The sequence below is a fragment of the Columba livia genome, chromosome 17 (assembly GCF_036013475.1).
Source record: "Columba livia isolate bColLiv1 breed racing homer chromosome 17, bColLiv1.pat.W.v2, whole genome shotgun sequence".
NCBI classification, from domain to species: Eukaryota; Metazoa; Chordata; class Aves; order Columbiformes; family Columbidae; genus Columba; species Columba livia.
In genome coordinates, this window is record NC_088618.1 from 5827643 (window position 1) to 6060815 (window position 233173).

At 50.0% G+C, this 233173-nt stretch overlaps 12 protein-coding genes across 39 annotated transcripts; 7 read left to right on the top strand and 5 right to left on the bottom strand.

Moving 5' to 3' along the window:
- Positions 1-471: 471 nt before the first annotated feature.
- FAM222A (family with sequence similarity 222 member A) lies at positions 472-28297 on the top strand. Of its 5 annotated transcripts, none has more exons than XM_065033623.1 (3): positions 472-700; positions 16162-16295; positions 25864-28297. In XM_065033623.1, the coding sequence occupies exons 2-3, from the start codon at positions 16214-16216 to the stop codon at positions 27069-27071; spliced, it is 1290 nt and encodes a 429-aa protein (XP_064889695.1). In that variant the 5' UTR covers positions 472-700; positions 16162-16213; the 3' UTR covers positions 27072-28297. The 5 variants fall into 5 exon arrangements, with proteins under 5 accessions (XP_064889695.1, XP_064889696.1, XP_064889694.1 ...); XM_065033624.1 differs by having other exon boundaries at positions 16165-16295; XM_065033622.1 differs by lacking the exon at positions 472-700 and adding an exon at positions 765-16089.
- A 3739-nt stretch (positions 28298-32036) lies between these two features.
- TRPV4 (transient receptor potential cation channel subfamily V member 4) lies at positions 32037-41148 on the bottom strand. Its single transcript, XM_065033605.1, has 16 exons — positions 41020-41148; positions 37984-38417; positions 36828-37000; positions 36469-36621; positions 36075-36215; positions 35665-35963; positions 35143-35322; positions 34899-35057; positions 34686-34778; positions 34421-34494; positions 34146-34311; positions 33857-33923; positions 33308-33624; positions 33058-33185; positions 32735-32856; positions 32037-32569 (listed from the first exon to the last, which is right to left on the bottom strand). The coding sequence occupies exons 2-16, from the start codon at positions 38358-38360 to the stop codon at positions 32427-32429; spliced, it is 2592 nt and encodes an 863-aa protein (XP_064889677.1). The 5' UTR covers positions 38361-38417; positions 41020-41148; the 3' UTR covers positions 32037-32426.
- Positions 41149-41590: 442 nt separating this feature from the next.
- Positions 41591-44847, bottom strand: GLTP (glycolipid transfer protein). Its single transcript, XM_065033625.1, has 5 exons — positions 44608-44847; positions 43669-43730; positions 43224-43357; positions 42798-42948; positions 41591-42463 (listed from the first exon to the last, which is right to left on the bottom strand). Exons 1-5 carry the CDS (start codon positions 44708-44710, stop codon positions 42281-42283), a joined length of 633 nt encoding a protein of 210 aa, XP_064889697.1. The 5' UTR covers positions 44711-44847; the 3' UTR covers positions 41591-42280.
- Positions 44848-44923: 76 nt separating this feature from the next.
- Positions 44924-50961, top strand: TCHP (trichoplein keratin filament binding). 5 transcript variants are annotated; one of them, XM_065033617.1, is made up of 13 exons: positions 44924-45191; positions 45431-45909; positions 45991-46195; positions 46371-46427; positions 46995-47063; positions 47345-47518; positions 47846-47958; positions 48276-48342; positions 48632-48804; positions 49116-49197; positions 49405-49590; positions 49683-49802; positions 50425-50961. In XM_065033617.1, exons 2-13 carry the CDS (start codon positions 45698-45700, stop codon positions 50455-50457), a joined length of 1491 nt encoding a protein of 496 aa, XP_064889689.1. In that variant the 5' UTR covers positions 44924-45191; positions 45431-45697; the 3' UTR covers positions 50458-50961. The 5 variants fall into 5 exon arrangements, 4 of the variants coding, with proteins under 4 accessions (XP_064889689.1, XP_064889688.1, XP_064889691.1 ...); XM_065033616.1 differs by lacking the exon at positions 44924-45191 and having other exon boundaries at positions 45386-45909; XM_065033619.1 differs by lacking the exon at positions 44924-45191 and having other exon boundaries at positions 45386-45909; positions 49710-49802.
- Positions 50962-51214: 253 nt separating this feature from the next.
- Positions 51215-72248, bottom strand: GIT2 (GIT ArfGAP 2). Of its 4 annotated transcripts, none has more exons than XM_065033607.1 (20): positions 72042-72248; positions 67908-68041; positions 67300-67412; positions 66687-66792; positions 66245-66331; positions 65974-66104; positions 65650-65744; positions 64805-64850; positions 63858-63906; positions 63491-63563; positions 63058-63155; positions 62655-62766; positions 62073-62215; positions 61113-61262; positions 60426-60674; positions 58986-59075; positions 56205-56287; positions 55912-56094; positions 54359-54422; positions 51215-53541 (listed from the first exon to the last, which is right to left on the bottom strand). In XM_065033607.1, exons 1-20 carry the CDS (start codon positions 72091-72093, stop codon positions 53329-53331), a joined length of 2271 nt encoding a protein of 756 aa, XP_064889679.1. In that variant the 5' UTR covers positions 72094-72248; the 3' UTR covers positions 51215-53328. The 4 variants fall into 4 exon arrangements, with proteins under 4 accessions (XP_064889679.1, XP_064889678.1, XP_064889681.1 ...); XM_065033606.1 differs by having other exon boundaries at positions 63858-63909; XM_065033609.1 differs by lacking the exon at positions 58986-59075.
- Positions 72249-72349: 101 nt separating this feature from the next.
- On the top strand, positions 72350-84260 carry ANKRD13A (ankyrin repeat domain 13A). Of its 5 annotated transcripts, none has more exons than XM_065033614.1 (17): positions 72522-72597; positions 73056-73163; positions 74728-74781; positions 75458-75590; positions 75725-75849; positions 76275-76320; positions 76719-76862; positions 77300-77495; positions 77875-77941; positions 78448-78529; positions 78801-78859; positions 79142-79278; positions 79649-79806; positions 80738-80851; positions 81127-81278; positions 81501-81565; positions 82359-84260. In XM_065033614.1, the coding sequence occupies exons 5-17, from the start codon at positions 75760-75762 to the stop codon at positions 82555-82557; spliced, it is 1509 nt and encodes a 502-aa protein (XP_064889686.1). In that variant the 5' UTR covers positions 72522-72597; positions 73056-73163; positions 74728-74781; positions 75458-75590; positions 75725-75759; the 3' UTR covers positions 82558-84260. The 5 variants fall into 5 exon arrangements, with proteins under 5 accessions (XP_064889685.1, XP_064889683.1, XP_064889686.1 ...); XM_065033615.1 differs by lacking the exon at positions 72522-72597 and adding an exon at positions 72607-72694; XM_065033613.1 differs by lacking the exons at positions 72522-72597; positions 74728-74781 and adding an exon at positions 72350-72368.
- A 1546-nt stretch (positions 84261-85806) lies between these two features.
- C17H12orf76 (chromosome 17 C12orf76 homolog) lies at positions 85807-87732 on the bottom strand. Its single transcript, XM_065033626.1, has 2 exons — positions 87582-87732; positions 85807-87414 (listed from the first exon to the last, which is right to left on the bottom strand). Exons 1-2 carry the CDS (start codon positions 87673-87675, stop codon positions 87329-87331), a joined length of 180 nt encoding a protein of 59 aa, XP_064889698.1. The 5' UTR covers positions 87676-87732; the 3' UTR covers positions 85807-87328.
- Positions 85807-96274, bottom strand: LOC102097374 (sodium-dependent serotonin transporter). The gene is made up of 14 exons (XM_005498307.3): positions 95922-96274; positions 94261-94395; positions 93909-94128; positions 93509-93647; positions 93139-93273; positions 92369-92472; positions 92049-92176; positions 91702-91814; positions 91225-91356; positions 91008-91107; positions 90695-90795; positions 89549-89716; positions 87582-89094; positions 85807-87414 (listed from the first exon to the last, which is right to left on the bottom strand). Exons 1-13 carry the CDS (start codon positions 96115-96117, stop codon positions 89014-89016), a joined length of 1752 nt encoding a protein of 583 aa, XP_005498364.2. The 5' UTR covers positions 96118-96274; the 3' UTR covers positions 85807-87414; positions 87582-89013.
- A 4686-nt stretch (positions 96275-100960) lies between these two features.
- SGSM1 (small G protein signaling modulator 1) lies at positions 100961-138393 on the top strand. 6 transcript variants are annotated; one of them, XM_065033598.1, is made up of 27 exons: positions 100961-101071; positions 101155-101198; positions 110523-110598; positions 113961-114123; positions 114914-115066; positions 115597-115664; positions 115997-116142; positions 116580-116711; positions 117127-117251; positions 118254-118316; positions 119056-119123; positions 119546-119709; positions 120218-120347; positions 121472-121651; positions 122626-122764; positions 123134-123198; positions 123579-123724; positions 124573-124701; positions 125162-125344; positions 127589-127660; positions 128457-129041; positions 129235-129359; positions 130522-130604; positions 131104-131213; positions 131466-131562; positions 131961-132128; positions 132346-138393. In XM_065033598.1, the coding sequence occupies exons 1-27, from the start codon at positions 101053-101055 to the stop codon at positions 132432-132434; spliced, it is 3522 nt and encodes a 1173-aa protein (XP_064889670.1). In that variant the 5' UTR covers positions 100961-101052; the 3' UTR covers positions 132435-138393. The 6 variants fall into 6 exon arrangements, with proteins under 6 accessions (XP_064889670.1, XP_064889671.1, XP_064889674.1 ...); XM_065033599.1 differs by having other exon boundaries at positions 119549-119709; XM_065033602.1 differs by lacking the exon at positions 118254-118316 and having other exon boundaries at positions 119549-119709.
- Positions 138394-145705: 7312 nt separating this feature from the next.
- Positions 145706-212700, top strand: KIAA1671 (KIAA1671 ortholog). Of its 5 annotated transcripts, none has more exons than XM_065033627.1 (13): positions 145706-145945; positions 163430-163565; positions 164093-165752; positions 166575-166668; positions 168487-171684; positions 172342-172455; positions 204710-204828; positions 205378-205633; positions 207598-207772; positions 208582-208709; positions 209320-209459; positions 209608-209690; positions 210202-212700. In XM_065033627.1, the coding sequence occupies exons 3-12, from the start codon at positions 164146-164148 to the stop codon at positions 209684-209686; spliced, it is 5910 nt and encodes a 1969-aa protein (XP_064889699.1). In that variant the 5' UTR covers positions 145706-145945; positions 163430-163565; positions 164093-164145; the 3' UTR covers positions 209687-209690; positions 210202-212700. The 5 variants fall into 5 exon arrangements, with proteins under 5 accessions (XP_064889699.1, XP_064889700.1, XP_005498253.2 ...); XM_065033628.1 differs by lacking the exon at positions 145706-145945 and adding an exon at positions 156885-157113; XM_005498196.3 differs by lacking the exons at positions 145706-145945; positions 163430-163565; positions 164093-165752; ... (1 more) ...; positions 168487-171684; positions 172342-172455 and adding an exon at positions 176271-176838 and having other exon boundaries at positions 210202-212577.
- A 2961-nt stretch (positions 212701-215661) lies between these two features.
- Positions 215662-219399, top strand: CRYBB3 (crystallin beta B3). Of its 2 annotated transcripts, none has more exons than XM_065033633.1 (6): positions 215662-215770; positions 216523-216602; positions 217924-218042; positions 218185-218317; positions 218453-218595; positions 219110-219399. In XM_065033633.1, exons 2-6 carry the CDS (start codon positions 216528-216530, stop codon positions 219273-219275), a joined length of 636 nt encoding a protein of 211 aa, XP_064889705.1. In that variant the 5' UTR covers positions 215662-215770; positions 216523-216527; the 3' UTR covers positions 219276-219399. The 2 variants fall into 2 exon arrangements, with proteins under 2 accessions (XP_064889705.1, XP_013227641.1); XM_013372187.3 differs by having other exon boundaries at positions 215720-215833.
- Positions 219400-221853: 2454 nt separating this feature from the next.
- Positions 221854-225424, top strand: CRYBB2 (crystallin beta B2). Of its 3 annotated transcripts, none has more exons than XM_065033631.1 (6): positions 221854-222042; positions 222639-222714; positions 223426-223544; positions 224295-224427; positions 224849-224991; positions 225117-225424. In XM_065033631.1, the coding sequence occupies exons 2-6, from the start codon at positions 222658-222660 to the stop codon at positions 225283-225285; spliced, it is 621 nt and encodes a 206-aa protein (XP_064889703.1). In that variant the 5' UTR covers positions 221854-222042; positions 222639-222657; the 3' UTR covers positions 225286-225424. The 3 variants fall into 3 exon arrangements, with proteins under 3 accessions (XP_064889703.1, XP_064889702.1, XP_064889704.1); XM_065033630.1 differs by having other exon boundaries at positions 221963-222042; positions 224295-224469; XM_065033632.1 differs by having other exon boundaries at positions 222019-222042; positions 222626-222714.
- Positions 225425-233173: the final 7749 nt, after the last annotated feature.

A 233173-nucleotide genomic window follows, 5' to 3' on the forward strand; every position in this document is an offset into this window, starting at 1 on the left:
GGGCAGACAGGCGCGGCGGCGGCGCGCGGGGCACGCCGGGAGCCGCAGTCCCGCGCCGCGCGCCCCGCCGGAGCCGCCTGCTGGCCGCCGCTTCGAATTTTCCCGCGAAACGGGCGCGTGTGCCGGGGGGCGGCCCCGCCCCCTCCCCGCAAGGACGCGCGGCGGCGTCTCCGTGGTAACGGCGCCGGGGGCGGGGCCGAGCCGCGTGCGGCCGGCGGGCCCCGCGCGGGGCCGCTCAGTGTCGCCGCAGCCGCGCACCGGGCGGGAGCAGGCGAGGGGCCGCGCCCCGGGTCCGCCACCATGCAGCGCTGAGCCGCGGCCGCCCTGCTCCCCCGCCCCGGCCGCCGCTGCGCCACGGGCCGGCGGGCACCGGCCGCCGCCGCACAAAGGAACCGGAGGACCCGCGGTGTGATGCCCCCCGCGCCGCCTGAGCCCATCTGCGCGGGGGTTGTTTTATTTTAATTTTTTTTTCCGGATATTTTTATTCGCCGCCCCCCCCCTTCGCCCCCCACCGTCCTCCGCCGCCCCGGGGGCAGAGCGCCGGGAGCCGCCGCACGCTGGCCGCGCACGGGGCGGGGCGGGCCGCCGGCGGGGCGCGGGGCCGGGCGGGCGCCGCCGCTGCTGCTGCGCGGCCCGGGGGGGGCGGCCCGGTGCGCCCCGCACCGCAGCGGCCGGAGCCGGCCCGGATCCAGCTCTGACGGTAACGGGGGGCCGGCGGCGGCGGGCACCAGGGAGGGCGGGCGATTACCGACGGTGGGGGGGCTGGGGGGGCCGGGGGAGCTCCGGCTCCCGGGGCGCATCAGGAGGCGGCGCCGCCGCAGCGCGGTGCCCGGCGGTGCCCGGCTCGCCCCAGCCGCGCAGCCGCGGGGAAGGCACGGCGGGCGCGGAGCCGCCGCCGCCAGCTGGGAACCGGCTCGCCCGTCGCTACCGGAGAGGAACGGGAACAACTTTTCGTTGTGTTGTTTTTTTTTTCTTATTTTTAAATTTTTTGTAATGGCTTTTTGGGTCGTCTGACTCGTAAGTGGAAATAAAATATCCACGGGTGCCTCCACGAGGAAAGCTGAGACACTTCTAGCGTGAGCCGTCCGTGAGCTGCTGCCGTTTCTACCGTCCCCGGCTGCCCCTTTTCGCCTGGAAAAAAAAGGTTTTTCTCCTCCGCCCGGAGCCGGCCGGGGAAGGGAGGCGGCGGGGAAGCGCCCGAGCCCGCAGGGACACTGGAGCGGGTGGTGGCAGAACCAGGACACCCGCAATGGACCCCGCGCTGGTGTGGATACCGCCGGTCACAAAGGAGAGGAGCGGAGAAGGAACCACCCTGCGACGTTTTATTGAAGAACCCGTCGCCCCGGCTGCCTCCACGCATCTCCACCAACAACATCCCTGCGGCATCTTCTGGACCATCGGCGCTGGGAATATGATTCACCGGGCATGAGGCGTCGTAGTCCCCGAGAGCTACCGGGCAGCACGGCTGGTTGGGCATCAGCGGGGACGAGCGGGCTGTGCCGCCTCTCTGCCTCGGCTCCCGACAGAAAATGAGGTGTTCCCAGTTTCCGTGGAGGTGGCCCAGCCCCAGGATCCAAACCCGGCTCTGAGGAGCCATCGGTTCAGGGAGGTGCATGGCTGGAGAGGCAGGGCCTGTCGCTGCAGGGCTCTGCTGCACCGGCTGGAAAACCGTGGCACGGCTCCGGCCCTGTGGGTTTATTTGCGAGGAGAGGCAGCAGCAAAGTTTTGCAGCCGTGCTCGGTGTTTTCTGAGGGATGTATTTGCTCACAATCGGGCTGTGGTGGTTTGTCTGCCTTTGGTTGCTGAGGTGCAGATAACCTCGCTAGGGAGTTTTTTTATATGTGTGTATATATGTGTGCATTCTCCTGCTAGGGCTGCTCTTGTTCAGAGGCTGCAGGCTCCTCACCTGGCTGTGTGATGGTCTTTCATGGAGGGCAGAGCATGGCCATGGGGCTCTGCGGGTGCGGGGACTAAGCCACGTGGCCCGTCTCTCGGTAAGGAGTGTCCTGTGTCTTACTCAGGCTGATTTTGTAGAATTTGGCAGTTTTATACCTCCCTGTGCCCCTGCTGTGTGGTTTTACCATCTGACATGCTGGGCACATGCCACTGCTTGCTGGTCCTGGTTCCCATACAATCCTGTGCCACTGCATCGGGACCTTGGCTGGCAAAACCTTGGCACATGGGCTCCGATGCTGGGGTGGTGAGCTGGGAAACATCCCTGGCAGACGGTTCCTGTCGTCCCAGCCCCTCAGGAGGAATTTTTCTCATTAAGGATCCATAAAACTTTGACGAGAGGATTTTCAGGTGCTGAGGGCCATGCTGGTGTGAGCCAGGTGCTGTTGGGTCAGGCTGCCTCGAAGCTGTAGCAGGAGAGGAAAGCTCTCACTGCGGTGCCTTCTTCTGACCTTGTGTGCAGAGCAGGGAGGAGAAAGCCCTTCCCCGGCTGTAGGAGCCTGGCTTGTTTTCATGGCTTTAGGAACGGTTTTACTGGCTTTAGGAATGGTTCTCCTGCTGTCTGAGTGGCTCGGTACCGCTGGGGCATGTTTTCTGTGCCAGAGCAGCGCGCGCTGCGAGATGGGCCCCATTTCAGCCGACCGTATCACTAAAAATTGGAATCTCAGTATGAATATTTATCGCCAGGCTAGGGCAGAGAAGCCCACGGAAGGAGGAGATGAGGTGGCTGCTGCCAGGCTGTGCCCCGGGGGATGGAGCCCCTTTGGGGAAGCCACCACATCGCCTCAGTTTTAAGCCCCTCTATTTATCAGGTTTATTTGAGCCTGAAACATGGGTCCATCCCTGAGCAAGCTAAAGAGGAGCCTGTTTCCTCCTGGTGCTGGTTTTAATTCCAGCTGGCTGCCTTGCTAGGGAAGGGCTCTGACTCCCAAGGCCGAGGGTCCTGCCTGGTCCCACGACCCCACGGCGGTGGGTCCACACTGGGGATGATGCTTTGTGGCTGTCACCATCCCCGAGCTGCCCCCACGCTCCCGCCGTGCGTGCGGGATTAGTGCCGGCTCTTTGCATCCCTGCAAGGCGCCAGAGGGAATTTTTGCCCCAAGTGGGTTTCCTGTGTGGCTTGAACTTGTGCGGGGAAAATTCTGGGGTGAAGCCGGGCAGCCCCCTGCTCCCATCTGCAGCCTGACCCTATAGCACAGGGAGCTACGGCTTCGGCAATAAATGTTTGGTGGGAGCCAGGCCCCCTCTGTTCCCCCTGCTTTCGGGGTGCCAGTCCCACCTTGAGCGTGGCAGGCGATGGGCTTGGTGGCGAGAGCCTTTTGGGGACAGGGCAGGCTGTCCTTTCCCGACAGGATGAGCTCCTTTGCTGCCGATGTCTGATCCTCGGCTGGAGGGTCCCTGTGCTGTGACCCCCACGGGGATGCTGCAGCTGGGGGGGGGCGGGCTGGGGGCTGCACCTGCCGGGACCCCCGTTCCCAGCCCCGCCGGCATCTGGGCCGCCCCATGTCTGTCTGCAGCAGGCGCATGCATGCAAAAAATAAGACATTTCTTCTTTCTCTTCTGCCTGCGCATTCCTCAAAAAGCTAATATTCATGAAAGGTAATTCAATCAAACTGCGATGCCTATCAGCTAATGCAGCAAAGCTGGCGCAGGGGTGAGAATGGGAGCCAGGAACACAAAAGCCCTGTTTTATTACCTCCTGCTTGCCTGAGAATTGCTTTTCTCCCTCGAGTGAGCCGGCTAAAGCTGGCTTTATTATGTTAACCTATTTGCGTGTCAAGAGCTATTGTGCCTCTCTTTATCTGTGTTTGTATTTGCTCGATGCAGGGAATAAAAGGACGAGGCGAAAATGGATGGCTGGTCAGTGCTTTGCACTCTGGGGGCACTGATTGGTTGCTAAGTGATTTGCATCCCCGGTAATCGCTTTTATCTCGGAAGGATGTCGTGTATAATTATAAGCCTACTGACATCTTTTGAAATCTGCCTAATGGGTGTTTTTAATTTACATGGGAAGCAGGGGCTATTTGTGTTGCTCTGATTACAGGTTGTACAAGTATATGGTTTAAAATATAGATATTTCCGTAGACATGGGGGACTGTGAGTGATGGGGCGGTGATTTTTGGCGAGTCCCTGCTCTCCCGGAGACGGGTGGAAGAGCAGAAGTCGTGGCGGGTTGAGTTTGGGGATTAATCTTATCGCCCACCCCGCAGCCCAGGGTGCTGCTGGACCGTGTGCCTGGCCTGTGCATCAGCTGTTCCTACAGCTGTGCTGAGAAATAAAACAAGAGATGGGCTCTGGGCTGCTGCGAGCCAGACCCTGCTGTGCTGCTCATGGCCAGGAGCTCCCCTCGGCAGCCCTGGGACAGGGCACGGGGGGGGCAAATGCCACCGAGCCCTCACGCCAGGTGTCCGTGCCAGCGTGGGGCTGCTGATGCTGAGCATCCCTGCTGTGCCAGTGCAGGGGAGCCCAGGGTCTGTGGTTCCCCACTCAGCCCCCTGTGTGCCAGATGCTTTGCTGGGCCAGGGGGTAAATATTAATATCTAACGGGTGCCCGGTGCTCCGGCTGAGCCCTGCCAAACCGTGCTTCTCAGGAGCCATATGATCCTGTGTCTTTATTAGAGCTGCAGCTGGTGGGTTCGCAGAGCCGTGGCAGAGGTGCCGTGTTCACTTACAGCAGATAAAGCTCCTGATCGATCGCCTGTGGTCCTGCTGTTGGCCCTGGGCACCTGCACCCACTGGGCTCCAAACCAGGAGGTGCACCGGAGCCTGCTGAGGTGTTAATGGGGCTCAAGGTGTGTTTCTGGTGCTGGGGGCACTGACAGTGCTGTGCATGTATCTCTTGGGTGTTTGGTGGGATGTGGATGCTCCAAAACCATCCTGTGTGTGCTTGGGTGCGGAGGAGCTCTGGTGTGGAAAGCAGTCCGTCAGGAGCACAGTGGCTGTGCACTTGCTTTCCTGCTTTTGGCTTCCATGCTGGTAAATCATTGTGGTGCTGTAGGGGCTGCCAGGGGAGGGTGGAGGTCTGAGGTGGAGGTCACAGTGACATGGAGGGTGTTGGGGTCCCTTCCGGGGCTTTGTGTGCCAGGACTGGCACCTCTCAAACACGTGGAGGTCCTAATGCGAGACGTATGCTTGTGACGGATGAGGGTGCAGGGCATGTCCCAGGGCAGGTTACCCGTGTGGGCAGCTCAGGCCGGCTCCCTTCCACTTCCTTCTCCTTTGGAAAAGACCACACCTGAACCGCGAGCACACACCCTGGCTCTTTGTGGCCATACACAAGGTGACCCCATAGATTTGCCGGGCTGAGGTGTTTTTGTGGCACATGGCACCGCACGGTGTTCCGTGCCAGTGGGAAAAGCAGGACCCAGGATGAGTCGATTGGGTGTGGGTGAGCCCAGGCCCCACACCCCGGGGTGCTGCACCCCCTTGCCTGGGCAGCCCCCTCCCACCTGTCCTGCTGGGCGCTGCTATTTATGGCTGACTGTAAACAAACTCCCAATGAAGGAAAGTTAATGACCTGAGACTGACGGGAGCCTGCTGGGAATTTTTATAGCCCCTGGGACTCCTTTTGCTAAAGAGAGAATACAGCAGTGTTTTAACCCGAAATGGCAAGCTGGTGCCGGAACCGGAGGACAGCCCCAGCGTGGGGAGGCATTTCTGAGGGGCTGCCCCTGGGTGAGGAGGGGGGTTTCAGTGGGGGGACATACCTCTTGTCCCTGTCCCCCTGTGTGGAACAGGGGTGCGCAGTCCCCTCCTCGCCCTGGCACGTCCCGGGGGCCGAGGCTCTCCAGGGCTTTCACCATCTGCCTCTTGTAGGTCATTCTGCTGTGCTCCAGGCTGCAGCGAGGGCTGGCTTAGCAGCACTGCTCACCGCACACTAATAACGCCTTAATACCCTGCGGCGGGGAGATTGTGCTGCCAGAAATATTCGTATTGCTTGTGGAATTCAACCTTGGTTGCATGATGAGGGTGCCGTGAGGAAGAGGGGATTGCTGCGGTATGGGGTGCTCTGCTGCCCTGCACGGCCATTGCGTTTAATATCCCGTCCTGGCTAATTGCAGGGTATGAGTATTGCTGTCGGTGCTCTTGAGGGACGGGGTGGCGAGCACGGCATGGGGTGCTCTGCTTGCTCCGCTCTCACCTGCTGCCTTCACACCGCCTTGAACGCACAGCCTCCCTCTGCGCACGACGCTTGATTTACTGAGAAGAACTGGCAGTTAAACCTGACAAATTGAAGGTGGTTTTAAGTGGTTCAGGTTAATTAATAGTCAGGGAAGTATCAGTTTTTTAAGGGATGCTCTTGGCTTGTGCGTAGAACTGGAACTTGACTTTGCCTCTGGATAACCCTGTCCGCGGTGGGTCCCCTGGGCAGGGGGACAGAGCTGGGCTCGGTGACATTGCTCTTTGCTTTCTGACCCCACAGCCTTGGACTTCTGCTTCAATTTCTTACCATGTGTGGCTGATGCCGAGGGACACACTGGGATGGGGTGTCCTGCGTGGCAGCAGTACCACAGCCCTGCCACTTGGCTCAGTGCCCTTTGGGGCTCCGGTTGTCCTCTCTCTCTTCACAATGACTGGATGTCACCGAGCTCCGTGCTGTGGCAGCAGCACGGGCTCTTACAGCCATGCCGCTCCAGTAACCGAGTGCTTTGGCCATGGCCACCTGTAGTGGCGCAGACGGGTGGCCGTGGTGTCCTTTCTCCTGTGGGGGACCTGTGTGTGAGCACCAGCATTAATGGGACCATCGAGCTCCATCCTGGGCTGGGACTGGAGGGAGCTGGTGTGGATGAAGCGGAGCAGCATCCACTCCCCTCAGGTCGTGTGTGCATCACCCAGATGCTCACATCTGCTCGCATCTGCTGGGGGGATGCTGCCCAGGGTTGAGATTCTAAAAACATCCTAATGAAAGAAGCTTAAACTTCCCTGTAAGAAGGGGAGGTAGTAAAGCGGCAGTGACCAAGCACAGAAAGCCTCTGAGTTGTATATGATAAAAACACAATGGTGCGGGGACCCGAGCAGCATCTGTGATGGTCTCGGTGCCCCGGTGACGTGGGGTGTGACAGTGATGGGCACCTCCAGGCGCTCGCTTGGGGCCGTGTCCTGGCACATCCCAAAGCCTTTTTCAGGCCACATGCTCCGTATTCCCCAGCGCAGACTGGGATGTGGGTGGAAGTGGTGGTTTTTCAGCAGCCCAAACGCTTGGGAATATGAGAGATTAAGGTTAGTGACCATTTTTTAAACTCAATAAAGGGGAAGACAAGCCGGAGTCTGCAGTCCAGAGATATAATTAGTTCGCAGCAGTGGTGCTTTCTTGATTTAGCTTCAGAGAGCAGAACAAGACAAGGATGTTATACCCAATTAGCAATAACATACAGTCTGAGCCTCGCTAGGTGAGATAACAAGCCATTTTTATAGCTCTTCTTTACAGACTTTTTTTCGGGAAGTGGGGGGAAGGAGGAAAGGGACCGAGTCTTTATTTCTTTTCATCTGGGAACAATTATTACTGAGCTCAGAAAGCCCAAAGCTGAGTGATATGTCGGCCAACACAGATGATAAAAAAAAAAAAATGAAAAGCTGAAACAGCCTGGAGCTGGGCTGAGGCCGCTTGCTCGTCTGTCCCGGCGGGCTGCGCAGTGACCCCGGCAAGGCAAGGACACAGGCAAGGGCCACCCACGCACCGTGGATGTGTCCTGGCTGCTGCTGCGAGGGTTGGTGGCACGTGGACTGGCAGCACCGCTCCCTGCCTGGCTATGCCAGGTCACCCCACGGGCACCCCGGTCCCCAGCAATGTGACCCCAGCCGTGTCCCCTGCATGGCACCGGTCAGCTGCCTGCCACCTGCCAGGGACACGTTCTCGCTTTCTGTTGCAGATCGATGGCCATTGATTTTTCCTGCTGTGTAAACCTGGATGGGTTGGGGCTGTGCAGTGTTTTCGTGCACGTCTGGCTCCGTGGTCGGAGCATCTCACTCCCCCTCACAAAGCCTCTGTGCAAACTCAAGGACACCCAAAAAGCCCTGTAAAAAGTGTAGGAAACTCAGGTTTCATTAATCAGCTTTTAATAAGGGGCTTTGTGGCTATGTGGGTTATGTACAGCTGTGCTCCCCAGGGCAGCACCCCGTGAGGATGTGGCTGTATTTGGGGCACCCATGGGTGCAGGGTGACCCAGTGCCTCCCTCTGGGCATGGCCAGTGTGGGGCGTCCTTGGGGACACCCCAGCCCCAGAGGGGTCTCAGGGTGGGAGATATTTTCCCTCCTGGTTGTTGTCTCCCTCCAGCCACCCGTCTCCCATGGGGCAGAGCCAGGGGACGGGATGGCTCCCGGGAGGGCAGGGGGCTGCTGTCTCCTCCCCTGTCCCCCTGTCCTTCCCACCCCCTTGGCAGAGAGTTGGTGGGCAGTGTCCCCTACCAGGGGACCCCTCTTGTCCATCTGTGTCCCCCCCAGCCCACTCTAGCACGGTGCTGATGGGGACAGGGATGGGGACAGCGTGGCTCTCGTCCCCACCACGCGCCGGGAGAAGCCGCAGAGCCACTCTCCGGACTATTAACGCCCCACAATGATCATCAGCTCTCGTCATAATCATTAAGACTATTAGAGAGAAATGTTGGCTTGCAGCTAATGTCAGACTTTCCGTTCTGCTTTGCAAACGCGCGCAATTAATGCCAATCAGCCGGGGGAGGCAGCCAGCTCGCAATCACGGCTGCTCCGGCGCGGCTGTCAGCTCTTGCCATCCCCGATCGTACATTTTCATACAATTGCTATAAACATCCCAGGGAAACTCCGCGTTCTTCGGCGGGCGCGGGTATTGTTCTCTGTTCCTTTTAATTACTCGGCATTCAGCAGCTCATCCGGCCTCGAATCGGTGGGGGGAAGTAAGGCTTTGTAAAACAAATGTATAAATCTTGAGAGATGCCTTATTTTCCCATTCGGTGGCTGCGTTAGGTTATCTACCGCCAAATAAGAAAAGCCTGTTTAATTTTTCTCTGGCTTTTCTTCTCCCCCCCCTTCTCTGTGTTGCTTTCTCCCCATGGGGACACAGGCTGGTCTCTCTCACCCAGGGAACCCCAAAAGCAGGGTGAGCTCTGGAGAAGGGAAAGAGATGGAATTGCTTGACCGGATGGTGTTATAATCCTTGTTACAAAAGTACACATCAATTATAAGAATTCCTACAGTAATCTTAGAAATCTATCTTTTCTGCTGAACCAGCTCATTAGAGAGCACCATTCATTTCCATCTCGCCGGGTGAGAAGGGTTTAAATCTCCAGAGCTTTGTATTACAAAATAGACTTAGGGTGATGGACTCTCGTTAAATATTAAAAGAAAGAAGTTCATTTTTTTTTTTTCCCCTCTTTTCCCCCAGACTGGCGGCACAGACAAAGCGTAACGTAGGGAGGAGAGGGTGGGGGGGTCCCCGCTGTGAATAGCTTCCCCATCTGTCGCGGGTGATGCGGGGCCGTGCTCAATGGGCGCCTTTGAGGACCCCGCACCTCCCCTCGCCCGGGGACCCCGCCAGCGCCGGGGGAGGAGGGAGGGAGGTTTCCCCGGGCCGCACTGGCAAGTCCCCGAGCCTGCGCCAGCCACGGCCGCCGGCACAGCCAGAGCTTTTGTCTGCCCGCGGGGCGAGTGACGGGCACAGAGCCCCTTTGTGTGCAGCTGCTCCCTGAGGCGAGCCGGGGCAGCGGCGACGGAGCGGGACACGGGGGTGGGCGGTGGGGATGGGGAGCTGGTACTTGGGGATGGGGAGTTTTGGTACCCAGGGATGGGGAGTGGGATGCAGGGATGGGGAGCAGTGGTGGGGATTGGGAATTGGTACCTAGGGGTGGAGAGAGGGGGTACCCAGGGCCTGGGAGCGGGACCCAGGGATGGGGAGCAGCGGCCGGCCGGGCTCGAGGGCGACGCGGGGCGATGTGTGCGCTGCCGCAGAGGCTCTGTGCAAACACGTTAATTTGTTTTCTTTCTTGCCTCGCCTTTCAGGGTAATTGGTTGCATTTGAAGCCTTTGTGAAAGCCTTTGATTATAGTAATTTCAGCAGCGCGATCTACCCTGGATTCCTTCGTCAGATTCTTTCACAGCTCAGGCGCTCGGGGCTGTAATTACCGAGCGGCGTGTGCCCGGCCGCCGTGCGCGGTGCAGCCGGGTGGTGCTGGCCAGCCTGGCCACCACAGGAGCCGCAGGTCACCGCGGGGCAGGTGAGCCCCTGGGACAGAGCAGGAGGAGCCATGCTGGGAGCTTTGGTCTCTGTGGTGTCCAGTGTGTTGGGTCTCAGCTGGGACGTGGGTGCTGCAGGGGGTGGACACCAGGGTGCTTTTAATTGTTGCCTTTTTTTCTGGTTTGATCCTGTGTCTCTGCTGGGCTGGGGCTTTGGTCCTGTGAGGATCCCAAGCATCCAACTCTCGCTGCTGGGGATGATGGGCAACTCAGTGGGCTCATCCCCCGGCCCCTCTCCATGTGCGGGATGGACACACAGCGTGACCGTGTTAGATGAGAGAGGCTTTGTGCCAAGGGGCTGGCGAGGCCCCCTGGGGGCAGCATCCCTCCTGCTCCCTGCCACCAAATGAGCGGGGACACATCTGTACAGGCAGATCCTGCCGGGACCCTGGTGCCCGCAGCCAGGATCGGGCTCTGCCAAAAACCCCACAGGCACCCGGGCAGGACCTTTGCTAACGGGGCTGTTCCCCCCCTCACTCCTGCCATTCCATTCCTGGTTCCACGTAATGACCTTCTCGGCAGCACCATGCCAGCGTCTGCCACTTCCAATTACCCAGCGCCGGCTCAGCGCCGCGGCCTCTCCTCACCTTGCGGCGGCACCGGGGCTTTGTCCTCCCCAGCAGCGCAGCAGGGGCACCTCACACTGGGTCCCCCACCCTCCTGGCTTGGGGACCCTCGGGGACCTGCCAGTGCTGCCCTGGGCCCCAGCTGCCCTGCCCCAGGCGCTGGAGACACTTGGGTTTCCAGAATCATTATTAACCTGTTCGAGAGCTGTTCTCGCAGCTAAAATAGATCTTTAATCTCTGCCCAAAATAGCTCGTTTGATGAGAGGCCTCCTTAAAGCTGACACATAAATTTAACCAGGCTGCCCAAGCCCTGCGCGAGGATGTCTGCAAACGCTCAACAGCACTTGAATTGTTGGGTTTTTTTTAATTCCATCGTTACGGGCAGATCTGATACCTTATTTCTTCCATCGGGTTTTTTGTAGTGGTCAGGAGGCAATTTGCTTTTGTGTTCTGCTGTGGGACGTGGTGTCCATGTCTCTTGTCCCAGCCTTCCTGGAACCGCTCATGAGAAAAAGGATATTTTGTTGTGTTTTTTGGTATTTTTTTGGTGTTGATGTTCTTAACAGTCCAGGGCTTCTCCTTGGAGCCACCCCCGGAGCAGTAATCTCAGCACTGAGTGGGATGGGTGAGCTGGGGGTGCTGTCTGCTCGGTGCCAGCGGGCACTGGGCTCACCCAGGGCACCTCCCCCGTGTCCCCACAGAGCAGAAGCAGCCCAGTGGGTGTAGGTCGCTCCCCCAGCCCCCCAAAACCCCCACTCCCCCTGTGACATCCTGAGCAGCAAAATAATCACTTCCAGCATCATGATCCGTTGCAAACCCCAGCTTCCAATTTTAATCAGAGGAGCTGGTGTTGCTTTAAGATCTTCGGGTTTTAAAGATCACAAGAGGGGTTAGAGAAAATTACCCTTGACTCTTACATGCTAATGTAATCTCTAACCAGATCTGCAGCACTGCAGCTAAAATTGCTTTTTAGATTAACATTTAATTATTAACAGGGCCCCCTGAAAGGCCCGGGGCTGGAGCACGTGGAGGGGAGCGGATTAGGTGGGCGGGCTGGCGCGGCGGCCGGGCGCGGGGAAGGTCGCGGTGTGGCTGGCGGCACCGTGCCGGGCTTTATTGCCGCCCTCGGCACGGCGGTGGCAAACTTTCTGCTTTATTTTATCTGCTGCTCCTTGTGATTTACGGTGGGGTGACCTTTCCTGCGCTCGCCTGTTGCAGGACCGAGCTGCAGCGTCGCTCACCGAGCGCCGTGTTCCCTTCGCCACCTCAACCCAGGCACCGTAAATCTGCTGCTGGGTGGGAGATGGGCACGAGCTGGCAGGGCCAGCAGTGCTGCAGTGCCAAGTGGCAGTGCCAGCCAAAACCCTGCTCACCCTTTCTGTGCACAGAGAGGAAGCCTTCCTCCTCTAGCACCTCCTCATCCTCAGAGGAGGGATGTGTCTGATGGGAAACCAGTGTCCCTGGGGATTGGGGGCAGTGGGAGCTGCTGTGCAAGGGCAGCACCAGTGTCTGCAGGGCCACAGGGAAGGGACAACGGAGTCTTCTCCATCACAGTGCAGAGGGACAAGGCATGGGGCTTTGATGCCAGCCTTGGCGTGGATCCCGTGCTGTCCGTCCGTCTGTCTGGCAGTGTCAGAAGCCTCGTGCGCCTTTCCTGGCTGGGGTGACCCAGTCACCTCCTGTCCTTGTGCCAAACCCAGACCTGTCTGAATAGCTGTGAGGAGACGCAGTGGTGTGACTCACATGGCTTCTCAGCATCCCCGCTCCTGCCCCCCTGTCCCAGCCTCGAATACTCCCTTTTTATGGCTTTGCATCCCAGGTCACCCCGGTTACTACTCCTGGGGAGGGATGCTCGCACATTGCACCAGAGCCTGGCTGGTGACCAAGACCTTGGCCCTGGTGCTGGGGCTGCCTGCCCCCCCTGCCCAGCCAGTGGCACAGACCCATTTCAGGCTGAGACTTTAAAAAGTTCGCTTTTTTTTTTAACTCCCGCCTCCCGTCACATTTTCTTTTATCTAAATCCTCGCCTGCAAAAGCCTCTATCGACAGCTGCGCTGGCCTTATCTCGCCGGAGGGACCTTCGTGGGTCTCTCAGAGGAGATAAGCCCCGACTTATCAGCCGCTGATGTCAGCGGAGGTGCCAAACCCTCCTGTCACAGGGACTTTAGACATAGAGGGTGTGGTGGTTTTTTTTAATTCTTTATTAAAGTCACAAAGACCTTGGGCTTATAAATAGTGAGATGTGGAGACAGAGCTTCAAAATCAGCTGTCCTGGAGGTGGGGATGGGAAGGAGCCATCTGAGAGGGGCTGGGGAGGGATGGAGGGAGACAATGCTGGGGCTGATGTTCCTTGGGGACCCTGTTCTGTGTATCCCCGAGGGCCCCTCTCCTGGCATCTCCAGGAGTGGGACCGGCTGTGGCGCTGGCCGGACCATCAGCAGAGCCCACACAGACTCAGGGCGGTTCGGCAAAACTGCTGAGTGTTGCTTTTCCTGCCACACGAAAGAGCCAGAGCAGCTTGAACTAAATCGGATCCTGCTGATTGGAATTAGTTCAAATGCAGATGGAGCTAACTAAGCCGGCGCTAAGCGTTCGGCCAGCCCAGTGCCCAATTCCCATCAGCTGATTCAGGGGCTTTGCCGAGTGGCATTAAGGAAATGCCACCGCGGCACAGATGCCCATTGTGCCGGGTGCCCTCCTGCTCGCCTGTGGGTCCACAAGAGGGCCAGGAGGTGCCAGGACAGAGGGACAGTGTCACAGTGTCGTGACATGTGCGGCACCAGGACCCTCACAGTGACAAAGAGCGCCCATGAAGGTGGGCATGCAGCATAACGCACAAAAAATCATCTCCACTGTGTGACACTGCGTGATGGGGACAGAACTGGGGTCTGGATAAATTGGCAGCTTTATTCAGTTTGGTGTGTGGCTTCTGTGTCTCTCCTGGCTGATGCTGGTGATGCTATGCTGTGTGTGGCCAAGGTTGGGACAGCTCTGGGGGGTGCTGGGCTCTGCATGGGCATGTGGCCGGTCCCAGGGTGCAGTGGTTGGGAGAACACCCGTGCCACCATGGGGGTGTCCCAGGGCCAGCTCCTGTCACCAGCCACCAGCATCGCCCCTGCACCAGGGCTGCATCCTCACCCTCCCTCCTGCCAGCACCCTTATTTGGTGCCACAGCAGCGGCCGCATCCTACCCCATGGGGGCTGAGGGGCCTCTCTGCTCACCCCGTGCCACTCCATCCCATGGGTGCTTTGTCCTCGCTCTCAGTCCCCTTGTCCCCAGGGACCAGAAGGGACCTGACGTGCATCCAGCAGCATCACGAGCTGCCCACAAACCCAGGGACAGGGACATGGGGCAGTGTCCCGGTGAGAAGCCGACCTCACTGCAGGGGAGGAGGTGACGTCTGCCGGCTAATCGGCCAGATGGTGACAGCCGGTGGGACACCAGCCCCGAGGTCACTGCGTAGGTGAGGCTCAGGTACCCGATGCAGCCATCCCCCGTATGGCCCTGGGTGCCCTGACCTGGGTCTCCCCCGCACAGGGATGGGGTCGGTGTGACAGCTCCCCGGTGTGGATTCCACTGCTGGCGCGTGCCGGGGGTGCCGAGATGTGCTGGGAGCAGGGCCGCGTAATGCACCCCGAGTCCCGGCGGGGAGAGGCGGGCTCCCTGGCAGTCAAATGCGCTCAGCCTCTGAATAAGAAGCACTTCATTCTCTTTTCAAACTGTATAATTTCTGCCTGATTGTAATGGCATATTTTAAAATTACCAGAAATCGAAGCCAGAAAATGGATACGGCTGCTTTTACTGCAAGCTGCGTTAACAAAGGATATGTAATGCATGAAATAAAAACACCTCCCTGCCCCCCTCCTTTTTTTTAAGACAGTAATAGGAGAAAATTGGTTTTGAAACTGAATAAAAGTCCCTTTCAGAGGAAATCATTTCTTTCAGGGTACCTTTGCTGAAAGTAAAATAGTGAATAATGAAAGGTGGTTACATGATTGTCTTTCATTTAGAGAGCGCGAGGACAGATGGAATCTGGGAGAAATGCACGATTGGAATAATTGCATGGTAACAAGGCGCTTGTTGTGAAATTAGTATCTTAAGAAAGTAGTGAAAAAGGCTTTTACTCATGAATACTTCATTATTAGGAGAAAACAGCACAATTTGGGTTCTCCAGACACCTGCTTGATATGAGATGAGTTCCTCCTCCCCTCCTTCTCCTCACACCTTGTGCTAATGAGTCTCTCCCTTGCAGAGCCAGGGGGGACGGGGTGAGACCCCCAGTCCCCTCGGCACTTACCCCCTGAGTGGGTCTCAGCGCCACCGTCCAGCTTGGGGACAAGCCCAGAGCCTGGGACCCCCTGGCCCGGTGGTGGGGACGCGGGACAGGAGCGAGCGGCAAGTACATTAGTACCGTCATCTGGGCACCGCGGTGGCTGCGAAGGCGTCTCCAAGGGTGACGTTTAGCCCGGCAGAGCAAGGAGAGCCCTGGGCACAGCTCGACAAGCGTCTGTCAGGGCTTTGCTGCCCGGCGGGTGACAGTCACAGGCTGTGCCAGCGTGTGCCTGAGGCCACTGTGCAGGGTCACCGCTCACCAGTGCCGGGGTGTGCAGTAAACGTCTCGTCTGCCGGATGGCTGCAGGAGGAGGTGGTTTCACTGTGACAAAGTGATGTACCTGGCTGTGCCACCTGGACACAACCCGCAGCCGTGACACCAGCCATGACACCCGGCTGTGACATCTACCCGTGACTCTCAAGGTTCAGCGGGGGGACTGATGCCTCAGAAGCCACGACGCCGGGGGCCAGGCAGCGGTGCTGGCATTTCTGCTGCTCCTGCCCACATCCTGCTGCCCTCTCTGAGCAGAATCTCGCTCCCACACCAGCCGGAGCCGTGGGAGGGTGTCAGAAGCAACCGGCTATAATTCATGCCCTCGGCGGCGGTTCCTGAAGGATGTACAATTAGCGGAGCGGCGGCAGCGATGACTTTGGCCTGACCCCTCCAGCTTTTGTTGAGCAGATTTTGATGCCAGCTGGGAGCTGGCGACAGATCCCAGGACCCCCAGTGGGATTTTAACACCATCTTTGGAGCCGGCGGGGTTGCTGTGTGCTGGGCGGCGCCGGCTGGCACACCAGGAGCACGGTGCTGGAGGGATGCTCCATTCCCAGCAGGAAGGGACGAAAGCTTTGCTGGAAGCACAAATCACCCACCGAGACCTTCGTATTTATTTTAAATGCATTCGTATTTACTTAAGGCTTTCGGAGTTATTTATTTATCTCCAAAGGAGCAAAGGGCTCTGAGCAGCGCGTGCCCACAGTTGGTGCCAGGAGCTCGGCGGCTCCATCCAGCTCCGCTGCCCAGCGAGCGGGTGGGTGGGCAGCGGAGTGGGCAGGGGGGCGACAGGTGGGTCCCCTGACCTGACCCATGTCTCTTCTCTCAGCAGGACGTGGGGCAGTGGTGGGGGCGGCTCTGCCCCCCGGGACACCCCAACCATGCTGGCCTGTCTGCAGAGGACCCAGAACCCCCCGGCCCAGCACCTCCCCTGCCCCAGCAAGGCGCTGGAGCCGCGCAAGTGTAAGTGCCCTGGGCTGGGGGGGGGACACGCGCCTGCTTTGATGTTGCTTCCCTTATTGAAAAAGACATTTATTTAACCGATAATTAAAAAGAGCAGAAGAAGCGGGGGGGTGGGGGAGAGGAAGGAGGCAAGATAAGCAAATTAAATTGGGTTGCTCTGGTTGATAAGTCGAACTTCAGAAAATGTTGCAGAGCTCTCTGGGAAGCGCGGCAGAGGATGGGGCCATCGCCTGCTCCGCGGCCCCCCAAACCTCCCCGGCCCTCCCCCCCCTAATTACTTTCCCGGTTTTGCTGCAGCTTGCCTTCCCCAGGAGCTGGCCTTTCAGATAAGCTGTAAACTAGTTACATTAAAATGGGATCCAAAAGGTCACTCCAGCAAAGCACCTGTCTCTCCCAGCCTTTGTCTCTCAATCCAAACCATGATTAAATGTATATTTAATGAGCCTGCTTTAGGCAGGCGTGTTTGACCTCCCCGGCTGGGAAAGACGCATTAAGATTCTCAAGTGATGAATGTGTGTTTTAAAGAGGGGAGTGGATATTTTTCTGCTGGTCTCAGTTGGATTTTTAAACATTGCCGGCTGAAGACAAATCAGCTGCTAAAGCTCTGCTTGTTAGGCGGTGACAGCCTCTGGGCATTTGTTTAATGATCTGTATTTTCCCAAAGACGTTTTTTTTCCCTCTACCTGGGCACCTCAGTGCAGCCAAGGGAGCTGGGCGTAGGGTTTGGGTGATGCTTGGCCACCCCAGGGACCCCCTGGCATCGCTCTTGGGGAGCTTGGGTCACACCAGCAGCCAGGGAGTTACTTTTTGGGTGAAGCTCCCCAAGCTCCAGCGCAGCATCGCTGCACGGAGCACATTGCCCAGGCCAGAGACCAACTCAGTCCAGGGGGATGCTGAGGAGTAGCACCCCAGGGATGGGACCCTGAGCAGATGGTGATGGGCACCTGCATGTCCCAGCATCACAGGTGGGGAAGCACTTTGTGCATCAGCCATTGCAGGGATGGGCAGGATTGGTGCCCCCCGAGCTGTTTGTCCCCCATCAAGGTGGCAGCTCTTGGGGGTCTCAATGACCCCGCAAAGCAGGGAGGTGTGTGTGTGGACCCCCACGCGCTTGTGCTGCATCATAGCTCATGGTGCTGCTCACGTCTCCTTATTAGCGTCTGGGAGGAAAACGGATGTTGCTCTTGTAAAATTATTCCTGATCTGTCACGCCTGAGCAGTGCACGGTGGCGTGGGGCTGGCGTGAGGGTCCGGCTCCCCATGCCCTCGTTGCCACGGGCTAATTAGCTCAGCTGTGCCCTCACGGTGTGAGACCCGCAGGCAGGGTTTTCCAGAGATGTTGTGGCTCAGGGCCAGGGACCAACTCAGCCCAGGGGGATGCTGAGGAGTAGCACCCCAGGGTGGGACCCTGAGCACCCTCCTGCTGGGGGCCTTGGTGCTCCCCAGCTCTTCCCACCCCACCAGAGACCCTCCCAGAGAAGATACTGAAATAAGGAGGTTTGGGGAGCCCGTGCGCCATGTTGCCCATCAGTGGGGAGAGCTACCATGTCCTGGGAGGGTCCCTGGGCTGCTGGGGGATCCCTGAGCTGCACTGGTGGAATGCAGAGCTCTGACCCCTGGCTGGACCCCAGTAGGTGCAGGGGACCGGGGCACTGGGGTTTTTGGATGATGGTGCCCAGCTCTCTGAGGCTTGTCCCTCACCAGGGTGCATTCCCCAGGGAGGGCAATTTGTAATGGTCGTCACGCTCCTCAGCTGGACCCCCCCTGCACCACGCTCGCCCCCAGCTACTGCCAGCCAGGTCACCTTAATCAGAGTTTAGCTGCCCGTATGCTTCCGCTCATTATGGGCAAATCCAGCACGTCTTGCTCCTCTCTGCCTCCTGCTAGTGCAAATTAAATTGCAGGTGACATCCAGGGCCACGCATCTGGTTTGGAAAATGATTTTCCCTTCTTTATTTATGGCACCTGCGGTAAGCACGGCGTGGAGGGGCCAGGAAGCCTGTGCGGGGCCGAGCCTCCTGCCGCCTCCCAAACGCCTGCATAGGTAATCGACAGAGATAGTGTTCTCTTAAAACGAGGCACAATTTAGAAGTGCCTCTGATTACTTAATTTGCTCCTGAGTATCTCAGTAATTATCTTTATGGGTCTTATTTCTGTCCTCTGGCATTGTTTCTGTCGATATTAAATGAGTCTGGCTCTCGGCACATTGGCCGTCTGGCCCAGCACCACTGTGAAATCCTATTATCCTACCCACACCGCTGATTAATTTTTGTATTAATTTCACGTAAAAGGTGAGCTGACTAATTTTCCTGCCCGTGCTGGGAGCTGATGGCCCTGGTGCCTTCACCCCCCGGTTCTGCCCCTTGGCTAATCACCGTCCCCCTGTCTCGGTGCCCCAGGCGCTGGTGTGGCCGCGTCCCGGGGCGCTCTGTGTAGCGCACCAAATCCATCCTCCTCAATGCTGCGGGTGACTTTGCCGCAGCACTCACCATTACCAGCTCATGGCAGCGGCCGGTTTCCCTCACTGGTAATCCCGAGGCTATGCTGTGGGCACCATCCTGTCCTGGCAGTGTTGCATCCTGGAGGATGCAGGAGCAGCAGGAGGGTGCCAGAGCCCTGCTTGCCCTGCCTGCCCTGCCCACCGCCAGCTGAGGAGCTGGAGCCTGCGGAGAGGCAACATCCTCAGGAAAATATCATGTCCAATTAACTCCAGCAGCCTGGTCCCTTTTGATTTTATTCTGTGCGCATTACAGGAATCCTGAGCTTTATTTAAATTATAAATCAAATAATACCACTCTCGGCTTGGCCAAACTCTTTGCTGCTTTTGCTCTCTGCAGTAATGTAGCAGTGGCTTATATTTAATTAAATGTTACTTTCTATGTGCCCTTTTTCAGCGTGCGTGGCTCTTCTGACAGCCTGGGGCTGGGCGTGCGGCTGAGAGGGGTGCAGGATTCGTGCCCCTTGCTACAGGGTTGAGATTCAGATGGAGCTGGGAGTTTTGGGGAGCTTCCCGAGCTCCCTCTGTGCTAAAGTCACATTTTGCCCTGTGAGCATCCGCCATCACCTCTCACCTTGGCGGGGCTGGAACTGGATCAGGAGCCCAGCACTGGGGACCTCATACCAGGGGTCTCATGGGTCCTCGGACCACTCTTATGGGGTGACGTGAGTCCCCCCGGGCTCCGGCTGCGTGATTAGAGTGCAAATGAGAGGTGATGGCTGGGGCTCAGAGAGCAGCAAAGCGCGGGGGACTCGGCTCCAGGGTCACCCACACCTCTCCCCATTCACCCGTGGGGACTCTCTTCAGTGATAAAACTCTTTAATTGCATATGGGATAAAGGCCTGTTTAATGGCTTCTCGTTACCCAATTCGACTTATTCCAAGGGCATTTTCATTAAAGTAGCTGCAGCAGGGCTCTGCTTTTGTACACACCCATAAAATATCATTTTAATTTCATGAGGGGTTACACATGAGTGAAATAAGATTAATTCTTTCATTTTCAGTTTCTGGAAGGGATCGGTTAATGATGGTTCTGTGTATTTATGTACGTGCCATAAAAAGGAGTTCAATTAACTGCTGTGCCCAAAATGTGCTGTTGACTTGCACTTTCCCTGCCAGGAAATGCTGCAAAAACACTTTTCGATCGGTCGCATGTGCAGTGGGAGATGGATGGAGGGGCTGCTTGGTGCTGGAGCAGCCTCTCCAGGTGGGACCATCTCCCACCTGGTCAGCGCTCTGGTTTTTGGGCGAGTTTCCCTCATAACGCCCCAGCACATGGTGGGGTTTTGGTTTGTGTTCAGATTTCCCAGGACCACAGCAGTTCCCAGGCACTGGGCAGGGGACAAGTGGGGTTGCAGACCCAAGGATCAGGCACCCACCCGTCGTCCCCCCCCAACCTGTGCCAGGGGTGCCCACCCTGCTCCCATGTCTTAAAATTAATTGAATACTAATTTACTGTCGACAGAGCAGAGGGGCTGGCAGCTGTGCTGAGGTCCCCTTGGTGGCTACACGGTGGTATGGCAGCAGGGGGGCATCGGGGTGGCATCAGGGATGTGTTGGGTGTCAGAAGGGTGGGATTGGGACAATATTGGGGTGGCACCAGGGTAGCAGCTGTTTGGCATTGCGGTAGATACTAGGATGGCGTTGGGACAGCGCAGAGGTGGCACTGGGATGATGCTGGGGTAGTATCAGGATAGCAATGGGGTGATGCCAGGGCATCCTTATGACTGTGATGCCACCGTCCCCGTGTCCCTCCTGCCCGGTGCCGGTTGCCCTTGCCACGCCGGTGGCTGCAGAGGCCGCGGTGGCACGGTGCACAGCGGTGCGCGGCGGCTCTAATACCTCGTGGAGGAGACAAATGGGAAGTGACACGTGTGTGTGTAGATGGGTATTTGTGGTGACGCTTTGACTGCAGATAATAAAGTGCTCGCCCTGGGGTGATCCAATCCAGCAGCCGCCTCGGCAGAGCCGCGCGCCGGCGAGGGGGAGAAGAAAGGGGAGGAAAAAAGGCCCGTCTGAAATGACATGTCAGCCTAAAAAGGGAACGTGTTAACGGATGAATATCTGGGGACGGCGCAGCCCGGCGCTTCCCTTTGTGCTTTGTCATGAATTTTGTTGTCTTTGCAGATTACGGCTGCTGCGCCGCTGCCGCGCCGGGTTTGCCACCTACGTTTATTCCGATGGATTTCTCCTGCTATTATTTTTGTACTTGGTTTTAATTTAAGCCCCTGAATCCAGGGAGCGTTTGTCTCTCGTCTCCTTGTGCCGAGGATGCTTTTGTCCTGGGGGGCCAGGGCGCAGGGGGGTGCTGCAATGGGGGGTTCCGCAGTGGGGATGCAGCATTTCTGTGGGTGGCCATGGTGCTGTCAAGGGTGCCAGCTGTCCCATGGGTGGCTGCTGTCCCTGTGCCACGGGGCAGGGCAGGGACCACGCTGGTGCACGGACCCCCCTGCTACATCTGCTGTGGCATGGTGGTGGCCTCAGTGCCACCCATCCTGGGGACACCGTCACCATAGAAACCACCACACTTCCCAGGGTGGGAAAGCGATGTGACAGTAGCACAACCTGCCTGGTACAGAACAAGCTGGGAGGGTCAGTACCAGTGTCCCCCATGCCTGGCCGCACCCCAAAAGTGGCTCTGGGGACGTATGGGATCCGCAGCAGCTCTTGCAGCCATTCTCGCTGGGGCTGGGGGCTGCACACCCCCATGATAACCCATGGGACCCCTAGTGACACCCCCAGCTCTGTCTGGGACCCTCTGAGATTTGCCCTTGGCAGGGGGTTGCTGGTTCCAGCTTTGCTACCTGGGGCTTGGACCCAGATTTCAAGGACTTCATTGATTTGTTAAATGTACCATGTTTTGTTTGTTTTCTTTCAAGTGTTTTCCAAATATTTCAGTTTCTTCCAAGTGTTTTCCAAATATTGAGGTTTCTTCCAAGTGTTTGGCAAATATTTAGGGTTTAGCTCTTCCAAAATCTGTTCTCAGTGTTGCAGGCAGAGAAAAAGGGGATTTTTGAGGCTTTTTGAAGCTTCAAAGACCTTGGGATCTCCTTGCTGCAAGTGAACAGGGAGCCTGGTCCCAAAGCCCTCAGGTCTGGAGTTGAATTCCTTCGGAGGCTGCAGCACTATTATTTTTTAATATCAGCCATTGACACACTGATCACTGAGCGACAACTCAGGTCCCCAGCTTCTTCTCCAGCCTCCTCCTGGCGCTCTGGTGCTGCTGGCAACTGATTTGGTGTCACATGCTGCTGCCGTGTCCTTGCTCACCTCATTCTGTGGTGCTGCCGGTGCTGGCCCCTGGGATGTTCCAGTGTCCCTGTGCACCCTGACAACCCGCTCACTGTTCCCTTCCAGAGTTGGGCAACCACCCGGGGAGCACAGCATCTCCTACAGCATCGTGGCCTGAAAATTAAAGCCATAAGAGGAAGAGGAGGCTCAGCCAGGGATGCTGCCACTGGGGCAGTGGCACGGAGCAGCCTTCCTAGGGCCAAGCATCCTTCCTGGTCCTGAGCATCCTTCCCAGTACTGACCATTCTTCCCAGTACTGAGCATCCATCCCACTGTCGAGCATCCTTCCCGTTACCAAGCATCCTTCCTGATGCTGAGCACCCTTCCCCGTGCTGAACATCTTTCCTGGTGCTGAGCATCTTTCCTAGCACTGTTTTGATCCCACAATTGCTTTAACTGAGCAGACACTGGTTGCCAGAGCCGCGATGCTGCCGCTCCTGTGAGCTCCTCGGGTGCCGAATTGTTCTCCTGACTGACAGCTGAGCAGCCCAGACAGGTCTATTATTTCTATGGGGCCCAGGCCCCGCGGGCCTGCAATTTAGGTCTGCGCTATTAACCCTGCCTTGTTCTCCACTTTGTAACCGCTTTAGTGCCTTTAAAAGTGTACAGTTAAAATCAGGGTTAATTAGGGGCCCGGCAGCTGGGCTTTGCTGGCGCCCATTGTGTCCCAGCGGAGCCGGGGCCAGGGCTGGGGGTAATTGGGGACTGTTGTGGGTTTGTGCCAGGCGATTCCTGCGCGGCACAAGCCCTGGATCATCAGCCTCCCGTTAGCCTCGCTCTCTCCTGCCACAGGGATGTCTTTGGTTACTATCCCTCCCCTCCTTGCTCCCCATCTTTCTATCTTTCCCAGCCACTGTGGGCTGTGGCTGAAGTCGGGGATGGCACGGGGTTCCTTGGGGATGCCGGGGATGTAGGAAGTGCTGGGGATGCTGGAGATGCCGGGGATGCTGGAGATGCTGGGGGTGCTGAGGATGCAGCAGGTGCGTGTGCTGGAGGAGGCTTTCGGGGGGCTTCTCAGGGCGCCCCCATCTCAGCCCACCCCTCACACAGCTGCCCCCGTCCCCATTGGACATTTTGCACAGAACTGGCTGCTCGTGGCACAGCAGGGCTGGAGCTCCCCCACCCATAAACCAAGATTTATTCCGGATCGCGACACCAGTGGGGTCTGGGATTTACATCTGTGTCTCGAACTGGGTTTGGTGGCCAATTTGCTAAAGTAAAAAGTTGTTTAGCTGGAGGCGTAATCTTATAAGCCTGTGCTGCCATTATAATGGCTTCTCGTTTCTGCCTGGCTTTCCAATAACGCTTTGAGCAGAAGCTTGGAGTAATATAAAAAGCCATCGGATTATTACTGCGAGCGATGCATTTTCCATTTACAGTAATAAAATAGTGAAGAAACAAAACAATTTAAAATTCCAATAAAATTCAAAACAAATCTTTGGCTGCTGAGCAGATTCAATTATTTAGCTGTTATTGAGTGCAGGCTGGAAAAATAGAGCAGGTCAGGGAGGGAGGGGGAGCCCGGAGCTGGGGCTGTGCCGGCCGCGTCCCGCGGGAATGCCAGTGAGGGAGGGAGCCGGGAGCTGGTGGAGCATCTTCTGGGAGAAGCGGTTGTCGATGGGTCCGCAGTGTGTCCCCCTGGCCCTGGCATGAATGGCTCCAATGGTTCACCAGGGGAGGTTTAAATTGGCTATTAGGAACAATTTCTTCCCAGAAAGGTCTGTCGGGCATTGGAACAGGCTGCCCAGGGCAGTGGTGGAGTCACCATCCCTGGAGGGGTTGGACAGACGCAGAGATGAGGTTCTCAGGGACATGGGTTAGTGCCAGGGGTGGGGGAACGGTTGGACTCGAAGATCTTGAGGGACTTTTCCAACCCAAATAATTCTGTGATTCAAGTTGAAGAGGAGGGGACAAACCCGGCGGTGAGCTGCTGGGTGTCAGGCTGCCTGTGCCTGATGGGTGGTGGCACTGGTTGGGACAGTTTGCCTCTCGCAGTAATTACAGCCCGTTAGAAAGCAGTAATTACTGTGGAGAGGGGAACGGCGGAGCTGTGCAGCCGCCAGCGCACCGGGAGCCGCCTGGAAATCGGTTGCTCTGTAATTTTCCTGGCGGGGGTTTGGTGTGTCACCCTGATATGTGACAACACACCAAACTGGTGACTTGTCACATCCCAGCCAGCTGGTGCAAAGGGGTGACAAAGGCAGCTCCTGGCTGTCCCCTGGCCTGGGCACACTCTGGCACTGATGCTCGGGGGGCTGCATGGGGCCATCCCAAAAGTGTCACCCGCAGACCCTGTGCTTGGGGACAGGGTTTTGGTGACTCCCGGTGGGGAGCCACAGTGCCTGCAGGTGATGCCACCTCCCTCCAGCAATGGCCCCTCCTTTTTTTTTTTTTAATGATTTTTACTTCAAAAGGAGCGTTTCTGTGGAATGGGCTCATTAGGGATTCTGCAGGTGTCACCAGCTAATTAGTGTCATGTTAATTGAGTATTCACGATGCTGCCACCTCCAAGGACAGTGGTGCCAGCATGAAGGGGAATGCAGATATGCGTGGCTTGCTGTGGGTCATGCAGGGGTCCTGCTCACACCACCCTGCACCCACTGTTGTTTGGGGTGCCTGGCAGCACCCATGTGCACCCCCATGCGCACCCGAGCTGCTCGCTGCTGCTCTACGGGTGCCAGTGCCACCCAGGTCGGGAGCTCTGCAGAGGCTGGGCAGTCCCCGGTGGCACAGCCGGGGACACCGTGTGCCCGCACGTGTCCCACCATAGGGAGCTGCTGACGCCACGTCTCCTGGCAGCTACATTAAATCCTACACAAAGGCTCTGGTTTTAATTGGCTTAACACACTCGTTAATAACAATGTCTATTTAAGACACCTGTAAAAAGCAAAATGGGAGGAACGGCTGGTGCCGGCTCTGCCGAGCTGCCTGTTAAATTGCCACCGCACCGCTCGGACAGAGGGGATGGAGAGCGCCCACGGCCACCTCTCCCTTGCAAAACCTGTCTCTAGTGTCCCCGGGGTGCTGCAGATGTCCCCTGGCAAGACCAGGGGGTTGGGACCAGCTCAGGAGCAAACGCTCCCCATGTGCCAGTGTGTATGTGTGTGTGTGTGTGTGTGTGTGTGTGTGTGTGGAGTTTTTAAACACCTAATTTATTCCATCTATTAGATAGATTTTGTAGATTTAATCATTTTCACAGTTGGTGGCTCATTGGATACTCAAGATAAACTCCAAATGAAAGTATAATGGGTACGACAAATGAGTTTTCACACCAGAATGGCAGAAACTTGCTCGGGAAAGAGTTTGAAAGGCACAAAAATATATACATATATAATTTTTTTTTTCTACAGTGGCTTTTGCTGACTCCAGTAGGTTACCACAGTTAATTTCACCCGTTTTGTTCATCTGTAAAATTGCATAAAAGTGACATTTTTGTGCTCATTATAGGAACTGCTGATTTATGGCTGGTAAATGCAATGCTTTTCCATTTTTGGTGAGGTTCTCGTAGCAGTGCAAAGCACCCATGAAATTGCTTGTATAATGTAGTTTAAATCCAATCTCGGAGAAAGATTCCCCCGTTGGGTAAAGTGACATTTCCATTCTCCACACCGAGTTTATTTTAGGCCACTTACAAGTGACTCCGTCAGCGGGAGGGGACAGGTTGGTGTCCTGACCTGGTTTCTGCTGGGAGTGGCTGGGAGCCGGGGAGGGTGGTGGGTGCCAGGGTGCCAGGTCCGCCCTGCTGGTGACACCAGATTCACCATGTGCTTTGCTCCCGCAGGCGAGTCGGTGGCCCCCATGCATTCCCCGCGCTACCCCAGCCCCGCCGAGCTGGATGCCTACGCACAGAAGGTGGCCAACAGCCCGCTGACCATCAAGATCTTCCCCACCAACATCAGGGTCCCCCAGCACAAGCACCTTAACCGGACGGTCAACGGCTATGACACCACGGGGCAGCGCTACAGCCCCTACCCCCTGCATGCCGGTGGCTACCAGGGGCTCCTGGCCATCGTCAAAGCCTCCGGCAAAAGCGTGGTGAAGAACTCGGAGGGGAAGCGGACTAAGCTCTCTCCCGCGCAGGTCGGCGTCGCTCCCTACCCCACCTCAAGCACTTTAGCTCAAGGGCCCTCCTGTGCCGGGCAGCTGAGCTACCACGGCAGCCAGAAGCAGCTGGAGGGTCCCGTGCCCCCCAATGTGACGGTGGCAGCCTCGGTGCTGCCGCTGGCGGGCAGGAGCCTGGCGCTGCCACCCTCCAACCTGCCCTCCATCCAGAGCATCATCTACCAGATCAATCAGCAGTGCCAGGCGCAGGGTGCCCAGCCGGGCTGCCCAGCCGCTGTGGCCACCAACCCCAGCCCAGCCAAGCACGGCGCATTCACTGGCACCGCCGCCTATGCCGGCAGCGTCCTGCCAGAGTGCCGAAAGGGTGCCGAGCTGGCGCTGGGCTCCAACCCAACCCTGGGAGCCAAGGCGGGCATCTACCCTGAGGGCATGGACTACCTGTTGTGGCAGCAGAAGCAACAGCAGCAGCAGCACCTGCGGATGTACAGTGGGGGCAGCGGCGGCGGGGGAGCCCTCAGCAAGTCCCCCGAGACATGCGTGGGGACCTCGCGCCCCTACGCCCTGGGCAGTGCAGCTGAGAAGGTGAGCTCATCCCCTTTGAACTGCATGCACGGCAACTTCGCGGTGGGGCAATACTTTGCGCCTCCTTGGAACAGCATCTTGGTGACCCCCAATAGTGACTGTTACAACCCACCGGAGTTGGGGCCCCGGGATCTGGGGGTGCCCGCAGGCGAAGGGCTGCCCAGCAAGACCCTCTGCAATACCTCCATCCTCAGCAGCAGCCTCCAGTCCCTGGAGTATCTCATCAACGACATCCACCCGCCCTGCATCAAGGAGCAGATGCTGGGCAAGGGCTACGAGACGGTGTCGGTGCCGCGGCTCCTGGACCACCAGCACGCCCACATCCGCCTGCCCGTCTACAGATAAGGAACCCTCGCGGCTTTTCCCAAAACCCAGGGCCAGGACTTTGGCAGGAGCCGTGCTCCCCTCCAGCACCGCGCGGGTACCGGACCGTGGCAGCGAGGGCAGGGGGACGGGGAGGGGGACACGGGTTTGGCGGCTGAAAGGGCTCCCGGGACACTGGTATTTCACTGGGGTCCCCAGACTGGATCCACCCGCAACCCACTGGAAGCTGAGGACGAAGGACTGCTTGTCTATAGAGCTCAGAAATCATTTTTATCTCCACGAATGTGAACAGGGAATTGCTACGAGTTGCTGCTATCCAGGGAGAGGAGGCTCCGCGGGCGCCCGGCCGGATCGGTGCGGGGCAGAGCCCCGGGCCGGGGGCCACCGGCAGCCGGTGCTGGCGCGGTGGCCGCAGGGAGCTCACACCTGACCTGTAGCTGAAGTCCATAACTTGCACTGCTTTGATTAAAGCTAATAATTGGGGACAGTCTGGAAGCTATTTAAGAAAAAACACTTGAAAACTTGAACAGATTTTTTTTGTTTTTTAATTTTTTTCTTTTTTTTTTAGTTGACTAGGCTGTACATCGACATGTTGGCTGCTACAGTCTCTTCCTCCCTCTTCCCCTCTTGCCCGGCCCCACGTTGGCCACCGGCTCCTATTCCCACCCAACTGGGACCGCCCAGCCCTGCAACACCCCCGGTAACCCACCCAGGGCTCACATTTCCAGGCTGTTTATTTTCTTGCCCCTTTATTGTCAGTTCTACCTTGGTTCTGGGTTAGAGGTGATCACAGTACCAGGGGTGCTCACATACCTCCTTTTCTCTTTTTTTCTTTTTATTTTTAAAAAAAGTTCCGAAATGCTCATTATGGTCCATTATTCACTATGTGTAATTATGTGTTTAATAGATTTATTCATTTAAAAAAGGCTCTGCACCGCAAGATACAAAGTGTTTTGATGTTTAAAGGAAAAATACCCTGATGAAACCCAAGGTGATTGTGCTCGGAAAAGAGGTACTGTATCCCTGAAAGGCCTGTTCAAGCACTAAGTGCATTTACAAATCTCTGAGAATGTTTTTTTTTTTATACTAAAATTGACCATTATATTCTACTGTGAGAAGTGCTGGCTGCACTATATTGTTTTAAAAATGAGAGAAAACAAATGAAAAAAAAAAAAAAAAAACAAACAACCTGCAAGCCGTGTGTCCGGATGGTGTTTTTCCCAAAGTAAAACCAGGATCTCACTGGATTTTGTGCTCTGGAGTCTCTTTGCTTTGCTGTTTCCCACCCCCCACACCCAGAGCTGGGACCCCCCAGCCCTCTTCTCCCTGCCTTCCTCCTGCAGATTTTTAGGGCATGGGGGAGCACCTATAAATAACCTGCTAACGATGCTGAGCCATTAATCCGGCCCTGGCGGCAGCCTGCGCCTCGCACTCAATGGGCGGCCGGGCGAGGTGGGTGCATGTGGCCCAAATTCCCAGGGATGGGGGCTGTGGCCCCCCCTGCACCCACAGGGTGTTTGACCCGCACAGTCCGACACCCAGGTGATGGACACCAGGTACCCCATGGCAGTGGCAGCCACCACCGGTGACATCTCCCCTGCCACCCGTCATCTGTGGCAAGTTTGGCACCAAGTGTCCCCCCGGTAGGTTCCTGGTGCTGGGGCAGAGCAGGGGTTCCCTGGTGACCCCGGCCCAGCTCGGTGAGTGAACTGCTCCCCCCTAACCCAGAGACCCCCTGCACTGCCCCAGTGGCAGCTTCCCAGCCCCAACAATGAGCCGGTTGCATTAGGATAATAGTATTAAATCCCAAATAGCGCTGGGTGGAGGGTGCATCTCCCCGGCCCCTGGTGACATATGGCAGCCGTTATCCAGCCGGGGAGGGGGGCTGTTGCTCCCTCCAGCTCTGCCAGGGATGAGGACAGGGACAGGGACACGGCCACGCAGCCACATGCCTGGAGCCGCCCCACGGCCGCAGCCGGGGACCACAGCTCCATTTGTCTCGTTTGCTCTCTTGCTGTAGCCACGGCGTGCGCAGTTCTGCTGATATTTATGGCGTGCCAGGAGGGGACCGCTCCGTCACCGGCAGTGAGCGGCGTGACAGCCGATCCAGGGAACAAAGAGAAATTAGGACAAAAGGGAATTTTCACAGAGGTTAATGTTACTAGGTGGGGGTAGGATGCCGTTGCCTGCCGGCGTGTTAAAATGAGATCGACTGGAGGAAAAGATTTGCTTAGATCTTTGTCATTAAAAAAATGCCACAGCAAAAGAAACATGAGGCTGAAGCATGGCGGTGCTCGAAGTGTTGCTGGAGGGGGGGTCCTGCTGCATCGGGCAGGAGTGGCAGTGCTGGTGGCAGTCACGGCATGGCTGGGGGTATGTATCCCCACTGTCCCCTGCCCCAGAGCTCCCCCGGGGTTTTGGGGGCTACCAAAGCGGGGGCCCCACTGAGGCCAGGGCTGGCCCATGCAAGGAGCCTCACTGGTGGCCCTGAGAGAAACTGCTCTGTTCCCGGTGCCCTGGGAGGGGGATTCGTTAGCGCTGCCTCCAACGAGCTTCCCACATCACCATCAATCAGGGCGAGCGGCTGGGGGCGATGGCGCGATCCATCTTGCCAGTCTCCAAGTCATTACATTTCATTAGGAGGTGCACGGGGTTTTTTATTATTTAGCAGGTTAATTGTCCGCTCAGATAGCTCCCTCTTGGAGGAGATTTCACCCTGCACAGGAAGACTGCAAATGTGTAATGCAAAATAAATAGGTCCCTCCTTGGCAGACACCTGCCTCCATCCAGGACTGCTGCAGTGCTGGCTTCAGTGGGCACAGGTGAGCCCGTGGGGACCCAAAATGTTTGCAGACACCGTCTGGAGATGGGGCAGGGACCCCCAAGACGGCTCCTGGCACCCATGGCAAAGCCACTGCCACCCACAGCACTTCCATGCACTGGTGGGATACAGCACCCCACGAGTGCTGCAGGAATGCACTGGGGAAATGAGGCTGTTTCTAGTCTGCAAATATCTTCCTATTAAAAGAATAATAATTTCTAAGGCAGGTGTGCGTGAGGCTGGTATTCAACTTAGCGGCCGCCTTTGCCGTTTGCGAGTGAGGAGAAGAGACAGGCAGTATAAATTGCACGGCTGCAAAAGGACTTAAAAAAACCCATCTCTCATTTTGATTGATATTAGCTTCACAAATTAAGCTTTAGATTTATCTAAAAATAAATTTGCTTCCGCACTCCGCATTCTGGATGACAAGTGCTTTTCTCTTCCCTTTGTTGGGTTTGTCATTGTTGGCAGGGCAGTGGGGGGTGGGAGGAGACCATGCCCAAGCACCCCAAACTGGGCAGCCCCCATGGTGCCCCCGCCTCTGCAACAGTTCAGGCCTTACAGGGCAGGGTGTAGAAGGACCAAAGACAAGCCCTGCAGCCTCAAATGTGGCAGAGGAATCCTGTGCTGGGATGTCACCGTTGTGGCCGCAGTGTCCTCATCCCCACTGAGTCATCACAGTGTCCAGAGCAACAGCAGAAGGTGCTGGGGCACAGTGATGTTCGCCCTTCCTGCACCCAGCCACTTTAAACCCCGCTCACATGTGGTCCCTCTGCTCTGGGACACTAGAATTTGCACTGAAGGGGGAAAAATGGTTTATTTCCAATTATGCTGGAAAAATCCCCACTCCAGTGCCATAGCCGGGGGCAGCTGCAGCACAGCACCCATCTCCAGCACAGCACCCATCTCCAGCACAGCACCCATCTCCAGCCCAGCAACCATTGCCAGCACAGCACCCATTTCCAGCACACCAGGTGACCAAGCCCCATACGAAGGCTTCCCCCAGCCTGTGCCCCCAGGTCTGGTGGCGCCTGGATGGGCAAAAACAAAGTTTATCATTCTCAAACAACAGCCGGCATGAAAGCAGGAGCCAGCTCAGCTCCTCATTCGATTATGCAGCGCAAGCCGAGAGCTGAAACCTCAGTCTCTCCTAAGTAGTGATAATGAAACTTATTCATTCCCTCACCCTGGGGAAATACTTAAACCACAATATGAGAGATATATGTAAATCACATTTAAACGGAGACAGTGCAGTTAAAGCTAACGGCGAGTAATCGAGTTTGAAGATGAAGTGTCCCCTTTTCTGCTATATCATTTGCTTAGTGAGCTGGGCTGCCTACAGGGCCCTCGCCAGGGTCTCTGCCACCATGTCACCGTGCCACTGGTGCCCACCCAAGTCTCTCCTTTGGACCTACACAACATCCAGCTGCAAAAGGAAACTGTACTGTCGCAGGTGGTTGTGGTGGAGATGAGCAGAAAAAAAGCATTGCGGCTAAAGAGGTGGGATGAAGTGGGATAGGAGGGGATGGGATGGGGATGGGATAAGGGGATCAGATATGATGGGATAAGGGGATGGGATATGATGGGATAAGGGGATGGGATAAGGAGATGGGATATGATAGGATAATGCAATGGGATACGATGAGATAATGTGATGGAATATGATGGAATAAGGGGATGGGATAATGGGTTACAATGGGATATGATAGGATGGGAATGGGATGATGGGATAGGATGGGATAATGGGATGGGGTAATGGGACAGGATATGGCGGGACAGTGATGGGCATGGGATAACGGGATGAGGATGGGATAAAATGGGATGGCTAAGATGGGCGGGTGCCCAGCTCGGCCGCAGCCCCCCTGTCCGCCCCCGATGCGGCTCCGCTCCCCCGCCCGGGCTCGTTCCCTCCGCACGGCGCGGTGTGTGCTGCCCTCCGGCGGCAACGGGGAGCGCCGGCTGCCCCGGCCCTGCACCGTGGCCCTGAACCACAGCCACGCACCGCAGCCCTGCAAGGCAGCCATGTACCGCACCAGTACACTGCAGCCACTCACCGCACCATGCACCAAACCATGTCCCGCAGCCCTGCGCTGCTCCTGCCTCCCGCCCGCAGACCTGCCTGCAGCGATGCGCTCACACCTGAAACCAGCCAAAGCCAGGAGGAGACGGCGGTGGCAGGTCAGTCTTTATTACTAAATAAATAGTCGTATAAATCTTGTGCAAAAATGTGTGGCAAAAACCATTGGCCTTGGTGTGCAGAGGGGCCACGCTTCCCCCTCCCTGCCCATGGCAGAGGTTCCTGGCACGGCACGGCCAACAGCCCCAGCTCGGCAAAGTGAAGCAACAGTGTTGGAGCACATCTGTGCGAGCTGAGACCCCCAGCACTGCCGGGAGAGGGCCAGGGCCCCCGACCAGGCTGGACACCCACCAGAATGGGACAGGGGTTGCACAAATCCCTGAGGAGCCCACAAGCACCGTTCAGCCCAGCCCAGTCGCCAATTCCCCTGGCTGTGCCAGGGGCCGGGGCAGAGTCTGCTGGCTCCGGCGCTGCTGTGCTAGAGTGGGGAGCCGGAGGCCTGGCCGTGCCGCCGCTCCCGCGCCTCTGCCGTGCCCACGGTCCCCAGTGGCACCACCACCTCCTCCGGCTGGCAGCTCTTGTTGAGCTCCACCACGCGCGGCACCACCGTTGACCAGCGATCTGCAGAGATGGCAGGAGTTTGTCTCAGACAGGAATCTCTGGCAGCTCCCCCTCCCTGCTCAGCCCTGTGCCACCCGGTCCCCAAAGCCAATCTGCTCCAGGAGCATATCGGAGACTGCAGACAGCATCCTGAGGGACACTCCCAGCCTGCAGCACCGCACTCACCTCTCCGCAGCCGGCCCACGGTGTGGGAGAATCCATAGTACTGGTACGTGTCGCTCTTGCCGGGGTCCTCGCTGATGATGCCCAGGTTCTGGTTCCAGTGCGACCAATTCACCTCGTCCACTCTGTGGGGAAGGGGTTGCACAGGGAGCCAGAGTGGCAGCTCCTGCATCCCTGCCACCATCCCAGCATTGGCAATGCTTCCTGGCTCCAGATCAGTACAAACTACCCAGCAAACGAACACATGGTGCCAACACCCTGAAATGCTGTTTGCTGCAGTGGGAGAGGCTCAGCTCGCCAGGGATCCCCAGGGCAGCCGCCTTTACCTGAAGCACCAGCGGCGGTCAGGCGTCCCGTCGGTGCCCTTCCCCACGGTCACCATTTCCCCCGACCGGAACGCTTTTCGCAGGAACACCGGGAAGGAGCGCTCGATATCCAGGATGGTGGTGGCCCACTGCCAGGGACAGCAGGAACCCCTCAGCCACCTGGGGACAGAGACACGGGTGTCCCTTGCCCAGGTGGTGCTGCTTTGATGGAGGCTGGCATGCTGCAGTGCAGCTCCTGGGGTGCTGGTACCTGCAGCTTCCAGATGTGTTTGCTCTCCTTGGAGACTTGGCCCACGGTCTCACCCATGAGGGCGATGAGCATGTTGAGGAGGAGCACAAAGGTGAGGATGATATAGGTGACAAGTAGAATGATGAAGACGCCGGGGTACTTGGCACTCTCCAGCATCTCCAGGTCGCCCATACCGATGGTGAGCTTGAAGAGGTCGAGCAGGAAGGTGCTGAAGGTCTGGCTGTCCCGGCAGGAGGGGTATGTGGGCACTGAGCAGTTGGGCTGCTCCTGGCTGCAGGACTCGCTGCTGGGACACGGGTTGAGGAGGGACACCAGAGCTGGGGGAAGAGGGATGGGAGTGGCAAGTCCGTGGGGGCAGTGGCAAGGACAGGGTCCACAATGGGCCCCCCAGCAGCTCCATGCTGGCTGAACCTCCTTCCCTCTCCACTGCAGGAGGAGGCAGAAGCTGAGCCCATGGAGGTGGGATGGAGTGGGGACTCCGCAGTCTCTGCCCAACCATGCCATGCCATGTCTTTCCCCTGAGCCCCAGCTCAGCAGCCAGGCACCTACCTGATGCATAGCCGATCATGAAGAGCAAGTAGACCAGAAGGAAGCGAAAAAGGTCTTTGAAGAGGATCTGCAAGTGACAGAGAGGGTGTGAGATGTGCTGGTCCACAGCACCCAGCTGTGTGTCGGGGCACTGTTGCCGCGCCATGCTGCAGGGATGGCCAGGCTGGGAGTGGGGCACAGCTGAGCCACAAGAGACCCTCAAGAAAGCAAGGAGAACCCTCCTTTTGGGCCACACATCCATAGGAGAACCTTCTGCTGGGAAGGGGAAGACCCCCCCACCCCACCAGACCTTCTGGATCATGATGCTGTAGGTCCCCGTCAGCTTGAGCCCCCGTGTGAAGTACAGTGCATTCATCCAGCCCAGGACCAGCGCGAAGACCATGACAGCCAAGTATGCCTCGATGCCGCCCAGGTACAGCCCCGCCGTGACGATCACCAGCACCGAGTAGATGAAGCTGGAGGAGAGCTGGGATCAGACCCTGCACCGACAGCCCCCACCAGCTGCTGCCCCTCACAAAACCGGGGATGCTGTGGCTCAGGGGCCACTGGGGGTTCCCCACATACTAGAGTAGCTGGAAGGAGCCATCTATGAAGAAGGAGTTCACACCTGGGCATTTCTTCATGAACAGATCTTTGATCTGGGGAAGAGAGGGAGAGGTTGGAGAGGCCGGGGGGAGCAAGTCCTTGCTTAGCAGGTTGCTGGTGTCGGGGGCGCATCGCAGCAGGGGCTGTTCAGGACATGGGGCTGTTGCCCTTGAGTCACTCCTTGTGTGGAGACCACAAGGGCTCAGCCTTCCCACGGGAGGACCCCCCGCCTCACCACACTGACGTTTGTGAAGAAGAAGAGGATGCCGGTGAGAAGGGTGATGATCTCTCCGGCCAGGCGCAGGTAGTCGACGGTGGTGGTGTACGGGTAGGGGGGCTGCAGGAAAAGGACAGAGCTGAGCTGCTCCACCATTCTGGGCAGGCTGGGCTGGGGGCAGAGACCCCACAAACCCCCTGCCAGAGGGTGCTGGGCATGGGGTTGTGCCGCAGGACTCACGGGCCCTTCCATGGGGCGGTAGTAGGCGACAAGGGTGAAGATGACCATGGCGCAGAGGTAGGAGACCACGCTGATGTAGAAGGAGACAGCCCCGAACTTGCGCCACTTGTCGCGCAGCAGCTCGTTGATGGGCTCCACGGCCAACATCTCGTGGCGGTTCTGGTGGGACATGGGCACTGTCAATGGGGACCCAGCCCCATGGCCTCTCTCCAGCCCCTTCCAGCCCCCCCCAGCCCCTGCACACCTCAATCTTGCTGTTGTAGACAAGGATCTCCAGCACGGACACCTCTTCCCCACAGGTGTCCAGTGAGGAGAGGTCGTAGAGGGAGGAGTAGACGGGGCCGTACGCCCAGTCCTTGAATTTCCGCGAGAGGTGCCGGGCATCCTCGTCTGTGATCTCCCGCCGGATGATGTGCTGGAAGATCTGCCAGGGGGGACAGCTCACCTGGGATGTTGCAGCTTCTGCTTTTTAACACCCCCTATGCCCGCACCATGGAAGGATGAGGGCAAGTCAGGGGAAAGCAAGGGATGTGCCAAGGGCCTGGGGTTAATTAGGGAAGGAACAGAATGCAGTGAGGGTTAATTAGCCAGGTTAATAGGCTGCACATCTGGGTGTTCAACAGCATCTGCAGAGAGAAGCCATGCAGGTCGCTGCTGGCTGGGACATGCACCCACTGTGACAGGGCTCAGCCGAGACCTGACGGGGCTCAGCCTTTGCAGCCAGGGTGGAAAGGACAGATGGATCCCAGCCCGGGGGTCACCGTACCCCAATCTTGCCAGTCTTGGCAGCCATCATGAGCGGGGAGAGGCCGTCATTGTTGAGCAGCACCTCCAAGTTGGTGTCGGGGAAGAGCTTGGCGCACTTGACAAGGAGCAGGTCGTACATCTTGGTGACGAACTTGGTGTTCTCGCGGGTGTTGTCAGCGATGGCGACCAGGGCATGCAGCACGGTGTTGCCGCGGGAGTCCTGGCGCCGCAGGTCTGCCTGCTTGTGCCCGTTCTCTGTCAGGTAGTGCACAATGTGGGGCTGGTTGGTGCAGGCGGCCAGCGAGAGGGGCAGCTCACCTGCGGGGACAGTACATCAGCGGGATGCGTGTCATGCTCACCCCACCATGGGGACATCCCGGGGGCTCACTCAGTCCACCTGGGTGACCCACCAGCTCCCTCCCCACTCACCGAAATAGAAGTAGCCACCCTCGTCCTTGGGTTGGAAGAAGCGGCCACGAGCCTGGGCATGCACATCCGCACCCTTCTCCACCAGCAGCTCCACGTAGTGCTTGCAGCGGCGCTCGATGGCAATGTGCAGGGCTGTCTGACCTGTGCCACCAGCCACCATCAGCCCCCACCTTGCCCTGTGACCTCCCCTGGGTCCCCGACCTTCCCAGGGTACCTTTGCTCCAGTCCCCAAGCTCCCCCTGAGCCCCCCAGCCTCCCCAGGGTCCTCGCTGCTCTGGTCCCCAAACCCTCCAGCATCCTCCGTCCTCCCCAGGGTCCTCGCTGCTCTGGTCCCCAAAGGTCCCTGTGGTCCCCATGCTCAGATAAAGCTGGCAGTAGCCCCATGCCCCCCCACCTCGGTAGTAGACGTCTCTGAAGGGCGAGTTGATGAACTCCCGCATGTTGCCTGTTTTCTCAGCGATGTCAAGGAGGATGGGGATGGTGTCGTTCCTGCCCCCACTCAAGTTGAGCAGCGCCTTGGGCAGGCAGGTCTTCCCCGTAGAGGGCTCTGGGAGCAGATGGTGCTGAAGGGGGCCAGGGCAAGCCCCCCGGCCATGGGGGGCCCAGCCCCCCCCCACCCCCCAGGCTTCTCCAAGGTGCTGCACACAACAGCATCACCCTGTGCATCACCATCCCCATGGGGACATGGGGACCACCAGTGGCACAGCATGGTCCCAGTGCCATAGGGGTCCCAGGGCATGGCCAGGTCCTCACCTCGAAACTCCTCATCTGTGAGACGTTTCTTGTGGGTGAGGAGGAAGGAGAGGAGCCCATCCAGGCCAGCTGGGGATCCTCGGGACACAATGTCGAAGAGGATGGGTCTGTTGAAGACCTTGAGGACGGGGGGTGGGTTGGGAGCCGGACCCTTCCCGCCCGGTGCCTGCTTCCTGCAGGAGAACCACCAGCGCTGGGGACTGGAGCTGCTGCCTCAGTTTCCCACCTCTGCAATGAGCTTGGGGCTGCTCAGCTGCCAGCAAAATGCACAGGGATCCCCACCCGGGGTCACCCATGGGGCAGCCTCCCCACTCACAGCAGCCCAGTGCTCCCACTATCACCCACGAAGACCAGCAGGCACCTTGACAGCTCCTGTCTGGGTGCTGCAGTGTTTTGGGCCCCAGACATGCCCCCTGGCAGGGACAGCACACGGGTTCAGCCACGTGCCAGCACTGCAGGCAAAGCCAGACCGGTTGGAGCAGTTGGTGACAGGGGTATGGGCCAGGGACAACCGGCTTGCATTGGGAACTGGGGGCATAGGGACAGCAGCTGCCCCAGCTGGGATCTATGGGGCTGGAGGCACATGGGGCATCCCAGTCCCCCCACCCACCTGCCCCCCTGACTGCCCAGGGGACTGAGCTCCCAGTGGGGCACAGGGACACCCCACTGCCCCGAGCCCGGCTGCACCCCTGGGGTGGGGACCATGGCTGGGGGCCATGGTGGCCGCCCCAGGTGCCCAGCACAGAGAGACATTGTGTGATCGGCTGTGGGCTGCCCCCCCCCGGCTCCGTTTTCCTGGCGCAGGGAGGGCGGAGGCCCTCCTGAAAAGCCCTTTCATGCCGGGGAGCCAGACGTCCGCATCAGCCAGGGGAGCGGCCGGGCACACAGAGCCTCTTTCACGGCACCGGTAAGGAGGAAGGGGTGACGGGATCCTGGTCCCATGGCACCGGGGAGCTGCAGACCCACAGCACGACACAGCCCAGGGTGGCCAGGAGTTGCCCTCTTTGCCTGAAACCCCCTGCCCAAAGCACCCCAAAGTACCATGGGGGTCTGTCTCCATCCCCAGCTGCCAGGTATCCCCACAGTGCTGCACTCGGTGCACCCCCCACCCATCACTCCCGCCAGGACCGGGATGCACGGGCATCGCCGTACTCACTCCACAACCCTCCTGCGCCAGCGTTTGTTCTCACTGGGGTGGTGGCGGTAGGTGCCATAGTCGAAGAGCGAGTCCATGGGGGCTTTCTTGGGCGCCGGGACCACGGACGACTCATAAATGGTGGCCTCCAGCAGCTCCATGGGTTTCGGGGCACCTTTCCGAAAAGCCCCATGGAATTTCATGCGGAGGTTTTGCTTTCCATCCCCAGTGCCAGGGGGACCCCGCGCTGCCTCAGCGGGGGACGGGGTGTCCTCGCTCTCAAACAGGTTGGCCAGTGAGGAGAGTGGGAAGGAGTCATTCTGGAGGGACCCATCATCTCCTGGGCCCTCCCCAGCATCACCACCAAGGGCGCGTGGGGGATCTTCGGCATCTGCCATGCTCCCTGGCCAGTGGGGTGGCTACGATCCCCAGCTTCTTCCACGACAGCAGGAGACCTGGCAGAGGAAAACTCAGCGTCACCCCCAAACAACCCCATCCCCTCCCACAGAGCATCATGCCCCCACACTGCCCAGGGTCTCCCAGCTGGTCCTGCCTGCCCCAGTTCTCCATGGCACCCACCTACCCAGCTGTGGGGACCCCTCGTGTCTGTGGAGCCCCCACTGGCTGCAGTGCTGCCGGCTTCAAAACGCAGCCGTAACGGGTGCTGGCGAGCCCGGCCCCGCTGCCTCTCCCCACTGCGGTCGGGTTGGGTGCAGCCCAGGACAGCACACAGAGCAGACCCTGTGCACTCCCATCTGCAGCCCAAGGAAAGAAAACATTCCTGGGATACACCCCACAGCCGGGAGCTGCCACCGCAACAGGGCTGGGAGCATGGCCAGGGCTGGTCCCTGATGTCCCTCCGCTGCCACAGCCCTGGGGGGCTCGGTGGGACCCGGCTGTGGGTGCCTGTGGTGTCAGCACAGCCACGCTGGACACCAGGAGGGAGATGGATGTGGCACGGGGGGCTGCAGCCCGTGGGAGAGCAGGAGCAGTGGTTAGGACAAGAAATTATGGGTTTAGGTTGCCCAGAGGGAGATGGGGCTGCAGGGGAGCTGTGCTAACCAGCATGGAGAGCAAAGCACTGTGCCATGGGCACCACTGTGCCCTGCCCGCCAGGTCCTCAGGGGCTGGCAGCGCTGGCAGGGGCACAGCCAGGCAGGTGAGTGACCCTGGGCTGTCCCACAGCCCCGCTTTTCACCAAAACACACCCGTGAAACACAGCGGCATTATGGCTCAGCCCAGCTCCTGCCTCTGGGGAGCTCAGCCCTCCCGGCGAGTCTCGGGACAGAAAAAGCAGCCTGGAAACGTATCATTTTCTGCTGGGCTGCAGCTTTGTACAACAAGCCATAATGGCAGGCTGGGCCCTCCTAGGGCAGGCAGGGAGCTCTGCTGGATAATGTGCTTCTAATTAGGCAGCGTGTCCCACAGCCGCCCATGGCAGCCCCACGGCAGGGGACATGGTGCTCCCCGGGCGCAGGGAACAAGGGCTGCAAACAGGCCCCTGCAGCAGGGGGTCCTGAGGCAGTGGTCCCCTCCTCCCTGCCACTGTGTGGGACACCCAGCAGGGAAGCTGCAGCACTGGGAGACATGGGGTGAGCCACTAAGCTGACACAGTTTCTCCTCCGTGCTGCCTTTCCTGCCATCACCGTCTCTGCCAGAAATTCCACAAGCACCTGCCAAAGGCCACAGGTCCCACACCCTGACCCCGGGCAAACATGGGCCCCTGCACGGCCGATTTGCCCTCGGATAACAGAGAAGAGGGGTTTGCTGAGCACACCAACCCCATGGCCCGTGCATGGAGACAGAGCACCCTCTTCCTCAGCTGTGCTTGGAACCCCAGCCCCAGGACAGGCTGAGCTTTAGGGAAAAGCCCAAGCACGGCACAGGCTGTAATATGTGGCTGGAGGGCAGGGCAGAGCCAGGGAGTCACCGGCACAGGACACTGTTACCTGTAGGAAGTGGCTGGGGACTCAGCTGATGGACTCAGCCGAGGGACTCAGCCAGGTGACAGGTGGACCTGGAGATGCTCAAGAGGCCAGAGCCCAAGGACATGCAGGGCAGAAGTGAGGGGACAAGTGGAAAGGGCAGGTGGGGCCGGGAGCAGGAGGCTCATGTCGGAAATGACAGGCTCGCTGGCCGGTGCCATCAGCCCTGTGCTCCCACAGATGCAGTGGCTGCCAGGAAAGGTGCTGCCAATGGGGTTTTATTTGGCTTGTTAGTTATTTGGGTTTTTATTTTTCAGACTTCCTCATCCCATGGAACAAATGAGTCAAGACACGGCTCACCATGCACCAAGGCTTGCTGGCACGGCCCCGGCTCTCACATCCAACACAAACCCTCCTGCTCACCCCTCTGTGCGCAGTCCCACCTCTCCCCAGCTTTCCACCAAGTTACCTTCCAGCCAGACCATTATCACCAGTTATCCCCCCACTCTAGCCCACCATGGGGGCACAGCTGCCGGCACCGACATGGGGACGTGCAGGGACGTGCCCTGGGCAGTTGGCAGGGAGGGTGCCCCGTTAGCGGGTGGTGCAGACTTTGCCATATTAAAGCGTTCCTCAAACTAAAGTACGTCGGGCTCCGGGTAGGAGTGAATCACTGAAACCACATTGTGTTTAAGTTCAGCCCCGCTGGAAATGCTCATCTGGAATTAACCCATCACCTTGCAGACTAAACCGCACCGCCAGGACCATGCTGACCCAGGCAAGAGCCACGAACGTCATGTTCCAACAGATGAACTTCAAAGCCATTGGTAACCCCTGCCCCGAAGCCCCCCATGAGAACACACCTGGTACCTCATCCTGGCAGCGCTGAGCCCCCAGATTGGCCAGACAAGTCAGGACACCCGCAGTGCCAGGGGATCCCGTGGGGCTGGGCCCTGCCTTGCCCAGCACAACCCACAGCCCCGTCCCCATTCTGGTGGCTCCATCCTGTCCCAGTCTCCATGTCCTGCTCCGGGGGCTCCATCCTGCCCTGGTCCCCACGTCCCAGCCCCGCCGCCTCCACGATCGTGCCGCCCCCGTTTTTGCGCGCCCCCCCCCCGCTGCCCGTCTGTACCTCGGCACGTCCCGCGAAGGGTCCCTCTGGCTCCGGCGCGTCCGAGTGGCCGCGGGGCCCGTCCCGGAGAGCGGCCCCTCCCCGGCCCGGCTGCGGGGGCGGGCGGCACCGGGACCCGCCTGCGGGAGCGGCCCCCGCCCGCCCCCTCCGCTCCTGCCGGCACACGGGCACCGGCACGGCCCCGGAACGCCCTTCCCGAAACAGCCCCCACACCCAATACCGTTCAAAAACAGGCCCCAAAACACCCTCCCCGGAACAGCCCCCGAAAACGAGACCCAAAATACCCTCCCAGGAACGACCTAAAAACACTCTCCCTAAAGCAGACCCCCGAGGAACAAGTCCCTAAAGCACCCTCCCTGAAAGAGCCCCAAAACAAGTCCCCCCAGAACAACCTTCCTGGAACAGACCCCACAAGGAATAGCCCCAAAAACTCCCCCCAAAACAGCCACTCCCCGCCAGGAAAAGCCTCCCAAACATCCCTCCCTGAAATAGCTCCCCCAGAAGCAAGTCCCAGAACACCTTCCCCAAAACAGCTCCCCTAGAACCAGCCCCCACAAAGAACCACCCAGGCCAAGGTTACCATGAGTTTTTATTAAACTTTGCTTCCCTGCCCTGCCAGCGCGGAGCTCAGCAGCACCATAAGGCAGTTGGTTAATAAGGCAACTCGTGTTCCACAGTTATCACATCAGGACAGTCTCCCAGCTTCACCCCCCAAAGCTGTCCCAGCGGGGGGGTGGTCCTTGCTCCCATGCAGGCGCTGGAGGAGTTGGGATCACCCGGGAAAGTCATCGGCTCCTCTGCCACAGGCGCTGCCAGCATCATTTGGGACGTTTCTTTCCCAGGTGCCGATCAGTGGTTGAGCGGTATGGGGCACACAGTGGGTCCGGGCACAGCGGTGCAGTCCGAGAGTCAGGGCAGAGCCAAGGCAGCATCGGTGAGACGCTGCCGCCGGCCACGCTTCATTCCCCACACCGTGGTAGCCATAAACCTGGCAGTTAGGACTAGAAAGACTTGTTTTTCCTCTTTAGCACAAAAGCTTGGGAAATCCTGTGATGACACGGGGTACAATTGTTTTATTGCTGTATTCTCAATAGAAAACTATTATTATTATTATTATTTTAGAAAATAGGTTATCCACTGCACATCCAGACGAGAATCAAAAGTCAACTGAGAGCCTGGAGCAGCCCCAGCTGCCTCAGTGATTAAGACAGAGGTAGCACCCGCCACACTTTATTTAAGCCCTGCCAGTCTCGTGCGAGCCTTAGGCTTTGTAGGTCAGCTCGGCATTCATCTTTGTGTACATCTCATAAATCGCATCCAGTATGGGGGTGGCCTTCGAGAGAAATTGATGAATCTTCTCTATGCTTTCCTCTTCTTTGACTTCTTTACCCTTCTCTAATGCCTTCAGCAAATCTGATTTGTACGGAAGAGCATAGACTGACCCCTATGAAAAAGGGGAAAAAGCTGTAAGGCTTCCACAACCCCCAAATCCTCTGTATCCCACATGCAGGATCCTCGTTTGGGTGGTTCCCATGCACTTTGGAGCATCCAGAGACCCCACAGCATCCCAAACAGGACATATGGGAACAACCTTGAGAGTGGTGGCTGGACCCTCAGAGAAGGAGGAACGCACAGAGAGAATCTCCTGGAAATACTGCTCAAAACAGATCAGCAGCTTCCCATGTTTCCAAGCCCTTATTATTCTAAAACACATCACTTTTCGGGGCATCTGGACTTAAAGAAAAGCTGCTTTCCTCCATGGAGATGTGAACACTCACCATGAAGAGCTTCTGCAGCATCCAGCCATGGTATTTCTTCAGTGCGATCTCATAAGCCTTCATGGCATTCACTCGGATGAGGTTTGGATGCTCCTCATCCCGCTCACCATCAGAGATGCTCTGCAGCAACACCAGCATGAACTTCAGCCCCCTGGGAGAAGCACAGAGGTGTTGGGGTGGGGAAGGAGATGCAGCTTCCCAGCCCACAGCTGGGCACCCCCTGAGCATGGTGTATCCAGGTCCCCCCAAAAATCCACAGCCCTGCCAGCACACCCCCCCTTGCAGAGCTGATGCAGCCAGTGTACTGGGCTGTGCTCCCCAAAACGCAGCACCACACGCTGCCCCAGCCAGACGAGACTCTTGTCGGCATTTGATGGGCTCCCTGTGTGCCAGGATGCAGCCCAGAGCAGTGACACCGTGAGTCACCTTTTCAACCACATCAGCGCCAGCGTCGCGCCGGTCTTGGGCCAGGCTGAACCGTGCATCTCTTTCTCCGCCTCCAGGATGTTCTGCAGCGTTTTGAACTTGCTGGGGTTGGAGTCGTAAACCGCCCGGATTTTCTGGGGGCAGAGAAGGGAGGTTGGCTCCCAGGAGCCGCCGGGCAGAGCAGCAATGGGCGGCACCAGAGAGCAGCCAGGCTGGCGTTCATGGACATGGTGAGACGTGGTGTCTGCAGCGAGCACCACGGCTGCTAAACGGTGCTTTCACCAGGGAGCCTTGTTAATAAACACACCGAGATGTGCCACCACTGAACCAAAAAGCCCCCATGGAAAGAAAAGCCCTTTTAGACACCTCTGGCTCTTGCCTCTCCAAACCCACAGCACCTCTGCTGAGAAACTCCCCCGCTGAGCTTTTCTGTGCCCCTTCCTACCTTGATATTTCCAGTCAGGTCTGCCTTGACCGGTGAGTAGACTATGGGAGTCCCCAGGCAATCTGTGGAGACATGGAGGGAGGACAATTAGTTCTTAGGGGACACAGGAGACACCACAAAGTCCTGAGCTGTAACCAAGAGGTTTCACCTTAACCATAGCCAAGGCATCGAGACACCTGCCAGCAAAGGGCTCTCTGGGTATTGCACACGGAGCTCTGCCTCCGTCCCCATCCTGCCGGTGACCCTGTGATCACCCTGGTCTGGGACACAGCCCCAATGTGACAGTCTGGAGCAGCACGATGGACACAGGATCCCCTCTGCCTGTCCCCAGGCAGGCAGCCCTTGTCCTGCCCTGCCACCAAGCCGTCACACAATAGCTGACATTGTGGAGGGCAGCAGGACGGCACAGGCCATCATGGCACCAAGGCAGCCGTGCCAGCATCCACCCATGGCCCCTGCAGCACCTGCCCTGGCCAAGACGCGGGGTGAGCAGCCACGGGTGGGACCCACAGGCCAGCCCTGAGTGATGCCGGGGTGTCCCGGGGCAAGCAGCTTGGCCCCGCCGCAGCGTCGGTGGCTTTGCCGGGGTGTGGGGGCAGCAGAACGTTTCCCAACCGGGCTGCTCAGCGGGTTTGACAGGACCTTGATGCAATCGCGGCCCCGCCAAGCTACTGCCCCGGGGGGCAGTAGGCACCGGGAGCAGCCAGGCCCGGGGATCAGCACCGACCGGGGATGGAGGAACAGCCCAGCACCGGGGGACCCCAAAAGTCAGCACCCCGCACCGGAGGGAGCACCCAGGACTGGAGAGGGGCTATCCGGGCCGGCGAGACCCGAAGGCGCTCAGCGTGCTGAAGGCCTCGGCTGGGCGCGGCGGCGGGATTGGTACCGGGCCGGCCCTGCCGCAGCTCCCGTCCCCGCAGCGGGCCGGCCCGGGCTCACCGAAGAAGGGCGGCAGGTGCGCCACGGCCTCCAAGAAGGGCAGCGTCTCGATCTGCTTGTCGGCCGGCAGCGCCTTGAACTCATGTTCCAGCAGCAGCGCCATAACCCCACTCTGCCTGCTCCGGTTCCGCACCGGCACCAGCCCCGCCGCCCGACCCGGCAGCGCGCTACCAGCGCGCCCCGCCCCCGCCGTTTCAACCAATGGCAGCGCACCGCCCACACACCTATCCGCCAATCGGAGTGTGGGGGCGGGCCCTGAGGTGAGGCAGGGGCGGTGCTATCGCGGCACTGATGGGCGGGGCCAGGCTCCCCCTGAGCCCCGGTACCGGTTCCCCCGCCACCCCCATAGCCCGGGCCCGGCAGGCGGCGAGGGCCAGTTTGGGCACAGGAGGAGGCTGCGCGTCCCACCCCGGTTCACGGCCTGCTGCGGCCCGGAAGCAGCGCGGCTCAGCCCTGGCCTGGCCAAGGCCGCACGGGCACCCGGGAGCCGTGCCCCGGCAGCGGGGGGAGGAAACCGGAGCATCCCCCGCCGCGGTTGTTGACACCGTCTCGGGTCGCGCTCCGGACGTTCCGCCTCTGGACAGGTGCCGAGTTCCTGCCTGGTGGCTATTAATCATTTAGGGGAGATAAATTTTTAATTGGGAGCAGATGGTTCTGTTCACGCGTGCAGGGAAAACAAACCAGTCCGGACCCCAGCGCGGGGGGAGCTACACCCGGTTCCGCCCGGGCGGTGCGGGGAGAGGGGTCGGGAGCTGAGGGAGGGGATTTACCGTTTTCAGGGGCCTCAAATGCGGTGTTTTTACCGGTTGTTCGGGACAAACAGGTCGTGCGGCGATACCAATCTCTGGCTCGCACACAGCGCGCTGACACGAGGCCGCAGCCGCCTGTCGCCAGCGGTGACACACACCGGAGACCGCTGGCCGCCACCCTTCTCTCCGCCACTCCGGCCCTCGGCACGTCCCCGGTCACCGCGGCCCGGTTGGAGTTCGGTGCAAGACGAGCTCCGCGGGGAGCGGCCGCCGATTCCCGTCCCGCGAAGCTCGTCGCGGCCTGTCCCTCGGCGGCGCCCGTAGCGGCCGGCGGCGTTGCCATGACGACGGGCGGCGGCCGGTGGGAGCGGGCCATGGCGCTGCGCTGGGCGGCGCGGGGCCGGGCCCCGGAGCGCTGGGCCGCCGAGCGGCGCCGGGAGCTGGAGGCGCGGAACCGGCAGCAGTGGGAGCGGGTCAGCCGCTCCTTCGCCCAGGCCGCCATTTGCTGCTCCAGGCAGGCGCGGTGGAGCGCGCCCCGCGCCCTCCCGCCCAGGTACAGGGCCCGGGAAGGGAGGCCGGGCGGGGCCCGGGGGTCCGGCGGCCGCTCCCCCTGACACGCCGGGGTGCGCGGCAGCTCGGCAGCGGTGCGGCGGGAGGCGGAGGAGGCGGCGTTGCGGCTGGAGGAGCGGCGGGAGCGGCTGCGGCGGCTGCTGGCCGAGGAGCGGGAGGCGCTGGCGGCGGAGCTGCGGGAGCGGCGGCGGGGCCGCGGGGACGAGCTCGCCGGGATGCGGCGGCGGAACGAGGAGCTGCGGGCGGGCCGGGAGGAGCGGAGGAGGAAGGTGAGAGGAGCGGCGGGGCCTGCCGGGCTCGTACGGCCGCCCCGGTGACCGGACGGGCAAGGCCACTTCCTTGCCTTGACTGTGCAAATTCCGATGCTGGGGGTTAGAAATCGCTGCCTTGGGACGGTTTGATATCTCTAATTCTTCCACATTCCGGCATAATCCAACTCTCCAGGTTGCTGAGCAGTTGCTGGACGAGCACCAGAAGAAAACCTACGCTGAGCTCCGGGAGGTGAGGTTGTTTTCTTTTTAGTCTCTGCTGCCGTGCATTTATTAAACTACATTTTAATTAAAAAGTCATCGTATATCTACTATATCCACTGTTGTTCATCTTGAATCACAGCACTTGTCCTGATAAGCAAAAGTCAAAGAAAAAACGTTGGCATAAGTGTGTAAGAAGTCCCCTCAAAGATGGTCTTTTTCAAAAAGAGGCAGAAATCTGTTTTGACTCAGTGCAGATTTTCAGTGCTCGTGATGTAAAAAATATCTCAGGTGTTTTTTAAAGCTGGATCTGCCATGTCCACAGCACTTCCGTATTCTTTATTCTGCCGACCTGCTGCTCTGGCTGCCACAGCTCTGGGGTCAGTGTCACCACAGTGTTTCCTGGAACTGGCACGTGCCACTCACCCTGAGCTTGGGACCAGGGGGGCACCCAGGACCCCCAAACGAGCCCAGCTCTGCAGAGGCAGGTCCTGCTGGGACTTCAGGGCCATGGCTGGGCCAGACATTGCTCCAGAGATTCCAGCAGATCCCAGGGGACAGGACAGTCTCTGGCACTGGTGGCATCTGTTGTTTGCAGGTAGAGCCGGAGCTGCACAGGAAGCAGGTGCTGGAGGCTTGGGGTGATCAGCTAATGCAAAAACCCGAGGTACGCTGGGGTCACCCTGGTGTTCGTGAGCACTTGGGCAGGCTCCTGAGATGCACAAGCAGGTAGCGCTGTGACTGATAACCATTTTCAGGCAGGGGTCAGCGGACAGTTTTCCTTTGTCCTTGTGCTTTTTGTCTTTTGTCCTTCCTGATGTATTTTGTTCTGTATTTTCCCAGTATGTCTCAGCTTGCAGGAGTTTGATTTGTGGATTTCCTGAGCCAGAGGCTGTTTCTTTGCATCAGTCTAACACTAAATTCCCTGTTGTCTTTTGGCTTGGATAGCAAGAAGCAACTGAACTTGAAAAGAAAAAACGTTATGAAAATGAATATGAGATTGCACGAAGGGAAGCGCTGGAAAGAATGAGACAAGAGGAAGAGAAGCGCCGGCTGGAAGAGAAGAAGCAAGCAGAGGCGTTGCTTCAACAAATAGAAGAACTGAAATTACAGGAGGCAGAGGTAATCTTTAGTTTCTCCTCATTTTAGAGGGAAATTCATTGCTTCATTTGGAAATACAGCAACACTGACCTGACCTCTTCCATCCAGCTTTCCACTAGATAAAATCTGGAACAAAGTTGTAACGTAATTTCTGTTCATCATGTAGACTGCTGGAGCTCCTCGCAGTGACTCTTGAGCTGTGAGCTACTGAGACATAAATTAAATTCGTGTGGAATATTTACTGCTTGCAGAGGAGCAGAACGGGATCCAAACCCTGGTACAAAGGCTCTCTCTGTGGTGTCCTTGCTCTCGGATGTATTCTTTCTGGTGGTTGTTTCTTCCTTTTAGGCAACGAAGCTGAAAAAAGAACAGGATAATTTATTAAAGCAGCGGTGGGAGCTGGAGAACTTGGAGGAAGAAAGGAAACAAATGGAAGAGCACCGAAAGAAGAAAGAGCTTGGGTATGAGATGGACTGTAGCTTATTTCAGCAGGGCTTGGATAGGCTTGGTTCCTGTGTTCGCAGTGGTACTTGTGGCACAAGGAGATATTCCAGATAGCAGTGGTGGCTTGTAAATATTTATTTTTTGATGGAAGTGCCCAGAACAGCCACTGAGCAAATGAATTGGTGCTGTTACTTCTTGTTGTTCACGTTAGCGGTAGCAGATACTTCTGCTGCCTGTAAGTTATCTTGTCATAGATGGAGCTTCCTAACTGCTGGCATATAACAACATTGAGCTTTAGAGTCATTTTGAATGTTGTTGTCGTCTTTCTTTTCAGTCGCTTTTTGAGGCACCAGTGCGATGCCCAGTTAAGGAGACGAGCCCAGCAGATACAGGAGGAGCTGGTAAGAGAAAGCACCCCTTGATTTATATGTTATAGATACTGCATGCTGAAGAAACTTGTTCTTTGTGTTTCGTTTACGTGTCTGCCTCTGCTGCCTACAGAAAATTAGCGAGGAAGCCCCTTTAAGCATGTGAGTAGGGCTGGGGCAAAAAGTCAGGGGAGAAGGTGGCAAACTGGGTGTGTGGCTGAGCACACATCCTGACACCATCACCAATAATGTGTAGAGAGTAGCCTTGCACATAGGCTGGAAGCCTGTTGGATAGTTGTTAACCTTGTGGGTTTTTTTCAAGGAGACAGACAGGCAAATCTTATTAGCCATCCTTGAGAAAGAAGGTGAGGATCAGCGCCGCGAGTCCGCGCGACGAGAACGAGCTGTGGCAGATGTTGCCTGGATGAAACGTGTCATCGAGGAACAGCTCCAGCTAGAAAAGGAGAGGGAGGCAGAGCTGCAGACGATTTTTAGGTGGGTCTGCCCTCCTCTGAGCATCAGCTAAAGAGACCGTATGTGCTGAACATTCCTGCCTGGTTGGCAGAACTTTATTCATGTTTGTTAAATGGGCTTTGAAAGTGGTCGTTAGGACGCAGTGTCTGGTTGACCGTGCAGTTGTAGAAGAAGTTCTAGTGGAACTGAGCTCTGCCCTTCGTTCCCTGTGCCGGGTACTGTGGTGGGTGTCAGCGTGCCCCTACAGACCTGACACGGTAGCTCATCTGTGCTTGGGGTTTTTTTTGACTGTAAGTAGTGACCTAAGAGATAATTCTTCCTCTTTCCTTTAGAGAAGAAGCTAAAAAAGTGTGGGAGAAGAGGGAAGAAGAGTGGGAAAGGGAGAAGAAGGCCAGAGATCGCCTGATGAGTGAGGTGATGACCTTTTTTGATGAGCTGTCTCTCTTGGTTCGATGAAGCCATCGCTCCAGCTGTAACCTTCCACCGGGTTACAGCCTTCAGTGCCTGGGGCAGAATTTTTCCGCTTGTCTGGTACATTTTTCTGAGAACTGTTGAACCATCTGCTCTGAATTCTAAGGCTGGCCCCTTTCTTATCTTCTGCCTCAATTTCACTTCATGAAGGTCCTTGCAGTCAGACAGCGCCAGATCCAAGAGAAGATAGAGTTAAACAGACGAGCCCAAGAAGAGTCTATAAAGTATCGTGAGCAGCTGATTAAAGAACTGGAAGAGGCCAAAGAGCTGACGAGGCGAGAGAAGGTGCGGGAGGAGGAGCTGAAGGCAGCGCGCAGGCAGGAGCTGGAGGCACAGGTACGGCACGCGTGCCAGAGCTGCACCTGGCTGCTGGGGTGCCAGGTCTGTGTCCTGTCTCGCTGTGACAGCCTTGTCCCCTCTGTGCCCAGCTGACAGAGCGTTGCTCACACCAACAGGAGCAGCAGCAGCGCCAGAGGGAGGAGGAAGAGGAGGAGAGTTTGGTGCAACAGGAGGCTGAGTGCGTGGTGGAGCAGGGCCGTCCCAGCAGGGTAGGTGACAGCATTGAGCCTCTACACTCATGTCACCCTGACATGAGCCCATCGGGGAGGGTGACAGCACCACACAAGCTAGTCTCATTGTTTCTAATCTGTACCTCTGTTGCCACCTAGTGCCAGGGCAGAACCCCAGGCCTCTTCCTTTCCCGGGTACTATTTCTAAGAGGGCTATAGTTCTTTCTTATAAACTGCTTTTCTTTTGCTGATCTGGATGCTCTAGGTCTCAGTTTTTAGATAATTTTTGAGGCAGACTTGTTGCTACTGCCTGAAATGTTATTCTCATTAACATAGTGGGTACAGTGCAAGTCAGTTGCTCAGTGTCCCGCTTTCCCTAGCTCTAAAAACAAAGCTGAATTTGAGTAACCCCACCTCAACCACACACCCAGCAGATATTTTTCATACTAAACTATGAGCTACTGTGTGGTGTCACCCCATCATCTATTAGACAGTGGCTACTGATGTCAGAGTAGCAACTCTTAAAACATTACTGATGCTTTTTCCTGGAGGATATTCTGTGCCCTCCAAAGTACCTTCTTTGCTGAAAAGTGCATGTGTGGAAGACAGATTCTAGAGCCCATAAAGTAGTTAATTATGGTCTTTGTTTTGACCCCGTTAGCTCTACAGTTACCCAAAAGCAGCGTGGACCTGAGGAACAAGCAGGAAATGCAGTTGCAGACTACAAAAAGAAAACTTGGAAGAACCATGGAACTCTTGCAATAACATTGGAATAGCCCACAACGATGCCAAGACTCAACTTGGTAGATTTCTGAAAATATTCAGCTGTGGCTCAGCTGAACTCCTGACTTCAAGAACAGAGAGGTGTGAGCATCCTTGGGGCCTGAACTGCTGCTTCTACTCTGTGTTTCAGAGTTGTGATGATGGATTTTAGTGACATATTATAGAGGGGCAACATGGCAGATAAACAGGCCCTTTGGATCTAAACCATGACAGGTCTGGGGCTCCTGTGCCCCCCATGTGCTGTGTTTGCTGTTCCAGGTCAGTTAATTAATAATGCATAGCAAATTGGTAAGATAGATCACATGTGTTGTGGTTGTAATTCTTAACCTGTGGAGTCACCCCCAGAAGGTGCTGAAACTTCACTATTGGCTTTTTTATTTATTTCATAAATAATGAATAATTGCAACCTGAACAATTGTTTGTTTCTTTCCATGAGCAAACTCTGCAACAACAGGAGGGAAGTTTTAGTTGGTTATTGCACTTAATTTCTTTCTTGTAACTGCAGCTTAAAATGAGTCTGGACACTGCAGCTGGGGTGGCAGGTTGAGATCCTGTCACAAAACTGGGTGTTGTTTCAGCACTGCAGGTTTTCCTCAGCTATTGAAACCTTTTCCAAGGTCTCTTCTTTGTAGAACCAACAGTCAGCCCCAAATGATTTCACACACTGAGAGGGTTTTAGCATTTTATAATAATACAGTAAACAAAAAAGTCAAAATATTGTACAGACAGACTGACACTGATAAATACAAGTTTTGGAAAAAGGCAAAAAAAAATGTTTACTTTCCTATGCAGCATTTTGTAAAGAAAGGGCAAGTTTGTTTACAGGGAAAAAGAGGAGATTAGCCCTAAAAGAAAAAACCACCATTGTTGTTTCAGGTATTACAAATGTTCTGACCCACAGTGCTGTGTGACTCGAGGGCTCATCTACACGCTCCTCAGTTCCACCGCTGGTTCTGAACCACTCTGCTGCTTCTGAGAAGAGCTCAGGCCTCTCCTCTTTTACTGAGAACGTTCTGGAGCGATGACACAGTGTGACCATAACCAACCTCAAACACACCTGTATTTGGGGATGGGGCATCGACCAGAAATGCTGTTTAAGTGACAGAATAGAACTCAAGTGAAAGGCTGGCCACATTTTCACAGCCAGGCCTTCCAACAAAGTAAAGGGTTAATTTAAAACCCAATGCTTGGGTAGCCAGAACAAGCACCAGCAGTTATCACAGCATCCGTTTGTTTTGGTACAGAGGCAAGTTTAAACAACTGATAACTTAGATCATCACTCGGTGTTACCCTTTGGAAATCAGGTAAGATATGGTAAAGAAAAGCACACAATGGTGTCCCCCCAGACTGAAAAATACCATCCCCTGCCTTCCAATGATGCTGATTTCAGGAAAAGTTCCTAGAATATACCAATGTATTTAAATTGCAAGGAGCATAATTTGGAAGCAGGTTTTACAAATGTCGTTTTGCAGATCTGGTCCCAGCCTCTCTGCATTGCTGGGAGTTTAAAGACAGTTCTGGAATTCAGAAGTGCAAAAAGGAAATGGAAAAAAACCACAATGAAAAACAGTGATTTACTGGGTTGTCATCTACTCGCGCCCTCAAACTTGCACGACTTTAAAAAGAGAGCGAATTCCAACACAACAATCCAGCACTGTCATGGCACTTAGTGTTCATACCCACATACAAACAGCAAATCACTGAACTTTGGTTGAAAAAACCTGAAACACGCAGATTCTTGTCACCTGCCGCCCTCTGAGGCAGCCTAGCGTGGGTTAGTCCACCTGTAGCCTGTAAGATATTTTGAAAGACTTACATAAACTTACTAGGTATCAGAAATCCTTTCACATTTGGATATGTTGAGGTACAGAGGTTATACGCTATGGCAGGCACAGCTGCTTTTGCACTGGCACTCTTCTGCCTTTTTAATTATCACAGAAATCTTTATTGAAATTGCATCTTGAGTTACTAAGCAATGCTGCTGCGAACAAGATGGTGCCTTGAAGATGACAGTAAAATTCTGTAGGAATCTTAAGCATGAATTACTAAATCAGAAACAAAGGATAATATTTTAACCACTAATGCCCTAAAGTAACATCAAACATATATTAATGGCATAGTGACAACTAAAAGAAATAACTATTAAGTTTCAAATTCCTTCCAAAACATAAAGTGACAAAGACCTTGTATAGTTACATGTAATAAGCTCGGATGCCCACAACTACTATTGTTTTAGCAGACTAAAAAACATTATTATTGCACAACGGTTGATATGGGAACAGATAATATTTGGTTTGCACTCCATTAGCGGGACTACAACCTTTTTCCTGCTGGGCGGCAGTTCCGTCCCGGAGCCTTCAGAGCCCACTTCGCTGCAGCTTTCACGGCACGAGGCTCCAGGCCGGACAGAGCTGAGATTCCATCCTCCCACACGTGCGGCTGGTTTCAGTGGGAGTTTGGCAAGAAACATCAGAAAGCAGAACGTGGCCCCAAGGAAACATCTAGAGAGCTTGGTACAGCGCTGGTAGGTGATAACGATGGCTCAACAGCTACTCGCAACATGCTATTATCTGTAACTAAACTGGCAACACAGGCACGAGATAAGGCAGTGGGTTAAATTAATCATAAAATTGTTAGAAAACATGCAAAAGTAATACTGAGGTTTTTTTAAAAAAAAAAGTTTCTTGCCCCTTTAGTTTTTCCTCATAAAAATTTGAATAGTTCCACACCTCTGTTTGAAATTCAACCTTTAAAAAAAAAATATTAAGCAGCCAAGCGTGACTCAGTTGTTGTTCTCTTTGGTGGTGATGGTGACCAGCTGCTTGGCAGCCTTGGCGATGTCGTAGGCGCACTGGATCACCTGCTGCGTCACCAGCTGGATGTCCGTCGTGGGGCACGTCTCCACGGGAAGGGTTTTTGTGCACTCGGATTGGAGTCTGTAGGCACTAGATGTCAGCAGGCGCAAAGAAGTCCTTACCAGCTCTGATTTAGGTTTCTGGGAAAGGAAAGGAGAAAGTTGAACTTGACAGAACAACAAAACTGCTTTAGAGTCACTTTTAACTAGTCGGCAGTTGTTCACAAGTGTTCGTTCGCATGACACTTCTGCTGCTAGGGCTCTGCTTTCTGCACAAACTTCTCTGTCCTGCAGGAGACGTGGGGCAGGGGCGGGTGAAACAAGTTCCCAGAATCTCTCCTCTCTCATCTCAAGGATATTTCAAGCTGCTGCCAGGCAGGATGCAGGGAAATAGTGCTTCATACTCTCCTCTAGGAAGTTAATCATACAAATTTCCTAGTGCCCATTTAGTGCTGCCCAGCCCATGTCCTGGCTGACATCAGGGTACAGCGTGTACTACACAATTTGTTCAGGTAGGCACAACAGCATTAGATTTTCCTTGCAGTTTAGCAGAGATTTCACTCCCTGAATGTGCTGTGAAGAAACAGATCGCTTTGGTGGATGGTTCACGGATCTAAACATAACCGCAAGCAAGAAATCCAGGCAACATCATTCAACTGGAGCCTTGGGAGAGACGAATGGAGCAAAATTCCCACACAGCCACAATCCTCAAGTTAGATGCAAGCAGCCTCCAGTTTTGGAGGAACTGCGTGCAATTCTTAGAGTTTTTAAGTTCCAGAGTAAAATTAAAGGCCTGAACTTACATTAGCCTTTCCCAATCGACGTGCTAATAGAGAGATGCAAGATGTGACAAACAGACCTCGACATTTCTCCCTACCTTCTGCTCTTGGTTTTCATTTACTGAAGGGAAACTTCAAGAGGAATGAGGCCAAAAACATTAATGCTGGAAGGTACTTACTTTTGGGAACAAGGCTGCCATCTCCGTCACTGCCACGTGTATCCTCTCGGAGCATGGTATATAGCTGCAAAAAGACACGATGGATTATTCATTAGGAAAGACTCTTCAATTTCACTCATCAGTGGCTATTATTCTAAAAACAACTGAGTAACAAAAAAAACACATATATATTCTAAAACTCTTTGTATGCTGCACAGAAGGCCACTGAAGCAGGGAGTGCAACACACGATCTGGTGATTTGTGTCTCCTCAGCGTTCCCCAGCACAGCTTCATATGTACCTACGTGACTTCAGATAAAGCAAGAACTTAACCAATAGTACAAAATTATTTCTCAAGTTTTCATTACTCTTTGACCAAAGTTAGTTTGAAGGAACGACTGTTCGCACCTGTTATATCAAATGCTGTCAGATTCTTCTCTGCTCAATTTATACACAGTGAACAGACAAACCACAATTCTCACAGAGCAGCTTATAGACACGTACATCTCCAAACCACCGACTGCTTTCTCACTGTGTGAGTTACAGGCTAAATATTCAGTAATTCTGTTGAAGGCACACTGTCCCTTCTAAAAATAGAAAAGGACAAGAAGGAGAAAAACCCCACATAGAATAAAAGTGGCCCCATTGTTGTGCTCTTCTCCAAGCAAGGCAGGAAGCGAGGGCTCCACAGAATCGCCAGCCCTTCTCACAGGTGGGGGCGGGCACAGAACCTGGGACAGGAGGCAGAGTGAAAGACCTGCCAGTGTGCAACATCAGATTTTCTGGAGACCAAAGCTGTTCCAGACCCAAAGCACGTTCACACCTGGGAAGACATAACTCTCATTTATTTACAGTCTTCCTTAAGAGCTGTGTGTCATCAACCAAGGGCAGAATCACTTCTACTCTCTCATGGCTATTCTGAAAATTCATGTGTCAGTTGGGCTAGAAGTTCCCCACGGGAGCTGCAGCTGCGTGGTGCCCGCTGTGCTGAGGAACAGCCTCCTGCTTACTCAGCTACCCATGTCTAAACCAAATAGTTCAAAATAGCTTTTGCTCATACATTATCTGTACTAATATTTCAGTAGGAAAGCCAAACTCTCCCTGCCTTTGCATTTTTTTCCCCAAAACAAGACTTGGTGTTACTGTTACAATTCTGCAGGGTGTCCTTTGCTAAGGACAGGGAGGTCTGAAGATCCAAGAGAATCTTGCGCCAAGTTCTGTGCAACATGTTTGATTTCTGTCTAAACCAACACTCATTTTGCAGCAGAACTTCACAAGCACTTTGCTCCCTGTCCCAGCTTCGTGGGGGGAGGACAGGCCGGCAGAACCCAGTGGCAGGGGCTGTGCTGGCTGTTTGGACGGGACCGTGTTCCCACCGCCTGTGCTGGTCACTTGTCCCTGCTCACCCGGTGGCACTAAGTCCGGTGCACCAGGAAACACCAGGGACCCGCACATTTTGTAGGTGTGAAATCAGCATCTCCAGCATTAGCGTGGGTGGTGGCTGTTTGCAAACACCCAAATAAGTTTTTCCATTTCATCACAAACTCTGGAGCTTTTCCAGCACTCACGCCTTACCTGTCATGCTTGTTCTCCTGTGCTGCTCGCAGCAGCTCCTGAATATTCTTAGTGATCTGCTCGGTTTTCCGAATCACATCTTCCGTACTGGGCAAACTGGAGCTGGGGGCTGTGTTGGTGTCTTCAGGGATGGATCCCTCGCCCTGCCAGATGACGCTCCTCTGCCGGCCCTTCCTGCCTGACCTGCAAAGGAGCAAACCAGAGGTCGGTCCTGTGGGACAGAACTGGCTGGTGTCACAACTGCCCGTCCTGGCAGCGCGGAGCTGTGCCTTCAGCTGTGTCACCGCACCTACCCCGTCTCCTCCAGCTCCAGCGGGGTGGGGGGGTTGTCATAGTCGCTCTCAGACACGCTGCTCTGCTTCTCCAGCTTCGAGGTCTGCAACAAACACAGATTTATTTCAGCGCTGTGCAGGAAAGAAGAGCCCCGAGATGCTCCAGCACCACGACCTGCAGATGTGAGCTCATTCTTTAGCACAACAGCCCCTGAACCAGCCACTACCCCCATGTCCCCACCAGCCCTGCTGTCACCTGAGCCCCACCAGCTCCGAGCGAGGACTCTGCCCTGGCACCCAGCAGGGCTGTGGGGACAGACAGACAGACAGCTGCAGCACGACCACCTTCTCCTGATGCTGAAACCACCATGAGGGAATAGATGGGGAGGCCCATGGAGGCCAAGTGCAGAGGGCAGGACCATGGGGTGAAAGCGGCCAACCCAAAAGCTGGAGACCATCGAGACTGGGGTGAAAACCAGACTAAGCTCAGGAGGCCGGAACAAGAACTAAGGCCAAATCAAGAATGGGGGTCTGACCACAGACCCGGGCAGGGGGAGCCCACCACAGAATGGGACACCAAAACGAGGGCTGAGGTCTGTTGCAACAGAAAGTCCAAATAAAGACAGGAGACTGAAACGATGGTGGGAGGCCCAGTGCAGAGTGGAGGCCAAACAGTGGGGAGAAGACCAAAGGGCAACACAGCACATCAGTGTCACTCGACATCCAGGGCAGCCTCTGCCCCAGCTCCTGCCATGGTCATGTCACAGGGTCCTTCACCATCTCCACTGAAGAATCAGCCTTGGAGCTTCACAGCAGCTCTGAAGATGAGGGAATCTCAAGTGTCGGACTGTAAGGCACACCCTCAGTCTGCATCCCTGATCCACAGACTTAGGAAAACACTTCTACCTCGATGATAGACCAAAAATGTGACTAGGAATTTGCTTTCATCAGTTAAGATCCAGTATGTTTGTTAAGCACTCATCTAATGTTAAACCCAACAATTCTTGACCTCGAAGCACCTACGGTATGAACACTTTCTGTCCATTTTAAAGTTACTCCACACAGAAGGAAAAACCAAGCGTTTTTTGAATGCTCACCTCTCAGGATAGCTAGTAAAGATCAACTCTAAATGTGACATATATTATGAAGATACAAAATTATTATATGTAGGGTCTGGTCTTTCACCTTTCCCAGATGCATAGAGAACAGTATGATTAGTGGAAAAGCTCTACACTATGGTCTGAAATACAAATGCCAACAATGAATTACAAGAATGGGGTACATACTGTGATATTAGGGAACCAGTATAGTATAGAATTAGTGTACAATAAAAAACAACAAAACCTCTGCAAGTTTCTAGTACTACACAGTACTGGTATCAGCTGCAGCCAAGCCTGGATTTGCATTTGACCAGGCAGGATAATCCCTTGAACAAGGGATACAACAAAGGTCCCAAAGAACCTTGTCTTGATACTTGGTTCAAAGTTAGAGAGGCTTAGTCAGAGTGAGACCTCAAAATTCCACCGGTGCATTCTGATGCTGGAGGGCACTTTCCGCGAGCAGCATAAGCTGGAGCTCAGGGCTGGTCAAACCACAGCGTAAAAGCGATGGGTTGTTCACCTTCAGCATCCGTTGGTCTGTGACACATCACCCCTGCTCCGGCTCCACTAACTCCAGTCACAGCCAGAAATGGATGTTACTCTACAGCTGCAAATGTAACGTGTTTTTTCCTTCTTTTAAATCTGTAACTTGCAGTTAGTTCAAGGATCCCAGATAAAACATTCTAAAAAGAAGCTGTCACAGACTAGCCCAAACTGTTTGCCTCCCTCAACGTGTCCTTTTGCGAGGTGGCATTTTGTGCTCGCTTGTGGCAAAGGAAGTGGTAAATTCAGTAAGACTAGATTTATATGTCCCACTACAAAACCAGAACAGTGTTTTAAAAAAAGAAAAAACAAAACACCTTTGAGAAGTTGGACAATGCTTCCCCAAATAGCCAATAGCTCACATGAGACCACAGCAGAGACAGGGTCTTTGGAATAACATGAGCTTCCAGAACGCGTTTAGTGTTTCTTGGTAACACTGCAATTTTTCTCCCAGAGTCAGTACTGTAGCTAGCAAATACCCTAAGAACAAGACTCTGTAGGTCCTGACAGAACACCAATAAAAGCTTCTTTTATACACACACTCTTGGTGTCTTTAATCTCGCCCTGAAAGCAGCGTCTTGCTAAAAAGAATCCCCATGCTGTTTCATCTATCAAGGTGAGCAGAAAGCAGGCTGGGCAATACAAATAACAGTTTGGATGCCTGAAGAACTCGCTTCAAACAAACTAATGAACATCTGTAAGATAAACGGTCAATCAGTAGCAGCGTGGATTGGTGCAAACTGACAGCCCCAAAGAAAGCAGGCTGTAAAGCCAGGACCCGGCGAGCTGCGTACGCCTCATGCAGTGCATTTTAGTCAGCGGGAAAAGTTATGTATCGGCTTATGAAGTGTCAGTGAGCGCCTGCAAAATAACTTTCAAACAGCCACCAACTTGTCTGCTGGCTGCTCCCCGCGTTACGCAGTTGAACGAGTGATCTGGAGTAACCGTGCGTGGTGTTAAATGCTCAAGGTTTCAGCCGTTGTGAAGTTAGAGAGAGGCGAGTCCCCACAGCACGTGGCAGAAGAAACGGAAAGTGATTGAATCCTGCTCCATGCAAGCACCAAGGCTCGTCAGCGTGAAAGGGGAGAAGAGAGAGGCAGGATGGCTGAGGGAGATGCCACCTCCTGCAGGTAAAATACCGAGTGGGAAGGTACTTAACCCTTCGTGTGCTTTCATCCCTTGACCAGGAAAGCGTGGAGGGGAAGGAAGGTAGAGATGAAGAGGAGGTCACAAACGCACTCCTCCCGATCTAAAAATGGGAAAGAGAAAAACACTCGGGAAAACCAAAAAACAAAACACAAATTCTTAACCGAAATAAAGGAACATTCTTAAAACCACGGAGATGACATAAAGCAAGAATGATTTGGAGAATTTGGCTGAGTGTGAGCGGACTTAATTGTTTCAAAATACAATTGACTTCATGTTAATTCTAATATTGATGTTCCAGAGGTGCTAAATTCCACAGAGAATAAAACACATTCAACATAATACCAAATTAACTAACTCCACAGAACGATGCTTCAGAAACACTACTTCTATCCACATTTCGAAGCAAACAGCCAAAGGACCTATCAAAAGCACTGTCACGTTTGCAAACACTGCCACATACGAAAGAATTAACATTTCTTGCTGCCAGAACTGCCTTTACATCAACATGCCAATATAATTTAAAGTGATCCAGATTTCATATTTTGAAGTTCTTATTAAATTAAGCAGGGGAAAAACCCAGCAAACAAATTTCTGCACTGATTCCCTGGTGCACTCAACTGTCGTCTTTGGAATGTGCATGGAACAATCGTACCCCCTCATGCCAGGCAAGAAAACCCATTATCTTCCAAATATGTATTAAAGGGCTTAATTGTTTATCTGGAAGGAAATACAAGATAGTGCTACCAAAAGGGAAACATAGAAACAAATCCACAGATATTAAATATGTGCCTAAAAAATACTATCGCATATTCCTGCCCACAGGACAATCTAAAAAGATGCAACAAAAAAATTAATAAGCACTAGTGTGTGTTGGGTCACTTATCTAAAGTGTGAACACGTCAGTGCCGAGTCCTTGCGGTTGATATGGAATTCCACTATTACTACATCATACAGGAGAATCCTAAACTGGAAGAATTTGTTTAACAGATCTAAATCATCTTCAGCCTCCAGTTCCAAGCTCAGAATAAGAAACTGGTGGCCTAATGAAAAAGGTAGCTTCCATTTCATTTCAGTTTTGAAAGGTGGTTCTGAAATTCCACAAATCGGCACATGCCTGTATATCTTAAATCCATTAACTTTACCTACCCATCTTGGAATACTATTTCCACCCCCCCGCCTTGTTTTCAAACAGCCACACATTTTGATATTTGGCGTATACGTGGTTAACAGAAACAACTGAGCAGAAGCCAAAAGCTCCGGTTTACATATTCCAGAACTGTTACAGCTTTTTCTCCTGCAGACATGTTAATACAGCAAACATGAACAACTGTTACAGTTCAAATTCACTCTGAAGCAGACAGTTGAGCAGCTCTGGAAAATGAGCGTAGTTGGAAGAGGCAGAAAAGCTGAACATCAGAAGAAATGCAGAAGCATCAGTGGTTTTACTCACGTGTGGAGGGAAAGGCTGCAGTCTCGTTATGCTTTCCTCGGGGTACGTCACCTCTGCCATGGGCAGGTAGGGTTTCTGAGCCGAGCCAGTCTCGTACATGGACATGGGTCTGCTGCCCCGCGCAGACGGTCGCCGCTTTAAAGAGGAATTGTTGGTCGGGTCTGTGTACTCAGAACCACTTTGGACCTGATAGATATTGGTCGTGGCCTGTCTTCTGAGGCTGGAATTTTCACTCTGCAGTGTTTGAAGCTGAAAGAAAAAATGAAAAAAATCCCACAACATATATACTGGAAAAGCTAGAAGTGCATTATATAGATACACCTGCACACACGTGAGATGTGTGCTAGCGCTTCTGCATTGTTAAAAAATGCTTATCTTGAAGCAAGACAGCAAAAACATACAAGACTTGGAACAACTGTGTTGCGACTTGGAAAATTTAGGTCAAAGTGACCTGACATAAGGAGATCATCATCATCAAAAAACAAAACAAAACACCAAACCAACATGCAAAGCATGTGCTGCACCGATACGTTTATGGTCTCATCTGACTCCAAAGCAGCTCCATTTTAAAATCAGTTTTCTCACTACCCTAATGTTGGGTTATCACAGCTTCTGTTTCAGCAGTTTTATTCTGGTCAACCTAAAATTCATGAAGAAATGAAGGGGGGACGCTGTTGTGCCTGTTACCTTTTTCTGCATGACCCTCAGCTCGTCGCTCAGGTTGATGTTCACTTTCATTAACTGCTGAATCTTCACCTCAGAAGCCACCAAGGCATTTTTAACCTGCATATATTCTTGGGCTGTCACTGGGCCATCGGACAAGTCCGAATCCAGGCTCTGTGAACAGTAAGAGAACAATACTCGTACCGCTGAGAAACAGACTACCAAAAAAGACAAGGAGATTTTGACAGCTTTTCCTGTACTTTAATGGAATCATGGTTCAAGTTAAGTTGAAATTAATAAGATCCACTTACTAAAATAATTTTAGCCCAATACAAAAGAAAATTGATATCAATCAACTCTTAGCTGCTTCGTGCACAAAACCATTTGTCTCAGCATTTCAGCGGCATAGTATTTTCCCTTAAGGATTTTACTCTTTCATCAGGATTTTTTTTTAATTCAATAAAGAACTGGAAAGCCATAAACCACAGATTACTAAACATCCAGTGTGCACGTTACCAGTGAAGATTAAACTCAAACTGCTGGGTTTACTGTCCCTTTTTTACCATGCTGCACTATTTTCAGGAATGGTTTAAAACAGTCACTATTGGTCTGCTCTAAATATTCCTTCAGTAGGAGCAGTAAATGTTTGTTAATCGATGATTCCAAGGTATTTCACAGTGTTTTGGTAGATCCAGCTATTTCACCTGTGCCATTAGATCTCTGTCTTAACTCCAGACATGCACAGTGGCGTACATTACTTTTCTAGAGGAACATTTTATTTACAATAAGAATTCCTTAAGTCACAACTCTTAGTTTCGTTAAAGTTTGTAGACTGAGGCACGACTCTGAAAAGGATTTGAAAATCAATTACAGTATTCATTTTCTTGATCTTTTGTGCATGTTAAATCACCTCACAAGGGGAAAGATTCACTGCAAATCACCTTTATGGATAAATTTTGGTGTGTCTAAATATTTCCAACCTACCTTCTGTCTGTTTGATTTCGCTGCATTTGTTTCCAGATCTGTATCTTCATCTGAAGCAACGCTGTCATAATCAGGCTGGTCATTATCCTGACTTTCACTACTATGTTGATTGCTGATGGATTTGAGTATCAGTTCCACATTTTCTGTAGATCAACATACCCCATTTAAAAACATGCCAGTAAGGTTAGAGAAGGAATAGAAGTGTATGCTTTAAAGTAAGTTAAAACCATAAAATAGAAAATATCTTCAGAGAGACCATACAAGACATGCCATAATAAAGTATCATTTGAGTAGCCCAGTTAAAGAAGAAAATAGATCTACATAATACGTATATATTATTGCTGTCCAAAATACCAAAGTTTTATGGCTTTGTCTTTTCATTTTTTAAAGTGTTTTAGACAAGTAAGTGGTGAGAATCATGGCGTCAATAGCCTGCTGTCCACAGGATCTAGTTCTTATAATTTATTTTAAAAAAATATATAAATCTCTTTCTTCATCTAGTACGTCTGAATGCAGCTGTGGTATTGATTAAACTGCTGAAGAACCGTGCGTAGAAGAGCTGACAACCAAAATCGCACTCACCTTTCGAACCAGTGAGAGGATTCCCCTGTTGTCTTCGTTTGGCATCACTTAGAATATCTATAACTAGCGTAGCAAATTCATGGGCGTTAAATCGAGCCAATTTCTGTCTTCCCTAAATTACAAAATAACACAGAAAAGAAAGTACATCATGTATTAAGTGAACAGCAGACTTTCCAGGTAAGACTAAGACTGTAGCACTTAAAGCAAGTTCAATTACATTTATTGCAATAAGTGTGATTTAAATTATCCAGCTGTGCACTCCAGGGCAGGGGAAATCTGGAACTATTTTAACCTCTTCACAAGCAGATGCAACTCTCGTACAGTCATGAAATAACACAATATTACTTAGAATACCTCGCCTGTTAAATAAAAACTATTTTACATTATTAAGAAGACTGCATACCTGATTCCTAGTTGAGGAATATTCGGGATTTACAGGAAGAAAAGGGACCACCGTGGTCTCTGTCACAAGTGTGCTGTGATTCTGAGTAGCAAGCCAAACTGCCCCAGGAAGAGGAAGACAAAGAGAAGAGGGAATAACCTTCCTGTACTATGTGACAGTGTTTCTTGTCAAAGAATAAAAGACCGCAATTTCAAACACAAACACAATCAATTCAAAGGAAGGCTTTTTTCCCCCAGAGGGTTCTCTACTTTGTAAAAAACAAGATTTTTTCAATTAACGTCACTTCCAGACAATGCAAGACAAAGAAACTCCCAGTATCAGTAATAACTGAACAGAAAAGTGCTTTAAACAGAACGTATGCTTGCACTAGCATGTTGTGTGTAATGTACCAATTGAGATTTATTTTATACACATTCCAGAAAGCCTCATTCACCTGCATCTGTTTCCCTCCTGTCAACTTCATCATACACATCCATGGCAAGTTCTTCAAATAAGTGGTTGCTTAGCTAAGGGTAGAAGAGAATCATTACAGCTTGAAAAGAAACAAAATCTAGTAAGAATCCTTACAAAATAGAAAATATAACAGCACAACTCTGCTCTCGCTTGGCTGCTTTTCACCCTATATAATTGCTTGTTTCTCAGCCTGCACAGGAACATCATCCATGAAGCAGACGTGTATGACCGTGCAATTGCAGAGAGACATAAATACTGTTGTACACTTTATTTATGCAGGAATTAACAGCAGCTGAGAAAGATGAAGTGCAGAGTTTGCCACCTCTAGACAAAGAAGTTTTACTTACAGACTGAAGCTTCTTCTTTGCTGCTTTTGCAAGTTCTGATAAATCTAGACTGCTACGAACACAGAAAGTGACCATTACATCTACAGCGTTTAACAGCTTGTTTAATCTCAAATGCTACATTCTGATAATTCAGTGATTAAAATGTCACTTTTATTTGAAACTTGTTCATCTTTTAGTATTTTTAATATAGTTTTTAACACACTGATCTTATTAACATTGGCAATACATCTGTTAGCATACTCTTGAGCTCTTCTAAACAACCCTATTAAATTTAAAGGAAAAGAATCCCCCAAATCCTTTGCAGCCTGAATAGCCACATTTCAGAGCTCAAGCAGCAGTCGAGCTGCAGCGCCACAAAACGCTTTCTGTAAGCAATCTGAACAATAGCATCATTTTACCAACTACTACATAGTTTCTATAATTTTCATGTTTATTACAGTTTTTCATAGAAAACTTGCAAGCAGTAAGTTGAACAGTAGCTACTTACAGCCGTCTTATTTCCGATTGCATAGCAATAAGAGAAAAATAGGGACTTATGATTAATACTTGATGTGTTTTATACAAGTATGATTTCAATGATCATAACGGAAAGTTAAAAGCACTCAGATGATCAAAAAACAAAAATATTTTCAGAGAAAAATGCAGTTTTTCTTGCAAGCATTAGTTTCAAAATGCTGTGTCAGGAAACTAACTCAATTAGTCCTTACTTTATTTACAAAACCTGTTTCCCAGGAATCCCCATGTGTGTTCCCTTCATATAATTCTCACCTTCCTCCTGCATTTTAATAAATACAGTAAAATCCTATGATTATCTGATTTTATTTAAACAACAATATTTCTAGAAAAAGCTTCCAAGGCACACATTAAAAACTTAGAATGACAAACAACTTAATTATTAGGTTTTCTATTTTGATGTTTTCGGACACGCCGTGGAATCAGCAACTCACCTGTCTGCCATCTGAGGTATAACAAAGTGCTGTCCATTTTTGTGCTCTAGAGTTGAAAACAAATTGCACTTTAATAGGTTGTTACTGGCCTACAGTTCTCAACGCTGTCAGGACATACAGCTGCTATTCAGTTTTACTAAAAGACACAGTAATGAGGAACCCCAGAATATATGCAACAGGCAAACACAGAATAATTTATCTTGCATGTAATTATTCCATTTCCAACTAAAGGAAGCTAGCAAGTCTTAACAGAAGGTTCCTACCACCATTTCCTGGTGTTATCAAAGATTCCAATTAAGGCTTATCAACTGTCTTAAAACTCCATTTAAAATAAAGTTCTAACGTAGGTGCCTTTATGGCATCTAATGGTTAAAAATTCTTCAAGTGTGCTTGTGTCCAAAAGGTGCCCACTTAACTGAATAATCCCCTGTTCTCACATTTCAGCGAGAAGAAGCTACTTAGAGCTTATATGGTATCTCCTGCCAACTAAATGATGTTCAGAAAAATCTGTATTTTCTATGCAATTCACTCCTTGAAGTTACACAGTACTCATCTGATCTTATATGTGGGTTTCTCCACACTTCAGGGGTATTCCGTTTAAAGAACAGACAGGAACTTTATTTTAGGTATACTTAAACCCGGCAGGTTTATTTTAATTTTAAATGCATTATCACTTATCTTACATCTTATACTTTCTTTTCTTCTTACTGTACCATTTATATAATGTTAGAATACTCGAAATGCATATAAAAAGTGCAGCAACACTGACACAAAGATTACATACTATATAGAATTATGTCCTATAACTAACATGGAACTCAGAGGGCAATTTTTTGTCTACTCACCCGGTTTCCTGCCACAGAGGTAGAAAGCCAACCTGTCCGTGAGTTCATACTGAATCTCCACCAGGCGATCTGCCAGTTCATGGTGCCCACCTTGTCTGGTTTACACACACACAAAAGTTACATTGGTTATTCATTTTGAGACATACAAAAAGTTTTAAAAAGGTCAGATAAACAGATTTAGTACAAGCCACTGTTCAATGCTGCACATGCAAATATATCAACACAGCACAGTCAAATTATTTTCAGGACAAACATATCTAAGCAGGTTCATCATGTGATTTAGGGATATTTAGGAACATCAGTTAATAGATAAAAGCATTCTACCTTGCATAGTCAACTGGAGTTTTTCCATTGGAATCTTGTGTGCCAGGATCAGCGCCGTAAACCGCTAATAATTCTGCTTGTAAAGTCTGTCCTGCCTTAGCAGCAACGTGGAGCGGGGTGTTTCCTTTCTCCTACAAGTTATTAGGAAAAACATCGACTTAATCAACAAGTCTGAGTAGAAGACTGAAATGTGTATCTGCTGAAATCAGTATAAATATTGCAAATTGTACAAACGGATGGTCTATCGAAATAATGAAAAAAGTGTTCATACAGGATGAAAGAAGTTGGCTTGGGCTCCTAAGGAGAGTAATCGCAAACACGTCTCCAGATTCCCCGTCCTTACGCTGGAATGGAGTTGCTGAAAAAGAAGCAGGATTGTACTTAATACAGCAGCAACAAATGTGATTCAGCATTTGATTTTTCAGCCGTGCTTTTAGAAACTGGTATGCCAGAATTCTTGCTACAGCTGATTTGTGCAAACATTCTTCTCCAAGTTAACCTAAATTAATGCCTCTCAACCATCCACACCTCCAGCATCCCTATATATTACCAAAAAAGCGGCTTCCAGTTGGAGTCAAGCTGTATTTGTTTATATAAGTGCTGAAGATCAGCAATAGTTTTATCTCTAGTCAAAAGCAACTAATTTAATTCATATTTCAGTGCTCTGTTACATACAAGCTGCAGTTTCTGCAGACTGCCAGAACCGTACTAACCTTACTGAGATCTTTGGCAGTAACACTGTCATCTTCACGGCACGGCAAGCGATGAACAAACGCTAACATTTGATACTTAGCTCTAATGAATTCTGCTTTATTGGGACTGTGAAGAGAAACCCCAAGCAGCAGAAGGGAAAGAAAACAAGTATTAGTGTTTTTGCAATAATACAGATGCTCTAGAAAAAGGAAAATTGACAAGTGAAGGTTGCATTAGATCTTTGGTTGCTACTAGCAGCAGTTAGACACAAAGAAAAACCAACAGTGCAGATTGTCTAACAATACAGAACACGCTTTTGTTACAAACATCAGAATATTTGCAGACTCTAGGATATAGTCTATATTTCTTAGAAGGCAACATTGAACTTAAAATTATGGCAGCTTAATATCTGTACACTAAACTACGTTACTACATGCAGTTATTTACATTTTAAAATGAAGCACCATGTTCAGTGACAAATCTGTCAATTTAAAAAAAAGACTGAACAAATAACTCCTGTTCTCTTCCAGCAACAAAATAACAGGTTCCCATGGATATCTTGCTGCCCCTGTCACTGCTGAATAAAATAATCACACTTCCATAAAACCACAAATTCTGTAATTCCGCACTTACTGCACTTTATCCTGCGGGCCAGCTTTGCGCCTTCCACTCATAACAGAGGCAGGGTCCAGCAACGAATGTTCCCATATGGAGTTAGCACCATTATTATACAGCGTTTCAACCATCTGAAATCCAAAGCACATACCACAATGTTGCTGCTAGCTGCACAGACTGACTAATTTAATATCTGTAATTGTTTCCAAGCAGACAGCAAGGCAGAGATTCATATTCTGTGTGCCAGCATCCATAACCGACCGGGATATCAGAAGCAGGGACACGCCTGGGAGGTTATGATGTGGAATGCAATGAGAATCCCCTTAAAAATCTCTACTCTTCCCAACAGCAGCTCTACTGAAAACAAAAGCTTGCTCTATACTGAAAATTTAGGTTGAAGTAGATGCATTGCACAAGCCAAAGAAAAGTTGAAGGTGACCTTCCAAAACAAAGGTTTCAAATTAAAAAGGGATAGACAATTCTCATTTTACTGGTGCATCATAGCAAAACAAGAGAAATAAGAGGAGACCAACTTAGAAAAAGAAAGCTTAGTGATTTAAATTCCATAAAAAATGTTTTAAAAAATTAACCTCTCTTGTTTTAATGAAGGAAGACACAGTCTTTACCTGCAGCAGTGTTGGAGGCCATGGTGTATGCTTGAGATGTCTCACTTGAGAGATATGACGCCCCAGACTTCGATGAACGCTACAGCACTCGTCACAGATCAGAATGCCCCTGTTTATAGAGGCCCAACAAGGATCTGAAAAACAACATGTTAATTACAACACAAAAGGCAACATGACCTTGTATTTAAAACACAGAATCTACAATGAGGAGCTGTGCTCTCTAACCTTGGCTTTGCTGCTCACCCACCGTATGACCCTGTGAATTTTATTAACAGAGTTGTGCTGGGATGTAGGGGAAACACCAGCCCTGGGGAGCCCAGGACAGCGAGGGGACCTGCGAAAAGCTCCACTCTTTGCAGTTCTGCCTATGGAAATACTTTCCTTTGTAAGCACAACAGGACACTGAAGTTATTGCCTTACTGAAGAGCTTACTTGTCATTTAGTTAAGTCCTACAAAAATATTACTAACAATAGCACCTACCTGCTCTTCCTTCACTTTTGTATTATTATACTGTTTTATAATTTCCACATTAAGTAATAAAAACACTCAAGAGTGCCACAGTAAAATAGAAAAGCAAGATACATATGTGTCAAGCTAAAGGCTCAGTAAAATATTGTCAAACTAATTCAACTCCAAACAGATCCAAATTCAAGCAAACCCAAGACAACTGATGGAGGGTGTAGTAAATAACATATACTAGCTATTACGTAGCATCATGAAGTATAAAACCGAGTAGGAAGTTGCATCCAACTGAAACTGAATATAAGCAAAAAAAGGACATTAAGTGAGGCACTCTATGTGCCAAAATCCTTCAGTAACAGGCAACGGAGCAACAAGACGGATCTTCAGGTCTGGCACATCCCAGGAAAAAAAAGAAAGAAAAGAGAATTCATGATCACTTCTGCTTCTTAATGTCAAACCCAAAGATGGGTTTGAGGCTAAACAAGTGAGTGCAGCAGAAGCTGGTATCAATGAGAGAACTTCTGCATCCTGTCACAACGCATCCAAGCAATCGTGCATCATAGAAAAGTCTTCGCTGACCCATGCACTGAATTGACTGAATCTCTGAAACATGAGATCTGATCATAGTTGTGGCTTCTAAGCAGAGTTGATGTTGTGTGCGTGCTGAAGGCGATGCAGGCAAACCTGCTGGAACCACGGCCCGTGAGGGGCAGGAGCATCTATTGGTAACTATCACAGCCCAGAGCCAAATTAAAGCATGTTTTGTTTTGTTTTGTTTTTTTTTTTTAAAAAACCACCTAACCTAACTTTAAAAAACAAATTAACAACAAGCACACAACCTCCTTATTAAACCATTCCATTATTTTAGCAACTTTCACTTCTAAGAAGGAAAAAAATAACAATGAAATCAGATGTGTTAGCACTAACCTAACAACCCAAGGCAGGAGGCAGCGTTCCAGATTAATGAGTTTCGTCCCTTTTCATCACAGACAACCTGGTCACACACATTCCCAAACTCGCAACTGAAAGCCATTACCTTTCTTTTTTTCAATCCTTAGTTGCAGCTGCTTGTGAACCTCATTGCTTGGACTGACAGTCATTATGCTTTTTCCTTTACACCCATCTCAATACAGAACTTGACTGGCTCCAAACAAAGGCCCTTTATCCATCATAAAGTCAGCTACTGTTTATTTGGTCATTTCGTAGCAGAAATGGGGCTTTAAAGTTCTTCTGGAGAGAAAAAAGCCGAGGGCTTGCTTGTAATCTCGGTTTGTACATTCTACCTAAATCACGTTGATGTAAGAGTCCACATTTATGTAGAATCTGTCCAAAACTGGTACCACTGGAAATGTGGATGGTGCGATAGAAAAAATACAAGAAAAAAGACAACAGACAGATTTGGCAAGAGAACTGAGAAGTTCAGCACACTGGGCCCTTTTTGCAGAGGCCAGACAGAGGATTCACTGCAGCTCAGGCCCAGATTAGGAGCCTGAAGGATACGGGAAAGGGCAGGTTTGACGGTGTGGACCGATCAAAAGCAGCAGGAAGTCAGGCATTGCAACCTGTTTTCTGAGTCACACTGCTTTAACTGAAAGAGGTTTTTTCAATGAAACCGCACCATCATTTATTTGTAGCCTCTCAACTCAATTCATACCTGGCTTAGTACCATTTACTTGCTCCCAAGTAACAGATGGGGATGGGAAAGAGAGAAGGAACGGAGCATCAGTCTGAAGGAACAGAGAACTGTCAGGTTATGGGAAAACTACTATTTCAGGTTTAAATTTAATTCGATGTCTGTCCTGGAATTTACTTGAATAATTTAAAAAATAGATCCAATTATGGACACAACCAAAACACCCTTAAGCCAACACCAAAATACGAGAGGGGAGAAGCTCGAGGTCTGTTTTCAGGAACAGGAAGCGTTTGATGAGGACGGGCCCGAACCCCGAGTGAACCGCCCCAGAATAGGAAGTGTACCAGAACACACGTAAAATCACCTCATCGACAAGAAAACCGTTCGTGCTTTGCCGCAGAAACGAGGAGCATGTTAACGAAGCTCAGGGGGAAAGTACTAATTATTGCAGCAGTCGGGCATTTGGCACCTGACGCGGGTGACAAGGCTGCGGCCCCAGGTTTGACACAGCCATGGACACCCCGGCAAATTCTCACGGGTTTCAGGAAAATAGGGGATTTCTTTATACGTATGGATAAGCCAGCAGATTCCTTCACCGAGATCAAGTAAATATCTGACAACGCTCTAAAATCACAACACAAAGGGCCAGTTTACAAGATTACCCTAATAGCGATTGTGATACACTGCGTAGTCCTGACGAGCTTAACAAATACAAACACCATAACACAACTTTATCTCAGCATCATAACACCCCTGATGTTTAAAAGCATAGATATGCTGCCTTGTATGAGACAGGGCCAACTGTCTACGTCAAATATGCAAGCTCTATTTAATTTTAAAACAAAATCCTATGAAGATAAATGTAACTCCCTGGGAGTTAATTTCAGTTTTTTTTTTTTTTTTTCAAACAGAAGTCCCAATTTACAAAAGTCTCGCACACTGTATTTTCTGGCCATTCAAATGTAATCAACATTGCAGCATTTTAATGCATTTCAGTATGCACAGAAGTAATTATATTGGAAGAACCAGCACAGAACACAAACAACAAAAACTATATAACTCTGAGGAAGAAAGACAACAGACAGACATAGTTGCTAAAAAAAAAAACACGAGTAAACCAGACAGTTTTAAATAAAAGAACAGCAAAGCTACAGATGGCCAGAGGAGGAGATGCAACTGACTTTCTAAAACCCAAGATTTGTTGCAATAAGCTCCCGAACTGATCTGCAGTGTAAGGCAGATAACGTGCGTGTCAACACAGAACGTATGTTGCTCAATGAACGTTTTCAACGTGAGTCTATCAGGCACTTTCTTTGCAAGCCCGGGACACCTACACCCAACCCAGGACACGGGGCAGGTCACACACCCGGCAACTCTGCATTTCTCCCCCCCCGACCCTCCGAGTAAGTGTCGTCTCCAGAGCTCTCATCCTCACAACTCCCCCGGAACGGCCACTGTCCCTTTCAGCGACACATTTCCAGCTCCCCACCTTTGAGCTAGGTGACCGGAGGGTTTATTTAAGCCAGGCTTTCCCCTCGCTAAGCCGAGCTACAGACCGTGTGCGGGGCCGGGTCCTTGTCCGGGGCCCGGGCGGGCGGGGGGACCCGGGGGTCACCGCTGCTGGGCGACCCGCGCGCTCTTCTGCCGACATCCCCGCGAACTGCGGAGCGGGCGGAGGGCAGCGCGGCTCGGCGGGAGACCGGCTCCTCCACGAAAAGGCCGATACGGACAAAACCACTGAGAACGCGTCCAAACCCGGCTTCCCGCTGCCGGGGGCCGCTACCAGGCGGTGACACCCCCGGAAAAGCGCCGGGATCGCCGCCTCCTCCCGCGCTGGGTGCCGGGGCCGCTGACAGGGTCCCCTGCCGCCCAGGGGTGCCCGGCCCAACGGAGCCCCCTCGTTTCCCCCCTCCCGGCCGCCACCTGCCCGCGCCCCCCGAGCGCCGGAGCGGGGGAAGCCCGGGCTGAGAAGAGGGGGATGGGCTCGCCCGGCCGCCGCGGTGCCTCCGCCGCGTCCCCGGTCGCCGCCGCTGCCTACCCTGGGCGCTGCAGTCGGCGCAGACCTCGCTGCTCCTCAGGCGCTTCGACATGGTGCGCAGCGGCGGTGGCACCGGGCGCTTCCTGCCGCGCTAACGGGCCCGCGCCGCCAGCCCGGCCCAGGCGGCACCGCGCAGGCGCACGGCAGCGCCGCTGGTGGCGCTGTTCACGGAGCTGCGCGCTCCGAGGTTTCGGAAGCCTGACCCACAGACTGGCGGAAGAGGCTGCTCTCAGCAAGCCCTGCCCTCACCCAACATGGCGGCGGTAGGGAGGATGCTCCCGCCGACTCCGCGGAAGAGCGAGTGGGCGAAACCAACACCCGGTGGAAGTGTGGGGGGAGAGCAGCCGGATCTGGGTGCCGCATCCGGCCCAACACTGCCCTGCCGCCCCTCCGCGCGGAGGGCGATGGGGCAGCTCGTGGGCAGGACGCTCCATCCGCCCGCCCGCGGGGGGGGTAGGGTATGCGGGGAGCAGCAACTTCCTCTTTCCGTGGGCTCGCCGGTGGCGGCAGGCTGAGGGGAGCCGAGGGGGAGCCCCCTCTCACCGGCCGCGCTGTGGTGCGTTCCGGCCGCTGCCCTGCAGAGCCAGGAAGGAGGGACGGGGATGGCCGGGGGTGTGGGGCCCAGGAGCGGGGGAGACCCTGAGGAGCAGGGGGTGAGGGGAGCAGGAGACCCCCCGGAGTGTGGGAGGGTGGGTGGGCTCAGGAGCAGGGGATGCCCAGGAATGTGGGGAGCAGAGGACACCCCAAGGGGTGAGGGGCGCAAGGACCCTCTGCAGGGTGGGCCTGAGGGGGGTGCCCGGGAGCAGGGGACCCCCAGGAGTTGGGTTGTGCATGGGGTGCTTCTTGGAGCGGGGTGAAGGGCTTGTAGTGGGTTGCAGCCTCGTTTTTCCCCCCCACACCTGGGGCATATGGGAGCCGGGAGGGAGGAGAAGCGGAAGGGGTCAAGCCATGAGCGATCGGGAGTCTCCAAAATAAAGAGTGGGGCAGTGAGGGCACCGTCTCTCTGCTCACCAGGTGTGTGTCACCATGAGCTGCCCTGGCAGGGCCAGCAGCGCCTTCCCCCTGCACGTCCTGGTTTGGAATAATGACTACAGGCGGCTGGATGAGGAGCTGCGGGACCAGGTAACGAGGGCACCAGAGATTGGGGGGCTGGGGGCCCCAGAAGAGCTTGAGCTGTGGCACAGGGCTTTGTGTCTTTGTGGGGAGAAGTCACCTTAGTGGTGCTGCCAGGTCTCTTTGGGCTCGTGGGGTTGCTGTGCTTCATTTTCTATTACCTGTTTGTTTGTCGTTGTGGGAGTGATGTAAGAAGGCACAGGAATATACTTTTTGTTATGTAAGATATTAAACATTGACTTATTATCCGCAAAGCTGCACTCAGAGTGTTTGAGTGCCGGTTGCAGAATAGCTCTATAGAAAGTAGCATGAGTCATTGAAGTGATAAGGAAGAGCAGATATAATGGATGTTATATTTTTTTCTGTGCTAGAAAAGCAGTAAATATTGTTTATCTCAATGGGAAGTCAACATGCAGCAAAGGTGTCTGCTGCCACCAAAGTTTAAATGTGCCTCTTGCTGAGGACCAGCAGTTCTTACAGTTTCTTTGCTGTCTGAGACTCTGGGGGCAGCACTTTTATACTGGCTGGAGTGTTTTCAGCATCTCTGGTGAGAAAAATGGATCATTGTTTTCGTGCTGTAGAGTAGAAAAATACCAAGCTGTTCCCTCTGGGACAGCTGAGCGAGAAATGGTAATGATGTAAGGAAATAGCCTGAAAAGCTACAGCAGAGCTCGTGGACCAAACATCTGTCTCGCTGAGACGCTGTGTGAGAGCTCTGATGTTCGGTGGTGTGGAGCAGGGTCTGCAGAACAGAGCATGTTAACTCCATTATACCTGACACCACAAGTACACGAGCCAAAGATCAGCTGTGCCACCTCCTGACTAGTGACTCTCATCGGCAGTTCTAACAGTGCACCACACTACTAATGCTTGCTTTGAGCATGCTCCCGTCCTGTTTTGGGGACAATCTTTGGAATGCAATTACTTTTTATCTAATTAATCTGATCTTGTTCCTTAACAAAATCTTTAACCGTACTGGTACGTTGCTTCAGTGTATTTATTTCTGTTTCAATAACGTTCTTGCCTGTGAAAGGCTGTCGTTAAATAAGAGTCGTCTGAGGCTGCAGTTCCCACCTGTGAAGTGCTTCTTCCTCCCTCAAACGCTTTATAACAAATGAGCAGCATGTTCAAATGGAATATGTCTGCTTCTTACTTCCTTTATTGCTTTTAAATAACTTGGTGGTTTTTAAAGTATTCCAAAGATGTGTTTCTTCCTGCTTCCTTGGGATTAGCTTCTTGCTGGCGGAGGGGTGCGTGAAGGATCTGGAGATGCTCGCCAGCTGTGCTGGGTATGAACGACGGGCCAAGAGTGTGTGACCAGTAACAGCAGCACAGGATGGGGACGGACGCCTTAGAGTCCTCGACCCATCAGTGCAGGAGGCGTTTGGGCTGTAGGAAGTGGGGATGCAAATTAGTCAGTGTTCCACACAGAAGTGAAAAGGGAATGCTTTAAAATGAAGGTTTCCCTACTCTGTTTGTGATTTTTCCAACTTACTGCTGTCGGATAACCATGTTAACTTGCATAACAACTTTCCTTTCTTATTCTGCTATTGACTTTCCCCTTTTCCTTTAGTTATAGATGCTCTTCTGTTTCAAATCTCTAAGCTAATAGTGAAAAATATGTAAGGTATGAGTATGTTGTGCTTGCATGTTTTGGATATTTATGCTTGTGTAGTTTTTTTTTTTTAGTGGCTTGTACAAATGCACTCACCCTTCATTGTGCTGTGTGTGTCAGTCAGATGGACGCTTTGTAAAATACCATTTGCTTCTATACTTTCAAAAAGTGCTATACGAAATTGCTGTTGTATGCCTTGTTGTTTTTTTTCCTTCCTCCTTACTGTTACGTTGTACAATGTTAAACCCTCTGTTGGTGTCTCAGGGTGTCAACTGCCCATGGTGCAGTGCGCACAGACTAGAATTCCTGTCTTCTCTTGAAAGAGACGCCTTCTGAAGGGAGACAGAAGGGGAGATAATTACAGAAAAAGAAATGAGGAGCATCAACAAAAACTCAGTCATGTCTTACAGAGATACCAGTTCTTACCGTGGCGGTTTTATAGGCCCCGTTCTGCTTATCTTTTTATTTCAGTGGGGCAGTAAGATTGTGCCGTACGGGGTGCAGAAGGGCAGCACAGTCGTGTTTGAAAACTGTACACCACAGACTGATAGGTGGGAATACCTGGGGAACATTGACTCCTGGGTTACTACTAACAAGCTTTGTTGATATAAACTTTTCTCAATGTGCTCTGAGTAGCTGTATTTGATAGGACGGCTTCAGCATTACGTGTCTCTCGGATACTCAACAGGATGTCGACCAACGGGATCCCCGAGGCCGGACCTTGTTGCATCTCGCTGTTTCCTTGGGTTATATCGAATCTGCCAAAGTCCTTCTTCAACACAAGGCAGACGTAACTAAAGAGAACGCGCAGGGATGGACAGGTAAAGATAACTTGGAAAACAGAAGTTGTGTGTTAATGCTTTTCAGTAGCAGATGTTGTATTTTGACTGCTTTTCCATTATGTGTTTTGCTCAGAAAGCAAACTGAAAGTAGCTTGTGTCTGGATTTCTTTCAGTTTTACATGAGGCTGTGAGTACAGGAGATCCGGAGATGGTACAAATGATTCTGCAGCATCGGGACTACCAGCAGACCTCCATGACACTCGGAGGAGTTCCTGAATTACTCCAAAAGATCAACGAGGTCGTTATTTAGTTTAAACACCTCGCTCCAAACCGCAACTCTCATTCAAGTAGTTTGGTTAAGTGGACTGAAATCAGATGAGCAGTTGTTTCAACTCGCATATTCTGTAGTGCTGTGAGAGATGGAGACCTTTTCTTTGAAATCCTTAGTCATGAACTCCAACATTGGAGGCTGAATCTTGAAGGTGTTACTGCTGCTATAGTAAAATAAGGTAGCACAGCTCATCAGAAAGCAGCAGTTCTGGGTCAACATCTTTTATGTTTGATAGTTTCAGTTTCATTTTTTAATGTTCATTTATCATGTCTCCAGTTCTGGGGTTTTTTTCGTTTCTTTTCCTTTATCTAAAATGTCCATGAGGAATGCTGTGCTGAATGTTAGATTAAAACTATTTCATGAAGTATTCATGGAGTATTTTCCTTCTCCAGACTCCTGACTTTTATGTGGAAATGAAATGGGAGTTCACTAGCTGGGGTAAGAATCCTGGTCAGCTTTACCTCTTCTGAACTGTGGACAAAGGGACTTAAGCAGCTTGTGTACAAATGTCACAGAAGATACACAGAGAAACATCTGCTCCCCAAATTTCTTATCTCTTTACCTCTCAAAAGAACCTCTTACATTTTTGTTTCACAATTATTCTTTGTTTCCTGTTTATTTGGTTGATTTAGGTTTGTTTTTTGTTGTTGTTAGCTTTTTTTAATGGGGAGTTAAGCCATTGTTAGAATTGCTGAAGACTTTTCTTGGGGTTTTGTTTACCTGTCTGTGGCTATCGACAACTAAGACAGTGATGAAGTCTGCTTGAGCTTGGACTCTCTGTGCACTTAAACTCCTGAATATTTCCTATTTATATTTATCCCATTTGTCTTTTATAGTCCCACTCGTTTCTAGAGTTTGCCCAAGCGATGTCTGCCGCATCTGGAAAAGCGGCGCCAAGCTGCGTGTGGATCTCACTTTACTGGGCTTTGAAAATATGAGCTGGGAGAGAGGAAGGCGTAGCTTAATTTTCAAGGGAGAAGGTAAATATTTTAGCATGTCTGCAACGTTGATTACCAAATACTATGTGAGCCACAGTGAGAAATCCCGATTTTGCACAAAAAGACCTGTTGAGGCTGAGTACTAAATTGTAGAAACGTTATATACATATATTCCATGAGTGCCTCATAGAGATACTGTATAGTGGTTTAATGTAATGGCTTAATTTCTTTTGAGAAATCTGAGGTCAAAATTTGGTAAACAGGCTAAAATTTGACTTAAATCTTTTACTTAGTTTTCCCTCTTCTGTTCTCCTGCCCCCCAAATGAAAACCAATTTTAGATACGGGTCCAAATTTTATCTCAGTGCAAAATTAAGTGAATTAGTGTCCGTCCTGATTTTACATACAATATATTCTCAATTTTTCATTCTGGAATACTGTTGCTGAGTTTCTTAGATCGAGCTGTACCATTTCCAACAGATACTGGAGGCTGGGCAGAACTGATTGAGATCAATCACGATGATAAGTTTGTTACCACGGAGCGTTTTGAGATTTCCCAGCACATGCAGCGCTTGACGTTGGGATCTATGACACCGAAAAGAAAAGATGTGGAAAGACGCCTTACATCTCCAATTATTAATACGTGCCTTGATACAAAAAATATTGCTTTTGAAAGGTAAGACACAAAGTTTCTCGGAACGAATAAATATTTCAAGGTTATGGATGCACATCATACGCCGTGCCCGGGCTGTCAGACAAAATAATTTGGGAAGTTTTTAGGCTGTCCTCCTCTGTGGCTCAGGTATCCACATCTCAATCTAAAATCTCTGTCTGAGCCTTTACGCTTTGGCTGTGGACTGAGTGAGGACGGAAGGGGTATGATGTACTCGGCCCTCTTGTGATATGTGTGTGTGAGGACAGTTTGGCCTGTGCTTTTGTCTGGGGTTAATAATCAGATAACCTATCAAATGTTTAAAATCAGTTTTAGAAAACCAGGCTGGGGACTGTGTAGAAATGCAACTGTGGTGATGCTTGTGGTGTTCACTTTTTGTCAGAACCACGTCTGGATTCTGGGTCTGGAGGACAGAAAAAGCAGAAGGCGTAAATGGCTATGAAGCAAAGGTAAAGCCCATTCTATTCTTTAAAAAGGCCTTACAGCTAACTGACGTGTCATTATGTTTTGCCTTTATTTCCTGAATATTTCAGTTCTTATACTTCCCATGGAGAACTGACTTCTCTTGCCCGAAAGCCAGTGACCAAACCCCTTTGCCATTCTTTTGGCACAGGATGCTTTGCAGGATTAATGCTCTCTGGAGATACTGTGGTGTATGATTTGCAGGGTTTCTTATTTTATCAGCTTTCCCAGCAGGTGGCATGTGGTTTCAGCCTTATCGTAGGCCTGTCGAGAATATATTCTGTGGGATCTCCATTATAGTGAAACGAATAGAAAAATCAAAGTGCAGCATTTTGTGTTGATCACCAGTATGTTAAACATTAAGACCTTTGCCAGTGAGAGGCAGATCCATGCTGCTTTATTCTGCGTTCAGATTTGTGCACAGGGTGTTTTACTAGAGAAAAATCTGGTTTTTAACCTGTGATGCTTTTTTTGTCCTTTTGGGTTTTTGAAGGTATACATTGCGAACAATGTGAATGTGGTCACAAGAATCCGAACGGAACATCTAACAGAAGAGGAGAAGAAAAGATATAAAGGTAGTTTTCCTATAGGACAACTGGAAATAAGTAGAACCTTTTGGCTCTCTGTGTGACTGCAGAAGAACTGGGCAGATAGGCAAGGGAAATACTTCTCGTACTGACTTTGCTCTGCTTTACTTGCACATGTATTTAAACTACGGTAAAGGGTGACCAGCCTGTAACCTCATATGGGAGCACTGGCCACCTTGGGGCCCAGGAGGAGAGGCACTGTGAATTTTACTGCTTATTAATAGTAACAGATTTTTTTTTTCCCTCTTGTTATCTGAAGCTGACAGGAATCCCCTGGAATCATTTCTTGGTACAGTGGAGCATGAATACGGTGCTCAGGTGAGTGTCTTTGATGCTGAAACAGGTCACCGCAGCACAGAAATCTGTGCCCCTGGAAATTCTGGGCATGTGGAATCACGTCTTGTTTCCTTAGTTTGGCAGCAATTTTGATTATGAGGTTTAAATTTTGCCTGAGGATGTTTTTGGTTGTTGGAGCCCTCGAATGTTCTGTATGAATAGCAGGTATCTGCTTCTCAAGAGGTAACTTCAAAGTTTCTCATAGTAGCCACTGTCTATTTGTTTCTTACTTTTGTGGACTTTTTTTTCTCTCTTTCCTTATAGGGTACGACCAAGACAACAGAGTATGCTGCAAGTAACAATCCTACTGCTATTACTCTGGAGGAATATTTTGACCCAGAGTTTGATTTGAAAGGTAGAGACATAGGAAGACCGAAAGAAGTCACCATTCGAACACAGAAGTGAGAAATAGAATTTTAATTATTTCTAGTTTCTCCCCAGTCATCTAATTTCTGGAAGCCTTTTTTACAAATATTCAGTGTGCTTTTCACGCAGCTTCCAAAATTAATCAAAAGAGAGATCTTGAAGTATTTAGCTACAGTCTAATTCTTCCACTATGTGAAAGAAAGTATTTGGACTGGTGCTGTAACTTGTTAGGAACCTGCTGTGCTTTGCCTTTAGTCTGACCAGGAATGTGGGTTGGTTTCTCAGAGCAGCGACTGTTCTGAATCTTTGAAATGTATGAAGCAGGCGACAATGTTAACGTGTTTTGCTTTGCATCTATTCCTAAACTGTAAAATTAAGATGCTTTTATGCAACTTTCTCTTTAAGATTTAAAGCAACCTTGTGGATGAGTGAAGAGTTTCCCTTGTCTCTCGTGGAACAAGTCACTCCAATCATCGATCTGATGGCCAGAACCAGTGCTCATTTCGCCAGACTTAGGGATTTCATCACTCTGGAATTTCCACCAGGATTTCCTGTCAAAATTGGTAATATTTAGCAATTTTTTATTGTAGCATCTTCTTAATTTCCTTTATTTCTATTAGATTTGCAGGATATATTTACAAAAACCATGTTAGTTTTTTACTAGTCATCTAATAGAATAGAATCATAGAATCATTTCGGTTGGAAAAGACCCTCAGGATCATTGAGTCCAACCATGACCTAACTCCAGCACTAAATCACATCCCTGAGAACCTTGTCTAAATGCATTTTAAACCCCTCCAGGGATGGTGACTCCACCACTGCCCTGGGCAGCCTGTTCCAGTGCCTGACAACCCTCTCCGTGAAGAATTTTTTCCTAATATCCAATCTAAACCTCCCCTGGTGCAACTTGAGGCCATTTCCTCTTGTCCTGTCACTTGCTACTTGGGAGAAGAGACCAACCCCCTCCATGCTCCAACCTCCTTTCAGGCAGTTGCAGATAGTGATGAGGTTATTACTTGTTATTAATTGTTTCTTCCCAGTGTACTTAGAATTGCATTCAAAATTAAAAATAAGAGAATCATCCTGCAAAATACCTGTTGAGCTCTGTTGGGCTAATGTCACCTGTATATGGAACTGAGCACCCAGACGTATGTGTCTCATACATCTGGGGTTATTGAATCCAAATTCTGAACGGCCAGTACAGACATATAGTTTTAAAGACAGTCTCATTTCAGTAAGGATGAGCTGTTGCTAGCCCTTTCCTCTTAGCTCCAATGCCTTAGATTTGGCAAATCTTAAGATAAGAGATTAGAGACAGAGTGAGAATGACTAAGGGCAACTTCTTGGTGAAGTGAGTTGCTTTTTACTTTGTTATTACAGGATGCTGCTTATGGATTATATTAAATAAACGTGTAAGGGTTTGGTGGGGCTGCAGGTGTGGAAGTGAATGAAAGAGTTCTCTTTTTGATAGAAACCTTGTGCTCTTTCTTATAGAAATTCCCTTATTTCACGTGCTGAATGCCCGAATTACATTTGAAAATGTTAATGGCTGCAGGACAGCTGAAAAAACAACATCACAAATGGGTGGAGGTGCGCAGTGTGATTCAGGTAAGGAATGGAGAGATCCAGTGATCGCATCTTCCTACATTTCTGGCAGTGGAATGCACAGGAGAGAGGAGGGTTCACTGCAGAGAGTGGAACACTCACAGGTGAGAAGGAGCTGCAGCTCATAACAGCTGATGTGGAGTGTGGGTATATTTAGCCAGGTGGTTTATCTGAATTTTTGGAGTTAACTTAATTGTGTGTAAGCATTCATCAGAATTTAAGTTAAAGCTTGTAAAAATAGACTATGTCATGTTTGTAACTATATTTTGCTTCTATAGGAGCTAATTTTGAGGTTGACCAGTCAGTGTTTGAGATCCCCAAATCTTACCACGTCCAAGATGACGGCAGGAACATACACGTGCTGGATGAAGATAACGAGATCATGCAGTTTGCTATTCAGCAGAGTTTGTTGGAATCCGGTGGCAATCCAGTAAGTGTGCTGTGATCTGTACGGTGCGGATCTGACAGTGTTGACAAGGACTCTGAATTAAACCGACGTGTGGAAAGCATCATGTAGAACGTTTTTCTAAGAACCTCAGAAGAGAGAAATAACGTATTTCAAAGAATAAATTAGTGATTTAAGAGTCACGTTTGGATGAGTTGCACTGCAGATCTAACTGCTGTGGAATTGTCTGTCTTTCCCTGTTTCTAGGAAGTGGGAGTGCATTCCAATGGAGCAGTTGCATATTCACAGGACTTCAATATACAGTATCAGAGGTAACTCATTTATTTTTCACATCAAGTCATGCAGTGAGAGAGCAAAAATACTTCCAAATGTAGCATGAAGCAATTTTTGCAGGGTTTTTTTGTGTGGGTAGCAGATGTGCAGAACTCAAGGTCTCTTCCTTCTGCTTCTTCTAACTTTTACTGGAAAAGTAAAAGCAAGGACTCTAAACTGGGCTCCCTGGCTTATGTAGTATAGCTCTTCAGCTCAGCTGTGGGCCTGGTCTGCGCATCTAGCAGATTTATTACCTAACAAATAAACACAGTCCTTCTGTTCTGCTCTTAACACTGTGAATCTGGTCCCTCTGGGTTGCATGTTTGTTTATTAGATGCTGCACACTTCAGGGTAGCTGCTCTTTAAGAATTACATAATGATTATAAAAACTGAGTAACATGGATTTACATGGAATACATTCTGGTGTTTGTGCGGTCCTGCAGTTGAGTGCAAAGAAATCTTCATGCACACAAATAACTGCATCTTCTTCGTTCTTTTGTGTGTGGAAATCATGTTACTGTTAAACTAGATGAGAATAATTTTATTGTAGAAACCTATTGAAAATGTAACTGTTAATATGTATGAAAAATTCCAAGGAACTGTCAAAGAGCAGGTTTTACGTTGGCAATTTCACAGATATGAGAACAACTCTTATCCTGAAAACTGTTTTCTGCCCTTTGGGGAGAGATTTTTCGGGTTTGCAGTTAGAAAACAGTTGCTAGGAAGGATCATTGTGGGAAATATGAAATAGGCTCTGTCTCTTTACTTCTTAAAGTTCTTTTTCTCCTTCAGAGCGCTGCAGGAGAGCTACCTGACGAGCTCGGGTAACTCACACTGCGGCAGCCCCAGTGAACCTTCCAGCTTTGAAAAAGACCTACAGCTCGCCATGGAGTTGTCTGTCCGAGAGCAGGAGGAACGGGAGAAGCAACGTCGCGAAGAAGAAGATGCAGAGCTCCAGCAAGTTCTACAGCTTTCTCTTGTGGAAAAATAACTCTGTAGCGATCTCCTGAAATAAGGATGACCAAATCTGCCTAAAACTGAAGGCTTTCAGAGCTATCAGTCTGAAGACCACTCCTGGGTTGCTTAAGTAAACATTCCACCTGCCTTCTTAGTTGGCGTCATCAGCTACAAAAAGCTGATTTGTTTTTGTTTGAGGGAGCTGCAGATCACGGGACTCTGCATTTGGCTCCCCAACCACGCGGCCTGAGCTTTGAAGGAAAAGTTTTGATCTAAACGTATTTATTGAAGAGCAGATGGAAATTTTGCTTAGCAGCAGGATATAGGATTGCACTAAAGCTTGAAAACCTGATTTATGGGAGAGTTCAGGAGGGAAACTTCATTACTTACCAAAGAAATACTCATCTGCTTAGTAATTTCTGAATAATTCAAAGCCATTGTCTGTTGCAGTTGTTACAGGGAGGAGTATCTCTATGCACATGCACACCTAGGGTAGTTCTTCATGCTGACAGATGTTTTCTGTTGGTTTTCCTCATGTTATTCTCTTGTCTCTAGTTACTGAGATTTTATCATGTGCTCCTGCTTAAGAGGGATAATTTTATACTTGAACAACTAATCCAAGCTCAAGACTAAACCAGTGCTTTCTGAAAAAGGACAAAACAAGTAGCCAGTAAAATTTTGGATCCTAAAACTGGACCATCTGTCTAGTAAGTAGCAGTTTCTGCAGTGATTCAAAACCAGCTCGTTCCCGTAGTCAGAGGGCAGCAAGTAAAGAAGCGATAGATACAGGTGCTGCTTTGCGGTCGCTTGGCGTGTGTGCATGAGTGCGTGCCTGCGTGTGGGTGCTAAATTCAGGTGAAATTTTAATGTATACTTATTGGAAGATTTAATTCTGTCATCTGAAAGGGAAACGTGTGTTGCTTTTTAAAATTCAAATGCTCATCCTTCATGTGGATACATATATTTTTTTATCGGGATATTTTTATTGATTTTTAAAACAAGCCAATAGGACTACACTCATAAAAATGGTATTGTAACAATTTGCGAGTAGTTTTTCACCAGCTTTCCTCAGGTCTCTCGTCATATGGTATGTTTGTAGCTGTTTTATCTGCACTTCTGTCAGTGTTTACAGCACTTCCACTGTGACTCTTAAGTGCACTCCACACATACACACTATACATCCATGGGAAAGCCTTATGGTAGCTGAATGGGAGAAATATTCCTCTGCTCTGGCTGGCAGAAGTGTGACAAACCTATGGTACATATGGGCTGATCTTGCTGCCTAATCCTGCCCTGATTCCTTGGGCAAAACTGGGCAGTTTTGTGCAACCAGCTGTTAACCAGTATAAAGTCACTATAAATGGACTTGATCATAACCAGTGAGGCGTTTGGTAACTTAGAGCCCTCTTTTAAACCAATAATCCACTGTTTTACATCGCAAATGATTAAAATGCCTTCAGTGTACACTAGAACTGGTCTATCTGCACCGTTTCTGTTTAACGATACCGCTTGCATCCCTACATAGCTCGTTTGGTGTTTGCAGGAGCGTTGACTTCCCTGCGCAGCAGCAGCGTTCTGGGTTGGAGCTGTTGCTTTCTTTGAAACGGGGATAACTGTGACTTTAGCAGTTGAAAAAAGGGTATAATCCTTGCCTTGAGCTCTTGACAAAGTTGTGAGGTAGGAGATGAAACCATGTTATTTTTTCCTCCAGTGGAAATAAAGCCTTTATAAACCATCCATCTGACATTGCTTTTTTTTTTTCTATTAGGCATATTACTTCTAACCCTAGGCATATTATTTCTAACCATAACCCCTAACCCTAACTCTTAACCCAACCCTGACCCCTAATCCTAACCTTAATCCCTAACCCTCCCCTCTACTCTCCCCTGGGGAGACCACATCTGGAATATTGTGTCCAGTTGTGGCCCCTCAGTTCCAGCAGGACAGGGAACTGCTGGAGAGAGTCCAGCGCAGCCACCAAGATGCTGAAGGGAGTGGAGCATCTCCCGTGTGAGGAAAGGCTGAGGGAGCTGGGGCTCTGGAGCTTGGAGGAGACTGAGGGGTGACCTCATTAATGTTTACAGATATATAAAGGGTGAGTGTCAGGAGGATGGAGCCAGGCTCTTCTTGGTGACAACCAACGATAGGACAAGGGGTAATGGGTGCAAAATGGAACATGAGAGGTTCCACTTAAATTTGAGAAGAAACTTCTCAGTGAGGGTGGCAGAGCCTGGCCCAGGCTGCCCAGGGGGTTGTGGAGTCTCCTTCTCTGCAGACATTCCAACCCGCCTGGACACCTTCCTGTGTAACCTCATCTGGGTGTTCCTGCTCCATGGGGGGATTGCACTGGATGAGATTTCCAGGGCCCTTCCAACCCCTGACATTCTGTGATTTCAAAGGTTGCAAGGGGGAGGAGGCAAATACATTCTTTCAAGTTGCCTTGTTCTCCGGGTTTCATATTGTAAACTAATGAATATTGAGCAGTTTCAAGTTTTGTTATGCTTCTGATTCTTAAGTCTGGGACTGTAAAAAGTGAGTATAGTTTGTTCTTTCTTTCTGTGACATTTGCATCATTTCATCTAAACTAGAAGGCCCTGCTTCCCTGAAACAGGTGCCACTTTTATTAAGTCCCAGCTTACATCTTGCATTTTGTGGGTGAGAGATCAGCAGAACATTACACAGTGCTTTTAATATTAATGTTGAGACTGCTGTATAGAAGCCATGTCCAACTTCTAAGGCAGGCTTATGTAGGAAAGCAGAAGCTCAGAGTAAAAATACCTGTAGTTTGTTTGAGAACTATAACTGACTTTCAAATAGCACCATTTAACGCTCTTCAAAGTGACACCATTTCCCCAGTGCTGGTGCTGTGGGTCTGTGTCTTCCTTCAAGTGATACTGAGTCTGCACTTCTTCATGCTTTAGGGTGGTTGTTTCAATGTTTTGTGTACAATTCACCATGTGCTCAATTGGAAATCTGTCTCACACCACTTTGGCTGACTTTTGATTCAAAATAGTCTTCATAACTGAGTTAACTGAACCTTGTCTGTTAATGTCTGCTGGTAACTGCACTATGCTTGCAGGATGAGCTTTCCTTTTCAGTTTACCATTACCAGTTCCTTGCTAACAAACAGCCCTGACACCATGGGCTTCACCTCCCCATTGAAACTGGGGGAATAACTGCAAGACTATCCAAGGTGGGGAAGGAAACTGCCTCATCCTGTCCTACAGCTACAGCCCAGTTAATAACAAACAGAACATTCATGAATAAATAAGAGAGTCATGGATTGTTGACTTAGCTCTTTATTTGTACAAAGAGACATAGCAGGGAGTGAAGAATGAATGCAAATAACACTGTTCCCGGGAGCGCGGAGCTGTAGCTGCAAGCTGTACCATCCACCCCTCGAACAGCACACGGCTACCGGCCAAGTTACACAGCAGGTGAAGGACCGAGAAAAATCAGTGATACAGGACCCCGAGAGCAAAAAGAGAAAAGGATCGGAAAGCAACAGAACAGCATTACCTTGCATCCTCACTCATGTTTCACTTAGATTAGTAACTCGGTCTGTTCTAGGCCAGCGTCCTACCACTTTACTAACAGAGGAGCAGCAAAGAAAATCCCCATTGCAAGGAGAGTGGTCAGTGTTCTTTGAACAAACCAAACAGAAAACATGTCAGATGCAGCACAAGGTTTTAGACAACAGGTCGACACAATTGTTCTTGAAGATTTAAAACACTAAATAAATTACTAGACAAAACACCCCTATGTTAAATACCAACATAATAATAAGCAAAATCCAGTTACTACTCACAGCAGTGCAAAACAAAATAGCAGCATTTATACATAAGTGTGATTTCAGCGTAAACACTTGGTCACTGAAAATGCATAGAACAGGTCTGTCCCGAGCTTCAACACAAGGTGCTGCCAGAGACCCTGCACACAGCAGCCTCAGCATCTGCCCGGCTTCCAGGGGCTCCTGTGCACCGTAACCTGCCCAGGAGCACAAATCCACCTGTGAGGAGACGGGTTTTCGGCACAAGCTGCAAACCCTGGCCAGCACCCCAGTTCCTAACTGGTTCCACACGGCTGGTTGGGTGCAAGGCTGCTGGGGGCTGTTTAGCTAACTGCTACACCACGGTCTGCTCATGCTTCAGTAGTTCTGCTCGGAGGTACCAGCCACAGCTGCACTGGGTCACTGAGCTTTTTGCTTCAGACTACTTTTGCAGGCTGCTCTACAAACCCTCAAGACTCAGCATTCAAGCAAGGAACTGAATTAATCAGAAAGCAAAACCAGATGTGGTGTAAACAAGTGCACAGGCCTGCTGGACAGGCAGCGATGCTGCAGTCCGGCTGTGTTCTCGTGCCAGCCCAGGACGGTTCCCCAGCACCGATCAGAGCAGGTGTCAGTGCCGGTCGCGCTCCCCTGAGGCTCCAGGTGCACCCACGCCCCAGGGATGCTCTGGAGCACATCACGTCACATCGGCCTCGCTGAAATGCTGTGTTTGGGCAAGACAGTGCATTGCTACAGACCCTGCTCCAACCCAACGGGGTTTGCTAGGAAAGCGGTCCCGGGGGTCAGTTTGCTAAGGACCGGGGTGTGATGTGCAGCCCCTGGCCGTGCTGTTGTTGAAAGCCACATCATGATGGAGCCACGCGATGCTGCGTGGGCAAAGAGCCGCGCACACGACATCGGGGCAGCCCCGGCGCTGGCGGGAGAGGCGTCGGGCAAGCTGGGAACGAACCGGGCAGCAGAACCGGGCAGGAGAACCGGCAGCGCTTCCCCACAGCGGCCCCCGGTTCCCGCTCCGCTATCGCCGCCGGACCGGCTTGTAGACGCAGACGGCCATGAGGATGATGGTGAGGACCAGGGCGCTGAGGATGCTGCCCAGCAGCACTGCGGGAGGAGGGAGCAGGACACGTTAGGATCTGAATGCCCTCCCCGAGGCACTGCCCCAAATCAGCTTTAACAATTAAAAAAACATAAAAAAAAAAATAAAACCAAGCAGAAAGGCACCCAGGCGCTGCCGTATTTGTCCCCCGTCCCCCGCCGCCGCTCCTTACCCAGGTTCTGTTTCTGCAGCACAGCGTAGGGCCGGCTGCGCTCCGCCAGGGCCAGCGCCGCCAGGGCCCGGGCCACCGCCGCCACCAGCGCCATCGCCTCCCACCCGGGCCCGGCCCCGCCGCCCCGGCCTTTGTGCGCCCGGCCCGGCCCTTCCTGTTCCTGCCGCCCCGCCCCGGGCAGGGCCCGCCCCGCCGGCACCGGCAGCGGCTCCGGCACGGACCTTCCGGGCGGCGCCGGACGGAGCGACACGCGGGTACCGGTTCCGGCCGTGCGCCCGTGTTTCCCCAGCCCCGTGTGCTCCCCCAGCCCCGTGTGCTCCCCCAGCCCCATGTCCCCCCCAGCTCTCAGCTGCGCTCCCCTGTTACATTCTGCATGATCCCAAAGGACAGTGGGGAGGGTACGGTGAGTGGTCACTGTGATAAACCAGCACTGCTTTGGTGAACGTGGGCGCTGGAAAGTGCTTAATGGCCCCAGTAACAGCTGAGCAGTGGTGAGGCGGCACTGGGAGTGATGTGACATTATCAGGAAGCCGCGACAGGTGGCTGGTTCACACTGGCGCCAGGGCTGCTTCACCCTGACCCAAATATTTGTTTTTAAAATGAGATATATTGAGGTCTTTCCTTCTTCAAATGCCAGAGGCCACCACTTCTCTGGCAGTCGCTCCTCCCGGCAAAGCAGAGCTGTCTCATCACCCAGACAGAACAGGAGGGACTGACCTGCCTTCCTGGCCCGGGGGCTCTGGCCGCAGCAGCGTGTTCCCGGGAGCGAGCCGAGGGGCTATGCAATTTCTCAACCAACCTTTTTGTACCAGGAGAAGGTATTTGTGGTCAGGCCAGCTGCAGCCCCCCCACCATTCCCCAGCCCAGCCCTGTGCTCTCAGCCACACCACAGTGCTGCGTGAATGCAGCACGGCGAGCTCTGGCTCCTCTCCCTCCTCTGATCTCCCAACAATTGATATTGCTTTATTTTCCACATCACTCACGGTACGGCTAAAGGCATGCACAGCTCCTGCCAAGCAGGTTTGCACGGCAAGGTCACGAGCGTCTCTAAGCGAGGCGCGCTCAGTCCCTCTGCAGTGGCACTTGCAGCTGCGCCTCCGTCTTCACGGGGAGTCAGGGTTCACCTCCAAACCAAAGGAGTCTGGCTGCGCTTCCAGCTCCCAGGACTCGGTGGCAGATCCTGTTCTCCTTGCTGTGGATCAGAGGTTTTCCTGCACATGCTGGCAGCGCTGCTTCTGATTAGATGCTCAGATGCAATAAGAGCTGGAGGCTGGGGAGCTGCCACCAGCATGTGCAGTCGCTGGGGGAGAACCGAGGGACCGGTGGCTGTGAGGAAGGTGACGGTGGTTTCTCTTCTACCTGCCCCATTGCTTTGTTGGGGCAGGAGCAGGGAGCTGAAGCAGTCTCTGTGTCCCCTGGATGTCCCACCAGGCTACAGGACAGGTGACATAGACACGGCCTCCGCCTGTGGATCTCGTGTTGTTTTCTCTGGCCGAATGCAAACAGCAAGGCGCTGGAGGGTGTAAGCAGCAAAGAAAAACAGCAATGGAATTCCTCCCCCACGAGCAGGGCATGCTGAAGCTGTCCCCACCGGGACATCACTCGCTGTGCCAGGCTGCAGCAGACCGCAGTGTGCAGGAGCCGTCCCAAAAATGGGCTGAGAGGAGTGACAGCTGGGGACAGTCTCCTGCCTCCAGGGCCAGGCTGATGTAGCCCCACTGCCTCCTGGCCCACCCAAAATCACAGCTTCAGAAATATGACTTAAAATTATCAGGGCATGGAGCTGCACCCCTCTGAGCCCTTTTCCAAGCAGCTCTGCAGGTGTGATGGAATTGCCACGTGAACAAAGACACTGAGGACACATCAACCATCTGCCCAGCTCCCTGGTCTTGGGCTAAACCAAGCAGGGGTCCCTGCCCACCCCCAGCCTGCGCAAAGGCCGTGGGATCCCCCACCCCACTCCTGACCTGCTTCAGAGATCCCGGCGTCCAGACGAGCTTGTACACCATGTAGAAGGGGATGCAGATGAAGGACGATGCTCCTATGAGGTACCCCACTGAGATGCTCCACTCAGGGTACTGATAATCAAAGAGCGCCAGAGGTGGCTGGTCCAGGAGGGAGCTCACGACTATGAACTGTAACAAACAAAGCAGAGCTGGTTAGGAAAGGATGCTCATGGGGCCAGAGCATGGCAGGACATGCCCCAGTGCTGGCCACAAGCAGGCACAGGGCAGTAGCAGGACTATACAACCCACAAAACCCACGTGCACATGACACGGGTGGCCAGGGAAGCTTTTTCGGGATGGCAAGGCATTACTGGCAGACCAGTCCCATTGGCTCCCCATGGAGAGCACATCACCCACAACATTTCCCCAGCCTGGCACCGACCCAGGCTCATCCCAGAGGTTAACGACATCCACATCCTGCTGCCGCCGCTGTTTTCCAAACCACGAAAGGCCAGCGTGGACGTTGCAGTGACATTTCCCAGGCTGCCATCCCTCGCTGGGTGTGGGCTGAGAGGTTTCTGTCTTACAGACCCCACAGAGACGTTGCCCTGCAAAGGCTGCACGTCCCCTTGCTGAAATGAAATAATCTGCTGTCTGCTTTGATTGTAGTGCTTCTCTCTTAATAACCTGGGCAAAGCGCTTAGAGCTGTAATTAATTCTCACAAGGCCTCTTCTCCTGCAGATCCAGTGAGATTAGACCCCTTCGCCTCTCGCAGCCTTTGAAGTGCTGGGGGAGCTGGCATTTCAAAGGAGACAGATCGGCCCGGCACACAGATGTACCCATGGTGGTGCCAGCGCGAGCGCAGGACCAGGAGGATAAACTGAGGCTGTGTTTGCACCCATGCGAACAGACAGCTGCTGACCCCAGCTTTGCCCTGGAGCTGCAGGGAGGCTGGAAAATGTGCTCTCATCTCCTTTCCTTGGTGAAACCTGCTGTCCCGGGTCTGCGGGCAGCCTGGTGTGGTCCATGGTGGAGCAGCAGTGCAGGGAGCTGGTGGGGAGGGCTGGCACCATGTCCTACAGCCCCCCGGCACCCTGGGTCACCCTCCCAGCAGCTTGTTCACCCCACACAATTGAGAGGGGAATAACAGCAGCGTAGATACTCACTGCTAACAAGGCAGGGCTGATGGCAACCCAGCACACCTTCCAGAACAGCCCGGGGGTGAAGCCCAGCATGGCTTTCACGTCATGGGAGAACCTCTGTATCCCTGCAGAGGGGAGAACCGTCATGGCCCTGAGACCCATGGGGGACATGGGAACAGCGACACAGACACAACACCCTCCATGCCCCATCCCAGCCTCTCCAGGAGTCACACACGTGCTTCTTCCCCCAAGCCCCTGGCACTGACACACACGCATGAGGTTAAATACCCGTGTAGGCACCTGCAGGATGTTTTCCATAACAGAGGCAGGTTCTTACCATAAAACCAGGAGACAGCGATCGTTTCCAGCAGCACCACTGCCAGGATAGAGCAGCCAGCACCAAACTCCTCCAGCAGCTTCACCACGTAGGCTCCCCCCTGCAACGGCATAAGGCAGGGGACAGCAATGGACCCATGGGGATGTGGATCAGGACTTTGGCAAAGTCCAGGGGTTGTTGGAGATATTAGTAGGTGTGTGGTGGGGACGATACTCACGTAGGTGAGGGTGCTCAGGGAGCCCAGGAAACAGACCGTGATGAGGCCGAGGACAAAGAGCTCCCGTCGCCCGGCCAGGACCTGGGGGTACTCGTCCATCACGGCCGTGATCACAGCCTCTAAGCCCCCAAACTGCAAAGGGAATGCCAGTGTGAGGTGAAGAAATGAGTCATGGCGCAAGTCCTCAGAGAAAACCTGCTCCCCGCAAGCCCCCTCTGCCCATGAGCAGAGCGGGAACATTCCGTCCTGTCCCCTCCCTCCAGGATGACCATCCCTACCAATGGGCTTTGGGGACACCAGCTCAGGCCCACTGGAGATGATGGCTCGGTGGGCTTGGGCAGGCAGCTCTGCTTCCCCAGGCCACAGCTCCCTTTGTCACCCCGCTATTCCCTGTGGGGGACAGCCATTCCCAGGCCCCACTGGGGACACAGCCCCAGGCTGCACAGCTCTGCTGTCCCGCTCTATGGAGTTCCCTACCGTGCTGTCCAGCCCCAGTGTGATCATCATCAGGAAGAAAATGATGGCGAAGAAGGTGGATCCCACCATGTTGGCGATTGCTTCGGGGTAGGTGATAAAAAGGAGGCTCGGCCCTAGGAGGGTACACTGCTCTGGTTTGCTGTTCCCCAGCAGTTCTGGGTGTCGGTGATGGTGGGAACACACATGGGGATGATGTCCCAAAACCAGAGTGGCCTTGGGCACAAGTGCTCCTGGGCACAAGTCCCCATGTCCCAGCAGACCCCAGGGCCAGCTGTCGCTCCTGCCCCCTCAGCCATGACAGGCACCATAGGGCCAGGACAGGGCAGTTGTGCTGGAGGGAGGCAAACCTTTATCTCTGGCGACATCTTCCACCTCCACATCTCTCATCTCAGCCATGTAACCCAGCACGGTGAAGATGACAAAGCCTGAGAGGAAGCTGGTGAGGCAGTTCACTGTGCTGGTGACCAGCGCATCCCTGGAGAGCACAACACAGGGAGATGTGTCCTGCGGCAGAAGCCCCCCAGCAGAGCCCCCCTCCAGTCCAGCGCTCACCCCGGCTCAGCTGCCCTGGTCACCTGCACCCCCACCAGTTCCCTCTTCTGGCCCCAGGTGCCAAAACCATCAGTAAAGTGGGAAAGATGCTCAGCCCGTGGCTGCAGGAGCTCACCGGTAGCAGTTGTTGTGGAAATGGTTGTAACTGGCCAGAGCAAGGAGGACACCGAATCCAGGACCCAAGGAGAAGAAAATCTGTGCAGCAGCATCAACCCAGACCTGGCAGGAGAAGCTATGGGCAGGCTGGAGAAGGGACAGGGGTCCCTGGGGCTGGGACGGGGGGTGGGAGGTACCCCATGGCATGCCCACCCCATGGCACAGGGATGGGTCCCTGTTGGTCCATGCTGCCGAATCTCCACTCTTGCCTGCCCTGTGACCCCGTGAGATGTCCCAGAAGCAGAGGAGCTGCCGTGGGACCGCAGGAGCTCATTTCCACCCCAGGGTCCTGCAGCGGCAGAATTAGGCAATAGCATCTGCATTCCCCTGTTCCTGGAGGGGGGATGAAGCCCGAAGACCCCTGTGCCTACTCCTGCCCGGGCAGGTTCAGTTCCAGCAGCGTGGCCCTGTTTACATTTAATGAGAATTCTCAAGTGCTGCCTGGTAATTACTCACAGGAAACCTATTGTCAGGCCAGGGTGAGAACACAGCACAAACAAAACCCAGCAGCAATGAGATGGGTGATTCAATTATGGATTTACATTTCCAAGAGCCTGTCCATGGTGTCTCGTTTCTGTAGGAACAAGGTCCCTGTCGCCCTGTGGCTCCACGGCAGAGCCAGACCAGTGGGCAGGGATGGGTGTGTGTCCCCGGAGGGGGTCTGGGTGCTGCCATCCCCAGGGCAGGGGACAGCAAGAGCTGGGGTGGCTCGTCCCACTGCACACTCACCGCCGTGCTCAGGAGCTTGCTCCAGTCCGGGCGCAGGTAGAAGACGACCCCTCTCCAGGCGCCGGGCAGGGTGGCCCCCCGGACCAGCAAGATGAGGAGGACAACATAGGGCAGTGTAGCTGTCACCCACACGACCTGGGGAGAGGCACCGTCAGCGGTGGCACCGGCAGAGCTGCCCCACTGAGCACCAAATCAGCCTGCATGGGGCATGGCTGGCTTGCTCACAGCTGCCGGGGTGGTTGAGGGGTCAGGGTGTGGGGAGGAGGTGATATCCCAGATTTAAAAAGCCAGAAAGACCCCCCCAGCTGCCAGGCACATGCTCTGCTTGGTCCCTCCTGCCTGGCCATGGCTGTGGAGCCCTCTCTCCTACCTTCCCAGAGGTTTTCACCCCTTTCCACAGGCTGAAGTAGACGATAGTGAAGATGAGGAAGAGGCAGAGAAGCAGCTCCCAGTGGATTCCGCCGATGTTGTACAGACCCCCGGACTTCTGGAGCTCCAGGACCTTCCTCCTGTGGGCAGAGATCCCCACGGCCAGGGGGTGTCTCTGGCCAGTGCAGTGCTGCTGGCTCTGCCCCTGCAGGCTCAGCCCTGGCCAGCTGAGTCCCACACTCACCTCTCCCCCAGGGCACCAAGAACAAGGACCATGATGTCCCCAAGAGCATCCCCACATGAGACCCTGCTCCCAGGCCCCCCATCCTGCTCCCTGTGCAGCATGCCCTCCACGGGGACGTGCCCCAGCTTAAACACATCATCCATGTACATGCACTTACGTATAAAACTCTTCAGCAGGGGACCTGGAGAAGTTGGTCCAGGTGACATTGCTCCCCCCGAAGTAGTTGGTGCAGTGGGGCGTGTTCCAGGGGTTGTCACAGCTCGCCCAGGGCAGGCTGCCTGACAGGGACGAGTAGAAGTAGTAGAGCGCCCAGGCGATGATGGTGTTGTAGTAGAAGGAGACGTACAGACCGATGATGCAAATGGCAAAGCCGATGCCTGGGGAAAGAGAGAGGCAGGCTCAGCCGCCCGTGCAGGTCCAGCTCTCTCTGTGTCCCCTGGGACATGGCTGCAGGGACCAGCTCATGGATGTGGCCCCAAATGCACAGCGGTGACCCGGAGGTCTCTTACCCTTAAAGATGGGGCAGATGCGCTTCCAGATGGGGATGGCACCCGTCCTGTGGAACTGCCCCAGCGCCAGCTCCATGTAGAAGAGGGGCACCCCTCCAAAAACAGCCATCAGGGTGTAGGGGATGAGAAAGGCTCCTGCAGGGTGAGGACCAGCGTGGCAGTGACCACCATGGCCACATGCCAGCGCAAGGCTGTCACCGCTGTCGCTCCCAGAGCAGCACAGATGAGGGGTTTGGATGTGTGTTTGGAAGATGTTTTACAAATTATCTGTTCAGAGAGGCTTGTGGATGTGACCCTTCTCTGTGTCCCGGCTCCCCCGGCTGCTGAGGGAGGGAGTGTTTGGCTGGGGTGGTACAAACAACAACACAAACCATCAGGGCACAGGGGATGGGGCACCCAGCACCTTGCAGGTCTAGAAGACTTTTGGGGAAAATCCCATTGAATATGCACAGTCACGCCAAGACACAAGTAATTAACGCTGTAATCTGCATTATTCATAACAACGTTATCCATACCAGAGCAATACTTGTACCCCATGGAGGTTTGGGAACAGGAGCTGCTCTCCGCACTCATCAAAACAGCCCTGCTGGGATTAGTTAATTTAACCCCCACGGCTCCTCTCTGTGAGAGCCCTCCCCATGCTCCCCCTCAGCTCTGCAAGGGTTTATCCCACAGGAAGGTCTCCAGGTGACGGGGGAGCTCAGCACCAGCTCTGCTCGGCCGGGGCTGTGCTCCCGAGGGGTCTGGACCCCTCATCCTCCCATCCAGGGCGGGCTGGGAAGCATCTGCCCAGACCACAGCAAGGACCAGCGGCTGGAGTTTGCTCCCAGTCCCGCAGGAGTGAATCACAAATAACTGTGCTTCGGTGCGGGCACCTGGGATCCGCATTTTAGCCTTGAGTATGGTACTAATTACCTCCTCCTAATTTTCCCAAGCAGTAGAGGATATTACTCAAATGCCGACTTTGGCAATTAAATCCACTGTGCTTTTGCAAACAGCACAAAATTTTAATTCCTCATTTTTAATTTCCATGCAAGGGGTTCTTCTGCTCTGCTCTATTTAAAGCAGTTTATTTAGATGTCATTTACTCAAGTGTTTTTTTCCTTCATGGAGCTTTGATATCTTAACTTTCCATTGATCCCGCACAGGAGGAGCCCTGTGCAATGGGGGCTGTGTGGTCCCTGGGGGTCAGGGCTCCTCTGCGGGGTCCAGCATGGCCGGGACCTGCGACAGGCACCTGGGATCCTTGCAAGGATTATTTTAAAACGTGAGCCATCAGAAAGAATTGATTTCACAAAGTCACAGGATCATAAAGTGTATGAACCTCTAACCCCCAGTTTGCAGAGTTTTAACCCTTTTATGCAGTTTGGACCCCATGAGTTTTCTCTTTGTGATCCCAGAGCTACTAAGGCACCTCTAATTGTGGTGGAGGAGAAGTGAGTGACACCGGGAAGGAGTGAACGGAGGATTTTGAATGAAGAAAGACAGAAAAGGGACAGATGTCAGGAGAAGTTGGGTCAGTCTCTAAACCACCCTCTCCAGAGAGGAGCAGCAAGACACAAAGAAAGAAAAGAAACAGCGAGTTTTTCAGCATCAGAAAGATGAAAACCAGATTTCTTCCCTCCAAAAGAAGATTTAAATAATCCCAGCAGTGTCCTTACCCCCTCCGTTTTGGTAGCAGATGTAAGGGAACCGCCAGACGTTGCCCAGATCAACAGCGAATCCAATGACCGAGAGGAGGAAATCCATTTTTTTGCTCCACTTGTCCCTGGGGTGGGTCAGTGGCTGTGGGGGCGCAGGGCCGGCCGTGGGTCTGGGGGCTGTGGCGGGGGGTGCTGGGCAGGGCTGCTCTGCCATCCTGCCGCCCTGGCAGATCCCACACGATTCAGGCTCAGTAACTTGGGGCCGGGAAGGGATTTCTCTGTCGCTGATGACAGATCCGAGGAGGGGAGGGTCTGGCTGTGACTGCTCTTCCCCACCTCCCGCTGGAAACCCACAGCACGAGCAGCAGCTGAGAAACCCATCCCTGAGCAGGAGCAGCAGAGAAACCCGTCCCTGCGCAGGGGCCGGAGGGGACAGCAGGTTCCCAGGGCTCAGGCACCGGGACCAGCCTCACCCCCCGCATTTCTGTCCCCTCCATTCCCAGGTCTGAAACCGACGGGTGTGTTTAGGGTTGGGCTGGTTTGTATTTGCACACAGAGGTGCTGCTCCTTCCTCCCGACATGGAGTTACTTCTCCTTGGTGTAGACCAGGGGTGCGAGTTGCAGCAAATAAGCCACATGAAAGCAAAATAACTTTTGCGGCTCAGGTGCGATGAGGAAGAGGATGGCAGTGCACCAAACACCATCGCTCTCTTCAGTTTGACAGTTTAGCAGCAAATTTCACTGCAAATTAAATGTATCTGTGTAGGCTGACAGCCCAGGCGGGTCCCTGTGTGTCACCCCCTGCTATGACACAGGTGAGCCTTTGCTTGGGGCCGCAGGTTCTCCCAGGGCCTCTGAGTGCTCCAGCACCGCCTTTTCCAGGCTCCCTCATCTCTAATTAAAAGAAACTACAGAAGAAATCAAACCAGGAGCTGTAGTTCTCAGAGCCATGGCTAGTGGGTTGCTGTGACGACGTGACGCATCCACCCAGCGTCTGCCGGGCATGGGAAACCTCCGGACACTGTTAATCCTTCAGGCACACAAATGGAGACCCTTTAGAAACTCCAGTTAAAAGCACCTTCTTTTTTATTTTTTTTTTGGTGTGTCAGGCCCTGGCTGTCATGGATGTTGGACCAGAGCAGCTTGGGGGCTGGTGCTGGTCCCCAGGGGGATGATGTTGGTCCCCAGGAGGCTGATGCTGCTCCCCAGGGGAGTGGCCCATGCTCTAGGTACTGCGGCAAGGTGGGCAGGATGGGCTGTGCCTTGGTGGGCTCAGTCCAGCTGCTGGTGACACAGCCACCTTGGAGCAGGGACGTGGCTCTGCCAGGGGACATCACCTCTGCAGTGGCCTTCCAGGTCTGTGGTCTGTGGGGAGCAGGTCCTCCCAGCAGGCTGAGGCCACTACCCAGGTGTGAAGCAGCAGCTGTTCAGACACTGGCATCTTTTTAAAACTAAGATACTTGCTCTCCTTAAGAGCTTCTTTTTTTCTCCACGTTGATATTTTCAGTCATACAAGGTGGGATTTGTACTGTTACCTCAGGCAGAGCTGGAGCAGCACCAGCTACCACTGTTCCTCCAATGGCTCCTAGCCGGAGCTGCACGGTGGTTTTGCAAGTCTGGGATGTGCAGCCTGCATGTTGCCACCCCAAAGACCCCCACGCTGAGGCACCCACCAGCACCAGTTTCCCAGCACACCGGCACTGCTCCGTACAGCCAAGCCCATGTGCCACGCCATCGGTTCGATGCCGATGCTGTCGCTCCAGCAGCCTCCACTCCTGACAGATCCCCTGGTGTTTTTGCTGGTGAATGAGCCACAAATGCACCCAGTGCTCCCATTACCTCCCTGCTCCCACCTTCTCCTGGGGCGCCCACCTGCGCCGCTGCCCGCAGCCCCTCTGCACCCACCCGCCAACGCGGCCGCCTCTGCTCCAGCATCGGGTCAAGGCTGCCACTGTCAAGTCAATGAGGAGAGAACTTTGAAATCTCAGTTTTTCTTTTTTAGAAGCCGCAAGCTGGAAAAACCATTGCAGGTTCTCAGGGCTGCTGGAGGCAGGAGAGCAGGGGGAGAGGTGTCTGTGGGAGATGGTTTTCACTGAGAGGTGTTGTGCTCCCTGGGGTTTTGGGGTCGTGTGCACTCCCAGCAGGATCCTGCCTCTGTGACCTGCTGGAGAGGGGAGTTTTTCCCAGAGTTCTGTTTATTCTGGTCACAGTTTTCCACCCTGTGTGAATTGTTGCTCCAGCCTGGCTCATCAGCTGTGCCGCGTGGGGCTCAGTGTGCTCATCAGTGACACACCAGACGGGGGAGTTTTCTGGGTAAAATGTTGTTATTTTGCCAATTGTAGACAAATATTCTTGTCCATCACCTGATGTTCAGTTACAAGTATTTCAGAGAGGAGGCTATGGAGACTACGTACCATTTGAAATACAGTGTGTTTCAAAGAGATGGACCCAATTTCAAAGCATTTTAGCTCAAATCAGCTTCAAATTTGAATTTCCATCGAGTTAGAAGTTGTTTCTAAACAGTATGATTATTTGATTAGAAGATTGCTTTTATCCTACCTGCTCACCCATGCAATGAAATGCAGAGGAGTGGATTGTGGTCTTAAAACAGCTATCCTGTTTAAGCCACAGAGGCAGCAGTGGGAAGTTTAATTTAATTAACATGATACTCAGAGATGTAACTTAATCACATTAAGTACAAATCAACATGCTCTCATTTAAGCTCTCCAGACTTCAGAAAACAGGGGCAAATCGTCTCCCACTCATCTTTAATCCAGGGAAAAGCAGAATTTTCCAAGAGGAAGGAACCAGCAAGGCTGGTCCCTCTGCTTGTTTCAGCTAATTTCTTCCGAAAGGAAGGTAATAAATTAGTAATAGCTCCCACCACCTGCATAGCACTGTTGTTCCTGGGGAGAAAGACACCAGGAAAATCACTTTTTGCCTCTCTCAAATGGCCTAAGTGTTGCCTGTTTTGGTGCATGGCCCCACAGAGGTGCCAGCACCACCAAGCACCTGGGTCTCCCTGGGTTTGTTTGGCGCATGGATGCCGCTCACGCCATGTTCGTTAGCCTGAAGCATCAAAGGGAGATTGACAGGACTGAAAATTGGACAAAAGCAGCACGGTTCATTAACAGGAATCCAAATGATCTTCTCGCTCCTCTGGCCTTTGCTCTGGCAGTGCTGTGCAGCTGAGATGAGCTCGCCCCGGTGGTCACCGCTCCCCCCAGCTCGGCAGAGTTAAGCAAGGCTTTTTTTCTTGGGAAAAGTCCTAAAAGAGTTGTGTTGGCTGCACTTGGACAGACTCATTTTCCTGACTGTGGTGCTAAACTGAGCAATTCCTGGTGTCCCTTGCACCTTGACACCTTGCTAGACAAGTCAATGTCTCCAACAACATTTTCACAACAGCAAAAGTGAGAAACAGGCAGGAGAAAGTCACCTGCCTGTCCAAGGCCAAATTCAAGGCTTTGTCAGGCAGCGAGGATCTCCTGGCTGGCAGACGCAGTTGGTTTAACTCAGTTTCATCCTGGGCTGGAGGAGTATTACAGAGACCAGAGCCCTGCGAGGTGCCGTGTGTGACACGTCCATGCTGTGTCCCTCTCTGGGAACCTGGCGCCTTTCCCACTTCAGCTTATCAGAGCCGTGGCTCCGGGCTGTCCCCACCACAGCCTGGGGTCCAGGCAGCAACTGGGCTCTCTCTGCCCTTGGAGCTTGGTTACTGTTGATATCTGACGGTGCCCCTATATGGTGCTTTATGAGGCCATGATGCCTTCATTATGAGTATTTATTAGCCTGTCTTAATTGCCCGTTCAAGCAATTGAACCCACATTTATCAGTATAAGACATGAGTGGCTGCAGAGCAGCAGAGCTCGATACAGGGGTCAGATCCACACTCACCAACTGCAGACGGGAGTTGTGACCCCCAGAATCTTCCTGGAATCCACTGGGATCAGCAGTCACACACCCCCAAGCAAGCTGGCCCTGTTCCTGCAGTTTGACGACATTTGCGCTGCCGCCACTTCTGTTAACAGGGTGTTTAGCAAGCCAATAAACAGTGAAAAGCAAATAATGTACAAGGAAATAGGTTTTCCCTACAAGGGATATGGCACAGGTATGCTCCCGGCCTCTGTGCCAGCAGTAAACTACAGAAGAGGACAAATTCTGATTAATCCCGAGTCCAGAGCTCCCTCCTGTCTTCCTTGCAGAGCTGTGTCCTGCCAGACAAATGCCCATCACAGACGGCAGAGGGGATGGATGGTTCCTGGCACCTTCGGGGTCCCCGAGCAGCAGCATGGAGCGATGCAGGGGACGCAGCCCAGCTCCCGGTGTGGCACAGGAGCGGTGGCCAGGGCTGTGATGGAGGCCGCTGGCTGTGTGCGGCGTGGCACTGCCCTCACGCTAATGCGGTTTGTAGTTATTGGAAACTGGACTGCGAAGGAGCCGGGATCCTGTTTCTATGGAAATGTCCTGGAACAGCGAACGAGGGAACTGAAAAACAGAAGACGCGTTCCTGGGAGCTGCCAGGCAGGGCGCGCTCTGGAGGGGCTGTGATTTCGATCGGAGCCACCTGCTGTGAATTGGTCTTTTCGGCTCATTATTGCCTTCCCGGTGCGGAGGAGCCACAGGAGGGTCCCTAGATGCCGCATGGCTGCGAGGACACTGTCACTTTGCATCTCCGTATCACCCCCAGGGCTCCCAAAGCCCCGCTCAACACCGGACCCCACCGGCTGCAACCCCGAAAGCAGTGGGTGTGCGGGGGACACACACCGAGGGCTCCCCCGGCCTCATGTCACCAATCCCTAGTGTCACTGTCCCCGGGCACCCCTCGGCACGTTGGCCCCAGGTCTGGGAGGGCTGAGGTAGGGTGTCCCAGTGGGGGGTGCCCGGTGATGAGCCCCTGGGAACTGGGGGTGGGGCGGTTAAGGACCCCCACGAGGGCCGGTGGGCGGGCGCGGTCCCCGTGCCGAGGGCCCGGGGCCCGGTTGGGTGTCCCCGGTGCGCCCGCGGCCCGGCGGCGCACACGGATTGGCGGCGGCGACGGCGGCCCCTCCCCGGCGGGCGCGGGTGGGCGGTGCGGCCCGGTGGGCACGGCCCGGCCCCGCGGAGCGGCCCCGCGCCAGTCACCGGCGCTGCGGAGCGGAGGAGCGCGGCCATGGCGGCGGCCCCGGCGGGTAGGGCGGGCGGCGGGCCGGGGGCGCGGGCGGCGGGGTCGGGCCGGGGCGCACTAACGGGCTTCTCCCGCTTCTCCCCACAGAGGCGGAGACCCGGCAGCGGCTGCTGCGCACCGTTAAGAAGGAGGTGGGTGCAGGACCGCGGCGGCCCCCGGGGAGAAACCTGGACGCCCCGTGGGTGTCCCCGTGGTGATGGGCGTCTGCGGCGGGACCCTGCTCGGCGGGGAACCCCGGCCCCGGGTTCGCCTGCTCGCAGCATCCCGGTGGCTCCTGCCGGGCTGCTGCAGCGAATTTAAGCCCTCCCCCCAAAAAAACAAACCAACAACACCCAACCCCGAGTAGGGCGGGGGTCTCAGCGGGAGCCGGGGGCTGCAGGGGCTGCCTTGTTCCCGGGTCGGTGGCAGAACATCCCTGCAGCACCACTGAATTTCGGTACCTAGTATCCTGCATCTTTTGAAAATTGCCTTTTGCTGCTGGCAGAGCTGCTTTCACAAGTTGTGATTTTCCATAGGGAAAAAGGGGCGACTCCTGCTGCTGCTTCCACGGGGAGCTGGGCTGGGACGAACCCCCGTTGTGGCCAAATGCCCTTTGCAGGGCAGGGGGCAGCTGGGGAGCCCGCATGGCCAGGGCTGCTCGCAGCTGCCAGCCCAGAACATGGGGAAGGTGCACATGTGTGTTTGTGTGTGCAGTGCAAGGTGATGGCATCGTACATCTGCCTGCCCTGGCCTCTCTTCTCAGGCATCTTTAACTCTGTTAGTTTATACTGTGTTTTACACCGAGCTGCCTCAAGCTGCTTCTGTCTGTGCAGAGCTTTGCGTTTGTCATGTGTGTAGTGTTAACACTGAGCTGATGGTGGATCTGGAGAGGGAGCCAAGATTCCCACTGCTCTGCCACGTAGTTCGTGCGTTGCTTGTGCGTGGAGGTGGCCAGTGGGGCCGTCTGAGCCTCCTGTCCGTCACTGCGGACTCTGGAGCAGCCGAATGTCATGGGACCCGCTGCATCAGAGCCTGGCGTTGCTCTGCTGCATGATGGAGTGCTGGATCACCGGGAGCTGTTGTCACCTCCTGCCTATGGTCTGTCCCCATAGGTCACCTCTCCTGGGATTTTGGAGGGTGTGATGTTTTGTTTCTGGTCTTATAAGAGTCTTGATAACAAGCTTTTGGGCTCTGGAAAGTGGAACGGCCCTGTTACGGACACCGCCTGGAGTGGGTTGAACAAGACCCATGGGTGGTAGGTCCATGGAGGGTGACAACGCAGTGTGTTTGGCTCTTCATCCAGACCACTTCCCACCTTTAATCGTCTGCCGGGTGTGGTGGTAAGGAATACTACTTGTTGCCTTGGTAACAGCTATTAAACCAGAAAAAGGGTATGACATTTATTTTGCATTGTGGATAAAGCTGACATCTCATTATTACTGTCTGTCTGCGACTCCTCCCGAGTGGAGAGAGACAAAACAGCAGGCTGTGCGTCGACTGATGCTGCAGGATGGGAGGCAAGGATTGCCATGGGCCTGCTGGTGAACCAGCTCGGCCCGCAGCTTCTTCCCAGAGCCGTTGTGCGCTCCACAGACTGTCACTGCCCAGGAGCATCTCCCGCGCTGGCGCTCAGCACCGCCTGGTCCCCCTTTGCTCTTCTTCCAGGGGCTGAGCGCTTGAAGAAAGTGCATTGTGTGCCTAGGGGAGAGCTGAGGGTTGTGACGTGCCCTTCTGCTGGCTTTTGGTAAAATAAATGTATCATACGAGGGTTTGGTGAATGCCGGTAAAGATTGAAGGAGAGAGGTGATGTATGGGGAAAGCCCCTCTGCCCTGGCGAGGTGCCGCCAGCCAACGCATCCCGATGCCGTGACGTTGGTGTTTGACACGGTCTGATGTCTCTCCGGCGGCCCTTTAGGAAAGGCCGACGCAGAGCAGAGATGCTTTTCTGGTGGTCTCGTGGCTCTGGGCTCTGCCTTAGGATGTTGGTGCGGGTGTGGGTTCTCTGTATCTTCCTTCGTGTTTCTCCCGGCTCGGCGCAGTGCGGACAATGCTGGGGCTGTGTGTGCCCAGCCGCATGGGGGGATCCCTGCCAGACCTGCGCTCTGCACCCCCAACCTCTGCTTTGCTCTGTCAGGGTTTAAAAATACCTGGGGAGATGTGATCCCATAGGTAATGTAGTTAATTATTTAGCAACCTCCCTGAAATTGGGAGCTGGTGGGGCCTTCTTTTGCCTGTTGCTCCCTGCTCTTTAGGCACGTTTTGTTCATGATTTGTTTTTTTTCCCCTCTCCTCGACTGCCTTCATGTTAAGTCAGGAGCTTGTGCAGACTCCAAGGAATAGTAGAAAGGGATAACTGCAGAAATATTTCTTTTCCACTCCTGGAATTATTACCTTGCACAAAATTGCTTATTCTCACTCTGGTTTTGCTCCAGCTGTGGCTCTGTGTGATGTGCTGAGGTCCTCAGGGGCAGGTGAGCTCCGCTGAGACCAGGAACAGCCATGGGTCACACTTGGGACGCTTCGCCACATCTGTCGTCCTAGTGCGATAACTGCAGGAACCAAATATTGTGAAGACAAGGTCTGATTAGACAAGGTAGATAAACAGTAAATCGAAATTACCCAAAGCACCGCAGCGAGCAAATGGACCTTCAATATTTGGTTGTTGCCATGGTTAATGCATTTTTATTAAGAAGTCCTGCTCTGAAGTAGATTTATGGGTTGAAATGAGTAATAAGTTGTGTCTTTTTCCTATTTTTCTTTTTTTTTTTTTTTTTTACCCCCATATGGTCATAATAAATCAAACTTATCCTGAAAACTGCAAAATCGTTTGTCAGCAGACTGCAAGGGCAAGAGCAGAACTGTGGCTTTCCGAGGAATCCTGTTTCCTGGCATACAGGATAAGAAGCACAACCAAATCCTCTCTGATTTTTTAGAGCTTTTATCAGCTGAGATGAGACTGCTTTAAAAACCCAGAGCCTGAAATATGCAGGTTTAAAAGGACGTTGGATTCTCAACTAAAAATATTACTCCTGCAACCCATGCTCCTCCCTTTCTTTTGCAAGTTTCGGTTTTAATAGAGGAGAATCCTGTAGGATGGTTTTGACTGTCTCAGGTAATTGCCCTGCATCCAGGAATAGGAGGGGAAGCAGGTGTTACCATGAAATACTGTGCCTGCAAAATTAGTTGTGTGAAAAGCTGAATGGAATATGAAAGCAAACAGTTGTCTTGCTTATTCTTCTATAAAAACTTAGTTTACATTTAACTTGCCACTCAGCAAGTAGCTTTATGTCTTTTACTCACCAATAATTGTTGTGTTGAACGTTTTGCTGCCTGTTCTTCGAACTTTTGAAAACTGTTGTTGATTGACCACAGCCTGCTTGCTTGCTGATGGTCTTCTGTCGGATATATTGTTTATTTTTTAACAGCTTGGATGGTTGTCACCATGTAGCTGTTGACTAATTCCCTCATCATATATTATAGGGACAACAGTCAGTCAGTCTCTCTTCCTCCCACCCTTCAAATGAAGTGCCCCCGCTATGCAGCCACATTGTCTGATTCGTGGCTAAATAACACACTGACTGGTAAGAACAATATTTTTGCAGCCTGGGTTTGTTTATCTGGAGCATGTATGTGTGCCCACGGTTCCAAAATATCAGATCGTGGGTGTCGGTGACAGCTACTTCATTCTGGATTGGTAGAAAATTGTAAATTAATTTAATGTTATTAGGATCTGAAAAATTAATGTTGATAGCTTTAAATGTTCTCAACGCCAATAAAAAAAAAAGGCCTTAGTGTAGCTGTCAAAACTGTTCAGGCAAAATGAAGATGGGGATGATAAGCTGCAGGTTTGTAATGAAGCTGAGGGACCTCCTGATGTCTCTCAAGCACCCAGGTCAGCCTTTCTCAAACGCTCCTATATCAAAAGTAAACAGACAGCTTTAATGCAGCATTTCTCGATTGCCTGCATCGATCTCTTCTGAAAAGAGTATTACTAATCGCTGGGGACCATTTTCTCTCCCTTTGAAGACAGAAGCGGTGGTGAGCAGGAGTGCTTTCATACTCCAGAAGCCCTTGGCTTGATCTTTCATAGCTGGAGCGGGTTTCATGCTGCTTTCTCCTCCTTCATCTCCCTTCCCAGCCTTGGGCAGCCAGAGCTGCGTGTCCGAGCAGCCTCCTTCCTCCACTCCTCTGCTGCCACAATGGCATCCTCCTGGCGTCCTGGCCATTGCCATGGAAATACCTGGTTTTGCACAGATTCAGGACTTCAAAGCAAGACGGGGCTGGAAGTTGCACCTGGTTTCTGTGCAGATAGTGTCAGGCTTTGCCATGTTTGCTAATTGAATCCAAAATGCTTGTCAGTGTAACATTTATCACCTGGGAAAACAGCAGCTTTGTGGTGTGATGGGTGCAGAACAAAACAGGGTAAAGCTTTGAAATCAGGCATTGGAAACAGAGAAATGACTAAAGTTTTCCCTGAAATGTTGCAGTGTCTTTATTGAGCATCTCCCAGCTAGCGGTACCAGCAGTGCCAACAGATGGCATTGAAATTTGCGTTTGACAAGCACACCAAGAATAGAACCAGCTATAATGTGATCTTAAGTGATCTTAATTTAGTATTGCATGTACAGATTTTTGGCCAAAAGCTGCTGCCCTGTGAAGAACGTCTGGTACAAAATACTGTCAGCAAACATACATCTCTGGGATCATTCCCATTTCCCCCAGGGTACAATGTGGTATTACAAACCCTTCCATTTAATGTGTTCTTGATCTCTTTTCCAGCAAATGGTCCAAATATTCAGAGTTCATATGCATTAATGCCTTCTTCCCCCCGCCATCCCAAGGAGGCTCAGCCCAGTTCCCGGCCATGAGCACACGTGGTTCCCGGGGCTGCCCTGAAAATCCCACGTGTGCCACGTGGATCGTACCCCAGCTGCAGCAGGTGCTGTATTTTATTTAGTAAGTGGTGATAAATAATTAAATAAGACTTTTAGAAAAGCCAAAGGTCTCAGTCTGGAGGATTGCAATCAACGTGACTGTGGCAGCAAGAACATGGAGCTGCCAAACAGCTTTAAGGGCAAGTGCATATGAACAGTCCGGTGCCATCAGAACTGTCCCCATGCTGTTGTCCCACCGTGTGAGGGGACCCTGTTCTCTGTAGGTCCATCAAGATGGCTGGAGAGAGTCCCTCAAGTCTGGGTATAAATAGTCATTTACTCTGAAGCTGGCGGTATTTTAACTGATTAGAGCACAATGGATTGGAATTATTTTATGGGCAGCTAGTAAACTCTTATCTAAGTGGCAGAGCTTGGCTGCAACTTGTGATGGTGCCGGAAAAGTCTGGCTGGAACTTGCTTTTGGAATAATCACGGTGTTTGTTGCTTTAAAGATAAGAATCTATATCTTGCAACGCCAAGTTCAATAATATGAGTTTTATAAACAAGTGTACCAAAAAAAAAAAGATGTTGTAGCAATAAGACAGGCAATAGGCAGACATTTCATTTTCACATGAGGAGATAAATCTAGTTTGCGAGAGGTGTTGGACTGAGCAGTTCTGCTTTAGCTGAAAAAGTGGCTTTTAGCTGCAGTTCAGCTGGTGTGGTGGTTTGTGCTGTTTTTTCTCCCACAGTGATTCTGTGGGCACCAGCGTGGACAGTCCAGAAGTTGAGAACTTAGAGTTTTGGGTTGTGTCTTTGTGTCCCAGAGCTGAACAGAGGTTCTAAGCTTGCTTTGCCTTGGACACTGAACCCCCTTTGGTACAAACCAACCCAAGAGCTGGAGACAAAAACCGGCCCAGGAGGTGCTAGCTGGGGGAGCTGGTGGCAAAGCCAAGTGGGTTGTGTTTGTCCCTGCAAATAGAAGCATGCCTGGGATTGTCTTAATACTGCGTCTGCTTCACTAAGTCATCCTTTAGCATTTTGGACAGGTCTTGCACAATGTATGGAAACTGTTTCCTGTGGGGCTTAACCAGAGCTTATTCCTGGAAAGAGACCTTGATTTGGTGAGGCAATTAAAGAAATGCTCAGATTACATCAAGGGGTGCCCATGTGGACTTGTTGCACCAAAACTAACATATAAATGGGATTTTTAAGTGCTAGAATTAACTTCCAAATACATAATCAAAGCGGCACTTAAAGACTGCAATAAGAATGAGAAAACACCAGCTCATAAAAGAATTTGAAAAGCCGACATAGAAAAGCAAATGGAGTTTAAAGCCTGTATGACCGATGTGGGGGTTGTTGTGGGTGCTTGTTGCCCTCCTGGGCAAGGTGCATTTGGAGGGGGTTCCACCAGTGCAGCCGCCTGGCTCTGGTGTCAGTCATCTCATCCCTCCCACAAGAGGTGAGATTAAGAAGATGTCTTAATTTCCACTGTATTTTTTACTGTAATTCTTTTGTTTTCAGGATGCAGGTTACATAGGCATTGAGCAGAAGGTCTTTACTGTCTCTGACCAAACCAGATCAATAGCAGTTTCTAAAAACATACTTCTGCAGAGACCAACTCAATCACTGGAGGCATTTATTTTATTGTAGCTTTTATTTATATGAAATGACTCTCTTTGTGGGAATTCCCACTGCAAGGACTGAAATCAGACCTGGTTCTGCTCTGCCGTTGCCCTGGTCATACCTGGTGCTTTGTCCCGTTGGACAACCCCACAGGGTTATGAGCATGGCCAAATATTTGGGAGTGCTGTGCTTTAATACAAATGCCTTGATTACTAGTGAGCGTCTTTGCAAGAACCGTGTCAGGAAAAACCGTGACTGTAAACATCGCTGAATGATCTAGAATACAGGTTGTATTGTGACTTGCCTGGAAAAATCCAGCCAGGTAAAACAGAGTTGTGAGTCAATATTTCCTTAGACTAATTAAACGCAGAGTTATTGGTTTGCTCCTGATCTCTGCACCTTGGTGGTTATTGTAACTGCTGTAATATTTGGCTTGCTCCACCAATGTAAATGACAGCTGGGACTGGTTATGGAGCTTCGTTACAGGAAAATCGGGGTTTGAGATGAAGGATACCCCTGGGAATTGCGTAGCAGAGAGAGCTAAGCCTGCATCCAGAGGGTGATGTTGAGACTAATTTGCCTTCTGTTGTATTTTTGGAACTGCAATTAATGCTGTTAATTTGGTGTGGACATTGTGTTGTAGGGTGTCCCTGTGACCCTGCTCTGGTGACTTGTCCTGTGCTCCCAGCTGGAGCCAGCAGGAGGTTTCATTGCTGCAGAACGCTTGATGATGTTCCTCTTGAGTTTACCTACATCTAAATTATTAGTTGCTGTTTTAATTTCCTTTCTAATAAAAGAAGAGCAAACATCTCATTTTCCTCAGACTGGCTTTGGATAAAGAGTGGGCAGCTTCATTTGTTGAGATTGTTCTGGCTACAATATGAGAATTAGCATTAAAATGCTGGAATGCAACGTGTTTAGAGGCTGTTCAAGGCTTCTCTGTGGAGTGAGCCAAACGTGGCTTCGCCTGCGCTCTCTGTCCCAAACCCCGTGGCTCAGGAGAGGAGCCGGGAGGGCAGTGGCAGATGGTCCCAGATGGCTGCAGTGGGGTCTGTGGTCCCAGATGACTGCAGTGGGGTCTCTAGGGTCTGTGGTCCCCGGGGGGATGATGGGACCGTTCCTCGGGATCTGCAAACCGCAGCACAGGAAACCCCACAAGAGGTTTGGGCTTCTCTGGGCTGGAGCTGTCCTACAGGTGTCAGTCATGTCCATTTGTGGGCAAATGTGAGATTGCTTTGATTGGAAACTTTGTCAATGTAACACTTTTTTTCTCTTACAAGACAATATCCATCTGTCTGGCACAGCTGCTCCCGTTCTGCTCTGGCCCTTCCCCCCAGGTCCATGCCCTTGTTGCAAAGCCCTTTCCACTTCTGTTTCTATAGATATCTTTGATTTGCTTAGTGTGATAACCTCGGTCAATACAATCTTTTCTTTAATGAGTAATTTTCCACTAAGCTGCATCTCTTGGAAGGGTTTTTTTGTGTGTGCCTTGAGAGCACAGGTTGTTTGTGGTGCCTTGGGACCAAGATGCCGGGTCAGAGCCGGGGTCCTGCTGTGCTGGTTGTTCCACAGGCACCAAATAACCAGATGGTCCCGTCCCCACAGAGGTCAGTTGTGCGGCGGGTGCGACTCAGACATATATCAGAGCAGCCGGATACCAGTTCATGCGAAAAGCGGCTGAGAAATTATTAACTTGAATACACTCCTAATTTTAACCAGAAGCTGGTAACAAACCGTGTGCATTGATTCCAAAGAGTATTTTTGGGGGCAGGGAGGGTTAAAAGATGGATTCTTGATTAATGCTTTTGGCAGGTTCATAGAGATGCTGAGTTCACTGGTGATTCCTGATCACAATGTTGCAGAAAAAAATCTCAGATCCTGAGAACTCTTAGTCACCCGGCACGGGGGCTCGGAGCAGCACGGGAAGCTGACCTGCTTGCTTTGACACACAGAGAGGTGCTTCTGGCTGTAGATATGGCTTTTTTCTTAATCCATATTCGTAAAAGGATTTCCTTTATTGAGCTGTCAGCTACACATAACTGACCTTGATGGAGGTTTGCGAAGGAGTTTAATTCCCCAAATGAGACAATTAAAGGTCTCACACATGCAAGGTTTGCTTGGCCAAGTCTTGACCTGCTGTTTGTTCCTCTTCCCTGTGCCTTCAGAGGGAACATCTTGATCAGCAGAGTCTGTCTTACGCCCACATCTGCTCTGTGAACCTTTCCCCTGCGTTTTCCGAGGCTGGAGTCTGTCCTTGCCAGCCTGCTTACCTGGCGGGTCTCCCCTCCCATCCTGTGTCTGCAAAAATCATGCTCCTAATTTATGTGGGTTTCTATTTATTTTCTTCCTCTCGTCGTGCCCCTGATGTGCAGCCTACAGGACAGCTTCCCCTGGAATAGTGGCACTGAAATGCGTGCCAGCAGCGCGTCGGAGCGGCAGAGGCTCGGTCGGAGGGCAGTGCTGAGTGCATCGCTGTGCAAACAGCATTCCTGGTCACATCTGGTGCTGGGTGATCGTGGGATTTGGCATCGAGGGACAGTTACAGTCATTTGGGACAGCTGCGTCACATGAAATTTGTCAAATCCCCACAAAATGAAAAAGCATGACACTGTAAAAGCATTACATATGAGATTTGGTTATGCTTATTAAGGTGTCTTTTATCTAAATGATGCTCGATTCCCGGAGTTAATTCTCTGCTTGTAGTTTTCCCATTTTGAAGCTTCTCAAAACCAAAACAACCTTTTTATTTTTATATACCTGACTTTTTGAGATAGCCGGTGATGGCAAGCAAGGACGCTGTGATTCTGTGAGACCTCATGTGCCGATAGAGGCGATTTGACAAGTCGGAGAGCGGAGGAGGTTTCCTTGCAGACACAAAGCAAACAGAGCGTCTCGCTCCCGCTCCACTGGTCTCCTCACTCTGGTCTGTGGCTGAAATTCAATGTTTTCTCTAACTGGGCCTCTGTTCAACAGGTGAAGCAGATCATGGAGGAGGCGGTGACGAGGAAGTTTGTGCATGAGGACAGCAGCCACATCATCTCCTTCTGCGGTGAGTCTCTGCTGACACGAACCAGGGGCTGAAGCACCCGCTTTGTGTTGGGCGCGTGTGTCTCCTGGGTGCAGGTGGGATGGTGCTGGAGCCAGGTGGGGTCTTCAAGGAAACAAAGGGGCAGCATTAATCAGACACAAGCTGGGACTGTTCGGCTGCCGCCCAGCAAATGCTGCAGCGTGCGGAGGGGGAGCCGCACTCCTCCATTTACAAATAGCTGAAGAGCAGCTTGCTAATTTGGAGGCTGGGAAGAAAATAACAGAAGTGATGGCAACTGTAGTGGCTTGGGAAGAAGTTGCTGGAGATGGCTGGCTCATGCAGCACCGTCACCACTGGATAAGACTGTAGCATCCCCAGACATAGGCACAGAAAAGAGAAGGGAGCTGCGAGGTCTCCTTTTCTGCTTTGGAGAGCAAACAGGCTGCCTTTTGCCTTTTCTCCTGGGCCCTCGCACAAAAGACATGCAGATGCTTGTTTCAGGCCTGTCTGCCTTTGTACGCTACGGACCGCATGGCATCGAAAGAGCAGAACAGACTTCAAGGTGTGAGTCATTCTCTGCTATTCTGTGCAGCACGAGGCTTCGCAGCCTGGAATTATTTATAGCCTCCTGCGACACGGAGCTGAGGCATCCAGGCACGAAGGGCTCGTCGGTTCCTTCTGCTTCTTAATGATGCTGCTGCACTTCCCCTGGCTTCTGGTATCTGCGCCTTCTGCTCTCTCTGCTGCTCTCTCATTTAAATGGTGTGTGCACCTTCCTCGGTGCTGTGGCTCTCCCTGAGCTTGTAAATAACTCCTTTCCCTGCCAAACGGAGCATGCTGCAAGCCTGGCTTTGCTGGGCAGAGCTGCCCTTTTCTCTGGAGAGAGCCGCCTTCCTTGCAGAGCCCTCCTCATCCTTCGTGCAGCCATGGAGCCAGTGGTCTGGCAGGAAAGGGCGGCTGCCCCACCGCCCCGGTTTGCCCGGGAGGGACAGGTCTGAAGCAGACAAACAGAAGTTGGCACCTGTCACGTTGGCGCGGCCCTGGGAGGCTGATGGAGAGCCGGCAGCGGGGCTGGGGCCGCGGGAGCCCAGGGTTTGTTGTGCACATCAGTGCTAAAGCTGCCTTTGTGTGCAGCCCCTGCGTGGTCTGAACCGTGCTAGGCCAGAGCGCTCTCGGGATCTCAGTACTACCTTTAGTCTTTTTCCAAGGATCAAAACTCCCACCTTAGCTGGGTGTAGCTGCACAGAGCCCCTGCACCTTGCATCTCTGCTGTATGTTACATCCTTAGAGATGGGGAAAATCTCTTCGGTGTCTGTTTGCAGAGGTGACAATAAGTAAGTTAGAAGCTGGGCTCAAAAAAATAAGGTTAAGAAAGAAACTACCATTACTCCTGTATTTAGCATGGACAGGGTGCACTCAGTTTGTGTGCTCCAGCCTCTGAGCCCTTGGGAGAGCACAGGGAGGATTTTTCCTATGTCACTTGCATTTCAGCCTTGGAGTGTAGAACAAATGAATGAAGGGACATGGGGTGATGTGAGTGTGTGAGGCAGGGGTGGATCTTTTTGTGTTTGGTCCTGAAGCCATGAAGCGGTCTGACTTATTTTGCAGCTGCAAATTGTTCTCTGGGACAGGTAGGAAGACCCGTCCATGCATGGGCTGTGCGGTTTGCAGCATGTCTGGGCTTCAGAAGGGTTTGTGCAGGTTTTTGTTTGGAATCCAGCGGCTCTGAATGGCAGGTTTGGGGAGAACAGGGCTTGGCTGGCCCAAATATGTTGCTTTTTTGCTGTTAGCATGGGATGTGTCCCACAGCACCTCGGCATGGCACGGAGCAGTGCAGAAATAATGAGAGCATCCCTCGGCCCTGGGAGCTGATGGGTTTGCATGAAAATGTCTCCATAGAGTTGTTCAGCTGTAGGAAAAAATGCCTTTCCAAGCGAGAGGTGAATCGGCATCTGCCAGGAGCTGCAGGGAAGGCTCAGCGCGGCTGGGGGGTTCCTGGAGGAGGAGGGATGTCAGTGTACCAGAAAGCTGCTTCTCAGACCCAGATCAATCGCCTGCAGAACTGTGGGTCCCTGTAATTTTCCAGTGCTTTGATCAGCCTGTTTAATAAGTCTGTGTTTGACACTAGACATCCATCCTGAGCCCTCCCAGGGGACTCCGGCAAACAGAGCCTGAACGTGTGTGCAGCTTTCTGTGGAGTCATTGCCAGCTCCCTGCTTGCTGCCTGCCCGGGCAGGGAGTTAGGCTAAGCCTTGCGTGGGGGCTTTACTGCCAAGTACCAGCTGTAGGGAGCCAACTGAGCCACCACTGAGCTGGGAGCGTCTCCAAAGCCAAACTGAGCTGTTGGCTTTGCCTGTGGTTTATCCCCAGGTTCTCTCTTGCCAAGGCTTTTCAGGAGAATGTTTGTGTGAATGCTGAGATTTTTTTTTTTGTGAAAAAAATACTGCCCCATTTCCTCTGCTGCTTTAGAAATCCTCAATGTGCCTGTCTCTTGATCCCGGGCTTCCTCCTTGCTTGGACCATCCCAACACAGGGGCCCAGGGCAAAATCTCCTGTTCCAGTGTACCCATCCCTCAGATTGGGCCGAAGGGAAAACCTCAGTGAGTTCTTTGGTTTCTCTACAATCTGCAAGAAACCTGGGAGGAGAATGTCAGCTTGTGTGCATAGCAAAGCAATTATCCTACCTGGAGAGGATGCTTGCTTGTTGGTTGTCGCATGTCTGATGAAGCCATTTTCCTCAAGGTGGGGATGTTCTCTGCCTTAAAATGTATTGTCTGAGGAGTTTTACATCCCATCCTTCTCTCTAGCCCATTGATTAATGAGGGTGGCTTGACTGGTCACCTGAAATGGTTTCAGACCCATTTAGCCAATCTAGTTAAGGCCCCCAGTCTAGTTAAGGTCTCTTTAGGCTGTCGGTTGGTCAGATAAGTGAGTCCAAGACAAGTTAGGATGCCCAACTAGTCCCTCTTGGGTGATTTCAGGGGGATCTGGGATCTATTTTAGCAAGCATAGGTCAACTTGCCATTGAATTATGTACATCTTGGCACACCCACGGTTTGTGTTTGCATCCATCCCTTTTGTTCAGATTAGCTGAACTGGTAATAGACTTTACCCTCAATTTTTCTTCTGTTTCACAAAGCTGAAATGGAACCTCGGTGCAGTCAGCAGAACTGATGCCTCTGCAGGCAGAAAAGCTGCACCAGTGTCTGCTGCTTTGGGTCAGACGACATCTGGTTTCCCTCATCTCTCTGCTGCGGCAGGAATAGCACGTGGCACTGCTTTCCTCCTGGGAACTGTTTCTGCGGTGGAGCAAGGCCACGGATGCAGCAGGAGATGTGAGGTCCGCGTTGTGCCGCTCCAGTGACACCTTTGCTCTGTTGCAGCCGCGGTGGAAGCCTGTGTCCTGTACGGCTTGAAGCGGAGGGCGGCGGGATTCCTGCGCAGCAACAAGATAGCGGCTCTCTTTATGAAGGTGGGCAAGAGCTTTCCTCTGGCTGAGGAGCTTTGCAAGAAGGTGCAAGACCTGGAGCAGCTCATTGAGAACGCGTAAGGCACCAGCATTGCTGTTACTTCACAGGCCACTCGCATTTGGGTGTGGGGGTGTAGTTTGGGTATTCCCAACCTGACCCTCTGCAGCAGGAACTGCAGAGTCCTGTCCTGGGCTTTGGATGTCTGGACTGAAGAAGTTGCTTCTCTAGGAGATTCTGAGTTGTGGTTTAAGCTTGGATGGGCAAGTTCATCCTTCCTCTGTCCCTTGTCTCATGCTTCAGGGACAGCTAAGCACGTTTGCTCCTGAACTGTCACAGTTTATGGACCAGTGCACTAAGCCAACTGGAACCAGATGTGGTCTCTGCCTCAGTGTGCAGGGCTTGAACCTGCAGTAATTCAGCGCCTGTGTGAGAGTGGCTTACTCATCCTTGGACAGGGACCAGGGAGATGGGAGGGGGACCAGCTACCTAGGGGCAGGAATCTTTACATTGTCCTAAGATAAGCTGCTTTGCTTGTGAACAGCTGTCCTGGGGCACCAGTGGAAAAAGTGTGTGGGTAGGAGGACTCTGCTGAGGCAGAGACTGGTTCCAGGCTCTATTTACAGTGGGAAACTGGTTTAGTGAAATCAGTTTTCAAATGCCTTCTGGAGTGGGAGGTGGAACAGATGAAGGGAGCAGCCTCCAGAGCCAGGTCCCCATGCGGTTTCCTTGGCATCCCCCAGCCACCACGGTTGTCACCACCGAAACTCCAGTGTTGTGCCCCACGAGGTGCCACGAGTGTCCTGGGCTCCTGCTGTGCTCGGGGATGAGCTGGTGATGTTCTTGTCTTTTGCTTTGTACCTCTAAAGACGAAATCAAGTCCAAGGCATCACGGAGAACGTGCGCAAGGTGCCGAAGCTGCCCAACCTGTCTCCTCAAGCCATCAAGCACCTCTGGATCCGCACAGCCCTATTTGAAAAGGTCTTGGATAAAATCGTGCATTACTTGGTAGAAAACAGCAGGTGAGTGCTGGCACAGCCCAACCATTTTCCCGTCCCAGTCACACCCAGGATCTGCCCCTTCTGATGGTGCTGGAAGTGTTGCTGGCTGAGCTTGGGTCCAAGTGGGCCAGAGGAGTCCCTGGGTGGGACAGGACAGTTGTGTCACTCTGTGCCCATCACGGGGACTCTGATTGATACCCTGCTGCTGGTGGCCACCGTACAGTTCCTAAAATAAAGACAGGCCACGCTTGCTCTGCTGGTAGCTGGGTTGTCGGAGGCTGTGTTGTCCTTGTCCTCATCTTCTGGAAGCTGCATGTCCTCTCCTGGGGAGGTGTCATGGGGTGTTCTGTTGGGAGGTGGGGGTGCTGTCAGAGGGCGTCTGTTCCCCAGGAACAGCAGAAACAGCCTGCTAAGGGCTTCTTGCCCTCTCACCATCAAAGAGTGATACAGAGAGAGAAGGGCATTACAGTGATGCAAAACCACTGTCTTGATTGTTTTGTAGTCCCAGGAGGTTGAAATGCTACAGCATTCTGCTCTTTTATTTCTCCTAGTAAGTACTATGAGAAAGAAGCTCTCCTGATGGATCCCGTGGATGGGCCAATTCTTGCATCTCTATTGGGTAACACTTTCCTCTTACCCTGCTTACTTTGATAACTTGCTTTCCAAACCCGTGTGCCCACTTCTGTGATCTGGGACGTGAAATGCTGTTGTTTTCTAGTAAGAAAACTTAACAACCCAGGGCAGGTAGTCCTGTGGAGAGCTTATAAAGAGCCAGAGCTGGCCAACCCATCTGAATTCTTTGCTGCTGTTGTACAAAGCAGCGTTTGTGCTGAGCCTGGTACTTGCTGCTGACCATTCTGCCAGCCCCGCTCCACAGATCTGAGAGGTGACCACAGTCATCGGAACAACCCCGGTGGCTTCCTCATATCTGCGATTTTCTTCTCTGCACAGTGGGGCCCTGTGCGCTGGAATACACCAAGATGAAGACCGCCGACCACTTCTGGACAGACCCCTCGGCTGACGAGCTGGTCCAGCGGCACCGGATCCACAGCTCGCACTGTCGGCAGGACTCACCCACCAAGCGCCCGGCGCTCTGTGTGAGTGTGGGCAACATCCCCATGTTGCTCCTCCTGGGGTGCATGGGCTGCTGAGCCCTCAGATTGATGGGAGAAGGTGGAAAAGCACAGTTACTGGAAGGCTTTGTGCCAGAAGTGCTGGGAACATGGGCCGTGGAGGCTACAGGTGTGCCGGACCATGATGGCACTGCATCCTGGGGTCTGCCCGTGTGTGAACGAAAAGCAAAGGCAGCCCAAGTCTGCTCTGCTCATTGCAAACCAAACACTTTCCTGGGGCTTCTCTAAGTACAGAATTGAGCTTGGCCAGAGCCAGGCATCCTCTTAAAAAACAGAAGGAAAGATTTCTAGTAGCGACTTTCTTAAGTATATAAGTGGGGAGGGAATGAGCTTCAAGAGAAGCTTTTTGAAAGCAAGAGGTACCTGTGCTCACCTCACCTTTGTAGGTGGATCTCTTCCAGATTCAGAAAAGGCACTCCAGTGGCAGCATGGATGACCGGCCGTCACTGTCCGCCAGGGACTACGTGGAGTCGCTGCACCAGAATTCCCGAGCCACACTCCTCTACGGCAAGAACAATGTCCTGGTGCAGCCAGTGAGTACTTGCTGGGGCATCTGGGTTTAAAATATCGCTCTGCTCCCCATTTACTAATTCTACCCCAAGTTGTTCGGTGTTGGAGAGAAGCACAGGCTCATTTTTCATCTGGGAAGGCAGTGACTGTACTGCGCTTGAGGTCCTGGTGATATGGATCTTCTCGGTGGAATGGAAGAGCTCTGCTTCTGTCTGAGTAGAAACAGGTTCCTGTCCCTGCCTTCTCTTGACCAGAGGCCACAGAATGAGTCCTCCTGTCCCTTCCTGCTAACTGTAGTCAAATAAATGAAGTGCCAATGGCTTAAGAGGAGCTGTTAAGTTTGCCTTGACTATGCAGATGATCTTGGTCCTTTTCCAAGCTGGTGATGTATCCTGTTGTCTCTGCTGCTCACTCTCTCCCTGCATTTCTCTTCTCCAGCGAGATGGTATGGAAGCGATCCCAGGATATCTGTCCCTTCACCAGACTGCCGACATCATGGCGCTGAAGTGGACCCCCAACCAGCTGATGAACGGCTCCGTGGGGGACCTGGACTACGAGAAGAGGTGACTGGCTCTGCGTGTGCCCTGGCACGGGGCAGAGGGGTGCGAAACATCCCCCAGGTTTAGACTTTGCATCTGCAAGCCCATCAGTGAGTTTTCCCACTGACTGCAGAGCAGAACAGTCATTCCTGGGTCTGTACTATGGGGAAGGGGTGTGGAAGGAGGCCTGGGATGGTGAGAGAGGTGATGAGCACTGGGAGATGCTGTGCTATTGCCTGGATGGTGCTTGTTCTGAAAGAGGCAAAGTGCTTTCATTCATCGCCCTCTGGAGAATGCCCTCACAGTGCTTTCAGGTTTATTGTGGTTATTTTAATTGGGGGAACTGGGAAGCTCGTGAACAGGGGAAGAGTATCTGCAGAGACAGGGAACATGAGCGGTTCTCACATAATCACACCTCAGTAACGGTGTGATATGATGTAGAGCTGTGTCAGTGCAGGCTACAGCTCGTCCTGCCTGCAGGTTTTCAATCTGCAGCTCGTCCTGCCTGCAGGTTTTGATTCTGCAGCTGGTCCTATGTGCAGGTTTTCAAGTCCCTTGGATTTAACAGAGCCTCTGGAGCTTGTTCCTCCCGGGGGGGCTGTGGTCTGCTCGGTTTGCTGAGCAGGGTGTCCTGCCGTACCCCTTTGCCTGGCATTGCCCGGTGGGCTGCTGGTGTTTCTTGATAGCTGCAATCCTTTTTGCAAGCTACAGAATCGTGCCAGGTCTCAGTTTGCCTGAGAAATGAAACAAAGCAAGCAAAATCCCTTTGCACCAGCAAATACTCCAGGAAAGCTGGAGTGTTTAGGACACTGGTTCTTTGACCTGGGGTAAAGGTCTTCTTCAGCACAACTTGTCCTCCATTTTGTTTATTCTCAATTGCAGTTTTTTGGGTTTTGTTTACCTGTGTTCTTTTCATCTCCTCTTTCTTCTTGGCCCCCGGGCCATTCTGTTATGCCTGGTGCCCTCCCCCTGAAATGCTATTTTCGTGTCTACACTACTTTTCTGAGTTCTTGACTTGGGCATCAGCCTAAGCTCTAAAACTTCCCAGTGTCAAGACGTGACCAAGGAAGAGAGGAGTCAGATGACAAAGTAAGTATGAATCTACAAGGAATGACTCTTACACACCCCTTCCCATCCTTAATTGTCTTTATGAACCTTTATTTTAAGTGCTGTTTTTGTGAAGTGACAGATAATGCTGCTCAGAATCTGGGAATCACTTTGTTGCAAAGGAGTGGGTTGTTGTTAAAGCTGACGCCCTCACAGGGCAGTGCTCCTCTAGGCTCTCCCCAGAATGAAACCCCACATGAGGCCACGTGTCCCCTGGAGACGTCCCCTCCCTGGCTTCCTCCTGGCATCTCTCTGGCCACTGTCCTGCCTGGTGACCAGCAGCTCTCCCAGTGTTTTCTACATTTGCTCAGTCACCTCCAGGTGCCTGTGCTGAGAGAGCACAGTTCTCAAACAGAAGCATGCAAGACAAAATCTATTTTGAGCTTTGAAGACAAAACAAAACAAAGCAACCCCACAAATTGTAGGGGTTTATTTCCCCTTCCCTTGGGGACAGGAGCTTGGCAGAGCTCAGCCCAGGATCAAACTGTGCTGGCCATTGCCTTGGGGCTTGGACTTGTCCTGGTTGAGCTGCAGTGACAGTGGCTGGTTCACTGCTGTTGTCACTGGGTCTGTGGCGGTCACGCTGCTGCTGGGACCTCGTCCTTTTTGCAGCTTCCCCTGGTGCCAGGGCAGCCAGAGGCAGGACCTGGAGCTGATGTGAGCAGAAGCAGAGCCTCTCGCATCCCTGCAGCTCACAGCTGCCTCTCCTTCTCTGTTCCAGTGTGTACTGGGACTATGCCATGACCATTCGCCTGGAGGAGATCGTCTATCTGCACTGTCACCAGCAAGGTAAGGGCAGAGTGGGGGGTGTCATCACCCCGCACTCGCTTGAGTACATCTTTGGGGAGTGACTGTATGGGGGTGTTTTGCATCGGCTCCAGGACAGATGTGCAGAACTCTGGGTGGTCACTGCGGTGTAAACACTTCTAGGAAAAGCTTGAAAGCAGCTCTTGGCTGTGGTGTGTGGCTGGGAGGGCTTCCTGCAAAGCAATACTCTGTGTTTTCAGGGCTACGGTCTCCCAGGCAAGCCTTCTCCAGGGCCCGGACTTGTAATGGGCTTAGGGAAGAATCCAAGCAAGGAAGAAAGTCTTTCTTTTCCATACCAGAAAGACAATCCCCTGAGCTTTCTTGCATGCCCTCTGCATTTTTACCTGGTAACGTTTCCCTTACTCATGTCAGTGTCTTCTCTCTGTTGTTTCTGTCGCTAACAGTAGACAGTGGTGGGACGGTTGTCTTGGTGAGCCAGGATGGGATTCAGCGGCCGCCGCTGCGCTTTCCCCGGGGAGGACACTTGCTGCAGTTCCTGTCCTGCCTGGAGAACGGGCTCCTGCCCCACGGGCAGCTGGATCCCCCGCTCTGGTCTCAGCGAGGGAAGGTGGGCATCTGAAACTGGGCTCGTTCCTGAGGCCACAGCACGGCGGGTTTTGTTGGTGGAGCATCTGGGAGCAGGGATGGGGAAAGGACCCTCTGCCCGGCTTTAGGGGCTGCTGTGTTTGAAACTCTGCTTCCCCAAACTAAGGAGGAAAGTGGGCTTGAAACATGGCAGTTCGGTTTACATTATGGCCTCGAGCAGCTAAATGGACTCTTCTGGGCAAATCAGAAGGGAGGGGTGTGGGCTGCTGGCCATGGGGGCTTTGGTTCTCATGGACCTGGTTATGCTACATGGATTATACATACCCTGTATGCAAACAGCATTATATATTCACCATATAATTGAAAGCTCAATCCCAAGGCTGCTCCAGCCCACAGAATGTGCAAACATCACCCAGGCTGAGGAAGCACAGGCTGGCGTTGGGCAGGATTTTGGCAAAGGAGGCAGCGGCCGTGCTGGCCAGGGGGTCAGGTGTGGGGGAAGTTGTGACGATCAGGTTTTGTTCACCCAGGGGAAGGTGTTTCCCAAGCTGAGGAAGCGAAGTCCCCAGGGCTCCTCCGAATCTGCGTCCGACAAGGAGGATGACGAAGCCACAGATTATGTTTTCAGGATAATCTACCCAGGGACACAGTCTGAATTCGGTGAGTGCATTGGCAGTGAGTTTCAGTTGGGTTATCCGGGGTGTGTGAGCAGCCAGGGACATGGCCCTGACAGGCACATGGCAATTCGTGCTAGGAAATGGTTCCAGAGAAACGGGCTTTGCTTGTGACAGTCCTGCTTTTTATTCAACATCGTGTATGGGTTGGGGTTGTATTTTTTTGTTTTAACCTTTTGCTTGCTACCAAGTCCTTGGTTTCTGCAGCTGCACAACAGGCCACAACTGCCTTAATGGTTGGAAAAAAATCCTTGCACGTAATTTCAGTAGTAATGTTCATTTTGGTAATGTTCCTTTGGGGTCACTTGTCACCCTCACGAGCTTCTAGGGCTGATTCTTCTCTTGCTGTCACCACGCCAACCTGGCAAGTGCTGCATTAAATCCAGCTGTGTTCCTTCTGCTTCTGCAGCACAAAGGAGGTGACGGCACCTGCTCTGTGCTGCCCGGCTGCACCCACGTGTCTTCACCCCGTGGCTCACGGGTGATGGAGAGGATGCTGCTGCATTCCCCAAACCAGAAATCTCTCTTTGTGTCTGATTGTGAATGATCTGAACAATGTGCTTGGCTGACGTGACTGCACATTTGTTCGCACACTTCTATGGGATACTAAGAACAATTTTTTGAATTCTGGGGACATTGTAGATGACTTTATAAGGAGGAAAACTGAGAGTGTAACAGAAGACTTGTGGAGTGCTTTTAAAAAGCTCTGAAGATTGATAAAAAACTTGTTCCTGTATTTTTGAGGCTAGAAGGGGACAATCACATCTCCTGTGAGTCCTCCATCACATCAGTTAAGATTATATTTAGTTCTCCCTGCCTTTAGCTGACTAACACAATGCAGTGAGTCAGATAAAAATCTGATTGAGGCTAAAATAGCAGATAGAAATGCTCCTTTCTGTAGCTTCCTTTTGATCTAGCCCTTAAAATTCCATGCTGGGGGGCCCATTTTCTGTGAAATGAATTGCTGCCATCTCCTTGGCTGCCATCATCAAAGTCTGTGCGGTTCCTGTGGACCTTCCCAGAGGGAGCTGGAGCTGCATCAGTTCTTTCTTCTCTACAGATTCTTCCTTTCTCCCCTTTCATTTGTGCCCTTGTCCTCTCTGTCTCTAGTTACCATTAATGGTAATTTTCATCAGTTCCTTGCATCTGTGGTCTACATCGCCGCTGTGAGAGGGAAGATCGCGAGGACTCCAGCTGCAAGCAAGACAGTGGTGATCCCTAAATGGTGTCCGAGTCTCCCCATCACGTCCCAGCCCCCCCTTGCCACACCGGGGGCCTCTCAGCATCACTGTAATGCGACTGTCATTGGTGTCTGCTGCTACTGCTTGCCTGTGTTGTCACTTGACAATTCCCACAGAGGTGTCCCCTGTCACCGCTGACTGGCACTGACCCACCGGCACCTGCTCGATATGAGGGAAATAGGAATGTTTCAACACTTTTCTTGCTAGCATCAGTTATTCAAAATCACAAATAAGGAGAGACCAAGGGCAAGCGAGGAAGCCCTCTCCTCTTCTACTGCGGTTTAGTTTCCAAGGAGGAGCAAATAGGACTATTCTTCATTAATCTTTTGCTGCATCCCACAGTTCACCTTTGTTGTGACGTTCTTTTCCTGGGGAGGCCCAGGCAGGGGCTGTTCTTGGCCAGGACAGTCCCTGAGCAGTGTCCCCAGCCACTGCAATTGTACTTTGGAGGTTAAGCAGGGATTTAGCAAGTGACAACATGAAGAGCTACTTGCTCCTGCTGTCCCTTTCAGCCTCTTCATCCAAGTCTTTATCTACTGTCTTGTGATTTGGATGCTCCCTTCTTGCCCTGAATCTTGGATGGGATCCTAATGTTTGAGAGATGGGGGCTTTTCCTTTCCAGTCATGTACTCTTCTGGGACAATGCTTGATCTCAGTTGTGTTTTTCCTCATCTGTGTGACAGTTTGTTGCAGCTCCTTTTCTCGAGTCTCTCTGGGTTGGGTGTCTGTTTTCTGCCTTGGTCAGCACTCAGCAGTTTAAGATTAGCTTGCTGCAGGCGCTGTAGTTAATTAGCAGATGGTTTTCTCTTGCTCTCTCTCATTAATGCTCTTTGTTTCCTTTCTCCTGAGCTCACCAGTGCTGGTGCTGTGATTACCTGGTGTGGGTCCTACCTGGAGTCTTCTTGGGAGGGGTGTGGGATGCTGCATTTGCTAATTAAAACGCTCCTCTCCAACGTGCTGTGACCCACCTGAGGCCAGGACAGTGCCTGGCAGCCGCTGATGCTCCTCTCTGCCCTCTTGCAGTGCCCCAGGACCTGATGGACACCCCAGGTGCTGCTCTGCCTCCCATGTGGCAACCCAGCACCCGCAAGTCCTCCTGCTCCTCCTGCTCCCAGAGCGGCTCCTCGGACGGGGGCCCGTCCAACGGCTGCAGCCACGAGAGGTGCGACGGCTGCGCTGCTGCCTGCCTGGCGAAGCACGGGTGGGATCAAACCAGGGTTGCAGGGGACCTGGCTGGGTCGCTGAACTGGAGCGGTTATGGTGCAAGTGGTGTCTCCAGCCTTGCACTCAGCTCAGTGGTCCAGGGACCATTTGAAGGTGCCGGTGGGTCATGTCCAGGCTGAATGGTGGCTTGTCCCCTCCTCTGGGACATCTCAGCTGCTCTGTGGCTGTGTCCTGGCAGTGAGGATTGCTGCTCCCAAGCTGAGCAGAGGTCCTGTGGTGCAGCTCTGAGGGCAAAGCTTGGAACAGGGGCTGGGGACACTCTTGGGAGCATCTCCCCTCCTCACATCCAATGTGTCTGTGTTGGCAGAGCTCCGCTGAAGCTCCTGTGTGACAACATGAAGTACCAGATCCTCTCCCGGGCCTTCTATGGCTGTGAGTGCTTGTCATATCCACAATGCCTTGAGATGTGTGATGGGCAAGGGACAAGGTGCTGGGTGTCGGGCTGGGGGTGGTGCTGAGGGTGGTCCCAGTGGTATTGGAACCAGTCTGCATGCAGGGCGCTGTGTGCACGTGCTCAGGGTTGGGAGCAGACATCTGAACTCTGATTCTTGGAGTTCGGCCCAGCGACCTGCTGTGCTGGTGGTACCAGACAATGAGATGCTGACCTGTCCCAGTGGACTTGCTTGGCTGCATAGGCTGGGTGTAGCTTCAGAGTATCCTTCCAAGACCAGGTTCTTCAGAGCTCGCTCCTGTACCTCATGCTCATGGCTCCCCGAGCTCCCCAGCTAAACGTTTGCTTCTGCTTAATGCAGGGCTGGCCTATTGCAGACACCTGTCCACGGTGCGAACCCACCTGTCTGCGCTGGTCAACCACAACATCGTGTCCCCTGACGTGCCCTGCAATGCCAGCGCGGGACTGACGGTGGACATCTGGCAGAGATACCTGCAGGACAGCACGGTAGGGCAGTGCTCTCGAGAGATGCCACTTGTGGTGGGCTTGGGATGTCCAGGGCAGCATTGCTTAAGTGCCTGCAGCATGGTGAAGTAAAGCATTTTGAGAAGTTCTCCAAGAAGATAAGTCAGACAGGCTGTTCCAGGCTGCACAGAGCCAGAGCTCCCAGTCCTTGACAGGTGGGAGCCGGGGAATTCAGGCTGCTCTCCTTACCTTGCTTCTCTTGGGAGCCTGCCTGCAGCAGTGTCTGTCACCCTGAGTACCGTGATCTTGAGGGGTCCCAGCAGGCTGGCATGGCAGGGTAGCTGGGGGTGTGACCAGTGCCATGATCATGACATGCTCCTGGCACTCAGAGTCACAGCAGTGACCTCGAGTGACTTTCTGGCTATGGTGAACCAACATTTTCATAGAATCATTTCAGTTAGAAGAGACCCTCAGGATCATCGAGTCCAACCATAACCTAACTCTAGCACTAAACCATGTCCCTAAGAACCTCATCTAAATGCCTTTTAAACACCTGCAGGGATGGTGACTCCACCAGTGCCTTGGGCAACCTGTTCCAATGTCTGACAACCCCTTCCGTGAAGAATTTTTTCCTGATATCCAATCTAAACCTCCCCTGGTGCAACTTGAGGCCATTTCATCTTTTCCCAGCCCCAGCTCTCCTTAAGCCCAAGCAGAGATCTGAGAGATCATCTGCAATGGATGCCAGCGGGTTTGCGGGTGGTCAGTGTCTGGGCAGCTCTCTGGGTGCTGAAAGGTGGCACGGCCGGGCTGGGGCTGTCCCCTCATCTGCAGCTGATGGGCTGTGGTCCTGCTGGTGTCCACGTGCTGACCCACAGCTCTTCCCACAGAGCTACGAGGACCGGGAGCTGCTGCGGCTGATCTACTACGGTGGGATCCAGCACGAGATCAGGAAGGCTGTGTGGCCCTTCCTTTTGGGCCATTATCAATTTGGGATGACGGAGGCAGAAAGGAAAGAGGTTGGTACATGTGCAGCCGGCTCGGCAGCCTGGTGCATTGCATCGGTGTGCACTGGGTATTTCACAGCTCGAAGTGTCTGTATGTCAGAGTCCGCCCTGTGAACCCACCAGGTGTTGTGTCCCCTTTGTACTGTGGCTGTAGATCAGAGGTGGGAGAAAGACGCAGATAAACAAGAATTGATAAGACCAAGCTCCCCTGTGTGGCTGCTGATGTTCCCTGCCCTGCATACCTCTGGAAGGCAGCAAGGAGATGGATGGTCATTCTTCCATCCTAATGTTTGCGAGGTTTTGTGGGTCAGGCTCTGGCTGGCACCATGCAGAGAGATGGGTGACTTTGTCCCATCTAGCCATAGTTAATCTGAGCACGCACTTGTCTGTGCAGGGCTGTTTGGGGGTGCAGGAGGTGCTGGTTTCTGGCTCATTCTGGGCACCAAAACCCCTCTCTTTCTAACCGCTGCAGGCCGATGACCAGATCCGCACCTGCTACGAGCACACCATGGCGGAGTGGCTGGGCTGTGAGGCCATCGTCCGGCAGCGCGAGAAGGAGTCGCACGCAGCGGCTCTGGCCAAGTGCTCCTCCGGGGCCAGCCTGGATTCCCACATCCAGAGGATGATGCACAGGGACTCGACCATCAGCAACGAGGTGAGGGGGCTCGCGGGGGCTGTGCCTGTGCTGCAGCGAGGGATGGAGACACGGTTCTTGCTCTCACTCCTTCCCTGACCTCCGCTGCCTCTGTGCCTCATTGCTCACTGTAATTTGTGCGACTCAGAGCTGGAGCTTTCATACCTGTTCTCTTTCATCCGCTCTTCCGCAGTGTTAGCAGTAGGAGCAGACATCTCCCCCGGTACGACCCTGTTTTCCAAACTGTGTGGTACTGCACTGACCATGAGGTTTTGTCTGCAGCCAAGTGATGTATTTGACATACAACAAATCTGCTGTGGTTCTTGCAGCAGCCCTGCAGCTGTGCCCCCAGGCAGGGATGCTGGGCACAGAGGGTCTGACAGCTGGGGGGAGGGCAGGGGGTCACTCAGGACCCAAGAGCTTGTTTGTGGAGCCACATATCTGAATCCAGACACTCTCCCCAGTCCTGTGAAATGTTTCTTGTGGGTATTTCTGGAGAACAAGAGAAATTCGTCACTCGGTTTGCACTCCCAGTGCACATCAGGATTAGCTCCTTGCTGTCTGTGTTGAAGTAGGGGAGTGAGGGAGCCCATGTGGGACAGGTCAGGGTCTTCTTGGCTCCTTCTTCCATCAGCTGCTCAGCACAGGAGCTGCTGCCTGTGGGCAGGAGGATTTGAGCGGCTCTAGGACTGATGGGGAAGGAACCTGTGGGGCTCGGGGCAGCCTTGATACGCTGTCACACCGTGGGACAGAGGTGGACACTGCGCTCTGTGGGACTGGCAGTGTAGTGAGGAGTTAGATCCACAGCCAGACCAAAGGGTGCGGAGGGAAAAGCCTGCTAAAGGAGAGGCAGTCCTGGGAACAGTCTGGGAATGTTTCCGTGGGGTTTTCTCCTTGGAGCAGAACCCGTTGTGGCAGAGCCAGCAGTGCTGGGTTGTCTGACCTTGTGCTGCCACACTGGAGGTGAACAGAGCCTGAGCCAAAAAGGGCCAGGTAGGTCCAACACCGGAGACTTCATCTGGTTTCCTCTGGGGAGTTTGTGTGGATGCTTTTGGCAAGAGATGAGCTCAGCCTCGATGCGAGCTACATGTGTGTACACAGAGGCAGAGCTGCAGGGACGGCAGGTCTCACCTGCGGTCTGTGCCAGAGCTGGTGACACAGCTACCACTGGGGACAAGCAGAGGTGGCTGCACTGCTGGTGTTGCTGAAGCCCCAGGAATCGTCCCCATCCCCACAGCATCTCCGCTGTGGTTCTTTATTTGCCTGTTCCAGGAACACGCACTAGGAGGGGAGCTGGCAGTTAATCCGTGCAGAGGTTCACCCTTTTCCCATCTCAACCTGAAATTTCCTGTTACAAAACGCTCCCATGGCAATGGAGGAAAACTGTCGCCCTTCCTCTCTCCATCAGAGCCCTGCCCCGCAAACACCCACAATGCTGGGTGGGGACAACGCCTGCTGCCTTCCCAAAGTGCTTCTTAAAACCCCATTGTTTGTGCCTGATGTCATTGCAATCTCTGTGCACTGCGCTACAATAAGGCTGGCACTGGGACGGCACAGATAACAGGGAAGATTTGTTCGTAAGGGAAAGCTGGTTGCTCAGAGGGAATCCAGGACAGAGCACTGAACTGGTGGCTGGAAAGCCCGACTCTTCCTTCTGTGCTTCAGCTGGGAGCCAGAAAAGGGTGCTGTTGGCTTTGAGAGGGTGTTGAGAGGTTGAGGGGTTTTGAGAGGGGCTGCCTCAACTGGAGCTGGCTTAAAACATCAATATTTGTCCTTTAAGAAAAGGAAAAAAAAATAATATGCTTGGAGGGATTGTTTTATAGCCCGTGACTTCATCGTTTATGTAAACTAAGATGGGGTGAGCCTCATTGCTGCCAAATTAGGACAGAGATTTGTAGAAATTTGCACTCCAGGGAGACAGCGTGACGTCTCTGAAGGCCAGAAGAAAGCAGCTCCTTTCAGACCCAAACGCGCAGTGTTTGAACAACTGGATTGGCCTGGGACTTTGTTTTTTGTCATCTTCTCCAGCAGTAAATGCCATTGTCAGGCTGAGCAGGGTGCTGCCCGTGTGACAAATCTGCACAGCAGAGTCGATGTGACCTGACGATCTTTCAGGGGTCCAACATAAGAACTTTATCAGACACATTTTCTGCTTGTTCTTCACATGCAGATGTGCCCACGTCTGGTAGCGTGGCCTGAGCGCCCCCGCTTTCTCCCAACACCGTTCTCTTTGCCTTTCACTGGCCTTTTCCCTCTCTCTTGCAGTCTTCGCAGAGCTGCAGCTCCGGCCGCCAGAATCACCCCCGGCTGCAGAGTGACTCCAGCTCCAGCACGCAGGTGAGCGCCCGCACAGTGTCCCCTCCTGCTCCTCCAGACACCAGCCACCGACAGCACAGGGCTCTGCCCTGCCTTGTGGTGCCCCTGGTCGATAATCATCATGATTTCTGGCAAAAAAAAAAGCGATAGTTGGAGGAGGTAAATGACTCAAACCTGCCTCTGGAGCCACTAAGGTCAGAGCTGCTTGGTGGTGTTTAATGTTCACCAGGCTCGAAGGACCAGCCCCCATGTGGCCTTCACACTTGAGGACCCTTGGCTGCCCCAAGTGTTTGTGATCATGTGTTTAACCAACCTGTTTAAATGACATTGTGCCCAATGTACACGGTGTTTCAAAAAGATGGACCAAGCTTGAAGTTAAACCCTGTGGCTCTTCCTTGTGGGGATATGCCAAAGACTGTAGAGCATTTATAAAAAGGTTACTAAAACTTGATAACCCATTAAACCATTTGTGAATTTGTGTATAATTGTATCATGGTGCCATCGTGAAATATACTGCTTCAAAATTGGGCCCATCTTTTTAAAACACCATGTATTATGCTGAATAAAGCAGAGTCCTTTGGAGCAGAGACTGTGGGCTCCAAGTTGTGCAAAGGCCCAAAAAGTGAGCTTTCTTCCACTGATGTTTCAATGAGTATATAGAGCAGATCTTTCCCCTTCCAGCTGTTGGGAACATGGGCGTTATGTCCCCAACAGCTGCATTTGCACCTGTTGGGGATGTAACGCTTGTGTTCCCAACGCTTTGCTGAATGCAAAGGGTTTTCTTGCTCATATGTGTCCCTCTGCTTGTGCTCTGCAGGTGTTTGAATCTGTTGATGAAGTGGAACAGACAGAAACAGATGCTCAACTGGAAGATGGCAAACCAAGCAAGATCCCTAACGGGACTGTTCCCAATGGCACATGTTCCCCTGATTCTGGCCACCCCTCTTCCCAGAACTTCTCCATCGCGTCGGGTTTCTCGGAGCGCAGCTTCAGCAATGAAGACAGTGCCCTGGAAACCAATAAATCCTCTGCAAGCTCGCAGGGAAAGGCCGGTGGGTCTGACGTGCCAGCTCCACAGGACACAGATAATGCTTGGCAGGAGGAGAAGCTGCAGGGCCAGGACAGCCTGGAAGGGGAATTTTCCACTGGTGGCAGCATGGATTTTGTTCCTGTGAGTGAGAGCTCGGCAGGGGTCCTGCGTGACCGCGATGCTGTGGCCCTGACGGTGGTGGAGAGCTGGGCAGACAGCGAAGCTGAAAAGCAAAGCTTGGTGGAGAGCGAAGATAACCTTTCCGAGGAGCCCGAGATGGAGAGTTTGTACCCGCAGCTGGATTCTCTGGCTGTAGCTGATCTGGCCAACAGTGAAGCATCTGCTGTGTCCTCGACGGGTGTCACCTACTCTGTAAGTATGTCCTTGTTCACCAGGTGGGTTTCTTCCTGGGTGTCCCACTATTTACCTGCATTTACCCCGCAGCTGTGTGGACAGGGGCTCTCCACCTTCCACCCAAACTCTGCCCTGTCTCTCCATTGCCTTCGCAACTTTCTTTTTTGGCTTTTATTTGAAAACAAATCAACTTGGCTTTTGTTCTGGGCAGCCAGAGCTACTGGACATGTACACGGTGAACCTGCACCGCATTGAGAAGGATGTGCAGCGGTGTGACCGCAACTACTGGTACTTCACCCCTGCCAACCTGGAGAAGCTCCGCAACATCATGTGCAGGTGGGAAGGAGGGTGGGGGTCCAGGTGGGGCTCCTGCCAGCCCTCCCTGCAATGTGAACAGGCTCCTCACACTGGTGGTTGGTTTCCCTGAATTCACCTTGAGGCTGGAGCCCCAAACTTTGTTCCAGTTACTGAGTTTTGCGTCCTTGACTTTCTCCCTCAAATCCCCTCATCGCGCCCCATCCCCGGAGACATCCCAGGCCAGGCTGGACGGGGCTCTGAGCAACCTGAGCTGGTGAAGATGTCCCTGCTCATGGCAGGAGTTGAACTGGATGAGCTGTGAAGGTCCCTTCAACCCAAACTGTTCCATGATTCTCTGATCCCAGAACTGGGGCCACAGCTCTGAGGACCCCACAGTTACCAGACTGAGGAGTCCAGCCGTGACCGACCGCTGTGAGTCTGGGTTGTTGGCCAAAGCAGAGGCCTCACAGGGCTGCCCAGCCATGCTGCCTCTTGGGCCCAGCCCAGTAGCTCTCTGGAACATGTCCGGAACATGTTTTAATGAGGATTAGTCTGCAGAGCTGTAGTGCTAATGAAAAGGTGCCTGAAGCGGTCCTGTGGTTGGTGCTGACCCAGGAGACAGCAACTCCTGGTGCGTTTCTGGTTCTCTTTGCTTAGTCCCTGTGACTGAGAGGTGTCTGTGTGACAGTCACCGACTCCGACCAGCTCCAGCTCAGCTGTGGCTGCTTCAGGGGCAGTGAAGGCTAAAATATTATTACTCATCTTGCAAATATGAGGAGAAGCTGCTGTTTCATTAGAGCTGTCACTTTATCTGACAGCCGGAGTTGGAGATCTCTGCTGAGATAAGACCTACAATACAGCAGATTTTTGGAAGGCTAGCGGGCAGGAGGATGGAAAAGATTGTTCCCTTGTGCCAGCAGTGGATCCGAGTCCTTTCTGAACACATTTTAATTTGCTACCAAATATGGGAAGATATTCTGCTGGGTCTGGGAAGGCAAAGCAGGGAATATCGTGTAGAGAGAGCCAAGAGGATGAACCGAGGGGGGAGAATGGGAGATAAATTAACAAATTCTACCAATCTCTGCCCTGTGACCTGTGCTTTTTGATTTATTTTTTCCCATGCAATGGCCATGGCCATTGTTGTCACTTGTACGTGACACGGGAAGGGCTCACAGGTCACTTTTCCTGCTCTCTCCCACAGCTACATCTGGCAGCACATTGAGATCGGCTACGTGCAGGGGATGTGTGACCTGCTGGCCCCTCTCCTGGTCATCCTGGATGACGGTGAGTGGGTGGCTTTGCTCCACTGTCCCCATAGCTTTATTTGGGGGAGGATCTGTGGGGCTGGCGATGGCCCTTTGCAGCAGGAGGGTCTCATTGTGAGACGTGTGGAGCTGCTGGTGGCAGGATCTCGTTTGTCCGTGATACTGTCTGACTCCCAGGGGCCCAGCCTGGGAACAGCGGGTACCTTTTGCAGTGCAAAGTGTGTTTCTGAGGCCAGACTCTGCTGCTCTGTGTGTGTGGAGCAGGGAGGGATGTTCCTGCTGGTTGCCCAGAGAGGTGGTGGATGCCCCATCCCTGGAGACATCCCAGGCCAGGCTGGATGGAGCTCTGAGCAACCTGAGCTGGTGAAGATGTCCCTGCTCATGGCAGGCGTTGGACTGCGTGAGCTCTGAAGATCCTTTCCAACCCAAACTGTCCTATGGTTCCTGCCATGGGGGTGCAGGGGGGGAAGCAGCGGTGTCCGTGCAGCCCCAGGTGACTCTCGCTCTTCCCTACACAGAGGCTTTGGCTTTCAGCTGTTTCACTGAGCTGATGAAGAGGATGAATCAGAACTTCCCCCATGGAGGAGCCATGGACACCCACTTTGCCAACATGCGATCTCTGATCCAGGTAGGGGGGTCGGACACCTCTCAAACCAGAGGGGAAAAGCTATTCTTGGGATGGGGGTCTCAGCAGGACTGAAAGCTCTCAGTGGTGGGGAGCAGGGAGCTGTAAAGAGAGCCTGGAGTAATGTGTGCTGGGATTGCAGAGGAGGGAGAAGCTGGGTGGGAGATGCAGTAGGAAAGCAGTGGGAATGGAGAAAGGCAGGCGGAGGAGTGGCCTCATGTGCAGCGCTGAGCTTCCTTTTGCTTTTCTTGGCAGATTCTGGACTCTGAGCTCTTCGAGCTGATGCACCAGAATGGTGACTACACTCATTTCTACTTCTGCTACCGATGGTTTCTCCTGGACTTCAAGAGAGGTGTGTGCTGGGAGGGAAGGCGAGCTCTGCCCCACTTCCACGCTTCTCCATGCGCTCCACAACTTCATTTGTCTGTGCTTAACTTTTTACCTTGTGTTCCTGTTTTGCTTTTCCCTGGTAGATTTGTGGCTGACTTTTCTGTCTAGATGCAGAACCTGTTGTTCCGGCGCTGCTGGTGAGCTGCTCCTGGCTTTGTGTCCTGAAGCCTGTGCCACCTGCCGCAGGCCAGAATATTTCTCTCTACAGATGACTAACTTATTGCTTCCAACTGGAACAGGTTCTTGTGGAAAGAAACCACCCAGCGTGTCTTCCCAGTGCTGCTGTGAGCTCTGCGAGTCAGGAGAATTGCAAACCCCTGGCTGGTGCAGTAACTGCTGGACTTTTCCTTCTGTTAACAGAGCTGGTGTACGACGATGTGTTCGCCGTCTGGGAGACCATCTGGGCAGCTGCGCACGTGTCCTCTGCGCACTATGTGCTCTTCATAGCTCTGGCGCTGGTAGAGATGTACCGGGACATCATCTTGGAGAACAACATGGATTTTACAGACATCATCAAGTTTTTCAACGGTACAGCTCGTGTTCTGTTGGGCAGGATTTGTAGCGGCTGCTGAGATGCGGGCAGCACGTGTCTGACTACAGATGGTCATGTCTGGGCTATACTGGTAGATGTTTAAAACAGAGCGGGGTATGGTTGTGCAGCACTGAGAGCTGTGGGGCTGGGGGACGCCTTGAGGCGCCGGGCTGCTTGGGTCTCACCTCCCTGCGTTCTGTCTCTGTGTTCCAGAAATGGCTGAGCGGCACAACACCAAGCAGATCCTGAAGCTGGCCCGGGACCTTGTCTATAAAGTCCAGACTCTGATTGAGAACAAATGAAGGACGTGGGGAAGATGAGGCATCTAGATGAAGAGCCAGGACTCCCCTTCGATGCTTCCTCCCCTTCTCCTTTTTCTCCGAGTGCCACACCTGTGGAAATAAGGTAGTTGGACACGTGCTGCTGTCTTAACTGAAGTGCCCTCAGCTCTCCAATGGTCAGTGGTAGCTCCAGGGGTCCTGGCTCAGATCTTTGCAGCCTTCCTCAGTGACTTAACCAAAGATCTGTACAGTTGCATTTTACTGCTGGGGACTTGCTTTGGAAGCAGGACCCAGGCAGTGGCTCCTTTGCCTTCCTGCAGCAGCAGGGCAGCCCATGTGGTTACCACCACAACTGCTGTGGCATGGCCAGCATCCCAGCTCGGAGCTGCCAGCTCTCCTCGGGGCCGATGGGCTGTGCAGCCTTTGTTGTGAGGAAATAAAGCTGCTGCCTTGGGCAGCCGTTCCCCATGGCCTGGGGAAACCAGCCAGCCCCGCGAGCCTGGGCAGGCCAGGGGTGCTGCCAGTACACTGATCCTTACTGACACATGAGGTTCTGCCAGTAACAGAGAGGGACTTTGATCACAGAAATTCCTCTTCTTTTGATCTTGTCCCTCAATGCCTAGCATCTCATTTAGTATATATATATATTTTTTTTAGGGCTCTGTTCTCTCCCTGGGATTTTTTGTGTTGTTTGTTACTACAATATGTGAGCACACAAGAGTTTCAGCTCTGGATGGATTTTCAGAAGAGCTCCAAATTCAGCACTGGGTTTTTCTTTCAAAACCCAGCCTCTGTAATGCTCTCTGAACACTGAAAAGTCTGGTCCTAACCTCCTCTGGGAACTCTAGACTTGATGTTTTCCTGCCTGCCTTACTCTCGCTGCTTGTGTCAGCGGTCTGGTCTCCCTGTTGTTCCTCTGTCAGGGGAGAGCTCCTCGGAAGGCAAGTCAGAGCTCCCCACTTCAGTGACCGTCCTGGCTTTCCCTCTGAAGGTGCCCGTCTGTTCCTCTGTTCATTAAAAGACCAGCTGCTCAGAGCCAGACAGTGCAAACACCACTTGGTGCCTGCGGGTTTTCTGTGTGCTTCTGGGGCTGCAAACCCCCTAAGTCCACCGAAAGTCTCCAGTTAGGTCTTGCTGAGCTTCTTTCACATACCTGTGAAGAGGAAAACAGCCTGAGTGGTCTTTGCTTTTGGAAGAAGCATTTCTGCAGCCCCTTTTCCCGCAGCAGCCCCCAGAACCTGTGGCACGAGGTGCCTCCCCAGCGGGAGAGCTGAGCTGCTGTGTCCGGCTGCGGCTGCACTATGGCGGGTTTGGATTCATTTTTCAACTCAGGTAAAACCCATAAAGGGAAAGGAGAGGTGCAGGTTGTTGGTAGGTCTGGTTCAGCCAGGGAGGGCTTTGTCCTGGCCACAGGATCCTGCCATGGATGTGTCCTTCCAGCAGCAGGGAAACGCTGAGTTGTAGCTCTCGATAAGGGGACTTCCTCTCAAGTTTTGCTGCAAAAATCTGTGTTCCCCCTCCATGCAATGTGTGACGTGTGTGTGCCCTCCTCCTCCCCTCTGCAAGATAAGGCCCTGCTCTTCTCTTGTTGTTGGAGTGCTGCTCACCAGGAGGGAAAAGGGGCCCTTCCCTTCTTCTGTGGAACATCTGTGTGTGCTGTGTTTTGTATTTACTTATGGCATGTGTCAGATGTTGCTTGTGGGAAAAAAAAAACCCACAGATGTAGATCTGCAGGAGAGAAAACTGCTGCTTCAGGAAAGTTCTGCAGAGCGTGGGGTGGCGGTTTGCAGGTTCAGGGCAGATCAGCCCGTCTCTGCAGCGCTGGGACACAGAGGCGGCCGCTGGAAAACCCAGGGGCCGGCGGTGTCCCCTGAGCCCGTGGGGAGCAGGACTGCAGAGGGGACAGCGATGGGGAACCTTTGGCTTGTCAGAGTCCCGACAAGGAAATGTGTACCAACAACCTAGGCAATTCTTTGAAGCGATTTTCTGCATTAAATCTCCAAAGAGCGCTTGGTCTGTAGCAGCACAGCAAACAGAGGCATTTGAGCGTCACATCTGCTGGTTTGTGTGTCAATCTCTCATCTTCCCACAAAGCAGAGTGAAAAGCTCGTGCCCTCCCTGCCAGGCTGTTCATGTCCCCTCTGGGTCAGTCTGCCTGCATCTCCTTCTCTAAAGGAGATGTGTCCTGATTTTGAGGGGCAAGAACCAATAGCTCAACTTCAATACAGTCTTATCAAGCAACATTGCTGACACTTTATCTTTCAAGCTTCTGGTTTTCCTTTCTTGGTTTTCAAACAAAAACAGCCAAGAAACTCTGCACAATATTTGCTGTCTGTATTAACTGAGAGTGTCTTTGGGCCGCTCAATAGCAGTGTTTTTTGAATAACTTCTGGGGGGAAAAAGTATTTATTTATTGTACGTTACTGTATGTCCTTGTATACTGAAATGTGTGAGTGTGTGTTGTTATGCAATTGGAGATATATCTTTTCAATGTTCTTTACAATATCTTGTAAATGTTTACCAGAAAATTGTGTCTATATATTATATATATATACATACAGTATAGAGAGAAAATATGTGAATTAAGTGGGTTATTTTTTGAGGGGGAGAAGAAATCTTTTGCTTCTGAGAACTGTGTGGTTTCTATAGCACCTATTCCCTGACGTGCCGATCTGTCCCTGTACTGTGAGAGTTGTTCTGGTTCAGCAACGGGAACCTCAGAGCAGAACCACCATCGTGAGCTCAGCTCGGCTTGACTTTAGTTCTGACTTTAAAACTGGAAAAGGAGGAGGAAAAAAGGAGGAACTGGGCAGTTAAATCTGCTAAAATTTAAGCAAAGGTTCTTGTAGTGCAGCTGTTCCTGGGCCTTCCCCTGCCTGCCTCTGCCCCTTTGCCAGATCGCCCCAAGGGAAAGCATTATTGTGGGGTTTTGGCAGTGTGGATCCCCACAATTTCTCAGATCTCTGTGGATCCCCACAGCATCCCAGATCTCTCTGGATCCCCACAATGTCTCAGATCTCTGAGTCCTCGCAGTGTCCCAGATCCGTGTGGATCCCCACGATGTCCCAGATCCATGTGGATCCCCGCAATGTCCCAGATCCCTGTGGATCCCCATGATGTCCCAGATCTCTGTGGATCCCTGCAACGTCCCAGATCCCTGTGGATCACTACGATGTCTCAGATCCCTGTGCAGCCGCAGATCCACCTGTTTCCCCGGGAGGAGAAGCCTGTCGCAGGGGAATGTTGCCCATATACAGTCATCATGTCTGGCTCCTCGGGGAGGGGAATGTCTCATCCAGCAGCTCTGTGCAGCTGAAATCTGCCCCGTGCAATGGCGCTGTGAGCCAGGGCCAATACTTAGCCTGCTGTTCTTCGCTCTGGGGCAGCAGACACTCCTGCATCCCCCCTGGGCGCAGGGGTTTGCGTCCCGCTCGCCCCCAGCCCGTGTTCTCTGCTCCGGGTCGCTCCAGAGCTGATGAAGGATGGAGCCCCCGGGCTGAGCTGCTGCATCTGCAGAGCTGTGGGTTTCACACTTCGTCTTTTCTTAGAGCTGCTCAGCTCCCAGATAACCCTGGTGTGTTTAAATACAGCAAATGTTTCTGTCCTGGCTCCTTGTTCCCCTGAGGGAGCGACTCATGGATTCTCTTTCTGCATTTGAGCTTTCTGCCGATGCACCTTACAAACTAACTCTTGGTACGCGTCTCTTAGCGTTACTCATGCAAACCTTCCGGAAGTTCTCTTTGTTCTGAAATGTGGGGTGTTTGTAGGAGTTTTTCTCTTACTGTGTTGAGTCTCTGAATTGCTTTGCTATTAACATTTTTTGGTGGAGACTGAAAGGGTTTTTTTGCGTGGGAACTTCTTGCTGCCACCCTGTTCTCGTCTCGTCCAGTCTCTTATGTTTTGAACATCCTTTAACGCATCCAAATATACCTTCTATTTTAACCAAAGCCAGCAGTAGAAATGCAGGGATCAGCAGCCAGTGTCCCTGATCAGGAAAAAGCAGATAATGAGAAATGACTGTTCTTGAGACGGTAGCTTGGAATCACACTTCTACTGAGCCCTTCCCCAAATCCCACTTTGGAGACACAAACCTTGTGGTGGGCTGATTGCAGAAAGCAATTTATGGGATGAGATTCTTCTTATTCTTCTCTATTTATTTGCTTATTTTAATCTGGCTGTCTGGTCTTTTTTCTTCTTTTTCCTTTTTCCTCCTTCCTTTTCTTTCCCTTTTACTTTAAGTAGCTGGCTCATTCTCTGCACTGGGAGCCACTGTCACAAACAGTCCTCAAAACAGACACGGGGCCAATTTCGGGATTCTCATCACATAAGTTTGCTTTTGAAAATACAACATCTTAAATTGCTGCTCTCTGCTGTGGCATCGCTGTTGGGATGCTGGTGGCCTCTCAGCCCCTTCATCAGTGGGGCCAAAATGATTGTCATTTCGTCAAAACTTCTGTCAAATATTTTTCACTCCATTTGGGAATTTCCAGTAGCACCGAGCAGTTCTGGGCACATTTTCAGCATTTTACTATCACGTGAGCACAAACTGATGGCGAAAGAGCACAAGTTACAGATGAAGCGACAATTTTCTAGCAATATGGAAGGGTTGTACCCCTCACCAGAACCAGTTTTCAGAAATTCTTCTCAAGTTTTCAGATACCCTGAAGCAGATAAAATTCCATTTACCGTTGCCTGCGATTTCAGGCACCCCGATGATTTAACCAAAAGTCGTTACCTTTGTTGCCTTCCCTCAACTGAACACGTCACTGATTCAGGCACGTGAAGCCTTTGTGGTCCCTGGTCACACCACATTTATGTTTATTCGTGGCAGTTGTTGTGGTGCCATAGTGCGTTTCTACAGCTTGGAGTGTTTGGATTTCTTCTAAACTTTGCCCGTATCCTGAATTTCCTGGAGAATGTAAGATGTTGGAATAGCCATAGCGGTCCCTTAATACGTGTCTCAGTTTAGATTAGCGGTAAGCATATTCAACCATAAATTCCCATTCAGTAGTTTAATAACTTCCTTGTTTAAATGGATTTTGCACATGGAGGCTGAGCCGGGAGCCCAGAGACGGAGCTGCAGGTGACAGTCCCTGGTCTGTGTCCGGGGGCGATGGCTCTCATGCCACTGGCACGTGGTGGGTCTGTGTCCCGTGTGACACGTGGCAGGGACGGCGTTAAGTGCCGCTGAAGAGGGAGGTGGCTGGAGAACGGCCGCTTCCCATCAGCTCTTTTTGAAAGGGGTAAAAAGCACCATTTATATATATATAATTTTTTTAATAAGTCAATGTTAAAATTTAAACTATGCACAAGATCTCAAAAAGTAAAACAAGTCCATGGGAGTTTGAAGAATCGGTGTGGCTGCACTGCCAGGGAAGATAAAGAATTGCAAATCCTGATGCTGAGACAGTAAAAGTTTTATTTTCATAACTACTTAAATTCTCAGAAGTTCAGCCTGTTTTAAGAGTGATTCCCAGGAGCCAGGGAAGGAGGGAGCTGGTTTTCACGAACAGAATTAATGGAAACTTGTTGAAAATCCAACTCAGATGTGACCTTAGACCCGTGATTGTCACTGCCCCGGTGCCGGGGTGTGTTCTGGAGAGCTCAGCAGGGTGTGGGGTGACGCTGGGCTGTCACCTGCTGTGACCGGCGTGGGGGTGACAGGGACCACCATGGGACACGGGGTTATGAATGTATCTGATGTACCGGCATTAGACTTTTATTTTGCCCTACACTGAATTGCTGCTTTTACATGTTGGATGCCATTTTGGTCTCTGGGAGTTGCTCTATTTGAGCTTAATGAGCACTACAGCTTTTAATATATTTGTAGAAGTGCTGCTAATGTTCTTAGATTATTTGAATTCCACACTGTGGTATAATATCTGTTTTATATTATTTTATCCATGCTTTTGGTTTTTATGTAAACTGTTCCTTATTGTTGTTCAGAAAGAAAAAATAAAGCTCTATTCTCTATGGTTAATGTATTTTCAAATCAATAAAATCTTGGTTGTTCTTTAAAGCTGCGCCGTCAATGGCAAACGTGGAGCATCCTGAAAAGCAGAAACGCTGCTCCTGAGAGCAGAGGGGGGGATGTGCTGCCCCCCAAAATGCTTTTGTTTATGGGGGAGCAGTGGGATGCTTGGTGCTGTATCCGTGTTTTGAGGACAGATCTCAGAACGCCTGCTGCGTGTTCCTAGAGAAACCGTTAGTAGTTTTTAACGAGCGCTTAAAGCCACAGCAAGATAACCAGGCCTGGTCTGGAAGAAGCTGCTCTCGTTGCTGAATACACCTCGGTAACTGCTCACTGGTGCCGTTAATGAAACAGCGATTCCAGGGAAGTTAATCTGTCAACCCAGAGCTGGGACACGCTGGTGATTTCTTGTATGTGTGTGTGATCCTTTTCTGACACAGGTGGGGTGTGCGGAAGGCAAGTGCTCTTTGGAGCAGCGTAAAATGACCTTGGACTTGATCTCATCAGCTTGCCTTGGTATTTCCTGGGTCTCTCTCTAGACCTTTGAACGGGCAGCGATGTGACAGGCGGCCGCGCTTTGCTCGCTGGAGCTGTGCGGGTAACGGCAGTGACGGGGTTTTCATTAAAAAACGCCAGGATGATGAGAGGAGAGCTGGAGGACGAGCTGCTGGCGGGTCCCTGCCTGCAACCAGGGCTGGCACTTGTCATCGCCGTGACACCAGACGCTTGGTGGGTGCTCATGGGGGTCCCAGCCCTCCCCAGGGAGGTGTCACCCGTGGGAGCGGGGACAAAGCGAACCCTGACCCTGGCAGTGCTTGTCCATCAGCCACCTTAGCGATGTTGTGCTTGGTGGTTCCTGAGCAGGTTTGCATCAGCCTGAGTGACGGGTTTTAAACAGCTCCAACCAAGTTTAAATGCGTTTCTAAAAATGGGATGGAAGTGAAAGCAAGACTGGATACTAGCTCCAGATTCCTGCCTCTACATACTTATGAGAAGAGGCTTAATTAAATAAAACCTGGTATTTAATTAATCCTTAATATGTTTGCTTCTTGGGGCATGTTTGTTCTAATGGCACAGCACCAGTTTTTAGCGTAGGGTAATTGATTGCCAAGGAGCTCACAGTTAAGAACTTCAAAAGGCTGATGAAGACACTCCCCAAACGCGCATAGTTTGCAAAATGTCAGGGTGGGATTCAGCCAGCCCTTGCAAATGTGTTAATTACCTGATATTAATTGGCAAGCTAATCATTAGAGGCCAGGTCCCTGACATGCAAGAGCAGCAACGCTCAGTATTCATGGTGTGGAGAGACTGGCAAAAATCCTGCTGTTTAGATGGAAAAAAGTAAACGATCCTAAAAGTGAAATCCATTAATTTTTAACTTGGCATACTGTCTCATAAAAGTAGATATCCCGAGGTTGTGCTTTGAAGCGCACTTAGGTTGGAACAGCCAGTGATGTTTCCATAGGAATTGCCGCATCCTGACAGCGGAGAAAACAACCACCTGCAAAGCAGCTCCCGAGCGGTACGAGTGTTCTGTCCGCTGCAGGACGAGGACCCGTTCCTAGTGCTGAGCACCGGGCTGCAAACACGGGCACTGCACCGATGCCGGAGGGTGCTGGCAGCCCCAGGATTTGCCATGGTCCATTTGGATCCTGTGTTGCCAGTCCGAGCCCTTCGGCGGCTGCCCGTGTGAATGCAGCAACTGCAGCTGACAAACCCATTTGCCGTGGCACATCCCCAGGGCAGCTGGTGATGGTGGCTGACGGGGTCGGGGCAGCTGAGGGCTGTGCTGGTGACCGCGGCTCCAGCTCTGGTCCCAACCACCGTCCCCGCAGAGCCTCGGCCGTGGCCGCAGCAGCCAGGAAGGACCAGGCGTATTTATAGCACATCGTTAACGTGCGTGAGTGAACACGTTAAATCTCAGCACAAACAAAGCACTTCCAGCCTAAACATTTACTCCTGTTGAGGTCTGCTCTGGCCTGTTAACACCTCTGGCTACACATCAAGGTGTTGTAACATGTATTTCAGAGGTGCCTTTTTTCTCAGGAAAATAAAGCCTGGCTAGAAAGGCTTAACCACACCTGGGTGAGCAATACCTGGGCAAGACCTTTGCACAGCCTAGTTTGCACCAGTACAGCACGGTTTGCACAGACACCAGTAACTCATCTTGGTCCCCAGAGCTGTGCAACAGGGACAGGCTTTGCCAGCCCAGAATTTGGAGTCCCCTTTTGCTTGACTGGTGTGTGGTGGCTGTGATGGAGCTATTCCTGCTCTGCTGTTTCCCATGGATGTACCTCACAGCCATGAAAAATAAGCTCAGATACAGAAGCCAAAGGAGTAGTGACGTATTAAGCTGTTTCTTAAGGACAAGGAAGTCAAGTGCTTTATCCTGGAGTACTTCTCAGAAAGTGAAAGCATTTCTGCAGCACTTTTATCTGCTGCATTAGAATTATATTTATCAGAAGGCTCTGAACTATGATAATGCACAAACTGAGATGATCTGTGCTGGTTTAGACAGAATTAACTGCATTTGCCAAGGAGCTTCCTGGAGTTCAGTGAGGCTGTTGGGGAACAAGATGCTTTCATCGCTGCGAGGGGGGTTTGGGGTTCAGTGCATGGTCTGTGGTTTAGTGACTGAGCTAGCTGTTGGGTGAAGAAGTTTATTCGAGCTTTTATTAGTTCAGCAAATGGAACAAAGACACTCGCCTTTATCACTTTGACTCACAACGTGTTGTTGTTGGCCGAGTTACAGGAGCGCGAGCTGAAATCTGAGTCACCCTTCTGCTGGGGAAAACAAAAACAGACTCCCAGGAAATCTGCCTCCCTTTGTTCCCACCACAGTCCCCCCACGTCTGACCATGTGCCGGGTGCTGATAGCACAGGGTGGGTCCCGACCGGGACCGTGTCCTCACCCCAATCAGGGAGGCAAAACCACCAGGGATTATATAATTGACAAAAAGTTCCACACCCACTGATTTTTTCACTCTGATGCAATGAAACCTCCACTCCAGTGTGATTGAACAACTCCTTCCAGCTGAAGAGCATTATGCGCACAAATTTGATGCCCAGTTATCCTTTTTTTGTCAAGGATTTTTGGCTATAGCTGCTTTCAGCAGCTGAGATTTGACAACATCTGATTTGCTGAATTTCTCCTTTCTGGAGGAAGAAGCATTTTGTGGATACTGAAGGTATTATTTATATATATATATATATATGTGTGTGTGTGTGTATATGTCTGTGCACCCATCGGAGGGGTGACTCCTGTTGGGGGCTGCTCAGTGCCCTGGCAGAGCTCAGCCCTCGCAAGGGCACGGATGATGGCCAAAGGCAGCAGCTGACATTGTGCTGTGTTTTCCAGACTCCTCCCTTTCCATCAGGACTCTCTGGTCTGTGTTCCTTCTGCCAGCCCTGCTCCTGGTTAAATCAGGAGCGAAACATGGTGGGGAGAGAGGAGAGCTGTACTGGATGGTTTTGGCTTTCATAAGAACACATCATGGGGGGTTGTAGGACAGGACACCAAAATGCTCCACTACTTAGGGCCAGAGCAATTCTTAGCCCTGTGGGGCTGAGAAGAGCAAATAAATGTTCTCCAGATCCAATGAATTGTTTTGCATACATCTCCAGCTCTTCCGAACAGGAGCAACTGGCTTGGCAGGAAGAGATGGAGATGGCTGATGGCTGGGACAAAGGAGGGAATTTCGCCATTGCAGCCAGCAAGGCTGGGCAGAGCCTGGCTGCTGTGACAGTGGAGGTGACGCAGGAGCGGACTTTCATCCCTGCGAAGGCAGAATTCCAGCTGCTGTTAGGAAGCACCAAAGGTGTTTCCCTGGGATTTCCCCACCAGCTGCTGTGGCCTGACCTCAGGTTTTCAGGGGTGTAACGCAGCAGTTTGGCAGTCGCTCCGTGTGCCATATGCAATTAACCCATTTCTCCACTATAGGGCACTGAGAGCCTGTGCCAGAGGAGCCACATCACCGGAGCAGCCTTGCTGGGACTCGCATCATTTGCTGTTATACACTGGTTTATGCAATTCTTAGTTTGATTCTGAAAACATCCCACCCTGGAAGTTAATTGTATGGTAAAGAGGATGAACAGTGGCATCACCCATCTGAGAAGCGGAGCTGCTTGTAAACTGGTGCACCGGCCTAGCAGAGCCTTTTGTTGGTTTGATGGCAAATAATGTGTTTTAAACACATTCATAGATAAGGGATCTGTCTTTTTTTCCCAAGTACAAGCACTCCTTTGCTGTTAATTGTCTGTATATCATCGCACTGATGGTTCTGGTGATATCATAAACCAAAGGTTCAAAGCTCAAATGTCCGTGTGAGATGGGTCTAGCAGTGCCTGTTTGCTAGTGCTATCTACACCGCAGCATGGAATTACAGCCCTAATTTATACACATGGGGTGATAGAACAGGACTCTGCATTTAACTCTGCCCCTAGATTGCAGTTAACTTGAGTCCAACACTTGCTGATAAGCAGAGTGGGAGAACCATGCATGCAGGGTCTCCAGTGGGGAGAGAGCATGGGGGAAAGAAACTCCTCCTGGAGCCAGGGCAGCTTGTCACACGTTGGTCCTGTGCTTGCCCAAGGGAGCTGCAGAGGTGGGGTGGCAGTGGGTGGTGATGGGTGGCAGTGGATGGCAATGGGTGGTGATGGGTGGCAGAGGGCGGTGATGGGTGGCAGTGGATGGCAGTGGGTGGTGATGGGTGGCAGCGGGTGGTGATGGGTGGCAGTGGATGGCAATGGGTGGTGATGGGTGGCAGCGGGCGGTGATGGGTGGCAGTGGATGGCAGTGGGTGGTGATGGGTGGCAGGGGCTGGTGATGGGTGGCAGGGGGTGGCGGGAGGTGGCTGCAGCAGCACAGCCAGTCCCACAGTTCCCTGCTCTGTGCTGGACCCGCACCACAGCTGTTCCCTTTCCCATGTGGCCGGGATGTCTCCAGGGCAGTAGGGGCTGCAGGAGGTGAGGACACGTCCCTGCAGCTCTGCTCTGGGGGCTGGTTGGGACCTGCACCCCTGCATCCTCCCACAGGTGCAGCTGCTGCCTCCGGCCTGCCAGGGCTTGAAGTATCAAGAGTATTTGTGGCTGCTTTGAAGCTGCCAGGTCCCATCTCCTTGGGCATTTGCAAAGACACACACTGAGGTTCCTCCTCAGACAGTGGGAAACAAGGCAGCAGCTTCTTGGGAACGCGTTTGCTCCTCTTGAAGTCGCCCATTTGAATGCAGCCTCCCCAGGCCACGCAGCCTCGGGAGCCTGGCGCAGCCAGTTCTCTCGTGTCTGGCTGTGTCGCCACTTGTAGATGGTTTTGTGGAGGGTGCTGCCATTACAGTGGCTCCTGAATAACTAATCAGACGATTTTGTTGTTTCACATTACTTGCTGAAAGCCCCGTGTGCCAGAGGAGGGGTTCCCAAGCCAAGGGTGGAAGAAGAACCACTTCAAAGAGGTGGAAGAAGCAGTAACACCCTCTTTGCAGAGGCACTGGCTGGATCACCTGCTCCCACAGGGACAGGTACCGGTCGCCAGCAGCAGCTGGAGCTGCAGGGTGGGTGCTGGTGCAGAGGCGATGGCTGCTGGGGGGACACAGCTGGATGTGGGGATGGGTTATGTCTCAGTTTCTGGAAAAGAAAAAGGCAAATGAGTCACAGAATTGGGATCCCTTTGTGTGCAGTGAAGATAAAAGGATTGCTAAGGTGGGTAAAACATGCATTACCCTGATTTCGGAGCAAGGGGGGTCTGTGGGAAATGGATGTTAATTTAAATGGGCTGTGGGCGTACACAACATGGGAGAGTACAGGAGGTGAGGTGCGCTCCTCTATTCGCGTGGCTGCTGCAGAACTGGGTGCTTTTGCTGCTGAAATCTGTCCACTGACCCCATCCATGAACCTGCCAGGACAGCTGCCGTGCACAGCTGGGGGACACCGGGGAAGTGTCACCTCCCTCTTGCAGCATGGGAATGGGCCACAGAGGGATCAGCCAGCTGGGTTTGCTCAGGGGCCCCAGCACCTGCAAAAGGGGAGATTTCAATAGGCTCCCTTGAGGGCTGGTTAATGGCAGATCAGTAACTTCCCCACTGATGGTGGGGACACGGGACCTGCTGCCCAACCTCGCCAGGACCCACTGAGAGCTGGGGGGGGGCTGTGGAACTGCCCTGTTCCTGTGCCACAGCTGTGTCCCTGCAGTCCCCCTGCCACAGCGTGGGCACTGCCCATCCCGAGGCACCAGCCTCTGTGCCAGCTGTTCCACAGAAGAGACTTTGGACTCCTCCATCACACAAAACCACATCTCGTCTGATGACAAAAAGCAGGATTTGGGGCATTTGAATTACTGGAACCGCGGCACAGCCTTGCAGACGGTGGAGCGGCCACTGAGGTGCCCATGGGCACATACTGTGACTCAAGTGCCATTCCTTGGGGGAATGTCTGGCTGAGGAGGAATGTCCCCCCTTGTAGAGATGTGCACCCGGGCAGGGCTCCTGCGTCTTCCAGGCAGCCATGTGAGCAGGGAGGCTCTTGCAAGGTCCCTCTCTACAACCCAAAGTGGTGGCCTGAACCATGGTGGCAGAAAGGGGTGACCTCATCAATGTTTATAAATATGTAAAGGGTGAGTGTCATGAGGATGGAGCCAGGCTCTTCTCGGTGACAACCAATGATAGGACAAGGGGCAATGGGTGTAAACTGGAACACAAGAGGTTCCATTTAAATTTGAGAAGAAACTTCTTCACGGTGAGGGTGACGGAGCCTGGAACAGGCTGCAGGGAGGTTGTGGAGTCTCCTTCTCTGGAGTCATTCAAAACCTGCCTGGGCGCCTTCCTGTGCAATCTCATCTAGGTGTTCCTGCTCTAGTGGGGGGACTGGACTGGATAAGCTTTCGAGGTCCCTTCCAATCCCTGACATTCCGTAATTCTGTGGTCCTGTGAATGCTCGTCCTGCCCAGGGTGCCCCTCACCCAGCACGGAGGCGGGGCGATGGAATCGGCACCGCTGGCCGCCGGCCAGGGCCGGGCCGCGAACCCACGACCCCCGCGCCGCGCCCCGGTGCCAGCGAGAAGCAGGTGGAAGGGGAGGAGCCAACCGCCCAAGGCCCGCCGGGCTGCGCCTGCGAGGCCCCGCCCACTCCGGCGGAGCCGCGCGGTCGCCATGGCAACAGAGGCGCTTCCCGCGGGGCCGGGCCGGGCTGCGCTGCGCTCCTGGCGCCGGGGCGAAGGGCCGGGCCCGCCCCGCGGCTGGGCCGAGAGGCGCCGGCGGTGCCGGGGCGCGGCGGGACCCGGGGCGGAGCACCTCAGCGCTGGGCCCGCCCTCCCCCTGCCCTCCTCAGCCCTCCCGCTGCCCCCGGCAGCCCCTCGCCCCGGGCAGCGCGGAGGGGCGGCCCCCCGCTCCGCCCCGCCCCCGGGTGGGGGTGTCCGGCCGTGCCCGGTTGCTGATCACCTCAGCCGGGCCAGGCCGCTGGGGCTCCGCCGTAATCAAACTTACTTAGTAACTTCCCCGTTGTGGCGGAGCCAGCACCGTCCCGGCGGCGGCGGCGGCGGGTCCTTTGAGGAACGAGCCTGTGCCCCGGCAGGGTAAGTGCCGGCCCTGGGTCCCCGGTGAGGGGCGCGGAACCGCGCCGGGGGCGGCGGGACAAAGGCGGCTTGGCCCGGGCAGGCACCGGGCGGGTCCGGTTCATTCACCAGCACCTTGGGGTGAGAACCACCGCCCCGGGGCCCCCCCTCCTCCGCTTCCCCCGGGCCGGCTACGAGGGCAAAGCCTTCGTAGCCGGCCCGGGGGAAGCGGAGGAGGGGGGGGCCTCGGGGCGGACACGCGAATTTTGGGGACAAACTCTCCCCGGTGCTCTTGAGGTGGCCTCGCTGCTGCTTTTTCACTGCGTCAGAACCAAGGGCGAGGGGAGAAAGTTGGGTGTTCGTGTGCGTGTGTGTGCGCTCCGAGTGAAAAAGGGGAAAATAAAAAGCCCTTCGTGCTTTTAACCGAATGTCTATTTATTTTTTTTTGCGGTTATAGGTAGTTTGGCGGTGATTTTGATGGTTCGTGGGGTGTATTGGTGTGCTGGCGAGCACTGCAGATTAGAGCCTTATTTTGTAATCCAAGATGACTTTTGTAAGCGTTGCAATTATCTGTTCCCCCCGCACCCCCGCCCCGGATTAGGGATGATAATGTGCTTGGCGTTCTTAACCGTACAAATAAAGATCCCCCCGTCTCCCCCCGCAGCTCCAGCCGTGCCCAGAACAGCAGTTTGTAAGGGGGACAAGTGCGGTATGTGACTCTCTTAACGCCTTGGACTTTAGGAAATGTATTTGCTCTCTAGAGTTAGTTTTAAGTGCCAGTTTAAGGTCATCGTGCTGGTTCTTTTCAATTGCGGATGCACGTATCTTGTTGGTATATCAGCCCGTGCGTGTTTTTTATTGTAGAAGCACGTCAGACATTTGGGTGGGCAGATTTGCATTGCTCTCTTTTGTTATGCAACTCGTTTGTCCACTTCTCTTCCTAAATTCCAAGTGTAAGTGATTTATGTGTGGACAGAGGGATGTGGAGTTCTGCTTAGTTGATCCGAAAGATCACACAAAGGTCAGTTCCCAATTCCCTGAATTTCCATGGAGTTCCGTGCGTGGATTTGTGAGGGATCAAAATTGGGATTCTGAAAGGGTGAAGCTAATCTGGGAAATCACTTTATTTCCTGTGTGGTATTATGTAGAGTAAAAAGCTTTGCCTTCCTGAGTCTGTTTGCAGCATTGTTACTGTTCTTGCATTTCTCCCATCTGAAGGTAGGAGATTAATCTTGTGGATTCAGGTATTGACTTGACTTCTATTTCTGTGGCGTAATCCCTGTGATTTTGATTTGTGTGCGAGGAATGGGATTAAGGGAAATCGCACTTGGCAGATGGAAGAGCTCTCCTATACCATTAGGAGATATCGTAACCTTCTATTATGCCTACAGCTTTGATTCTTCAGAGTTTAGTAATATAATTCTACTCACGATAAAGTATTGCTCACAATAAAATACTGGTATTGCGTTAAAGCAATTGCAGAATATAGCAGCTGATATTTTGACAAAACTGATGCTTTATTCCATTGTGGTAATTGCAGGCAATTTTCGTGGTAGGCTGGAGAGGTAAACTATGTTTCCAGGGTAACCATGAAGTTGTTTAGCTGCTTCGGAGGTACTTTTTGCCAGAACTGAAGGTTGTTGGTATTTTCTTTTCCTTGTCTCTCTTCCATAAATTAGGAGGTTTTGCATCTTTGTAATGATAATATGAAAATACTGTTTTTCTTTGGGGGTTTTTTGTGGCATTTTTAGGGTGTGGTAGGGAAACAGACTATATATGGCAGAAATGCTAATACAGTTGCCTGGTAGCTTAATTCAGGTAAAGATTTCCCTTCCCCCCTCCCCTAATCTTTCGAGAGTTTATAAACATATTTTTATTTTCTTGGGATAGTATTTTCTTCACTGTATGCTATGGGTATTTATGCAAAAGTAGTCAAGGATATTTATTAGCAAGTAGATCTATAAAGTCTTTCTACTTCAGAATAAATAAAGAGGTAGGAATCCTATTTAAACAGAAGACATAGCCTGTAATTCAGTTTTGATAGGCGTATAGTTTGAACATATACTTGTAAACTTTAGTCTGTTCTCTTTCAGACAGCGCTCTGAACTAATTCTAAACAGTTTCTTTTCCAGTGTATGTGACAGAGCAAAGTGACTCTAGACTGTCATAGTATGGAAAGTCCCTGGGATAAGTCAAAATCCGGGACTGTTTTCTGAGTCAAATACTTGCATTTATCATTTTTACTATCTCATTTTATGCACGGCAGTAAATGATACGAATGTCCCGGGTTTGTGCTCACGCTGCAGTTCAGAGCCTGCCTGTCATACGGCTTGAGGAGAAAGGGCAGAAAAGCCCTTTCTGTGTCGCTCCTGACCTGGCTCTCAACTGGCTGGATACCGATGGATGAGGAAAACTGTAATGTTTGATGATTAAACCAATTGTTGCCTCTGACCAATGCCATTCTGGAAGCTATGTGTGGTGATGATTTATAATTATTTTTTTAAATACTGTTTCCAAACATGTAGCACCGTCATCCTGGATACTAATTGAGCCCCTTATGTGTCTACAGACTCCCCTGACAATAATAAAATGCTTCCAGGGTGCCTGATTTCTCCCAGTCAGTTACAATTTGGAAGTAGATTTTATTGAAAGAATTTCAGACTCCAACATCTATGCTTGGAAAGTTTCCCAGCCCATACTGCTCCATGGACCGAAGGTAAAATGTAAACCCCACATGCAAGCAGCAGAGCTTGGGTGTTCCACCTTGGGAGCCCTTGCAGGGCTCTGGGGTTCTCTTGGGTGTTGTCCTGGACTCTGCTCTGTTCAGTGCTCCTGTTTCTCTGGCTACCAGATAATTTTGAAACCAGTCCTGTCACCTCCCTTCCCTTTCACACATGCTTGGGTACTGTAAAGTAAAAAAATGAACTCGCTCTTCATGGTGAAGAATGTGTTGCTGCCTTGGCTGCCTAGTCCCTTCCTCAGGATTAGTCTTGGTTTGATCTTGGGTCATGGAGCTTTCTCTCATCTGGTGGCTTTTCCAGGTATCATCAGAATCAAGTTGATAGAAGTCCTGGTGGATTTTTCCTGTCCATGAGTTTTTAAGTAGTGGTAAGAAAACCTCCCACAGTCTTGAAAATGTCAGTGTAGTGGTACTTGTGGGGAACACTCTGCAGATCGGGCTCATATTTGAGAGGATTATTCCGAGCATGGCAGTTAGGGACATGGTGTGGTTGTGGCTGCAGAAAACTACCTCTTTCATCCCTTTGGCTGCTCATGCATTTAAAAATTGTACTGGTTTCTTATTGAGGACTCTCATGTATCAAGATTTTTCTCTAAGACTTGGTATGTCTTCTCAAATTTCCACAGAAATTGATAACTTGGCGCTGCTCACAACCAGGGCGAGTTTCCTTTGGCAAATTAGTTTGTCATGCTGAGTTGTGTGCTGTGTAGTCATTTAAAATGTGACTAGTAAAAGGGGTGTGTTTATGTATACATGCCTGAATGCAAGTTTCAAACATTCTGCTTCCAGTTACATATAATGTCACCGTTCTTTTCTTACTCTGAAGTGATTTCTTTTTTCCTGCATGAGGATATAAATAATGCTTGTTGGAAATCTTTCACTTTCATAGTGTGGTAAACTTACATGAGGCTGTTGGTTGTAGGGCGGTCTTGTCTTTTCTGCTAGTTTATGTGATTAATTTATTTCTTAACGCAGGCACAGCCTTTTGGGACTCCTTGTTTGATTCTGAAGTAGCAGGCAGCTTTTGGTAGGAAAGTGTTCTATCTATTCAGTACTTTAAAAAGACGTTCATGGAATAGAAGATCCCGCTGTATTCAGTGGGCTGTTTGTAAAAGCGGGACTGAAGTGAACTCCTTACTCCTGCAAGCCCAGGCATGAATCTCGCAGGGATGCTGTGAGCACAGTCTGTATCACTTCTTTGTGTTTGATGCGCAAGGGTGACTAGAACCTCAGAATGTTGCAATGTTTTAGGTGTGTTTTTTGTTTGATACATAGAAATTGCCTGAAGACATCCTATGGAAAAAAACACAAACTTTTTGCTTTTGCCTCAGGAATCTATTTAACACAGAGACTCCCTGGCTGCGGGAGTAGCCTGTGCAGTGTAAACCACCACATGGTTGTCCCGAGTTTGCAGCCAAAGAGGCTGGAATGATAGTGCCAGGAGAGCTCTGGGATTCCCTCTGCCACAAACTAGTCTTGAATCCTAAACACAGCCTTCAGGATGACCACAGGATGGTGCATTGAAGAGTTGAACTGGCAGACCCCTGCTTGATAAACTCCAGAGGCACCTGCCCAGTGCGGCTGAGCACGTGGACTTGTCCTCAAGATGTGCAGGGGTTCGCTGTTGGGCGCCCATCTCTGTGCTTGCAGGGAGACGAGGCTCGAAGGAGCTGGTTCTGGGTTGTTCTACCTGTTGGATTCAAGGAGGTGAAAGAGCTTGTCTCTGGTTTTACCCTTGGTTGACTTTTCAGTAAGTTTGAAAGGCATACATAAAATTCGGTTTGTTCTGGAAGTATATAACGCTGAAACTTTGAAGGAAAGAAACATTGAAGATAACCCCAAACAGTCTGCAAAGCCGTTTGGTGCATTTTTCAATGCATCTGTATAAATAGGAGATTATTAATATGTATTTTCACAGTTCTGAATACAATTACACTGAAATAATGGGAGTTGAATTTTCTCTTTGTACTCTTCATCTCTACAAAACACGCTTGAGGAGAGGAAATGGATTTTTTCATAGGCTTGGATGATTGCAGTGATGCAATTTGAGCAATCTAGGACTACAGAGGATTATTACCCAAAACATTGCTTAGTTTTGTTTTTACTCATATCCTATGAACGTGCATTTAAACATTGCTGGGAGGGGAACTCTTTAAGGGGTCTTCTTTAAAGCCACTTACAGGGCCCTTCATTAGAAGTTCTTATCAGAACTAAGTGCTAAAACTTCCAGTTTTGGGCTCTAATAAAGCTGTTTTGTGCCTGAGAGAAGATAAGTGTGGGACCTGAACTGAAAGCTTTGTACTAGTTTAGTAATTATGACTCAGGATGGTCATTAGCCTGCTGGAACAAGTAGAAAAAGATAACAATTCCACTGCTGAAGGTTTGGTTATCACAGAGTTTTCACTTAGAGAGAAAAGCGTGCGTGTGCACTCAGTAATTTCTCTGAAGAGCGTATGGACGCGGAATACAAACGGCTCCATCTTTGGGATTTTTCCTTGTCTTATTTTACCAAATTAGCATAAGCTAATGTGGGGTGGTAGAAGATCCGAGTGTGGTGTGTTGTTTTTAATTTCTTTTGTCTTCCCGGGTCAGAAATACCCATTTAGTTTGGCTGGGGGCTGGGGAGGTGAGCGCGGGAGCTGCCGGGCTGACCCAGTTAGCGCTGGGCAGCGGAGCCGGGCCTGGGAACCGGCGGCAGCTGCTGCAGCGCCGGCGCCGGGCTGCGCGTCAATGGGCGGCACAACACCAGAGAGTGAAATCAGTCGTGTTTTGTTGTTTAAAATACGTAGCTTGGGCACGTTGGGGAGGAGGTGAAGAAGGTGCTAATGCTTTATTTTGTTAAAAACTGTTTTACCCTTCATGGTTTCCAGCAGTAGAAAGCTGCCAGTATTTTAGTGAAATGCATGAAAATACGAGTATTTGTATGCGCTTTTGCTGCTGCGAACAATGTTGTTGCCATACACATCTGCCCCTCTTGTTTATATTTTCATAGTGACTATTTTTTCTCCTCTTGGCTAAATACATGCTTTCTGTGCCTCCCAACAAGTGATATTAATAAATGCCAAGTTCTAAAACTTGTTATTCCCACTGTTGTGAAACAAGGATGATGTTTATTTTACAGTGTTGATGAGAAGACATAAATACAAATAGAATTTAAGTTTGTCTTTATTCTGTTCTTTTAATGAGCTCAGACTTCAGCTTGGATTAAAGTCTCGCTGCTTTTTCAGTTCAGCCACAGTGTCAGTAACTCTTGGTAGGGAGTGAGTTGTGCCAAAATTTAAGAGGGATGTTTATCTGCTGCAAGTATGTTCGACCATACAAGGCTTTCGATGAACAAAGCTGTCTCATCGGTAATGAAAGCATTTTGGCCCAGCAAAGCCATGATACATTTTAAACAGGGCAGGAATTTTTGGCTGCCATAATTGTTTGATATTTTTTTTTCGTGAGAACACTCAGAAGTCTTCATTGAACAAAATGAGCACAGATGCCTTTCTAAAATGGGCATTTATGTTAAAGCTGTGCAGCTCAGCTGGCTCATTCCTTTACTTAGAGAACTTACATGAAATGTCATTGTTATTATTTGTAGCTAAACAGTGCTCTTACTGTATTGGCACTATTAAATGTCAGTTATTAGTATAATCTGCCCTTAGAATGTTTTAAGCAACATGATGGTTGCAGACTTATCTAAATATCATCCAGTTCTTGCAGTATGCATGCACAAACAATACAGGGCTTTTCTTTTGCATGTTTGAGCCAACAACAACAGTTATGTCAAAGAAAACAGATATCTTGTTTTATGCAAATAATAGTAAGTATTTCTAAAACATTTGAATTTATATATCTTGTAATTCCTACTAGTGGCCAAAATGTTTAGTTTACGTTCTTTGCAAGATGAATATAAAGAAATCACTGCAGCTCTCTGTGGTTACTGCTTGCAAAGGAGAGATTAAATTAACTGATTGGATTACAGGAGAGTTTCTAGTACAAGTTCAGATCTTTCCTTGCTCTCCTAAATAAATTTTTCCTGGTAGATGCCCTCTGTTGCTTCGTGGTTGTGTGAGGCTGCAGGGGAGGTTTCTGCATGTCTGACCTATTCCCACTGAACTTGCCAGGGCAACGGATGTTTTCTTGACTTCTTCCTTAATGCAGCTGAATCAGAGTCCAAATCGGCAAGACTCATCAATAGTTACAGCTCAGCATTTCAAGAAGGTCAGGGAAGCTGGTTTCTGCCTGGTGAGCATTATGCTAATTCGGTAGTTAAACATATTGGAATTGTGCTTCCTTTTGCTTGTGCAGTGTTTGCAGATTCCATTGGAGCCTTTGCTGTGTGCTCGGAGTGCAGAGGGTTAGTTCTGGACGGGGAGCAGCTTTCTTGTGTGCTCTGTTGTCATCACAGGCAGGAGACGTGTCTGCAATTCTGCCTTTGAATTGAGTTCTTTATGTGAAGTACTTGCTTAAATAATGCCACTGTCATGTTGGTGCTTATGCATGAAGATGAGATCTAAGGAGATGACACCATGATGGAGAGGTCAAAGCCTTGTTTAAGATGAAATATGTATTTTCCACTCCTGAAGGGACTTTATATAGAGATAAAAGGCTCGGGTAGACTAGCAGCTGTAATGATTGAATGAATTGTTCATGTGTGTGCAAAAATGAAATGAGTGTATTGAAGCAGATGTGGAACTTAGGCCCCGTTACTGACACCTCTCAAGAACACTAAGCCTTTTCTCTCATATTTGGTTTCAAACACTAGGAATTTGTGTTAGTATTGCTTCCTAACCAGCACGTGTAGTATCTTTAGAGATTATTTCTGATGCGTTAACGTGTATGTGATATATATGTAAAGTAATGGTCACACAGTGTGTCATGTTTGTTGATATTGTCCTGTTGCACACAATATAAAAAGCAGTTAACTTTGAATCCAGTTTTTTGTACTGTGGATGTATGGTTGAAATGTAACTGCTTTAATTCCAGATTAGTACAGTTCCAAAATGCTGCCTTTGTAGATGCTGGAAATGGTTACTTTGAGGTAAAAGATCTTTGATACTGGTAGGCTGAATTTGGTGGTGTTTCTCCTGATGAATTAGGAGCATCATTATGTCTTGAGACCGTTGGAGTCTCCTGCTTCCCTGCCCACCTCCCGCTCAGCGCTGCTCTAGGTTGGGTTCTTCTTAATGCTTTAAAGCCTTCGCAAACCCTGGCCTGCTCAATTTTCTGCTTATGTTGGCTCTTTCAAATATTGTGAGGCAACTCGATTCCGGAGATCTGCATCTTGGCATCCTGTTAATTATCCTGGTTCCACCAGGACTTGCTTACTGATTGGAGTGTGGAAAAAGCCTGTGGATGTGGGAGAGACACCTGAACCCAGCGTGGTGAGAACATCCTCGGGAGTGTGAAGGAGGTGATGGAGCAGATGGCAGTTTAGCACCCTGAGAGCTTTCAGACTGGTACCAGCAGCTACGGGAAGGCAAAGGATGCTGTTTGGACACTCGGCTCATCTGCTCCTGCCAGGGGGGTCAGGCTGAGTCCCTGGCATTGCCTTGAGTGTGGTGGCCACGGCCAGTGCTTGGTGGGCTCTGGTTGTGGAGCTCTGACGGGTTGGAGCCTGTGGTGGTGACTGCTCACAAAATGGGGAGAGGGTCAGTACCTCAGCTTGTCTTCAAAGAGTAACTAGAGAATGTGCTGTTGGCCACATTCTATGATTCAATGGCTCTGCTCTTCATTACATTGGAGAGGCTGGAGTGACAAACTTGTTGAGGCACGAGTATATATTTTAAACTACATAATTAACAGAAGATTGTTCATAACTATTTAACTAATATGGGCTTTAAACCAGTGAGCAAGGCGGTGTTTATAATAAGTTGGACTGGCTTTTATTAGGCATCAAAATCTGTCAGGTCTATCATTTTCCTGCAAAACAGGTAACCATGCACTGCCTGAACCTGGGGCAGTTTTGGTCAGGTAGGTCTCCTCTCTCATCCTGTGTAACTGCTCTTCATTCACCCTGTTTTTTTATCACTTTGGCTCTTGGAGGTGAAGACTTGTCTTTTCCAACGGTAACAGCGAGGTATCATTATTGTCCACTTCAGACAGGTACCGATGTGGTGCACTTTTGTGGCAAGCTTGGCCTTCAAGACAAAGGTTGCTAAAACATAGAGGAGCAGGCTTAGAAATTCTTCATTTGTTCATGGAAGAGAATGATCCGTTCCTGGGAATCATCCGCTCTGCCCCCTGTGCAGAGTGTGGCCAGGTCAGCGTGTTCCCCCCATTCTGCTGTGGTTCATGTCCAGAGCGGGGCTGGGACAGGTGTTTTGCGCTTGTTGTGTGTTGACCAAGCGAGGCTACGTGCTTCTGGTGTGACTAATGCAAATATTTGAGTGGTGGACTGAATGGAGAAATTGCTGCTAGACAATATTGCTATCTGCATTGAAACAAAATGTGTTGTTAGCAGTAACATCCAAAGGTGTTGAACACAGAGCTTTTTAGTGTATTATTTTTAAGAAGTGGAAAATAAGCTAGTGAAGACATCAAACGGTATAGCTGTGAGATGAAGCAGAACATAAACATCTGTAACAAGAACAGGCAATGACAAATTTCTTTTTAGCTAGGTGAAAGCTTAGAAGCAGCATAATCTATTACAGCATCTTTAAGTAGGTGGCATGTGCTTTTTGTGAATGAGTCGTTTAGCTAGGGATTGTGCAGCTCAGAGTGTATCCTTCAGGATGAGTGTAAAACTAACACCAGAGATGTTTTCCCCAGGATCAGTTTAGTTTTTGCACTTTAATAAATGTTGGCAGTAGCTGTATAGTGGCCTGAGACAGCTGGATTTGAATCTTCACGGTGAGAACAAATCCCGAGGATTAAAAGAGGAGGAAAGCTGTCTTCCTTCTGGAAACGGTGCAGTTAAGCTTTGCCCAGGTGTTCTGTCTTGGAGAAGATGCAAGCAGATACAGATAATTTTTAATCTGCCATGATTCTTTTTGGTCCTCTGTCCCATTGCTCTGTTCCCTTTGCCCTCCCTTCTGTGGTTCAGGGTTTCTTCAGATGGTTGAACCGTTGAAGTGCTCTCCTGGGATGGTGAAGGTTGTGCTCCAAGACCAGTAGACTCAGATTTTCTTAAAGTCCTGATGAAACTACTTTGTTCTTTTCTCCATGTGGTAGTACCATCATGCCTCTTTCAGCGATCGGATGAATGTATAAAAGACACAGTATTTATAAATTAGTACTGGAGACTCCACGTCAATCACAGAAGAGTGTGAGCTGGTTATATTGTTCTGAAGGTGGTCTACCCAACCAGGTCACAAATGCATTTTCCAGTGCTGGAGATCCTGTTAGAATTTGAAGAGGAAGATCAGAGGATTATTGGCTTTGTCCTTTCTTACTGTCCCTTCTGACACAAAAGCACCTGCCACGAGTAAAGACAAGCAGGAAATGTCTTCTCACATCATGCTATTTCTGTAATATAGTGACCTTCCAAAGCTCAGTTTCTATGAAATGTTCTGTTCCCTCTGATCCTTTCCTGGGTGCAGAGGGTGATGTGTCAGGTTTATTTCTGAAGGCTTTGTAGCCTTTGCTTGCAAGCAGTAGTTCTGTGAAGGCACTTGCCTATTTTTGTAACAAGGAGGTGGATTTCTTCTTTTTTCAATAAACCAAAGCCCATGGATCTGTTTCACCCGACACTTGGACTCGTGTGGCACCTCGGGTCGGAGCAGACCCGTCTCCTGTTGCACCGCCAGCAGTCCTCATCAGCTCCACTTGTTTCCATACTGGTGGGCTTAGCGAGGTGTTTACCCCAGGGATTCACTGAGTTGTATTTTATCTTTGCATTTGCTTCATCAAGTAAATAGTTTCAATGTCAGTGCCTGTGTAGTTTTTACCAGTGTGTTGGGAGGAAACTGTCCCAGTAATACCGTTGCTGGTTGTAGAGCCTTTGCAGCAGCTGGTAGCTCTGGAGGCAGCAAGCACAGCGAGCAAAACAGAAAACCCAGTGGTGGCATCTGTGTCCTGTCAGCCCCAAGATGGGAGACAGTTGTCCCTTGTCTTCCCTTGCTGCCAAGACAACAAGTACACACAATTGCAATAAATATTTCCAGGTGTGGGTGGTCTCTAAGCTCCTTTCACCCTCAGAACATGGTATTGAACACGGTATTCTGTAGGGGAGGAGCAGATGGAAGGATGCCAAAGGTTTTTTGCAGACCTGTGTTTCTGTCCGTGCTGCAGACAGCTGGCTCATCCAGCTCCTCGCTCAGCCGCGTCCCTGCCAAACGCCACCATCCCTGCTCGGAGAACAGGCGGCTCAGCATCGCTCTGCGGCTTCAGCTGGAAGGGGATGCTCCAAAGTGCTTGAGCTCAGAGGGGTCTGTACCTACTTGATGCATTTCTGAAACAGTAATGAACCAAGTTTCACTTCTTCTGAAGCAAAGTCATGGAGACCATACACTCAAAGGAGGTATAAATAAATTAGTATTTATTGATTTCATCGTATTTGTGATGTACAATGTAAGAGTACGAACAAGACGTAGCCAGGGATTTAAGCCCCTTCCTTTATAATCTGTGCGAGAAAACTTACTCTAACCAAAATTTATTTTAAATACAGTTAAAAATCAAATTAAGCTTCCCGCACCAAGAAGACCATGTTGTTCCTACAGATTAACCAGGAGGAAGTTTTATAGTGATCCTGAAAAGGTTTGAGGAGAAATTTGCCAGGTTGCAAATTGAAGTATCCACCGCGGGTTGTGTCAGGGCTGTAACCCTGCTGACCTTGGAGCTGCAGGAGAGGAGAATTCTGTATGAAACAACTGAGCAGCTTCCTGTAAGAGCCTCTGTTTGACTTCTTTTTAGTTTTCAGTTCCACAGTCAATTTTTCTTGCTTGTAGCCAAACCCGATCATTAATATTTCATCTGGCCTGCAATGCAATTATTTCTGGAATGTCTTTTTTTTTTTTTCCCCACTCTAAACTGCATAGAATGGTGGTAGGTTATTTGGAGGCCTTGTTTGTGGATGAAATGCATTTATGAGGATGAAACCTCTAAAAGAATATTAACAAGAGTTGAAGCAGACCACAAAATCAATTGTTTGCTGACATAAGCAAACAAACCAGCACTTTCTGAGACTTGCTGGGAATACTGACCTTCCCATAAACGTGCTCTTAGCCTGTCTTCAGCCTTATCCAGTAATTCCTATTGTTCCTGCTGAATGTCATCCTCTGTTGGCAGATAGCAAGATTTTTGCTGCTGTTCTCTGTTTCGACTGCTGAAAGAATTGGATTTTCTGAGTATATGCACCCACTAACGAGGCAGGTGGAACCCCTGGTGCAGAATTCTCGCTGGCAATAAAAGGTGACTCACTCAGGAGGGTGAGGATGCGAAGCGTCTCGTACCAAAAATGATGATTCACCAACATTTCAAAGCATTTTTTCCCTCGGTTAGGGTTTGTTCTAGCTCGGTCTCATGAGACTTTCAAAACAAATTAGACCCTCTGCGAAACTTGGGAGGGAAAAGCGTTTACTCCGAAACTGTCAATGAGAGGGTTGTGGAGAGTGGAATTATGGATGAAGGAGATGTAATGAGGTAGTTGTACAGGTCAGAGGAAATGCCTGACATGCTCTTGGGGGATCTCTGTCCTGGGGGAACACACTGGCAATGACTTAGGAAGAGGAGAAACTAACACCGAGAGTCTGATTTTAACAGAAGTAGTTACCCCTAGTTGCCTGTAGAACGGTGCTAATTGCCCCCAAAACTCACAGTGCAGAAATTTTGGAGATCTTTTTCAGAGCTGAAAACTCTGAAAAGGGGTAATGGCTAATAGATGTCATAGCCGTGCAGGGGAAGGTATGGTCACAGTTGATGTTTGGAGGGATCTCTTGTTGCTGGGAAGAGTGGCGGGTTCTCCCGTTAAAACCAGTATGTGCTCTGGAGGAGCAGAGTGTGTGTTGGGCAGGGGGTGGGTGCCGTGTCCTCGGCGCTGATGGGGACAGGGACAGAACTTGCGGGCTGATCAGCCAGGGTCAAACTGGACGTTTTTAAAGGGTGGAATTCTGAAACAGCCCTTTCTCTGTGACCGGAGTGTAGATGCCGCTGGGCAGACAGGGGCCAGGGACATCACGTAGATTCATCCTGTTTGGTTACTTTCTATATGTGACACACAAACGTCATTATGAAAACTCTGTAGGACTGGCAGCTGCGGAAGCAGACAATTACATGTAATTTTTTTACAAGCCATTCCCTCCAGACCAATCATTGTCTCACAAATTCAGGGAAGTCTGGACAATTCCCCCTGCCCCAGAGCTGCCACAGCGAGCTCCGTCTCGGTCACGGACGGTTGCGTTTTGCTGTCGAATCCTATGTTAACATTAATTTATGTATTTTCCTGAATGCTTGTCTCGATTGATTGTTCTCCTCCATCTTAAATTTATGCTGTCCATTACGTGGACACACCAATGTATTTAGCATATAGTTTTTATTTGCTATAAATGTTATTACCTCCGTGGGGCCAGTTTGAATTACTGAAGCTACTTGTTTGTGGTGTTTTATAATTTGTTGCCCTTTTAGCTGCCTTACCCTTGTAAAGCGGGTATTAAAATATGAGGTGTAAAATGTTCACTCTAGTCCTGAGATAGCAGCACATAATCAAAAGGATTGTTGAGAATATTTCTGTTCTTTAGTGCATGTGCAGATCTCAGTGAAGCTCTGACAAGTGCTGATAGTTATGCAATTGTACTGGCAATAGCAATTAGAGATTTACAAGTGCTTGTAAATGCTATTTATAGGATGCGCACTTTATTTAACGAAACACTAATCTTTCTCTGCAGCAGGAGAAAATGTCAGAGTGGAGTATTTCATCCGTGTGATGGGACTGGGCAATCATATCCAAAGGAACGGTACTTTGTCCTTGCGAAACAAAACAACAACAGAACTCAAACAAAAACCACCAAACAGTCAAAACCAAGAGGCTTCAAGTAGGCTCACACATGGGGAATGGATAAGGAATACTGTTAATTTTGTGGTGCTTTGGAATGTTAGTATTAAAGATCTCTGGGGCTTTGTAGGTGGTATCTGTCTTGTGGGATCTGGGATATGTGTTTTTAGTTCTCAACCTGCTAGTTTTGGTTATTGAGAAGTAGAACAAGCACCTTGTTCTACTACTTACTGTGAATCTAGGAAAAGATAATTTAAATGTATTTTTTTAACCTGTTCTTACTTTTTGAATAAATTTGTTCACAGATATTTTTTAAAATTGGAGCCAGCACAACAGTATTGTTGTTAATCTTTCTCTCCAAGAGACCCTGAATGTCCTCTTAAATACAACTGATGGATCCCATTTCAGTGCATGACGGTACTAATAACACGAATCAGGCTTAAATCCAAGAATAGAAAAAGCCTTTTTTCCTACTGAATCAGTTGCATGATCTACTTAGTTATAACAGCTTCAGAAAAGTTGTATTTTATTCTCTGTGTTATTTCGACTGTGCTATAGTAAGTTGTATGTTCTTGACGGTATTCACACACATGGTGAAGTTATTCTATTCTTCATACACGCACAGTGAGTGGATTAAATGGGATCTGCCCTGCTAATTCGCATCAGCAGCTCTCGGGGCGCTGGGGCAAGCAGCACAGGATCATTGCTGGGGGTGTCTGACGTGAATCACCGTGAGCCGATGTCAATAGATGGTCAGTGAGGAGAAGGCGGGGGGTGGAATAAAACAGAAAAACATATGTATTTTTTAAGACCAAAACATTTAACATGCTGCGGAAGGGTTTTGTAGGAGGAATGAAGTAAATGATTGTGTTGTATGTGTGCAGCGTGTATGGTCATTGCACTGATTTTCAGTAGCTCCTGTGGCTCGTTGCACCGGTCAGACCTGTGGGACGTTACCAAAACTGGCTTTCCAGAACCTGCTCGCGTGTGGTGTTGGACAAATCTCTTCCTGTACTTACGAAGGGAATAATTTTCTTAAACTCGTAGCAGATTGGCTGGTCAAGTTGTGTCTAAGGAAGGAAAGCCTTGTGTTTATTTGGTAGCTTTCTACTGGAGTATTCTTAGTCTAAACAGGCGCAATGTTGGAGCCACGTTCTCTGGTTGTTTTCCATTTTATAAACTGGATTTTGCGGTTTTAGTTTTGTTTGGGTTTTTTTAATAGCAGAGAGGTTTTATCTGCAGAATTTTTATGCTTCCCATCCTTCCAAAAGACAGATGGGCTTGTTTATCTGCCGCGAGGTCCAGGACAGATTATAGATTATTTTGCTTTGTGTCGTTGAAAACATTCGTATTTATGAGCGAGGAAGTTGGCAATAATGACGTGATTCATGGTGGAAGAGTTATCTGCGGGCTGCTGCTCCCCTTGTCCTAAGAGGCTGAAGGGAATGAGCTGGGGCTGTGTGTGCGGCCGGTGGGCGAGGGGAACGCTCCCTGGGACGGGGCTGCTTTGGGCAAAGCCCTTCCCGCGGGATTTTAGCAGAGAATAATGCTGTGAAGTGAATAATCCATTTTGACTTGCAATGGGTGGTGTCAATAAGCTTCGTAAAGATGGATTGTTTAATTAAAAAGCCAAACACCACCTGCAGACATGGAGATCTGAAGGCTGGGTTGGAGCCTGTAGCGGTGGCACCTTGGCCAAGTGTCCCTGAGCAAAGGCAGCTCAGGGAAGGGAACAACTGATTGCGGGTGATGCTGAGAGACTTATCGAAACAGTCGTAACACTAAACAATAATAGCATCTACAATTCTCATGCAATTTAGCTTACAGTTGATTGTTTAAAAATTGCTTAAGATTTTGTACGTTGCCAGCTTGACTAGATAGTATTTTATGAGAGAAGCACATTTCTCTAAACCATCTTGAAATACTTAAAAACCGAGACACAATGTCTAGTATATGTTATATGTGGCATTGATGACATGGTTCCTCTTTATCAGCTGTACAGCTTTCTGAAGTTCTAGAAGCATTATCATTTTCAAAATTGAGTGATATTTTTTTTTCCCCAAATATTTTGTTCTCCTTTTTTGAATACTTGTCTGTTTTTGCCCAAACAGCTGCTGTAGGGTATCTGAGCAAGAGGAGTTCAAGCCTGAAAACTGACTTTGCTAGATCATGTAGAGAAAATGGGATCCTGTAAAGCTTAAGTGTAGCGTAATAAAACTAAGGAACAAATATCATCAGAATGGGTAAACTGTGGTTTAGGAATGTTGGCTGGAGAAACGAGCCGAACGCTGTTAGCAAGGATTACGTCCCACGTTGTATACTCACTGCCTTGCGTTCCGTTGAGGATCAAGTTTTATTCCATTTAAGAAGCTCTGTGCCCCCTTCTTTTCCAAAGAACCACAGAGTGATATGAGCAAACATGTTCTGCGAGACAGATGCTGTTTTTACAGCTGAACTTCTTGCTTTTTGGGATTTCCTGTTAGCGTTGCCCTCATTTCAGCAAGTGTTGCTGTTCTACAGGATAACCGCTCTTCACAGAACCTTTGCATCCTTGGAATGTGAGAGCATTTTAATCGGATTTTGCTGGTGTTTGTTAGAATGAGTGGGTGAAGGAGGAAGATTTCATTAATATCTGTGAGGCTGTGGCAGGGACAGATTGATTCTGATAAGCTGATTGGGTTAGTGACTATTTTGGAAAGGAGAGGTCGTGGTCAGGGACCAGCGTAGCGTGTAAGTGCTTGGGACAGAATTTCAAGTGGATTGGAAGACGAAAGGGAGCGGGCAAGGTGAACAGAGCTCATTAGCCTGCCTGCGAGAGGCCACGGGCACCCGGGGGGCAAAAATAAACCCCTGCAGTTCTCTGCAATTTACGGTGCCAGCGTGTTGTATTGAAGGGAAGCCGAAGGTGAAAGAGTTTTTCCAGACTGCAGATAATATTCTGTTGTGTTTGGAGGGTTATTATTTAATATTCACGTGTGTGGGGGATCCATATTCCACAGAGTATACAAACAGGCATATTTGTAGGGTAGATACACACCCAAATAGATTAGGAGAGCGGAGTCCAAAGGCTGCCCCTTAAGAGACTGCACAAAAGTAGATGTGATTATGACAACATGAAACAGACTGTGAATCACAATATGAATTTCCTAAAAATTAAGGATATGACAGCTTCTAAAAGAAAGTAAAATAAGCATCTAACCTTACGTAGCCACTTGCATACACTGCAAAGTTTAAATAGACTTTTTATTAGGAAAAATTCAGGTTACTTCTTGTTGCTGAAATTCTAATTACTGCTGGTTCTCCCTTATCTCTGGAGTAAGAATGTAATTAAAGCTGAAGCTAATCTCCTGCTTTTGTTGGTGAGAGATTGGAAAAACTGCTTTGTCACAGTAAAAGTCATATTTTGATTCAGAATCAGCCGTTTGAAGGTCAGCTTCTCAGGTGGCAATTCACAGAAAGGAGATTTACAATAGAAAGTAAATTACAGTAATTGAGATTACGGTAATACAGAGCTCTGTGTTTAACCAGTGATTGACAACACTTGAATTTGCCAACAGTTCTTACTGAATTGTGGTTTTAACTCTGGTCAGATTTGGTCTGTTGTGCAGAGCAAGTTATTTACCCCTCACCTTTCAGTTACACCTCTCAGGCCTTAGGTGATAATTTCTTGTTGATTCTTTATTAAGTGTCTGAAGAATAAATGTTCTTTTGCTTTATACAGTGAAAACAGAAATACTTCAGAATGGGAGCCAGCTTTTTTCCTTTTCCTGCTCAGGATATTTGTCTCTTATGGGTAGATCTGGGTATGTGCTGTACTTGAACCTGAATTCTTGGTGGTTATTTGCAGGAGGGCGCTGATCGGTGTTGATGAAGTGATCGTTTTCCTCTGGTCTTAATGTGATCGTCTCAACCAAGACCTTGTTTTCACTATGAGAAGAAAATCAGGTTGTATGGATCGGCTGCAGCAGAAAAGGCAAATTACGGTAAGTGGTAGCAAAGCCTTTGGAGATTTGTAGGATATGCATTTATTTCCATTGTTTAGCTGTAGGCCTTAGCTAATTGATAACAAATAACACGTTCTATCACACTAATCTCAATATTTTTGTTAGTTTAAAAGTACATAATGCAACTGGCCAGCTGTTTATGTTGTAAAAAGGAGCTGGTGTTTGTATGTCAACAGGGAGATGTTTGCTTCAAAAAATAAGTTAATTTGTTTAAGTATCTCAGCCCTTGGCTAATGGGAGCTCAGTGCTGTGCAGATGCTCTCGTAGGTTTTGTGATGTGTTCTTTGGTTCTTAGGCCTAATCAATGAATAATGATGTTTCTTGCAGTTTTTTTTAGAGGAGAAGGAACAGTATGTCTTTCATTATGTGATACATTCTGTAAACAGCATATCTGAAAGGCACCTTAATCTGGGTTTAGCTACCTTATGAATTTCAATTAGAATGATGTAATTTGATGTTCTTGCTGACTCTGCATGAATATTTGCATTTTCCTTCTTTTCCTGCAGATTCTTCTTCCTTGCTGGATTTTTTCGATTCCGTTGAATGTGTAATTCCAACTATGGCAACAAGAGTAGAAATAAATTCTACTTTGGCGTCTTTGACAACAGTACCTGACTTAAATGAAATCAGAAAAGAGGATAAACCGCAGCGTATGTATGTAAGTGTGCTTTCAGATGCAAGTAACAAGACAAAGGAGCCTCCAGCATCACTAAGTCTGGAAGAGAAGAACCAGTTTGGGAGCGCTCTGAGATCCGCCACGATGCCGTCGCTGGGATCAAGGCCAAGACTTTTCCCAAAGCCTTTTTCTAAAGAGAAATCTTCAGATACTTTTGCAAACGTAAAACCACCTATTCCAGCTTTCAGATCAAGCAGCCTTGTTAGAAAGGCCACCGAGGAAACATCATCTGTTAAGGTATCGAGTGGAAACATTCCTCCGTTAGTAGATCAGAAAGCAATTGAAAATGAAAACAAGGCTGGCGGTGAAGTAGTCACAAACATGACTTTCTACACTGGTCCCAGTGCAAATACTGTCATTCTTTTTGAGACAGCGGGCACAGAGCAATCGAAGGTAAGCCTGGCCCAAGAAAAAAGGGCTGCTGATGAGTGCAGGGTGTTCAGTACTGTGCAAACGAAAGAGCTTCAGTGCAGCACGAAGCTGGAGAAACCATCTCAGCCATCAGAGACATCCAGGAACCCTGAAGCATCTCTTCACAGGCAGATATCACTGTCCTCCAGCCTTAGACCAGTCTCTTGGAACTCCCTCAAAAGTGGGGAAAAAAAAGATACTTATGAGGGTCATCCAGGGGAGAAAAACAATGGTGATGCAAATAAAATCAACAGTAAAGTTGATTTCTCTACTGATGTGCAGCAAAGGCCAAAACCTAGACCAGTATCTGCTGTTTTTTTGGAATCATTACGAGATCAAAAGCATCGGCCTGCGGAAGATTCTGAGGAAAAATCTCCTACAGAGAAATCCTGGGTTAGAAAACCAAGACCTTTGTCCATGGACCTGACAGCCAAGTTTGAACATAAAGATCTTTCTCCTTGCAAGAACACTTGTTCATCTCACGAAAGCAAAGAGAATGTATCGATAGCTTCATTTACTGACGTGGGCTGTCACGATCAGTCTGAAATGGAGCCAAAAACTGAAGAAACTGAATTTAATAAAGGCAGTTCTTTTAAAACAAATCTGAAGTGCAGTAGTCAGGACACTGGCATCCTAAATAATGGAAAATATGTATGGGAGACGAAGCTTAAATCTAAAAGTGAACAAATTGAGACAAAATCAGAAATAACGATTAACTTGCACAGGTCTGAAAGAAGCCATGAAGCCACTAGTGAAAGCAGAACTAATAAGGAGGGGAAAAGACCAGATCAAAAGGAAACGTGTATGTTTCTAGGCTGTGAAAGCCCTGCGGCTTCCTCGGAAAAAGGGAACAATATCATAAGAGGCAGTGTTAAAAAACACATTAGTTTGTTTACTTTGGAAAATGCTGGTACCTTAGTGGACACAGAGCTGCTCCCATCAGCTGCTGAGAAGGAAAACAGATGCGGGAACATCCAGCAGAGAATCAAAGAACTGACAACAGAAAATACCGATGTCAAGCCAGGAAATCTACGCCGGTCACTTCAATCACGACCACTTTCTGCAGACTTAACAAAGATGTAGGTTGCAGACACATTCTATTTAATGCTCTTAACTTTGTCTCATTCAGTAAAACTTGTTCTTTTAGTACAGTGAGATAACTAAATGCTTTGGTTCTACTAGATGTAATTATTTTTTATGCTATTGTTCTTGAGTCTCCCACATTTTCCTACTCCACAAAAAAGAAAATGTAATGACATATACCCTGCCAACAGCTGAAAAACAATGTTGTTAATATTGTGATCTTTGCGTGTTAGTGTAACTGTATATCCTCAAAATTTCATGTATTTTGAAATCTTGAGGTGAGCATTGTAGACTGCAAGCTTATATATTTGTGCAAAAGAGCGGTTACCATGTCTTTGACAGCGGTATAGAATATCAGGTTTTTGGCCAGACAGGAATCTCATTTCGCTGTCAAAGTCTAAATATTGGTGATGTCTGTACTGCCCATCTGCCTAAGGGAGCATTGTTGGTGGAGCAATGGGAGATCTGCTGATTTTTACATATCAAAACCACAAAAAAACCAAACAACAAAACAGTAGAGAGAGATTTGGCCCAAGGTCAAATTTGTTCTCTCAGTACAAAGTTGGGTAATTAATTATTCAAAATCATAAAAACTGTTCTGTGACATGAGCTGCATCACTAACTGTATTTCAGGAAACAAGAAGCCTTTGGTCTAGATGCAATTAAACCACCAAATACACCAGTTACAGCATGAAATAGCGATGTTTCTCCTTTAAGAAATATAATTGATGGGGTAATTTGTACCAGTTTGCTTTGGTAGGAAGTGTTACCCCCTAAGTAACTGGACTAAAAGAAGTAACAGAAATCTTTTGTCTTAGGTTTTCAAGTCTGACATCAAACAGTGAAGCAAAGCCTGAGAAACCTCCTGAAACTGGAAACGACCCTGTCAATGAGATGCAAGAAAATCCAAAAGTAAGCAAATCAGCCGCTGTGCTCTGCAGTGAGGTGTGCAGGTAGAAGGCAGAGAACGTCCCGTGTCCGGCCTGTCTGCCTCCATTAATGACTTTAAAATGGGTATTGAGAGTATTAAGAATGACAATGCTAATGGGTTTACTTGTGGAAGTCTATCTTTAGGACACACTGGTGAAGTATGGGGGTATCATGTCTGCGGAGTTTTTAAAAGGTTAAATACACATCGTGCTGAACGCATGCAGTGTTATGGAGTGTGAAGTATTTAATGTACTATTTTAAAGGGACTTTAAATGCCTGAAAACCCATAGTGAATCAACTGTGGCTGTTGTGGTTTTGTGCCGGATTATCCTTTATTTTCTCTAAGCGTTGCATTGGTGCATTTCCTCATCCAAGTCACAACTCATTGAATACATGCTGTACGTTTCTTCTAAATAATGTTTAAACTTGGAAGTTTTGACACAAAGTTATTACCCAGAAAGCTCTGATTTGCCGTAAAAGCTGTTAGATTGTCTCTGTTTCTAAGCAACACCTTGGTGTTGCAAAACATAACTTCTCTGCTGACACTTTTTAGTATTCAAGATTTAATGTAGTTTTAAGGGTATTTCTCGTGAGTTCTCATGGCTCTGCTTTTTTTCTGTCCAGGTTTAAGATCGAAATATATGGTAAGGAAACTAACAGCTAAATACAAAGTTTCCATAGTTTAATTTCATTTCAAAGAAGATAAATTTGTTTTAAAAATAAAATCTTTCATTAGTGGGAGTACTGTTTTCAGAATCTGACAGTAAAGTAGGATTTAAATTCCTTTGCTGTGCCTAGAAGAACAGAGATCAGATTTTAAAATCTTTGGTGTTAATTTTCTGACTTTCTGCGGCTTTTTAACAAGAATCTGAAGTCAATTCCAAGTTTCAAATTTCAAAACTTGAAGATGAAACTCTTGTAGGTCTGTGGAGTATACTTTGATGCTATTTATTTGCATGTTGTGCTTTTTCATGGGATGTTATGAAAAATAACAGCTTTCAGGATGTTCATTGTATTTCCTGCAAGTAGATAATAGTAAGGAATTCGCAGTAAATATTAATGCATGTTTTCTCTTTTTGCTTTAACATTCCTCTTCGCTGAGCAGCTCCAGCTGTGCTGTTTACTCAGACCTTCGAGTCCTTTGCAGTTACTGACCATGTAACAGTTCAGTTAGTGACCAGCTATGTTTGAAAAGGCAGTTTTGACAACGTGCAGTACATTGGGTGTCTCCCGGGAGTCCTGATTTCCTCTGAAGGTGCCTCCATCCCTGTGCTGCTCTTTCCAAGCTCTGCTTTTGAACTTGAATTTCTGTAGGGCTTGCAAAATAAACATTCACAAATGTTTCTGTGGTAGCTGGGGTCACAAACCTTCTGAAGTTTTGTACTATTTTTGCATGCGTTGCCTTCTCTGGAGTATAATGTGGCTATAAATTCACTGCAGATTAAAATGTCTTGTGAAATCTGAGCTCAGGAGCTCACAGAATAGTGCATATCGCATGTATCAACACTTCATGCATATTTTCCTGCCTTTTATTAAGGGTAAAATTCAAGCTATGAAATAATTCTGTTTTAACCCAGATTCAGGAGCTGGCAGTACACATTTCCTTATATTACTATTGTCTGGGGGGATTTGTGTTCAGGGAACAGGGGTGTGTTTAACTTGTGTGGGCTGCGTTGCACAGAGTAGGTACAGAGTAGGTACAGAGTAGGTACACAGAGCAGGTACAAGTAAGTTTTTAGATAAGCTTTGTTACACATCTTTTACATAGACTATCTTGACTGTTGGATTTTCTTCTTCCAGAGTAAGGACATGAAGCTTGCAGATGGCACAGACCTCACTGAAGCGCCTGCTACCGGGAACCCATGGAAACCCCGACAAGTTTTAAAAATAACAAATAAACCTGATCAGCTAGAGAGAAAAGGAAGCTTCCTTGGAGATGATCAGCGTTTTCCTCAGCAAGGTGAAAATACTGTCTCGTTCACAAGCAATTTGGAAAAAAAATTAAAACCGACCACGCTTATGGAGAAGACCTACATTAAAACTGTCCGAGCCACCATGTTCGACCATAACGTTCAGAGACATAACATTGCTGCTGATCGTCCTGGAACTGATGCCGCACTGAGAGCGAATAACGAGCTCGAGGCCAAGCGGGATGCGGTGGCGCTGGGGCACAACAGACGGTCGTGGATGGGAGGAGTGGAGGACACCACTGGTATGAAAAAGGAGTATCAGAAACAACCTGATTTATCGAAACATACAGCAGATGCAGACAAAAGCGAAAAACCAGCTTGTTCAAGTGAAGACAAGAGAATTACTCCGGGAATTCTTTTAGAAAAATCTTTGGTTGAGAAGAGTGAAAAACCCGCTCCTAAAAACACAGGAGACTCTCTAATGTACCAAAGAATAGAGCCGAGATATGAAATCTTTCAGACGTGTGGTGAAAGAGCTCTTAGTGAAGCCATTACGATGGCTCCCGAGAAAAAGGCCATGACACTCAGAACTAGAAAATCCTCTATGAAAGAGAATAAAAACGATGAGGATGTTTTACACGCTGGTCAGTCGCTGAGGACAAATAGTAAAACTCTCTACTTGAAAGAAGTTAATGTTATTTCAGAAGCTAGAGACGCAAAAGGTTTTATGAGCAAGTCTGCATTGAGAGAACGTACTGATTTTTCCTCCAGTGAATGTACTTTGCCTGAGCAGAAAACAGATCCTAAGAAAACTGAAACTGATCCAGTATTAATAGCTGAGAAAATACCTTATTCTACAAACAGCAGTAAATATTTGGCAATGAATGAAACAGTAAACAAACTGCATTCTGAAATTAAGAATAAGAGCGAAGTCTCTCCCATGGATAGAACAGAGAGGTCTGATGTGATTAAAGGCTCTTCTGAGAAAAGGAGTTTTCGAGCAGGTGGGACAGACAGCCATGAATTCAGAACCAACTTTGATCATGAAGTTAGTTCAACAAGTATAAATAAACATGGGGTCCAGTCATCTTCAGTGTTTTCAAGCGGGCAGTTCTCTAAGTCTTCCAGTAGCCAACATCCTGATATGAAAGTACGAACCATGAAGGAGGAATCGAGGGCATTCGGTTTAAGGAAAAGTCTAGACTTAAATCGTAAAGATCAAGACTTCAGCTTAGATAGTACAGCTCATGAAAACAGCGAAAAAATCAGAATAATAGATCCGGAAGAAAAAGTCAGGAGGACCAGAAGTAGCGTTTCTGACTTGAAGATTTCGGAAAGGTGGCGGCGGAGGACGTTGCCTCAGGATTCTGTCAAGATGGAAGAAGTCGTCTGGCTCACTCCTGAGCACATCAAGAGGCTGAGTCGCACGGATTCATTGCAGTTGGATGAAGGTTCAAATAAAAAACGAAGCAAAAAAAGCGAAGAAGGGCTGGAAGGGAACGAAGCGAATCAAACTGGCCTTGGCAGTCCTGACGATTGCTTGAAAAATCCGAGTTCTGCCTTGGAGCCAAAGGCAACTTATTTTGCGGTGACTTATCAGATTCCTGGTAACAAGAAAGAGAAAAGTTCTGTTAGTGCTCCCAGCACAAGTGAAACTAATTCAATTTCTAGGTCAAGTGAGGGAGCAACAGTTAATCTGGACCCTGTTTTTCCTGGAAGGTCTAAACCTTTATTGCAGCAGCCAAATAAAAATACAACAAGTACAGACTGTAGAGAAGACTCCCGGGAAGTGCATGTTAACAGGGATTGGGTCAAAGAAGAAGACAAAGATGATATTTTTTCCAAAACCACTGCAGCTGGTAGTTGTCGTGTATATAGAAAAGATAGCCAACAGTATCACGAAAGAGGTCTGGATCATTCTAAAGAGAAAATGATAGATGTTGATGCTTTCCTGTTACAACAGGATCTGGAAAATACAGCTCCAACTGATCTCAAAAGTAGCAGAAGAAAAGTCTCCTCTTACCATGAACCCAAATCCCCCCTGCGTTTCACACAGTCAGGTAAGGACAGTGAACTAGTGCCCCAGAAAAACTGTGAAAATAATTACGATTCCTCTGGAAGGAAGGCTGAGGATGGCTACAGATCCCAAATTCTCGATATCGATGCGCTCATGGCAGAATATAAAGAAGAATCGGTGAAGGCCAGTAACGTTCAAGATAAGTCGTCTAAAGATCACAGTTTATTTAATAGAGAGAAAACAAAGAACAAAAGAAACGTGTCGGATAGGACGACTTCTTCCTATAGCTGGAAAGAGCGGAAGGGATCAGATGATGGTTCTGTTAATAGCAAACCAGGTGACAGTGTGGAAGAGTACCACAGGCCAGAGAAATTAATGCTGAATGAAAAGAGCAAAGACAAACTGGAATCCTGTGGCATTGAAATCGATAAACAGAAGGCTAAAGACAGAAAGTTCAGCCCTCCCCATTGGGGAAATCCCAGCAGCTTCTTTTCGGATAAATTTGTAAATTCACCTGTGGATTTCACTAGAAAGAAAACTTTTATCGTTGATGAAGATGAAGAAGTGAACTTAACTTCCAGGAGCCAGAGTTCAAAATTTGTGATTGACAAGGTACAGCCTGTGCATGCAGTTAGTACAGACCAAAAGCTGGAAGTGAATTTTGCTTCCAGGTTGTCCATGAAGACAGATGATGGGCTGTTACAGAAGAAGCCGGTGACAAAAGAACCGTTCTTGGAGGTGTCTCGAGAAAGCGATTGGAGCAAAAATGTTGTGAGGAGCTTGGTAACGAGAAGCAAGGACCACGCAAGTAAGAACGACTCTTCCAGCGCAAAGAGTAAAACCGATTGGAAGAGCTCTACGTCGGTTTTAGGAAGCGCACCCCCGGATTTGAGACGGTCCTATTCGGAGAAGATCCGCCAAGGAAAAGACAACGTCGCGCTGGTGCCGGAGGTCTGGGGGAGGAAGGAGCCGTCCCGGGGCCGGCAGAGCTGCCCGCTGCAGAGCGCGGACGGGGGCTGGAGACACAAGGTGTCCTCTCACTCGGAATCCTTCTTCTATGAGGATAACAAGGTATTGCCAAGTGGCATCTCAGTGTTTCCTGTAACTAAAATTCAAAGTGAGGAGGAGCTTTTGTTACGTGTTAGCTGGGACTTTGCCACAAGGGAGCAGACACGTACTTTTCAATACGGTTCATTTCCTTTTGGGTTTCATTTTCTTGAGGAATTTGTATTGTACTAGATGACTAGATTTTTGTTTCAAGTGTATAAATATTTATTGATGTTTCCATAGAGAGCTTGAAAAAGCTTTAAAACGTGCATATTATTTTATTAACGCCATGAACCTAGGAAGTAAAACTGTAAACTCTGCAATTTTGTAACTGTCTGGGAAGAAGTAGTTTGTGTTTATTTTATAAGTTGTCAACACTAATTTTTTTTTGGAGTTGTTTTCCTCAATTAAGCAAATTATTTTTTTACTGGGTGAGTGGCCCTTATTTGCATATGAAACTTCACTGCTGCTTTTGACTTTGAAATGCAAGTGATTCCCATCACATAGTGATGGGTTAATGTCTTAATGCGTAGCCAGTCGGGTGTTGGTCGTTACAACTTTTTTTGCTTTCGTTTTGCATTTTCAGCTTTGAACTTCCCCTCTTTTTTCCAAAAGGGCATTTTATATATGTATATGTGTGTATACATGTATATGTAACAACATATAACTTTATTTTAACAGGTTTCTAGGAAAGAGTGGACCAAGCAGAGTTCAGACAGAACAGACTTCTCCTCGGTTTCTGCTCCAAGAAGCCCCCACGGCTTTTATCAGGACAGAAGAGCAGAGAAGGGGCCGGTATGTTATTTCGGAGGAGGTTCTTGGGCTGGGGCAGAGATAAGGGAGGTGCCCCTGGCTCGCTCCACTCAGCGCTGTTTTCCTTGTTGCAAGTAGCTGTGAAAGAAAGAGTGTGTTTCCGAGCAGGAGGAGCAGCTGTACTTTCTGTGCAGTGTAACTGGCAGAGAATGCTGCTCCCTGGGACCCCACCGTGCTGGTGTGTGCGGACACAAAGCATTAACTGTGCAGCTTGTTCCTCTTCCTTTCTAAGCAGAGAATTTCCAACCTGGACTCTTAGGATGAGTCTAGATCATTATGCTTTGCGTTCATTTCGCAGCTTAGATAATGAAAACAGGTTAGATCCCAGAAAATCTTTTCTGGAAGACTGTGCAACCATGTCATAGCCTGAAAAATGACAGATGTAATTTCCTTTCTGTAGGCAGCACACAGTGAAGAACAACAGCTGACTTTTCAGGTAGTCTGATTTGTCACTCATATGCTTACTTGGGGGGTAAATTCCCACTTAAAGATGTTGGGTGAGATCCTCCTAAGTTGCAGAAGGATTTCCTGACTTTAGCCCACAAATAAATTTTATGTTGGGAGGTGGCAGCCTATGTCCAGACGTTGTTCTGAATTATGAGGCAAAGATCTGTGTCTTCCAAAAGTTACATGATAAATGAAATATCAAAATTTTCTGTTTTGAAAACCATACCAACAGCACAAAGCTCTACAATTTTAAGAGAGATGTTGCTGCTGCTGATTAAATCCTCCTGACTGGAAGGACTTGTTTTGAATGACTGTAATTGCTGGGCTTTTTGAAATTTAGTTTTGTTTTTAACCTTGTGCACGGAAACAGATTCAATACACTGGAATAACGCTGTAGTCACTTCAGCACGAATATGTGTAATTCTGCACATCTTTGCAGTTTTTAAAAATCTGGGTGTCCCGCATATCTTCAAAATTCTTCCGCTTGTACGGAAAGGGGGTGACTGAACCACAGGGACTGTCCCAAGGTCACATCTCCTCTGTTCTCCGAGTCTGCCAGCACACTCGTGTGGTGACCGAATGTATTGCCCTCTGCAGAGATCCTGCTTTTGTCATGACTCGAACTGCTCTTTACAGCCCTTTATTAGGGAATAGACAGAAAAGGTACAAAAGGAAAACAACTGAGTTTTTTCTTCTAGTAAAGAAAAAAACCCCAAACCTAGGAGGGTTTTGTAAACAAGTTTCCTAATAGGAGTTTTGGAAGCAGGCTTGTATGGTTCCAATTCTACTCTTAAAACTTTGTGTAAGGTGTCCTAGGGCTGATAGCCCCTTGTCTTTCCCATTCTTAGCGTGGACTTCAGATTGAATGTTCATTTTAGTGGGGATTTGGATTATTTACAGAACTGGCAATTATCATTCAATCCCTAACAGGTGTGATGTGCCATCAGGTTACAGTGCAAATGCATAAAGATGTCGTTGGCAAAGTGGGAGGTTACTCAGAATAAACCTTTGACTTCATCTGGTGTGTCCTGGGATGGGGACGGAAGGCTGTCAGCCCCGCTGAAAGAGAAAGCTCTTGTGTCCAGCATCCGTGGGGATTCAGCAGGATCCCGGTGCTTTACTCCTCTGTGGGCTTTGCAAAGCCTCATCGTGGTGCCTCTGCTGTTCTCTAGAGCCACGGCAGCAAAACGCGCAGCCTGGCCCCAATGCGTATACATTGCGAGTAGGCAGGTGCAGAGAAATTTCTATAGGTGTTTGGGAGCTGTAAAACTCACCATATTTTTGTGCTTTCCAAAGCCCCACGTGAATATTGCAGAAGATTAGGTAAAACTGAACCATCTCCTCTAGCACCAAGGTTAATACCTTTGTTTTCATTTGGAGAAAATACAGACTTTTGCTGTTGTCGTGCTCATCAGTACGTTTCAATACTTCCCTCTGGTGGAGAGATGCGTTGTGGTTGGGTTTGAGGTTCTTGGAGGTTAGAATAAGTTTATGATTGTACATTTGTTGGTGCATTTTTAACAAGTGACTGTTATAAATATTGTTGCTAACTGTAGCTTAGTGCTTAAACATTCTATTCCAACGTAAATTCCCCCCTTCTCACTTTGATAAGGCCTATTCTACTAAAGGAAGAAACTATTTCCACCTAATAGGGAAGTAAGGCATAGAATATAATTTATGTGAATAAATAATCCTGTGTTGTCTTCTCTATACTTTTAGCTCTAGAGATGCAAAAACTTTTCCCTGCCTGCTGGAAAATATTTACTTGTTCAGGAATCCAAATATTTTATGTTGTGCTTTAGCCCTGCCTGCATCGGGGTATAGATACAAATATAAAGTTGTTCTCCTTCTGTTTGCTCTGGAAAATGGGATTTTGTCTCCCAGAACTGACTGCACATCTCACAGGCTCCAGCAGGCAGAGAACGTGTCTGCACAGCTTAGGGCCTTAAACTCTTGTAGGAGTCTGTTCCTTCAGACCTTAGATGGAGACTGAGGGACTGTTGTAAGTATCTTTAAATAAAGATGCTGTGTTTGTGTAGCCTGTGGTAAGACCTGGGGTTATTTTGCAGCCCGTGCTCCCCAGAAGTCCCAGTAACCGTGCGATGCTGCAGCGCTGGGATTGCAGAGACGTGTTCAAGTGTTGTCTTTCCTAACTCGCAGTGATCCCATCACCGCTGACACAGGTCTTTAATTCTCTGACGTTCGGTCCCAAACCTCAGTTCCTGGTTACATCATCTGGATTGATAGGAGTCTTACAAATTAAGGTCTGAGGAATGCGTGATGTGGCTCAGCCCCGGATGGCAGCGAGTGCTCTTGTTCTGTGCAGCTGCAGGGATCGCGCCCTCCTAGAGAAACGGGGCAGCTCCAACACAGATACAGTTTATTACCAAAATTGCAGCTTTTGTAGCTAAAATGGAGCACTCTGGTACTAGAACTGGTGTAGGCATGTTTTTTAAAAGTTTATTTTATATTTAAGTGTGGTGGTTTTTTTCCTTTGATGAAAATCTGGCATCCATATAGAGATGTGCCTATTTGAGACTGATGTGTGGGTGGAGAACGATTTATTTAAGAAAATCATGAGCTGACTCTTAAATATTTTGGAAATGAACTGCAAGGGAGAGAAGATAAATATTTTATAAACACGTGCAGATGAATGTATGGTTTGGCTTGTCACTGGTCACCAGTTGTTTCCAGTTCTGCCCATGACAAGTCTCTCCCTTGCCCGTTGTAAAGAAGTGTTCTCGCCTCTGATATATATATAAAGGCTCTAATATTGCAGCATCGATCCTTCCCAGATGGAAACAGATGTACTAAAAAAATCACCATGTGCAAATTGTTCTGTTCGCCTAAAAACTGAGTAAGCCTGGAAGAATATCAAACCAATTGCTCAGCTCTACAAGGTCTTATAGCTGGTGATTAGAAAAGCAGGGGGGTATTTTTCTTAAAAATCCGCAACCAAAATTTCAAGGAAAGGAAACTGGAGTCCCTGGAAGCTGTTTTGTGTCACCTCTGTGTCGCCCGGAGCTGGGGGAGGCAGGCAGGGTTCTCCCTGGATGGGCTTCTGTCGCTTACCTTTGCTTTTCCCATCAAAAAAAGGGGCGTAGATCAAAAAAGTAGGAACGCATAGAAATGTGATGATTCTCACTTTTGCTTTTTCACAAAATACCTACATCGCTTCATCATTTCTTCTTTAGCTCTGCTTCCTATTTCTAAAAACAGCCCCGGGGAGGATGACCCAGTGTTGGTTAATAACTTGGTTTGCTCAGGCTTTCTTCCTTTTTTGGTAGTATTCGTCTGCTGGGAACATTCCTGTGGCATATAAAAAAGACACTTTGTGTCTATTTCTTCTTGTTCACAAAAGACATTTTTATTTTAAAATCAGGAGCTGCTTTTTTTTTGCCTTTTTTTTTTGCCTTTCTTGCACATTACCAAAAAACAAGGTCAGCCAGCAGCCCCGCCAGCCACCCTGGCCTTAAGAGTGTTTCATAACCCAGCCTGCAAAACCGAGTGGGTTTAGAAACTTCTTTTTCCTTCCAGATGAAGGGCTTTTTAGTGCGAAACCCAAAGCACTATTATTAATTCTGGACGAACGCATTACGGATTACTGCGATGGGAGCAGCGAGATGCTAAACAAGTGGTTAAGTCACATGGTGCCCGAGCTCAGCTCCTGCTCATAAGTAGCCTCAGCATCTGTTAAAGGCACAGAGCTCAGCGCCGTGACGTGGGGCCGGATCAACCGACACCCTGCTTCATTATTCATGTTGCTTTTAATTGCTCCGGTCTGCTTTTAACTCCGCCGGAGGCGGGGAAGAGTAGGGAGGCAAACTGGAGCGAAGATGGTTTAGCGTTCGCTTTGTGCTTTGGAAGATGGAGTATTATTACTGTCCACGTTTGCTGAAGTTTCTGCAATATTTGTGGGTAAGTGTATTCTGTAATGTAATCGTGCTTACTAAGCTGGATGTTTTTAACTGTTTTCAGAAATCCTGGAAGTGCTCATATGTGGTGGTGGCTTTACTTAGCAGTTTCTTTCTGAATGCTAACATTAAACTTGCCGTTTATTTTGGGTGAGAGAGGCTACTTTAATACTCGGTTAAAATGAGGTGACTGCAGACTGCTTGAATGTACTTCAGAACACCCTCTTGGTGGTTGGAATTCCTGCTTTGTTTAACGATAGGAGTTGGAGTTTTGCACGCTGCATGTTAGCAATATTTGTCCCCATTTGTTAAAAACCTGCCCCTGGCTCTGTCCCCTGCTGCCAGCTGCAGTCACAGCCCGTACCGATGGCTTTGGAAGTGTGTGCTTTTACAATTTCTTCCTTATTTTTCATTTGCCTGTGTTAATAGGTTTCGCGTGTCTGGGTGAGCGCTGCCTGCCCAAGCAATCCTGGGGGCCCTCTCCGGTGAACAGCCCTTGTGAACAGGCTGCTTTACTGTGCCGGTCTGCCAGCTTTGCAGGGCTGCCTTTGCACAGCGGTTGCTATTCGTCTGATATTTTCACATTTAGAAAAGAAGAATTTGATTTTTAAAGCCTTTATGAATAGGTACTACATTACTTTGAGCCTAATTACTTAATGTTTTAATTTCTTCTGTACTAATCAAATATCGGGTTTCATTTGATCATGATATTGTCTGCATTAATCTTGCCATGTTTTCAGCTGTGAATTCAGCATGTAATCAGCACTGACACTTTAAACTGTTTAATGTTAGCTGTTTGCTAGTGCATTTTGAAGCTAGCAACAAGTTGGCTTTCCTCATGTAGAGTTTAATTTTCCAGTCCCTGCCCTGTGTGTGCTTTGCTCAGCAGTGAGAGGAGATTGCCTACTGTAATTTGGGTTTTGCAGCTGGGAGAGAAGAGAGTGCTTGAAGAACTGGGCATTTTCTTAAGAATCTTTTCCTGTTGGAGACTATAGTGTTATAAAACGTGGAAGTCTTTGGACATTTGTTTTTTATTTGCATAGTTTTTTGAGAGGCAAGCTTTCTCTAAACTGTGCATTAAAGTGTGATTGATATATCAGACTTCAGAATGATGAGGGGGTGGATGTTCTTCATGCTTTGCTAATATGAGGAGTCTGAAAGAGAGCTCTCAATGCTTTTGCTTTCACATATATCTGGTGATTTTTCCGTAAGGTCAGGAGCAAAAACAAACCCCACAAACCAAACCAAACTTCTTGATCAGTCCAGAAGATCACTGGGACAACACCTCATTGTGCAGTTTGTCTTTAACAGAACAGGTATATTTTCTGTGTGCATATGCTCTTTGGGAGGCCTTGAAGTAGTTTGTGGGCATTTTCATTAGTGTACGCTCTCCTGATATGTTGGAAGAAAATACTGGAAGGACAATTGTGATATTAATTATATTAAATATATGTCAAAAAAGAAATGTTAAGGGGAAGAGCACAGTGGTGTGTGTTGTCACTTGCTCTGACGGTGTCACAGCAGAAGGCTCTGAAGGAGATATTTATCAGTTCTCTGATTATAATCAGGAGTAACCAGAGATGGTGGGGTTAGTTGTCAAGCTTTGAGTTATTTAATCTATCTTGGGGAGCTAAGATGCTTTATTCATCAGGTAGATGTACCTGGAGAAGCTGTGCCTCTTAACTAAAAAAATATTATAATGAAAATCAGTTTTTATAGCCACTGTTTTGAGTTATGGATGTATTTGTTTTACTCCCGCACAGCGGTGGAGTTGTTGGATGTGGGTGGACCCACCCAGCGCCTGCTGTCTGCTAATTACTTGCTAATTCCTCTTCTGACCTTTGAATAGGACAGGTACTGTTGTGATGTGCAGGTTGCTGCATGAGGCTTTTCTGAGTCTTTAGATGGCTGTTCTAGAGCCCACAAGTTCCTGGCTGGAGTAATAACATAGTCTGGTTCTGATGGAGTTAGCTGATATTTCTTTGAGGGGGGAAGAGCAGGACTCTTCATCACCACTCTCTGTTCTGTTCACCCTCAGTAAACTGTCTCTTCATACTACAAATGTTCTTGTTGTTGGCAGAGATTTCTCAGAAGCTTGTGGTTTTTGTGACGCCTGCAATGTATCGATCCTTTGATTCTGGCTGTTGAGATGTGCTGTGACATGTACCCTGTCTGGCACGCAACTGAACTTCCGCTGGTGATGGGGAAAAGGGTCCAGGCCTCCTCTGGGGTCTGTCTACAGCCCCTGGGACTGGTTCTGCCCCAGCCTGGTATTCCCGGGGCTGCTGCTGGTGGATGTTCCTTTTCCTGACGCTTTCAGGGCCATCCAGCTGGTGTCAGCACTGACTCCTCTTGCTCCTCTTGCTTCTTGCTTCCATCAACCGGGAATCCAAACTTAGCGAGTTGCTTTCAGTCCTGTGTTCTGTTACAGGATGCGTTTGTTATTTGGACCCCTGCAGTCAGACGCTCAGATAAGCACAAAGCAGAGCTGATTGCCAAATGCTTTGTGGTCGTCTGCAGTTCAGCTGAATTCAGAGACTGATTCATAGCTATCTGTGTTCTGTGTCATCGCTTCCTTCTCAGGTCCTCCACGTACCTTCCTCCTAGCTGCGGTCTTATCATCATCTTTAACTGGCTGGTGATTGTAATTATGTATTCAAATGCCAGTCTTTCCTTGACCATGTGCTATATTTATTATATTTGAGTATTTGAGGGGTTATATTTGAGTATTTTTAGGGCTATGAAGTTGCTGAAGGGTTTGGAGGGGAAGCCATATGAGGAGCTGCTGAAGTCACTTGGTTTGTTCATCCTGGAGAAGGAGACTGAGAGGAGACCTCGTGTGGTTACAGCTTCCTCACAAGGGGAGGAGGAGGGGCAGGTGCCGAACTCTTCTCTTTAGTGACCAATGCCAGAACCCAAGGGAATGACAGAAGATATGCCAGGTGAGGTTTAGGTTGGACATTGGGAAAAGGTTCTTCACCCAGAGGGCGCTGGACACTGGAACAGGTTCCCCAGGGAGGTGTCACAGCCCCAAGCCTGACAGTGTTCAAGAAGAGGCTGGACAACACTCTCAGACACACGGTGTGAACTGTGGGGTTGTCACATGCAGGGAATGGAGTTGGACTCTCATCCTCATGGATCCCTTCCAACTCAGCACATTCTATGATTTTCCAGGGTATGTGGGGTATTCATCATCCCTTTCCAGCTGGTGAGGAGCTTTGCTGCACCTGATACAAGACATCTTTAGGTCTGACTTGCATAAGAAGCTCAGTGTTCTGTTGTCCAGCTGCTTGCATCAGTCACACTCTTGAGCTGGTCACCACCGGGTGTGCAGCCACAGAAAGGAGGTTTCCTGTTCTTTTGCAATATCCGTTGTCCAATAACCAGCTTTTTTGGCTCGCTTGTGGACACAGCCACTAGTGGTGTGCTCTCGGTTCTGTTCCTGTCCTCAGCCACCTCAAAGTTGTGAACAATTCTTGCTCTGCCCTGGGGCTTTTTGTAATGATGTAATCTCTTTGATGTATCTGAGGTCACTGTAGGAGCACGTTGATAAACAATGACCAGTATCACAAGTAGGACGGGTAACATAAACCAGCTTGGGGAGCGGAGACCAGGCTTATTGCAGTGGGGACAGAGCTGGCAGGAGATAGGAGAGTTCTGGATCTGGTCCAGGATAGGTGATGAAGGAAAAGAACAGGAACCCTGGCTGGTTTTGAGCAGGTGCTGCAGCACTTGGGGCAGAGGAGGGTTGTGTCAGGACATGAGCTGTGCTGGGTGCAATTTTTAGTAAATTGGCCAGGAATTGGCCACATTCAGTATAGTCCTGGCTGGTTTGATGTTAGAGAGCTGGCTCAGAGCGCGAGCTGGGCCTCTGGCTGGGACAGTCAATACGCAATAATTATAAAACCCAAAGAAAATTGGGGTATTTAAGTAAGACATAAGATCTAAAGTTTGTCTAGACAAGGTTTTAGTTGCTACCTTTTAAGAGCAGTTTTGATACCTTTTTATCAGGTGATTCCAAAGGAAGTGGCAGCTCGATAATAGCCACGCTGCCATGGCGTGTCCCCGGACAGCATGTTGTTGGTGATGGAAGGAAACCTCAACCATCGCTCCGCGTGCCTGGGGATGGTCATCCCGCACGTGCTATGCCCGGGGCTTCCCTGGGGACAGCCTCTGCTCCATTCTCTTATTTGGTTTACCTCAGATGATGGGCAATCGTATTATAGGCATGCATTTTTCCTCGTACCCAGGTCGTGTCTGTCGTATGGCTGATGTGCTGATTTCACCGGCTAAATCTTTTCAAATAATCTGAGCAAATGAAGCCTTGTTGCAGGGAAAAATCTGTTCCGAAAGGCATTCTCCTGATTCCTGAATAGAAGAGGAATTCTAACTTTTGTGTTAAGCGAAGAGCAAGCAGACAAAACGAAGCTGGCAAGGAAGCGACGTCCTGTCAGGACGCGAGGGAGTGCTGTTCAGCCACGGAGACGGAGTGCTGCCCGGGGCCACCGGCCAGAGCCCGCACACGGCAGCAGCGCAGATCCAACACAGTTTGCTATCGTTAGGTGTAGTATTAAGTTTAATTTACTGTCAAATACTTTTATAAAATAGTACATTCAAGGTTAACTCAGTGCAATAAGGTTTGCATTCAGTAAGAAGTAACTGTTTGTAGACGTGGTAATTGTTTTTTATAGTGACTGTCAATCTGGGCTGTCCCTGCCTGCCTCCCCTTTACCTGGAGTCTGAAGTAGGGAGTGCACTCCTGCTACGAGGCTGAAGTGGGTTGTTAAGCCTCATTTCTACATACAAGGCAGAGGTAACTTCGCTGCCTCCCTACCAACACTTTGATCTGAAGTTGTTCCGCCTCGGTTCCTGCTTTCCCAGGCTGTGTCCGTGTGGCTCGTGCTGGGGGGCAGCCAAGTTCCCACTATTGTTCCCGTTCTCTCAGCAGCGGACTTGTTCGTGCAGCTGGTGCGTGTTTACTGCGCTGAAAGGAAACGGCGTTTCAGAGAGCAACTCGAGCCCGGGGAAAGTAGTTCGTTGTCGTGGACTTTCCTCAAGATGTGACAGGGCTTTGTACTGCAGGGCAAAGCTGCTCTTCAAAAGTAACTTCAGGTAAATCTTAAGCCTGAATGAAGCTTGGAAAGAATGTAGTATTTGGTTTAGTGATTCATGGTTGAAGCTAATAAATACCTGTCACATTAAGGAAGGCAGTATTGATGATTTGCTAAGCACAGAACACACCTGGCAAGTTTGGATTGCTGGGGTTGGCTGAGGCTGGATTTACTTCTGGATTTGTTCCATAATTGAGCAGTATTTTACAGTCCAGCAGTAGGGCAAATCTAGTTGAGAATGCGAATAAATTTCAGCAAATCAACCTTTTTAGCTTCACAAACTCCAAGAATCAGCAGGAAATAATGCCGTTAATCTAAAAAATGTAAACGAAGGCCAAGCCTGTAACAACAACCCTGATAACCAATGTAAGATGCAGCGTCATGGGGGTGGTGTTGGCTGCGTTGTGGTCCCCTCAGCACCCCGGTCACTGTGCACGGGAGGAGGAGGCAATAAGAGCAAAGAGTCTGAGCCATAATGGTCCTGTGTATGCACACAGCGTTACCCTGCAATGGCAAATAAATGCTATTGCTTCTTTTCATAATAATGGCATGTTGCAAGATAAAATGGCTAAAGGACGTATTGTATCAACTTATACCTGATATTTGCTCTACCTGCCGCGATTGGGAAGTGACTGATGTAAATGAAAGACACGTGGAATCATGATTTGTACTGGAAGGAACCACCAGGTGCTCAGTGCCTCCCAGCTGCGCGTGGGAAGGTGCTTTAGCCCATTGTTTGGCAGTGTGTGATTATGCTGAGAACAGCTGAAATGATTTAAGATGCAGTTTTACTTTCTGGCTTCTCTTTGAAGAGGGAAATCCCTCGCACAAAAGAGCGTGTTCTTCCTTCAGAGTGGTCTCTGCATTCTGAAAGTCAGATCTGAACCTGCGGTAGCTGGAGATTACCCAGGCGCCCTCTGAGAGAAAGAGCAATAACACCAAACTTCTCCAGCCAGCCGGTAATAAAAAACTCGGTGTTTTATCTCTTTGGGAAGGATGACAAAAATGCACTATTTAAGAAATTGTAAACTTGGCATTTACTGACTGATTTAAACGAGCAGTGTGCTTGGGCTAAATCTGACTTTCAGAGAACATGTTGTTCCTCAGTACAGCATGCAGTCTGTCTGTCTGTCACTCCTCAAAATGGGTCCGTGTGTGTTTGCTGTGCTGCCTGATGCTCGGGAACGCACTGAAATGGACCCTGACTTTAGGTGTAGTGTTACCAAGCAACACCAAAACTTGTGAGATTTGAGGAAACGTTTTCTGACTAAGAAGGAAATAAATGTGAATGTCTCTTCGTATCGGATTGTCCTTTCTCATTTGCACGTAATCTGACTCACAGGAGCAAGAGATTTCCCAGCTCTTCCTGTTGCCATTTGGAGCAGAAGTAGCATGTTCCCATGCTTGTTTTCTTGCATTTCATCACTCACCTTCTTTGCCCTGTGAGCAAAGTTTAGCAGTTGGGTTATTTCAGGCCACATTTTGCCCTCGGGAAGTCTCTATCGAAGATGTTTTGCTGTTACCTGTGTTTGACATGTGAGAGTCTGTTGGTTCAAGTGCTGTTCCCACGTTGGGTTTGATCTCAGGCCTGGGTGCGAGGAGATCCGGGGTGGTTGGGGGGCCGGGGGAGGCTCCTTCCTGAGCATTGGGGAAGGAGGAATCAACTCACGTGTTGATTTCGTGCGTTCGATCAAAACAGCAGAACCGCTCCTGGGAACGGTTGGGCACGTTTGCAGGGAGCATGTGGTGCTCAGCCTGCTGTGTGTTTGTTTTCCTGCTCGTGTTTTCATCTCACTGTGCAAATAGCTTCCTTTTCTTGGGGATACGTTTCGTGTGTTGCTTGTTGACAGGAGATGGCTCCCTGGCTGTACGGGAGCTCCTGGGTTTCCGTAGCATCGTTCTTGGGTGGGATGAAGCTGATGCTTTGGCTTATTGCTCAGCTGGGAGCCCGTTCGCTTGCAGTTTTCAGCCCGCATTGGAGGGAAAGTTTAGAACTTGTATCATCACGTTTATCAACAAAAAACTTTCTTCATGGTGGATTTTGTTTGTGTAAATGGAAAATACTGTAACTATTAATCTTTCGCTTGGCTTGATCCTTTTGACGTAAGCGAATGTAAAGAAAATATTTTTAGTACTTTGCAGAATATTTGTGCTGTAGGAATTTCCTGTTTCTGTTTTGTTTTTCAGTTTTTCCTCCTTCATTGAGGTAGAAGGGAAGTGCCAAATGATTGTGTACATGGGCTTTCAAACAGTGTAGTGTATTTTTAGCTTGTTCCCTCAGCTTTAAGGTTGATAGCTTTGTTTTATGCTGAAACAATTCAAGGTACAAAAACTATGCATGTTCAGGATGTTTAATGGGGCCTTTTTAAGTTCAGAAGAAACATAGTTTGGGGGACAAAAGAATTAACATTTTCCAAAAGACTGTTTTGACACTCTAGTTGTTGCAATTTTTACTGGCAATTGTATTTAAACTTAAATTGTTAAAAAACTTAGATTAAAAGTTATATTTCACAATTACCTTTGCTTACAGATTTTAATCTTGGGATACTTACATGTCTGTATTACATTATGGTAAAAGTGTGCGGGATTTTGTACCGAGAAAAGGATGGCTGACTTTCTGCTTTGATTACAGATGAAATGGGAGACTGCAGGGTTTTACTGATCCCATCAAGAATGACCATGGTATGGGAATGACAAAATTCTTTTGGCAGGTAGCAACAAGTATGTGGAGTGTTCAGTCATTAAAATGTATCAATGTGTTCTCTGTTATCACAAGTGTAGTTCTGTAAGGAAAACAAGGGATTTTTTCTTATCTGGTTTCTTTAATATTGATTAATTTGGAGGAAGTGCAGCTTTCAAGTGCATTTAGAACTTAATAACAGTCATCCTGTGCCTCAGCTTTCCCTTTTTCTTGCCTCTTCTGTTACCATATTTTTAATTTAAACCCATGAGAAATGTAACTACTGTACTTAAATGTGACTTTTCTTAACTGAGGAGGTTACAAGGTACACAACTGCGTCTCCTGGGCTGGTGGGGAGGCCGACCTGGCCGGGGTGGGCGAGATGCACTCGGTATCAGACTTTCTTTAGCAAACATTGCAAAACGTTTCTCTGTGATAAAAAGCTTAATTTCACATGTGCTGAAGTGCTGCTTGCGTGAGAGGGGAAAGGTGACGTCCTGGCAAAAATTCGGATCTTCTCGTGTTGTTTGAAGCGTGTGAGTGTCTGTGTGTTTCAAATAAGTTTGTCAGACTGGGTCACTCTGTTTTTCTTAAAAGGTTGAAGAAGAAAATTTGTTAAAAGTGGCCGTTCTTTGTGTATAAAAAATGGGTTGGAACGTTACACACGACAGTTTAATCAGCTGCACATGTAACACTGCAGGTTTTTGCTGTTTTCGCGGTGTTCCATTGGACAATTCTCATTGTGTGCTGGGGAGGGTGTTTTATGTGTCAGGAGATGTGGGTGAGACGCGAGTCCATGTTCAGACATAAGCTTCAGCTTTAAAAAGTTACCACCAGGTTGGTATGAGACATTTGCCCCTTTAATGTTCCTGCCACTTTGTTGGGGTTGTAGAGTGTCAAGGACTTCCCTCACACCTGCTTCGGAATCCTCTAATTCTCTTTAGAGCTGGCCTAAGTATATAGTCTGGAAACAGAATTTCAGTCTCTTCTGTGGTTGGCTGTGTGTATGAAGGGAATGCCTTTAATGTCAAGTTCTGTGCAAGTTGTCTTAAATTCTGAATAAGCATAAATTCAAACTGTATACCTGAGCTTAATTTACTTGTTTCAGTAGAAAATGAAAGTAGGAATAGAAAACAAATATTTAGTGTAAATATTGAGATACCCAATGTTTCAGGTTACAAAAGAGATTTTGCTGTGCGTAGACACTGTACAAAGTCCTTGTGCTAAAACACTCCATCCGTTCAGCTCTTTTCCCCCCCTCTTTTTGTCTTTTGACTGTAAACTGCTTATGGTTGTTGTGGTGGCTGAAACAGTCTGAATACCTTGTATTTATTGTACCACCAACAAAACCCAACCAACAACAACAACAAAACCAACACACAAAACAAACACCCCATCCCACAAAAACAAGCAAAAACAAATAAAACAGCCCCAAACCAGATAAAACCACTAAATCTTTTAATCTTTGACTGTGTTTAAGTTTCATGAGGAATCTTGGATTGGAGGGATGGGAAAGCCAGGAATGGCAAACGAGAAAAGGATGGAGTGAGAAGTGAAGTGACCTCAACAAGTGGCGCAGAGTCTGTATCACATCCATGAGTTTCTGCTGGTCTGTGTGATGCTGCGTACAAACCAGAGCGGGAGCAAGGTTTTTGTTGTCTTCGGTACCTGTGCAGTAGGGTTGGTTTTGTTTGGGCCCGTGTCGTCAATGTGTTCCCGTACAGACAGCCCGGGTGCCTGTGCCGTGGGAGATGGGGCAGGTGGGAGGCTGAAGGATGCTGAGCCTGCTGCCCATCGCCATCTGGCTGAGGGCGCAGCTCTTTCTCCTCTCTCGGGGCGGAGAGGTCCTTGGTTGGACCTTGGGATGTATTTCCATTTCCCCCAGACGATGCACATCACAGCAATCTCCTGCACCAAGCACCTTGGTAGGGTTGGAAGCGATGCTGTGCTTGGAACTCTGTCAAGTACAAACCGCTGCAGGAGCCTGAACTGTTCCAGGCTTTTGTTCATGGACCTAAATGTAAGCCTTTTGTTTAACTCAAGCTCCATGTTGTGCTTTTTTTTTTTCTAGCTTAAATGAAAGATTGCGATGTGCTTTGAACAAAATTGAAATTAAAGACTTTGTGCAGTTCGACTGTTCAATGAGCAGTTGTGACAGCTCACTGACAGTAACAGGGGAAGTGCCTTTAAGTCTGTACGTCTGACTTCTTGCCAGTGAAGTGAGATTTAACCTGGCAGACAAATTTACCCATGAATTTGATAACCTGATTGAAACTTGTACATTTTTCAGATTTACCCAAATCCAGGTATTCTACAAAATGTACCCAGGGGAATCTATCTTCTTTTGGTTGTGTAACAGCAAGTCATTCTGAAGAGAAAGGGCATGTGAGAACTGGCAAGTTCTTCTTTGAACATGATAATTCAGATGGCAAAACAGACAATATGGGGGCAAAAATAAGGAGGATTTAAAAAACGTAAGTTGTTGTGTGGTGTCTGAGGAGCCCAAGGGGTAATTGAGCCTGGAGCTATGTAGCTAAGCTCAGCACAGTGCTGCGTCTTTAAATAGTCCATAATGTCAAACACAACCGGTTAAATTAAGTTCTCTTACTAATGAGACAGAAAGAGAGTGGGCGTGGAATGCAGGGCTAGAACAGCCTTACAAGGACAGGATTTGCTCCTCTGTGTTTGCTGGGACTGAGCATAATTGAGATGGACAAACTAAAGAGGCCCGAGATGGAATTGAAGCTGTCGTGATGTTTGCAAGTACTTGATCATATTTGTTGGTACGAGGGATGATGACATGCAGAAAATACTTAAGAAGTGCATGAATTATTAATAATTGTAACTGAAGTGGGGCGATGGGGTGCGAGACAGGTTCAGGAGAATGGATTTCTGACGGAGGGTCTCACAGGGGAAAAGCAGAGACTTTGGTTTAGCAGTTAGTTTAGACTAATGTTGCCCATCCTTCTCTGTCACATCAGCTTTGCTGACAAAGGATCATTCAGGGATCCAACCAAGGTGAAAACTAACCCCCAATATCCCTTTGCCAGCTTTTCAGCTTGGTTCTCTTCCCCGCTCTGTACATGATCGTGCTGATGGGAGGGACGAGGTGATGGCGGGACCTGAGGGTCTGCTGCTATGGGGTGTGTATTAGCGCTGTGCTCCACACAGGCCTGGCTTTAATCTGACCTTCCAATCCTATATAGTCATTAGTATAATTACATGTGTTAGAGAACAGGCAAAGCTCAAAATGAGCTTTTGGAAAATATAATGTAACCATGGAATTTTGTTTCCTAGTGCATAAGGGCAAGAGTGAAGATTGGTACGTCTTTGTGCAGGGTTGTGTTCTTGAATTGTAGGTGGAATAGATGTTAATAATAAAAGTATCCAGCAACGCTTGAATAACGAGGTCCTGTGTGCTGCGGTGGTAATTAGTCGTGCAGCGCTGGTTAGCAGTGTGTGCTCGCTGTTTGCTGGAAGTGCAGGCCCTTGATGGATCCGGGGTGGCTGCAGCGTGAGATAATCACCAGTATTGTTCAAGGGCAGAAGATCATCTTGTGCTGTTCTTGTTCAGAACCAACCCCTTACACAGGCAGAAAGACCGCCGGCTTCAAGTGGCCGGGAGACAATTATAGAACATCTGTATGGTTTGAGCTATGTTCTGTAGGCTGATGGTTATAAAAAGAGACGTAGATTCACCAGAGAAGTAAATAGAGAGCCTGCGTGTAACCCACATGCTGTTATTTCATTAAAATACAGTTATGAGCTTTTGCCAGCAAGGAGTTTGCGTGGAGTACTACAGAGCATCATATTCTGGGGAGCCTTTATGAAAAAGGCAAGAGAAGAGGTTGGTGTGTTCCCGGGAGCCCTGGTGTGTGCACCCACAGGCAGGAGCTCTGCTGCCTAGGAGCTGGTTCTCTTTTATGGCTGGTGCAGCCCTTTGTCTATTGTGAAGGTGATCTATGTATTTTAAAATTATTTTTAACAGTGGCTGGTGTTTTTCACACACAGGAAATCTCCCTTGAATTGGAAAAGCCCCCAAACATGATCTGTTACTCAGTTTCTTACAGCTTTTGAAAAGTCAATCCTTTAGACTTCTCCAGTGTTCTTTAGCTTGGGTTGGCTGATGTCACAGGGTCCTCTGAGGTTTCGGTGGATTATTTTACTGACCAGAATAGAAGGGACAGAAGCGGTCTGTTTAGATGGGTTCAGAATAACCTCCTCACACACACAGATCAAGGCAGAGGTCAGCACATTATGCTTTTGGTGGGGAGGGGTGAAATTAAATAATACATTGTGAAATAATCTATCCAGCCCCTGCGGTGTCCAGTGAGAGGTATTTTTGAGGACGTTTCTTCTATGTAATTGCTATGCAGATGCATTTTAATGAGGCAATATTCCCACAAATTTTCTTAAAACTTAATTCATTTTTTTCCAGGCCTCAGTTATTTTTAGGTGGATTTTCTAAGGAATCTGAGTTTCCCTGTGTAGTCTGTCAGTCTCCTGGAGCTGCTGAACTCTGCCAGTTCTGGTGTGGAGCTCAAGCAGAATGTGCATCACTTACTGCATTTCAGCTGCAGGGCTGGAAAAAATCTTCAACCATTGCCATTTGATGGTGAAAGCGCATCTGATGATCTTCTGGAACGGTTTGCCGTGATGTTAATTGAAGTGTAAATCTCAGCAATAATTTAGATGTGAAGTATACTTAAATACCAAGCAGTATGTTCATGCGGTAGCCAGAAGATACTAAAGTTAGTATTGCAGATCAGACTCAAATCAGCAGTTTTACAATCAGAGCTCTCTGATTGCTATTTCCAAGGACTTACCGAATCAGAGAGAGGCTGAAACCATCCAAAATAGCAAAGTGCCTTGTGAAGAATCCCCGTACTGCAGCAAGCACAGAACTGCTCTTGGCAGTGCACAGATGTTTGAAATATGGAGCTTAAACAGCATGAAAATGTGTAGAAAGGCTTAAATATCAATGTTGGGCACAGGATCTCTGTCGCTCACAAAGCATTATCCATAATGTGTCAGAATGAATTTGATTTTTTTTCAGTTTCTTTAAAAATATAAGAAACACCCAGCCTTTGGGGCATCTGATCAAAAGTGTCTTTCAATTTCTATACAAAACCAACTCTATAGCTCTTTAAAAGAAGGAAAAAAGGTTTTCCTGTATTGGCTGGATTCCCTTTAACAGTGAGGGTTTTTGTTAGGCTGCTAATTTGATAATGTTCAAAAGAAATATAATGTAGTCAGAAATTAAGAATAAGATATGGAACGCTGTGTTTCGTCACAAAAGTTTTTCTTGGAGATAAGTTACAGGTTGGTGTAGTTCAGCTCTTAAAAACAATGCTTAAAAGGCAAGACACCCCATTTCCTCAGTGTTTTGAAGTAGCTTTCCTGATAAAGTAAAACTTTACGTGAGAACCATTTTATAAAGTATGATCTAGAAACTTTTCATTCCATTAAATCTCTTCCTGAAAGGTTTAGTGGAGGAGAGGATGATGCAAGACCATGGTACTTTGTATGGCAAATTAAGCAAGAGCAACAAAAAAAACCCTTGAATAAACAAGAAAGTGAGCAGCTTTCAACATGCCTCTTACCTTCACACCCGGGTCGCTCTTTCCCCTCCGTTCTAAACTAGTCACGTCTTGACTTGGACACCTACTTCTGTTCATTGGTTTAAAACTGTAGCTTTTATTTCTGCTATCCTCCTGATTTTTTTTCCATGGCTGGTGACATACGGTTTCTCAGTGTTACCTGGTTTTATTGTGGGCTCGTCTCCCGTTTTGGGCTTTGCTGACCCATGGTCTCGTAGCTGCTGGGGGGTGCAGGGCTGGGGGTGACAGCGAGCCCCTGATTACAAAAGTTGTTAACAGTGTGTGAAAATGGTGGGGAAAAAAAAAACCTGCTTTAAAAGGTCAGACCTGTTCTGCTTTGTTTTGAGCTTCTGGCTTAATCATTATCTTGAACTGATACCACAGTCACTAACTTGAAGGGATCTTGTTTGAGTGTGTAAATCATATAATAAACCAGTTCTAGGTGATGGCGCTGCACGAGTTCCCTGTGGAACAGCGGGCAGGTCTGGATTCTGTCCTCACCCGCCCCTCCGAGTGCAAAACCTTTGGTGTCGGTGTCAGACGGTCCCTGGCAGGGCCCTTGCTCTGCTTTTCCCCGGGAAGGGTTAAAATCAGACCGTACACGTGACATATGCAAACTATGAATCATTCCAATGGATCTCTGCTACTCCTGCCTGCTTAGGCAGGAGGCAGATACTGTTCCCTTGGTTGTCATGGTAACCCTGCCTGTACTATAATAAAGCCCGGCCCAGATCCTTCCTTAGGCAGAGCTCTGCGGCTGTTTCACCTAGCTCATTGTTTCCTCCCCGGAGCAGGGGCCAGGCAGGGACAGGGAGGAGGGAACAGGACACCAGAGGCAGCGGCAGCTTTCGCCTGCGTCGGAGCTCCCGTGCCCGGTTCCGGGAGCTCGGGGGACGCTTGGAGCTCTGCAAAATCAGTGCATGACGCCGGACGGGTTGTGAACAGCTGGGAGAGCCGGCGACTTCGAGCGCACCTCCAGATTGTGCACGGAGAGCAGCCAGCGTGCGCAGCGGCGTGTTGGGAGCCCGGCCTCTCACCGCCCAGCTCCACCGCGATCCCCTCGGAGCCACTGCCAACCCCTTGGAGCGGCGGAACCGGTGTCACCCCGGGAGCTGTGGGCAAGGCAGCGGGTCTGACACGGTGCCCCAGCAGCCCCGCTGTGCTGCCGAGCTCATGGGCTGCGTTCCGGGAAGAGAGAGCCTTGGAGAACCGTTCTGGAGATGGGGAGACTGCTGAGAAGGAGACTCCGCCAGTGTTGATGCCTTCCTGCAGAGTTTTTTGTGAAGAAAATAATTTGGATTTGTTTTTTAGGAGATCTAATTATTTTGCTGCTAAATGGGTTGTATAGAAGCATTGGAACTTTGTTTGACGTACTGTTACGTGAAAAGCTGCTGACCCAGAAGAATATGTTTGTTTAGCCTTCTGATATTTACAGCAAAACAAAAACTTGGCTTAAGAAAAGGAGTTGCTTTTCTGTCTCTAAAATGACACAGTAAGAGACTGACCCTGTGCCTGTAAATGGACTAATTTCAAGTGACCGTGTCGGGATTTAAACTTTGATTTCTCTCTTTAACATGGCTGAATTAAAGATACTTTGATGGAACTCTGGAAATCTGATTGTAAGTAGGAAAAGTCTTTGGTGTTTTTCAAGTAGGAAAAAATAAATCTCCAACCTCGCATATCTTTTGCTATTTAAATATGGAAATATGCTGTTTATAGTGTAATGCTATTTACATTAGCTGAAAATATTTTACAAGTGGATTTTTTTGGTTTGCAAAATAAATGCAGGGTTGTTAAGGAGGGTAGATTTTACAGTAATTGCTGCTGAATATTGATTTCTCATCCCTGCTGGGAAAAAAATGGATTACCTTGGAGACAAACTGACAGTGGCACAAACTCACATGACCCAGTGGATGGGCACGGTGCGGAGATCCTTGCAGGAAGCACTAAATTTAGTCACCACGGCGGTGGCCCACGAGCGGAGCGGCGGGGACGGCGGCAGCAGGACTCCCTTCAAGAGAACCTCCTCCTTCAGGCACCTGGCGTCCCGGAGCAGAGAGTCCTTCCGAAGGTTTTCGGTGCGGAGCCAGCAGAGGTTTTCTTCTTTGAGGAAGAGGCAGACCAGTTCCGAGCCACCCGAGCTTGTAAGCTATGCGCCTTTTTGAGCCTCTCGAGGTAGATAGTGCAATGCAAAAGGCTTGGTTTCGTTGCAGCATTTTTATCTGATAACAAAACCTGTATCATGTCTGCTTTTCAGTTTAAAAATAGCCCCCGAAGCGCTTGCAGGTAGTGGTGTCTGTCTGTCTGCTCCCAGCTGGTTTCCTTCTGCAACGCAGGTGGATGTTTTCATTTGCCAAGGAACACCGTTAATCAGGGTTTTGGGAACAGGAAAAAATGTTGTTGATCTTTTTTAAAGCAACACAGTAAGGTAGGACAAGTATTTGTCTAAAATTAGAAAAGGAGGGTTAGTCTGAAACTGCACTTGTATCGGTCATTTCAACACCACAGGTCAGCCTGACTTTTAAGTCTACATAGATATTCGTCATTTTTCAGTAAAGAAATGCCTGAAGCTAAATTTGTAAAAAGAGTTAAGCGCTGTCAATCTGCAGTCAATGCTAAATGATCATTATTCTCTTATTTTTATTGAAAAAGAAGTGTTTTTTCTCAGTATAACTGCGACTTTGTCATGAAACAGAAGTTCCATGGCTGTCACAACTTGCGTGGGCTGCCGTGGGGCCAAGGCAAAGTGAAGAGCTCTTGGTTGTCCAACACCCCTGTTCCTGCTTCCAACAAATACCACAAAGCAGCAATGTTTTTAGATTATAGTGTAAATGGAGAGGTAAATTAATCCGCTTTCTTCTGTTTCATTTCATGGAGAGGAGCCTAAACTGGTGACTTGAGTTGAGCCTGAAACTGGTAACTTAAGACCGATGCCTGACCCATGGGAAGCGGGTGCACTGGGGTGGAACTGGGACCCAAGCCTTGGGACCACTCTGTGGGTCAGTCCTGAACAGTATGTGACCTGAAGGGGCTGAAACATTTTGTTTTGGTTTTAAACAAAGTAGTTTTTCATTGTAAGTGTAAATATGTCCCGTTCTGAAGTGGCCTCGTGGAGGTTTGTTCGTGGAATGGTTGAAGGTGAAGTTGCATTCCTGGGGCGGGTGTGGTGTTGGTGTATTTGTGTATAGGCAGTTTGCAGTGCTTTTTATCAGTTATGGGCTATAGCTTTTTAGTCCTAGTTTGCTATTCAAAGGAGAATATTGTAAAGTGAGCACAAAAGAACAAAGAGGAAAATATTTGGTAACCAGTGTTACAGTGTTAGCTTGGTGATGCGTGGTTTCTTTTTAAGCTGATATTTTAGATTTATTAGAATCACCTGAATAAAAGACTTGCTTAAAAGAAGTGAAGACTGAAAAATGGAAACGTGAACCCTGCAGACAGCAATTGCATTACTTCCTTACACTCTACTGCTTGCAGAGCAGAAACAGTGAGATGCAGGATGACCTTCCCAGGTAATTCACTGCTGACAGCTGCTGGAGCTGCTCTTTCTGTCTCAGCAGTAGTTTTGCATGTGCTTGGCTTTAACTTGTACCCAACTCTTGTGCTCAAATTTAAGGTCTCAACATTTGTGGAAGTTTGTAGTATGTGCCATTGCATCTTCCACAGGACAACTGGTGAACATGGACCTTGAGCTATTATTTTTTCGTCGGTCTGGAACAGGGTCCTTGTTTTACTGAGTCCTTGGAGCTACTGATCTTTTTCTCCTGGGTGTTGATATTCCAGTGATGCAGTTTTTGGACAAGGAACAGCCAGGCTCACTGGCCCCGTGCCCGACACAGCGAGGGCTGCGGGGTCTCAGCTCCTGTCTCTGCTGTCGCTGCTGATTGAGAACTTGGAATATGGGACCAAGAAACCTGTCAAAACCCAAATCAAACAGCTCAGAATAGTCTGAGTAAACTTCTTAAGCTATAAATGCGTAGCTGCTGAGGTTGAAGATCGTGGAGGTGTGACTGTGCATTCTGCTGCATCGGTGTCGCTTTCCATTTGTCCCCTTTGTGACTTTGGGCTTTCAGGTTAAATGCCAAGGGAAATGTTAATAATGGGTTATGGTTTGTATGGATCACCTGTCACTGCTTCAGATGTCTTCTAGAGGAATTAAGAGTGTTGTATTTAAGGCAGTCATCTGTGTATTTGTATACCTGTGACTTCTAGAAAATGCTCAGGCTCAAAAATTGTCCTTTTTTCTGCTTAGTTCAGTGTTTAAGTTGCCATCCTGTGTTTGTAGCAACTTTTGTTGAGAGAACCCGGGGCTCTTCTGCAGGTTTGTGTGGGCACAGTTCTCGGTTTCTTTAAACGTGAGGAAACTGGTAGCTCAGCACCTTATTAATAACATATTTTAGTGGGTAACTACTGCAAGCTATGTAGGTGGGAAAGGCCTCACGGATATTGCATTTTTTTATGGGCTATAAGAGAGATTTTTATCCACTACAGGGGAGCTTTAGGATTGGAGCAAAAGGGATTTGACGTAATTGGTTATTTCCTTGCTGGAGGTCATAAAAGTAAGAATCAGACTGCAAGAGAGAGGAAATAATTTTCTTTTCAAATGCTTCTCTTGAGCAGCTCGGGGATTACGTATCTGCTTTGTTATTCTGTTGGTACCTTGTCACATTTTCCGAGTCGGTGTCTGGCGGGGCTGGTTCCTGACCCAGCTCCATCTCCAGTGCCCGCTGTTCCTTGGGAGGTTCTGCAGCGGATTCCTCAGCATTCCTGCTGGATATACCTTATTAAAATGTAATCCTCTGGTTTTTCTATGGGAATCAGTCTTTATCTGGAGAACATTGTGAATTCAATTTGTGCCTTATAAAATCTCCTCTAGCCTCTTTTTTTTTTTCTTAATTTAAATCTGTATGCCTTAAGTTGCACCGAGAAAAATAAACATCTAATGTGTGGCAATCTGATTCTGAATCTAGAGAAAGTACAGCCGTGTTTTTAAGCATTGCTTAAAAGTTAGGACAACCAAGCGATACAATGAGCCTGGGAGCTAAAACTAATTTGTCTTGTGGTTCTCCAACCAAAGGTTGATCGGTCAGAATTTAATATATGCAAGTCTGCATTTCACAAACAGGAGTGTAAGAGTAATTGTTATTCTAGATGGCTTCTCTGGTATATTCAACAGCAGAATGTTTGGAAAAAGGTTATATTATTATTTTCCTCTGTAGTACTCCCATTGATTTCTCCATCGAAACGGAGTACCCTGGATTTGTCCTGTCTCCATTCATAGCACAGACCCTGGATCGCGCTGGTTTGCTCATCAGTTGCTGTTTTCCCAGCAAGTTTTTCCTTCTGCTCTTGCAGTCGTCCCGTCAGAGCTCGGCATCGGCCCTCGGTGTTCCCGCTGAAACTGGGTTTAATTGCTCTGAGATGATTTTCTACACATGTAATACAATGTTCTCATATTTAATTTAAGGAAAAAAGATGTCACCGTGGGCTGGAGAAGCTGCTGCCCCCCAGCACAGCCGGGTGACGTGGGCTGAAAACCGTCCGCACATAATGACACGGAACCCATTTTAATTGCATCATTATCCTGGCATATTAATATCAGATCTGGGAATCTGTAGCTGAGCTTGCAGAAGTTTTTACTTTACAGTTAAACCCTTTAACTGGAAGTTACTTTTTCTCCCAGACACTTTTATTGAGGCTTTTTCCCATTTTTCATGACACATCATCAGCTCAGTGTCTCAGTTTTAATAGGAGCAAAGACATTTGCATTAAACATCGCTCTGTTTTAATCATGGCAATATCAGTTGCGTTCTATTATAGGTATAATATTTGGTTTCATTGGCCAATGCCATTAGTTCCAGATCTCTAAGTTTGTTGCCATGCAATAAAAACAGGGTAGTTGTTTAATATGCTCGGTTCCTTAGCTGTCCCCTTACACTGCTAAAAAAGTGTGGCAATTTGGTTTGTTTTGTGTGTCAATGTGTTTTATATGAGCTGTTCTGATACATGCTAAAGATCACACTGAAGTACATTTCATTGTGTTTTGCGTTCTGCTGTACTGGTCACTTGATGACAATGGTCCTTCCATTCAAGCTTGATCTGACAGCGTCACAGTTGTTTTATTTGGGTTCAGTGTGAATATAGTTCCAAAATAAAGAGGGAAATGGAGTATTTTGTTTGGCTGTGCTGGAGGGCACTTGGTCCTTCAGAGGGTTTCTGTCCCATCCTACAGCCCTTTCTCTGCTGGAGGCTGAAATTGCCATCTTGGTTTGTTTTTAATCTTCGCAGATGTTTCTTTCGAAGCCAAATAAGCTTGTGCAGTGAGCTTGTTTCTTGGAAAAGCTGGTGGACTATTGCTTTCTCCATCTTGGCATTTAAAAGAGCATTGATCAGGACTATCTATCTTGATTTTACCCAGGATCTGTCTGCCAGTGTTTGTCCATTATGGTGAACATCCTTCAACAAACCGCTTGTAAAAAGAAGTTAATACAAGTTGGTGTTTGGCTATTTTGATACAGACCTTACAACAAATAGTTGTTGAACTATTTTGTCCTAATATTTTCCGAAAGTGCAATGAATTGATCTCAAAAGTATCTTTTTTGTGCTGTCAGCGAAGGGTATTTTCTTTGTGGTGGCGTTTGCAGAAAGCGCCCTGTTAAAAATGAGTCGTTTGTCTTGGTGCAGGGTGGGGGGAGAGTGGAGCTGTTCAGTTTAATTAGCGAAGATACAAGGGCCAATACTGAAAGAGTTCATGCTTTTTCATTCTTAATAACTTTTCTTTGGTTTAACAGGCCATGAACATTGCTGGCAGCATAAATCTGGGCCATAAAACTGTTGTGATGGGTATTTAGTAGACTGCCTTTGTTGGTCCCTTGTTATTTTGACAGGAATAATCCCTTAGACGACTTCACTTTGTGTTTTTACTTTGGCTGCAAGGAGTTGATTTTACCATCTTCTTAGACCATAAGAACTTAGATTTAGAGCTGGTCATTTTTGTGCTCATTCACCTTGCTATCTTTTTAAAGCACTAAGTGATAGTAGCTTTCAGAGGGAAATAAATTACACTAAACAAAAACATCACTGAACACAACTCCACACTGGCAATCCACTTGTATGGAACCATTGGAACATTGTGATGCTTTCAGGAAACACTAGTGGTGTCTCATTGGTCTGTGTGTGTATTTTGACTCCTCTCTTCTAAAACAACTTCTAAATTGTCTGAGATTTTTGTTTTGAACAGCAGTGCCCAGTCTCCAAAGTCTGCATGCTTGTTATTCACTTGTTGTCAAGAAATCCTATCACTCTCTATACATTTTTAAATGCAGACTTTAAACTAAAAAGCCCTTTTTCCCAGAAATGTTTGTTTGAAGTTTAACTTGTGTCTTATGTGGAAAAACATGAACTGTTCGGGAGAGCTGTGAAATGAAGCATTTCAAGTGGGAGGTGTTGATTTCAAGCATGTCGCTTTTCAAAAAAAGCAAATACATTCACTTCCTCGCACAACAGTATAAACCAGGCTTGTTCTGGCTTGTGTCTCCTGCAATGTTGGTGCTGAGGGATCCTGTTCAACTCTTGGTGCCAACTTTCATTAATGCTGCGGGTGCCCTCTGGGACAGAGCGAGTTCCTGGGCTTAAAACCCTCCTGATGGGCAGGATCCTTGCATTTTCAATTCTTTGTAGCTTGACTGCCAGAGGCTGAAAAGAAAACTAAATACATTGATACGGGAGGGATTTTAAAGATATTCACAGCTATTTCCTCCACTCCGGTTTCTTCCCCACTCTGAGGATGTACTGTCGTGGCTCAACCCTAGCAAGGGATATATTTAGAATTTGGTTCTTGGCTGTGTTTTGCACATCAAGCCGACCTCTGCTCTGTCTTCAGCCTCGCGCTGTAACCACATGATGTGCGTGGTGAGTGTTCGCAGCAGGTTGGAGCAGCTCTATTTTCAGGGTGTAAAAAAAACCCATGACAAACTCTAAAATGTCTTTGAAATCCTGAATGGAACGAGCAGGTTGACTTCTGCTTTAGTGAGGAGATTTCTTTGCATGATGGTAACCAGACTCCTGGCAAAACCAACTTCCTCTGGATGAATTTGACCACGGTCTCTGTTGTGGCCAGAGTCACTTAGGTAGGTTTTGGGTCTGTCTTTGGTGCTGCTGCCTTGCAAATCGTGGGTCTCTTGGCTGGACCCGGCTCTGGGAGGCCTGGCATAGCTGGGGATTACAAGTGAAAGATCCACGAATGGAGGAGCAGTGATTAGATAAAGACTGGCAAGCAGGGAAAGTCATTTTGTGTGTCCGAAAGGTGTGGAAAATGCCAGTTTTGGGAAGCTGTGATAGTATTCAACCTCTTGGAGGTTCAAGTTTGGGCTGGGAAGGTTGCTAGGAACACGTGGTTTGTACTTGAGTAGATCGTTGAACTTGCTGGCCATGATTTGCTCCTGTTTTGCTGTTTACAGTGAATGCTTTGTGCTGGTGTGGCAAGGAGGGTCCCTGTCAGCTCTGCGCTAACCTGCCTGTCAGGTCATTCATAGTGTTTAGGCCTGTTACACAGTCTGGGTGTTTTGAATAAGGTGAAAATATTTTTACTGTGGCATAAGGCATTCGCATATTTCAAAGGGTTGTATGTTAAATGCAATGGATTTAGTTTTGCCTCGATTCAGTTCAAATGCAGTACAGAAGGAGAGAGTTTTGCTTCTGAGATGAAGGCTGGTTTCCTTCCATGAGGCTGACGAGGTGACAGGGTCTGCGGTGTGATGTGAAGCAGCGCGGCTGCGCTGACGGCGTGCATGGGGCACAGCAGCTCGGGGTGCTCTCTGCCCTCGCCGCCCGCTTACTTTTGGGTACCAGCTGTTCACGATGCACTCTTGGCATTTGCTCCCTTGAGTAACGGGTTGGGACGCTTGCCCTTCTCTTATTTCTGCAGATGTACATCTGCTTTTTTGCATCTTTTTTGCCCCTGGTAGGGAGAAGGGGGTTGGGATTCACAGAATCACAGAATGGTTGGGGTTGGAAGGGACCTCTGCATCAAGCTGCGAAGCTATGAAAATATTGAGAATTAAACCAGTTACTCTCTACAAACAACCCCTGTTACGTAAGGTGAACACTGTCAGCTTTTAACGGTAGGGATATAATTGGTTCTTGCTTATCATATCCCAGTGGAAGAGGTAGAGAAAACACATATGGCTGTGACAGTCCGGGGTTGCATAGCAACGGGGAGGATGTAGTGGCTGGTATCATTTATGAGAATATTTTATACCCTGGGATTTGGTACGTATCTGCTGCGCATGGCAAAATTAAACATTTATGATTTAAAGGTTTTTTGAGTACAGCAGCGTGGGTCCTTGGGATATAACAGTGCTAAATCTGCTGTGTGGGAGGACGTTTGAGTGCTTTTGGGCGCAGGCTGGGGCGGTTGGGGCACGCCTGTGTTTCCCCATGCGGCTGCTCGTGCTCCAGTTTGCCCCATGAAACCTCTTTGTCCCCTCCACCGCATCCCAGAGGACCCCAGGGCTGGCGGGACGTTCCTCCTGAGCGTTCACCGGGGCTGGTCCCTGCAGCCGCTCTGCCTGCTGGCAGCAGTGGGGATGGCCAGCGTCACAGTGAAAAGACCTTGGGGTTGTGAGATTGATTAATTCAATTACTTTTGTTGTTGCTGTTTGGCTTGGTCTCCAGCATTTGTAAAGCGCTTCCTTGGGTTGAAGGCATTGCTGTGCTTGTTTGGCAGGCCTGGGGACATCGTCCTCGTGTCCGTGGGTGGAGCCTGTGTTGGAGGTCTCTTAACTTTCCTCATCCATTAGGTCAAAGAAAACGTCCAGTTCCTGGAAGTGCTTATCTGCGGGTGCCGTGCGGAGGGTGGGGTGGGGGGCAGAGGTGCTGCCGTCAATGAGGACGTTGCACTGGGACACCCGCTCCTTTCAGCCGTTTATTTAGAGACTGAGCTGGTAAATCTTCTCACCTGGCTGCTTGGAACTACCGGGAGCTTTGGTGTTGAACTATGACTTACTCCTTGTGGGCAGCACTGATCCGCCGGATAGTGAGTACTGATGGGTGCTGATTCCACCGAGTCAGACGTTCTGTTTGCTCTTTTGACCTTTGGGTACCTGCGAAGAAAAAACATGCGTGGGATGTGAAAGTTACAGGGTTTCTGAGGCCCTCTTGTTGTGGTGGGTTTCGGTTGGATTTGATGTGGTGGTGTGTTCTTGGTAATTCTGTTAGTAGTCCAAAATATATTGTTTACCTTTCGGTAGTAATCCTTAGAATCATTAGAATAATTCAGATTAGAAGGGGCCTCTGGAGGTCATCTAGCCCAACATCCTATTTAAAGCAGTCAGCTATGAAATAATAGAACAATTGGGACAGTTTTCTTGACTTGGGAGGACTTGTAAACTCTTTAAGTGCAATGTCTCACTAATGGGCAGTGGAGTTCCGAATATGGGCAATTTGACCCAACCTCTGACTTCTTTAAATTAACAAAGGAGAAGAGGGAAAAAGAAGGAAAAAAACACCTTTTCAGGAAATTAACAACAGTTTTTCTCTTTGAGTTTTTAATTAACAAGGTGGATGGTCAAACCTTCCTTCCATTGTGCAATCACCTATTCATATTCATTTCATGGCAGCAGATTTTAACTTCCAGTTTTTGCACTTGGAGCTGTGGGGTGTGATTTGGGCTGTCTGGTGTCTCGGTCTCTGTTACAAACAAAGCTATTTCTGAAACTGTCTGTGCAGATTCTGACTCATGAGATCTCTTTCAGCTGCTATTCCTCATATGCCAGGCCTTTATTTCACATTGGTGCAAAAGAGTTTTTCACATAAATGTATGCATTCCTTCTTAGTTACCGTTAATTCTTGCACTGGTAGGGCCATTATTGTGTGTGCATCATTTTCAGGAACTGGAAATTGCAGGAGTAATCAGCCCTGGACTGTTGTCAAACGCAGCGTAGTTCCAAAGGAGCACTGAAAGAGGCATAATCATAATGTCTCATTTGAGAAGAACTAGAGGCAAATCAGTATATGACTTGGCTATTTTATTTCATATGAAAATTAAGTTGATTTTTTTTTTCCTGGCTACTGTTGTAAGAATTATGAAGTTAAAGATCAAAGCATGGAGAATTACAGCATTTGAATACCAGATTGAGAGCGGTATTTATTTGGGTTTGTGTGCTAAGACACAGGCCCCTCCTTTTATTGCGTTTTCCTTTTGAAATGTCTGGTTTTACTGTATCATGAATATTCTGTTTATCTAGGAAATGGCTGGATCTGGCCTAGCTCCATATGTTGTACATCTCTTCTTTCAACTTTGGTTTCTTCTTCCAAGGGATGGATAAAGAAAGAGAATGGATCACAGACATTAACAAAAGGTTGTTGAGTTAATAGTGGGCAGTTATCTCTTACAGGAAAAAAGGGTTCTATTCAGAGCAGATCTGTTCTTCTGAGCAACAGAAAGCAGAGCCAGATGTGTCACTACTTCATCTTGCAGGATCTTATTTAAAAAAATTCATCCATCTGAAGAAGTGAGCTGTAAATTTGGATTTAGGCAAGGGAACGAAGTATGAAGCAGAAACTGTTCGTGTTTGGGAGCAGTACATGTTGGAAAGTATTTTCTTCTTTCTTCTCCCAGTACTGAGGTAAAAACTGGTTTTAGTTCACCTCGCTGTGCCATGGGATGCATTACAAGCGCAGCTTGGCCATAGGAGGGGCCCTTGATCTGTCTTCTGTGGTTTCATGTTAATGAAGGTGATTCAGGGCACTGTGGGATGTAATGGGCTTGTGGCAAAGCTGGAAAGGGCCACTGATACATTCAGTAGGTCTTGCATTCTTTTCCCAATCTGCCTTAAAGCTTGATCTGTAATCCCAGTTTGTTCTTCATTCATGCTCTTTGTTGTAGCACCAAGTTGTTCCAAGTAAAATGTCAGTGCCAGAAAATGCAAATATATCTGTATGACCTAATTTGAGCTGCTTGTGTCTAAAAGCATCTCAGTCATAAAACACAATGGTCCATATGTATCGTTCTCAGGGAATTCATCATTCTGACTGGTGGTTAGAAAATCGCAGGATTGCACGTACAAGCTCCTCACCATGAGCACGTGAGTGGGGCGGGAGGGAAATACTCTTGTATTTCTCAGGAACCACCGGATGTTTCCTCCCCCCCCCGCTTTTTTTTTCCCAACTTGATGCTTATTATGAATTTTATTTCAATCCCAGTCTCACATTGCAAACTACTGCGTTCTTGTAATCAACGTATACAGTGTATTTGTCAGGGATGTTGCCAATTCCTGCACAGAACAAGTTGCACATTTAGTAGAAGCTGTATCTGCAGCACCTCAGTGGCCCAGGCCCGATACCCCGAATGACAATGCAGGGACACAAAATGACCCAACAGACAGAACAGTCTTCCCCGTTTTGTTGGAAGCTGGTATATTCCACCAGCTCCAACTAAAGCCCGTTATCTGTGTTACTTGCAGTTATTCACACTGGTTCTAGATAGAAACGCAGTCTAAAAAGCTTAGGACCAGGAATGGGGGCAGCAGAAATGCCACTTTGTTTGGTTGTGTTGGGGAGACATTGTTTATAACAAGTGCAGGGTTATCATGGGAGCAATGGCCATAAGGAAAAAGCATGCACAGCTCAGATAATACCATTTTGGCAACAACAGGAAAGAATGTAGGTGCAAATATATTGCTCATCTGAAGGCTTGATAATTCTTAATAAACTTTGGCATTGCAGACAAACTCATCAGCACACGTTCCTCAGTTTCAGGCAACACTACCTGACATGATATATATTTGAACTTTGAGATGCAGTTTTGTAACCCAAGTGACATAGTTAACACACAGTGATTCTCTGTGCTCAAACCAAACCAGCTGGCTGGTGAGGTGTGTGCTGTGCCGATTGTACCTGGAATGGGCTGACAAATGGCAGAACTCAGCTTCCCTCTGGACATAAGTGTGTATTTTTATCTAGAAAGTGTAAGAATTACTACAAGTGAATCATCAGGCTTTGGGAACATCTGAAAGATGAGAAGCAGAAAACTTCCGTTCTTTGTAACTCACACACTGAGCGTCTGTTTTACTTGAGCGTTGCAAACTGAGAGTTTTACTTTGTCTAGTAATGATGCATTGTAATAGTTGGAATAAATGCTGGAGCCTCTTGTTGCTTTTTTCATACCACTTTGTCAGCAAGAGAGTGACAGAACCAGAGGGGGCAGTGGCTGGTAGCGCAGTTGGGGAAGTAAAAACTCATTAGAGAAGATGCAAATGTTGTGGGATTCTTCAGTAGCCAAGTATCAGTGTTAGTGAATTATCCTAAATGTCAGTGTTTTTATAATCTTAAGGCAGTGTTCTTTAGGTTTACAAAATCAAGGACACAAAAAGCATGCTATCTCTTTTTTTTCCTCCAGTAATCCCATTTAATTGAATACAGTCATTACTTTGTGGGTGCTGCCTGAAGTAGAATAGAGGTAATATATGTATTGGTTGTTTCCACCAGCAGGTTCTGCTGGGGAGTCTGAGGGGGTGAGTGTTGGTTTGTTTGTTTTTTTAAAAGAGAAAAAACTCAGGACAGGTGGAAAACAATGTAATGTGCTGTCAGATGAGATCTTCATAAGCGAAGCTGATACGGCACTGAAAGCTGTACTTGTATTCGTTCAGAATAATGAATGCGAAAAGGGCCAATGATTAATTATCTATGCACAAAGTATTATTTCAGTAACTATCTAACTTCAGTGCGTAACTGAGTACAACTGCAAAACAAAAGGTGCGTCAGCGCCATAATCTGGAGCATGTGAAGGTTCTGCTGCAAATGGGGGTGCCAGTGCAGCTGAGCCACCTCTGTCCCCTGTCCTTAGATGCACCGTTGCCTGCTATGAAAGTGGCAAATCTATGAAGTAAAAAGACTTAGGAAATGAAATATCAGAATAGAACACAGAAAAACCACCATGGTCTTGTCCTGTGACACTGTACATTGTGTTTGAACTTTACATTAGCACACATCAATTTGTCAAAGACTTTCTAGTGTCTGGCACTATGCTTATTTATTTATTTATCATTTTTAGTTTGAATGTCTTCCAAAGAAAGAGCTGGGGAAAAAAGAGCTCCTTTTATGAAACCCAGGCAAAGAGCAGTAGAGTTGGTGTTCCCTTTGTATGCTTGGGGAGATAAAATGCAGTCCCCAGCAGAATTCTTTCTGTTTGCACAGGTGCTTCTAAAAGATTTTGTGCAACCTGAGGTAAGAATAATCTTAAAGGAATATGGACTTACTAAAACCGGAGAGTCAGTTCCTGCCCTAGAACCCAGGAAAGCACAGCTCGTTTTGTAGTGAATCGTTGTGCTGAGTACACAGCCATTTCCACGTTGAAGTTTGTTCCCGATTTTACATTGACCAGGTTTAACTGGTAAATTCAAAACCACCGCAGCAACTAAAATCTGTTAATCATTTAGGCAAGGGCTAAAGGAATGCTGAACTGTGGCGCTTGTTGGCTTGCAGGACCAGCTGAAGCAGTGCTTCTCCAGGCAGCCCCCGGACGCCAAGGACACAGACACGCTGGTGCAGGAGCCCGACAGCCAGTACGGCACCTGGAACGAGCAGCGGCACAGCGGGGACAGGTGAGGGCCAGCGGTGTCCCCTCCACCACCCCTGAGCTTTGCCTGGGCTGGGGGACGAGGAGAAACCCTTGGGCTGAGCTGCGTGCTCAGCTTCAGTGACTATACAGTTTCTTTAGTCTATAGGTGAAGAAATCATTCTTGAATATCTGCAAACTGCAGTAAGGTTGGAAAGGTAAACTCCATCCTCCAGTGGGGATGCAGTATCACCGCTTTTATAAGTGATGACAAAACCAGCTTGGACGGGAATAGATTTAACAAGTCTGCTAGGGAGTGAAACGCAAGTTAGATGTTATTTTTTTAGTGTTAAAATGGTAGAAGATGATGTTGGAAAAACAGTTTTTCTTGAGAAATAGGCCAAATGGCCTTGACTAAATTAATATAGATAGTAAAATGTTTTTAATGCTTTGTATTTATATTTGTAATTGAAATTAGAAATGTATTTTAAGTTCTACCTTCATTTATCGTCTGCCGTGTACGGGTGATCCAAACTATGCTTGCATGTATTTGTTCACCGTGAAATCTCACAGATTTCATTTCCTCAATTTGCAGCTTTGTGCCTGAATCTCCGTCCTCGGAAAACGATGTCATTTCGACGAGAAAACAGCCTCCAAATAGCCACCCGTCTTCCCTGTCCTCTCAAACGGAACCCACCTCCCTGGCCGATCACCATGACTTCTCCAAAGACCAAAGGAGCAGGAGTTTGGACCGTTCCAGCACTGACATGGACTCTACTGACGGGACAGATTTACCTCCTGTTGGGGACACCTACCCGGATGGCAAGACCACCGATTTCTCCTTTATCGATGTGAGTTACCATAACGGGAAACACAACATCTGTTTCTACATTAACTAGATTGTTACCTGCGTTAAGCACCACGAAGCAGTGTCTTCCTTAAACTTTGCGCTCAATCTTCCTCTGGCTTTTCTTTATCACGTTGAATTTTCCCAGCTGACTTCCTACCTGAAAAGTTTAAGATGAAAACCATGAAGTTCTTCTATTTCCTGTAATGCTCATGTTTTGCGAGATGCCAAAAAGCTGTTGGCCTCAAATAATGTCTGCTAATGGCAGAATAAAGTTGCCGTTTCTGTTTCTGCTCCTCAGTGAGCTGTAACATGGAGCTGTGGCTCCATGAACATCAGAAACGTAATTAAATAACACAAATAGCCGGTGACTGCTGTGCTATGAACCATGCAGATTTGAGGCTATAAAGACATTTGCTAATATTTTTCTTTTTTACAATTGGTCTCCTTCTGTAGTAGCTCACAATTGCATTTTAAAGGATTTTGTTCATACTTAAGGATCTTGCAGCTGGTATAAGAACAGTAATTTCTGGCCGTGCACAATTAGGTGAGGTTTAGCATTCTTTGAAAGCACTAATACAACTGCAGTTTTTCAGTATAGCATGTAGGAAGCAGTGCCTTTTTTTTGGTAAGGCTTGGTGCACCTTATTATTATTATATAATATCTAATGGCAGACACATAGGTAAGTGCAAGATTCCTGATTTAAGTGTCTGGTGCAGCTGCTAGGAAGGTCTCGGATGTGCCGCTTTGCCTCTCGGGTGCCGTGGCGCGGGCTGCTCGCCGAGACGTAGGATGGGTGCGAGCGGGTCTGTGCTGGAGGCAGTTTGGTCTGGTGCAGAATTGGCTGTGAAAACCCCAGCTGCTTCCTGCGTGGGCTGTTGGAAAATGCTCCCAGCCAGCTCCGCTCTCCTCTGGGGAACTGCAGAACCCTCTGTTTTGCCAGAGCAGGGGCTGCTCTCATCTTGCAGAAGCCACGCTTGGTCCACTGCTTGGAGATCCCCAACCTTGGCCTTGGTATCAGTGAATAATCCTTTGGCAGGATATCCCAGGTGCAGTGTTTGCTCTGTAAAGGGAGCGTTAGTGTCCCAGGACAGTGTGGATGGCGTTTTGTCTCTGTCAGTGGTTCTGCAGGTAGTGGAGATGGCCCCACATTGTGCTGTTTCCTGGACAGCTGAATGTGTCTCTTTACAACATTGGTAACTACTTCAAGTACAGCTGGTGATACGCTGCTTTAATGAGTAGTTTATTCCTGACCTGAAATCACTTGAAAAGAAATAAAATCACATCTTCTGAAGCAAACATCATTGAGCCTCACTTTTTCTGCACAGGCAAATCTCTAACAACAAATTGGTTTAAATAAATTACAGCCCCTTTTGCTCTGTAAACGTTATAGTCTCACCGTTGTGTGCAGAGACAGGTGTGTTGGGAATGACTGATCATGGAAACGTTCTGAATGCCATGACACTAACTTGCAGTGTCCTGGTTGCTGGTGAGCAGCTTGAAATTGCTGTGGATTCTGCAACTCATCAGAACAGTGGAGTTACAGCACTCTGCTACCAAAGAATCTATCTTAATTGCTCTTTTTAGATTCAAGTCTTCTTACTGGCCTTTGCCTGGTACTAGCCAGCACGGCCTGTGTTCTTACAACACTCTAGGAACCAAAATCCTGTTTATTGCAGGGGTCTTTTTAAATTAATTTAGTGAAAATAATTCATGCAGATCAGCCATCCACAGCCAAGAGAGATCAAAGAACCAGTACTGCACCCAGTTAGCCACAATGTAGCACATCCTCATCATCAATTCTCTTTAATATCATTTTAAGTAACTATAAGAATAATAATCAGGCAAATAGATATAGTTTAATTAAATTGAATGAATTAATGCGTTAAAATAGGTTGGGAAATCATGGATGAGATGACTTTTGTTTTTAGTCTGGTTGAAAGTAAAGGTTTTGCTTCTTTTTGTAGAAAACCACCGTTCTGGACTCCAGTGCGCTGAAGACTCGCGTGCAGCTCAGCAAGAAGAGACGCCGTCGGGCTCCTGTTTCCCACTCTCTTAGAAGAAGCAGAGGGCTAGAGTTTGAAAACAGATTTTCTTTGACGGAAGAACCAGATAACACCTGGATGTTTAAAGATTCCACAGGTATCCCTCAACTCTCTGAAATAATGAGCCATAATCAACTCTGTTATAAGGGCAGGGATTTCCAGGTGGTATAACATACCTGAAGGTGCATCAGGGTTTCACGGCAGCTTCTCTGTCCACCTCTGCATCATCCTCTCATCACGTCTCCCCCTCGGTTCCTTGGAGTGAGGGCAGACGCAGCAGCCAGACCTACAAGGACCAGGGAAAGGAGAGCTTGGCTGCCATTTCCTTTGGCTTCTGCCTTAAGAGGTGTTTTTTGTTGTTGTTCACTGAGAAAACACTGAGTTTAGAAACCACTACGTTTGAACGTGTTCTGTATCACACTCTTTCAATCTAAGCCCATGTTGTTTTGATAAGGGCAACTGTAATTGTTTGTATTCTAGACATGCTCATAAATATTCTTTCTTTCTAGCATCCCTATGTACCACAGCACTAAAGAGGATAAATCAACTCCTTCAAATTCATTCTATTCGAGCAGGGGCTGGACCACATAACTTTCTGATGTTGTTCCAGTCTAAATTAAATCTCACGTTCTGTGAGCAGTGGAGATGTTTAGAAGCAGCAACATTCATTAAATTAGGAGTCTTCTGCCCCATCATCTCTGTCAGCAAGAAGCGTTTCAATTGCTGAGTACTGAGTATGTTTGTTGCTTTGATCTGTCGCAGTGACTGCAGTCCTGTGGTGTGTTAATATTACTCGTAATACATTTTTGAATGGAAGGAGAGATCTGAAACAAGGTATAAATGAGAAGCCTGCTGACTAATGTTTTTTACCTCTGCCTTTTTTTCTGTTTTTTTTGTAACAATTAGAAGAGAAGAAAACTATGCAACAGGAAGATTCTGATGAGGAAGACAAGATACAGCACACGGCGAGATCATCTTCTGTCCAAGCCCAGAGACTGCCCATATTTCCAGGGATGGACCACTCTGCTCTCAAGGTGAGCGTGGGCAGAGCAGTTAGAGCAGCTCAGGAGCTGCAGATGCTCACTGGGATCTGAGCCAGGACCTTCTGCTGAAGGTGACCACGCTGCTGGGGGGGCCAGGACCTTCTGCTGAAGGTGACCACGCTGCTGGGGGGGCCAGGACCTTCTGCTGAAGGTGACCACGCTGCTGGGGGGGCCGGGACCTTCTGCTGAAGGTGACCGCACTGCTGGGGGGGCCAGGACCTTCTGCTGAAGGTGACCACGCTGCTGGGGGGGCCAGGACCTTCTGCTGAAGGTGACCACGCTGCTGGGGGGGCCAGGACCTTCTGCTGAAGGTGACCATGCTGCTGGGGTAGAGGGTGGGTGTGATGTGTAGAAAAACCTTGCAGTTGACTTCCTCATGCCTAACTATTGGTTAGAAACACTAAGGGATTTGGGGAAAAAAAATTTGCTTTACAATGCAAACATGCTTTCAAAACTGTGTAAGTTTACAAGAAATGTATTAATTGATTTCAGACATGGATTTCTTGGTTGTTGTTTTTATAAGTCTGAGTTGTTTGGTTTGAGTTAAAAAAAAATATCTGAATGCTGCCTTACAAAGGAGCTCTTTATCTTTACTTTTTAGGCCCAGCTGCGGAAAAGACAAGTGTCTGAGAGCCCTGGTGAGCAGAGTTCTGCTCAGCTGTTCAAATCCCCTAAACCACAGCTGCAGCTCGGAGCTGCCGGTAGCAGAGTGCTGCCCTCCAGCGTGGAGAAGGAGGACAGGTGAGACTGCAGGGCCGCAAAGATGCAAGAACTCCTTTTGGTGGAAAAAAATAAGCCTTTCCAAGGCCGTATGGGAAATGGTATATTTTTGTTTCTGTAGCGAGTTTTCAGAATTAAATAATGAAGAGTGGGGTTTTTTATATCTTAGGCCAGAAGAAAAGTCTCCTCAGTGGCTGAAGGAGCTGAAATCAAAGAAGAGACAGAGCCATCATGAGAATCAGGTCTGAAAAGGTACCGTCCACCAAAAAGAGGGGCTTGGTGAGAGTGTGCAGGGATAAAAACACACCTGGAAAACCTTCCTGAATGTGTCCGTATAACAACTCCCTAAGCAGAAACATTAAGCCGGACTTTCATAGAAAGATTAATCCAGGAATGTAAAGTAATTCTGGGATGAGGCAGAGCAGCTTTTGTAGAAGTGAAGTTTTCATTCATAGGTCATAGTTTCACTGATCTTTCTGTGGATAATTTATTTTAACAACACTTGTTCTGTGCTGCAAGAGCGAGTCTCTCACCGAGTAACCAAGGTTTGCCCATGTTTTGTAAACCTCAGCGCATGCTGTTTCAGCAGAATTCCGGGCAGCTCTTGAGCATCCAGCACATTAAAAAGGGTGAGACCAAGATGATACTGCAACAATTACATGTATTTGTGGGGCTTTTCTGTTACAGACACGGAACAGGGTCTGTCTGCATGACTGTGTTATATCATTGCTTGAGTTCCATTGCTTCTGTTTTTTCCTTCCAGATAGCAAAGAAGATAAAGAAGTTTAACAGAAGCCTTAACTCATCTGAACTTAAAATTCACACGTCATGTTGCTGCTGTTTGCTTCCTGCCTCAACTGCTATGTGCATGGTGCCTTCCTGTTTTGTGGAGAAAGCTGCTTAAAATTCATAGTCAAATACAAAGCTGTATCTCTTGTGGTGTGGGAGGACAGTCACTTTAGACCTGCCTGGGAGAAGAACCGGTGGCTCTTAGTTTGTCACTTCGGAAGGTCCTGGAAGGTCGTGATGGCTGCTCTGGGAGTGCTGTGCGCCGGGGAGTCCCCTCGCTGCTCAACAGAGACAACACGGGTGTTCAGTGGCTCAAAGTGTGACTTCTGGTGGCCGTGTCAGGTGTAAGGCTGGGCTTTGTGTTTGTTTATGAAAATAACAATTTAAATCAAATTTATCCTTTTTTTTTTTTTGGTGTGAAAAAGTACGCTCCTATTTAGAATGAAGTTTGTGGAAGGTGAGAGTGAAAGAACAAACAATGTTTACTGCCATATTGAAAAAGGAAACTTGATTATTTTTTGTAAAATGTATTTTTGATTGGCTTATATTTACATGTGATCTGCTGACCTGGCAGATGGATATAATTTTTAGATGAACAAAATGTTAACTTTTGTCACTCTTGAAATGGTATATTCTGTGTTTTGTCAGCATGTGGAATAATTGCTTCATTGGGATGTCTTTCCTAAAAAGGATCAAGCAATAATGTCAACCAGTTCTCTTTAAAAAAATAAATGTAAATACTGTTTTTATAACAAAAAAGGAAGGGAAGAGGGAGGATGTTACACTCATATCAGGGTTCCAGTTAATTGTTGAATGTCACTTTAATAGCAGTTTGGATAGTCCCACTTCATATTTTTATTCGTTAATCTGTAAATACCAGGGTTAAGTTTTTATTTTTATGCTGATTTTGTGGGATAACCTAAATGTGATCTTCGGTTTCTCAGATGATTTACTTTTCTTCTTTTGGTAAAACCGACGTTATAATAGTGGTATAGATATCTCATGCATAACACGGGTGTGATGACGATCTCAAATATGTTAATATCTTTGAATACAGATTCTGAAATACCAACCAAGATGTCCATTGAAGGCATACTTTATTCTTTCCCCAAATAAGTGCTCTTTTCAGTAAACCTTTACAAATGTAGCCCAACGAGGGAGGTTTTTCCATCGTGTCCGTATTCGATGAAGAAAGCAGCAACATGGAGACCACCGGGGGCTCCGGTGCCCTCCTGCAGCAGGTGCTGCTCCTCGCGTTGCCCTTCCCCTGCCCTCATAGCTCTAGGTATTAAAGCACCAGCACTTGAACTCATTTTCCTCTTGTTATCGATCAGTGTTTTGGAAAGCTCGCTGTCCGCGGGGTCACCACGCCTGGGCTGGCTGTCGGGCTCCTCCTGCCAAAACCGCGTGCCAATTCTTCTCCTGGAGGAGCCGCGGCCGAGGTGGATCTTAGTCCTGCTCTGCTCGTGGGAAATAGAGCAGCGTGCCAGGAGACAAGTCCCATCTGTGCATCTCTCTCTCCCAGATTTAGTTCCAATAGCAGCTCCCCGTACTTAACGGAGATGAAATGAATACATTTCTCTTACGTAAAAAAATCTTTACGTGCTGCTTGGCCCAGTTTCACATCAGAGCTGTTGCCACCATTACAGTTTTATAGCCCTTTCTGCTACCAAGTAAGAAATGATCACCCAAGATTCCTGCCGAGCGGCTTTAAACCCCGGGCGATGGGCTTTGCTTGAGTTCAGTCAACCAGACTGTTAAAGAGCTCCTCTTCAAACGTTGCACATATTTTCTTCTCCCCTTTTCTTTAGACGATGGTGGAAGAGGCAACTCTTTAAGATAAGCTTTGCATACGTGTCCTTTGGGTGTTGTTTAAGGCAGCGCTCTGGGTTTACCATCGGGTGTAAGCCACGTGTGACACGCTCAGGCCAGCCCTGAGCAGCAGCGGCTGCAGCTGGGACAGGACAACGAAAGGGTTTTGTGACCATGACCCAGCTGACGTGGGGCTTACCTTAAACCAGGCCTAGAAATCAGGTAAATTCTCCTTGCTTACGAGAATATTTACACAGGCTTGATTAGCGAATTCAGCAGGTTGGCATTACCACCAGTCAGAGGATTTATTGGTTTTTGGTCTAATAAATGAAGACCAGAAATTCTGTACCTGCGTGTTTGGGTCTGAGGGAACTGAGGGGATTCAGACGAGGTTTCCACAAAGCCCATTGAATGTGTCTGCATTTCCACGTCTGCTTGGACAATGCACTGAAACTTACTGTATTTAGTAGTTTAACCTACTACTGAAAAATGTTTAATGCTTAAATGTCTAATTAAAAAGCATCTTTAGAATGTTGAATGGGAAAGTGTCTTTTCTGCTCTATCAGTTCTTTATGTTGTACATGGATTAAATATCTACTTCCTTCTCTTCAGGTTGTCACTATGTAATAAAAGATATATAAATATGTTATTATTTCTTAAATGACAGACCATACTGTGATACACTTTATATAATTCTATTTTAATTCCAAATAATGATGGTTGAATTTCTTACACTTTTGTTGCCACATATATATACATATATATTTTAAGCCCTTAGCTTCAGCACTTTCTTTGGGTGTGATTTTTCATTAATCACTGGAACCTGCCTTAGAGCAGGTTTTAACTCTTCTCCTCATAGTGTCTGAGCAATAACGAAAGTGCTGGGGACCCAGTGGCCTCATCCCTTCCTTTACAGCTGCTCAGCTGTCTTCCCTTTGCTTACAAAGCTGCATCAGTAATGTTTTTAAAACCAAAAGTACATGGCTTGTGGCATTTAGAAATACTTCTTACTGCACTTTTCTCTCATTATTACCAGAAATCCTCCTCCTGTTTTAGTTTGTCGTTTGGGGATTTACATGGCTACTCTGTTGTGATTGGAATCCCCGGTTGTGGGTTCCTTCCTTTTTATTTTTCTGGTTGCAAATTCACCTTTTTAGGGTCTGTGTAGCTTTGCTTTGAGTCCTTGCAGTTTCGTAGCCATTCTGAGTCCCCCTGCTTTGGTTTTACTTCCTGCAGATAAAGAGGTGACAGTTCTGTCTCGAGCCTGGAACCTCCTTACAGAAGTATTATCGGTATTGACCCCACCACCTTTTTGCTGGCACAGAAGTTTGCTTTACCCTCTTTGTTTGCAAACAATTATTGGCAAACTGTTAAATGTACTATGTGTCAAACTTAAAAACACAATCTGTTAACCAGCGTCTGTTTCTGAGCCTCAGTGCTTGTGCGGATGCGGAGATGTGTCTCCTGGCCAAGGGGTGAGCCCGGGGACGTGATTTGGTGTCCTGGAGAGCTGATACCAACATAGCGGGGATCAGGGCAGCTCTAAGATAAATAGTAAATAGTTTTAAATACAATGCTTTAAAAGTCTGCACCCAGTTAAAGGCTCTTCTGTATCAATGCCTTTATTCCCCTTACTATGAAAATACTGGTGGTGACACTACGGTGTCATTGCCCGTGGTGTGACTGTGTCAGAAGGGAGAGCAGGTTTGGCAAACGTTCCACGTAGCCTTATAGAATATGTGAGTGCAGGTCACAATAAATATCCTGTGCTATAGAAATTATCTTGTACTACATAGTTTCCAAAGTAATAAAGATATTCTCGCTGTTGTGTATTGTACTGTACAATTACAATTCAAGTTTAACTTTACCAGATATTAAGAGAAAAATCCATTTTCTAACACCATGCTGTCAGCATTTCTCAGAGGGATTTAAGAGGCTGACAGCAAACGGAAATTGAGTTCTGTTAGGAAGACAGATCACGGAGATCTACTGCCCCTTCTGTCATGTTTTGCAATTGCCTTATCAATGTGCCAGCTCTGGGAAAGGAGGATTCCCGGGCCCTGCAGCCACTGAGCTCAGGGTAATGGGGATGCTAGTGAGGAACCGACTGGTAAGAAAGATTTTGTATTTCTAGTCTGCTCTGGTAATGCTCATAGCTCATATATATATTTATGATTTTCTATGTCATAGAGTTTTGGTTGAAAGAGTCATCTATACTGGTTTCAGGCTTTAAAGCAGTTTTTTTTTCCCCCACCTTTAGCTTTGGTCCCAAGAGGCAGTAGCATTTTCTTCAGTGGATCAAACTTGTGTATTGAGGCTACTGTTCACTTTTGGAAGGGAACGTTCATTTTGTCAGCCTCTTTCGCTTTAGGGGAGCTGTCTTGGTTTTGGTGGGTGACTGTGTCACCTCTCACCACCTCCTCCCACACTGCTGTAGTTGTTTCTGCTTGCAAGACATATTTGCACATAGAGTCGCACAGTTCTTATTCAGACCTGGGCAGACCTGCTGCCCTTGTCTTGCCCCCTATTCCTCAGTTATTCCTGCCTTAGGAGCCCAGTGCCTTGTCCATTAGGCCACTGGTGTTGCAGCCAGGCAATTCTGTATTCAAAGATGAGATGTAACTGTGGGAAGGAGCTGAATGCACCAAACAGACTGAATCAAACTGCTGTCCGTGCTGTGCTCTTTGTAGGTACGAAATGTCATTTGACTGGTGACAACGGCTGCTGCTGAGCTGCACCGTGCAGCTCTTGGTGCATAGTTTTTGCTGGTTTACATGTGGGCGCTGGTGCGGACAAGACAGGTTTGCAGCCATCTGCCGGTCAGACAAACTTCAAATTCCTCCAGTTTGTCCTGCTGGAATAGCTTTTTGGCAATTTTGGTAAATGTTTCATGTGAGATTTCTTAGTTTCAAGACACTAAGAGCAGGTACCAAACCCTGTAAGAGCTGCAGTAAATGGAGATGTGCACGGTTGGGTGTAGCTCAGTGTTCCTGGAGAAGAGGGAATCACGATCGCTCCCAGCGCAGTGAAACGCTGCCGGCTCGGCCGCTGGTGCCGTAGAGCTGCCTGTTCCCCTGTCAGATCGGGCTTCTGATGGATTAACCCAGGTACGAGACCACATTGGTCTCGTCAAACCCCAGACCATGAGCACTGGTGGTTCTGGGCAGGGAGATGGGCTGGGGTGCAAAGAAGAGGAGACTCAATGGAGATGATCCTGGAAAGGGCCAAAGCTGAAGCAAGAACTCGAATCTTGGGTGCTGGTCCTGCTCCTCATCTGCAGCACCAGCTGCCTCCAGTGCTCCTGGGACCTGACACCGGCCCTGTGTCTCATCTGGAGTTGGAGCCCAAACAAGCTGTAAATATTTTGCCTTTTCTTCTCTTTTTTTGCTTTGTGCAGGGCTTGGCTTCTAGGTGAAACCCTCCCATTAACAGCTAATGGGAGAGTTTTCCAGAGAACGTGGCAAGAAGCAGCGTGAACGTGCTGACGTGAATTTCGCCGTTAATCTTCTGGAAATCGAGTGGCACATTTTTAAGGGACAGCCGAGAGAAATCTGACTAAGGTTTGCACAGCACGCTGCGAGCCCGCGCTATTGAGATGAAATCTCATGGATGGAATTCAGTGGACGCAGCTGCTGTATCAGCATCCCAATAATGTGCTGTTCTGTTCAGAAGCAACCCATAAATAGCCGGGCCGCCCGCGCCGCCGGCAGAGCGGAACCGCGCACGGAGAGGTAGCGGCAGCACGGCTTGGACTGCAAGGGGCTTTAGGAAAGAATTAACGTGTCTGAATTGAGGTCTTGCTATAGTGAACTTTTTGCTGATGCTTGGCGAGAGGTGGTGCTGCGGGGGTTTGGTTGAGGACGCTGGTCAATCTTGGTGCCTTTTATTCGTCTATTAACCTCTCGACAGCCCCTCACGTTTGTGTGGGGAGAGCAGAGGAGGGAGGTGTGTTCGGCCAGGGTTTCCTGTTCAAGAGATGTTCCTGGAGAGCGAGGAGGGGGCCCTGGCTGTCACCCCCCCCGCCGAGGCGGGTCCGGTCCCCTGGGATGCAGGAAGCCATCAGCCTTCATGTTATTTGGGACAGGTGTCGGCAGCTGGAAGCTGAAACCCAGCAAATTCCTGCTGAAAACAAAGGGCAGGCTTTTAGAAATAAGCTTAGTGAGCAGCTGGGTGAGTTGCCCAGGGTCAGCGAGGGATCCTGGGTCCCTTGGGAGATGGTTTGGTTTGGTCATGGGCCCTCTGGCCCCAGGATGATGCCTGGATGAGGATGCAGGAGGGAGAGGGGGGTGGACAACGGGTGTTTCCTTCCGGCCTGGACATCCCTGGGACTCACAGCTGCTGCCCTGGGGGGAGATGTGTTCACTGCTGCCTGTTCCCAAGCCAGCTTAATCTCTCGTATTTTATCAAGTACTTTTATGTGAGGTGTCAGCCTTTACATTATGAAGTGATGCTGTGTTAACCTCCTGCGATTTGGGTTTTCCAGGCACAATGACTGAGCAGCAAAGTCCCCCCGAGCAGATGGCGACTGGGGAGGGTGCTGGCGAGCAAGGTGCCAATTACAAGGTATACTGGGGGAACTGGTTACAGACGGACTCTGGGTGATGCCGCAGGTCACCGTGTGTGCACCAGGCTGGCACCAGTGTCAAAGTGCTACAGGTTGTACTGGGGAACCAGGTGGCCTCCAGCTCTCCTAAGGCAGCATCATGTTGGTATCATTGCTGATAAATCTGCTCCCTGTCTGCCAAGCTGAGCTGTGCGGGCTGGGAATGGAGGCTTCGTCTGGGGGATTTGCTGCTGCCTGGCAGGAGGAGACGCTGCTCGCTGCGTTTGTGGCTGCCAAGGACATTTACTGCTGGGCTCATGTGCAGCTGCGCAGCATTTTAATCCAGGAGATAAAGTATTCTGTCATGGCGGGGATCAGCTGGACGTTTGAGCAGTGAAACTCCTGATATATTTTTTTGGGTTATAATTCTTAGGCTTGTGGTTAGAAGTAAACCAGCTGCGGGTGTTGGAATGGCTGCAGCCCGGGAAACCAAGCAAAGCTGCTCCTGGCCAGGGAAGGCTGGAGGTGGGAGAAGATCCTGTGAACAGGGTTAAAGAAGTGCTGGGAGCTTGGGCTGCTGATTGATTTGAGGTGGAAAGAAGTTCCCGAGGACCATGGGTGCCACCTCCATCCCTTGATACCCCACCACACAGTGTCTGCAGGAGGCTCTGCCCTTGGCTGGGGCACTGGGGGTTTTGGCTGGGACCCGTTTAGGGCTGGGGTTTCCTGCCACGCCTGAGCCCAGCCTGGCTGCCGTGCCCACCCCAGCTGTGCCGGGCGCCCTGGTCCCTGCAGCCCCTGGCACTGCCCGGAGCTCATCCTGCAGCTCTGCAGGAGCGGGAGGTCTCAGGGAGGCATTGTGGTCGCTGCACCGGGCAGCGTTTAGAGGAAAACACCAAAAACCAAGCTTGTGCCAAGCCAGGGGAAGGTATTAATGGATCTGGGGGAGCAGCGAGAAGGAAAGGATGAGCCATGACTGGGGGCAGGAGACCATGGTCCCTGAGGTCTCTTAGCACAAACCTTCTGCATTTTAGATGCTGTTTTCAGCTTGCCATGGATGAAATATCAGCCTGTGTTTTACCAAGCAAATGTCTTTGGCCGGTAGCTGGATGTGGAGCGAAGCCTGGGAGGTGTCTGCCAGGGCTGGGGACGTGGCAGGACCCTGCTCTGCCACTGGAGAGAAGCCATGTCGGTGCAGGGCAGCGGGGATGGAGGGGCCACGGTCGGGGTGTTTTGCTCTGCTGCTCCTTGCGTTTGCCAAGGGGAGTCCTGCAGCAGCACAGGGCACTGCCCCCACAGTGTGGCTGCAGGAGCAGCCGACAGCGTCTCTCCCCTCTTTAGATCACAATCTATGAGCTGGAGAATTTCCAGGGGAAGAAGTGTGAGCTGACGGAGGAGTTGCCCAGCATCACGGAGAGAGAGCTGGAGAAGGTGGGCTCCATCCAGGTGGAGGCTGGCCCGTAAGTCAGGGCTGCGGAGGATGCCGTAGGGTTGAGGGTGCAGGGAGAGCATCCCCCACCTCCTGGGGAGCGGCAGCATTGCCTCGTGCTGGGCTGCTCCCCCAGGGACAGCACAGTCACCCCCAGCCCCCTGGTCTCACAGGTGGGTGGGCTTTGAGCGCCAAGCCTTCGCCGGGGAGCAGTTTGTGCTGGAGAAGGGCGACTACCCGCGCTGGGACTCCTGGTCCAACAGCCACAACAGTGACAGCCTGATGTCCCTCCGTCCCCTCCAGATTGTGAGTGTTAGCTGTGCCAGGGTGTCTGTGCCCCTGGGGACACCCTGTGTGGCTGCAGTGATGGTATCTGCCAGGGTGGGGGGTCAGAGGGGCCGGGGTCACACAGGGCAGCCCCTGATGCTGCTTCCCCCCCAGGACAGCCCCGACCACAAGATCCAGCTCTTTGAGAACACAGGCTACACGGGGCGGAAGATGGAGATCGTGGACGATGATGTCCCCAGCCTCTGGGCCCACGGCTTCCAGGACCGCGTGGCCAGCGTCAGGGCCCTGAACGGAACGTAAGAACGATGACACTGAGGGCACATGGGGATGCCGTGACAAGGTCCTGTCCCATGACATCGCGGTGTGGTGGCAGGGGTGCCTGGCACAGCCACTACAGCAGGGACAGGGCAGCTGTCCCCATGATGCTGCTCATACTCATCATGTCCCCTGCCACCTGCCCTGGCCTGCAGGGAGTGATGGGGACCAGGGCAGCATCCCTGGGCTGTGTGATGACTCCTTGTCCTGACCCAAACAGCAGGACACTGCTGCAGGAATGGTGGAGTTGGCACACTGTGGTCCCTTCTCTGCCCTGGGCTGTCTGTCACCTCCCAGCACGATGGCACTTCCCAACCGGGCTCTGCAGCTGCAGCCTTGCTCTGGCAGTGATGCTCGGTGGCTGCGGCAGTGTCACCAGAACCGCCATGGCTGGGGGGGTGTGGGCCTGGGGATGACGTGGCCATGGCAGGGGCTGAAGCAGGGGGGCTGGAGCTGCCCCTGAGCACTGCTGAGAGCCACCTCTGTCCCCCGCAGGTGGGTGGGCTACGAGTTCCCTGGGTACCGAGGCCGCCAGCACGTCTTTGAGAAGGGTGAGTACCGGCACTGGAACGACTGGGACGCCAACCAGCCCCTCATGCAGTCTGTGCGCCGCGTGCGCGACCAGCAGTGGCACCAGCGGGGCAGCTTCGAGAACAGCTGAGGGACACGAGGGACACCCCCCCTGCTGCCGACCGCGCTGGGGGCTGCCTGCTGTGATGCCGCTGGCGGATGCTGTGACCTTGGTGTTTTTTTGTGCAAAAACCTCAATAAAGCTCTGAGCTGGAGGCTGCTGGGGGCCTGCCTTGTCTGGGGAGGGGTCATGCTTGTGGGGGGCGCAGGGAGCGGGGCGGTGGTCCGGGGATGGGGGTATATGGGTGGTCCCATGGCAGTGGCCTAGCACTCCTATGCAGAGCAGGAGTGGGGGAATTGCAAGTATGTGCAGCGTTGTGCAAAGGCTGCAGCTTTCCAAAAATGAGCCCCAGTGCTGGTGTGGCTGGTGTGTGGAGCAGCACCAAGGTGACCCCCACAGCGGGGGGGTGGCTCAGCCATGGGGGGCTGGTCTCCAGACACTTGCCAAGAGTGTTTCCTGTGCCTTTGCTCCTTTCAAAGCGTCTCCCTGGCCCGGGGGAGCTCCACTCCTGGTTCCTTTCCCCCTTTCCGCAGCCCTGTTTGCTCTGCTGTTGGATGGTGTCCAGCCCAAGGGACATGGTGGTGGCTAAGGGGGGGTCCTGGGGGACACGGGCAGCCTCAGAGCAGTGGGGTGTGGAGAAGAGTTGTTCCCTGGCAGTGCCAGACCTAGTGTACCCCAAAGGAGGACTCACCCTGCGGGGTGAGGGCTCTGCAGGGCCCCAAATCCAGCCCCAAGGAACCTTTGCGCTGGCACCCAGAGTTGCTGCTCCCTGGGGATGGTCTCTAGCATGTGGGGCTGCTGTTTTGGTTGCAAACACTGGGGTTTGAGGCCCCTCTGGGCCGTGTCCCTGAGGATGCTGGGCATCCCAGCATGGAGCATCCTCAGCTGTGCAGGCAGAGCCTGGCCCTGGGGACACAGTGGCCACATTTGAGGACCACCCAGGGCTGGTGGCAGAGATGGAAGATGGGCTTGAGGCTGCCTGAGCAACAAGCTGCTGCTCCAGAGGTTTTCTTTTTGGGCCTGGGTTTGCAGCTCTTAAAGGGGATTGCATGGCCCTGAGTGGCAAAAGCTGCTCCCAGGACAGTCCATGGGCCCCGGGTGTCTGCAGCTGCTTGCAGCATCACCACTGCCCGTGGGTGAGATGAGCTAAAACCAGCCCAGCAGAGCCAAGGGGAGGGAACCGCAGCCCGTTAGGAGCTGTGCTCAGCACCAAGCACCATGTCTGCTGCTCACCGGGCTGTGTGCGGGGCCAGGCCAGGATGTGCCAAACAGCTGTGGGGATGCACGTGCCCTGTGCGGGGACCTGGGGCAGGGACCCCTGTGAATTAACCCAGGCAGATGGGGAGGGGCTGGAGGAGCCCTCTGCAGTGCCACAGCTGGAGGCATGGGAGATGGAGGAGGATGGTGACAGGGCTGGGAGCTATCGGGGGCACTGGCTCACAAACACAACCTGCCAAACCCCCTCTGTGTCATGCTGTGAGTTCCCGCAGAGCTGCACTGTTTCCAGCAGCCCCTGTGACTCCATCACCCAGGGTGGAGGGGACCAGCCACTCATGCATGTATCCCTGCTAGGACAGGTGCTGGTGCCAATGCCCCATGGGGGTGACGGTGTGTGTGGGGCTGGGGCAGCATCTGGAGGTGCTGTTGAGAAGCCAGCAGTGCATCTGCTGTGGGACCCCCTGAAATGGGTGCAGAAGAGAGCTGGCTTAGGCCATATTAATGCAGCGTGACACTTGCTGTGGTGACAAGGGGGGTGTCCTGCTCCTCTGGGGGGCTGAGAGAGGTCTGTGGGTGCTGCACAGCACACAGGGAGTCTGATAGCTGTGTTGTCATCCCCCCCACAACCCTGACACGTCCCCAGGTCACCTGGTAGCACAACATCAGAGAAGGGGTTTTGCTGCTGCCCGTAACCCTCAGCTCATCCCTGGACACAGCCCCGGCTCTGGGGACACAACTCCACCACAACCTCAGCTGCGTCCTGGTGTGATGGAGGGACCTCTGTGCTGCTGTTCTTGCATCCCCATGGGACCAGGACACTTCTCAGGGACCCCAAAAGTGTGGGAGGGTTATCAGAGGAGGATCCTGACACCTGGTACCCAGGTGTCCCCATGCTCAGGCTGAGGATGCTGCCGGGTGCTGCCCCATGTCATGTCACCAGCACCAGTCCCTGCCTGTCCCCAAAGCTCGGGGTCAGCCGCAGGAATGGCAGCGGGAAGGGGCTCCCGTGGTGTCCCCAGGACCCTCGCAGGGTCCCTCTGCGGTGTCGCTGGCTGTGGGGTGCAGGCGCTGCTTCTCTGGCGATGCAGACAGGCAAAGCCGGAGGTTTGTCAGTTATTGGAAGGCTGGTTTATCACGCATGGAAAGAGCCAACTGCAGCAGTTTTCAGCGGGTCGGGCGGCAGGGCGACTGGCCGGTTTGTTGGAGGGATAAAGTCTCTGGCTCCAAAACTCCTGAAGCAGGGCTGGCGGGTGCTTTGTTTGCAAGGGCCGGGCTGGGTCTTGGCATGCGTTTGGCTGATGCATGCAAACTCCAAATCTCCTTGCAACAAGCGCAACAAAGCGGGCGACTCGAATGTGAAAGCTAATGAAATAACTCCCCGACTTGGTGTTTGGGGAGACAAAGGCTATGGCTGATCAGCTGACCTTGGTTTTCATTGGGGTTTAATCCAGCATTCTCGCTTTGAATCACGCTTTAACTATTTTGTAAATAGTTTTGGCACCATTCTTCTGCAGCTCTGTATAAATTCCACCTCTCAGCCCCAGCCCTTCACTGGCTCAAGCGGGTACTGATATAACTGGTAAGATTTTTCTATTTATCACCCTCATTTTTGTCGTTGCCTTCTCTTGGCCCTGGTGCCGGAGCTCCCTCCTGCAGCACCGGGCAGAGGTGTGGGGCTGGCAGGGGGATGTGGGCACAAGGGGATGAGCAGTGGGGACCATCCTGTCCCTGCAGCCCAAACTGGGCACCCAGCTCAGGAGCATTCCTGCCTTGCTGCCCATTTTTTTTGTTTTTATTGGGAATGATCCTTTTTCACCTGTTTTGGAGCTTGCTCAGAGACGGGGGGATCTCACTGGGCTTGAGGATGAGGGTCTTTCATCAGGGTGACCCTGCACAGTCACATGCATGGCTGGAATGGGCGGTGGGAGCCTGGTGCTTCTCCTTGTCACCCCGTTCAGGCACCTGCATGGGACAGGGACCCCTCGGCTGTCACTGGCTGGGCAGGGACAGTGGGAGAAGCCCCAGTTGCAGGGGCTGGGTGCCCTGCGGAAGCCTTTTTGTGCAGCTCCGGGGTACGGGCAGGGGGGCCCTCCGGGGTACGGACACGGGGCCATGAGTACAGTCCTGGTTGCATCCTCCATGGCAGCTTTTAACCTTCCAAGTTTCCTGCCCCAGGCAGCGGACACGCCGGCTGATGATGGCTTCCGAGCACCAGATGCCAGCCTCCAAGCAGCAGCAACCCAGCTCCAAGGTCAGTGCGTGGCTTCTCCTCAGCTCTGCCATGAGGCTGGGGCATCCTTAGCCTCGCTGAGCACCCAGATCATTCTCTTGGGGTGTGTGGGGGTCCATTCCAGGCTGAGAGCAGCTGAGCTGCCACCATGCAGCCCCCACCAGCCCCTGCAGCACTCCCGGCTGGTGCTGAGCCCATGGCAGGGGGACAAGGGGATGGGCAGCGTGGTGGGGGGTGCACAGCATTTTGCTGGTGTCCCACGTCCCCAGAGCAGGCGGGGCGGGTGGGAACAGACCAACTCCACATCTCCCGCCACCTCTGCAGACTCAGCAGCTCTGGTCCCCACTGACCCATGAAATGTGGCTGAGCTGGCAGTTCTCAGCCCCTGGTGCCTCCCCGCTATGTGCTGGGTGCCCGGTTCGCTGCGTCCCACCAGCAGCCCCGAAGCTGCTCGGCTGTTTGAACCCCGGTGTGAGCACAGGTGTCCCTCTGCGAGCATCAGCAGGCACTGGGCTGGCGCTGGCAGGGACTCGCTGGCATCCAGGAGCGAGAGCAGCGTGCTCACGGGGATGGAAACGTTGGTTCACGCTCACAGGCTCGTTAAAAGCCACTGAAATGCAGGTTTGGGGGTGTGGGATGCAGCAGACATGGGGCTGCACTGAGTCGGTGCCTGGGGACAGTGTGTGCCCGCCTCATGGCGTGTCCCCCTCTGAGGTCCCTGCTCTCTCCCAGATTGCCATCTTCGAGCAGGAGAACTTCCAGGGCCGCTGCCATGAGCTCAGCGGCGCCTGCCACAACCTGAAGGAAGCCGGTGTGGACAAAGTGGGCTCCATCCTCGTGCACTCTGGACCGTACGTGCTCTGGGGCTGGGGGGCTGTGGTGGGGTGTGGGAGGGGGGCAGGGTGGGACGTGGAGGGGGTGTCCCTGCTGCTGGCACCCACAGCGCACCCAGGATTTCACGTTGCCACTGCTGCTGCGCTGTTGGCCCAACCTTGTCCCAGCGCCAAGGATGAGCAAGGGTGACAGTGCCCCTGGGCAGGCTGGTGTCCCCCAGCCCTGCTCAGCAGGGGGAGGCTGGAGGGCCTGCAGTTTGCATGTTCCCTGGTTCCCTGGTTCTGATTCCTTCCTTGTGGGTGCAGGGACAGGAGGGGATGGGACCCCCTCAGCAGTGCCGGTGGCACCTCCTTTCCTCATTCCCCTGCCGACCCCGGCATGCGGGGGGCTGGGGGGCTCAGGGCGGTGAGGAGCCCCTGAAAAGCACCCAGGGAAGCACAGTGGGGGTTCCCTGTCTGTACCCACGGCCGGCACCCAGGAACACCGGGGCAGCTGTGGAGCACTCTGGCAGGAGCACAGCCCTATGGGGGACACCTAGGTGACCACGTCCTACTGCAGGTCCCCAGAGGATGGGTGGCCACCATGTCACAGTATCCCCAGTGGCACCTCACCAGGCACCACGGGGCTTGTTTCCATTTCCACTAGGGAGTGGAGGGGTCTGTGTCCCGCGGGGAGGCACAGATGTGGGCTCAGCCCGGGTACGTTTGCCGGGGTCCCTGTCCCCACGCTGCTGCCCCATCTGAAGCTCGTCCCCTGCTCTCTTCCAGCTGGGTGGGCTACGAGCAGGCAAGCTGCAAAGGGGAGCAGTTTGTGTTTGAGAAGGGGGAGTACCCTCGCTGGGACTCCTGGACCAACAGCCGGAGAAGCGACAGCATCACTTCCCTGAGACCCATCAAAGTGGTGAGAGCACCCAGACAGCCACTACCCACCCGCCAGACCAAGGTCTGCAGCCAGAAATCTTCCCCAGCCTTCCCCCGCCCCCCAGCCCCGTGGCGAGGGGCACCCCCTCCTGTGCACCCTCGCCCCAGCCCTGGGGGCCCGGGGAGCCGGTGGGGGGTCGGAGGGAGCGCGGGGACGGGGACAGTGGCAGGTGGCCCCCAAGCGGAGGACATCTGCTGGTAAGTCTGGCAGTGCCTGCGCAGGCACCGGCTCTCGGAGCTGGATGGAGGGATGCGGAGCACCCCTGGTATCAGTGGGGGAGCAGCGGCACATGGTGCCAGCCCCTTGCTTCAGTTTCCCCATAGCCCTGAGCTTTATCCCCCTGTCCCAGCCCCGGGTGCTGGCGGCCGCTGACGCCCCGTTTCTGCTCTCCCCGCTGCAGGACAGCCAGGAGCACAAGATCGTGCTGTACGAAAACCCCAGCTTCACCGGCAAGAAGATTGAAATCATAGATGACGACGTGCCCAGCTTCCACGCACACGGCTACCAGGAGAAGGTCTCATCCGTGCGGGTGCAGAGCGGCACGTGAGTACCGGGGTGGTGGGACCTGGGCGATGCCGGAGCATAGTGTGGCTGAGCAGCCTTGGCCATGTCGTGCCGCGGCTGCTTGGCCAGGTGTCAGTGTGTGACCCCCCCGCTTGCCTCGGCAGGTGGGTGGGATACCAGTACCCTGGCTACCGGGGCTACCAGTACCTGTTTGAAAAGGGGGACTACAAGGACAGCTCAGACTTCGGCGCCCAGCACCCCCAGATCCAGTCGGTCAGGCGCATCCGGGACATGCAGTGGCACCAGCGCGGTGCCTACCACCCCACCAACTAGAGCCCCCAGCCCGCGCTGGGGCACGGGGAGCAGAGCAAGCTTGTCCCCGGCCACCGCTGTCCCCATGGCCTCACCTCCCACCCCCTCCGTGTGATGCGCACCGCTGCCGAAGCAACTGAATAAAGCTTGGAGTTTCAAAGTCCCGGCTTTGGCCCCGTCATTCCTGGGGGTGCTGCCAGCGGGGCGCCCATCCTGACTCATGCTCCCGGGCAGGGAGGGGGGCCCTTCGCTGCACTCCCGATTCTCCCAGTGCCACCCGCATCCCACCCTCCTGCTCACCACTAGCGGTGCTGCTGTGTTCACTGCCGGTGCTGACAGAGCGGGGAACTGCCCAGAGCTGGGGAGCTGGGGGCTCGGGAAGAGGGACAGGAGCTGCTCACCCCCCTGCAGCCACTGCCCCGGGGGGGTTCAGCCAGACCACAGTGGCCGTGGGACTCAGCCCTGTCCTGGGGGCCATTGCCAAGGGTGAGTGGCTCCTCGGCAGCCATATGTCCTGCGGCAAATGTCCCCAAAGCGTAGTGGTGACAAGGTGGAGGTTTGCCCTCCCAGACAGGATTCCTCCAAGACAAGTAATTGCTTTAATTATTAAGCATAATAAGCTTTAATTAGAAATTAGGAGCATGGGCCTGCCTGTGGCTGCTTGGCCACAGCATTTTGGTGTGAACACCAGGAAAACCAGGAATCGCAGGGTGATGGGGATGCACGTTGCCCCTCTCTATCGCCTCCTGTGCGCAGCCACCCCAGTGGGTGCAGTTTTGCCCCCCGAATCCTCCACGTTTCAGAGCACTTTCCACTGTGCACAAGATGACTGAGCCTGGTGTAAATCACTGGTTTGGCAAGGCCCAGCTCCACGGGATGATAATCTGAATTAATCATTCGCCAAATGTTGCTGTGAAATGTCAGCTCCTCGGTGAGTCGTGCTTTGGCAGCGTGCTGCCGCGTCGCCCCGACCGAGCCGCTTCCCTGAGAAAATCTGTGCCTTTCCCTCAATGGGGAAAAATCAGAATGATCCCAGAACTGAGAATTTCTCATGAAAAATGGGGGTTTAATGGAAGTAATTACACGTACCCTGCTGTGCTGCTGATGGGTAAGCTCTGTCTCATCTGGGCAGTTAGCTGTGAATCGTCAGTGGGAAATGGCGTCATCTGGGGGTGCAAACTGCTAAAATCAGTGATGAGGCTGAGCAGAGACCTGCAGCCAGGAACCAGGGCAGCCCCGCAGGGACCACAGAGCCCGGTGTGAGCAGTGAGGGGGTTCTGGGTGAAAATGCACCAAAAGCAGAATTGGAAAATGTGAGTGAGCCCAGAGGCACTCGTCTGGGACCTGTTGAGGGAGTTTCCTCAGTGGGTGGCTGAGTGCACCCAGGTGGGTGCCCTCAGGTCACCTCGATACAGCTTCAACTCTGCGAAGGTGGGTTTTTCCACTCTCTGGCTGCTCCCCAGGGCACTGAGGGCCACAAGGCTGCCCCAGGTGCCCGTGGCCAGGGGACTCAGCGATACCCTGCCCCCCTGGGTCCTGCTCGGTGGCATCACCTCCCCAAGATGTCACCCCTCGTTGCTGGCCCCAAGTTTTTGTGGCCTGAGCCACAAATGGGAGGAAACGGAGGTGCCAGGGGTTTGTGAGGGGGTGGGCTGTACCCGCTTGCCGCGGGGCTATGGCAGCGCCGCAGAGCAGGCGGTTTCTGCAGGGGATGGCGTGGGAGGAGATGTGTTTTCCTGACCGAGCGAGGGCTTCTGTTCCACAGCAGCTGCTCCCGTTCTGACTCACAGCTGCTCATCGGTAACCCCAGCCCCAAATCCTGTCGTCACCAAAGGGACTCCCATCCCCTCCTGCAAATGGGCGGCTGCAGGGCAATGTCACTCTCTGTGCCACCGGCACTGCAGCTGCTGTCAGGTCCCAGCTCTCCTCCATGGTGGGACCGGTGTTGTCCCCTAGTCAGCCTCCCAGCACAGTGGCTGGGATTGTTTTTCAGCACCTTACGTTTTTTCCAGAGGTTTGGATCCAGCGCTCGGGGCTGTGGGCAGCTCACCCTGGCTCTGTGTGCTCCCCCTGCACAGTCCCTCCCTCCAGCTCCCCTTTGCCATTTGGAGGAAGGGGGAGCAGAAACTGGGACCAGGAGGCTGCTCAGCAGACACCCCAATAGCAGGAGCTGCCGGTTGGCACTTGAAGCCAAATAACAGAGCTGAGGCGCTCAGGGTGCGTTTGAGGGCAGCAGCAGCTCCCCTGTGCACAGAGTACCCGTGGCTTTGGGGGGATTCGCCACCATTGGAAACGTCACCAAGGAACCGAGTGTTTCGGGAGACATTGTCACCCGACCGGCGCAGCTCCTCAGCGCGGCTGAGCAGACACGCCGCTACGTCAGCAACAAATGTGATGGGATTTTTAAATTTTTTAAAGATTTTTTTAAAAGAAATTTATTCAAAAGCACAAGATCGCCTCCATCCCACATGAGCTGTGGAGGTGCCATCTGGCACGCTGCTTTCCTGCCGCCCATGTCCCCAACACAGCCACAGTGTCCCCAGACCCCTCGGGCTGTGTCTTTTGGACTGTTTCCCCCGCACTGTCCCCAGCCCTGGCTGCGGGGGGGTGTGCAGGGGAACACGGGCGCTGTCGGCGCGGGAGCTGCTGATATTTCAGTGGGCCCACGGCTCTGCCAGCGGGTGGGTGGTTTTGCTGTCGTGCCAACCAACAGGAGAGCTAAAGCTGTTCTCCAGACTGGCAAAGGAGGGTTTTTTTCACCCAGCAAATACTACAGGGGGCTCAGAGCCCAGTGCCGCCAGCCCCCCAGGTGATTCCAGCCCCTCAGGTGGCTGGTTCTTCCTGCGCCTGCAGTCAGGGGGGCACATTCGGTGCCCATGGGAGCTGCGGGTGCCATGGGGGGAGCTCCAGGGACCCTCTGCAGGTGAATCCCCGAGCGCAGGAGCCCGGGCTGTGCCTGCGGCTGGAGGCAGGAACAGCTGCTGCCTGCGGGGAAAAGCATGGCAGCGATTTCCCAGGGAGTAATTAACGTCAGAATAAAAATAATGCCAAACCCTGGCTAAATTGCATCTGAGGTTTAGCTGCCTTTTCCTTCCTGTTTAATTTTTCAGCTTGAGCATCATCCGTTGTCCATCCTTGGAATGTGCATTGCTGGGGGACCGTGTTTGATGTGGGGCGAGATGGTGGGAGGAAGCAAATGCGATGAAGAGAGATGAGAATGCGCCCGTGTGCTCACACCGACTTTCCTTTACCCACCAAGCCCTGCGGCAGCAGCAGGTGAACCCCCTTCATGCGTGGGGTGCCAGGGCCCTGGGAGACACCCCAGGTCAGGGAAACCATTTGCTAAAAAACAATACTCTTGAAAAATATGAAATATTTATTCTTACTTAGAGCGGGGGGAGTCTTATCTGCAGGCTGGAGATTTTGGGTATTAAACGTGCTTTGCTAACTCTTGGGGGTTTGCTGTGGGTTTCACAGATTTTTACCCTTTGAAAATTACTGTTGTTGTTATGTTTAATTCTCCAGCTTCTAGAGCCATGTATTTACATGAGATTCTTAGCTTATATTTTCCTTTTTCTTTAAGTGGAATTGAGCCTCTAGCCTCATATTTGTACATACATGCACAGATCCTAGCCACTACTATTAAAGGCTTAAGAAACGAAAGAAAAATAAGCAGGAATCCAGCATATATTATTAAAGTGTTGTGTTTTTTGGGGCAGATTTGTGATTAATCAGTGCTCAGCTTTGGCACGTGGAAAAGTAATCTCACCTCTGATTAATGTGAAAGCTGGGACGTGAGTGAAATAACCCAGTGTTATTTCTCTAGACAAGATAGGAGCTTGTCCCCGCTTCGGTGAGGGACATGGGGCTCCTGATGTCCCCAGGGTGGTGGGGAGCAGTTACAAAATCACCTGTTTGTAGTGACCAGTTTTTAATCCTCCTATGTGAAGGGTGTGTGGGGTCAAGTAATTTTTCCATTTCAGGCTGTGGCTGCTGCAGCCAAAACACAGGATTAGTGGTGGAGGTGAAATCAGCTGGGACTGGTGGTCGCTGGATGCTGGGACAGGACCCGGTACCATCGCTGGGCTGGTGCCAGTTCAGCTTCTCCTGTCTCACAGCGGGCTGTGAGGGTCGGCAGAGGAGATCCCTCGTGTTTATAGGTAGAGGTAATACAGAGTCCTGTCTGGGGAGACAAATGTGGCTCCATCGCCTCATGGTACCCAGAGCCGATGGATGCTCTTGTCCAGAATGTCAGGCTCCTGTTCGCATCCCTGCTGCTTGGCTTTGTTCCGAACATCATTGTGAAGAGCAAGAACAAGGAAGAAAAGCAAGCTTTACTGCTTCCTAGGCTTCTTTCAGCGAATAAAACTCCTGTCCAGTTGAAATGCTAATTAAGAAACATCACTTCTTCAAAGGCCAAAATTGGAAACAGCCACATGGAGACATAATGGGATTAAAATGTATCAGGGGATTACAGCAGCAGTGAGGGCTCAGAGCTGCTGCTCCTGCCCCACGAGCTGCAGTCCGTCGCTCAGAGTATTTTTCCCAACGCTCGATTATGAAACACTCAGGACAAAACCAGAACAATATGAAAACCAATGGTACGCACTGGGAAATAACAAATGGACTGTGGTCGAGGGCGAGGAGCCTCCTGCGCAGGGCTGCAGTGCTTGGACGGGGCTTCGCATCCAGCAGCTTTACCCAAACACATCTGGAAAAACAAAAAAGGAAAATGTTGTGTTTCCCTCCGGGCGAGTGGCCAGGGCAGCCCCGATTGCTTCCTTGTCCCGCCACAGCCAGCAATTAAACCCCCGCCATCACCAGTGCCCCGTCCATTGTCCCCATGTCCCCCGACCCGGTGTCAGCGCCACCGCCTTTGTACAGAAAATAGCAGCTTGAGGTGAGTAATTGGAATATGAGCAGCCAAAGCCATTATATAATTTGAGGCTGTGAAAACCCAGCGGCAGGGTCTCGCTTTCAATGTCAACACAAAAGGCAAAGGAACTCTTTTCAGTGATGTGAACTCCTGGGCAGCACAAGTGCCAATTAGGAAACATCTGTTCCTCATGGCCCAGGCGGACTACGAGCAACCACATGGCAACATAATGGGATTAAAATATATCACCGGATTATGTTGGTGCTGCAAAGATCAGCTGCTGGGGACATTCTTATGAAATCAGGGTAAAAATGAAAAACAAATTTCTCTCTTCAGGATGGACATAACCTTTTAAAAAATTTCCTAATTTGTACCTTACGTAAGGCGTGGGAGCTGGTGTCATACCCTTTCTCCATCTGGTCCAGGGCACAAAAGAAGCCAGCCTGTGCTGAGCTGAGCTTAAGCAATTTTAGCTGAAATGGCCACGTGAACAGCTGGTCCCTCCCGGTCCCCCGGTGCTGCCTGTGCCCATGGCTGTGCATTGGGAGGCTGCAAGCCTCACAGCTGGCTTTGCTGGGGGGGTATGAATTGGTGGCTGTCCCCTCTGTCACCTCTGGATCTGGCGAGTGCGGTGTGAGCAGGATTTGCTCCCTGGGGTAGAGCAGCGGTGGGAGGCTGGAGCAGGAGCTGTGTCTGTGAGCATCCTGGGGTGCAGCAGCCAGAAGCTCTTCCCCTGGGGCTGCGTCCTGCTCTTGTACCATTGGGCTGTGAAAAAACACTGAGCGAGGCTTGGGAAAGAAGAAATTCAAGGCCGGGAGAGAAAGATGATCAGAGTAAGACAGAAACCTGCACTGCATCCTGTGCTCCCCAGCCGTCAACCCCCCTGTCCTGCACATGGGGCTTCTCCATCAGTGGGACCCTGAGAGCCACTAGGTTGGTTCGGGGCTCCCCATCCCTCCCACACCGCAGCCGTCCACCACAAAAGAGTTTTGCACAGCAGCAGGCAGCAATTTCCAGCCATCAGACACTGCAAACCCTGCAGACAATAGGGACATTCTTCAGAAAACCATACAAATAGCGCAGAAACGCGCACACTATTTTGGGTTGCTCATACGCTCTAAGGCAAATGTCATTTGTGTGTAACATCCATTTAGAGAGCCGAGTAATGAAGCCGTGTATCATAAGGAGGGAAGCGCTCGCTTAGCAACCTTCCCATTGCATGACGTCTTCCCTCTGCAGGACAGGATTGCTCCTTCGACAGCCAGGAGAACAAAAAGCTGCTCACAGCTGCCATAAGAGGCATTTTTAATTGAAAGACACACCAGCTCCCACTAGCATCTAATTCGTGCTTCAGACTTGTGCCCCAAGTCAGACCCCAGGCATCTTGGTGGCTTGGGTCCTGCCACCTCTGACTTAACCGGCCCATTTTCATGCGCTGCCTTCCCGATGGCTCCCTCTGCTCTTTTATGGGTGGGAAGAAGCTGGGGATGGTGGGAGGAAACAGCCCTTTCATTCTGGGGACTGAGCGGGAGAGCTGTGATTTCAGTTCTCATCAAGAGCTGCCGAGCCGTCAGAGCATCTCCCTGTCAGCGCTGCAATGGCTGATGGCAAACGCAGCAGCATCCGTTCCGCAGCCATAAAAGCCTCCCAGCATTTTGTTCACGAAAAGCATCTCCCAAGAAGCAGATTGAAAACCAGTCCCTGCTCTCTGCCAGTGCCACTCGTGCCACCACAGGTTGTGGCTGCAATGTGCCACATGTGGAGGCAAGCAGGCCCAGGGGTGCACGGGGTGCACTGGTAGTACCACATGTGCTGGTTGTGCTGTTTGCACTGGGTACGCTGGTGGCACTAAGTGCTCTGAGTGCACTAGCTGTACTGGGAGCACAGGTGCACTGTTGCATGGGTGTGCTGGGAGCACAGGGTGCACTGGTTGCATTGGGTGCACTGGTTTCACTGGGTGTGCTGGGTGTACTGATTGCACTGGATGCTCCGGGTGCAGGCTGGCAGCAGGATGGCCGCAGGCAGGGAGAGGACAGCGGTATCACAAGGAGGGGAGTGTCTGTCCTGGGTCGCTCCGAGGTTTCCGGATGATAAGCAATTAAGGGAGAGACATTTACAGGAGATTAAGTCAGAAGGCAAAGTCCATTATCTGCTGAGATGAGTTCGGCAGGCAGAGGCCATGCTGGACAGAAAGGAGGACGCGTTAACTGTTGAAGTCCCTTTTGACGTGGAGCCAGTATGTGCAGGACAGCGCTCTCCTGCTGTGGGGATGGTGGCCGCTGGAGGATGCTGGCACAGGGACAGCAGCCAGTCCATGCGTTGCCACTCCCTCGCCACACTAATGGCATTTTGGCACCTGAATTAGTCCTGATTCTCTCATGACAGCCTGGTTGCATGGGGAATGTGAGCACAGGTGATTGCAACACCTGGTTTCAGCACCCTGTACACCTGTGTGCAACGTGCCTGCCATGCTGCAGCTCTCACACGGCAAAAGCAACATAAACGGGGTTGTTCGCTGAGATTGCGATGCACAACAGCAGTAATTAATCACTTGTATTTTCCTGTGTGTGGTTTAGAGGCATTTAGTCCTCCTCTGCCCTACCCAAGCAGAAAGTAGCCCATTGCTTTTAGTGTTTAATTGAAACAAGTATCTTTTCTACATCCCATCTGGGTTTGCTTTGCTCTTAGTGCAGCACGTGGCAATGACTGCATCTTTCAGAGGACAAACTGAATTGTCCTGGAAGAGAGGTGCTTTTCACCAGCGCCACGGGTCAGGTCCAGCTAAAGATGCTCAATCCTTTTAGCAGAAAGATGCTTTTGAGGTTACTGAGGGTTTATTCACTGTGTTTTTTTGACATGTAAATCTCTCTGTGAATTGTCCCTTTTTTGCCCCTGGCAGGCTGTCATTGGGATGCTGCAGCTCTGTGCTCTGATGCGCTCACGGTCCCCATCCAGGGATGGTCCTGTCCTGCCGCCAGCTCCCGTGTGCCCCCGGGCAAGGCGGCCTCATTGGAACCGCATTTCCTCAGCTGT

What these genes read in the sequence shown, in the direction of transcription:
- FAM222A (XM_065033623.1), top strand. Translation starts at nt 16,214, where the DNA reads ATGCTGGCCTGTCTGCAGAGGACCCAGAACCCCCCGGCCCAGCACCTC. An exon ending in GGCGCTGGAGCCGCGCAAGT is followed by an intron (nt 16,296 to 25,863) that starts GTAAGTGCCCTG and finishes TTGCTCCCGCAG; the next exon opens with GCGAGTCGGTGGCCCCCATG.
- TRPV4 (XM_065033605.1), bottom strand. Translation starts at nt 38,360, where the DNA reads ATGGCAGATGCCGAAGATCCCCCACGCGCCCTTGGTGGTGATGCTGGG. An exon ending in ACCGCCCCATGGAAGGGCCC is followed by an intron (nt 34,779 to 34,898) that starts GTGAGTCCTGCG and finishes CTTTTCCTGCAG; the next exon opens with CCCCCCTACCCGTACACCAC. An exon ending in GACCGCCGCTGGTGCTTCAG is followed by an intron (nt 32,857 to 33,057) that starts GTAAAGGCGGCT and finishes CCTTCCCCACAG; the next exon opens with AGTGGACGAGGTGAATTGGT.
- GLTP (XM_065033625.1), bottom strand. Translation starts at nt 44,710, where the DNA reads ATGGCGCTGCTGCTGGAACATGAGTTCAAGGCGCTGCCGGCCGACAAG. An exon ending in GCACCTGCCGCCCTTCTTCG is followed by an intron (nt 43,731 to 44,607) that starts GTGAGCCCGGGC and finishes ATGTCTCCACAG; the next exon opens with ATTGCCTGGGGACTCCCATA. An exon ending in GCGCTGATGTGGTTGAAAAG is followed by an intron (nt 42,949 to 43,223) that starts GTGACTCACGGT and finishes TGCTTCTCCCAG; the next exon opens with GGGGCTGAAGTTCATGCTGG.
- TCHP (XM_065033617.1), top strand. Translation starts at nt 45,698, where the DNA reads ATGACGACGGGCGGCGGCCGGTGGGAGCGGGCCATGGCGCTGCGCTGG. An exon ending in CCTACGCTGAGCTCCGGGAG is followed by an intron (nt 46,428 to 46,994) that starts GTGAGGTTGTTT and finishes TGTTGTTTGCAG; the next exon opens with GTAGAGCCGGAGCTGCACAG. An exon ending in TGAAATTACAGGAGGCAGAG is followed by an intron (nt 47,519 to 47,845) that starts GTAATCTTTAGT and finishes TCTTCCTTTTAG; the next exon opens with GCAACGAAGCTGAAAAAAGA.
- GIT2 (XM_065033606.1), bottom strand. Translation starts at nt 72,093, where the DNA reads ATGTCGAAGCGCCTGAGGAGCAGCGAGGTCTGCGCCGACTGCAGCGCC. An exon ending in GGCCCGCAGGATAAAGTGCA is followed by an intron (nt 66,793 to 67,299) that starts GTAAGTGCGGAA and finishes TTCTCTTCACAG; the next exon opens with TCCCAATAAAGCAGAATTCA. An exon ending in AAGCCAACTTCTTTCATCCT is followed by an intron (nt 66,105 to 66,244) that starts GTATGAACACTT and finishes AATAACTTGTAG; the next exon opens with GAGAAAGGAAACACCCCGCT.
- ANKRD13A (XM_065033611.1), top strand. Translation starts at nt 72,502, where the DNA reads ATGCGGGGAGCAGCAACTTCCTCTTTCCGTGGGCTCGCCGGTGGCGGC. An exon ending in GTCACCATTCGAACACAGAA is followed by an intron (nt 79,279 to 79,648) that starts GTGAGAAATAGA and finishes TTTCTCTTTAAG; the next exon opens with ATTTAAAGCAACCTTGTGGA. An exon ending in TGGAATCCGGTGGCAATCCA is followed by an intron (nt 81,279 to 81,500) that starts GTAAGTGTGCTG and finishes CCCTGTTTCTAG; the next exon opens with GAAGTGGGAGTGCATTCCAA.
- C17H12orf76 (XM_065033626.1), bottom strand. Translation starts at nt 87,675, where the DNA reads ATGGCGCTGGTGGCGGCGGTGGCCCGGGCCCTGGCGGCGCTGGCCCTG. An exon ending in GCTGCAGAAACAGAACCTGG is followed by an intron (nt 87,415 to 87,581) that starts GTAAGGAGCGGC and finishes CTCCTCCCGCAG; the next exon opens with TGCTGCTGGGCAGCATCCTC.
- LOC102097374 (XM_005498307.3), bottom strand. Translation starts at nt 96,117, where the DNA reads ATGGCAGAGCAGCCCTGCCCAGCACCCCCCGCCACAGCCCCCAGACCC. An exon ending in GCAAGCTCCTGAGCACGGCG is followed by an intron (nt 92,473 to 93,138) that starts GTGAGTGTGCAG and finishes TTCTCCTGCCAG; the next exon opens with GTCTGGGTTGATGCTGCTGC. An exon ending in CCCTGAGCACCCTCACCTAC is followed by an intron (nt 91,108 to 91,224) that starts GTGAGTATCGTC and finishes ATGCCGTTGCAG; the next exon opens with GGGGGAGCCTACGTGGTGAA.
- SGSM1 (XM_065033598.1), top strand. An exon ending in GGGGGCCTCTCAGCATCACT is followed by an intron (nt 121,652 to 122,625) that starts GTAATGCGACTG and finishes GCCCTCTTGCAG; the next exon opens with TGCCCCAGGACCTGATGGAC. An exon ending in CATCATCAAGTTTTTCAACG is followed by an intron (nt 132,129 to 132,345) that starts GTACAGCTCGTG and finishes TCTGTGTTCCAG; the next exon opens with AAATGGCTGAGCGGCACAAC.
- KIAA1671 (XM_065033627.1), top strand. Translation starts at nt 164,146, where the DNA reads ATGGCAACAAGAGTAGAAATAAATTCTACTTTGGCGTCTTTGACAACA. An exon ending in TCTTCTATGAGGATAACAAG is followed by an intron (nt 171,685 to 172,341) that starts GTATTGCCAAGT and finishes TTATTTTAACAG; the next exon opens with GTTTCTAGGAAAGAGTGGAC. An exon ending in CCGATTTCTCCTTTATCGAT is followed by an intron (nt 205,634 to 207,597) that starts GTGAGTTACCAT and finishes TTCTTTTTGTAG; the next exon opens with AAAACCACCGTTCTGGACTC.
- CRYBB3 (XM_065033633.1), top strand. Translation starts at nt 216,528, where the DNA reads ATGACTGAGCAGCAAAGTCCCCCCGAGCAGATGGCGACTGGGGAGGGT. An exon ending in CCCTCCGTCCCCTCCAGATT is followed by an intron (nt 218,318 to 218,452) that starts GTGAGTGTTAGC and finishes CTTCCCCCCCAG; the next exon opens with GACAGCCCCGACCACAAGAT. An exon ending in GTCAGGGCCCTGAACGGAAC is followed by an intron (nt 218,596 to 219,109) that starts GTAAGAACGATG and finishes TGTCCCCCGCAG; the next exon opens with GTGGGTGGGCTACGAGTTCC.
- CRYBB2 (XM_065033630.1), top strand. Translation starts at nt 222,658, where the DNA reads ATGATGGCTTCCGAGCACCAGATGCCAGCCTCCAAGCAGCAGCAACCC. An exon ending in AGCAGCAACCCAGCTCCAAG is followed by an intron (nt 222,715 to 223,425) that starts GTCAGTGCGTGG and finishes GCTCTCTCCCAG; the next exon opens with ATTGCCATCTTCGAGCAGGA. An exon ending in ATCCTCGTGCACTCTGGACC is followed by an intron (nt 223,545 to 224,294) that starts GTACGTGCTCTG and finishes GCTCTCTTCCAG; the next exon opens with CTGGGTGGGCTACGAGCAGG.